At 45.4% G+C, this 287,498-nt stretch overlaps 2 protein-coding genes, 3 long non-coding RNA genes and 1 pseudogene across 20 annotated transcripts, besides 15 other annotated features; 1 reads left to right on the forward strand and 5 right to left on the reverse strand.

Moving 5' to 3' along the window:
* Positions 1–928: 928 nt before the first annotated feature.
* On the reverse strand, positions 929–127,516 carry LOC100507336 (uncharacterized). 11 transcript variants are annotated; one of them, NR_187645.1, is made up of 6 exons: positions 126,802–127,516; positions 41,458–41,498; positions 16,819–16,988; positions 16,466–16,548; positions 3,006–3,100; positions 929–1,974 (listed from the first exon to the last, which is right to left on the reverse strand). It is a non-coding gene; the product is annotated as an uncharacterized LOC100507336 (long non-coding RNA). The 11 variants fall into 11 exon arrangements; NR_187641.1 differs by having other exon boundaries at positions 1,106–1,974; positions 126,802–127,410; NR_187643.1 differs by lacking the exon at positions 41,458–41,498.
* Positions 10,666–11,165: an enhancer, noted in NCBI's record as "H3K4me1 hESC enhancer chr6:3603461-3603960 (GRCh37/hg19 assembly coordinates)". NCBI's record gives its function as "activates a minimal SCP1, AML or CMV promoter by ChIP-STARR-seq in naive H9 embryonic stem cells {active_cell/tissue: H9 hESC(naive)}" and the evidence as "EXISTENCE:reporter gene assay evidence [ECO:0000049][PMID:30033119]".
* TOMM5P1 (TOMM5 pseudogene 1) lies at positions 100,995–101,547 on the reverse strand (annotated as a pseudogene).
* A 2,541-nt stretch (positions 127,517–130,057) lies between the features above and the next one.
* Positions 130,058–159,152, reverse strand: PXDC1 (PX domain containing 1). 4 transcript variants are annotated; one of them, XM_011514393.4, is made up of 6 exons: positions 146,497–146,600; positions 146,235–146,408; positions 145,496–145,587; positions 144,518–144,635; positions 134,990–135,101; positions 130,058–131,175 (listed from the first exon to the last, which is right to left on the reverse strand). In XM_011514393.4, the coding sequence occupies exons 2-6, from the start codon at positions 146,305–146,307 to the stop codon at positions 131,058–131,060; spliced, it is 513 nt and encodes a 170-aa protein (XP_011512695.1). In that variant the 5' UTR covers positions 146,308–146,408; positions 146,497–146,600; the 3' UTR covers positions 130,058–131,057. The 4 variants fall into 4 exon arrangements, 3 of the variants coding, with proteins under 3 accessions (XP_011512695.1, NP_899229.2, XP_047274332.1); NM_183373.4 differs by lacking the exons at positions 146,235–146,408; positions 146,497–146,600 and adding an exon at positions 158,715–159,152; XM_047418376.1 differs by having other exon boundaries at positions 146,235–146,600.
* Positions 131,414–131,952: an enhancer, noted in NCBI's record as "H3K4me1 hESC enhancer chr6:3724209-3724747 (GRCh37/hg19 assembly coordinates)". NCBI's record gives its function as "activates a minimal SCP1, AML or CMV promoter by ChIP-STARR-seq in naive H9 embryonic stem cells {active_cell/tissue: H9 hESC(naive)}" and the evidence as "EXISTENCE:reporter gene assay evidence [ECO:0000049][PMID:30033119]".
* Positions 139,794–140,088: a silencer, noted in NCBI's record as "tiled region #15708; K562 Repressive non-DNase unmatched - State 13:Ctcf". NCBI's record gives its function as "represses a minimal TATA promoter and a strong SV40 promoter by Sharpr-MPRA in K562 cells {active_cell/tissue: K562}" and the evidence as "EXISTENCE:reporter gene assay evidence [ECO:0000049][PMID:27701403]".
* Positions 144,917–145,543: an enhancer, noted in NCBI's record as "H3K4me1 hESC enhancer chr6:3737712-3738338 (GRCh37/hg19 assembly coordinates)". NCBI's record gives its function as "activates a minimal SCP1, AML or CMV promoter by ChIP-STARR-seq in naive H9 embryonic stem cells {active_cell/tissue: H9 hESC(naive)}" and the evidence as "EXISTENCE:reporter gene assay evidence [ECO:0000049][PMID:30033119]".
* Positions 158,376–158,455: a silencer, noted in NCBI's record as "silent region_16855". NCBI's record gives its function as "represses an Ori minimal core promoter by ATAC-STARR-seq in GM12878 lymphoblastoid cells {active_cell/tissue: GM12878}" and the evidence as "EXISTENCE:reporter gene assay evidence [ECO:0000049][PMID:35858748]".
* Positions 159,206–159,445: a silencer, noted in NCBI's record as "silent region_16856". NCBI's record gives its function as "represses an Ori minimal core promoter by ATAC-STARR-seq in GM12878 lymphoblastoid cells {active_cell/tissue: GM12878}" and the evidence as "EXISTENCE:reporter gene assay evidence [ECO:0000049][PMID:35858748]".
* Positions 159,496–159,665: a silencer, noted in NCBI's record as "silent region_16857". NCBI's record gives its function as "represses an Ori minimal core promoter by ATAC-STARR-seq in GM12878 lymphoblastoid cells {active_cell/tissue: GM12878}" and the evidence as "EXISTENCE:reporter gene assay evidence [ECO:0000049][PMID:35858748]".
* Positions 163,223–164,089: an enhancer, noted in NCBI's record as "NANOG hESC enhancer chr6:3756018-3756884 (GRCh37/hg19 assembly coordinates)". NCBI's record gives its function as "activates a minimal SCP1, AML or CMV promoter by ChIP-STARR-seq in naive H9 embryonic stem cells {active_cell/tissue: H9 hESC(naive)}" and the evidence as "EXISTENCE:reporter gene assay evidence [ECO:0000049][PMID:30033119]".
* Positions 164,252–165,217: an enhancer, noted in NCBI's record as "H3K27ac-H3K4me1 hESC enhancer chr6:3757047-3758012 (GRCh37/hg19 assembly coordinates)". NCBI's record gives its function as "activates a minimal SCP1, AML or CMV promoter by ChIP-STARR-seq in primed H9 embryonic stem cells {active_cell/tissue: H9 hESC(primed)}" and the evidence as "EXISTENCE:reporter gene assay evidence [ECO:0000049][PMID:30033119]".
* Positions 168,292–168,805: an enhancer, noted in NCBI's record as "H3K27ac-H3K4me1 hESC enhancer chr6:3761087-3761600 (GRCh37/hg19 assembly coordinates)". NCBI's record gives its function as "activates a minimal SCP1, AML or CMV promoter by ChIP-STARR-seq in primed H9 embryonic stem cells {active_cell/tissue: H9 hESC(primed)}" and the evidence as "EXISTENCE:reporter gene assay evidence [ECO:0000049][PMID:30033119]".
* Positions 177,554–177,848: a silencer, noted in NCBI's record as "tiled region #8997; K562 Repressive non-DNase unmatched - State 21:Repr". NCBI's record gives its function as "represses a minimal TATA promoter and a strong SV40 promoter by Sharpr-MPRA in K562 cells {active_cell/tissue: K562}" and the evidence as "EXISTENCE:reporter gene assay evidence [ECO:0000049][PMID:27701403]".
* LOC124901244 (uncharacterized) lies at positions 194,398–196,558 on the reverse strand. The gene is made up of 2 exons (XR_007059412.1): positions 196,394–196,558; positions 194,398–196,113 (listed from the first exon to the last, which is right to left on the reverse strand). It is a non-coding gene; the product is annotated as an uncharacterized LOC124901244 (long non-coding RNA).
* Positions 217,205–217,705: an enhancer, noted in NCBI's record as "H3K4me1 hESC enhancer chr6:3810000-3810500 (GRCh37/hg19 assembly coordinates)". NCBI's record gives its function as "activates a minimal SCP1, AML or CMV promoter by ChIP-STARR-seq in naive and primed H9 embryonic stem cells {active_cell/tissue: H9 hESC(naive and primed)}" and the evidence as "EXISTENCE:reporter gene assay evidence [ECO:0000049][PMID:30033119]".
* Positions 217,706–218,206: an enhancer, noted in NCBI's record as "H3K4me1 hESC enhancer chr6:3810501-3811001 (GRCh37/hg19 assembly coordinates)". NCBI's record gives its function as "activates a minimal SCP1, AML or CMV promoter by ChIP-STARR-seq in naive H9 embryonic stem cells {active_cell/tissue: H9 hESC(naive)}" and the evidence as "EXISTENCE:reporter gene assay evidence [ECO:0000049][PMID:30033119]".
* On the forward strand, positions 239,333–258,756 carry FAM50B (family with sequence similarity 50 member B). 3 transcript variants are annotated; one of them, XR_001743335.2, is made up of 2 exons: positions 239,333–239,450; positions 241,054–241,439. XR_001743335.2 is itself a non-coding variant. In XM_017010729.2 (2 exons), exon 2 carries the CDS (start codon positions 257,251–257,253, stop codon positions 258,226–258,228), a length of 978 nt encoding a protein of 325 aa, XP_016866218.1. In that variant the 5' UTR covers positions 239,333–239,450; positions 257,228–257,250; the 3' UTR covers positions 258,229–258,756. The 3 variants fall into 3 exon arrangements, 2 of the variants coding, with proteins under 2 accessions (XP_016866218.1, NP_036267.1); XM_017010729.2 differs by lacking the exon at positions 241,054–241,439 and adding an exon at positions 257,228–258,756; NM_012135.3 differs by lacking the exons at positions 239,333–239,450; positions 241,054–241,439 and adding exons at positions 256,812–256,925; positions 257,228–258,756.
* On the reverse strand, positions 252,127–256,805 carry LOC107986557 (uncharacterized). Its single transcript, XR_001743931.2, has 3 exons — positions 256,755–256,805; positions 255,828–256,088; positions 252,127–253,531 (listed from the first exon to the last, which is right to left on the reverse strand). It is a non-coding gene; the product is annotated as an uncharacterized LOC107986557 (long non-coding RNA).
* Positions 256,486–256,605: a silencer, noted in NCBI's record as "silent region_16858". NCBI's record gives its function as "represses an Ori minimal core promoter by ATAC-STARR-seq in GM12878 lymphoblastoid cells {active_cell/tissue: GM12878}" and the evidence as "EXISTENCE:reporter gene assay evidence [ECO:0000049][PMID:35858748]".
* Positions 256,876–256,995: an enhancer, noted in NCBI's record as "active region_23893". NCBI's record gives its function as "activates an Ori minimal core promoter by ATAC-STARR-seq in GM12878 lymphoblastoid cells {active_cell/tissue: GM12878}" and the evidence as "EXISTENCE:reporter gene assay evidence [ECO:0000049][PMID:35858748]".

Here is a 287,498-nt window from a genome sequence, read left to right on the forward strand (position 1 = left end):
CTCTGCTTCCTGCCATGAGTTGTGATTATGATTTCATCACAAAATATTTGACCTCCCCATTCATCATCTTGGATTAAGTCACTTCATGTTTCGTAATTCTCTTTTGTCATCTAAGACATAACAATATGAGTAACCTACCTATTCTGTGAACTACAGAGTCGTTGTAAGTGCAAAGGAGTTGGTAGTCATCTGACCAGCATGTGTAGACTATTCCTTCACATTCCCTCACCCCCACACATAGGTAATCGCAGTTTCTGAGGGTCAATCTCACACTTGCTCCTGCAATTTTGCTGTGTACCACTGCCCCCAAAGCTGCCCCGCCATGTGCAACAGACCCTCCCAGGGCTCTGTTGGGTACCAGTAAGGCACCTCTTCCAGAGCCCACTAACGCAGTGGGGGCCCCGGGGTTTTACCAACTGGTCCACTTGGCCCTATTATTTCTCTTCATTCTTTGTGAGCCATGTGGCTCCTCACTGGTGGCTGCTGCTAATATTTTAGACCCACCATTTGTGTCCTACACCTTCGAAACTGCAGGAAAGTCTCCGGGGGAGTGGGGGCAACGGGCTCTCCCCCCCGCACCCCATTAATCGTATCTTGCTGGAAGGGGCTGCAAAGCGGTGCTTAGGGAAACCTCTATTTCCACCGATAACCCTTTCCCTCAAAAATACATACTCCTTATTTTGCTGATGATGAAAACCAAGTTTCAGGTTGTTGAAGAGATTTGCCTTAGATTTCCTCTTGAGAAGACAGTAGACGGGAAATAAATCCAGCCGGAAACCCATTCAACTAACCAACACTGCCTCTTTGCATGTTTGTGCATGTAGGTAAATACATCCGTAGATTTATTTAAAGCATGTGTAAAAGCTAAGGCATATTACCTGTAGCGGTTGGTATTCTTGTAACACATTATAACACAAGGCAGCCAGAATTATTTTAATGCCATTTAATTCAAAACAAAATTGTTTAATAGGTGATTCAGTTTTATTAGGCTGATTAGCAATAATTTGCAAAAACTGTTTAAACAAGTCATGGAAAATAAAATGAAAATTTAATTAGCACCAGTGTCAAGGGTAAAAAAGCAATTAATATTAAACACTAATGTGAAGATACTGTTCTTTTGTTTTTAATTATTCAATACCACACTGAGCAGATTTTGATTATTTTTTCTTTCTGAGAAAATAAAAGGCTTTTAAAATTATACTTAATATTAGCTGTACTAACTATAAATGGTGAAACCAAAAGACTTATTTTTATTGTCAGGAAATCTAATAGTACTACTAAGAGGTCACGTAGCAATTTTAAATTTTTAAAATATTTGGCAACAGAAATCACCTGAAACTTAAAATAACCGTATGCCTTTCAGAGCTCTTTGACTTTGGAGTTTAACAAAGGGATAATCGAAACAAACCATTAATTTTCCAGAGTGGTGAAGGACAGTTATGTTGGAACATGGGCTTTTCAAGCTCGGGTGTTTTCTCGCATGGTGTTATTAGCAGAATTTAAAGAGAAGGTGCAGCCTACAGATTAAAGAACAGGCTCAAGAGACCTGATGCTTCCTTTCTCACATGTGGAACCTTTGTTGCACTCGCTGAACAGGTTTCTCAATGTGCAGCCCACAGACCATTAAAACCAGAACCTTCTAGACAGGTTGAGAATTCAGATTCTTGACCTATAGAGCGACTGAAGGGCCAGGGAATATTCATTTTAAAAGCCACTTACGGTGCTTCTCATCCATTCTGGAGTGTAAGAACCCCAGTCACAGAGGCATACTTGCTCAAAATGTCACAGGAAACCCATAGTGAGATGTAGCAACAGCTGGAGGAGGCAGAGTCATGGTTTTAGGCAGACATTGCAGAACACCTGATGTATATTCTGGATTGATCCAATGCTCAGTCTTGGGTGTGGGTACAGTTCAGCAATCTGCAGTATTAGGTAATTGCTTTTAAAGATTTCTCTGCAGTGCAATTTCTCCATCTGGAAACAAAAGCCATGCACATAAGTATCACAATTCAGACCCTGAGGCCCTCAGATAAAACACACCATGCAGTCACTGAGGACTGTGCTATCATCACACGCACCAAACCTAGAGAAAACCTCCAACAGACTCGCTCACTCACCAAATGGCCCGGTCAACAAATTTGGGTGGATAGGCCCTGTGGAGGTTCAGGAAGATTCAGCAGTAAGACATTTTTCTTCTCCTCTTTTTTTCCCCCTTATACTAACTGAAAAACTACTTAATTAAATCCGACTTAGTATTCACTAAGAGCTTAGCACTTAATTCAAATGCTTCATTTATCTTAGGAAGCAATAGCCAATAATAATAATAATGACAGCTCACATTGCTTGCATACTGGACACTGTGCGAAGTATTTTACTTACATCGTCTGTATCATCTTCACAACCCCATGGGGAAGGTGTCCTAATTAACTATATTTTGCAGATAAGGAAATGGAGGCTTGAGAAGTTACATATCACGGTCACAGATTTTGTAAGACGCAGAACCACGGCTGGACCCCACGCCTGTCTGACCTCACAGCTTACCCTCATTGTACTGCCTTTGACACAACTAAGAATGAAGTGGCTTGCCAGGTGCTGTGGGATTCCATTTGTAAAAATATGTTTTCATTTAACACATGTTTACAGAGAATCTGCTATGTGCATGTGGGGCAAAGCCCAATAAATAAATTCGGTTATTGAACCGAATGGGACTGAATTACAGTTCAAAAATCCAGAAATCCGTCGAACATGAAGCCCTGTCCTTCAGGCACAGCCCGGCCACAAGCCAGGATAGAAAGAGGAACTATAACTGTACTTAAGTGACTGTCCTCCAAGGCTGAAACATGCCACAGAAATTTGACAAATCGATAAGCTATGAAGGTCTGGTAGAGTGAGAAGGTAAGTCTGACCCTCGAACTGTGCTTGACACTATGACAAATACAAGATGATCTGTTGGAAACATTGGCATAAACTACTTAAATATCTAACCGTAGAGGATAATTAGATACCTTGCTGTTATGAATCCATAACTGTATATTCGCCAACTATGAAAAATAATGCTACATCGGAAAACAAGGTCTATTGGTGTGGAAAGATGTATATCCTGTGAGAGTGAGAAACAAAAAACAGACAAAGTGAAAAATCAGGTGACAATAGAGGATGTACACAATGTATACATTATCTTAATTTTGGAAAATCACAGATATAGATAAAGGCACATATGTCATGCATATATGTATATATGTGCATAAAAGACGAGGTTCATATGTGTTTGCAGGCATATGAAAGGCACATATTATGTGCATGTGTTTGTGTGACTATGAAAGGCACATGTGGTATGCATATGTGTTTGTGTGTATATGAAAAACACACATAATGTATGCATACACTTGTATCATAAGAGATATATCTGCATACATATATGTGTGTACGCATGCGGAAGACAATGTATATATTTTTATATAGGACACGTATGATGTGCATATATATGTTTGCATGCTCATGAAGACAAATGATTTACTCATACATTTGTGTGGCATATGGAGCACACATATAATGTGCAGGTATGTTTATATGCATATATCATTTCTGGGTGATTGGAATTGTAGCTGTTTGATATGGTTCATTTGCTTGTCTATATTTTCTGATGTTACTGTAATGTGCATGTAATTTCTTTTGCACCAAGAAGTAAACATATACAAAACTTCATTTGCAGAAGCACCCCAAATTTAATGGGCTCAATACCTTCCATGGTTGGGGACATGAATTTGGTTTTAAAAGAGAATTAGGCAAGCCATTACTGTGCAATGGCTAAAACATTGAAGAGCAGGGACATAGGAATTTTTTTTTAATTGAATCTTCTTCTGAAAAAAAAAATTGATTTATTGTGAATAAATGGACGTATTTGTTTAGGGGATGTTGGATTTAAAAGTTTAGGAGAACTTTAAGTATGGCATTAGAAAGAGGGTTTTTGGCTACCCAAACACTTCATCCATTTTCACAGAGGCCTTTTATAAGGGTCTGAGATGACAAGGAAGTTCCCATCCTCAAGGTGGGGAGAGGGCACTCATAGATGGAATGTTATTGTCTGCATGATGTCGAGTTTCTGTTTTAATTCAGCTGTTCAGCATTCCACGTGTCTGGTTAATTTTAGCTCTTATCTTTGCCAGGATTTTATGTCTGTCTCTCGAAGAAAGTTGCCTAAATTTAATAAAACTTGCTTTATTGCCAAATGATACCCATGTGCGTCTTAAAGTCAGTTGAGGTGAATCTTAAAACAATTGGCTGGCTGATCCCAGCGTTCAAAGGCATCTACCTTTTATCATTTTTAATAGAGTTCAATGCCACTTACATGCAGGGGCTATAAATATGAATAATTTCACTGAGCGAGATTTACAGTTTCCAGGAAAGATGACTAAACATAATTAGGAAAAAAAAGAGAAGGAGAACGCCTGATGGAGAGCAGTGGTAAGACTGCCTGTTCCCTTTTCATTTTCTTGTGCTCTTTGATAAGGATGTCCTGGTGGACACATTTCTCCTATTGTGGCTATACGCCAGTGTCCCATGGCCTGTGAGATGCTATAATGGCTCCGAGGCTCAGGAGCTTCCTGAATGCAACCATGCCCAAAACAGCATCTGTGATGTAGAATTTACAGGTCTTAGACAGAGAAATAGTTACACAGTAAAATTGAATCTCTGGAATAGCAAGGTGTTTAATAGCAAGATTGTACTGCATTTTCTTACATTTTCTGGTTGCCAGACAAATGGGAGAATCCCAAAAATAGGGCACCCTAACATCACCTACACCTTGAAGCTGAGCATTGGAGAGATTTGCTTTCTCGATAAAAGGAACATATCCCCAAATGTAACAATGACCTCTTACAGCAACCACTTTCCCAGAAATTGTCCTTACCTCCAGGAGCCAGGAATGGAGAAAGAAAAGCTCCTGGGGGCAGAGCATCAGTGGCAGATCAATCACTTATCTTGTCTTCTTCTGAGGCAGAGGCTACCCTGGAGCAGCTACACAGCGTAATTGAACCTCTGGTTCAACTGAACTGACAACTGTATAGGACTTGAGCTTTCTATTGAGCTGAGCATTGCCTGGGAAGGAAGGTAAGGTAAAGAGCATGGGATGGAGCCAGCTACAGTTTCCAGGGCCCAACTAGGGAGAGCTTTCAATCCCCATGGAGACTTGAGGGAGAAAAGACAGAAGTCAAGCCAAGTCAACATAAACCATGAACTTAGTACACAAAGGCTAGTGGGATGGGATATTAATGGTTTCTATGACAAATAAAGGCGGTCCTTTACAGCTCTTGGTAACTATACAAAAAGCTACAATTTCTTGAGTGTTTGACCCTGTGTGAGGCACTGTGCTAAACACACTAAACATATCACCCTATGGGAAAGTCGTTATTATCCTCATTTTGAGATGAGTACACTGGGGCTCAGAGAAGCCACCTAAGTTGCTCTGGGTCACCCAATTGGCAAATGGTAAAGCCGGGATTCACCTCTGTCTGTCTGACTTAAAAGTTCATGTTTGTAAACATGCTGTTGTAAGAAGACTTGAACATTTTATTATTGATACATAATATTTGTACATATTTTATAGGCACATGATATTTTGATACGTAGAATGGATAAGGATCAATTTGGGGTATTTAGGGTATCCATCACCTCAAGTATTTATAATTTCTATATATTGGGAATATTTCAATTCCTCTTTTCTAGCTATTTTGGAATAGACAAAACATTGTTGTTAACTATAGTCACCCTACTCTGCCATTGATTGTTAGATCTTATTCCTTCGATCTAACTGTATGTTTGTACCCATTAACCAACGTCTCTCCATTCCCCTTTCATTCCTACCAATACGATGCTTTTTTGGTTACTTTAGCCTTACAATATATTTTAAAAGTTGAGAGTGTGATGTTTCCAGCTTTGTTCTTTTTGCTCAGGATTTTGCTTTGGCTATTTAAACTGTCTTTGGTTCCATGCAAATTTTAGGATTTTTTTTTCTATTTCTATAAAAAATGACATTGGTATTTTGATGGGGATTGAATTAAATCTGCAGATTGCTTTGGGTAGTATGGTAATTTTAACAATATTAATTCTTTCAATCCATGAACATGGGATGTTTTCCATTTGTTAGTTTCTTCTTCAATTTTTTTCTTCAGTGTTTTGTAGTTTTCCTTACAGAGGTCTTTCACCTCCTTTGTTGAATTTATTCTTAGGTATTTGTGTGTGTGTGTGTGACGATTGCAAATGGGATTGCTTTCTTGATTTCTTTCTCAGATTGTTCATTATTGGTATATAGAAATGCTACTGATTTTTGTATGTTGATTTTGTATCCTGCACCTTCTCTGAATTTATTTATCAGATCTAAGGGTTTTTTGTTTGTTTTTTTTTTTCCTTTTTTGGGCAGAGCCTTTAGGTTTTTCTAGATATAAAATCATGTCTTCCGCAAAGAGGAAAAATTTGACTTCCTCTTTTCCAGTTCGGACACCTTTTATTTCTTTCTCTTGCCTGATTGCTTTGCCTAGAACTTCCAGTACTATGTTGAACAAGAGTGGTGAAAGTGGGCATTTTTGTCTTGTTCCGGTTCTTAGAGGAAAGGCTTTCAGATTTTCCCCACTCAGTATGATGTTAGCTATGAGTTTGTCACATATACCCTTTATTATTTTGAGGTATGTTCCTTCAATGCCTAGTTTGTTGGGAGTTTTGATCATGAAGGGATGTTGAATTTTATCAAATGCTTTTTCTGCAACTGTTGAAATGATCATATGGTTTTTGTCCTTTATTCTGTTGATATGATGTATTACATTTATTGATTTACATATGTTAAACCATCTTTGCATCCCTGAGATAAACCATCTTTGCATCCCTTGGTATTTTAATAGGGATTGCATTAAATCTGTAGATTGCTTTGGGTAGTATGGTCACTTGATCATGGTGTATTATCTTTTTGATGTGCTGTTGGATTTGGTTTGCTAGTATTTTTTTGGAGGATTTTTGTATCTATGTTCATCAAGGATATTGGCCTGTAGTTTTTGTTTTTGGTTGCATTCTTGTCTGGTTTTGGTATCAGTAATGCTGGCCTTTTAGAATGAGTTAAGGAGAATTCCCTCCTCTTTAACTTTTTGAGATGTTTGAGAATTGGTTTTATTTGTTCTTTGTAAGTTTGCTAGAATTTGGCAGTGAACCATCTGGTCATGGACTTTTCTTTGTTAGGAGACCTTTTATTACTGATTCAATCTCATTTCTCATTATTGATCTATTCGGGTTCTCTATTTTTTCCTGATTCAATCTTGGTGGGTTGTATGTATCTAGGAATTTATTCACTTCTTCTAGGTTTTCTAGTTTATTAGCATACAGTTATAATAGTCGCTGATGATCTTTTGTATTTCTGTGTTATCAGTTGTAATTTTTTCTTTTTTTGTTTCTGATTTTGTTTATTTGGGTCTTTTTTTTTTGTTAGTCTAGCTAGTATAACTTTTTGTTTCATTGATCCTTTATATTTTTAAAGTCTATTTTGTTTAGTTCTGCTCTGAACTTTATTATTTCTTTCCTTCTACTAATTGTGGGTATGATTTGTTCTTGCTTTTCTAATTCATTGCGGGGCACTATTAGATTGTTTATTTGAAATCTTTTTACTTTTTTGATGTAGGTGTTTATTGTTATAAAATTCCCTCATAGCACTGCTTTTTCTGTAATCCATAGGTTTTGGTATGTTGTGTGGTTTTTTTATTATTAATATTTTGTTTTTAGAGAGAGGATCTCACTTTATCATCCAAGTTAGAGTGCAGTTTTGTGATCATAGCTCACTGCAGCCTCCAACTCCTGGGCTCAAGTGATCCTCCAATCTCAGCCTCCCAAATAGCTGGGACCACACAGGCACCCACCACACCTGGCCAATTTAGAAACTTTTATTTTTAAGAGACAGGACCTTGCTATGTTGCTCAGACTGGTCTCAAACTCCTGGCTTCATGCAACCCTCCCCACCTCAGCCTCTTGAGTAGCTAGAATCATGCACATGAGCCAAGCTACCATGCCTGTCTTGGTATGTTGTATTTTGACTCTCATTTGTTTCAAAAAATTTTTCAACTTCCTCCTTAATTTCTTCTTTGACCCAATGGTCATTCAGAAGAATGCTGTTTAATTTCCTGTATTTGCAGTTTCCAAAGCTTCTCTTTTTATTGATTTCTAGTTTTATTCCATTGTGATCCAAAAAGATATTTGATATAATTTTGATTCCATGTGCTGATGAGAGGAATGTGTATTCTGTAGCTGTTGAATGAAATGTTCTGTAAATGTCTGTTAGGTCAATTTTGCCTAAGATATTCTAAATTCAATGTTTCTTTGTGAATTTTCTGTCTAGATGATCTGTCTAATGCTGAGAATGGGGTATTGAAGTCCCTAACTATTATTGTATTAGAGTCCATCTCTCCCGTTAGATCTAATAATATTTGCTTTATATATCTGGGTGCTCCAATTATGGATGCATATATATTTAGATATGTTATATCCTTTTGCTGAATTGATCTATTTATCATTATATAATGAACCTTTTGGGTCACTTTTTATTGTTTTTGACTTAAAGTCTGTTTTATCTGATATAAGTATAGTTACTCCTGCTTGCTTTTGGCTTTCATTTGCATAGAGTAACTTTTTCCATCTTTTTACTTTCCGTCTATATGTGTCTTTATAGGTGAGGTCAGTTTCTTTTAGAAAGCATATAATTGGGTCATTTTAAAAAACCCATTCAGCCAGTCTATATCTTTTAAGTGGAAACCTTAGGCTGTTTACATTCAAGGTTACTGTTGATATGTGAGGACTTATACCTGTTAATTAATTGATCATTTCCTGGTTGTTTGTATATCCTTTGTTCCTTTATTTCTGCCTTATTATTTATCATTGTGATTTGATGGTTTTCTCTCGTGGTAACATTAGGGTCCTTCTTTTCCTTAGTTCTGTGTTCATTCTACCCAATGGGTTTTATTTATACTTTTATGTCTTTTCATGATGGTAGATATTATCTTTTCATTTCCAGGTATAGGACGACCTTAAGCATTTCTTATAGACCCAGTCTAATGATGATGAATTTTCTCAGCTTTTGCTTGTCTGGGGAGGACTTTATTTTTCCTTCATTTATGAAGGATAACTTTACTGGGTATAGTATCCTTGGCTGGCAGTTTTTTTCTTTCAGCACTTTAAATGTATCGGCCCATTCTCTCTTGGTCTGTAAGGTTTCTGAGGAGAAATCCGCTGTTAGTCTGATGAAGTTTTCTTATAAGTGACATTTTTCTCTTGTGGGTTTTAGAATTCTGTCTTTGACTTTTGACAGTTTGACTATAATGAAGAAGATCTTTTTGAATTAAATCTCTTTGGAAATCTCTGAGCTTCCTGCCTCTGTGTGTCTAGATCTTTTGCTAGACTTGGGAAGTTTTAACCTATTGTTTCATTAAATAGGTTTTCTATCCCTTCAGTTTTCTCTTTGCCTTCTGGAATATCAAAACTTAAAATATTTGGTTGCTTTATGGTGTCCCATATATCTTGGAGGCTTTGTTCATTCTCTTTTATTTTTTTCTTTATTTTTGTCTGACTGGGTTATTTCAAAAACCTGACTTCAAATTCTGAGATTCTTTCTTCTGCTTGATCTAGTTCCTTGTTCAAGCTCTTGAATGTATTTTTTATTTCATTCAATGAATTATTAGGTTCCAAGATTTCTGTTTAGTTCTTTTTAATTATATCTATTTCTTTTTAGGGAAATTCTTATTCATATCCTGAATTGTTTCTCTGATTTCTTTGTATTGTTTAATCTGTATTCTTTTGCATCTCACTGAGTTTCTTTAATATCACTATTTTGAATTTTTTCTCTGGCATTTCATTTTTTTTCCATTGGCATCTGTTGTTGAAGAATTATTGTGTTCCTCTGGAGGTGTCATATTTCCTTGCTTTTAATGTTTCTTGTGTCCTTATGTTGATTATCTGTGCATCTGGTGTAACAGTTGCTTCTTCTGATTTTTTGGATTTACTTTCACAGGGAAGGACATTTTTTCTGAAGATATAGCTATGGTGTTGATTGGGTAGGGCACTCTGGCCTTGATTCTAGATGCATGCAGTAGTGTAGTCTCTGTATGAGTTCTTCAGTTGTAAACAGTGTCAGTGGTGTCTGTGATTTCCTTAGTGGCTTAGAGTGTGGCTGTTAATGGAGGCTGTGGGGAAGTTTTGCTGGGGACAGGGGCAACAGGTGGGCCAGTCCTCAGGCTCTAGTGGTGGCAGCAGTGGGCCAAGAGCATGCCTGTTCTTGGGCCCCAGAGCAGTTTATGCTGGTCCTGGGGTTAGTGATTCCAGGCAGGCTGATTCTTGGGCCTCCAGGAGGCTTGCTCAGGTGCTGGAAGGGGCAGTGGTAGTCCAGTTGGGGAGGGGCTCAGGTTCCTAGGCAGCAGGCATGGCAGGGGCAATGACGGCAGCAGCAGCCAGATCATCCTCTAGCTTCCATCCTATCCATGCTGGTGTTGGTGGTGGCTGCAATGGCCTGGGTGGGCTAGTCCCCAGGTGACATGTGTGTGTGGGTGTGACAGCTGTGGGGGTAGTGGCAGGTTGGGTGAGCCCATCCTCAGGCCCTTAGGAGGAGTTTCAGGTGCCAATGATGGTGGATGGAGCAGAGCAATTCATATGCCCCCACACAGCACACTTGGGCCCTGGGAGGTGAGAGTTGGGCTGGGTGGACCTGTCCTCAGGATCCCTGGTGGTGCATGCGTATGCTGGCTGTGGTGAGTAGGGGTGGGCTGATCCCTGGGCCCTGGAAAAATGCTCAGGTACAGGGGCAGCAGCAGCCACACTGCAGCTCTGCTGCTGGGGAGAGTGGGGTTGCTTTCAATAGTAGCAGTCGTAGGCAGATGGCTGGGAAGTGTGCACTTCGGTTCCAGGTGGCGGCTGTGGGTGGCAGAGCCTGACCTTAGGGTGCTTGTAAGTGCACAGTGGCCCCTTTGCTGGGGATGGTGGAGTCACTCCCAGTGGCTCATGCTTTAGTTCTGGTGGCAGCAAACAGCAGCAGCAGCAGCTGCGGATGGGGGATGTCACTGGGACTCCAGGGATGCGGAGATGCAGGGGTGGTTGGGACCCAGAACAGGATGTGGTCTGGTGGGGGCTGGGCTCTCAAAATGGCACTGTGCTGTAGCTGCTTAGGTCTGGGGGTGATGTAAGCCCCCTCTCTGGAGCAATGCTGTCATGCCATCTCAAGACAGCTCCCTGTTTTAGTCTCAGGGCTCATGAGAGTCAAGAATCTCTCCCATGGCTGGAATTGCAGATGTCCATGGTGGGAATGTGGACTGCTGAGGGTCACCCACTTACCCTTTCTGTGCACTAGGAGGCCTCTCTGGGCTCCCAGCCAAGTAGGCTGCCTTGCCTCCCTCTCCTTCCTTGCCTTAGGTGTTTCCTGTCACTTCTCTATGGAATTCCAGCATTCTCTCTCAGATGATCTATCCAAAGTGTGATTATCAACTTACTATTTTGGTTTTTCTTGGTGGAGGAGGTGAGTACCAGATGCCTCTGGTCAACCATCTTGAAGCATTTGACTCAAGCACTTTTGAAGTCAAGTGAAATCTGTTCAATTGAAAAGAATCTCTATAAGCACAGACACCCTCTGGGCCCCGTGAGAAACATGCTGCTTCACAGACTGAGCTTTGGCACTTTATGCCAGGTATGCAGCTCAGCTTTCATTCTTCTCTGTTTCTCTTGAAGTTTGTAAAGAAGTTGCAATAGTTAATTTTATGTGTCAACTTGGCTATGGTGTCCAGCTGTTTGGGCAGATGTCAGTCTAGATGTTGCTGAGAAAGTATTTTTTAGATGAGATAAACATTTGGATCAGTAGATTTTGAGTAAAGCAGATTACCCTACATTATGTGGGTGAGCCTCATCCAATCAGCTGGAGTTCCTATTAAAGCAAAGACTGAGGTTTCCCAAAGAAGGTATTTGAACTAAAAGACTGCAGCGTAGAAACTCTTCCTGGGTTTCCAGCCTGCCTGGCCCGCCCCTCAGAATTCAGACTTAAGACTGCAGCATTAATTCTTCCCTTCATTTCCAGCCTGTTGGCTTGCCCTGTGAATATTGGACTTAACAGCCCCCACAAATGTGTGAGCCAACATCTGAAAGTAAATCTGTGCTTACACATAAATCTCCTATTGCTTCTGTTTCTCTGGAGAGCCTTGACTAATACAGTAGCAAAGAAGACACAAGGGGACTCTCTTTAAAAGGTCTTTCTTTAACAATGAGGAAAAGCACATAGGGAAAGAGTTGGGTATATTTAACCATTTGCTGTTGGTGTCAATATGCAAAATCTCATGTACAGTCAAGGCTCCCTCTGCCCATTCTCATCATTGCTCTGTTCCAATGTGCTTACAAGACACACTCCACCTTCCAGCAACCACATCTCCCAGCTGCAGGTGTTCCCTGTGTGGCAGGATACTTCATGCATATCAACATGTGGGTTGTTTGCTGCGTGCTCCCCTCTCCTCCTCTTCCAAGCTGGAAGACAGGTCTTTAGAGGTCCCCTGCCTGAAAGCAGAAACCTTTTGATCATCTGGGTATTTATAAAAGCTTTTAGTTCCTGAAAGGTGAGCCTGGAGACAAGGCATCTTTGGATGTACAAGGGACAGGAGAGGGTCTCCCTGCCAACCAGTGCAAAGGGACGCAGCTGTGCGGGTCCTGCAAGCAGGGGGCTGGCACCTGCCTTCTGCCTGTCCTTCACTATTCCTGCCCAGAGGCTGGACTCTGGCATCAAGAGTCTGGACCTGAGCAAGGAGCTCAGACCACATAGGCCTGGGAAAGCAGAGGCCCTACAGTGAGTGGGAACCGGCAGAGAGGCTGCAGGCCTGTTGGGGGTCACCAGAAAGGATGGGATGGAAGGCAAGAGCCTGCTGATTCTTGTTACTGCAGAAGACCCCAAGGCCTCTCATAATCCTAAGGATAATGAGCACGAAAGTCCAAGCAGATGACAGGGTTGGGCTCAGAGTCAGAGTGGGATTGGAATCAACTTAAGGAGCATATGTAAATATAGCTATAGATACCCACACACATTTATACGTGCATATGACATTATATTTGCATACAGGCATACACATGTATAATAGATAATATTTCTGGCATAGACTAAGGTTTTTACCTACTATACTGGCAAGGATGATGGGGAACAGAGAAACAAGGTTATGGAAGTATGACTGGGCTGCTTTTAACTTAATTTTCTTTTGATTTGTCTATATTTAAAAATTTAAAAATTTTCCTAAAACACATATTATTTTGCGATATAATTCATCTTTTTAAACACTTATGTTTTTAAGTATTATGTTACACATGGAAAAGCCTGATAGTATAAATTTAGAAAAAGGAATGAAATTCAAAGTGGCATATATAGTGTAAAAACTTCCTTTAAGTAAAATAAAAATACCTTCATGCAAAACAGACAAAAATACCCATATAACCATTTATAGAGAAAAGATTGGAAGGAAAGAGATTAAAATGATGTTACTAGTGATCATCTTTAGAACTATTTTTTCCTCTTCTCTACTTTTCTGAAATTTCAGAATGTTTCCTGAGCACACATTACTTTTTCAGAAGCAGAACTTTGCAAGGAATTCAGCCACTTTAACAGATCCTAGGTAAAATACTGCTTCGCAAATACATGTTTTAAAATTTTGCTTCTCTGGCCAAGCGTTTTCTGTTTGGATTGGAAGTCCTTGAAAAGTGCAGAAATTGCAGTTTCTACCTGATCTTTCCTAAATAAAAATTTAGTAAGTAGAAATCCTTTTTAAGGCCCTTCCTTCTCCCCCAACGCACATCCCCCAAATACGCACAAACTATCTCCCCGCCACACACACCCCATCACCACTATCACCACCACCATCACACACAGACACACACACACACACACACACACACACACACACGCCACACAGCCTGCCCCAAACTAGGTGGGGGCGCTGAGGGCAGGGGGATTCCTGTGATCTTTGCAGGGCAAGGTTAAACCTCTAGGGTTACTGAGCAGAAAGTTTAATTCAGAAAAGAAGTCTGGGCCATGAATGACCACAGGTGGGTCCTGCAGTTCATAATGCTCTAGAGCCAGCAGTCCCTAAAGAGGTACCAGGTGAGATAAGGCAGGGATTCCCAGGGCCCTTGAGGTGGCGAGGTGAGCCATCTCATGGACTGTCTTCACCCACCTCCGCAGTGTGCATGACACGTGCCACCAGTTTCTATGTGTGCTGTGACTGGAAAAGGCAGAGATGCCCTCCTTTGTCATCTGAAATGAAAATTTCAGCACTCCCCTTCCCTCCTCCTCTGCTGTTCTGTCTGGGTGCTGGCTTCAGTTCCTGAGGTTGGCGGGGGGAGCGGGGCTGTGCAGATTCCCATGGTCTTTTGTGGCCAGCAGGGCTCTGGCCCCCTAAGGCTTTTCTATCCCAGTGACTGGTGCTGTGGACACCTCACCTTGGGTTTGTCCTGGAAAAGCCAAGCGAGAGTGAGTTGGTGCTGCTGACTCTTTTGGGCTCACTTACCACTCAAGCTGACACTCCTTTCAGGTGCTCTTCATTTCTCCCTGCAGAGCCGGGCTCCCGCCTCATGGTTTCCTTGAGCCCAGTGAATGAACTTTAGCATTCCTTGCTGTGCAGCCATCAGCCATGTAAGCTGTGTGAGATTTCTCTATGCTGGCTCTTTGTATCACTGGGAATTTCTCTTTGACCTCCATCCAGTTCCACCCTCATCTTTCCATTCCTTAGTATATCTCCCTCCGTCCCGCAGCTGTGCCTTTATTTAGCCTTTGGAAGTTGGCTGCAGGGTGAAGGCTTACAGGGTCTCAGAAGGATTTCTCTCAGCTGTCCTGCTTTGTCTCTAGCATCCAGTGGGCAGTTGCCTTATAATTGAGGCCAGCTTCACAGGTGTGTGACCCGTACAGTTGCACAGGGTTTTACTCTCAGAACAGCCTGGCGCTTGGTTTCATGCTCTGCTGGAGCTGTCCTGAAACTCTTCATAATTTTATCTTCAAACCTGTGTTTTATAAAGGAGGTCTGATGGGCAGTAGGACATGTATGCTGGGCCGCTGCATGCACACAATGAGCTCAGACCTGCAGTCCTGGGAGGCAGCCCAGGCGTGGAGCAATTGGTCCAGCCAGTTGTGTAGGTGCATGCCTTGGGGCTACCTTGGGACCCTGTTGCTGCCACCATTGACATTTTCTGGGCCTAGGTTCCAGCTGGGCCACCATGGGCCCCTGCGGTGCACCTATACCGCTGGCTGAGCAATTGGTCCAGCCAGGTGTGTAGGTGCACCGCAAGGACCCAAGGTGGCCAGGCCAGAACGTAGGCCCAGACAATGGCAATGGTGGCAGCAACAGCATCGGTGGCGGCAGCAGAGGTGGTGGTCATGGCTTTGGGAGAAAGGAGGGGCTCTGCACAGCAGCAACACTGGGACCTGAGGTGGGAGTCTGGCCTGTGTGTTGATCCTCAGTCCTGTACCGGTGGCATCTGCACAGATACCAACTCCCTGGTCTGAAAGCCAGCACACAAACAGCCAGCACTCAGGCAGTAAACTTTGTCAGTGAAGTATAAAATGAAAGCACACTCGTGGACATTGCAATCAAGCATGTCAAGAAGTTAATTCGGCAACTTCCGCCCAGGACCATGTCCAGCTGGGCAACTCGGACATAAACCAAACACTAATGCAGAGGGTGAGTGCCCTCCCAGCGTGGCTTCGGCAACTTCCGCCCAGGACCATGTCCAGCTGGGCAACTGCGACATAAACCAAACATTAATGCGGAGGGTGAGTGCCCTCCCAGTGTGGCTTAAATGCAAAGCCTGTAAGCTTCCCCAGCAGGCTCTGCCCTCATCTGCTTTCCCCACCTGATCCCTCCCCCAAACCCTCCCTGCTTTCCAGCTATACAGTGTGCCACAGGTTTTTTTGACAGTTCTTCCACTACACAGGCTTCGAGCTTTTTAATTCTCACTTGGTTACCCCTGGCATACAGGAAATTGTGGGAAATTGTCCTCCATCCTCCACATTGAGACCTCTCATAGCAGGCTGTGTTGTGGGGTGTGAAAAGAGCATAGACATGGGCCAGAGAAAAGAAGGCAGTCGCTTGATGAAAAAAACCTTAAACAAACCAGAAGTTCACGTGCCCGAGACTGGCCCAGTTATCCTTCCACTCACACTAAAGCAGGGAGTGGGACGCCCCTCTACCCACATGTCCCTCCTCACTCCCTTGTTTTCTGCTCTAAATTCACCCTTACTAGTTATTTTAGCCTATTGGAAGGGTTGGTACTAGAAGAGGGAGGAAGGGCACAGATATCTGGCAAAATCCTACTCATCCTCCAAGAACCAGCTGGGACGCCACCCCTCTTGATTCCAGCTAGACATCCCTATACTGTCGGATCCTATACTGTGATCCCACAGCACCTAGTGCCTTCCTTAGTTCCTGATGCTCACCATGCCTGTGCCAGGATGGGAACCTTCTACAGTGTTCAAAGAGGAGCTTCACTGCTTACAGCCATTCCCCTTCTCTCTCCTGTCTGAGAAGAAAATGGATCCAACTTTTAGTCACTTAGCTTGGATGTTTTCTTGTTCCTGGGAAGGAACAGGAGGAGAGAAGGGAGACTTTGCTGGAAGTTAAAAAAAGATTTATGTGGATAAGAAAAAAAATGTTTTGGAAAAAAAAAGAATAAAACATGTTCAGAAAAGTGGATTTTTAAAAACAGTTTGATAGAAGATTAAGACAATGGTGGAAAGATGTTAGTGGAAGACATATGGAAGTAATAGAGAAAATAGTCAAAATATGGCACCTTTTTGAGTGGGGGTCAAGCCCCCAACCAGCTGCATGGCCTGGTCCACCCATCCTAGGCCCCAGGCCCTGGGCTGTTCCTCTGGGCTACTCCTGTGATGAGATCACAGAAAACTTCTCCAGAGGATTCTCTTGCCCCATTGGTGCTCTGGCGCCAATGCAGCTGAACACCTGCGGGAGGCACAAGGTGAAAGATGGGTCATTCCTGGGCCTCTTGCTGAGCCCTTTCCCTAGGCAGGCCTCTCACACTGCCTGCATCCAGGCACCAAGCTGGGTAGTGCTTCTCTCTGGGAAGGAGGAAGGGGAGATAGTTCACTCACCAGCAGCCAACGAATTTTCCAGCTACCAACAAACAGAATCTATTTCTGTTCATGCCTTGAGATACTGCTTGGTTCCTACTGATGAAACACATGCAGGCAACCCCCTGCAATGCTCTGTAACATCCCTAAGCCCGTCAAAAGGTAGGGTCTTGGGGTCATGGTGGTTGGAGGATTTAACCTGAATTGCTGAGATGGGCAACAGCACTCCCGTTACCTGTGGTTTGTCCTTCAGGGGCAGGGCTTGTGGGTTCTGTCTGTATATCTCCAGCACCCAACACGATATGTGAAATAGCAGGTGCTCTATTGTGAGAACAGAAGAGAGGGAGGAAGCAAAGGTTTGGAAGGAAATTTAGGACCTGAGAAAAAAGGGAAGCATTGTTCTGGGCATGACACCCACAGGGATAGCTGTGTTCTTGCTTCTTTCTAATGAGTAGCTCTTCCTTTAGAGCACAAATGCAGTCAGGGAAACAGCAAACCTGCGCTCCCTGCTCCCATCAGATGCATTTCCTTCTGGCTTCCCCCAGTGCAATGACGAGGGAAGACATTCTCCTCCTCCCATGGTGTTCTGGCAGATTAAGCTGAATAGCTCCATGTGGGTATTAAGTACAGGTTCTAACATCATTTAATTCCACTTCCTTTTGACTGAAACAAGTTCCCAGCTCATACTCGCCCTTATCCCTTGAGGCAGCAAAGCAAGTCATAAATAATCACGGTAATAATGCCATGTAAACACTTTCACTGGGAAGATGGAGGCGCTGGTTTTGAATCTCCAGGATACAGAAGATTATATACAAGTGATGATTCATATTTGCCTCAGCCCCAACAGGAGAAACTCCTTCGCCTGCTCCCCCTACCATGGAGGCCTTGCAGAGTGGGAGAGCTGGTTTTCCAAACACTGTCTTAAAGAGAGAGCATCCATTTGTTTCCTGAAGTTAAAACAGTTCTCTTTGGGAACAGTTTGATTCAGTCTTGATTCTCCCTCTTCATCATGAGATGCCTTAAAAAATTCTTCCTACTATTAGACAATTTTTTTTTTTTTGGAGATGGAGTCTCACTCTGTCGCCCAGGCTGGAGTGCAGTGGCGCGATCTTGGCTCACTGCAAGCTCTGCCTCCCGGGTTCACGCCATTCTCCTGCCTCTATTAGACAATTTATTCTGTGAGGACAGGGATCATGTCGGTCTGTTCAGCATTAAATCCCCAATACCAGCCATGCAGCAGGTGATCAGGAAAGAAGAAATCTTGAATGTTGTTAAGTTCTGATAAAACAAACCAAAACAAGGAGCAGAGACTGACCTAGTGATTGAGTGAAAGAGGTTAAGGCTCAAACTCACAGGACTGAGAACAGAACCTTCCCCACCTCTCTGAGTCCAAGCTGCCTCTCCCAGAGCTTCAGAGCCCTCCTTGCACAAGCCCGTCCCGCAGCTGACATTCGAGACACTTGTTTTTTTCATGTCTAGAATATGATAAGACAGGCATCAGAGGCAATTAGAATCAAGACGAGGAGAGTGTTCTAGGCAATAAGGACAGCCCATAAGACACTAAATAATGATTCTTTGCACTTCCATGGCACCTTTCGTCTGAGGATTTCAACGTGGATTTTAATTTTAATCACATTTCCACGATGAGGCTTCTTATTAGAGATGGAGAACTAGACCTTTGCACCTGGTGCTATACAGACACTTCACACTCAACATATTCCCAACAAAAGTCATGATCTTTTCCCCACACCTCTTCCCTTCTCTGTGTTCTCCTTCTTGGCAAAGGGCACCCTCATCCACCAGGTCCTCAGGGCTGATACCTAGACGCCATTCTAGCCTTCCAGCTCTCTCTCCCCTCCCTTACTGAGGAAAATTGTCCACTATGTCCCACCTCCCAAATGCTTCCCAGGTTCCTCTTGAGTCCAGCCCCCAACCCTGGTCCTTGGATATTTTCCTAAAGGGCAAATCCCATAATGCTGATTCCTGTCTTAAAATCCTTCAAAAGTTCTCTATTGTGAATAAATTCAAACCCTTTATTGCACCATGCAAGTCTTTTCATGACTGGTCTCTGCCTATCTCATTTTTTTATACTTTTTTTTTTTAAGACTGAGTCTCATTTGGTTGCACAGGCTGGAGTGCAGTGGCACAATCTCGGCTCACTGCAACCTCTGCCTCCCGGGTTCAAGCGATTCTCCTGCCTCAGCCTCCTGAGTAGCGGGGACTACAGGCATGCACCACCACGCCCAGCTGATTTTTTTGTATTTTTTGTAGAAATAGGGTTTCGCCATGTTGGCCAGGCTGGTCTCGAACTCCTGACCTCATGATCTGCCCGTCTCAGCCTCCCAAAGCGCTGGGATTACAGGCGTGAGCCACTGCACCCGGCCTCTCATTTTCATCTGCTGCCACCTCATCCCTCAGCTGTTCTCCCACAGCACCCACGTGCGTGTGTGCGCACACATTTACACACTTGCACATACACACCTATGCCACAAGGTGCAGGCCTGCAGTTCCCTAAACTCCCCATACTGTTTCAAGCCTCCATGCCTTTCTACCTATTATTATTCCCCACTTATTTTCCCCATGGAAAACTGCTGCCCATCTTGTAGGACACAGCTCAAGTGAAATTTCCTCTACAAAGCCTCCTATCTCACTAGGAAAAATGGGTCATTTTCTTTTGCACCACCCACATAATGTGAGCTTGTTTCATTTCTACTGCTCACCATGCTGTGTGGCAATGGTTGAGTTACAGCCACAGCCTCATTAGACGGACGCATTCTTTGAGAGCAAGTCATATTCATCTTTATATCCCCAGCACCTAGTGCAATTCTTGGCATACAGCAGGGGCTCCATCGGTGTCTAATGAACTTTTCAACAAATCAGTGAGTCCCTTCCAAAGCTGAGCCAAAGGGAGATTAAACACCTCCCTCCAAGGACAGAGACAAATGGATGGATTGCAGCCAAGAGTAATAAATTATAGCCTGAGTTTAGCCTATCCAGCCACTTATTGAAAGATGAAAATCTGTTCTTTATGTAACTTCAAACCAACACCTGCAGGAGTGATAGCTGAAAGAACTTGTACCAAACCGGATAACAATGTTTCAAAATGCTGGTGGAGGAGGGGAAAGTGTCAGGACAACCTTGTGAATCACTGGGTCTCACAGTATCTTTTGACAAAGGAAGATGCCAAAATATTTACAAACCCGTAAGTTATGCTCTAGTCTCGCAACCAGCAACTTGTAAAAATAGATGACTCATCCACAGGGAAGCTTAATGGCATGGACTGAATTCATCACCTGCTGGGCCAGAGCGATGAGCAGTAATGGCAGATTTTATGAAGAGGCAGTTTGGAGGGCGAGTGGCCTGCTGGTAAGTAACAGAGGCAGAAAATCGGGGAATAAGGATGTTGTTCATTGTATTTGTTGACAGGCAAACAGGGCAGAATAAGAAGCTTCTTTGACTCTCGAATTTTAGCACTAGAAGAAATAGTGAGGATTATATATTTCAGAAGTTCTCACCCAGGATATCAGAACACATTCAGAGTCCTGATCCCAGTTATGAGAAAGGGCCACCTTCGACTACAAATTAGAAATTGCATTTTCTACCAGAACATTAAACGACAAAGGCTGTCTACACTGGGATGTATCAGTGGAAGTGTCTCCAATGTCAACATGGGTCATAGCAGAAGAAACATGGAAAACCACTACATCTTTAGTCCAATTACTTCGTTGTAAGAAGGAACAAGTTAAGGGCCAAATTTAAAGTGACTTATCCAGGAAATAATAGATGCTGGCGAGGCTGTGGAGAAGCAGGAATGCATTTACACTGTTGGTGGGAGTGTAAATTAGTTCAACCAATGTGGAAGACAGTGTGGCGATTCCTTAAGGATCTAGAACCAGAAATACCATTTGACCCAGCAATCCCATTACTGGGTATATACCCAAAGGATGATAAATCTTTCCACTCTAAAGACACATGCACACGTATGTTTATTGCAGTAATACTTACAATAGCAAAGACTTGGAACCAACCCAAATGCCCATCAGTGATAGACTGGATAAAGAAAATGCAGCACATATACACCATGGAATACTATGCAGCTATAAAAAAGAATGAGTTCATGTCCAGGGACATGGATGAAGCTGGAAGCCATCATTCTCAGCAAACTAACACAAGAACAGAAAACCAAACACCACATGTTCTCACTCATAAGTGGGAGTTGAACAATGAGAACACATGGACACAGGGAGGGGAACATCACATACCAGGGCCTGTCAGGGGTTGAGGGGCAAGGGGAGGGAGGGCATTAGGACAAATACCTAATGCATGTGGGGCTTAAAACCTAGATGATGGGTTGACGGGTGCAGCAAACCACCATGGCACATGTATACCTATGTAAGAAACCTGCACGTTCTGCACATGAATCCCGGAACTTAAAGTAAAATTAAAAAATAAAAAATAAAAAAATAACGTGACTTATCTATTGTCACACTCCTCGCAGACCAGGGCTAAGACCAGGACCTCATCTCCTGACTTGTAGCCTCAGGACTCTTTTTGCTTCTCTGGCTGATTTCTGCATTGCTTTTGCCAGCGTTCCACGGCTGTGATATGGACCACCTTGCATTTTAACAACGTTCCAAAACTTTTGCAGGTGGGACGGTAGGAGTTGGAATCTCCAAGTTTCCTTTAGAGCCTAGCTACTTTCTGTGCTACTTTTATAACATTAATTATTAGTTTTTGTGTAATTATTATCATTAGGATAAAAAACTTTAACCTACAGGTATAATATTAATACATCTAAAATAGTGGTTCTCAACTGGGGGTAATTTTCCCACCCCATCTCCCCAGGAACAATTTGTCAATGTGCAGAGACATTTTTGAGGTGTCACAACTCAGGGGGAGAAGTGCTGCTGGCATCTGGTAGTGACCAGGGATCTTGCTGACCATTCTACAGGGCACAGGACAGCCTCACAGCAGAGAAGGATCCAGCCCCAAATGTTAATAGTGCTAATACTGAAAAATCCACTTCTAAAACAAGTGTCAGCTGAGCGTGATAGTGCACACCTGTAAGCCCAGCACTTCGGGAGGCCAGGGCAGGAGGATTGGTTGAGCCTAGGAGTTCAAGATTAGCCTGGGCAGCAAAGGGAGACTCTGTCTCTATAAAAAATTTTTAAAATATCAAAATTTTTAATACTACAAGCACATGCCTGTAGTCCAGGGAGGAATGCTTGAGTTCAGGAGGTGAGGCTACAGTGAGCCGTGATCACACCACTGCACTTTAGCCTGGGCAACAGAGAAAGATTTCGAAGAAAGGGAAGGGGAGGGGAGGGGAGGAGAGGAAGGAAAGGAAGGAAAGAAGGAAGGAAGGAAGGAAAGGAGGGGAGGGGAGGGAAGGGGAGGGGAAGAAAGGAAAGAAAGGAAGAAAGGAAGAAAGAAAGGAAAGAAAGAAACCAAGAAAAAAGAGAGGAAGGAAAGAAAGAAAAAGAAAAAAGAAAAGAAAAGAAAGAAAGAAAAAGACAAGTGCCCTGTACTAAAACAGGACTCTCCTGGGTGGTTCCATTGGCTTAGGAAAGAGCTCCTTCTCTAAATAGACCCAACCTTTCCAGACATATTGTCCAGAGAAAAGTATTTCAGAGAAAGTTTCCTTCGGCATCAATTCTCCCAAGCCGTAAGCTCATTTGGAGGGATGGAGGTAGGTGTGAGGCCAATGGCAGTGCCTGTCTTCAGCAACAAGTCCCCAAATCACAGAAGAACCCAGACCAGCAGGAGAAATTTGAGGAGAGCAGAAGATGAGACTGTGCGTAATTGAAGAAGAAAAACCTCAGAGCCTCCAGAAGGCCCAACTCCTCGCAGGGCCATGGCTTAGAAGGGAAAGGTGAGGATGTGAAAGGGCTGAGACTGCGGTATTTCTTGGTGCAGGCTTTGGTCTGGTGAAAACCATTATTTGACCACATCTTCTCACAGTTGTCCCCGAGGCTGGACAGATGGGGGACTCTGAGAGTCATCCCCAGGATCTACGGTTGTGTTAATGTGGAAGCTGCTGATATATCGTAGGTGGCACTGTACACATTTACTGCCACCTAAAGGGATCCCGTATCATTTTCCCTTTGCCTCTCAGCATTTTTACCCTCAGGATTTGCAATCCCAAAATCAAGGACTGTGGAATTCATTCCCTTGACAGAGCCTATGACAGAGCCCTGCTGGCACACATATTATATGTGTGATAACGATGGTGATGAGGAGGATGAGGAGGATGATGTCGAATAGAAATGCACCTTCTTGAAGGGTTCCTCTCCCACATGAACGCTTATCTTATTTGGTAAGTTCCTTATAATAACAAGTTCCTTATTAGTTTCTACCTGTTCAGGGAGAAGAGAGGTGGAAAATTGCTTGTTGCTCCTTGTCATTTTAACAAGACAGAGTTCCAGGCTTCTTGCCCTTAAACAACCAAAAAGTACATGAGCCTCTTCCTTCAAATGTCAGAATGCCATTTAGCCTGACAGCGTTCTCATTATTATGCACTGAGAGCTTCTCTAACCCAACCTGTCAAAAATTTCTAACAGACAGGAGCCTCATCAACTTGGAGCCAATGTCTCAGTCTTGTGTCAGGGTTTAGAAGCTTTCAGTGAGGTAAGGGGAGAGAGGCCTGCTTGGATGTCCTTTGATACCAGGAGTCCCCTGGGGATTCCTTCCCATCATGTCCTGGAAGAGGAAGAAGCCAGGCTAACGTGGGTGGAAGGTTAGAGAGACACCTTCAAGTGACTGCTTTGGAGATGACCCCAGATCTGCAGTCATTTCAGAGACAGAACAAAGGCAGTCCAGAGAGAGAGCTTCTGGGGGCAGCTGCGACCTCACTGGGATCAACTGGGATTCTGGGGCCAGTTAAGTCCGTTTTCCACGTTGACTCTTCCAGAACCAGAAATGTGCACACTGAACCCACTCCTGCTGAAGAAGACTGCTGTGACTGATGCAGATATGCTAACAGGCACAGGAAAAGGATCCAGGTGACTTTCTTGTTAAAGAAGTGCATGCATTTTCTATCCACCGAAACCCACACAAACAGGTGGCACAAGGGCCCCCTTGGCCAGAGACCAAGTCTCCCTGGGCCTCCAACTTCCATGGAGGCCCCCAAGCTGCCCTTGGTTCCGATGGTGCAAGGAAGCGTCTACCTGTAAGAGCTCTCTTTTGCCACTTCCCAGGAGTTTTAGACCCTTCTGGCCACCCCTGTGCCTTCTAGAATCCCAGGCTAAGCGCCCACCTGTCCACCAGGTGCAGGTAACAGTGACAAACTCAGCATTTGCTGAAGGTCACTGTGAGGCCGTGTGCCTCCAAAGTCCCTCCCTGCTTCCCTCCTGGGTCACACAGGTGCTGTGGCTGTGAAGTCGCAGTTGCGGTAGCAGCGGTGGCAGGATCACTCTCCTTTGGGCAATTCTGGTGAACCTGCAAGCCCAGCCTCTAACTCTGAGACCAAGCAGCTGAGAGTCACCTAAAACCTACAGTCAGAGTCAGCTAAAATTTTACAAACGATGAAGGCACAGCATAGTGCTGTTTATTGGAAATGCGATAATAAAATAGATTTATTTTATTATCCACATTTTAAGCAGTTTAACTTGTTTATGGCTGGCAATAAATTTCGTGGTCTGGAAAATGACACTTAATGACTGAATGTCATAAATCCCTTGTTTTGAACATAAATATATTTCATATTTATTTTTTTTAAATTGCCGCCTCTGCTAAATAAATGTTGGATTACTGTTCAAGGAATATGGGCTCACAAGGGGCGCACATTATTCTCAGGGTACTCATATGTCTTGGAACTGTGCCAGGGCACAGACAGGCGGAGCCTTCCCTCATTTGGGAAGAGATGGTGTAAGCCTCGCCTTTCAACACAATGGCCCTTTCCCTGTCTGCTGCTTGTAGGGTGGGGGTGTGGAGGGAGACTGAGAAGGGAGAGAGGAAAGGGAGACAGAAGCCCCTTCCCTTTATAGGACCTCTCCGGGCTGGGTAGCCCCAGGGGAATCCAGTTCCACAAAAGGGTGCAGGGGAGAGGCACAGAACCAGTGCCGTGGTCACCATGCTCCTGAAACCCAGAACCCCGATTTGGTGTGGACAGCACCTGGGTCTGGGCCCTGCTTTCTGGGCATGGCTGGCGGTGATTTCTGCATGTCAATTCCTGACCTCGCTTTCGACATCTGTCTCTCCGAGACCTCCAACCCCAGCCTGGAGCCGCCGTGCCTATTTCTGGAATCTGAGAGACCTCAAATTCCAAAGGCACCGTGAGAGTCTCAGGACTCAGCCTTTCCACCCTTGCCGGGGTGACTCGTGGAGGGAATCGAGCCTAAGTCTTACGGCACGTTGTGCAGTTTGGGCCGGGGCGGAGGACCAGGGCCCAGCTGAGGCTGGCCTTAGTGACTCAGCCTTGATCCTGCCACGGTGACAAGGGTGGGAGGGTTCCCGCAGGGGTCCAGCTCGTGTCTGTGAGAAGCACCTTCCCTTCAGGGTCGCACGTGGACCGTGGCTGCTACCACGCTACCGTTGCCTTCAGTGCTCTTTTGCAGGAGTGCAGACGGGCAGTTCAGCGCGGGCCCCAGTGCCGGGGGTGGGGGGCAGGGAGCTCCCGCAGGGCTTTGCTGAGAAGGGGCATAACCATGACCCACTGGTGATGTCTGTGAGGTGGAGGCAGTGGTTGCGGTGAGATTCATAGCTCATTTACCACCCCCAGCCCAAGGACAGGATATTTTTTTTTAGAGACAGGGTCTTGCTCTGTTGCCTAGGTTGGAATGCAGTGGTGTGATCACAGTTCACTGCAACCTTGAACACCTGGGCTCAGGCAATCCTCCCACCTCAGGCCCCTGAGTAGCCGGGACCACACGCACATACCACCATGCCTGGGTAATTTTTCATTTTTCTGTAGAGACAGGGTCTCTCTATGCTGCCCAGGCTGGTTTCAAACTCCTCCAGCCAGGACCCCTTCTTTTTTTTTTTTTTTTCTTCATCAGCCAGCTAATTCAAGGCTGGGGAACATTCCATTTCAATTTTATTGAAAGCTCAGGAGTAGCAAAAGGGAAACAAACTCAATCACAGTCACAGGGCAGCCTGACTTACAGGTTAGAGAGCAAGGCTGGTACTCCAGGCTAAACAGGGCCTGTCTCAGCCTCAGTCCTAGCGTGCTTCCAGCGGGTGTTGTCAGGATAGCAACCTAGCTGGAGAGACAGCCCTCCCCTCTAGTTTCACTGACCAGAATGGAGCCAAGGGCCCAAGGGGAATGGTATAGAAGGATTGGCTTCTTCCAGTCAGAAACCCCCTCCCACCCACCCATCATAATGGGCTTATCCTAATAGGAACCCACCCCCACCACCACCATGATTGGCTTGTTCTATTCGGGCCTCACCCATGATTATAATTGGTTTTATCTTAAACTGGGCTTACCCAGCACCAAGCATGGCTTAACCTAAGCAGGATCTTCCCCACCCCAGACCTCTCTGGGTGGAGGAGCATGAATACCTGAACTAGGTGGAGATGTTAGGAAAAGGAAAGGCCATAGGGACTTGAAGAGGGAACAAAAGACTCTAGACTTTGGCTCCCTTCCAGGCAAACTGTTCCCCCTTAATTCTGATTTCTGGAACCAGGAAAGGAGGCTACTCCTTGTGTAGATCATTCTCTTCGGATACACCCAGTGCCTTTGGAGGGGAGCCTATTTCTGGGTGGGGGAGTGGAGGGTCATTATGAGGGGCGGGGGTGGCCATGGACACCGCGAAGCAGGGCCTGTTTTATTTGCCATCGACACACTGTTTGGGCTCCCAGTCCTCTCACTTGAATCTCCAGCTCAGCTCACAACCACACACATCCTTAGCAGGAGTGTCCCAGAGCACAAAATCTCTAGCCGCCTCTGGCAGAAATCGGCAGCATCTTTGAAGGAAGAAAGGTGTCACAAGCATGAAATCTGTGTATTCAAGCGGTGTTTGAGAATTAAAAGAGGTGAGGATCTTTTTCCCCTCTTAAAAATGCCTAACACTCCGCATCATCTAATTTTTAAATAAAGCTGTTTTTCTACCACCACGGAACAGAGGTGAGGCTTCCCCTGGAAAGAGGTTTCCAAATCTAAACAGCTGGCGTTGTCTCAGGGAAGCAAAAACTCAAGTATGAAGAGCATCAGGAATCCTCAGGGTGGAGAGGAGCAGGGAAGTCTTGTGAGCCTTTCCCCTGCCTTAGCCATTCTGAATTTCGGCTTCTCTCCTCTTCCCACCTTGCTGACAGACACCACGGGGTCTCTAAGTGGGTTTGATCATCTCTTGCCCAGGGGACCCGAAGAGAATGAAGCACTCTCTGGTTTGGGCACGTTCCAGGTTGGCTGGTCTTGTTGGTTTTGCTATTTTCAATGATGTTTAAATGCATAAAGAAATCCAAACAATGGAACCATTCTGAAGGGAACTGCTACACAGGAGGGGACAGTCAAGACTGAGGTCCACTGACCCTGAGGCAGGCAGTTAGATCACCTGAGGTCAGGAGTTTGAAACCAGCCTGGTCAACATGGTGAAACCCTGTCTCTACTAAAAATACAAAAATTAGCTGGGAATGGTGGCATATGCCTGTAATCTCAGCTACTGGGGAGGCTGAGGCAGGAGAATCACTTGAACCCAGGAGGTGGAGGTTGCAGTGAGCCAAGATCATGCCATTGCACTCCAGCCTGGTGACAGAGTGAGACTCTGTCTCAATCAATCAATCAATCAATCAATCAGATAACAGTTACACAGACCTCCCCACTCCATCCAGTTCCTGCCCCAACTCTGAGAATGCGGCCGGCCAGCCTCCAGGTCACAACCACAACCACTGCAAAAAGATGTTTACATTGGAATATGGTATACACAAACACCATGCACGCGCACACACACAGGCACATACACATATGCACACATACTTACACTCACCACACATGCGCACACACACAAACACATGCCACACACATGCATGTGTATACACATCAACACACACATGAATACACACATACATGCATGTACACTATACACACATACATACGCACATGCATTCTCCATGCACACACACATACCACATGCGCTTAGACACACCACATAGTCAAAAGTGTAATGCGTGCTGAGACTTCCTATTCTATTTCACCCACCTTCCAGCCTTGATTTAAGAGCTGGTCACAACCCACTAAGTTGATTTCATGAGCTACTAAAAGGGTCACAACCCACAGCTTGAAAAATATGTCTGTAAGCCATACCAGGATAATCAGATAAAATTGGGCCCAGGCCATTTCCTAACATCAACACCTGCAGGACTTCCTGGTCTCTGCACGTGGAAATGTCTCCCACCCTACACAGGGGGTGCTCAGCCTGTCCTCCTGGGAGGGCCTCACTGCTTCTTGATCCTCATGGATTTGCCCTCCATGGGTTCCCTAGGGCTCCCTGCTCCCCAGGCCTCACCAGCCTCAGCCTGCACTTGCTCTGACAGCTTCTCTCCTTCTCTAATTGCCGCCTCTCACTCATGACACCTCCACACAGCTCAAAGTCCTGTGAAAAATGGCTGCACCTCAGTCAGTCCTCATTTAAAACCTGGATTCCTAAGATCTATATTTGGCCTGAGAATGCTACCTCTGCCACAGTTAAGTTCTAGGACACCGAAGTCTCTTCTTCACACCATCACAGAATTTGTTCAAATAATATGAACAATTAAAAATAACAATCTGGTGGTCACTGCTTTGCTCTTGAGTAGCTGACAGGCTGTGACAGAGCCCTTCCCGGAGCTTTGACCCAGTGTTTTGAAGCTCGGATTCTCCTGTGAGAGCACAAAGTGTCTTGCCTGGCAAATTGCTTTGAAGTCTCCTGCTATATCCAGGAACTCATGCACATTTTGCTTTCTTCTCCACTGGCCAGCCCTCCCTTCTAGTCTCACTGACCAGAATGGAGCCAAGGGCCCAAGCGGAATGGTCTAGAAGGATTGGCTTCTTCCAATCAGAAGCCCCCTCCCACCTACCCACCATAATGGGCTTATCCTAACAGGAACCCACCCCACCACCACCATGATTGGCTTGTTCTATTCGGGCCTCACTCATCATTATAATTGTTTTTATTTTAAACTGGGCTTACCCAGCACCAAGCACGGCTTAACCTGAGCAGGATCTTCCCCACCCCAGACCTCTCTGGGTAGAGGAGCATGAATACCTGAACTAGGTGGAGATCTGCTAGGAAAAGGAAAGGCCATGGGGGTTTGAAGAAGGAACAAAAGGCTCTAGCTTCAAGAACCCAAATTGCCAGACGCTATGAGGCTTAACTTTTTTTTTTTTTTTTTTTTTTTTTGAGATGGAGTTTCGCTCTTGTTGCCCAGGCTGGAGTGCAATGGTGCGATCTCAGTTCATCACAACCTCCACCTCCCAGGTTCAAGAGATTCTCCTGTCTCAGCCTCCTGAGTAGCTGGGATTACAGGTGTGCGCCACCACACCTGGCTAATTTTTGTATTTTTAATAGAGATGGAGTTTCATCATATTGGTCAGGCTGGTCTCGAATTCCTGACCTCAGGTGATCCTCCTGCCTTGGCCTCCCAAAGTGCTGGGATTACAGGCGTGAGACACCGTGCCTGGCTGAGGCTTAACTTTTATATGATATTCTCGCTCCATTATTTTAGCTATAAAAGGAGGGTGATGCTTCTTCCAGGATATACCTTACCAGTTGTGGTCTGAGATCACCTGAAGTATGGAACATGTAAATATTTAACCCCAGGTATTGGTTACTATTCTTCTCCCAAGAACAAAATTAGACATTCTTGTCTATACTATACGGTGGTTCTTCAACTTCAGATTCATCTGGGATAATGGTTTACAATGCACATTCGGCATCTCACTCTCAGAGAGTCTGGCAAAATAGTCCTTACTTCAACTGCTTAACTCTCGAAAGCTCTCCCCGTTATGGCCAAGCCACAGTGGAGTAGGCCTTCCAGTGGGAGTCACGAGGAGTGATTCCTTTTCAGTCAACTTCCACAAAAGATGCAGGGAAGAATGAAAATGTTTTCATAGCAGAGCAAGTGTCAGAATAAAAACCTCTCTTTCAAGGCACTGTATGTACCCAATATTTGACGAAGAGATTGGAGTTGGCAGTTGGTGATGTTGAAGAAACCGTGGTGATATTTTACAAGATTGCCATGGAGAGGCTGGGTTTAGCCGGCGGGATTCCTTTCCCAGCTCTGTCTCTGATTTAAAGATGGACAGAAGATAAATACACTGAGCTGCCTTGAACACAGCTTTGATTTAAAACCCCATGATTTGGAGAATTTCCTCCACAGTTAGACCGACATCTTCGTGCCCTTTGAGAACTTTATACAGCCAAGGTGTCTAAAGTCGGAACTTGAGCTTCAAGGCTAAGCACCGTGTGTGAGTTTAAAAGGCAGAGGCGAGTGCTTAGCTCTGTCTGCTGCAGACGGTGACCCTAATTTTTAAAATTGTGGTAAAATAGACATAACATAAAATTGAGCATCTTAAGCAATTTTTTTTTTTTGAGATGGGGTCTTGCTCTTATTGCCCAGGCTGGAATGCAGTGGCACAGTCTTGGCTCGCTGCAACCTCCACCTCCCAGCTTCAAGCAATTCTCCTGCCTCAGCCTCTCAAACAGCTGGGATTACAGGCACGCGCCACCACGCCAGGCTAATTTTTGTATTTTTAGTAGAGACAGGTTTCAGCATGTTGGCCAGGCTGGTTTCAAACTCCTGACCTCAAGTGATCCGCCCCCCTCGGTCTCCCGAAGTGCTGGGATTGTAGGCGTGAACCACCGCGCCCGGCCTCATCTTAAACATTTTTAAGTGTGCCGTTCAGTCGCGTTAAGTACATTCACATCGTTGTGCATCCGTCACCACCACCCAGCCACAGAACTCGTTTCATCTCCCCAAACTGAAACTCAGTCCTCATTAAAGAACATCTCCCCACTGCCCCTCCTCTCAGCCCCTGGAAACCCCAGTTCTACCTCTGTGTCTCTGAATTTGACGACTCTGGGTCCTTCCTCTGAGTGGAATCATGCACTTGTGACTGGCTTAGCATAACGTCCTCATTGCGGCTCCCCCATGCTGCGGCGCGCGTCAAGATTTCCTTCCTGTTCAAGGCTGCAGGACATTCCGTTGCATGGCTAGACCACATTTTGCTTATCCATTTATCCATCCGTACACACCTGGGTTGCTCCCACCTCTTGGCCCTTGTGAACAGGGGTCTGTATTTTTAGCAGGCATCTCAGGGACTCCATCGCCTGCTGTTGGGGAAGCAGTCCTGGTACAGCAGGAAAATTAAACAAGATTGAAATGTTCGGAAATATCTCATGTGCAGCGGAGTAATGCTTAGTGGTGTTAAACCTTGTGTGTGTCTCTCCTCGCCCTCCTCACCCCTGCCTTTTCCCTCCCACTCAGGCATCGGGAATGCTCTCCTAGGCTCCCTGCACTTGCCCTGCGGTTGTCGCAACAGGAAGGCGAGAGCAAAAATAGAGTCAACGCTCAGATTTGAATTTCAAGAGAGGCTTTAAAAAACCTCTTAACAGAGGCGATGGTTTCAGAAGAAAAGACTTTTAGAGTTGCAACAGCCTGGGTGTCTTTCTTTTCAAAAGCCCAGACTCAGAAAAAGCGAGAGCATCACGATGCCATGAGTGACTTGGGAAAATCAGAGAGCTAGAGAGAGAAGCTGTGAAGCCCACGGCCTCCCCAGACTGGGGACAGAGGACTGTGGCTGGCTGGGTGGGGGCGGAGGCAAGGGAGAGCCTGAGGGGAGAATGCTAGAGTCCGTCCATGCGGCTGGGCTGTGGGCAGGGGGTTGCTCCCTGTTCCCTCATGAGAGCTGAAAGTGTTAAAAGAAGGGTGAGAGTTCTATTTCTCCTACCGTTTAAATTCTGGGATCCAGGTTAAGGAAGGTGAGAGTTCTGTTTCTCCCGCTGTTTCAGTTCTGGGATCCAGGTCAAGCTTTGCTGAAGACAGCTGTTCCGCTTAGTTACTAATGACTTGCAGCTGAGTCCCTGAGAGCTGTTTCTCCTTTACTTTCAAGGTGCCTCAGGGGACCCTGCCCCATGACTTCCACAAAGGACCCTGTATTCGCCCGCTAGGGCTGCCCTACAAAATACCACAGACTGGGTGGCTTAAGCAACAGCCATGTATTATGCCTCCAGTTCTGGAGGCCGGAAATCCAACATCAAGATGTCAGGATTGGTTTCCTCTGTGGCCTCTCTCCTTGGCTTGTAGACGGGCGTCTTCCTCAGGGGCACTCACTTGGTCTCCCTCTGTATGTGTCTCTGAATTCTATTAGGACTTTGACCTATGAATTTGGGGGTGGGGGTGGGGAGGGGACATAATTCAGCCCCTAGCAGGAGCCATAACTGAGTTGAGGCTGTTTAGGATGTCAGTTACACTGCCTGAAGCCTAAACTCACTCTGGGTTTCTAACCTGCCACATTAAACATCCTCTGGAAGCTGGCTGGAATTGCAGAATCTCAGGCCCCATCCACACCCACTGAATCAGAACTGGCATTTTAACTAGGTCCCCAGGTTACTCACACCCAATTAAAATTCAAGGAGCATCATGAATTTTAAACAACTCTCCCACTCAGGAGCCCAAGGGAATTCCACAGCTTCACACCAGCAAGGCAGCGTTTAAATCGCCACTCATGGCAAACCTGCCAGGGCTGAGCTGCAGAGGCAGAGAAGCCTCTGACTTGTCCGAGTGTGTGGAGATGCATCGGCCCTGCAGACTGCTATAGGGCCCCCCGGTCTTGGAAACAGAGGCAGCCGGGGGGCGCCACAGCTGGGAAGCTGCAAGAATGGGAGAGGTTATCTTGACAAAGTCAAAAGAAGCTTAGTGATGATACAATAGGGCCCCCAGATTCAGCATGTGAGAATATAAAGTGATATTAAGGACACACTTATCCTAAAACCTTATTTGCTGTTTATCTGGAATTCAGATGCAACTGGGCATCCTGCATTTTGTCTGGCAGCCCTGCCGCCGAGTCCCGACCTCCTGCATGCTGTGTGGACTCTCTTTTCTCTACCTCACCACTCACGCATGCTGCTCTGCCCTCCTCCATAAAAATGGATGAAACAGGAGCATGCTGGGCATGAGGAATACAGAGTAGTGGCCCCGGGAACACTAGGATGCCTGTTCTTTCAGTCCATACTGCTGGCCTGGGACAAACTCCAGCAGCAGCAGGCAGGTGTGAAGGAACTGGCCACCTGGTCGCCTGCATTCTCTCCAGCCCGGGGCCCTTTCCCACGCCCAGCCTGCCAGCTCTCTCCAGCCTCCACAGGCGGCCTTCCTCACCACCCTCAGTGCACCTGGATCAAAGAAAGGCAGAGATGCCCACATGGGACTGCATACAGTTCTCCAAAATTCTCCCTTCTCTTGCATTCAGCAGAGACATCCCACAGTTATTAAATGCCTTAAATATGGATATCACCAGTGCCACCCAGGAAAAGGATGGTTTCTCACGGAAGACTCGCCATCTCCCAGTGAGCACAGCGTGGGTGTTGGCATGGTAAGTGAATGAGGGAACTTCTGGGGCTTGAGGAAAGCCCTGGAAGCAGAGGGGTCTCTAGGCCAGTGCAGTTGTTCACAAAGGGAGCAGTATCGGGAGAGGGGGACAAAAGGCACCCGGGGGGCCCCCTGCAGCCCGGCGCCTGCTGCTGGTTGTCAGGTAATTGTGGTGTTTCCAGCTACTCAGCGTGTGGCAAGACACCCCTTCCTTTGCTGCCTGCGGCATCCTGGGAGCCAGGCTACTGGAGAGACCCAGCCAAGTGCCTCGAGAGCTGAGAAATAAGGAGCTACGGAATGTTTACATGAGAGGCCATGCGGGCTATCAAACCAGTCATTTTAAATACCTACAGATTCAACCGTATCCTGGGTGCTGCGGAGTTTGTAGAAAGATGATTTTTAAAAACGGTCCCTCTCCTTACGGAAGAAAGACAGCACACTCACATCACTAAATCCAAACCAGGACACTGGCTATAGCACAGCAATCCTTTCCCAGGGGCCACATGCAGATGTGGGCATCTCCCTGGCAGGCGGGATGCGTCCCAGCTGAGTCTTCTGTCCTGACTCAGACCAAAGAGCCTTCTCCCTTGACAGGACATCCACTTATTCTGGCAGTTGGAAAATAAATTTTTTTTTCCATTGAATATGGGCATGTCCAGTGTGTGATAATGCTGGACCACCTTGTTCATACAATGCCTAGAGCCCTTAGTGTGGAATATATATAGATATAGATATAAAATATATATATATACATTTTTATTTATATAAAAATTTATATTTATATTTAAATATATATTTTATATATTATATATATTCCACACTAAAGGCTATATATATTATATATTTTATATATAATATAAATATTATATATAGAAATATATATTTTATATATTTATTATATATTTTATATACATATATATATATTTGACAGCAAATATACATATTTGAGACAAGTTGTGGCTCTGTCGCCCAGGCTGGAGTGCAGTAGCGCCATCTCGGCTCACTGCAACCTCTGCCTCCCGGGCACAAGCCATCCTCCCACCTCAGCTTCCCGAGTAGCTGAGACTACAGGCATGTACCACCACACCCGGCTGATTTTTGTAGTTTTTGTAGAGACAGGACTTTTCCATGTTGCCCAGGCTGGTCTCGAACTCATGAGCTCAAGCAGTCCACCCGCCTCAGCCTCCCAAAGTGTTGGGATGAAAGGCGTTAGTGCAGATTATGCTTTATGCTTCCTGAAAATTCTGTAAAACATAATGATTCCCTTTATACATTCTGCAGATTAAAAGAGTTAAACAAGAATAGCCCCATCTTTCCACTGCACTCCCATACTCCCTTGTATATGCATGTGTTGCAGACGTTCCCCTGGGCAGGGCGTGTAGAAGACTCAAGGGCCAATGAGGTTTTTGAGGAGCACGGATGCACCCTTCAGGGCTGTGTGAATGAAGGGGAGGAGTCGGTGAAGAAAACACCGGGAGAAGGTGGTGTCACCGTTGCCAAGCCAAGAGAGGGTTTTGTTGTTGGTGGTTATTTGCTTTTACAAGGAGGGGACACTGCCACAAGATGGTCATAGACTCAGGAGTCAGGCTGCCTGGTTTCTAATCCGCACTCTGTCATCTTGCACAAGTCACTTAGTCCCCATTAGCCTGTTTCCTCACGAGGGAAGGAGGAGAGTAAAAGGACCCATAATGCCAAAAAGATGTGGAGGAGACGCAAAGTGCTGCGAGGTGGGAGCTGTTGCACCTGGCCCCGGGAAGCACCCCTGAGGCTCCCCTTGCAGGCGGTGTTCTCAACAACCTCCAAAAGGCGGGAGGTGACAGGGACAAAACTCCCCATACTGTAACCTCGCTGTTCATGCACAAGCCAGGTCTCCGTAATTAGAACAGGAGTTTCAGGAGGACACAGACAAGGGGGCAGAGACAATGCCTTATTCATACATAATTGGCACTTAATAAATGTTTATGGAACACGTAGCTGAATAGATGAATGGATGAATAATTAATAACAAGGACGACTGCAGCTGAGTGTCGAGTTTTGTTCCCAAATTGGACGCACATGGAAATGAAAGGAGATCTTCATTTGTGTGGTGATTATCTAAGTATTTGTCCTCTCCCGCTGAGGGTTCCAGGAAGCAGGTTGCAGAGGGCAACAGGAACAATGCCACACCTGTATTCCACGGAGGAGGGATGTTCAGGTGTTAGAAAAAGAACCACAGGCAGAGGTCACGCATTCAAAACCAGGAAAAGGGCCAGCGAGGCTTTGCTTTGGCAATGCCAATTATACTTTTTTAGTCCAGAAATATTTAGAGAAGGATTCCCGCATTGTGCTTTTAAAGTCATTTGTTATTAGCGTCACAGAAGTAAAAATATCTACTGGGACATCTGCCCAAACTCCAAAAGACAGGGCTGAGGAGACAATGTGAGTGGGTGTGACTGTGGTTACGTTGAGTAGCTGTATGCTGTACCCGCTGCCACTCAAGCCCCACCAGCAGAGGTGCCCCCAGCTTAATAGCACAGAGAAACCGTTCTTTTCAAAGGGGCCGGGGTTGCTGAGCAGTTTCCTGCCTTTTATTTAAAGCTTGATTTCCTTTGTAAAAAGCGGTGCATAGGCCAAGAGTGCCTACGATGTATTTTTATTTTTAAATCTTGAACATTTCAAGTTGCATACAAAAGAGGGAGGTTAGAAGGAAGGTGAGGATAGGCAAGGGAGAAACACAGAGTCATGGATGGGCTTGCCAGCGCTGGAAAAGATGATTTAATGAAAGGACCATTAAATGGCAGCCTGGGCTGGTGTCTCTGAGAGTGGAGCCAGGCTGTCTTCCTCATCCAAGCGAGTGCAGTGAGATTCCTGGTATTCCACTTGTAGTTCCCACACACGTCTCATTTCCAAGCACCAGCAGCAGACAGTAGAGAGGAGCTGCCGTTAACATCCCTGTCTCGGAGAGGTGGGTAGGGGGACGCTATCTCTTTCTCAGAGATGCTGGAGAATGACTTGCCTAATTGCCTGCAATATCACTTTCCTGAAACCTATTTCTGATTGCCAAGGGCCTTAGCAAACGGGGGTTCCCACCAGCACTCCCTCACACGTCTTGCGATGTATTAGTACTCGATTTACCCCTTCAGTAAGGTCAATGCAGGTTCTTAAAACAGAGATGATTAAACACAACTGAATCTACTAATTTTTATTTTGCCGTGACAGTGCAGTCCCTTTTAATTTTTACCCGGGCACCTGTGAGTTATTTAGGAAATTTTTGAAATGCCACCTTGTATGAGAGAAGCTACTTAGGTGTTTCAGCATCTCTTCAGAAGCCACCGTGGAACTTTCCAAGAATAAATTAACACATGCATATATTTTCTCTTCCATAAAGATAAAATGCAAATGAAGAAAATCCAATTCAAATTAGTTTAGGCAAAAGAGCAAGTTAATGACTCTTGCTATCAAGGACAGACATAGAGTTAGCTTCAGGGATGACTGGATCCAGGATTCAGATGTCCCAGGCTCCCCTCTCTCCCTCTCCTTTGTGCTTCTCTCTATATTGTAACCCATCCCAGTTCCACTCTAAAAATTCTAGAAATGGGCCGGGCACGGTGGCTCATGCCTGTAATCCCAGCACTTTGGGAGGCCGAGGCAGGCAGATCACGAGGTCAGGAGATCGAGATCATCCTGGCTAAGATGGTGAAACCCCGTCTCTACTAAAAACACACACACAAAAAAATAGCCTGGCATGGTGGCGGGCACCTGTAGTCCCAGCTACTCAGGAGGCTGAGGCAGGAGAATGGCGTGAACCCAGGAAGCAGAGCTTGCAGTGAGTGGAGATCGCGCCACTGCACCCCAGCCTGGGCGACAGAGCGAGACTCCGACTCAAAAAAAAAAAAATTCTAGAAATGGACCTTTGCCACCTGGGATCAGAAGCCCACCCCTCAGTTAATCACTAAACCATGGAGGCGATGTGAGAAGATGGTGTCTGCTACCCCTATCATAACACAGAGGAGAGGAAAGCCTAAGAGGAGAAAAGTGCAGGGCAGACAGAGGAATAATTGTCTTGTAGTACCCACATCTCTCCATTCTGCATTTTTGATGTTTTGACATGTTGGGGCTTTGCTGACCCTAGAGGGACTGTTCCCCACTCCACCCCAGGACTAGCTAATCTGTGGAGATGGCAAACAATTACACTACTAACACACCTTTCACATACAAACCAGCTAATCCCAAATCCACGCCTCCAACCAACTCCCTTATCAGGACCTCACACTCAGGGCCAGTATTTGCCTGCCCTGAGCCCCCAGGGCCATTAACCAGGGACAGCCCCTATGGCCCAGAGCTCTGAAATTATTCAGCCTGGCCCCATTCCTAAGCCCATGCACCCTGCCTCCCTGTTCCTCCCTGCAGAAACCACAATAAAAGCTTTTGCCCAGGATTTCCTCTGCTCTGTCTGCCCCCTGACCAGCCTTGGTGCTTCCTCATGTGGCCCTGCATGGCAGGCTGTGTTTCCTGTTTCTAGGGATCTGTGAGCAGAACAAACTTATTCATGGGAATCATCTCTATGTCTGTGTGTGTTACAAATGCCACGCACCCTTAAAACACGTCCGCTACAGCAAATAGCCCAAACCTGAGGCAGCTGGAGGAACCAGCATTAACTTAACCATTCCAGGTCCCAAGTCCTAAAGTAAGTTTTCGGATACAGCAAAGAGTAAGTAGGAAGTGCATGCAGAGATTGATGGAATCAAAACATATCTAATAAGCCATTTTCTTTTTCTTTTTTGAGACGGAGTCTCATTCTGTTGCCCAGGCTGGAGTGCAGTGGCACGATCTCCGCTCACTGCAACCTCCTTCTCCCAGGTTCAAGCGATTCTCCTGCCTTAGCCTCCTGAGTAGCTGGGATTACAGGCACCCGCCACCACACCCGGCTTTTTGTATTTTTAGTAGAGATGGGGTTTCACCATGTTGGCCAGGCTGGTCTCGAACTCCTGACCTCAGGTGATCCGCCTGCCTTGGCCTCCCAAAGTGCTGGGATTATAGGCCTGAGCCACCATGCCCGGCCTATTGAGCCATTTTCTAAAGACAGAAACACCTCATGGCACATATCATGCAGAAACAGAATGGGAGAAATACAACTGAGAAATCCACTGGGCTGTCGTAATTCCATTGGTAGAGCCCTGTGCTTAAGAAAGCAAACTCTGCACTCAGGCTCCTGGGCTCAAGGCTGGGCTATTCCCTCTGTAGGCGTGAGACCTCAGTTAAGGAACTTTGCCCCTGGAAGCTTCAGTGCCTCCCCTCTTAGATGAAGATAATAACAGGATCTGCTTTCTCATATGAAGATTAAATGAGTCTTGTAAAGAAGGAAAACAGTGCCTGGTGAGTGTTTAATGCTACCTGTTACTATTTCTAATTCTGTTCTTATGCCAAAATGAGTCTTAATACAACGAAATATAATACAGTTTAAATATAACAAATAACATATGACAAGTTTAAATTTTTTAAATGTTTAAGTATACAGTAGTCCCCCCACCACCTTACATGTTCCAAGACCCCCAGTGGATTCTTGAAACCAAGGATAGTATTGAACCTTATATACACTATGTTTTTTCCTGTATATATGATAAGGTTTAATTTATGAATTAGGCACAGTATAGATTAACAACAATAACCAATAATAAAATAGAACAATTATCACAATATACTGCAATAAAAATTAGGTGAATGCGGTCTCTTTTTCTCTCTCAAAATATCTTATTGTGTATTCACCTTTCTTCTTGTGATGATATAAGATGATTCAAATGGCCATGTGATGAGGTGAGGTGAGGTGAATAACTCAGGCGTTGTGACGGAGAAGTAAGCTACTATTGACCTTCTGACCATGCATCAGGAGGCTCATCTGCTCTCGGTGATCCTGGATCATTGAGCAATGACAATATTGATGGGTGGATGTCAGGAGCAGACAGTGTCAATGACTAACAGGCGGGTAGCGTACACAGCATGGAGATGCTGGACAAACGAATGATTCAAGTCCTGGGTGGGATGGAGCAGGATGGCATGAGATTTCATCACACTACCCAGAATGGCATGCCATTTCAAACTTATGTATTGTTTGTTTCTGTAACTTTCCATATAATATTTTTGGACCTCAGTTGATTACAGCTAACAGAAACCATGGAAGGTGAAACATGAAATAAGGGGGAACTCCTATAACAAAAATAATGTTTAAAGCCCCACAGAGTATTTTTATACCTCTGAAAGAAATAAGGCATTTCTAAGAATGACACACAACTCAGAAGCCAAAAAGGAAGACTTGAACAAACATGACTATATTAAAATGGCAAAAAATTGTAGAGAAAAACCACCCTAAGAAAGTTGAAAGACAAATGATGTACTATAGAAAAAATAATTGTGCAACACATATTTTAGACAAAGGGATAATTCCTCTAATATGCAAACCTCTCTAGCAAGCCAGTAAGAAAAGATAAAATAATCCCATAGAAAAAAGTAGGCTAAAGATATGAGCAGATGTTTCTCAGAAAAAAAAGAACCAAGTGGCCCATAACCATATGACAAGATGCTGTGTCAGGAGAGCTCTTGGCTGTAAGTAAAGAGCACCTAACTAACAATAGCTCAAACTAATTTGGGTTTACATTCTCACATACCAAAAAATCCAAACCAGGAAGGCAGGAGCACTTACTGGCATCGGTTCAGCATGAAAAAACACCATGGGGGAACAAAGCTCTTTCTATGTATTTGTTCCTTCACTTTACTCAACACAAGTTGTAACACAGCTTCATATATTACACCCAAGTTCAAGACAAAGAAGAGGGATTGGTTTGGGGCTGAGAGGTGGGAACAAAAAACAGCAAGAGCTTTCCTATCAACCCCAGCAAACTTCCATTTAGGTTTCACCAGCTAGAACTGTGTTCTAAGACCACCTCTAGCCGCAAGAGAGGCTGAGCAACAGAAGATTGATGTGCAATGAATAATTAGGTTGGTTTTGTTCCCAGGTCCTGGGAGGTAACTTCTAAACCCTCGCAAGTTCCCAGGTGATGGGAGTGCCTTTGTTCTTCATGGTGGGCTCCTAGGACCACACCTGATAGTTTATGCTAACAAAGTGACTCAGGATGGGGGCTGGACATGCTAGAAAGACCCACCATATGATAGAGGGTTGGGGTTTTAAGTTATGTGATACCAGATTAACCTCTGGGCAGGGGAGGAGCCTGGAGACTGAGTTAAGCCTCATGGCCAATGATTCAATTAATCGTGACTATATAATGAAGCCCCAAGAAAAACTCTGTGCTCCCGAGCACTGATGTGCCAGGACGGTAATGTGTTCCCGAGGACGATGGAAGCTCTGTGTTTGGAGCCCTCCCAGACTCGGCCCCAAGTGTCTCTTCTTTTGGCTGGCTCTGGTTTGTATCCTTTGCAATAATAAAATTGTAAGTCCAGTGCTGTCAGGGAGTTCTGGACCTGAGGGTGGACATGGGGGGCCCTGAATTTGTAGCCAGCTGGGCAGAAGTGAGGGTGCCCCTGGGACCTCTAAACCTCTGAAGTGAAGGCAGTCTTATGGAGGACTGCGCCCTTAACCCTGAGTTTGGCTAAATCCTGGTAGATTGGCTGCCCGTGTTTCTCAACAGAGCACTTTCTGCCTTTGAGGATGGAAAATTCTTTGTGGAGAGGATTGTTTCACCAGTCATGGGGCAGTTATTAGTCTTGACCCATGGACATGAAATGCCAGCACCCACTCCCCAACACTGTGGCTGCTGCAAACCTTCCCACGTTTCCCAAGGCCTCCTGAGGGGCAGCACCACCCTCCAATAGAGAACCTCCAGCTTCGACTCATCATGATCAATTACCTGGAACCAGGCACGCTGTCCTTCCAAACAAAATCAGGATTCTGTTAACAAAATAGAAAGAGAAACAAATACAAAGTGGGCAACTAGCAATGCTGCCTGGGTGCCCAACTGCCCTCTAACTAAAAATTAAAAGTTGGCAAAATAATGTATCTTTTATTCCCGCAATCGGACTGGCAAATATGAAACGTTTTGAGAATAGCCAGTATTGGCAGCACTGTGAGAAGACCTATATTCTACCTCACTTTTAGCAGAAGTGCACAATGACACAATTTTTCAAGAGCATTTTGCCAATGCCCGTCACAATTTTAACCACAACGATCTAGGAATTTAACTCCTAAGTATGTACCCACAAATTTGAAAACAGGCATTCAAACAAATGCTTTTGTACACAAATGTTCATAGCAGCACTATGCATAGTAGCCCAAAGAGGGCAACAACCCAAATGTTCAATAGATGAATATTTGTGGTGTATGCAGATGAGGAAATATTATGCAGCCACAAAAGTGAATGAAGTACTGATACATGCTCCAATACGGAGGAGTCTCAGAAACATTATTCTAAGTGGAAAAAGCCAGGCACAAAGGTCACATATTGCATAATTGCATTTATTTGAAATATCCAGAATGGGCAAATTTGCAGAGACAGAAAATAGATTGGTCGTTGCCAGGGGCTGGGATGAGGAGGGAAAGGAGAGTAATTGCTTAATGGTTATGAAGTTTTATTTTGGGATGATGAAAATGTTTTAAAGCTGGATAGAGGTGATGGTTGCACGTTATTGTAAATGTACTAAATCCCATTGAGTTGTACTCTTTAAAATGTTGAATTTTACGTTATGTGACTCTCATTTCAGTTAAAGGAATAATAACTTTTGACCTAGCATTTCAGTTTGAGGAATATAAACTCTACATACCTTGCACACATGTGCAAAGAGATATATATATATATATGTACGTGTATATATATACACGTATATATACACGTATATATACGTGTATATATATACGTATATATACGTGTATATATATACGTGTATATATACACGTATATATATACGTATATATACATATATATACGTATATATATACACACATATATATACGTATATATATATACACACATATATATATGCAAGAATGTCCATTATCATAGTGTGTAACGTTGAGAAACTGAAATAACCAAAATTCATTTTATCAGGGTTTTCCTTAAATAATTATGGTATATTTACAAAACAGAACACACACAACGACTGAAAAGCATGGAGTGGATCTGTACACACTGATATGGGAAAAAAGTGTATATTAACTTAAAAAAGAAAGTGACAGATGAGACAGATCAGAATGTGGCTTTCATTTTACGACTGTTGAGTAACATGGGCAAGTCACCTCACCTCTGTGGCCTTGTTCCTCTTGTCCTTAAAGTGAAGATCATAATAGCCCCACTTATATGCTTGCTGCCAATGGAGTAATGCCTGGAAAGGGTGTACCCCGGAGCCTGCCACGTGGCAGGGGCATGATGGTGGCAGTTATTGTTGCTATTTCTCACTAAGATCTGTGTGAGCTGTGCTTTCTTTGGAGGAGACTCCAATTCCAAGCAACATTGCTCCTACAGTCCTGAGCAGCAGCTGCCCTGGCAGAGCCCCTGCACCACGTGCAGACCATCTTGGCTGCAATCTGTGTTGCCTCTAGTGCCCCACTGGAGAGCAACTAGGGAGAATCCACCGACAGGAGGAGTGGGCTCTGCTGCCAATTAGTTGCTTGCTGTCCTCTCTCTCCCATCCCTCATGACACCCAGGTGCTCTTGGTGTCTAGTGCCAGCTCCAGTTTGGCAATTAGAGGCTGGTTTGGTTATTCTCTACTGGGGTCTCCCACCAGCTGCTGCCTCAGTGGCCGCCCTGGGTGAAGAATCCTCCCAGCTCCAGTCAGGGCAGAGGGCAGGGTCAGGGGCACGCTGGTTCCACAGAGGGTCTCCCTACAGCATGGCCAGGTGGCACACTAGGTGCTGGAGACAGTCCCAGAATAAAGAATATCCTTTTCCGTTGCATTAGAACTTTCGATATGTGAGAAGTATCCTTGGCAGCCACACGTTCCATGACACGGAGCAGGGGTTTCAAAAAGGTGGCCAGGTACTCCATTATTCACCTTCCCTGTGGGAAACCAGATACGGAGGCTCTTTTTCAACTGCATGGAATTTTCCAGCTTCCAGTGTGGCTTTGTGTCACATGTTAATTATTGGTTAGTATCTTAGCAGAGATCAGCAGACCTGAGGATGGAAGAAAGGCAGGAAAGAAGGCACTCGCCCGAGGAGAGGGGGGATGGAGACAAGAACACCCATCAGCACGGCTCCAGGAAATCCTGGGCTCACCCTGCGTCTCAGCTGAGCCCCATTGCATCCTTCATCTTCATATCAGTAAGATCTGGTGATACCTACCCACCCCACAGGACAAGATGGGGGATAAAGTGAGACATCGGTTGTGGATATTTTTTGGCACATGTAAAGTGACTAATGTTATTGTTCATTATTTATCATTACTTTTTTTTTTCTTAAGAGACAGGGTCTCACCATGTCACCCAGGCTGGAGTACAGTGGTGTGATCATAGCTCACTGCATCTTCAAACTCCTGGGCTCAAGCGAGCCTTCCACCTTGGCCTCCCGAGTAGCTGGAACCACCAGCACATACCACCACACCCAGATAATTTTTAAATTTTTTGTAGTGACAGGGTCCCATTATGTTGTTCAGGCTGATCTCAAACTCCTGGGCTCAAGCAATCCTCCCACCTCGGCTACCCAAAGGGCTGGGATTACAAGTGTGAGCCACTGTGCTGGCCATTTGTCATCATTGATACTAAGTTATCATTCTGCCTAAGACTAGCCCCAAGCAGGCCGCTCAAAATGATTTCCCATGTGTCTCAGGATTCAGTTTTGTCAACTCTTTTTTGGGGGGTTGGGGAGCACTGTAAGCATGAGGCTAAGGGCCAGGACCAAACTTGTCTCCTGTCACCCAGGAGCCATTGTAACATGTGGAGTGAGGACACCGCCCCAACTTAACTCCTGCAGGCTTCACTCCAGTGCATCCCCAGGCCTGTTCTGAGTCTCCGTGCATTCATTTCACGATGCATTTGTTCCAGCAGAGCCAGCGAGCCTCAATCCTTCTTAGGAAAAGATGTGCTAGCTTCTTGTAATTCAGGACCACACAGAAACAGCCCTGAGCCAGTGATAGGAAACTCACATGAGTCCCATGCATTGTGGTCTTGGCACGACCTGACCTGCAGCCCTAGCCTTTTCCTTAGTCAGCTCTGCTCCTAGATTATTCTGGAACCATGAGGCTAACAAAGTGGAGGTTCACTCCCCTCTCCTACCTGACCACTGGTTCATTCAGGGAGCAAGGCCAACAGCGTTCATGGTTCCATGTGAAAAACAGGGTCTTTGAACTTCTCCACTCCTCAGATGAGTCACTGGGATCCTGCAGCCTCCACAGAGCTTGGGAGTCTGCAGCTCCATGGTGGAGAGGACTCCACGGTTTCCAAGGTCATCCTTCTCACTAAGTAGTGAATTAAATGGGTTGGCAAAGCAAGAAGTTTTACATTCCAAAAGTCCATTGCCTGCTGCATCTCTCTTAGGTAGTCCTAGATTTTGCATTATTAACACATGTGCTCTTGAGAGTATGAACCTAGGGGAAGATGGGAATTTAAAACCATGTGTAAAGGTCATGTCATGACTTCTGGATGTTGTTCTTAAAAATGGAACTGGATGCTTTCAAATCAGGCAATAATTTGAATACAAGAATCCTTAATACAAACGAAGATTATAGATCCAGAGAAGTAAATGTGTTTAGTTATATTTAATATATTTAGCAGCTTCTTAAAGGCAGTCATATATGAACTCCAACTTTTCATTATTGTTGTTTGTAAATTTGCCTGTACTTCCGGAGCCTTCCTCTTTAAATATTACACATTACTCGCTCTGCCAAGAAAATATTGAGGCGTCAAGGCTTCTGTTTGGGAAGCAAGTTCAGACCCCCCAGATAAACAGCTCTTAGCTGTGAAACCAGTGAGATTTCTCTGGGTCCCATTTTCCTTCTCTGGCTTGTGGGGATAACCATAACCAGCCAACCAAACCATTGTGATAATTAAGGGATATGCCTCTAAAGCACCTTGGGAATTTAAGACCGTTTACTAATGTTGCTGGTTAGGAGTAAAAATAAATGGCTGGGCTGGGAGCAGGGCAGGGGGAATGGCTGCTTAATGGGTATGGCTGTTTCCATTTGGGGTGATGAAAACGTTCTGAAGCTAGATAGCAAATGGTGCACATCACTGTGAATGTACTTATTGCTACTGCAATGTACCCTTCAAAATGGCTAAAAAGGTCAATGTTATGTGTGTTTTATCACAATAAAACCATTTTTTTAAAAGAATTAAAGGTCGAGCTTCCACTTCCATCTATGGCCGAGCAGCTTGAATCAGACCAACTCTTCTGCTGAGAAAAACTATAAAAGCTGGATACTATATAGAAAAACTATAAAAGCTGGAGTAACTGATGCAGTCAGGGTTTAAAGGCCAAGATCTCAGGGGAAAAGTAAGTGCACCGAGGTGAGCCTGACACTCTCTACTGCTTTTCACCCTAAAGGATGAAGATGGAAGACTTACAACGCCAGGACCAAGGTCGATTATAAAGCTCTAATAATAAGGTTAGCGTAGCACAGGATGGGACAAATAGACCAGTGGAAGAGAACAGAAAGTCCAGAAAGTAGCTGTGTACATATACACATATACTGGATTTAGACAAAGGAGGCACCACAGAGCTGTTGGGGAGAGATAGCTGAGTGAATTAGATAAACATATGGAGAAATAACATCTTGACCACCCCCTACCTCACACCATACACACAAACCAATCCTAGCTGGACCAAAGGCTTAAATGATGAAAAGCAAAACAATACAGTTTCTGGAAGACAGCGCAGAAGAATATTGTCATGATCTTAAAATAGGAAATGTTTCTAAAACAGGACACATAAAGGAAATGATCAATTGGACTCCACTAAAGTTAACTCTTGTAATGATCATTTAGACTGTATTAAAGTTAACTCTTGTTCATCAAATGACACCATTTAGAAGAGTGAGAAGGCAAGTCATAGAATGGAAGAATATGTTCAAAACATATGTAAGACAAATGACTCGAAACCAGAATACATTTTAAAAAGCACTTCAAAGAGCTGAGAAAAGACAGTCCAATATTTTAAAAGATGGGCAAGAGATTCTAATAGGTATTTCACAAAAGAGGCTCTCCAAGTGGCCAATAAACATAAAAAAAGGCAAAAATGCAAGTTAATACCATAAATAAATACTACTACATACCTGCCAGGATGGTTAAAGCAACAAGAACTGAAAATACTGTGTTTTGGCAAGAAAATGGAACTACTGAATGATGAAACATTGCTGTTGGGAGTAGAGTTTGGCCAACCATTTTAGAAAACTCTATGGCAACTACTAAAACAGAATGTTCTAAGTATATCTTCAACAAAATGCCTAGCTATGTGCTCCAAAAGACATATACAAGAATGATTATGGTCAGACTGTTTGTAATAGCCCCAGAAAGGAAAGAGCTCAAATGTCCATCAAGTATAGAATGCACACAAATACATTGTTCATATATTCCTATTAAGGAATACTCTATGGCAATAAAAATGAACTTCTATAAGCAAAAAATAGATTAATCTCACAAGTATGAGGCTGAGCAAAAGAAGCCAGACATCAAAAACACAGCCAGTCCGATTCTACTTATATAACATGCAAGATCAGACAAACTCATCTGTGATGCTAGAAGTCAGAAAAATGTCATCCTTGTCAGGGGTGGTGAGTGAGAGGGCGAGGAAAGCACTTCTGTGGTGCATGCGGGCCAGGCTCTATTTCTCATCTGTGTGGGATTTTATTGCTGTGTTCACTTTGCAAAAATTCATGGAGCTGTGTACTTACCATTTGTGTGCTTTCCTTTTTTTTTGCTTTTGCCTTTTCTTTTCTTTTCTTTTTTTTTTTTTTTTTTTTTGAGATGGAGTCTTGCTCTGTTGCCCAGGCTGGAGTGCAGTGGCATGATCTTGGCTCACTGCAAACTCTGCCTCCCGGGCTTAAGCAATTCTCCTGCCTCAGCCTCCCGAGTGGCTGGATTACAGGCGCATGCCATCATGCATGGCTAATTTTTGTATTTTCAGTAGAGACAGGGTTTCACCATGTTGGCCAGGCTGGTCTTGAATTCCTGGCGTCAAGTGATCCATCTGCCTCAGCCTCCCAAAGTGCTGGGATTACAGGCATGAGCCACCGCGACTGGCCTGTGTGCTTTTCTTGATATATGTTACACTTCAATAAAAGTTGTTTAACTTAAAAATAAACACATAAGAACAAATGGTTTTCAGAATACACACAGGGGCCTCCACAGAAAGAAGCATGAGTGATTTTTGAAAATCTTTTACATAGCAGTGTTTTCTGGGTTTTCTACAACTAGAACACTTTGTTTAATCAAAACTTATTAAATACATCCTTTAATATTATATTTTAGAGTAATAATGACATGGACACGTAGATGACACATTAAGTTGAAAAAGAAGATTTCAAAAACAGTAGGCTCAGATGCTTCAACATTATAAAAGTCATGTATGAAAAGCCCACAGCTAACATCATGCTCAGTGGTGAAAGACTGGAAGCTTTTCCTCCAAGATCAGTAACAAGACAAGGATGCCTACTTTTGTCACTTCTATTTGACATAGTACTAGGAGTCCTAGCTGGTGCAATTATGCAAGAAAAAAAATAATAAAAAGCATCCAAATTAGAAAGGAAGAAGTAAAAGTATCTCAGTTTGCAGATGACATAATTTTATATGTGGAAAACCCTAAAGAGTTTATTTTTGAAAACCTGTTAAAACTAATAAATGAATTTACCAAAGTTGCAGAATACAAAATTAACACACAAAAATCAGGTGCACGTATATACACTAACCACAAACACTTCGAAAAGGAAATAGTTCTACTGGGGAAAAGACCTGAATAGACAATTTTCCAAAGAAGGTATTCAAATGGTCAGCAGGTATATGAAAAAAGTGCTCAACATCACTAATCATCAGGGAAACAAAAATCAAAACCACAATAAATGCCTCACACCTGTGAGGATGGCTAATATCAAAAAGATAAGAGATAACAAGGATTGGTGAGGATGTGGAGGAAAGGGAACCCTTGTACACTGTTGGTGAGAATGTAAATTCATACATATAGTTTGGAGGAACCTCCAAAAATTAAAAATAGAATTACCGTACGACCCAGCAATCCCTCTATTGGGTATACACCCAAAACAAATACAATCAGCATCTTATGCAAACATCTGTGCTTCTATGTTCAATGCAGCATTATATACAATAGCCAAGATATGTGTCCACTGATAGATGAATGGACACAGAAATTGTTGTATATATGCATACAATGGAATATTGTATTCAGCCTTTAAAAAAAAGAAGATACGGCCATTTGCAACAACATGGATGAACCTGGAGGACATTATGCTAAGTGAAATATGCCAGGCACAGAAAGACAAATACTGTGTGATCTCACTTATCTGTGGAATTAAAAAAGTTGAACTCATAGATGTAGAGATTAGAATAGTGTTTACCAGAGGTGGGGGTGAAGGGGATAGGGAGATATAGGTCAAAGTGTACAAAGTTTCAGTTAGGTAGAAGGAATGAGTTCTGGAGATCTATTGTACAACATGGTGACTACAGATAACAATAAGGTACCATACATTTGAAAATTGCTAAGTCAGTAGGTTTTATATGTTCTCACCACAAAAAAAAAGTATTTGAAGCCATGGATATGTTAATTAGATTGATTTAGTCATTCCATAATATATACATATATCAAAATATGTTGTACACCATAAATGAATACAACTTTTTAAAACATTAAAGACATGTAAGAAAATAATAAATAAATATAAAATGGGCAAATGACTTGAATAGACATTTCTCTAAAGAAGATATACAAACGGCTTACAAACAATGAAAAGATGCTCAACGTCACTAATCATTGGGGAAATGCAAATCAAAACCACCATGAAATACCACTTCAAAGCCATTAGTGTGGCTACCATAAGAAAAACAGGTATTAACTGTTGGCAAGAATGTGGAGAAACTGAAACCCTTGTGCACTGTTCTTGGCAATGTAATATGATACAGCCACTGTGGAAAATAGTACGGCATTCCTCAGAAAATTCAACATGAAATTACCATATGTTCCATCAATGCCACTTCTGGACATATACCTACAAGAACTGAAGGGAGAGTCTTGACATATTTGTATACCATGTTCTTAGCGGTATTATTCACAATAGCCAAAAGGTGGAAGCAACTCAAGTGTTCATCAAAAGATGAATGGATACACAAAATGGGCATACACATACAGTAGAATGTCACTCTGCCTTAGAAAGGAAAGAAATCCCGTCATTTGCAACAACCATGTGAGCCTGGAGGATATTACGCTAAGAGAAATAACCCAGATACAAAAAGATAAATACTGGGTGATTCCACTCAAATGAGGTTCCTAGCGTGGTCATATTCATAGAGATGGAAAGTAGAAGGGGGGAGTTATTCGAAGCTAGGAGGAGGGAGGAAGAATGAGGCGTTACTGTTTACTGGGTATGAAGTTTCATTTTTGCACGGTGAAAAGCGTTCTGGAGATGGAAATGGTGATGGCTGCACAACAACGTGAGCGTTCTTACCACTCAAGCATACACTGAAAAAAATGAAGACAGGATCCCAGCACTTCGGGAGGCCAAGGCGGGCAGATCATGAGGTCAGGAGATCGAGACCATCCTGGCTAACACGGTGAAACCCCATCTCTGCTAAAAAATACAAAAAATTAGCAGGGCATGGTGGCGTGCGCCTGTAGTCCCAGCTACTCGGGAGGTTGAGGCAGGAGAATGGCGTGAACCTAGGAGGTGGAGCTTGCAGTGAGCGGAGATTGCACCACTGCACTCTAGCCTGGGAGACAGAGTGAGACTTCATCTCAAAAAAAATGAAGATAGGAAAGTTGATGTTGTGTGTATTTCAACTACAAGTTCAAAACCCCAGCAGGCACTTACAAACTCAATTTGATGGGGAGGGAAGGATTTATATGCAAAGAAAAAATATAAGAGATCATAAACTAAAATGAAAATTGTCAAGCAAGATAAAGAAATAAGGCAAATTGTTAACAATCATTGAATCCATGGGGTAGAAATATCAATGTTTGTCACATTATTTTTCAACCTTTTGGGGATGTTTAAAATTTGTATAATAAAGTCTAGGGTAAAATGATAATGGTAAGTATTTCTGAGTAGTGAGATTATGGGTATTTTAGAATTTTGTTTGCAGCAGCATTCTTTTCTGTGAACTTCAAACCTTTTTCTTGGATGTTTATTACTAGTATTTATTAATTGAAAGAAAGATTTTCAGAAAAATTGGTTTATGTCCTGACCCTATTTCCTTTTTGCTGCAGGTGAAAAATCTCATTTCTCTGGTTCCACTGGAGAATGAGGGCCCCTAAGCATGAACTGCACTCACCATCCTCTGCCTGGAGTGTGACCCCAGGGTGTTCCATGGGGTTGGACAGTTAGAATAACAGTAACTAATAATATTAACAACTATTATCAAAATGTTACTTAAAAGAATAATACATTAGAGCAGTTTCCAGGGCAATTCCTACAATAACACTGCTTCCACTCACACGTATGTGAATATGTTTTTTTAGACAGAAAGGGATGGCGTTACAGGGATGGTAAGGAGATATGCATCCAACATTGGGTGCCACTCCCTCCCTGGTGGTAGGTAATACACCAGTCACATCTCTGCAGTGAATGGTTTGATACTCCCCCACGGTAGCAGAATTTAAACGGTGGAAGCAGCCAGGGTCACTTCACAAAATGGCACCCATGGATTTTTCTTGCTTTTTTTGCAGATTCCTTTGGCCATGCTCCTGAAATCCACTGCCTTCAAAAGCCCACAAAACTGCCCTTACGAAGCAGTCGCAGCAGTTCAGAGACCATGCCCACCCCACACCTCCCTGCAAGCCTGGCCTCTTCACGGACCTAGGCCATCCCGACCTTCAGGGAATGTGGTAATAGAGTCTATGGCCCGCCTGTGGGGACTGGTGACCTCCAGATGTGCATGCTTCAAAAGAATTACTAGAAGACAAAAGTGAAAAAGAGAAACTCAGGCATCTTGCATGTTTGCTAAATAAATCAATAAGCAAATAAATGATTGAGTGAAAGAGTGGGCTCTGCAATGTGATGGTGGAGCAGGATTTAAACGGTGGAAACAGAGAGGGTCACTTCTCCACAAAATAGCACCATGGAGTTTTTCTTGTTTTTTTGCTTTTTTTTTTTTTTTTGCAAAATCCCTTGGCTATGCCCCTGAAATCCGCTGCCTTTGAGAGCAGAAATCTGGCTGTTGTGTGTGTGCATGTGTGCCCTGGGCTCTGCCTCCTCGTACAGGCACCTATTGATTGAGGGAGGGAATTACCGTTTTTTTCTGCACTATCCTTCCTCCCCCAACCCGGGGGCTGTGATCTCAGCATATTAATGGCTAAGAAGACAAAACAGTGGTTTAATTAGTGCTGTAAGAAGCCCAGGGCTAATAGGAACCAGAGAATATTTAGTTCTGGGTGTTCTGGGTGATCTTTTCTTGCCAAAAAGCTGTCCCTTTCCCAACCAGGCAAAGGGACCGGCTGGTGTGTGTGTCGCTAATTACAGCAGTGACTCAGGCGCTAGACAGCCCTGTGACTTCTGAAGAAGGAAGGCACAGCCCTGTGGGCGTCGGGGAACACAAGCAGGTGTTGTAAGTAAGAAGTACCAGGTCCAAATCTGAAATGGGCAGTGGAGAAAGGAAGGAGCTCTAGAAAACAAAGAATCATTACTCAGAAAATGGCCAAACGCTTCAACATTCTGTTCCTTTGCTGAGTGATGGGTCACCCTCAGTATCCCCATTTGGGGTTCAGAAAATACCAACATAGTAGAGTTAGGGGATACTCCTGCCTCCTCTCTCATAAGGCCTATCTCAGAATAGTTTTTCATTCATGGTGGCTGTTTTTAAGCAAGCAATACTTCTCTCTCTTCTCTATTCTGTTACTTATGGGCATCCTCAGCTTACTTTAGATTTTATGCAGTCTTGGATTTGTCTAGTCTGTGTATAAATCCAGCGTCTCCAGTCATATTATTAATTCCTCAGAGACAACGATTCTGATCAAAACTTTCCTTAAAACCTTATTGCCTCAGCACCTGGATAGACACATGTAACCTAAACAATTCCTCCCAGTTGAATCAAAAGAAAGATTTGGGAAAGCTACATCATTTCTGGAGCCTGGTACAAATTAAAAATGTGGGGCCCCTTATCAAAAGAGCAGAGAAAAAAAAAGAGTGACATTAAAAGCACTAAAATATAAAATTTATTCCTCTTTCCTGTGGTCTTTCTGCTGACCTGACTCGGTGCTTTTTGTTTGTTCTTTAAACTTCTTCTAGGTAAATAAAAGTTAAAAATTTAAATCATTAGCATGATTTTTTTTCTGTCCATCTTTACAATGTGCCTTGGCAGTTTTAAATGCATATATGAAAGCATTTAACTTGTCTGAGGAATCATTGAAAGGACATACTCCCTATTTTGTAGCTAATACTTGTGTGTGTGGGTATTCCATGTTTGCCAGACAACAGAAACACTGCACTCAGCTGTTTTTTGTTTGTTGGTTGGTTTGTTTGTTTGTCTTTTGAGACAGAGTCTTGCTCTGTCACCCAGGCTGGAGTGCAGTGGTGCAATCTCTGCTCACTGTAACCTCTGCCTCCTGGGTTCAAGCGATTCTTATGCCTCAGCCTCCAGATTTGCTGGGATTACAGGCGTGTGCCACCATGCCCAGCTAATTTTTTGTATTTTTAGTAGAGACAGGGTTTCACCATGCTGGCCAGGCTGATCTTGAACTCCTGACCTCGTGATCCGCCTGCCTCAACCTCCCAAAGTGGAGATTACAGGCATGAGCCACCACGCTCAGCTGTTTTTATTTCGCTTCTTGACACGTGCACATTCTGCCAACACCCTGTGCCTTGGGCTTACTCGTGGGGAAAGGAAACACCGAAAGGAGAAGGAACCACAGTTGTCTTGTTTTTCCCCTTTCCTTCTATGACATTTTTCAGCATAAGTGATTGGTTAATACAAGAAGGTGGCCGGGCGCGGTGGCTCACGCCTGTAATCCCAGCAATTTGGGAGGCCGAGGCGGGCGGATCACGAGGTCAGGAGATCGAGACCATCCTGGCGGACACGGTGAAACCCCGTCTCTACTAAGAATACAAAAAAAATTAGCCAGGCGTGGTGGCGGGCGCCCGTAGTCCCAGCTGCTCCGGAGGCTGAGGCAGGAGAATGGCGTGAATCTGGGAGGTGGAGCTTGCAGTGAGCCGAGATCGCGCCACCGCACTCCAGCCTGGGTGACAGAGCGAGACTCCATCTCAAAAAAAAAAAAAAAAAAAAAAAAAAAAAAAAAAAAAAAAGAAGGAATGTGGCAGGTTTCCCTGGCTGTTTGTGTTTCTTAGAACAGCTCTACCTTCTTTCTGCAAGCAAGTCCTGCTTCAAGGGGGAGAGTCTAGAATTTGGGGGCTGTCAGTGCCCGACGTACTGAGTCTCGGATGGGATGTGTTTTTACCTTGCACCTGCTCAGGCTTCCTGGAGTCCTGTGCTTCCCGGGTCCACCAGAATTCTGTGCTCATAAGGGCATCCCGAGCGCCATGTGCGAAGTGGGTGGCCGGGGCCGGGGACGTGCGTATCGCTCAGGTGCTGCTGTACTGTCCCACCAGGCTTACAAAAATCTCAGAGACGCGGTTAGGAAGATTTCAAGACAGCAACGACAGAGCCTTAAACCGAGCACAGGGCTCTTCCGGGTGTGGGGTCTCTTGTGACTGCGCAGGTCATCCATCCAAGAAGCCGGCCTTGAATTACAGAGAACAACTGAAAGACCGAAGAGAAGCCAGTTCCGCTCTCAACAGCCACAGGGCGGATGATGCCTTCCCCCAGAAATTCACCAACAGTGCACGAGGTGCCCATGAAGAGAGCCCACAAAACTGTCCTTACAGAGGAGTCCAGGCAGTTCAGAGACCATGCCCAACCCACACCTCCCCTCAAGCCTGGCCTCTCCACTGACCCCGGCCACTCCCGCCTTCAGGGAATGTGGCAAATAGAGTCTGTGGCCAGTCTGTGGGGCTGGTGGCCCCCAGATGTGCACGCTTCAAAAGAATTACTAGAAGACAAAAGTGAAAAAGAGGGAGAAACTCAGGCATCTTGAACGTTTGCTAAATAAATCAGCAAACAAATGACTGAGTAAAAGAGTGGACTATGTGATGTAAGGGAGCACTTGTGTAAAAATTACTGATCAACATCTGTTGGAGCCGTTTGCAAATTTTGAGAATAGTCTCATGGAAAACAATGCAAGTGAAAAAAAAAAACTCTGGGAAAATCGAAGTTGTACAAGAAATGAAATATCACCTTAATACAATACTTGTCTCAACAGTGGACTATGTAGTAAAAAAATCCTAAGTATTAACTTGTTTTTAAAACATGCTGATCTAACTATTTGGGGACCTAAGGAGAGGCAGGCATAAGAGAATTAAATAACCATCTAGGATAACACAAAATAAACAGAATATGTTTAATGTTGATGAATCAACAAATAGAAGAAAAAACATTTATTTAGAAACATGAAGGTAATTAGCAAAATAAAATGATAAAGAAGTTAATATGTGTTTGAGCAGGTTTGGAAAGTGGGGATGAGTGAAGAAGAAACATAAACTGATTGGTATCATTTTTATTTAATTGTTTTTTTGAGACAAAGTCTCACTCTGTCACCCAGGCTGGAGTGCAGTGGTGTGATCTCTGCTCACTGCAACCTCCGCCTCCCGGGTTCAAGTGATTCTCCTGCCTCAGCCTCCCAAGTAGCTGGGATTACAGGTGCCTGCCATCACGCCTAGCTAACTTTTGTATTTTTAGTAGAGACGAGGTTTCATCATGTTGGCCAGGCTGGTCTTGAACTCCTGACCTCAGATGATCCACCCGCCTCAGCCTCCCAAAGTGCTGGGATTACAGGCGTGAGCCACCGCACCTGGCCTGATATTATTTTTAAATAGTGTGTTACTTTGATAAACATTCTAATGTCACAAAAAGTTGAAAATAATGGAATAAATAATAAAGATCAATGTAGAGACATATCAAAAACTTTCCAACATATGTTACTAAGTGAAAAGGCAAGTATGGCTCCCTGTAATTCTATATATCTATCTCCAAAAAGAAAAACAAACACTGAGCTGGTAGCAGTGGTGTTTCTTTTTCTTTTTCTTTTTTTTTTTTTTTTTTTTTTTTGAGACGGAGTCTCACTCTGTCACCCAGGCTGGAGTGCAGTGGTGTGATCTCAGCTCACTGAAACCTCCACCTCCCAGGTTCAAGTGATTCTCCTGCCTTAGACTCCTGAGTAGCTGGGATTACAGGCGCCCGCCACCACGCCTGGCTAATTTTTTGTATTTTTAGTAGAGACAGGGTTTCACCATTTTAGCCAGGATGGTCTCGATCTCCTGACCCCATGATCTGCCCACCTTGGCCTCCCAAAGTGCTGGGATTACAGGGGTGAGCCACTGCAACTGGCCCTGCAGTGGTGTTTCTAGAAGATGCAATCATTAGGACTCTCACGTCCTATGTTATCTGTCCTGAAATGCTTGAAACTCGTTTGCAATGAATTTTTGTATATTACTTCTGTAAACCAAAGAAGAATAAGATAACCAAAAAAAGAAAATCTCTTAAAGAACTGGGGGAAAAAAAGTGAGATATGACCACATGAACAGCTCTAGGGGTGGCCCAAGTATGTAGTATCACATTTTAGAGTCCACTGCAATAGCCTGGTTTATCTATCCCCAGCACCAGCAGGTGTCTTGCAAAATGAGCCATCAATGTCCTAGACAGCTGAAAGTAGCTGTTTGAGGGTAGCTTTCATTAACATTTGACAAACACAAACCAGCTCCATTTCTGGCCAGGTGGTGTGCTAGGCACAATGGAAGTAGTGAGATGCATCAGAAATGATCTCCAGTATTAAATGGGGCGTGGTGTCATGGGAGAAGCTTCCCTTTCTTAGTGTCAGAACACTGGTTTTCTTCAGAATGGCAGCACACCCAGCTAAAAGACCCCATTTGCTAGTCTTTCTTATGCTAAGAAAGATTGCTTTAAGAGAGCTGATTTAGCCTAAAGAAGGTATTTTTTTCCCCTCTCTTCTGCCACTCTGGGACACGGATATGATGGCTGGTGCTCCAGAAGCCATTTTAGACCATTAGGAAAGCTTCTGTCCAGAAGTCACAGATGGAAAAAGACAAAGGAAAGTGACAGGACTATGTGTCCCTGATCACACCTTGGACCTACTTATGACTGATCAGTGAGCCTTTTTTTGCTTGTGAGAGAAATGTATTTCTATCCTGCTTCTGCTATTGTTACTTAGAAGTTTTCTGCTATGCAGGCCAAGTCTCAGCCTCGGTGATACTGAGGCAGGAAAATAGGGTCTGGAGGCAGGGAATATAAGGCCGATTCACACTTCAGCTATGACAGGAAATATCCACTCCATAGGGCGTACGCCGTAGATGACTTTGTAACTTTACTTCATGCTCTTCATTTACATAGGGCATACTCCAAGTAGAGGGTATTTAAACTCCCCAAAATTCTGGAACGGGCCTTTGAGCCCCTATGCTCAGGACTGCTCCAACACTGTGGCGTGTACTTTCATTTTCAATAAATCCATTCATTCCTTCCTTGCTTTGTTTGCACATTTTGTCCTATTCTTTGTTCAAGATGCCAAGAACCTGGACATCCTCCACTGGTGCCAATACTGTGCCTTTGGCAGCTGCCCCTCATGCTGTGTCAGTTATGTCGGTCCTTTGAGGACATACAGACCAAGAAAAACATGGTTTCCAGTTTTCCTTTGGAAAAAAAAAAAACTCTGAGGAAGAGCTTTGAACTGGAATGGGCATAAAATTATATTGTACCCCAGATTCCCATCCTGCAAAATAAGGGTAGCAGTGGAATAAGTTCCTCCTTTAATTTCCTATGGTAGATTATTCTGGAAAGTGTTTAGTCCCAACGGTGTCTCCTTACACATTGCTTATCTGCAGCTCACCCACACTGTATTAAGAGAAGGGCTGTGTGTGTGCGGGAAATGCAAACTCAAGTGGCATCCTGGGCAAAACAAGATTAGGAGAGCGAATCTCTTGCAAAGGCAAGTCACGATGCTCTCCACAACCCGGTGTCAATGATGTCCAAGTCACCTTCAGGCAGCAGGCTCACCATGCTCAGATCACCTGCCAGTAACAGGGCCCAGCCTCTGAGAGGTCTCCTGAACCTCCACAGCACCCGCTCTGTGCTCAGCAATGCGATACCTGTGGAAGGATTGCCCAGGTGGCAGACATGGTTCCAGTCTTACTGAAGCAAACAAGTCATCTCTGTGGAAGTGGCTGTTCAGCATAGTATGGGTCCAAGCTAATGCAGTGTCCTCAGGCCTCAGAAGCCCAGGGTAGAATGAAGTCCACACTTGCCTGGCACCCATTTCTCCCAGCCCCACTCCTGTTTCCCAGATGGGCTCTGCCACAAAGCCAGCCCCTGGACCCACCTCAGCTGTAGGCTGGGATCCACGGCCCGCAGGCTGTGGCGCAGGGCATGGCCTAATCCCCTGAGAACGCTGCTGCACCGAGAGCACACAGCCCTGCGTGGTGCGTCCCCCCAGGGTCCCAGGCAGAATGGATGAGTGTGGATGGGGCGAGGAAGTGTGCACAGGCTGAGGGCAGGGCCCCTCACCACCACTTAGTGTCCCAAACTGCCAGTTGGGCCTGGACATGACACTGCGCGCCTTTCCCACCAGCTCATACCTCTTTCCTGTGTGGAGATCAAACATCGTGTCTGGAATTGATTGGGGTATGCACTCAAACCCCAGCCTCCATTTCCCTGCCTGAACTCCTTGTCTCTCCTGGGCCTTTGTCTGTCAAACTCTTCCTTCTCTCCTCCCAGCAGCAAACGAAGCCCTCATTATCAGCCGCCTAAATGACGTCTGAAGGGAGCTGCAGCAGCAGTGATAAGGAGAAGTCATCTCGGGCTCGGCCCCACTTGCCCAGCAAGGAAATAAACGAGCTTTCACTTCTCTCCACAGCCCAGAGCAAACCACTCCACATAAGGGGTGATGACCATGTCTTAATCCTCTCGGAGCTCCTGTGTCTAAGAAGATGCCTGGCACACAGCTGGCTGCCGGGGGAAAAGGGAGGGAGGAGGGAGGAAGACAGGGAGGGAGCTCCTCTGATACTAACTTCTATTTGGGGCCCTTCTGGAAACAGGCACAGAGGGCAATGAGGGGAAATAGAGGCAGAAATGCCGTGACCTGCCCGGCTCAATGGTAACCTGCAGATGGTCCTCTTAGGTGTGACAGATTATCAGTGACCTCCTCTCACAGAATGACCTACGCTCCTTGGCCCTCCTCTTCTCTCATGCTAGTCCTGCAAAGTCCAATACAGTAGTTGCTGGCCACCAGCGGCTATTCAAATTAACTGCTATGAAATGAAATTGAGAACTTAGCTCCTCCGTTGCTCCAGACACATCTCTAGTGCTTGCACGGGGCTAGCTACTATCATACTGGTGCTATCTTATTTATGATAAAGGTGCACCTGACTATATACTGAGGGCTGTGATAGTACACGCCAGAAACCATAGTACTATATGCAAAAGTGCATTGTCACAACAGGTTCACAAAGCCTTGTTTTGTCTTCGCCTTCCATAACTGTACAAGCTCACTCCTTCATCTCCACCCCAAAGAGGAAGGGGTGCAGAGGGAACAGGCCGTGCAGAGCACACGGGAACTCAACGGAAGTCAGCACCCCAGGAGCAGTGCAGGCACCTGGCATAGAACATCCAGGCTGCGGGTCTCAAGTCGGCACTGCTGACGTTTGGGACATTAGTCGTGGGGACTGTCCTGTGCACCGTGGGATGTTTAGTCATTCCTGAACTCCACACTGGGTGCCAGCAGCATTCTCCCTCCCCTGATTGTGACAGGCAGCAGTGTCTCAGACTTTGCCAAACGTGCCCTGGGTGAGGACCACTGCCCTCCATGTCCTCCTGAGCGATTCTCACAGTTCTTGTGGAGCTCAGCTCTGTGCCTCCTGCCCTGGACTCTTGCCTGAGACTCAGCCCCATATGTGCAACATAAACTTAGCTATCGAGCTGAGTTTAAACGTCCTCACCCCCTCTCGACACACAAACATTCTATTTTGCTTACAGGAAGATTTACCTTTTTACAGATTGTTTTGTGTTGTTCATGATCATAAAGAAACATTTGATGTACCCATCTTTTATTTCTTCCACTTTTCTTTTAAAATTTAAAAAAAGTTAATAACCTCATTTTTAAGTTGCAGTAAAATACACATAAAATTTACCATCTTAACCACTTGAATTTACAGTCCAATCATATTAAATATATTTAAATTGCATACACCATGTCTAGAAAGCTTCATGTCTTGCAGAACTGACACTCTGTACCCCTTGAACACCAACTCCCCGCTCCTTCCTCTCCTCAGCCACCATTCTACTTTCTGTCTCTGTGAATTTGTCTACTCTAGGAACCTCATGTAAGTGGAATCATACAGTGTTTGTCTTTTTGTGTCTGGATTATTTCACTTAGCATAACATCCTCAAGGTTCATCCATGATGTATCATGGGACTGGATTTCCCTCCTTTTTAGGGCTGAATAATATCCCATTACATATATGGACCACATTTGGTTTATTCATTCATCAGTGGACATTTGGATGGCTTCCAGCTGTTGTCTATTGTGAGTAATGCTACTATGAACACAGATGTGCGGACACCTGTTTGAATACCTGCTTTCAATTCTTGTGGGTGTATACTCAAAAGTGGAGTTGCCGGATCCCATGATAATTCCATGTTGAATTTTTCGAGGAAGCACCATATTGTTTGCCACAGAGATGTGTGTGACATTCCCATCAACAGTGCAGAAGGATCCCAGTTTCTCCACGTCCTCTCCAGCACTTGTGATTTTCTGTCCTTTGGTAGTAGCTGCCTTACTCCGTTCAGGCTGCCATAATGGAATACCATAAACATGGGGTTTCCAGGATATTTGATTGGAGAAAATACCTTATGATATCGTTTGGTTGTGTCCCCACCCAAATCTCATCTTGAATTGTAGTTCTCATAATCCCGACATGTCGTTGGAGGGACCCTGTGGGAGGTAATTGAATCATGGGAGTGATTACCACCATGCTGTCCTCATGATAGTGAGTTCTCATGAGATCTGATGGTTTTATAAGCATCTGGCATTTTCCCCTGCTTGCTCTCACTCTGTCCTGCCACCCTATGAAGAAGGCGCCTGCTTCTCCTTTCCCTTCTGCCATGTTTGTAAGTTTCCTGAGGCCTCCCCAGCCGTGCAGAACTGTGAGTCAATTAAACCTCTTTCCTTTATAAATGACCCAGTCTTGAGCAGTTCTTTATAACAGCGTGAGAACGGACTAATATACCTTACAAGGAAATTTACAATTGTCCACCACACGCCAACGGAGGCAAAGGCAAGCTATCTGGGCCTGTTTTACACAACTGGAGTCAGGTGCCCAGTGAGTCAGATGGGATGCGTTTGGTTACAAGAACCAGAACACCTTGTGGCAAAAGCAACAAGGAAGATAGGTTAACACACATGAAGAAGTCCAGACATGGGAGTCCCAGAGTTAGTTGACTCAGTAGATTGACAAGTTCAAAAGTTCAGGTTTGTGTCTCAGCTTTGCTTGGTTTTCTTCTTGGGACTTCAGTTCTGGCAGCTGGCCCTGTCCTGTTGGTGAATTTCAGATTGGACACATAGTCTTACCAAAATGATGGGTATAAAGATAAAGCAGCTGAAATTTCAGACACATGCCACACCTGGCCTGCAAAATTCAGAGGAATATCCGCTTTGCTTCCTGGCTATGTTGGGTCATGAGCCAACTCACCCCATGAATCCAGCCTGTCTCAGTAACCCACCCCAAACTTTCTCTGCAAGAAGGCAGGCCACCTCAGACTATCAGCCCCTATTAATCAGATATAAACTGTTCATTGACTGTGCGAGCTCAACTGCACTGTGTGGAAATTTGTGAGGGGCTTGGAAGCAAAAGCAACAATGACTCTTCCAACAAACAATTATTGAGTGTCTACTCTGGATAATTCTGTGCTTGGTACTATGCACACAAAGATGCAGAAGATGTAATTGCGACCCTAGCTCAGAGATTACAGTCAACAAATGCTGGCTCCCTCTCCAGCCAGCTCCCCTACCTGGATAGTCCGGTTGAACACAAACTGAGTAGATTCCTCTCCCAAAGGCCTATCCCTAGTTTGTCCCTGTGATCACCAGACGTTTGCCTCATATTGAATTCATGACAGATGATTGGCCTGGGAGAGGGTGAGAAGAAAGTGACATTTCTTCAATTTTTTCATGCAAGGTTACAAACACATTGAACACAGTGTTATCCCCTTCGCACACCAGCGGTCAAGTGACAATGCGGGGCAGGTCGCTCCACGGGCCGCTAGGCATCTTCCTGTGACCTCCTCTGGCCAGAGCCCCTGGGTGCCACCACTGCACAGAAACACGTCTTCAGATTTCTCCCCCTATTGGCATGTGTCAACTGCGGTCAGTCCCGTACGTCTTGCCAAGAAGTAGTTGCAAAACACGAATCTGATTGATCTTATCTGTTGGTAGAAAAAAAATCAGTGCAGTGCAGTGCTTGTGGGAGAAACTTCATTTTGTATAAGATCAGGGAGGTAAGCATTTCAGTCCATGTCTTTTTTTTTTTTTTTCATCTTTTAATTTTTCCCTCAGTGCACATGCAGGGAGGCGTCTGTGTGGCTCCTTTAACTGCCATTTCATTTCTGTTTCTGGAGTCCACAGTTGGAAGGAGGGAGTCAGGGAACTTCATTTTAGATAAAGAAAGGGGAAAAGTTCCCCTGAGAGCTCTCCCACCCTCCCAGAGTGTCACTCTCCCTTCCCGAGTGCAGGCAGGACATCTGTGTGCCACAGATGTCTGCAGCCAATTACATTTAATCAGGGCAGACCAAGAGGGCACCATTTTCCTATCAGAGATCTAAACGTGTATGAAAAGTGCAGATCTTGCAGAGGTCCAAAACGAATGTGATGTGGGTTTTTAAATTTTGCTTTGTTTTGTTTTGTCTTACTTTATATACACTATTTAACCCTTAGCTGATGTGATGATCAAGTGACAGAAACCCTCCGTCAGAAACCTGAGTAGCCAAGATTGATCCAGGCAGCTGTCCCTGGAGAAGTGGCCTGAAGGGAGGTAAAAACACATTTCTTTCACTGTACCCACAACCACAATCCAATAATGCAAACATCAACTCAAGAGACACATTAGAGGCATTTTACTCACATCCCTAACCAAGGCACCAATGTTATAAAGTATTTCAAAGTCAACCTTCCATACTTCTATCTATTCTTGCAACGGATGTTACATTTACTGTGGTTCTTGTTCATTCTGGCAGTGTTTACTAACTGCTGAGCAGGTGCTCCTGTACTGTGTTAGAGATTATATTCTCAAAGCTCATGTGCTTGAAGGGCTGACAGCATTTTACAGAGACAACATATAAACATATAAATACTGGGGCTGGGTGTAAGATAAGGTATGAAGAAAGCTATGACTCCTGCATCCCAGTCTGGGCCAGATGGGGAGGCTTGACTGGGAAACATTTCCTGATGGAGCTCAATAGACTATTTGGGACATCACCACCAACCCCCCCACCGCCGCCCCCCCGGGCTTTCTCCCTGTCCAGGTAAAAACTCCAAATATATAACTCCCCAAACTAGGAGAGGTCTCCAATTCAATTACAGTAATACACCCTGAATGGCATTCCCAGCTGTCATTTACACACACACACACACACACACACACACTCTGCACATATGATACAAATTCTCATTTATACAACATTATTCCTCATAGTCCCCCTGTAGACTGCACAATTGTTGATGGTTCTTACTGCCAACTTGGGTTTCCCATAATTATTTTAACGCATTACTCTGTGCCTTCAGTTCTTCATCCATTTCCTCTGGCATAGCTCACACTAGCCCAGCAACATCCCTCCCTTTGCTCCCACCCTGACCTGCCACCCCCACGCTTCTCCTGCAAGGAGGCTGCTCTCTTCACTCACACGTCTTGTAAGTGTCACAGGTACTATTTAAGGACTTTGAATGTGGGATAACTGGGAGTTCAAAAGAATCTTCCCACCCTGAGCCCTTTTCGATCATTCAGGCAACTGTTAAGATTCCTACTGAGTCATATACTTCTTAATATCCTCCAGTTCCCAAAGCGCCACATGTCTCACCTCACCACTTGGATTCCTTTCATCAAGCCTATCTCTCTTCTAGGAGTCTACATGCAAATGTCTTCTCTTTCTGGACTTAGTACATTGGTGTAGATCTGAGATCACCAATATCTTTAATTCTTTTTCAAAGAATCTCCCACCTGGTCCTGGATTCCTGTCTTGGTCAATTTTCTGCTGCTATAACAGAATGTTACATGTCGGGTAACTTTTACAATTCTGGAGCTGGGAAGTCCTATATCAAGGTGCTGGCATCTGGTGAGGCCCTTCTTGCTGTGTCATCCCATGGTGGGGGATCTCTTTTTCTCTTCTTATAAAGCCATGACTTTATAAGTCATGGAGGCCCTGCCCAGATGACCTTACCTAATTCTAATTACATCCTCAAAGGCCCCACCTCCAAAAAGCATCAACACATGAATTTGGAGATTAAGTTTCCAACACTTGAAATCTGGGGACACATTCAAACCATAGCAACCTCCCAAAAACTTTAGCCACTGATTTAGTTGGAAGGCATCTGGTTGCAAGCAGCAGAAAATTCACCCATCAGTGACCTAAAACAAAAAGACATATTTTTATTTATTAACAAGAAGTCCTGTCCTAGAGTGGGTGGCCCAGGCTTAGTTTCATCATGACTTTTTTCAAAGACTCAGGTTCAATTTTCCCATTTTGCCAACCTCAGAGGATGGGAGCTGCTCCCCACCTTGATTACAGAATCACCATAGGGGTTCTAAGCGTTGGGTATTCACATGACAACACCCAAAGTTTGAGCAACCTCCTTTCTCATCATGTAGGGAGAACTGTTGCCAAAGCCCCTTCCCTGCCCAGCGTACTTCACTTAGATTGTATTGGCCAGAAGTGATTCACCTCCCCATGCCTACAGTGATCACTGGCACACGGTGGTTGCCATGATTTACTTAGATAAATTATGGCTGATCCTCTGGGTTGAGCACATTGCCAACTCCTCTTTCTGAAAATTGGAATTGTATGAGAAAATGAGAAGGGAGAATAGCTGTCAGGAGGCAACCGATCATGTTTGCCACAGTTGCTTTCTCAAAAAGTTATCTAAATATAGCAACGTTGAACACAAATCTAGTATCTGACCTGAAGGCTTCATGTCCACTCTTTGCCACAGCATCTCTGTGGAAGACTAGGGCAGTTACCCATGTCCTGCAATTCCAACACTCTCCTAAAACATTCTCTACCCCTCTTTTCAGCCCTACCCTTTAAGTGGAAGTTTTTTTAAAGTACTTTTTTAAAAAAATCAAGAGAATAAGAAAATATCATTTGGATTTGTTTAATAAAATTAGGGAAGATGATTGGCAGCATTGGTATAATTCTAACAATATTATTCTGATGGAGGATCCATTTACTTAGTCATCCTTATTTGGATATAACAGATACTCTGGCATCAACACAGTGTCTCCATATCTGTGTTAGTTAAATGCATTAGTACAGTAATAAAAGTTGGAAAAGTCTTTCCTGACTCAAGCATGTTTACTACCATCTCTGGTACCATGTGAAGGGTCTTTCTACAAGGAGGCAGTGACTCTAGATCCTACTGGACCTCCAGGAAAGGAACAACTAACTGTGCTCAGAGCTGGTCAGGGAAGGCTTCAAAGAAGAGCTATGTTTTCCACTGATCTTGAAGGATGAGCAGGAATTCACTGCAGGGGAGAAAGAGAGAAGGGTATTCCAGGCTGAGGGACAAGACACAAAGGCACCAAAGCATGAAGAGTGTGGCAGATACTGGGCCAGAGCAGTCAGGAGACGTGAGCTTCAGGCTGGGAAAAGAGGATCATAGAGGAGGCTGAGAAGGTGGGTGGAGGGCAGACTCTGATGGGCCTAGGCACGTTGTCGTAGTCTGTGCTGCTATAACAAAATATCTGAGACTGGGTGATTTATAAAGAACAGAAATAGACTTCTCACAGTTCTGGAGGCTGGTAAGTTCAAGATCAAGGCAGAGGCTTCTGGTGAGGACCTTCTTACTTCATCCTCACACGGTGGAGGTGGGAGAGCCAGAGGGACTACTGCTGTGCCCTCACATGGCAAAAGAGTGAAGAGAGTGACCCGTGCCCGCAAGCCCTTTTATAGCAGCACTAATCCCTTCATGAAGGCAGAGCCCTTATGGTGTAGCCATCTCCCCAAAAGGCCCACCACACAACACTGTTGCATCGGGGAGTAAGTTTTCAGTACATGAATTTTTGAAGTGGACAAAAACATTCAAATCACAGCATATGCCAAAGCTTGAACTTTAAATTACAAAGAATAGGAGCAATGAAAGATTCTTGAGAAAGTAAGAGACATAGCCAATCTGACCAGTCTTTTGCAGGCAGGAAGGTTAAGATGGGTTAAGAGTCTCCCAGGTTCCATGATTATATGACCTGCTGAGGTCTGAAGAATTTATAGTATGCTGTTCATACTGTGTCCCGGTAAGAACTATTCCACTTAGTACACCATGGTAATTGTTTACAGGCTGAAACTAGTTGAAATTGCTTATATTTGAGAAATCATTGGCCTTCCTGGCTTAATTTAAAAGCAAACAAAACAAAAAACCTAACAGCAAAGCTATAAAACTGCATGACCAGCAAAGCTCAGAAAAAGTCATGCATAAAATCAATAAATTCTAATCTTTTATAAGTAACATATCCCTTCTGAATACTGGGTTAAAGGAGAGTGGGAGAGAGGTTTTGGGTCTACTATTAAGGTAATCATATAAAAACAGATGTAGGAAAGTGGCTATCCATGCAAGAATAGTTATATAAATACAAATGCCTACTGATATGCAACACTGAATTTCATGTACACCTAACAGTCCTGTGAAATGTTCACATTGTCTAAATTCCAGGACTCTGTGAAGCTGCACTTTAAAACATCATATTACTTAAAAATGAAAAAGAACTAGCAGATTTCTTGCCACTCTAATAGTCTAGGTTAGAGGTGACAGACAGCTTCAGCACTCAGGCAAGATCAATTGATTCAACTGCATGGGAAAAAATTCCAGGACTATGTTGGGATCAGGGCAGAGGAGTGGGATGGAGTAGAGGTGCTGGCACAGGTAAGGATAGCCAGGCATCCCCATGATCACCATCCTTGCCCTCCCTGGCTGAAGCTGTACCCTGGATGGTAGGCTGAATCATTACCTGACAGATCAATGTAACTCCTCAAGTTCCAGATTTTACCCTATCATTGAAAAAGAAAACTCCCAGCTCTCCAAATTTTCCAACCCCATTAACCTAATGGACATTGCTTCAAAACCCTGACACTCATTTCAAATCAGCAGAAAAAAATAAGTCTGTCAAGCAGTGAAAGAATAATAATGATCAGTTATGGTACGCCTACTGGGTGCTGTGTGGCAGGTGCCAGGATGAGCTCTTTGCCTATGTCCTCCATTCGACCTTATAGCAATCCTGTTATTACAGTGGCATTATCCCCAATTTACAGGTAAGAAAATATACTACGGAGCAGTTAAGGAAGTTGCGTAAGTCACATAGCTGAAGAGTGGTAGAGCCAGTAGAACACAGGTCTGCCCATCTGCAAAGCCTGGCCCTTCGCTACTTCAGCACACTTCTTGAACAGGGCAGGAACAGCTGTTTAACCCACTGGGAAACACGCAATTTAAAGGAAATACACTAAGAAGTCCTACTTCATAGCCCATGCCCAAAGTATGTCTCACTTTGACATGGAATCTTCTAGAATGTAAGGCAGGGCCTTTGTCTGCCTTGCTTCTTTAGTGTCCTTGTCCCTAGGAGAGGGCCTGACATAAAATAAGTACATTCTACCAGGAGTAAGGAATTCTCAGACCCAAACATGCCCCTGGCATAATTTGCTTCCTTTAGCTGAGAATGCCACATTTGGCCACTTTTATCCCATGTCAGCCTTTGATTCAATTACAAGAAATGATGTAGCCCAGTTTCCATAGAGAATTTTCTAGCTTAAAAGCACAACAAAGATGCAGCATAATCCAGCCAGAGTCAGAGTGCGCAATAACCATCAGAACAGAACCTACCCCTTCCTTAGGTGTCACTGAGCCAGCTTAGAACAGAGACTGGCTGCTTCCAAGGTGCGAGGGACGGGCTACACACACAGCAGCAGGGAAGCTAGGGCCCCTGGGGTCTTTCCCGGCAAGTTTCATCACCACAGATCAGAAGTGGTCAAGAGACACAGGGCAGCTCAACCTGTTGGCGATTATTGTCTGGTTTTACAGCTGCCATAAAACAAAACTGATGAAATTCAGCAAACATTCCCATCACAGAAGTCACCATCTCCACCTCAGGGCACTCCAGCAAGGGTGTGAGTGGCGGGAGGTTAGGGGAATGGGCATGGGAGAGGAGCAGGTCCGGGTCTGTGGAGGGTGGTCGTCAGGGTTGCGTTGATAAAGGAAGGAGAGGAAAGAGTTCAGCCTTGCAGACCTTGTGGTCCTGCTTGATTCAGTCTGGCCTCCTCACCTGAGATGATTCTTGGGTACACTTGCATCATTTTAAGCCTAACTCTCAACTCTAGGCCCTTGTCCTTCACTCTCCCCAGTCAGATCAAAGACTGGTTGAGAAGGGGACCTTTGCAGCTTGCTGTATAAGAGGCAGTGAGTGGCGTACAGTACCAAGAGCAGGGTCTTTGGAAGGTCCAGGGGCCTGCAGCTTCCCTCAAGGTGCAAGGGCTGGGGAGACACAGGTGGGAAGTGAAATCCCAGCTCCCTGTTTCCTCACTCTGAGCGTCAGCTTCCTCCTCTGTAAAATGGGGCTGTTTTGGGAATTAACAGAGAATTTAAAAATCACCACTAATTGTCTGTGTGATTTGGGACAAGTTGTTTAACTTCTGTGCCTTAATTTTTTTGTCTGTACAATGGGGACAGTGACAATGCTCTTTCCTAGCTCACAGCATGAAGGTTAGGAGCTGGGTAACATGAATAAAAGGGCGGTGTAACTTACAGATCATTGCAGCACTGTTGGGATAGGCATGTCCATCGAGAGTCCTAGGGGCTGAAGCTCATTTCTCTGACCTTGGTTCCTCATTCTGCCCAGCCCTCCTTTCCTCCTGGACCCCTCAACTCCTGCCCTACAGCCAGGCAGTATGGGCCCTGCACAACCCGCCACATCCTGCACTGTCCGTCCTGCACACCGCTCACATCTGGCCACAGCTAGCTCGCTCAGCGTGGCAAAGGAGCAGAGAACGGACAGCGATGTTCCTCAAAGGTTTCTCTGTTGGGAGGTGTGGGGGAAAGGGGAGGGCTGCAACCCTGTGCCTGAGGCCTGCGCCCTGAGTAAGAGAGGTGGGGAAAGGGTGCAGCGAACTCCTGACCAATGCTGGCTCGGTCAGGAAGTTTGTCCTCTGAGGACCAAGAACGTGCCTGGCCAGAGGCACATGAGGGAGAGAACGAGGGACCACAGTGGCAACCTGGACACCTGTCAACCCCATGCTGCTGATGTCAGTGGATTCCAGAGAGCTAATGAAAGAAAAAAAAGCTCATTCAGCTTGGCATAAAAATATGAATAAATCACTGCCACCGATGAAGTTTGCTTACCACTTCCGGCTACTTACCATGTATACAAACATCTCGTTACTGAATTAATGGTAACACAGGATTTATTTCACCACAGCACTTAGCTCCATGATTGTCCTGCCTGCTGATGCCCTGACACGGTGTCATCTGCTCATTCAGGGGTGTGTGCAACCTCTGAGTTAGCAGATCTCAACGGTGTTTCTCAACTTTTTAGGCATTTGATTTCTAATCACCTACACCATGACATTTTAATACCACAGATGTACTACATATCTGTTACATACTGTGTTTGTGTATATATACATACGATTTATACATTAAAAGATTAAGATTTTCTTTTGTCCCCTGATGACCAATGCTCTTCTTCTTGCGGGGGTGATATTGTCCCCACTGAGAATGCATTATCTGCACAATGCTCACCAATGGCTGTTAACGTCTCAAAAAAAGAGACACCAGGCGTTATGAGACTCCTTTTGGAAATCTTACGAAACAACAACAGCAGGAACACCCAACAATTACCTAAATCTGATCAAGCTTCTAGGTCTAGCTACCAGTTTACAGGAAAAAAATGGAGCACTGAGGAATGTGTTCAATAGCACCACGGGGATGAAATCAGCCAGACTATGGAAAACTCTATCAGGCAAACAACGTTGTTTTTCCAACAGGTAAACTGCAAGGGAAAAAGTGGAGAGAAGGAACCCATAGATTAAAGCACTTCAGAGGCACATCAGCTACCACCTGCTAGCACGCAACTGCAGCTTATGAGACCTAGTGGGATCTGATTCAGCCAAACTTTGAAAGTATGCACGAGCCAGAAAAAATAACATAAACACAGACTAAACGATGCTATTATATAGTTATTATTAATTTATAGGTGTAAAAATGATATTGTTATCTTTTAGACATACATACTGAAATAGTAGTGAATAAAATTATTAAATCTAGAATGATTAAATCCAGGGTTTGTTTTGAAATAATCCTGAATGAGGGGGAAGTGTGTGGAGATACAGATAAAACAAGATTGGGCATTTAGTTGATCGTTGTCGAAGTTGAGTTTCGGACACACGAGGTTCATTGTACGACTCTCTTTAATTGTGCACACGTTTGAAATGTTCCATAATTAAAAGTTAATGAAAAATAATTAGGTTGCCACCCAGCAGTGTCATCTGGGGGAGCCATCTGGACTCACCAACCACCTGCAGTGGATCCTTTCTGGAGATGGCGCCTGCCGTGAGCTCTTCTTCCCCCGTGCCATCCTCACCGTGGCATTTAACTAGTGTGAAGAATCACCGTAATGACACAGCCCCGGCAGAGGTTAAGCGGCCTTGCCACATAGGATTTATTCTGCAGGCCACATCTGGACAAAGGCCAAGGTATTCATTTCTTTCCTTTCCCAGAAAAGCTCAAACTGCCTTTTCCTATTTGTCCCCTCCCTTGTCACAGTGGGAAGAGCTTGGGTTTTGGAGTTAGATGAGCTTGCGTCAATCCCAGCTTTGCAAGTAGGGTCTAGGGGTCATGGGACCTTGTTTTGTAACTGCTGGAGCCTGGCTTCCCCATCTGTAAAAAGTGGAATGTCAGTGAAAGAAGGCTCTTCATTACTACTGATCACAACCACTCTGGCTGGCTTTCAGAACCTTATGAAAGGTTATTAGGTAGCTCTTCAAATCATCCTAGGTGTGTGTGAAAGGGTTGGGTTTGGCGGCTTCTCAGAGAGCAACCGTACCTGAGTGACACAGCTAGACTATCCCAGTAAGGCTGTGCCGCCACATGGCTGGAACCCGCCTGCCTCTGGCACCCTCTCCAGGGTTCATTCTTTGTGCTGCTTCCTTCTCCGTGGCCTCAGCATCTAAGAGGAAGACTCCTGGAGGTGTTGCGGATTGGCTGAGTTCAGGCCCCACACCAGCACCAAGATGCATGGGAGGAATCCAGGAACATGAGTTCAGACTTCCAACTCGGGACAGGTGGACTCCTGAGGTGGGGGAGACCCAAACACAGAGAGGATGTTCAAAAATGCAGGTGACCCATGACAGCAGGAAACGTCTACCATAGACATGGACCCGGAGCCTTTCCAGGGCCTCCATGCGCCTCACAGACTGGGTAAATTTCGTCCAAACACACCTTCCAGACCCTGTGGTGTCTGCAGCATCTCTCACTCTCTGGATGTTCCCAGATCTGACCTCCTTGGGCTCCCTAGACCACCACACCCCTGTGTCCTCTAACGCTCTGTCTGTTTTTATCACAAGACTCTGACTACAGAACCCAGCCCCCTGACAGTTTTGAATTAAAAAAGAAAAACAGAAATCTACTCGCATTAAGAGTTTCATGATTTATGTAGAATTTGCTGAAGATTTGGGGTGGTGGAAGGGGCCTTCTGTGTTCTCTTGTGCTCGCTCTCTGTCTTACTCTCGCTCTCTTTCTTTCTCATCTACCTTTTCTCCAGTTTCACCTGCAGAAGGTCCACTGTTCTTACTCTTGGAGAGTTCAGGGATCTACCTTCTAACCCAAGCAGTTTTCAAGGCATGATTTCTAAATAAGTGCAATTCTCTTCCTAGGTGGAAATTTAGTGACTACAATTTTCTTCATCTCACTACAGAGGACAATTGTGAGGATTAAATTAAGTAATGATTATAAAGTACTTACAGCATTGCAGATTCTCAGCAAATTATTAAAAGAAAACTTATCAAGTCCACTCAGTATGTGGGGAAAGCAGGATATTTGCATAATTAGCATTACTGGGAGTCTTGGTTGCAAAAAGTTGGTGATGAGCTCCAGGAGGCCTGGGTTTCTGTCACGTCATGAGATTTATGTGATATTTAGCAACTCAGGGATGGCTCCTTCCAGCTGAGCAAGAAGGAGCCTCTTTGTTTAGGGTGAAAGTAAACAGAACTCCTTGTCTTTAAATCAGTGAAGATGGAATGTTTGTAATGTCAACACCGTTCACTCTACCCTGCAAATGAACAGGAAAGTCAATCTGGCTAGTGAGCTCTGTCTGGATTTCGCAGGCTTCTATGAAAACTGCTTGCGCTGCCTCTGGGCTCCGACGCATGACGGCACGGAATTTCCCAGGGCTGGCCCCACTTAAGGGTCAGGCTTGTTTTGCTAGACCTGGTTTCCACTTGATCCTTTTCTTCAAGATAACTCACCTGCCCAGTGATAAACGTATGGCCCAGCGTCCACCCTCTCAAAAGCAATTTGTCTCTGGAATCCTCTCTTCCAAGCTGCCATAAAATCACTATGGGGTTTGCAACATGAGGGAGACTTGCTTTCTAATCTTCATAAAGGTTTTACCCCAAAGCTCTCCCATCTCGTCTGGAGCTGTTCCCATCATACCCCTCCACCTTCTCCTAATAAGCGCTTGGATTCCTACAGAGAAATAGCCAGCATTGCCCCATGTTGGACAAACAGCAGAGTCCGCCTCAACCAGAGACAGATCAGGCGCTAAGGAGGGCAGAGGCTGGAACATTTGGAGGCAATGTCGGGTCACTGTCGCTTTGCAATCCATTGCTCTGACAAGAATGCAAAGTGATTATTTTAAAAATCACTCTTGTATTGCTTTTTTCATGATCAGGAATTTAAAAAAATGAAAATATCAGCATATAAAGCTGCAACAGTCCTATACTCCCTTCCTCATAACCCTGCAACTCAGCATCTTCCCAGTTTAAGTTTAAACAAAAGAAAAGAGGGGGTGGGGGTGTTCTATTTCCTGAGAGCAATTCCTGGCAGGGCTGCAGCCTGGATATTCTGCCTGCTCTGGTGCAGACTGGCATCTATCCTAGGGCTCAAAGAGATGGCTTCAGAGCCGATTATCACCCTGTACCAGCCACCACAGATGGCATTAGCTGACCCTAAGCTGGGAGCAGAATTCAAAGAAGTCTTTTTTTCTGGGAGTGAGCTCCCAGAAGCTTGTGTTAATTGCAGGCACTGTGCCCTACAGGGGAAGACCCAGAGCTCTGGGGCTGGGAGCACCTGGCCTTGGCCAACCCCAGCCTACTCATCAGAGAGGTTGCTGCTGGCCCCACAGGGCCCAGAAGTCCAGTGCCTCTAGAAAATGCATCAGCCTCTGGTTGGAGATGAGAGGATTCCAAGATGTTCAAGGGTCTCTGGTGTCACAATGCACATTCTATTTACCATCCAACCATTTTAAAAGGGTAAACGCTTCCTGTTAATTTATACAATGCCAGGGAGTTTGATACGAGCTCAATGACTCAACTATCTCCCTGGTGTTTGTGCTCAGGGAACTTGTGAGGAACCTTGGGGATTCCTACAAGTGTGCTTGGAATCACAGTACTGGGCAGTAATATGAATAGTAGTACTAGTAGTAGTAACATCCGTGCCTGATGCTTTTGTAGAGATTGGAGGTACATAGATGAGGCAGGGAATACTTAGGGTAGACTGCATCTTCTGTGAGCTGTAAATGAATCTTGTTGTGGGCCCATTGCTCAGTCTTCACAACTACTACTTACCCAAGGGAGATGGAGAGAAGAAAGAAAAGCGGGGAGTAGCTACATAGAAAGCAGCTTGGAGAAGTGACTCACTCTCTCTAAGTCTGCTTCCTCATCCATGAAATGGGGTGATAACTACCTAACAGGGTGCTTGGGAGGATGAGATCAGGTGGGTGGGCATTCATCTAACAGATATCTCTTATGTGTCAGGCGCTGTTCTGTACAGAACAAATGAAGTCCATGACCTCATGAAGGCCATGTTCTAATAAGAATAAAAATGATAATTCATCAGGAGGCATAGCTGTCTTAAGTGACTGAATGTTAAAATACATGAAGGAAAAACTGATAAAAAATAAAAGGAGAAATAGAAAGTTCCAGGGTTGTGCTATGAAATTTGACAACTCCCTTCTACTATTGATAGAACAAATCAGGTTTTTTAAAAAATCAGTAAGGAAATAGATTTTACCAACATTATCAACTATTCTAACCTAATCAATATGTACAAAACACTATACTGTATAGAATACATATTCATTTCTTTCAAGTGCACATAGAATGTTTTCTAACCCAGACTCTATACTGGTTGATTAAATAAGTCTTAAAAATCGTCCAAAGCTTGAAATTTTACAAGATATGGTCTCTGACTACCATAGAATTTAATCAGGGATCAGTAATAAAATATCCAGATTATCCTCCCAAATACCTGGAAATTAAAAACCCATCTAAGGAACCCACGGGTCAAAGGGAAAATCACAAATGAAACTAGAAAGTAACTTCTAACTGGATGATATGAAAACACAAGACATCAACATTTCTGGGATGCAGCTAATGCAGTATGGAGAGGGAATTTTATAGCTTTAAAAGCCTATGTTAGAAAGGAAAAAAGGTTCAAAATCATGATCTAAGTTTCCACATTAAGAAGTTAGAACAAGAAGAGCAAGTTAAACTCAAAGTTAAGCAGAAATAAAGAAATAACTGGAAAAAAGCTGAAGTCAATGAAGTAGAAGACAAAGATTAATAATAGAGAAAATTAACAAAACCAAAACTCATTATTTGAAAAGATTTATGAAGTTGATAAGGCCCTAGAAATGCTAATCAAGAAGAGAAAACACAAATGATCGATATCAGAAATGAAAGAGCAAGTAGCATTAGAATGATAATAAGGGAATGTAGACACTAGAATGATAATAAGGGGATGTAATGAATGCCTTTATGCCAATAAAATGCATATCTCAGATAGAATGGAAACGTTTCTTGAACAAAACTAATAAAAACCATCTCAAGAAGGAATTGCACATATGAATAGTCTATATATTTAAGGAATTTAATTCATAATCTAAAACCTTCCCTGAAAGAAAACTCTGGGCTCAGATAGTTTCACTGATAAATATTAAATTTTAAGGAATAAATAATACCTATCTGATACAATCTCTTAGAAAACAGAGAGAAAATTATTTCATTCCATTGCTTTTTATGAGCCTGAAATAACCCTGATACCACACACAGACAAAGGCACTACAGGAAAAGAAAACTGCAGACCAGTATTCATCATGAACATAAATGTAAATATCAACAATACAATATGAGCAGATTAAGTCTGGCAGTGTATAAGAAAAGGCAATTCACCATGACCAAGTGAGATGGAAATACAAGGTTGTTGCAACATTTGAAAATCAATGCATGTAACTGACCACTCCAACAGTATAAATGAGAAAAATTATATCATCACCTCAAAATTTAACACTGAAATATTGAACATTTTCTCCTAAGACCAGAAACAAGCTAAAGATGTTGGTTCCTATTTCTATTCAATGTTGTACTGAAGTCTTAGCAATGAAAAAAGACAAGAAAAAGAAATAAAGGACATGCAGGAAAAGAAAAAGTAAAGCTATCATTTTTTGGAGATAATATAATTGTGTCTAGGTCAGTATATGAAAACATGTTTGTATTTTCTAGCAGCAGTATTGAAAAAGTAATTTTAAAATACCATTAATAATAGCATCAAAAACATAAAATAGGGATAAATTTAATAACATATGCACAAGACCTCTATGTAGACAATGAGAAAACATTGCCAAGAGAAGTTAAAAATATCTAAATACATGGAGAAATGTATATGATATTGATGAACTGCTAGGATGTTCATTTTTCCAAACTCATTTATAGATAAACACAATCCCAATTTCTTTTGCTAGAAATTGACAAGCAGATTCTGAAATTCATATAAAAATACTAATAATCTAGAATAACCAGGACAATTTTGAAAAACATAAACAAAGTTGAAGGGCTTGCACTTCCTGATTGTAAAACTTACTATAAAGTTACAGTAATCAATACAGTATGGTACTAGCATAAGAATAGGTATATAAATCAACGGAACAGAATAGAATCCAGAAAAAGACTCGTGCATCTGTGAGTAATTAATTTTTGATAAAGATGTCAAGGTCATTCAGTGGGCAAAGGATAGTCTTTTCAACAACCATGGCTGACAAAGTAGATGTTCATATTTTAAAAATTGAACTACAACTCCTTTTTCATCCCATATAAAAAGTTAATTCTATGTGAATTATAGACATAAAAATAAAAGATAAAACCATAAAACACCTAGAACAAAAACATAAAGCAAAATATTTGCAACATGGGCACAGGCAAAATTTTCTTACACAGGACAAAAAGCATTAGTCATATAAGGAAAACAATTGATGAATTGGACTTTATCAAAATTAAAATTTTCTGCTCTCTGAAATATACTGTTAAGAAAATGAAAAGTCAATCCATAGGGTAGGAGAAAATTATCTATCTATCCATCTATCTATCGATCATCTATATCTGGGAAAGGACTTGTATCCAGAATGTGTAAAGAACTCTTACAATTCAATAAAAAGTAGACTCAATTTTTTTAAATAGGCAAAAGCCAGTAGAGACACTTTGCAAAAGGAGTCAAATGACCAATATGAACACGAAAAGACGGTCAAGAAAACTAGTCATCCAGGAAATAAAAATTAAAACCACAATGAGATACCATTTCACCCCCAGTCACATGGCTAATACTGAAAAGATTGACAATATCAAGTGTTGATTGGCTGTGGAGCAACTAGAACTCTTTCTGGGGAAGATCCAGATATAGGGAGAGTATGAAGCCATTCCAGAGGCCCAGAGATAAGCTGGCCCCAAAAGATGGGGTGTTACATATATTCCTTTATTTTGGTCCACAACAACTGTTAAGAGGCAAATATTATTATTATTATTATTATTATTATTATTATCATTATTATTATTCCCTTCCTTTTAGGTCAAGACACTAATGGACAGGAAGCTTAAAGAATTGCCAGATAACTAGCAGAGCAGCAAAGTGATCTCAGTCAGTCTTTTGTTCCCAACTCTGTGCTGGTAACATCAGTGCTATAAACCCCTGACTCGGGATTTTTCCCCCTGAGGTTCCCCTCATGGTGTGTGACGGGCAGCACAATTGCTGGTGGAGAGCTAGTGTTAGATTGTCAGGCCAGCCAAAGGAGCAGTTTCAGGGCTGGAGTTCCATTCTAGCAAAGTGTGACTCTACTGAAAGGCAACCATTTAAACAAACACCTATTCCATATCGGGGCTTAATCAGGGCCAGGCCCTGTACTAGGAGTCAGGAACAGTACACGAACGATCTGTGCTCCCAGCAGGGCATTTAAATTGTATGTAAGATGGACTGATAATGTAAACAACCATTCAAACAAAGTCAGAATGTGCTGAAAGATGAGCCAGGTCCGCACTGTCTGTCAGTGGTTCTCACACTTGAGCATGCATTAGACTCACCTAAAGCAGAACTCCTGAAAACACAGACAGCTGGGCCCCACCCCCGAGAGGTTCTGACTCAGCAGGTCTGGGGTAAGGCCTGAGAATTTGCATTTCTAACAAGTTTCCTGGTGAAGATGCTGCTGCTGGTCTGGGTTGGGGTGGGGAGGGGGTGGGGGGGGGGGCCTCATTTTGAGAACAGCTGGTGCAAATGAATGGCTCTTCACCCTAGTTGTCTATTAAAATCATGTAGGATTTTAGAAAGGAGGCTTAGAAAAATAACTGGTGCTTGGACCCAGACTAGACTAACTGAAACTTTCTCTTGGGGATAGTGCTTTATCACTGGTAGTTTTTTAAAGCTTCTTAAGTGATTCTAATTTGAAATCAGGGTGGAGAACCACTGGGGCAGGTGCTACTTGGAGCAACCAGCTGTCTGGGTGGACTCAGGGCTGAGGGGTTTCTGAAATGCAAAACACTGAATGTTAAAACTTGAACAGTCCCAGGCAAAAAAGGATGAAGCCACACCCTGGATGCTACAGAGGGAATGTCTAGGCCCATCAGTGGTGCCCCTCCTCAGCTGATATGGATGTCGCCTGAAGAAGATTACATAATAATGAATGCTCCCAGAGATTGTAAATTAATTGAATTTTTCTGGGTACAGCTTGGCATCTGAAGTTTTAAAAGGTGCCTAAGAGATTCTAATGTGCAACCAAGGTTGAGAACCACTGGGCCAGGAGAAAGGAACAGGATGTTGGATTGAGGAATTACGACTTTATTGGTGACCTAAGATCAGTTTTAGAGAAGTGTTTTAAATACTAGCCATTTTTCAAAGGCCAGGGTACATAAATGTATGAGTATGGGGAGAAAGAGGAGACAGTCCATAAAAGACTCTTCTTTGAAAAGTTTGGCAGAAAGGAATAAGCATATTTGGGAAAAATTTCACCCTTCTTCCGTGGGTAATATAAAAATTTCCACACATATGGATTTTCAGTTAAATCTAACAATTGCCATTTGGGATTTTGTAGTGGCTGGCGCAGGACCCAGAGCACAGTATGCTGGGGTCCTGGCTGCATGGGAGGGAGTGGGCTTTGCAGGTGACTCTCTTGCGTCCATTCCCCTCTGCCCTCACTGTACAGCATCAGTGCAGTGTGAGGAACTGACTTTGCCTCCCCGAGTTGTTAACGGTGGTTTACTAATCCCCCTTTCCAGTGTTGGGTTTGGGAATCCAGGCCTAAGGGAGTTCATAAATAGGATTCCCACTGCAACAGATACTGGTCAGAAGCAAGAGAGTAACCAAATGTCCCAGGCAGACGAAGAGAAGATCCTTCTTCTATGGTTGGAGGAAAGACACTCTCCCACTGAAGGTGAGCCAACATGTAGCTAGGAATGCCACCAGCTGCCAGACAATACCCACAAGGGGGACACACCAGCCTGAGCTTGGACTGACAGAGGACATCCAAAGAGAAACAGGGAGGAACACAGTTCTTGAGAACATCATTGACCCACTGAAAGTCTGCAAGCCTGCTTTACTGCCAGATTTCTGGTTGTATGAGCTAAGGAAGAGATTTTGCATTGGCTTTTCTATTATTTGCAGCTGAAGACACCCAAATTGGTTTGTGCAGTCAGGGCAGGGTGCAGGGAAAAACAGCCCAGATACAGAGGTTGCTCTGTGAGGGCAGCCAGCCTTCCAAATGACGGTGCACAAGATAGGGCCAGCTCAAATGTGGTCCAGGAAAGTCCTTGGTGCTGGAAAGGCCAATCTTGTGGAATAGAGCACAACAGTAGGAAATTCAGGCCATGGTGAAATATCAGGAGCCAGGTTGGATGCAGGTGTGTTCTGCATGCCCCAGATCTACGCAGTAGGCACAGCCATTGAGTGACACAATCCAGCCCTGGGTGAGGGTGGAGGGTGGGGATTCTTGCAAGAGCTAGTAATTCCATGATGATATCTGCTGCAGTTTATTACAGCCTTGCCGTTTGTCAGATGTTGCTGAGTGCTCTACATGTATTATATGATTTTATTTTCTTTTTTCCTTTTTTTTAAATTATACTTTAAGTTTTAGGGTACATGTGCACAACGTGCAGGTTTGATATATAGGTATACATGTGCCAGGTTGGTTTGCTGCACCCATCAACTAATCATTTACATTAGGTATTTCTCCTAATGGTATCCCTCCCCCAGCCCCCACCCCTCACCCACCGAGAGGCCCCAGTATGTGATGTTCCCCACCCTGTGTCCAAGTGATCTCGTTGTTAAATTCCCACCTATGAGTGAGAACATGTGGTGTTTGGTTTTCTGTCCTTGTGATAGTTTGCTGACAATGATGGTTTCCAGCTTCATCCATGTCCCTGCTAAGGACATGAACTCATCCTTTTTTATGGCTGCATAGTATTCCATGGTATATATGTCCCACATTTTCTTTATCCAGTCTATCATTGATGGACATTTGGGTTGGTTCCAAGTCTTTGCTATTGTGAATAGTGCCACAATAAACATACGGGTGCACGTGTCTTTATAGTAGCATGATTTATAATCCTTTGGGTGTACACCCAGTAATGGGATCACTGGGTCAAATGGTAATTCTAGTTCTAGATCCTTGAGGAATCGCCACACTGTCTTCCTCAATGGTTGAACTAATTTACACTCACACCAACAGTGTAAAATCGGTCCTATTTCTCCACATCCTCTCCAGCATCTGTTTTTTCCTGACTTTTTAATGATTGCCATTCTAACTGGCGTGAGAGGTATCTCATTGTGGTTTTGATTTGCATTTCTCTGATGACCAGTGATGATGAGCATTTTTTCGTGTGTCTGTTGGTGGCATAGATGTCTTCTTTTGAGAAGTGTCTGTTCATATCCCTTGCCCACTTTTTGATGGGGTTATTAATTTCTTGCAAATTTGTTTGAGTTCTTTGTAGATTCTGGATATTAGCCCTTTGTCAGATGGGTAGATTGCAAACATTTTCTCCCATTCTGTAGGTTGCCTGTTCACTCTGATGGTAGTTTCTTTTGCCATGCAGAAGTTCTTTAGTTTAATTAGATCCCATTTGTCTATTTTGGCTTTTGTTGCCATTGCTTTTGGTATTTTAGTCATGAAGTCCTTGCACATGCCTATGTCCTGAATGGTATTGCCTAGGTTTTCTTCTAGGGTTTTTACGGTTTTAGGTCTAATATTTAAGTCTTTAATCTCTCTTGAATTAATTTTTGTATAAGGTGTAAGGAAGGGATCCAGTTTCAGCTTCCTGCATATGGCTAGCCAGTTTTCCCAGCACCATTATTAAATAGGGAATCCTTTTCCCATTTCTTGTTTTTGTCAGGTTTGTCAAAGATCAGATGGTTGTAGATGTGTGGTGTTATTTCTGAGGCCTCTGTTCTGTTCCATTGGTCTATATCTCTGTTTTGGTACCAGTACCATGCTGTTTTGGTTACTGTAGCCTTGTAGTATAGTTTGAAGTCAGGTAGTGTGATGCCTCCAGCTTTGTTCTTTTTGCTTAGGATTGTCTTGGCAATGCAGGCTCTTTTTTGGTTCCATATGACCTTTAAAGTAGTGTTTTCCAATTCTGTGAAGACAGTCATTGGTAGCTTGATGAAGATGGCATTGAATCTATAAATTATTTTGGGCAGTATGGCCATTTTCACAATATTGATTCTTCCTATCCATGAGCATGGAATATTCTTCCATTTCTTTGTGCCGTCTTTTATTTCATTGAGCAGTGGTTTGTAGTTCTCCTTGAAGAGGTCCTTCACATCCCGTGTAAGTTGGATTCCTAGGTATTTTATTCTCTGTGTAGCAATTGTGAATGGGAGTTCACAATTTTTGTGAAACTCCCATTTTTGTGGGAGTTCTCTCTGTTTGTCTGTTAATGGTGTATAGGAATGCTTGTGATTTTTGCACATTGATTTTGTATCCTGAGACTTTGCTGAAGTTGCTTATCAGCTTAAGGAGATTTTGGGCTGTGACGATGGGGTTTTCTAAATATACAATCATGTCATCTGCAAACAGGGACAATTTGACTTCCTCTTTTCCTAATTGAATACCCTTTATTTCTTTCTCTTGCCTGATTGCCCTGGCCAGAACTTCCAACACTATGTTGAATAGGAGTGGTGAGAGAGGGCATCCTTGTCTTGTTCTGGTTTTCAAAGGGAATGCTTCCAGTTTTCCCACTCAGTATGATATTGGCTGTGGGTTTGTCATAAATGGCTCTTATTATTTTGAGATATGTCCCATCAATACCTAGTTTATTGAGAGTTTTTAGCATGAAGCGCTGTTGAATTTTGTTGAAGGCCTCTTCTGCATCTATTGAGATAGTCATGTGGTTTTTGCATTGGTTCTGTTTATGTGATGGATTACGTTTATTGATTTGCATATGTTGAACCAGCCTTGCATCCTAGGGATGAAGCAAACTTGTTCATGGTGGATAAGCTTTTTGATGTGCTGCTGGATTCTGTTTGCCAGTATTTTACTGAGGATTTTTGCATTGATGTTCATGACGGATATTGGTCTAAAATTCTCTTTTTTTGTTGTCTTTGCCAGGCTTTGGTATCAGGATGATGTTGGCCTCAGAAAATGAGTTAGGGAGGATTCCTTCTTTTTCTATTGATTGGAATAGTTTCAGAAGGAATGGTGCCAACTCCTCTTTGTACCTCTGGTAGAATTCAGCTGTGAATCTGTCTGGTCCTGGACTTTTTTTGGTTGGTAGGCTCTTAATTATTGCTTCAATTTCAGAGCCTGTTATTGGTTTATTCAGAGATTCAACTTCTTCCTGGTTTAGTCTTGGGAGGGTGCATATGTCCAGGATTTTATCCATTTCTTCTAAATGTTCTAGTTTATTTGCATAGAAGTGTTTATAGTATTCTCTGATGGTAGTTTGTATTTCTGTGGGATCGGTGGTGATAACCCCTTTATCATTTTTTATTGCATCTATTTGATTCTTCTCTCTTTTCTTATTAGTCTTGCTAGTGGTCTATCAATTTTGTTGATCTTTTCAAAAAACCAGCTCCTGGATTCATTGATTTTTTTTAAGGGTTTTTTGTGTCTCTGTCTCTTTCAATTCTGCTCTGATCTTAGTTATTTCTTGCCTTCTGCTAGCTTTTGAATTTGTTTGCTCTTGCTTCTCTAGTTCTTTTAATTGTGATGTTAGGGTGTTGATTTTAGATCTTTTCTGCTTTCTCTTGTGGTCATTTAGTGCTATAAATTTCCCTCTACACACTGCTTTAAATGTGTCCCAGAGATTCCGGTACATTGTGTCTTTGTTCTCATTGGTTTCAAAGAACATCTTTACTTCTGCCTTCATTTCATTATTTACCCAGTAGTCATTCAGGAGCAGGTTGTTCAGTTTCTATGTACTTGTGCGGTTTTGAGTGAGTTTCTTAATCCTGAGTTCTAATTTGATTGCACTGTGGTCTGAGAGACAGTTTGTTGTGATTTCTGTTCTTTTACATTTGCTGAGGAGAGCTTTGCTTCCAATTATGTGGTCAGTTTTAGAATAAGTGTGATGTGGTGCTGAGAAGAATGTATATTCTGTTGATTTGGGGTGAAGAGTTCTGTAGATGTCTATTAGGTCTGCTTGTTGCAGAGCTGAGTTCAGATCCTGGATATCCTTGTTAACCTTCTGTCTCATTGATCTGTCTAATACTGACAGTGGGGTGTTAAAGTTTCCCATTGTTATTGTGTGGGAGTCTAAGTCTCTTTGTAGGTCTCTAAGGACTTGCTTTATGAATCTGGGTGCTCCTGTGTTGGTTGCTTATATGTTTAGGATAGTTAGCTCTTCTTGTTGAATTGATCCCTTTACCATTATGTAAAGGCCTTCTTTGTCTCTTTTGATCTTTGTTGGGTTAAAGTCTGTTTTATCAGAGACTAGGATTGCAACCCCTGCTTTTTTTTGCTTCCCATTTTCTTGGTATATCTTCCTCCATCCCTTTATTTTGAGCCTATGTGTGTCTTTGCACATGGATGGGTCTCCTGAACACAGCACACTGATGGGTCTTGACTCTTTATCCAATTTGCCAGTCTGTGTCTTTTAATTGGAGCATTTAGCCCATTTACATTTAAGGTTAATATTGTTATGTGTGAATTTGATCCTGTCATTATAATGTTTGCTGGTTATTTTGCCTATTAATTGATGTAGTTTCTTCCCAGCATTGATGGTCTTTACAATTTGGCATGTTTTTGCAGTGGCTGGTACCAGTTGTTTCTTTCCATGTTTAGTGCTTCCTTTAGGGACTCTTGAAAGGCAGGCCTGGTGGTGACAAAATCTCTCAGCATTTGCTTGTCTGTAAAGGATTTTATTTCTCCTTCACTTATGAAGCTTAGTTTGGCTGGATATGAAATTCTGGGTTGAAAATTCTTTACTTTAAGAATGTTGAATATTGGCCCCCACTCTCTTCTGGCTTGCAGGGTTTCTGCCAAGAGATCCACTGTTAATCTGATGTGCTTCCCTTTGTGGGTGACTCGACCTTTCTCTCTGGCTGCCCTTAACACTTTTTCCTTCATTTCAACCTTGGTGAATCTGATAATTATGTGTCTTGGGGTTGCTCTTCTCAAGGAGTATCTTTGCAGTGTTCTCTGTATTTCCTGAATTTGAATGTTGGCCTGCCTTTCTAGGTTGGGGAAGTTCTCCTGGATAATATCCTGAAGAGTGTTTTCCAACTTGGTTCCATTCTCCCCATCACTTTCAGGTACACCAATCAAACATAGATTTGGTCTTTTCACATAGTCCCATATTTCTTGAAGGCTTTGTTCATTTCTTTTCCTCTTTTTTCTCTAACCTTGTCTTCTCACTTTATTTCATTAATTTGATCTTCATTCACTGATACCCGTTCTTCCACTTGATTGAATCAGCTATTGAAGCTTGTGTACGCCATCACAAAGTTCTCGTGCCATGGTTTTCAGCTCCATCAGGTCACTTAAGGTCTTCTCTACACTGTTTATTCTAGTTAGCCATTTGTCTAATCTTTTTTCAAGGTTTTAGGCTTCCTTGCGATGGGTTCGAACATCCTCCTTTACTTCTGTCAACTTGTCAAATTCATTCTCCGTCCAGCTTTGTTCCATTGCTGGTGAGGAGCTGCAGATCCTTTGGAGGAGAAGAGGCGCTCTGATTTTTAGAATTTTCAGCTGTTCTGCTCTGGTTTCTCCCCATCTTTGTGGTTTTATCTACCTTTGGTCTTTGATGTTGGTTTTGGTGTAGATGACCTTTTTGTTGATGTTGATGCTATTCCTTTCTGTTTGTTAGTTTTTCTTCTAACAGTCAGGTCCCTCAGTGGCAGGTCTGTTGGAGTTTGCTGGAGATCCACTCCAGACCCTGTTTGCCTGGGTGTCACCAGTGGAGGCTGCAGAACAGCAAATATTGCAGAACAGCAAATATTGCTGCCTGATCCTTTCTCTGGAAACTTCATCCCAGGGGGCAGCCACCTATATGAGGTGTCTGTTGGCCCCTACTGGGAGGTGTCTCCCAGGTAGGCTACACAGGGGTCAGGGACCCACTTGAGGAGGCAGTCTGTCCATTCTCAGAGCTCAAATGCTGTGCTGGAAGAACCACTGCTCTCTTCAGAGCTGTCAGACAGGGACGTTTAAGTCTGCAGAAGTTGTCTGCTGCCTTTGGTTCAGCTATGCCCTGCCCACAGAGGTGGAGTCTAGAGGCAGTAGGCCTTGTTGAGCTGCAGTGGGCTCTGCCCAGTTCAAGCTTCCCAGCCACTTTGTTTACCTACTCAAGCCTCAGCAATGGTGGATGCTCCTTCCTCTGCCAGGCTGCGGCCTCGCAGGTCAATCTCAGACTGCTGTGCTAGCAGTGAGCAAGGCTCCGTGGGCATGGGACCCGCCGGGCCAGGCACGGGAGAGAATAACCTTGTCTGCCAGTTGCTAAGACCTTGGGAAAAGCACAGTATTTGGGCAGGAGTGTCCCATTTTTCCAGGTAGTCTGTCACAGCTTCCCTTGGCTAGGAAAGGGAAATCCCCTGACCCCTTGCACTTCCCGAGTGAGGCGACGCCCCACCCTGCTTCAGCTCACCCTCCATGGGCTGCACCCACTCTCCAATCAGTCCCAGTGAGATGAACCATGTACCTCAGTTGGAAATGCAGAAATCACCCATCTTCTGCATCGATCACACTGGGAGCTGCAGACCAGAGCTGTTACTATTTGGCCATCTTGGAACGCCCACCTATACATTATATGATTTTAAATACTCATGAAAAACAAAACAAACAATGCTTGGATGTAAGCAATGATTGCCCCTGCTTTCAGGTGGACAAGAGGTTTAGAGTTCAAGTAGAGTTGAGTCAACATTCAAAAATTAATCCATGTCATTCTCTATAAACAGACTTAAGAATATGACCATGTCCATAGATGCAGAGCAAGCAGTTGATGAAATCCAACCACCATTTGTGTTAAAATCTCTCAGCAAGCTAGGAATTAAAAGTAATTTCCTCAAACTGATAAAGAACATCTTTGAAAAACACTACAGCTAACATCATACTTAATGATCAAAGACTGAATGCTTTTCCCCCAAGAACAAGAACAAAGCAAGACTGTCTGTTCTTACCTCTCCCATTCAACATTGTACTGGACTTACTAGCCAGTGAAATAAGACAAGAAAGTGAAATAAAAGTCACCTGAAGAAAAAGGAAGAAAGAAAATTATTTCTATTTGTAAATGACATAACTGCCTACGTAGAAAACCCCAAATAATCTACACAAAATCTATTAGAACTAATAAGTGAGATTATCAAGGTCACAGAATCCAACATCAATATGCCAAAACCAATTGTATTTCTATATGGAAGCAATGAACAACTGGGTATTAAAATTAAAGTTAAGTAGAGGGTGATAGGTGCACAGTAGTGATTGGGAGAGTGGAGCATCCATTCGGTTGCCAGGTACCATGGGGTCTGCTTCCAGCATCTCTTTATACTCACTGACAGCAAAAGGAAGGAAGAGCTACACCTGATGTCTACACGGGATCACAGGGCACATTGCTGAGCCAGGTGCTGTGGACTTGATGCAACAAGACTGGATTCCAGATCTTGCGATGAGATAATTAACATATTCCCCCTCAAGATTGCCTCAGGACTGAGGCTGCAAAAGGAGGCTCCAAGACCCAAGTGCCAGGAGCTGAGAAAGGGCAGTAGGGACTGACGGTCTTGCTGCAAAGATTTCATTCTTGCCAGATATTACTTATGCAGGCTGCTAAGAAATCATTTAGCAAATCACTTTTCTCCAAGGTTAAATGGAAGTCTACTGGCTTGAAAGACTTCATAGTCAACCAGCAGGCAGGCTGCCTCCCACTCAGGGTTCAGGCTGGAGGGGTCTTGGCAACACTTCACAAGCTCCCTTGAGCAGAGAGCAGAAACAGATGGAGGCAGTGGTGCCTAAGAGAAAATGGCTAGACAGGGCAGAGCCAAATGACAAGAACAGGGGCCATTCATCAAACCCAATGCAGAGCACAGGATGGGTAGCATGCACGGTAACCAGATCACACTTCTGCCTTCTAGGAAATCTGACAGCAAGTCCATGCTGATACAGACCTACAGATAGAATAATAAACAGTGCACAGAGTTATGACTTGCCCACGGAACAATAAAATCAATGTTCACTTTAGGTTGGCAGGTGGGGAGTGAGTAGAAGAAGGGGAACGTCAACTGAGCCACTTGCAGATGACAGTCGCAATGCGCAGCCCCTGACTTACTTAATAAGCTTCAAGGCCCCCAGTGCGCTGGCCCTGGCTTGCGATCCCTCAGATCCATGCACACCCTTCCCCTCTTGGCCTCAAGACAGCAGGCCTGGCTCCTGCAGGCTCTGCTTCTCAGGCCCCCAAGTCATGTGGCTTCCCATACAGGTTCAATCTAAGGGAGACAAGGGCTGGCAGCTGCAGGGTGGGAGGAAGGAAGAAGCAAGATGCTTGTGTCCTCCTCTCCCTTTACCCCGGCATCTTCTCCAAATGGCTTCTTGATGGCTCCACTTCCCATCCCAGAGGCTCATTGTGGATCCATCCTCTTTGGAGTGATTCTAGCTCTCGGACTCCAAAAACATAGCCCCCTCCGTGTCACCAGTTGAGAGGTTGTGGTGGCTTCCTACTGATGCCAATGGCTGGGAACCTCGCCATCCCTGTTTGGGACTTCTTTGCTGCTCTGTCGTTTGCATAACCAATATCCTGCATTAAATTCCCTTGGATGTAAACTTCTTGGTTTTCCTCTAACTGATTCTCTTAGTAAGTGTCCAATAACACAAGGTGGTTTTTCCTTGCTTGCTGCTAATATATCATTTACCCACCACTGGCCTGAAAAGGAGCCAATATATGCTAATTTTCATAGATGAGGAATCCGAGTCTTGGATATATTAAGGAAGTAGCTCAGAGAAAAGCAGGAGACTTCAAAGAGAAGTCTGTCTTGTTTCTTAATCTTAATCTTCAAAGTGTGGAGTATTTCCCGTAAGTTTCAGCACGGATACAATGATAGATCCTGTTGGCCCATTCAGGAAGAATTTCAGAGAGACCATGAGTGACATTTCACAAGAATCTACACCTTCTAAGTCCTAACAGTGAAAACCAGCCCCTAAATAAGATTTCTCCTATCATTTGATGAGTACATTTTGTTACCAGAAATTTGCTACCAGTATATTTGCTTCCATGAGTCCAGAAAAGGATGAAAATTAGTCTTCAAATATTGACATTTAAATGGGAGCTTCCCTGAAACTAGCGACAGGAATGCTCTCTGCAATTCAATAATTCTGTTCATAAAAGCCACCCTGTTATGGTAAAAAAAAAATTGTTATCTGTTTTCAGAGGTCAATTAAAAAATTAAAATCTCACCTAAGTCCTCTTACTTAGAGTCTCTACATTGATTTTATGTCAAAAAATAATAGTTGTATATATTTATGGGGTACAAAGTGATGTTATGATGTATGTATACAATGCAGAGTGATTGAATCAAGCTGATTAGCATATACATCACCTCAAATACATATCATTTACTCACTCTGTCTAACTGAAACTTCCCTACATCTTTTCTAACAAGATTAGAACGTGAAGGGATGCAGAATTCAGAATCTGGAACTTTCAGGGTCGTACGCGTTGATCACTGGAGGCCCCAGAGGCTGAAGAATGTGAGCAAAGTCAACATGGAAATGATTATTTAAAACAAAAAACAAACCTGTAACCAAACCAAACAAAATTTGTTTTATTTGGATGCTTTTAATGCTGCAGATGTCCTCTCAAGGTTGATAAGAGCTTCAGCAGCCATTTAGACCAACCCTCACCTTCTCGCTGAACAGTCATACCTGCTGTACTTGCTGATCCAGGCAAAGCCCTAGGTCCTTCTTTTTGTTTCTAATAACTTTATTCAGGTACATGTGATATACAATACATTGCACATATTTAAAGTGTGTAATTTGGTAAGTTTTGACGAATGCATGCATCCATGAAGCTATCATCACAATCAAGAGAGTGAACGTATCCACCAGATTTTTTTTTTAAGTGGGGTGTGGGTGTGGGTGTGGGTCAGTGAGGGAATGGATATGTTTACCCAGGGATTTTTGTTTTGTTTTGTATCATTTTTAAGAGTGTATAGTTCAGTGTTCTGTAGTATAGTCACCAAGTTGTGCAACCATTACAACTAATTCCAGAACATTTCTTCAACGCAAATCGTGTACTCATTAGGAGGCCCACATTCACTCCCCATTCCTTTCTCTATCCCTCACCTCCAGCCCCTGACAACCACTAATCTACCTTTTCTCTCTATAGGTTTGCTTATTTTGGACAATTCATATAAATGGAATCATGCGATACATAGATTTTTGTGTCTGGCTTCATTCACTTAGTATAATAAATTCAAGGTCCATCTATGTTGTAGCAGGTATCAATACTTCATTCCTTTTTATTGTTAAATATTACTCTGTTGGGTACTAAATTCACTGACTATCTTATCATATAGCCCTCAAAAGAACACTGTGTTCACAAAGTCATAATGAGAACCTTTGTCTTCTAGAAACCCAAATACACTATGCCTACGTCCCCATCCACCCCGATCTATGAGCTTAGTAATATTGTCCAAAAAGGGTCTGAGGCCAGTCCAGCCTCCCTTGTTCTTGGGTGAATGGGCTTTGGCCACCTGTGATGTCCTCTTCCCTTCTAAGCGTTCACAGATGGCTCATCTGGTTATCAGTATCAGTGCTTTCCCAGGATGCACATGGAGCCCACTGGGTCATCATCTGTGGCGTCTGCATTGTTCCCATGATTCAATGTGAACTTCATGTGTGTCTACCTCCAGTCTTCTGGTTCCTCTCCCACCTTCGTTTCTGAAAGGTCATCTCACTTGGCTGGAAGGTGCTTCATCCCGTGCAGGGAACTGTCAGCCATGCAGAGCAGCTGGTGGCTCTTCTCCCGTCTCAGTACCTGTCTTGGCCCTCCATTCCCTCAAGCAGTGCTCATTCCACCCAACCCTCAGCTTGTTTGTGTCGTTTACCAATGTCACACCATCCACCTTTCCTATTCCTGTTCTTGTTTTAAATGTCACAAAGATGCCTCCTGCCTGACTAGGCCTCCTGACCCTGACCTGACAGATCGTGGCTCTCTCATAGTCATCCCTAGAGTATGTCCTTCTTCCGTTTTCTTTGTTCGTTTTCTTTAATAATGTTTTCTGTTTCAGAATAATTTTAGATTTACAGAAAAGTTGAAATGATACTGCATTGAGTTTCCCTATACCCCTCACCCAGTTTCTCCCAATGTTAACATCTTATGTAACCATGGCACGTGTATTAAAACTAAGACATTAACACTGGTACATTACTTCTAACTAAACTACAGACTTCGTTGAGATTTAACCAATTTTCCCACCAGTGTCCTTTTTCCATTCCAGCATCCAATCTAGATGCCCACATTGTGTTTAGTCTGTGTTCATTCTTAATCTCAGTTATCAAAGTCTCTAACATTTTTTTTACCTTCCTCGTCAGGATTATTTGATTTAGACTAAAAGGGTCACTCTTTTTCTCTTAACTCACTTTGTTTAATTTGCAAGGCAATAGAGTTTTCTTGAAATGTCTTCCCTTCAAGGAGCTTATGCCATTAGCTGAGACCTAGAAATTAATCTTTTAGTGCCGAGGATACCTACCACTTTGGGGACCCCTGGGTTCCTTGACTAGCTCACAATTTGTGACAAAATGGTCAGCTCATCCCAAGTTTCTTTTCGGCTCTATATTTTATCAACTGCTCTCTCCTGTTAGATAAAACCAGGTTTGAAGTAGGCATCTCCCCCAAGGGTTCCTCCTAATCTTCTAATAAATCGTGCCTAAGATTATTTGCACTAAGTAGACACTCTGACAGGTGCTGGGCGCCTGATGTGTAGCCCACGAGGTGACTGAGTGAGGGTTTCCCTCAGAAGCCCGCGGGAAGAGGGAATTCTAAGGGCACCTGGGAAGTGGGGGCAGCTCTGTCAGTCACAGCAGGTGAATCTCTAGGCTGCAGGCTGATTGTTACTGAGTGAAAAATCCTTAGCTTCACTAAGTTAATAAACCTTAAACTAGGTTAAAGGGTAAACAAAGTAATGATGAGCACAGCTGGGAGTCTGATCCTGTCAGGGACTTATGGGGCCTCCCACTGGACAAGAGACATGTTCCTGATTGGATGGGACAGTCTGCCTGCACTGTGATTTTAACACAAAAGTAGTTTCACGAAGTCAGTGCAAAATAGAAACTGATATAGTCGTGAGATGATAACTTCAATGTTGTTTAGAGATCTCCTGGTCATTTCAGAGGGCATTTCTTTCCAGTTACTTAACGTTATTGATGTACAAATGGTTGAACAGTTGTTTAAGTGTCCTTGTCTATGTAACACCATCTCTATACATTGGGATAACTGAAATTCTGAATTGGCCAGAATTCATCCCAAAAAAACAGTCTTGAATTGAACTGAATTGAGTTGAATTTCTAGCACCTGTCACAAAGGCTAAGCTTCTTGGCTGTGATTTTTAAAGGCTTCTTTGAGTTGCCACCGAACTCTAATAATCATCTTTTTTAAAAGTGAGACTGAATGTCACTTGGTGGCTGGAAGTGGCCACAGTCACAAATCAGAGAACAAAGTTCATCAAGTAGATAAGACACAGATATTGAATACTTACACCAATAAAGTTCTCTATATTTTTTTAATCCTGTTGAGTCAGTCCACCATCATCAAAAGTTGCTGAAGGACCCACATTTGTTGGAAAATAAGAGACTGGTATAAAGATGTCAGAAAAATATCTGGGTCTTAGCCCAGGACTTAGGTCCATGTAAAGCTATGTGGATTTGCACCTTCTTTTGAAAGACAGAAACCAGCATATGATCCAATTCAACAAGGTCTGAGTGTTATGAGTGTTATGCCAGAAAGACAGTGGAAGGAAGAGCTGGTCCTAGGAAACCATCCCATCAAAGAAAGGGGTATTTCCTGCACCTGCCTAACTCTGCTAGGAATTAGATATGAGCTTCAGGCCTGACTGATATCTTCTGTGAATGGGGGTCACCCTCTCTTTTACCAGTGCCTCTGGAAAATTACCACCTATTAAAAGGAAGAATACTGTTCCTAGAGGCAGACATCTCAAGAAGCTTGTAGCTTCAAGGAGCCTTCAATTATTCGAGATGTCAGCCTCTGAGAACTTCGCTCTCATAATTTGGGCACTAATCTTAGAAAGTAAGTTGGGCCAGTCATAAGTAAAAATAAAAATAATGAGGAGCCCAGGCATGGTGACTCACACCTGTAATCCCAGCACTTTGGGAGGCTGAGGCAGGGTATCACTTGAGGTCAGGAGTTTGAGACCAGCCTGACCAACATGGAGAAACCCCATCTCTACTAAAAATACAAAGTTAGCCGGGTGTGGTGGCGCATGCCTGTAATCCCAGCTACTCGGGAGGCTGAGGCAGGAGAATCACTTGAGCCCAGGCGGTTGGAGGTTGCAGTGAGCCAAGATTGTGCCATTGCACTCCAGCCTGGGCAACAAGAGCAAAACTGCATCCAAAATAATAATGAGGAAAAATGAGAGGTATATTGGTTTTTTTAGCTACCATGTTGAAAATGCATGTATTTATTTTTAAAAGCATAAAATGATTAATAAATGTTATAAATTATATATTTAATATAAACATGTTTAATATTTTAAATATAAAATGTTTTATATAAAATATATGTTTAAATATAAAATATGTTTATACTATTAAATATAATATGTATTAATATTGGGATAGGAAATTGTTGCTGGAATGGCTAAGCAGTATTTTGATATTCCCATAAAGAAAGAGACTTTATGGCTAAGAGACTTTGGCTAGGACTTAGAGTTCTCATGTGGAATGTGGTTCAAGGAGTTGTAACAACCATAACAAGGACAACAAATTCATTTTATTGGAAAAATTACGTGGAAAGCTGCATGTAGGCCAGTGAATGTGATAAATGCATATAGCAAATTTGATAGGTGGAAGTCCAAAATCTACTATGGAGAAATACGAAGGTTCACATGTTCACATTGGTTCTCTATTATAATCCATTGCTACTCATCAAATCTAATATTTAACATGTGTTAAGCACTCGTTAGGTACCAGGTGCTGGGCTAACCTTAGGCCAGCATCTAAGCTGTAGGTGGACTAAACTTTACATGCACGATCCTATTTCACTCTCATAACAATCCTCTGAGCTCAAGCTTATTAATCCCCATTTTGCAGGTCAGGAAGCTAAAGCTTCCTTAGGAGTGTTAACACTTAAGGTCATTTGGAGCCAGGACTTTAACTTGGGTTGCTCTGACCCCAAAGTGAGAAAGCCAAACCTCATACAAAAGACATGAATATCCAAGTAAAAGAAAGGAGACAGGAAGGGTAAAGAAGGGGGAACTGAGCTGGGTGTGTCTGAAAGGCAAAGATGTTGGTGAGGGAGTCTAACTTCCTGAGTCCTCTGAAGAGGTGCCCACCGAACTCAAAAAGTCTGCTTAAAAGAAGAATGCAGAGAGAAAGGAAACCATTTCAATCAAGCGGAGGAGACACTACCTGCTTTACACTTTCATTGTTCTTGGGGAAAGTGGCAGCCTTTGTATGTCCTTTTCTATGCTTAGCAGGAAGGGGCATAGGGACCCTAGGAAGTCGAAGAGCTCCATGGGGTCAAGAGGTACATGGGCAGTGCCTAAGGCGCAGGCAGTGGAGAGACAGCTGGGGTACTAAGGCCCATCTGCTAAAACGGCTTTGCAGTGGAGCCTCTGTGTTTAAGCAGCTGAGTAGCTCCATTTTATCTGTGACACGGCACAAACTCAGATTGGGCAAGCACATCTCCATTTCATCAGAATCTAAGCAATTGAAAGCCATAGTAGAGCTAATTCCTTCTCTGTTTAAAAAATATTTTTTTGTTGATACTGCTGAAGACCTTTTGTAAGCAGCAGGAAGCCAATGGCTGGATGACAGTAGAGTGGAGAGAACTCAGGATTCGGAGACAGGAGATGCTTCTAGACCCACCTGCTCCTTGGTTTTCTTAGTGGACATAATCATTGTCCCCAAATGTTTCCTCATGCCCCTTATAATCTCACCCTCTCCCCACCTCCCACCTCAGGCAACCACTGATCTGCTGTCACTATAGATTAGTTTGACTTTTCTAGAATTATATGTAGATGAACTCATACAGTATGTAATCTTTTTTGTCTGGCTTCTTTCACTAAGCACAATTATTTTAAGATTCATCCATGTTGTTGCTGTGTATGAATAATTCATTCCCTTTTATTAACTCTTAAGAAATAGAGACAAATAGGCAATTAGACAATGCAAAGAATTCATTCAGGAAAGCTCCTTCCGGAGCCTGGTCTAGGCTCAGTGGGGACTCTGCCACAGAGCCTATGCCTGGATCCTACCGTGCAGTCAAGTCAACAACTCGGGACATAGTCACCAGGCATGCGCTATGTACCAAGCATGGGTTTGGCAATAGGGGTGCCAGTGAACAAGTCCCCACTCCACTCGCAAGGAGCCATTAGTCTGCTGGTGGGGGAGACTAAGCGTTCATGGTGATAAGCCTCAGACTGTGAGATCTAGAAGTATCTCCTGAACAAAAGAAAGATCAAATTACTTTAAATTTACCTTTGGTAATAAGTATGTTTTGTGATATCTTTATGTTGTTGTAATTTAAAATGGTGTGCTGGTTATCCATTGCTGCAAAACAAAGTACCCCAGAACTTGCAGCTTAAACAAGCATTTGTTATCTCAGTTTCTGTGAGTCAAGAATCCAGGAGGAGTTTATTGGGTAGTTCTGGCTCCAGGCCTCTGATGAGGTTGAAGTCAAGATGTCGGCCAGGGCTGCAGTCACATCTGAAGGCTCAACTGTTGGGCGACCTGCTGCCAGGCAGCATCGTTGTTGGTAGGCCTCAGGTCTTTACTGGTTATTAGCCAGAGACTTTAATTCTTTGTCCCATGAGACTTTCCATTGACTGCCTCAGTGTCCTCATGCAATAGCATCTGGCTTCCCCAAAGTGTGTGATATGAGAGAGATGGAAGCCACAGTCTTTGTAACCTAATATCAGAAGTGGCATTCCATTCCTCATGCTGTATTGCATTGATCACAAAGACCAACCCCAGTAAAATGAGGAAGGGAATTGCATAAGGGATAGATGGCTTACCAGGATGGGAAGCCAGGATGTATTAGCCTTCTCCTCTTGGGAGCTAGCTAACACAACACATAACAATGAACCGATGGATTTCCTTAGCCATAGTACCTGATTCCAGGGTGTATTCTGTATGAATGGAAATTTAATTTGATTAAACCTGTGAAGGACATTCAAATATCATGGTGGCTTTTAATATGACAAATTGCCAGTAAGACATAGAGTGAATAAAGTTGCTATACATTGCCCTGATCCCCATTTATTTACATGTCACAGATTTGTTTCACTAAGGCAGACCCGTGGTTACCATGGCAACAGCTCAGAGGTAAGTTTCACTGAAGCACAAATGCCATGTGAGAAGCAAAATTAAGGAGACTTAGAACAAAGAGCAGAAAAAGTGTCTATTTTTGCAAGTAGACCTGGTCAATTTAAAATTGTGCAAGAAAAGCCAAAGAGAGCCTCAAAAAGAGGTTATGCACAGCTTCATTTAAAAGAAACACTTTTAAAATGAAGGACTTGATGGAAAGTACTTCAGAACATGCAGAGAACATGCATTATGCAGAAATTTAAATACAAACCTGGGATGGGATGGGGAACAGAGAGGAAGTGGGAGGTGGTGGGCAGAGTTAGGGGTGAGGAGACATGAGAAGAAACTGGGTCCAGAGCAGGTGTCCTGAGTCAATTTGGTCCAGTGGTTTGTTCCTGGTGTGGCCCATGGCTCCAGCTAAAAAACTGCTCAGTTGGCCTCTCAGCATCTCAGACACCTGCCCTCTTCCCAAAGCTGCTTTGAGCAATGTTAGTCTGGTATTTTGAGGCTCCCAAATAAGGACATTGTGCCTGTGAAAAACCTCAGGGATCTCCAAGCAGACCTCCAAGTGCTCTTTCTTTTCTTCTTAATGCTATATAAGGAGGAAGGAAAAAAATCAACACAGTCCATGTAAAACACATCTTTGGGGAAACAAAGAAAAACGTGCCTTAGAAGTTCTAGGTAGGAACTTCTAAATGCCAACTCAAGGCCTTCCTGGAGCAAGTGACTCCCCCACCCCGAGAATGATGTTCTGGTAGCAAGTGAAAAAAGAGGGCAACTAACAGTGTCTGGCATGTTCATTAAAATCTCCAGCTATCGTTGTGAGTTTGTCAATTCATTCCCCTGTGTAATTGGGTCCATTTTTGTTTTGATACTTCAGGCTGTGTTTCAAAGGTATATGGATTCACTACTTTCACATCTTCATGTTGGAGTGTGGCTGTGACCATTAATTAATAACTTCCTTTATCCTATTAGTGCTCTCCTTCTATTCTGTTTTTTGATATGAACTTTGCTATGTCACTTTTCTTTGAATTAGTGATGGTCTTTCTGGATTATTAAATTTTTGGTGTTTCTTGCAACATCAATGGGCTCAATTTTCTTTTTCATCCAATTTCAGAGTCTTTATTTAGAAATAGATGAGTTTATTTACATTTATTGGATGGCTAATACTTTTGGATTCATTCTACCACCTACTTTTTTGTTTTCTATTTACCATGACTTTTTCCTCTTATCCTTTTGTTCTTTTTTCCTGCCTTCTATTGTATCAAGTCTTCTTTTCTTCTATAATTTTTGAGGTTAAATATTTAGTCTCCATTTTTTGTAGTTATGACATTTTTGACATGTATTCATAAATTTATATTTTAAATAAAGCAACAAGCTAATAAATATGTTTGTCTTAATTCTCAAAAAGGCAAGGACATCTAAGCCCCTTCCATCCTTCCCCTTCCATGTGTTATTAAGTATTAACATTTCATCATGTTTTAAACTTTCCCTCCAGAGTGAGTTATGATTAAAAGTTTAAGAGCCAATTTTATGTGAATCTACCAGCAGACTGTTTTGTGGATTCACATCTCTTCTCGATAAAGTACATCCTTTAGTAGTTCTTTGAGCAAGGATTCAGTGAGTAGTCAAATCTTAGATTTTATTCATTTGAAATGTATTAATTTACCCTCCCTCTTGAATGATGGACTTGCTAGTTACAAAAGTTTAAGTTTTCAATTATCTTTCTTATCCCTTTGAAGATATCATTGTGTTGCTTTCTGACATTTGTAATTGCTAATGAGGAATCTGATTGTGACTTTCTTCAAAAATTTTTTTCACTAGTTTTTTTCTTAAGTTTTAAAACTTCTTTTCCTTGGCTTTCCATAACTTCATCTGTGTTATTCTGCTTGTTAGTTTGTTTCCCTTGGAATTTGGCACAGCTTTTGACATTAGGAGTCCTGTCCTGAGTTCTAGAATCTCAGCTATTTTCTACTTGACCCCCGCTCCTCCTATTTATCTCTGTTTTCACCTTCTAGAATTCCCATAGATTAATACTGGGGCTTCTAATTTCTATCCTCCACATCTTTTATTTTTATTTCTGTATTTTATATCTCTTATCACAAATGTGTTCTGTTTTAGATGATTTCTTCAGCTATACCTTCCAGTTAATCAATTCTCTCTTCAGTTTCATGTAAGCTATTGTTCAACCTGTCTGTGAAAGATTATTGTTTCAGTGGCCACAAGTTATCTTTCTAGAATTTCTATTTGGCTAATTTTTAAGTCCATTGTTCTTTTCCTTTTTATGTTCTATTATATTCTATTCCTTCCTTTGTTTAAAAGTTATTTTCTGATTGCTCTGTTATCCATGGTTCTTTTGTATATTTTTCTCATATTTATTGTGCAGTTAGTTAACATTGTTGTACCAGTGTTTGATATGAATTCCTTATCTGCCTCGTAATTTTTGTCTGTGAGCTCATCTTCAATAGGAATACCTTTTGCAAAGGTCTCACAGGTACCCTGAGTTGCTAAGGGCTTCCTATGGGAGTGTTTCCCCATTGCCTCTGAAACTGTTCCAGAACTGGAATAGTTTTCTGTTAGAGATCTTGACCCTGTATAGATAGTGTTAAGAATTCTAGCCACATATCAACACTCAGCAGAAGTTATGGCTTCCAGTTTCTAACAATTGATTTAATTTTCGCCAACAGCCCAGGGCCAGAGACCTGCTTCCTGATTGTATCATAGGTCATATTCAAGAGTTTTCCTAGTCTCAATTCATATACAAAATTACAATTTTTTTTTTTGTGGCTCCAGGTTTCTTGGAATAGCCTAGTATCAGGAGTTCCTAAAACTTTGTCCCTAATCCGTAACATCACAACCCCACCTCCTATAATGTATTTCCAGTTTAGTTACTTATGTGCCATACAATTTTGCCTCTCACTCAGTGAAGTAGATTTTCTATTTTTTTCTGGTACCTGGCAGCTTTTTTAGTTGCCCCTAAACATGTTTTAAGAATAAATCTATGGGGCCGGGCGCAGTGGCTCATGCCTATAATCCCAGCACTTTGGGAGGCCGAGGCGGGCGGATCACAAGGTCAGGAGATCAAGACCATCCTGGCTAACATGGTGAAACCCCGTCTCTACTAAAAGAAATACAAAAAAATTAGCCGGGCGTGGTGGCGGGCGCCTGTAGTCCCAGCTACTGGGGAGGCTGAGGCAGGAGAATGGCGTGAACCCAGGAGGCGGAGCTTGCAGTGAGCCGAGATCGCACCACTGCACTCCAGCCTGGGCGACAGAGCGAGACTCCGTCTCAAAAAAAAAAAAAAAAAAAAAAAAAAAAAAAAAAAAAAAAAAAAAAGGATAAATCTATGGAGTCATGAGAGACGCTTCCTGCAGCAGTTTATTCTGTCATCTTGAGTTTGAATCCCAAGAACAATGTTTTTACTTAGAGCTCATGTTTATCTGGGTTGCTTTTCAGAGGATATAAGGGGAACTTAAAAACCTCCTCGAATTACTTTTTAGGGCTGTGCTATTGGTAGCTTAGTGAGACAGAACAGATCAGAGAAGGAAACAATATATCAGGCTATTTTTCCTGTTCTCTTTATTGTTCTTATAAAAAGTGATTTTAGGGGCAAATATCCACTGAAGATATTGTGAAGAAACCACTCAGAAATTCTGTATTTTATGCTTCTTAAAATGTATCTTAAAGTTTACGTGCTTAATGAGCTTGAATTTTATACTTTCATAACTCCAAGCTTTGAAAAGAAGAACATAGAAATGATTTGATGTTTACAAAGGAAATGACTGGGTGTATATTTTACTAATACAACACAAAGCTAAACTTCTGAACAGAAGAAGAGACAACATGGATCAGTTAAAAAAAAAAAAAAAAAGAAAATTATTGTTATGAGACAAAGTCTCGCTCAGTCGCCCAGGATGGAGTGCAGTGGTGGGATCTCGGCTCACTGCAAGCTCTGCCTCCCGGGTTCACGCCATTCTCCTGCCTCAGCCTCCCGAGTAGCTGGGATTACAGGCATGTGCCACCACGCCCAGCTAATTTTTTATATTTTTAGTAGAGACGGGGTTTCACCATGTTGGCCAGGATGGTCTTGATCTCCTGACCTTGTGATCCTCCCGCCTCGGCCTCTCAAAGTGCTGGGATTACAGGCATGAGCCACCGTGCCCAGCCCACAATAATAACTTTTAAAAGATTACAAGAAAAGAAAGGGAAAAGGCTAGAATAAACCCTATGGTGTTGGATTTATGAAGGTATCAGTATAAACTCGCGTTTTTTAAATATAAATATAAATAGAGGGATAAATATCAATGTGAATATGCATGGATTAGTATACATGCATTTACTTCTAGCTGTGTTTGCTTAAATGGCCTGAAAGCATTGACACCTCTGTGGCAATGAATACATCTAGTGTCTAGATCTTGGTTTCAAAATACCACTCTTCAATAAAAAGAACCAAGAATCCACGGAGAAGTGGCTGATTCCAGAGCTGGGGCAGGGAATATACAATAAAAAGTGCCTGGAGTGTCTTGAAATGCCAAAAAATAAGGAAATGCTCAAAAAAGGATGAGATTTCTCAAAAGCACACTGGAACTCCTTCAAGGAGCAACCAATGACCAAAGAGGAAACAATTTGAGCAACAAAATTATAACCCACAGGATAAAGTCGATATCCAGAAACCTATACTGATAAATACATAATTAAAGGAATAAATATTAGAGAGACAGCTCTTCCTTACAGAATTCCAATTAGTCAAGGAATAATGAAACAGAAAAACACTTTTTTTCTTAATTGGTATGTTCATTAAAAACAGACTAGGCCAGGCGTGGTGGCTCACGCATGTAATCCCAGCACTCTGGGAGGCCGAGGTGGGCAGATCACAAGGTCAAGAGATTGAGACCATCCTGGCCAACATGATGAAACCCTGTCTCTACTAAAAATACAAAAATTAGCCAGGTGTGGTGGCATACACCTGTACTGAGGCAGGAGAATCAGTTGAACCCAGGAGGCGGAAGTTCCAGTGAGCCAAGATCCGAGATCACGCCACTGCACTCCAGCCTGGGCAACAGAGTGAGACTCTGTTTAAAAAAAAAAAAAAAAAAAAACAGACTAATAATCCTGTGTTTAAATAGCATTGTGGTTGTGTGCTGACTTCCATAAAACACGACTGGTTGTAAGGGACTCCACAAATACACTTCGTACAGAAGTAAAAAGGTAAACAGAAATGTCTGACAAAACAGTGCCATTTCACAGTTCTGCCAGCCGTGGTAGGGCTGCTATGGGGCATCCAGGACTGTGGGGGTCTGGAGGAGGGGACATGAGGTGAGAGGTATCCTGGCCGAGGGCAGGCGGCAGTGGGGGCTCTCCCTCCAGACCTACCTCAGGGAGCTGAGCGTGCAGGCGCTCTAGGGCAGGCCTCGGACAGTCAAGGCCCAGAGAATAAAGGTAGCTAATCTCATAATATTTTTATCAGAATGTTCTGGTGATAAAAATAAAACTTGTTTTCTTTTAAAAAAAAGTGCCATTTCAGACATAGTTCCCTTAATTATTATTAATACATGCTAGAAAATGGAGTTTGACATTATTTACAATTATACCAACATTGACAGAGGCCAAATGTCACAAGCACAACAGCACACCCTGACCACAAGATGTCTTTTCATACTTCTCAATAGTTTCATATTTTAGCTATAATTAGTTTTATATTTTGGCTGAGAACAAGTTTAGCTGAGCCAAACTTGTTCTTAAGAAGCAGAATTTTTATACCCAACCATTAAAGAGTCTCTTACAGTTTTCTGGGCCTATTTGCTTGCAGAGAGTTGTAGAAACTGTAACCAGGTTCTGCATATTATACATTCACATATGATACTCAATATTCATATGCTGTGTAATTTCTTTAAGATAAAAGGAATGATTTGCAGCAGGGCCATGTAGATGAGGAAGTTCCATATGGAGGAGATCACATCCTCACACAACTTCCATTTCATCTCCTCCATATCCAGCTTCTGCGCAAAGCCCTGGATCTGAAACATTGTGGCTCTGACTCACCAGCCTTCAGCTGCCGCTGAAAATCACTCTTAGAACACCACAGTAATTGTTGCAGACATGATCTGCTGATGGATGTCAACAAGATTGAGCCAAAGTTTCAGGGTAAATAGGATATTTTCATAGTCTCAAAGTATCTCTCCCCACCCCCAATTATTATTAATTACAAAGGGAAAGATAGAAACTTTAGAATGGAGGAGTCCAGCAGACCTGACCTTAGCCACGTTGGCAAAGTTAATACCAGTAATGAGACATATTGAAGTCACGCACCCTTGGATATGATGGACTGAGCAGAGTGCATTGCTTCTGTAATGTTCTTTTCAGAAATGCATAACCTCCATCTAATGAGGAGAAACCATAAGATGAACTCAAATCGAGAGGAAAAAACCTACAATTCTGCAAAATCGCCAAGGTTATAAGAGACGAGGAAAGACTGAAGAGCCATCTAAGGCTGGAGGAGACCAAGGAGGCAAGACCAAGTGCAAGGTGAAATCTTGGATTGGATCCTGGACCAGAAAAAAAAGGCATTAGCTGGAAAACTGGGAGAATATGAATAATGACTATAGTTTAGTATTGTGTTGTATTAATGTTAATTTCATAGTTTTGGTCCCTGAACTCTGGGTACAGAGACATTAATGTTAGGGCAGTCTGGGTGAATGGTGTACAGGAATTCTAAGAAATATTTTTAAAACTTTTCTGTAAGTCTAAAATTATTTCAAACTAAAAAGGTTGTTTTATGTTGGGAACATTCTAAATCTTGACTCCTAGCTATTTTGAAATATAGAGTTGGCCCTTGAACAAGTGTTGAATTGTGAAGGTCCACTTGTAAGTAGATGTTATTCCACTTCAGCCACCCCTGAGACAGCAAGACCAACCCCTCCTTGTCCTCCTCCTCCTTATTGTACTCAGTGTGAAGATGACAAGGTCAAGACCTTTCTGATAATCCATTTCCTCTTAATAAATATTCAATATATTTTTTCTTCCGTATGATTTTCTTTGTTTTAGAGGCAGGGTCTTACTCTGTTGCCCAGACTTGAGGGCAGTGGTGTGATCATAGCTCACTGCAGCCTCAAACTTCTGGCCTCAAGTGATCCTCTCACCTCAGCCTCTCAAGTAGCTAGAACTACAGGTGCATGCCACCACATCCAGCTAATTTAGTCCATTTTTTTGTAGAACTGGGGTCTTGCTGTGTTGCCCAGGCTGGCCTCAAACTCTTGGGCTCAAGTGATCCTCCCATCTCAGCTTCCTAAGGTGTTGGGATTAAAGGCATGAGTCACTGTGTCCCACCCTTATTTTCTTAATAACATTTTCTTTTTTCTAGCTCACTCTATTGTAAGAATACAGTATATAATACATAGAAGAAATGTGTTAACTGACTATTTACATTATTAATAAAACTTCTGGTGAACAGTAGGCTATTACTAGGTAAGTTTCAGGGAAGTCAAAAGTTATACACAGATTTTCAACTGCACGAGGGGGTTGGCCCTCCCCCTACTCCCATGTTGTCCAAAGGTCAACTGTACTATAAATTCTTGTTACCTATAGTCACCCTACTGTGCTCTCAAACCCTAGAACCTATTCCTTCTAACTGTATTTTGCACCCAATGTTCCCAACACAAACATGATAAATGTTTGAGGTGATGAATATGCCAATTACCCATTACACATTGTATGCATGTATCAAAAAAAAACCTCATCTACCCCATGAATACATGCTACTATTATGCATCAATTTCAAAAACATTTTTTTAAGGGAGGCAGAGTTTGTGGTTGTGAGGAAACTTCTGGTAGTGCCAAAGCTAACCATGAGGGTTTAGGCTGCTGGTGGGAGGATGCAGTGGCTGTGGGCTTCTCCTGCAGCTAGCTGCGCAGGCAGAGGGACGGCTCCTTCCTCCAGCTGGGGAACAATGGTGAGGAGTTATAAAGAGAAGAGCACTCATTAATACAGGATGAGTTAAAGAGCTGTGGGATTGAAAAGACTCATTTGAGGCATTAAAACTGAACATGAAAATGTGATGCATGATGAAGCTTCTGCAAATCCCAGTCTCCAAAAGGCCAGGTGGGGAGTGGGAGAGCAGAGAACCAGGGGAGAAACAAAAGGGGAGGAGCACATTTAGGAACATTGAAGGCTAAGTAATTAGAAAGAGCTCTTCAAGCCTGGGGAAAGGAAAAGGGGCCAAAGGATACTTTGAGAAAATATGATTCAGCTCATCAGTCATTACTAAATTATAGATGATCAGGTAGAGATTGTAAGGTAACTTTCTATTTTAGTGTTCAAATATTTTAAATCTTGCTCTAAATATTACATTTAAAAAATTTTTAAATTTTATTTATAGACATTTTAAAAATGTCTATAGATAGCTGGTGCTCCTTCTAACCTCAGCAAAATAGGGACCCTCCCCGCATGATGGACAGAGGGACCCAAAAGAAAACAATCAAAGAACTCAAAAGGAGAGCCTCAATTCACAGAAATGGCGTGTCTTTTTTCTCTGGAATAAAATAAGTAATTTCATGGGCCCATGAAATGCAGGCAGGCTTCTGATGATTGTGAAATGGAATCTTATGCAAAAAAAAACAAATAGCCTTTCCTTGCAGCCAGCCAGTGTTTAGGCAGCACCTGCCACACACCCAGCACTGGGACAGCTGCCCTGGAGAATACGCAGATGGTGAGTTTTGCTCACCAGAAATAATGAATAAGAATTTCTTGGAGAAAAGCTTTCAGTGCTATTGAAGGCCTGCACACCCCAGGGAGCTTCCACCACAGAGCCAGCAGCAGAGCCCTGAAGGTCCCCGCCAGTAGGGGAGAGATAGACGGTGAGATGGAAGAGAAGCAGGAAGGGAATCAGGAGAGCAGGGAGGCAGTGGGAAATCATGGGAAAGGGAAGAGGGAGAGATGCAGGGGCTGTCCCAGCCCCGGTGTGGAACTTTGGAGGAGAGTAACATCCAGAGAAGGTTCTGAGATGCTTATTTGGTGGCACACTATGCAAACCCCTTGGATGAGGACCTCACTTTTTAAAAAGCCTACAGCACAGTTCTTCACTATTCCTCTGGGCTTATGTTCCTTTGAATTACACTTCATGCAGAGATTGGACCTGAGGGGAACTTGCAATTCAGTGAAGTTACAAATAACAGCCTTGAAGTTTCTTCCAAATGAAATATCCTATGATCTTTGATTATTTCTAGACAACAAAGCCAGGGCCACAGAAGCAGATAAAATAAAGAATCAAGACCTGTATCTGAACACTTAGAACCCCTACATTCTGCTCTAGAAAGAGAGGGGAAGTACTGAGTGCTCTGAATTTGTCCTGTCTCCCATTGCCACACAGGACACCATCATCCTCCCACTTCACGCTTTGCTGTTTTCATGACTAGACATCAGTTTTTTCTTTGACTTGGCCATGAGCAGGGGATGATGGAAATATGAACTGAGCCTTTCAGGTGTTAATTTCTTTTAGAGAGCCTGAATTCCTCCCCTCGGAGCCTCTCCTCTTTCCCTTCTCTGGTCTAGTGATGCTCAGTAGGGACTAGGGCTTGTCTTCCTACCCCCCTGTCTACTAGGCACCAGCACTCTAACAAAAAAATATTTTAAGCCCTTCTCAGACTGCTAAACATGAGAGACAAATCTTACCACATTTTGTATTTTTGGCCCTTTTCCCTTAATTTAGCAATGAGTTCACACCCCCCTACTGCAGTTGAATGTTGAGTCATCCATTCCACTCATGCCCTTTTCCCAGACTTCATAAGACTCATGCTGCAGAGAGGCTTCCATGGAGCCAGGGCAGGCCTAGGTGATTCTACAAACCTTCCCAGCGGTGCCTTCCCAGCAGTTACTGAGATGATGTGAGAGACATGCTGGAAACATTTAAGGCCATAGAGCATGTAAGGCCTTCTACACTGTCCCAATATAACTTTCTAGTCTTTAATTTTCCCCACTGACAGAGCAGGAGCATCGCCATCTTAGACAAGCACCACCATTTTAAAGTTACCCTTGATCAAAAACCACCTAAATCCAAAATGCATCAGCCTAATGGCTAAGGTCAGCATGACCATAAACCACAAATGACACCTCTGACCAGAAACATTCCAACCCTAAGATTAAACCCCTCCCTGACCAGAGACATGCCAGCCCTGAGATAATCTCCCCCCTGCCGGAGAGACGTCAGCCCCAAGATAACCTCGCCTCCGACCAGAGACATTCCAACCCCACAATAAACTTCTCCACACAGAAATATTCCAAGCCTGTGATAAGCTCTTTCACCCTAAAACCAATAAATACTCCTACTCTGTAAGAGAGTGCTCCTGACCAAAATCAGCCAGATGCCCCTCTCAGGTTTATTCTCCAAAATAAACCTGTCTTTGACTGTTGAGCCGCTTTTCCTGTTTCTTTTCTCTTTCTTTAACTCTTACACCCATTATTCGAATATTCTAATCAGATCTATCAATCAAAGCAAATACTACTTGCCAAGAATTGAGCTACATGCTAAGGTTACAGTGGAGCAAAAACAACAAAGTCCCTTTCTTCTTGAAGCTTATAGTCTATTGGATAAATACATATTAAATATTTAACTGCAAAAACAATGTATTTCAGCCATGAAAAGTGCTGTAAGAACTGTAATATAATTTAAAAATATATATATATAGCCTTTGTCCTTAGTTGGTACAGAGCTTCAAAAACCCTTGGAGTTTTGTGAATGATACGAATGTCTTTGTGATGCTAATGAGGTGATGCCCAGTGGGCCCCTACATAGCCTCAGTATGGGGGCTGGCCACCAGTAAGACTAACCATGTGATTATAGGGTTGCACTTCCAGCTGCCCAACCTCCAGGGAATGGAGGCCTCAAGATTGAATTCAACTATGTGGCCAATTATTCAATCTATCATGCTTACATCATGAAACACCAATAAAAACTCTAGACACCAAAGCTCATTGGAACTTTCTGGTTGGTGAAGATGGTATTGAATAAATGGACTTGCTGCCTGACACACATGGGAAGCCAATACTGTGGCACTAGCTTTTGAGAAAAGAAAGGCTTTATTGCAAGACCAGCCAGCAAGGAGACAGGAGATGCAGTTCATATCTATCTGACTGATTTGGGATCTGGGGCAAGTTCTAAGGGTTGGGAGGGCAAGAGAAAGGATTTAGGAATGTTGACTTGGCAGAGTCTGATGGGAGAACTTCAAACAAACCATTTACAGTAAGGATTTTAGTCCCAGATCTTCTGGGCCAACAGATCCCTTTTGAAAGAGCTCCAGCATTCAGGTTCCAGTCATTTCCCAGTCTTTTGGTTCCCCAGAGACGAATCCTTGTACCAGGTGTTGTTAAAGGTCAAACCTTTTTCTATTGCGCATGCCTGGCCTATGTGACTTGAAGTTTTCACTCTGTTATGCCTACAAGGTGACTTGGCGTCCTGTTATCAACAGAATAGGCCTACTTTGGGCTGGTGCTATGGTCACAAACACAGTAATGTGCTGGGAGGAAGAAGCACCTGGATTCCATGGAGAGGGCTTGGGTGCTCTGTCCTCCCCACCCCATCCTATGCATCTTTATTTGGCTGTTCCTCATCAGTATCCTTTGTAACAAAACTGTAATTATAAGCACAGAGCTTTCCTGATTTCTGTGAGTCACTCTAGTGAACTGTTGACACTGAGTTGGGGACTGTGGGAACCCCTGAATTTGTAGCCAAGTCAGGTAGAAGTGCAAGTGGCCTGGGACCCCCAAAGTGTACCTGTCATCTGAAATGGGTACAGTCTTATTGGGGCTGTGCCCTTTAATTTGGGGGCTCTGCACTAACTTTAAGATAGTATCAGAATTGAACTAATTGTGGAACACCCAGCTGGTGTCAGAGCATTAGTGCCAGAATGTAAGGGCATATAACAAGGGGGCTGTCCAGATGGAGGGATCAGGGAAGGCTTGAGGAGTGGCATTTAGGCTGAGACCCACTGATGAGCTTGAGAGGCTGGGGAATACATCTCTCTTCCATCCCCTTCACGCCTCTTCATTCCTGGTCTTGCACTTGGAATTCCCCTTGCCTCAGTCTACCTAACTTCTACCCATCCCTCCAGATCCAGCTTAAACCCACATCCCTCAGCCTTCCCAGCTGAGGTTGAGCCCCAGGGTTCCCATCCTCACTTCCGCTACCACGCCTTTTTTGTCTGTTTCACCCACTTTGTAACCCATGGATTGTTGTTATTTTGCTGTATCAGTTTCGTCCAAAAAGCAAGCATCTTGGATTCAAAGTCCATGACTTCCACACAGTAATAATGAAGTTACAGTCACACACAAAGCTAGCAGCTACCATGTGGCTTAACTTGCAGCAGGTCCTATCCTACACCCTTCGCGTGGGTTGCCTCCTCTAACCCCTGCAATAGATTTATGAGGTGGACATTACTATTCCAATTTCAGAGGTAAGGAAACTGAGGCCAGGAGAGGCTAAATAACACACTTCCATAGCTAGGGGAGAGAAAAGCTTCAATACTAGGGGCCTGTTCATATTGTTTATGAGATGAGGAGCTCTGCAGTTGTAAGCAGAGCTAACCCCTCTTTTTATCATTTTTGCAGCACTTTTCTGGATGAACAAAGTTGCATGAAGGCAGTCCATGAAAATCTAAAACTTTTCTTTCCAGGTAACAGGTAACAAGAAAAGGAGCTGTGAAATGTCAGCCCTTCTTCTGAGGGCCTTTGCGCAGGTGCAAGTCAGCATGCACTGCACCCAGGGACAGGGGTGAGGCACCTACACCCAGGTGCTAATGCCTTTCTTCATTGGCCACTCCTCATTCAACAACTGTGCATGAAGTTCCTTCTGGATGCTAGGGACAGGAGGCCCGAGCTGAATACAACACAGTCTCTGCTGTTAAGGAGCTAGCAGTCCTTAGAGAGAATGATGAGTAATGAGAGATTACAAATCCAGTAACAATCCCTTCAGGACAGCATGATGCCCATGCAGTGCCTTTGTGCAAATCAGGAAAAGGCACCCCCTCTGAGTGGACCCAGAGCTTGACAAGCAGGACTCTCGGAGTGAAGAGGTGTCTCCCAACCCCTGCCCCCAGGGGAGCACAGGGCTGACTGTCAGCTTCCTCAGCCCCCTTAGTCCCCACCTGCAGAGCACTGGTTTGGCAGAAGTGAGGGAGGTACCCGCACCCCAACCTAGATTGGCCAAGATGGTCTGAGAGGGATAGGAGAGTGAGGAAGTTAAGAATGGAGCCCTGGAATCGGAGTCAGACTCAGGCTCAAATCCTTCCACCTACATGATCTCAAGCAAGCAAATTTACCACTGAGCTCAATTTCTTCATTTAAAAATGAAAGAGTTGAAGAAGGTGATGAGGTTGATGCTACCCAACTCATGGGTTATTCTGAAGATTAAATGAGAAAATGTGTGTATAGTTCTCACCACAGAGTATGCTCTTAATAAACATTAGTTGTTTTTAAAGAGCTGAGACCTGAAGGATCAATAACACAGGAAGCATGCATGGGGAGAGAATGGGGCTCGAGTGCAAAGGGAATCTGAGCTGCTAAGGTGGGTCCCCTTCCTGGCCCTGCCATTAGCCACAGCTTTCCCTGACCAACTTCTGCAAGTTCCTCCGGTGTACCCCAGGCCCTTCCAGTGTTACAATAGGTAGCTAGCCAGGCATGAGCAAGGCAGGAGAGGGCTCCCCAACACCCGCCCACCAGAAATGTCAGGGGACCATCAGGTGATGGCTTGGCAGTTGCCACACTGCCTCTCTAAAAATGAGAGCTGACAGACAGCACCAGGGAAAGGCAATTTCCTGATGGCCCACAGCTGTCACACTAAGGTGATAATTGGTTGCAGGCACCAGGGAAAGGCAATTTCCCAGTATATAAAAACACTTGAGACTGGGAATCAGACGCCTCCAATAAAATCTCATGAATCCAGCGAGTGAGCTAGGACATGTGCATTAAGAGACGTGATCTTCAGGGGCATTCCTCCGGATAGGTAAGAAAGTCTCAGATGAGCATGTGTACAACTCTAGTCAACACACTGGGCATGCTCACCTCCCAAGCATAAAGAGGGCACCGCGTGCAGGCAGCCCACGCTAAAAGAAAAGTGAAGGGAAAGGGTCGCAAGATGCCGGAAAGGGGCTAGCATATATAGTCCCAGGATTAAGGTTAAATGGGGCACTTGACTTCCAAGTCGCCCGCTTGGGTCTCTTCCAAGTGTACTTTTCTTTCTTTCCTGCTCTAAAGCTTTTAAATAAACTTCCACTCTGCTCTGAAACTTGCTTTGGTCTCTTTTTTCTGCGTTACGCCCCTCAGTGAAATTCTTTTTTCTCAGGAGGCGAGAGTTGAGGCTGCTGCAGACCCATATGGATTCTCCACAAGTAACTTGGATATTCGCCACCCCAACACCAGGAAGGGACCTGCTATCTTGCCTTCCAAGGATTTCTGCAAGGCTGATCCATCTTCCTCCCAATTCCAGGCATAAAGATGTTCCATGCATTCTTAAGCTCTGCAATACCTGAGGATTGAACTCAGCCAGCCCCATTGTGAGAGGCCAGGGGAGCAGAGCCTGGGAGCAGCTGGGCAGAGACAGCTCACTTCTACTTCTTCCTCTTGGCCACCAGTCTCCTACTTTAGTGCAGTAAGAACTCCTTCCAGGCTCCTTCCACTGCATTTTTCTGAATTAAAATTCAGAAAAACACTCTGATACATCTGCTGAGTGTGTGTGCTTTGTGTGTGTGTCTCTGTGTGCGCATCTGTGACTACGTGTTTCTAGGAGTGTACTTGCATGTGCCTATCTTGTGTATATCTGTGTGTGTGTACATCTGTGTCAGTGTTTGTGCATATCTGTGTGTCTTAGTATGTGTGTCTGAGTGTGTCTCTGTGTGTGTACATAGAAAGTACAGGGTCAGAAATGAGGCAGGAGTCACTTATTTAAACACATATTTTTCTCCATCGATCCCAGGGTTAGTGCCTGGAGAGAGAGCACAGAGTGCACAGGGTTTGCAGGGAGGAAGCGGGTGACTGAGTGGACCTGCAGCCCAGGGGCTCCTTGGCCCTTCAGATCAGGGTCTTCCTGTTCCTTGTTTCTCCTTCCACCTACATTGTCACGGAAACAGAAACCCAAGCAGTGTATGCCTTTCAGATCAAGGGAATGTGGGTTTGGAAATACTTATGGAACTGTTGGTTAAAAACTCAGTTTCATTGTAATACAACAATCCATAAATTCCCAGTGAAGAAAAATCTGCTCTATTATGATTTACGAAGCCACCTGGCCCCCACATCCACAACCAGCCCTGTAGCAGGCTTCTGCTGGGATTCTGCTGTGACCATCTTTTCCCTTTATGAAACGCAGTGGGCTGACTAGTTTTCTGGGAGTAAATATATAGGCCATGTATCAACCCTACAGTTCACTTAAAACACCTGAGAGCCAATTCACCTTCCTGCAGACTTGCAGATTCCTTGAGTACGTATTACACGATCAGGCCCCGTGCTAGATTCAGGAGAACAGCCATGAACCCAAACAGATACAGAACTGATATAATCACATTTAGGTCCAACAGGTAAGCTGACAAGGGACAAAACAATAGAGATATAATTTCACATGTGGTCAACACCATGAGGGAAAACAGTCTACTCTGAGGAAGAGGAAAGAGGACCTGCCTGACCCTGTGCTGACAGGGAAGATGATATCATCTGGACGTGTGACCCCATCCAAATCTCATTGTGTCCGGAGATGTGTCCAGAGTTGGTTCCTTCTGGTGGGTTCGTGGTCTCGCTGACTTCAAGAATGAAGCCCCGGACCTTCACTGTGAGTGTTACAGCTCTTAAGTTGGCGCAGACCCAAAGAGTGAGCAGCAGCAGGATTTACTGTGAAGAGTGAAAGCACAAAGTTTCCACAGCGTGGAAAGGTACCTGAGCGGGTTGCCCTTGGGGGCTGGGGGTGACCAGCTTTTATTCCCTTATTTGTCCCCGCCCATGTCCTGCTGATTGGTCCATTTTACAAACCTCTAGCTAGCCACAGAGCACTGATTGGTGTGTCTAGCTACAGAGTGCTGACTGGTGCATTCTACAATCCTCTTGTAAGACAAAAAGTTCTCCAAGTCCCCACCCAACCCCGAAGTCCAGCTGGCTTCACCTCTCATGTTGAAATGTAATCTCCAATGTTGGAGGTGGGGCCTGGTGGGAGGTGACTGGATCATGGGGGCAGTTTCTCACGAATGGTTTAGCACCATCCTCTTGGTGCTGTCCCCGCAGTAGAGGGTGAGTTCTTGTGAGATCTGGTCATTTGAAAGTGGGTGGCACTGCCCCCTCACTCTCTTGCTCCTGCTTTCATCATGTGACATGCCTGCTCCCCCTTTGCCTTCCACCAGAAGTAAAAGCTCCCGGAGGCCTCCCCAGAAGCAGATGCTGCCATGCTTCCTGTACAGCCTGCAGAACTGTAGGCCAATTAAACCTCTCTTCCAAGTATAAAATACTTCTTTATAGCAATGAAAGAACTAACTAATACAGAAGACTTCTCTGAAGATGTGAAGGATGAGGAGTCAGGGAGGCCCCATGATGCAGCGAGGGGAAGGGACAGTTTAAGCAGAGGAAATGTTTCGTGCCAAGTCCCTGAGGTAGAACAGAGCTTGGCGTCTCTGAAGAACTAAGAGGTCAGAGGAGTTGGAGAAAGAAGGAAGGAAGTGATGTTGGAGAAGCCAGTAGCAGCCCAGTGAGGCTGGACAAGGCTGGCCAGGTAGAGGAGTTTGGATTTCACTGCAAATACAGTGGGAAGTGATTATAGGATTTTCAGCAGGAGAATGACCTGATTCAGTTTTGGGTTTAGAAGATAACTGTAGGTACTGCTTGGAGAATGGCTTGAAGAAGAGCAAGAGAGGAAAGCTTGGTGAGGCAGTCGCTAATTGTCCAGAAAAGAGATGGCAGTGACCGGAAGAGGAAGTGGCAGGTGGCAGTGGGGATGGAGAAGTACATGGACGTGAGATTTGATTTGGAGGTAGAATCCACAGGATATCCTGATGGCACGGATGGAAGGGAGAAAGAGGAGAGAGTTTGAAGAAGGGTTCCCAAGGTTCTGGATGGAGAAAATTGGTAGATAAAGGTGCTGTTTGCCAAGATGGATCACTAGGGAGGAGTGGGTCTAGAGAAGGAAAGAAAAGAAGAGATAAGCTATTTTGGACGTGCTAAGCCAGATGACATGGAATCAAGGGAAGGATGTGTTAAGCCAGATGGCATGGAATCAAGGGTGGTGGTGGTAGTAAACATGTCATCCGATAGATGAAGAGGTTGATGAGAATGAGAGAGGAAGCAGCAAAGGGAGTGAAATTCTTTTGAGACTGAGGAGGGATGGATCAGGAGCTCCCTGTAGAGGGATTATGGCAGAGAAATCCTAGCCCAGGAAGAATGAGGGAGCAGATGAGAATAGATGAATGTAGGTCCATGGGTTTGGTAGCAGGAGCTCCCACCTGAGGGCCTCTATCTTTGCAACGGAGTATGAAGCAAGGTCATCCACTGAGAATAAATGTGGAAAGATGGAGGTTTGGAAAACATGAAGAAAATAAGAATCCTTTTTGGAGAGTGGAAAAGTCAGTCTACTAGAAAAAAAGTAAGATTGTAGGCCAGTGCTGAGTATTCATTTGTGTTAATTATGAATTTATAATGACTCCAGTCTTTCTTGTATTCTGCAGCAATATTCCACTGAATTAAAGGAACTGGGTGAGTTAATTCATAGGGAATGCTTAGAACTGTGTCTGGCTCCTAGCGATCATTTAACCTGTATTAGCTGTTCTTATTATCCTAACAGTAGCATCAGCAATAATAGTAGTAGTTACACATTAGTTCAGGCAGCAGAAGGCAGATGGTTGGAACCCAAGTTTGTGTGCTGAAGAGAGGGGCAAGAAAGTTGAGAATGCTTGCAAGAAAGCAATGATAATGATGACCATGGAAGAGAATGTAAGAGGATTAATGGTAGAGAGAAATGAGTGAGATCAATGAATTGAAAGAACCTAATAAGTCAAAACATTTTGCACATGGAAAATCTGATCTTAAAATTTATAAGGAATTTCAAGAGACCCTAAATAACCAAAGCAATCTCAGGGGATAAAAACAGTCAAGGGGGATGTCTTGGACTTCCTGATTGCCTACTACACATCTACAGTAGGCAAAACAATGAGGTACTGGCCTAAAGACAGACATACAAACCAATGGATTAGAATAGAGTGCCCCAAAATAAACGCTTGCACACACAGCAAAATGATTTGCAAGGGTACCAAATCATTCAATGGAAAGAGGGCAGACTTTTTACCAAATAATGCCGAGAAAACTGGATATTCATATGCCGAAGAATAAATTTGAACCCTTTCCTTACATGATATACAAAAATTAACTCAAAATGGATCAGAAACATAAACATTAAAGCTAAAACTAATAAAAATCTACAGGAAAACATAAAAGCTTCACAACACTGGCTTTGGCAATGATTTCTTGGGTATGACGACAAAAGTGCAAGTGACAGAAGGAAAAATAGATCACTTGGACTTAAACGAGATTAAAAACTGTTGTGCATCAAAGGACACGGTGAAAGGGCAACCCATGGAATGGGAGAAAAAACTGCCAACCAAAAATACATAGAGCACTCCCACAATGCAACACAAAAAAACAAGCCACCCAATTCAAAAATGGGCAAAGGACTTGCATAGACATTTCTCCAAAGAAGACATCTCTCCAAAGACACACAAACGGTCAATAAACACATGAAAAGAAGCTTGGCTTCACTATCATTAGGGAAATGCAAATCAAAATGCAAGTCAAATCCATAATACACTATCACTTTATACCCATTAGGGTGGCTATTATTTAAACACAAACAAACAAAATGGAAAATAGCAAGTGCTGGCGAGGATGTGGAGAAATTGGATCCCTTGCAGATTACTAGTGGGAATGTAAAATGGTGCAGTTGCTGAGAAAAACAGTTTGGCAGTTCCTCAAAAGTTAAACAGAGTTACCATGTGATCCAGCAATTCCACTTCTGGGTATACACCCAAAATAATTGAAAGGAGGGGCTCAAATACATACTTTGTTCCTAGCAGCATTATTCACAACAGCTGAAAAGTGGAAACCCAAGTATTCATCAGTGGAGGAGTAGCTAAACAAAATGTAATATATTCACACAATGGAATATGATTCAGCCTTAAAGAGGAAGGAAATCCTGTCACATGCCACAACATGAGGGAAACCTGAAAATGTTATGCTAAACAAGCCAGTCCCCAGAGAGACAAATACCGTGTGATTCCACTCGTATGAGGTACCCAGAGGAGTCAGACTCTCAGAGACAGAAAATAGTAGGGGGATTGCCAGGAGCTGGGGGAGAAGAATTGGGGGTTAGCGTTTAAGGGGTGCAGTTTTGGTTTGGGAAGATAGAAAAGTTCTGGAGATGGATGGTGGCAATTGTCGCACAACATTATAAATGTACTTAATTGCCACTGGACTGTACACTTAAAAATGGTTTAAATAATTTTATCTATATTTTACCATAATTATATATACACATGTATATATGTGTATATATAGTGTGTATATATACAGACATATATACACTTGTATATATACAAGTGTATATATATACACAAATATGTACATATACACTATATATATACACACTATATATACACATATGTATATACACACACATGCACACAAACACATACACATATGCTTTTGATTGCAGTTAGAATCAGTAGGACACTGAGCTAGAAAGAGCAAGAGGTTGCAGCCAAAGAGTGGCAGGTTTGATTTTATTCTTTTATAGGTTGCAGTTTCATATCATCAGAGTCCAGCTTGTGGCTGTGGGAGTGCGTGTCTGAGGCCAGCAGAAGGCAGTGTGTTTGGAGGGCTAGAGCACGAGGTGCTAAGGCTGCACCGTCAGCATGCCTGCAAGTGAGGGGGCACTGTGAGGAGCTATGAGGCCCTGGATGATGGAATGGAGGTTGGCGGAGCTGGAGCCTCAGAGATACTGGTGCTTGTGCGGGAGAGAGCTTTTGATCTGCAAGTGGTAATGTGCAAATCTTGGAGGACACGGAAAATTAGCAGCCTCCCCTGGAAGCAGTGAAAGGAAAGTGGAGTCCCTGGAGAGAGCCGGGCTCTGCCAGGGTGAGGAGGTGATGTGGGGCAGCAGAGCACTCAGAGGCCCCAGAGAGGCTGTTCCCGCCATCCAGGTGGGACATCTCCAAGGAGTCCACATTTGTCGGGAGCCTGGGCTCCCTCTCCTTGGCTCTGCTGATTTTCAATTTCATGCACTGCTTGCTGGGATGAAAATTTATGCCAAAGATCTGCTTCATGACTACTACTGAACACATTTCACAACAAGCGATCAAGAAGCAAACACAAAAGCAACCTCAGCAGAGCCATCATCAATTCAAGATCAACACAGCCCGGCCTTGGAGCCCAGGACCCCGGGGACAGGCCCTAACAATGCTTCTCCTCCTGGTCCAGAAGGTGTTAGAGAAGTCACTCCTGAAACCCACAGAGTGTAGCCGGGAAGTCAAGGGTAAGTCAGGACTGAAGAAACCCCTCTGCCCAGGCATGCATTAAATTAAATTGGGCGGAGCAGCAGGTCCTGTCTCTGCCAAACTCTGTCCACACGGGCTCTTGTTTTACTGGTGAACCCACATGCTGCACCCCTTGATTCATCATAATTAATCCATCCATATGAATAATTAAGGCTCAGTTGAGACCTATCTCTGAGAAATCCTATAGTCATGTGGCTTGTTCATGCAGTGTGAGGAAGGAACCAGTAATTTTTGGACAAAGGTAGGTACAGTGGAAAATGCACACCCTTGTAGCCGATCCCACCAAGAGCTGGTTGAGGCAGCAGCATCTGCCACCTACTTGTTTGCTCAATAACACAATTCCACCTCTTTATCATTCACAGGCCAGTCCTGGGCTATGTGGGGCTTCTGGCTTCCTGGATCCCAATTGCTGCAAAATCATCTAAATTCCACTCTTTTCAAGAAAAGCAAAGTTTGAGAGGGCTTTAATAAGGAGGAGGTGGACACTCAAAGTCCTTGGACAGAAGACCTATTATGAGCCAGCCAATATGGCACTTCACACTCATTGTTCTTTACAATGCACTTTTTCTTTGACAGGGGCTCACACTGTCACCCAGGTTGAAGTGCAGTGTGCAGTGGTGCAATCATAGCTCTGCATCCTTGACCTCCTGTGCTCAAGTAATCCTCCAGCCTCCTGAGTAGCTAGGAGTACACATGTGTATCACTGCCTTTGGATACTTTTTAAAAATGTTTTGTAGAGATGGGGGTCCCGCTATGTTGCCCAGGTTGGTCTCAAACCCCTGGCCTCAAGCCATCCCCCAGCCCTGGCATCCCAAAATGCTGGGATTGCAGGCCTGAGCCACTGTGCCCAGCCTAACTCACTCTTCTTGAGCAATGTAGGGAAGCAGGTAGTAAACTGAAGTGCCACATGCTTGGGCCAGATTCCTTCTTGCCTCAGGGCCTTTGCACATGCTGTTCTCTCTCTGGCTGCTCTTCCCTACATCCCACCCCCCTCACTTACCCTCTTTCCACATTTCAGCACTCAGTTAAGTCACTCACGAAAGCCCCCTCAGACCCGCAGCCACATTGTTTTTCCATAGACATGCACTTACCTGGTCACAATCCCTGTTGTAACTTACCACTGCATTGCATGTCATTCCAGCTAAAACGTAAACCCCCTCAGCGTCAGGACCCTCGTCTGCCTTGTCTATAACCCCAGACCCCACGCAGAGTATCTGTCCTACACCTATTTGTGAGACCAGTGACTGAATGCAGGCAGGCAGGAAGGAGGATTTAAACCCACGTGTCTCAGACTTAAAGCCCAAATCCTTTTAATCACACCAAATTCCAGCGGAAGGAAGACCGTGAAGGAGGATGGACTTTGAGGTCACGATCACAGCTATCCGGCAGCTTTACAGAAACTCAAGTCTCTGCACTTTCCTGAAAACTCCCAAAAGCTTCGAGCAGGAGATGGCGTGGTAGGCTGGGGGCTTCCCTCACATGCTTGGCCTTCCATCAAGTCCATTCATAGAGGAAACTGGTTTCTAACAAGTCCACTTAGTCCTGAAGCTAAGCTTGTCATTTCATCACAGCTTTGCTAAGACAATTCAGGGTCCATACTCAACATTTTCAGGGTCAACTTCTGGGTAGGACCAGGCATTTATTGTGACACTGAATCTCCAACCCTTCCTCTGCCCACAGGCTGAGTGCTGCAATCCAACCATCAGAGCCTGCTCTCTTGGTTTGAGATTTTGACCCCTAATAATGTTTTTAATACCCAGGGAAGAGACAACTCCTTGTACTATAATCAGGCGTTTGTACCTCCAGGTCAACAAACAGTGCGACAGCAGATTCACTGAGTTAAAGGCAGCAAGGAGGCTGGGCCGTGAAGTCATTCTGTGTGTGAGTGCCTATGTCTGGGGGGCAAGGGGGCCAGGCAGCATCTCAGCTCCTCCAAGAGGGACAGCAGGGCCAACGTCCACTAGGGAGGCTGAAATTCTACAGCATGCCCCAGGGCCTTTGTTCCACAAGTGTAAACAGCGATGCACAAAGCTGGTTACATTCAAAACAAACTCTGATCTTCACCTGCTTTCTTCACCCTGTTTTTCTCTGTCCCAGTCCTAGGGCACATTCTTCAGATCCGTGCTGAGTGTTTTCATCCTAATTAGCCATGAAGAGATGAGAAAGGTCTTACCAAGCAATGACCCGTCCAGCTCATAGCACCACCAGAGAGCACAGGATGCCCACGGGAGGGCAGGGTCTGCTCCAACCTCAGAAACGCACAGGCCCTGGCTTTCCTTCTGAACCCAGTCGTAGACACGCAAGCTGTGAATCATACAAACTCCTCTTACACTCACTTAGAAATATAAATTTGTATTTATTAAAATGAACAGCTTGCTTCCTATGTAAGGAAACAAATACAAGTTTTTCTAGATCAATCTCTAATATGGATTGTTCCAAAAATAGATCTCCAGTAACAGTCTATCTTTGGTGGGCCACATATCCTAGACACTGTGCTAACAGATTTATATCCTTTATTTCATTTAATTCCCATATTGACCCAGACAAGTAGTTATTCTGTCTTCAGTTGAGTAAACTGAGGCTCAGAGAGGTCATGTGACTGGCTCAGAATTACATGGCTGTTCAGTGGTGTAGCCAAGTTTGAACTTGGGTCAGTTTGACTCCAAAGACTGTACAGTGACTGTGCTCTAGTGCTGCCTTTGTGACTTATCACAGCAGCTCTGACATTTATTAATGCATAACTATAAGCCAGGCACGGTGGCTCACACCTGTAATCCCAGCACTTTGGGAGGGCGAGGTGGGTGATCACCTGAGGTTAGGAGTTCAAGACCAGCCCGGCCAACATGGTGAAACCCCATCTCTACTAAAAATACAAAAAATTAGCCAGGTGCAGTGGCTCACGCCTATAATCCCAGAACTTTGGGAGGCCGAGGCAGGCGAATCACCTGAGGTTAGGAGTTCAAGACCAGCCTGGCCAACATGGGGAAACCCCGTCTGTACTAAAAGCATAAAAAATTAGCTGGGCGTGGTGGCGGGCACCTGTAATCCCAGCTACTCAGGAGGCTGAGGCAGAATTGCTTGAACCCAGGATGCAGCAGTTTCAGTGAGCCAAGATCGTGCCACTGCATTCCAGCCTGGGTGGCAAGAGCGAAACTTTGTCTCAAAAAATCATAATAAAAATGAATAAACAAACACGTAACTAAGAGAATTACAACAAAATTACTTCACTATCGAAGTATAGTCACAATTACTAATAGCAAGCAAGTAACAACAGAATGGCACTTGGACCTATCTGGATGAGATAATCAGGGAAGGGAGTGAATGCAGTCAATCGCGGTTGCCAAGAGCAGGCTTGACCACTTTGTGTATGAGAAGGAAAACAGCCAGGCTTGCTAAAGAATCCGGGGTATTCCCGCCAACCTACCAAGGCAACCATAAGCTAGGCCCTGCTCAATGTCAGTTTTTCAAATTGATTATCAAGAAGATAATAAAGTCAATGAAGAAATCTAGTCAAGCCTGTTAGATGTGCATGGTGGCATGTACCTGTTAGTCCCAGCTACTCAGAAGACTGAGGTGGGAGGATCGCTTGAGCCAAGGAGGTTGAGGCTGCAGTGAGCTGTGATGGCACCACTGTACTCCAGCCTGGGCCACAGAAAGACACTGTCTCTTAAAAAAAAATTGTGAAAACATAACTTTGTAGAGATGCTCCAGTCAATTCATCTCCAAAACTGGCTTCTAGCTCACTGTGATAGAGCCAGCCACACAGAATGGGTGGTGTGGGTTCTGAGATCTCTGTGTGTGTGTGTGTGTGTGTGTGTGTGTGTGTGTGTGTGTGTGTGTTACAGAAAGGGGGGGAGGGGGGGAGAGAGAGAGATAGATAGGGAGGTACAGGTTTGTAAACCCGACATATGAAGTAATGAATCCATCAGGAGCCCCACTCCTGGTGACGCAACATTGTGCTTGATGGATGACGGGGCAGTGGTTCTGGGGGCAATGGGCTTGGAGAGGGCACACACTCCAGCATGAAATATGGGAGTAGGATCCCTGACAGAAGAAAGGCCAGGCATCAGGGCTTCACACAGAACAAGGCTGGTCCAGGCCAGGCTCTACCCATCAGGTTCCTGGGTGCTCCAGCAAAGCCAGTCGGAAGCCCAGCCTCCGCATGAGCACAGGGCAGGGGCAGAACAGAGCCAGTGCCCCCCAGGCCAGGTCTGTGTGACTTCCAGAGACCCAGACCACAGCCCACCTGCTCAGTGGGGAAACTCCTGCCATCTGGCTGCTGCCCACTGGATGAGCTGGGATCTTCCAAATCTCAACTGCCACCTTGCTTTTGATGAGCCCAGAAACCAAACACCCTGCCCTCCACAGTCCCCAGGGGAGCCTGGCAGGGCTGTCCCTTATCCTTGGGTGCTGGCCCAAATGTGTTCCTTGAACAAATAAGCCAGACCCAGAGAATCTGTCATGTACACTTCCTCATTCTTCTTTCTGGTGAGCGGGAGGAGAAATTCCAGTGAAGGAGAGGAGCAAATACCCTCTCACGGCCACCCTGGGACTACTGAAGATCAAGCTGGGAAAGAATGAAGGGGTCATTTCCAGAGAAAATTCAGACTCCCTGGGGTACCCTGGGTGCTTGGGAAAGGCGTTAGCCTGTTCCAGACACAATGACACACTCGCTCAACGCATGGTTGTTTCTCGCCTTCTGTGTGCAAGGCATCTTTTCAGGGTGGGAATGCTGGCACTGAGCAGGACACACCAGGGCTCTGATCTCATTTAATAAGATCCAAGCGCCCCTGAAGGAGTTCCTGGGACTTTAAGCTGCTCAGCTCTTGTCTGGATGCAAATCACATGCCAAAGGAGTTTAGCTTAGAGAAAGAAGTTTCCAGGCCACATAACTAACTCTCAAATCTGAGCAGGAAGTGCAGAGCAGTCTCGGATAAACAGGCTGTGGATCCTGCCCTTGCAACTAGGAGTGGATTTGAAACTCAAACTCTCCATGAGTTGATGCTATCTGCAGGCGAACCAGAGACTGAAATAGTCAGGGCCTCTTTGGACAGTGGTTAAAATCTTCCAATACCCCACCAGGTAGTTGGTCTTTGACGTACCTTCTCACTACCCTTGTTTTGCTGTAATTCCGTTTGTTTATTTTTCCTCCTTCTCTATCTGGCTCCACCTTCTCCTCTTCCTTCTTGATACTGTGTTTTTGTGGGATTTCTTCATGCTAGCTGATGTCTATTCAGGACTGAGACAGCATCTTATGTGTCTCTGTACACACAGTGCCTTGTGCAGTGCTTGGAATGCAGTAGGTGCTCAATAAAAGTCACTTCTTTCTCCTCCTCTTCCTGCCCGCTGTCAAGGGCTCTCCTTGGTTCCTCAGGCCTGCATGTGGGTGACAGCATCACATCACAGAAACACTCATGCCTCAGGGGTTGCACAGTCACTGTCACCTCTCTGCCCACACTCTCAGAGGACTAATTTCATGGATTTTATCATAGACTTTTCTCCCCAAAATAGCAAGCTCCTGGGCTGACTCAGTCAACTCCATTTATGAAATGAAAAATATAAATTAGATGGGAACAAGGGTCAAGAAGACTATTTTCAATGAGTCAAAATTTCTCTTCAGTCACCTGACTGTCCCAGCGTGATTCTGAAGGTCCTGGCTTGGATGCAGTCTGTTTCCACTGAAACACATTAGCAGCTGAAATCAGCAGAGATCAAACCTGTCCTGCTGGGTTGTGTGGAATGCCAGAGGGATACCTGGTCATTAAGCTCCGTTTGAGTGAAGGAAAGAGGACTGCTTTGGAAAATAAAAATTTATTTTTAAAGCCACAAAAGTGAGGCCATTCCACGTCCTGCATAGTCCTGCACCTGGTCCTCATGGCTGTCACCATCACGAGTGGTCTCTCTACAGAAGGCAAGACCTTCACTCTAAGGAAGCTCATATTCCAGAACTGAAACTGTTGTGATCAGCTGCTTCAAGGATCATTGCCACTTCTAGCACAGTCCCTTGCTTTATCAATAAACAAATTAGAGTGATAACCCAAAATACTTATGACAGAGAATTAAGATTAGGCCTTTGTGGGCCACCATAGATTGATCGCAGTAATGACCCCGATTTGTTCATGCTTCCCTGTATCCATGCCCTTGGGTAGTGTCTTACCACATGGACACTGGACTTGACTCACCTCAGCCAATGGGATAGTACAAATGTGATGCAGAGGCTTGAAAAGCACTTGTGCAAGGGCATTTGGCCTGACTGCTCTTGAACCATGAGTTGCCTTGTGAAAAAGCCTAGGCCAGCTAGATGGAGGCTGATTGACCACATGGAGCAGAAAGAAAAAAACCACCCAGCTGAGCACTCCCACCCTAGCTGTTCCTCAACAAGGCCAGCCAAGATCAGCCTACCCTGGCCCCAAAGAGCAGAACCACCCAGCTAATCCCAACCCATATTGCAGGCCCAAAGAACCAGCAGCTGAATAAACAGCTGTTTAGCCGTCCACTTTGGAGCTTGTCTCATACAGTAAAAGCTAACTGATATAAGGGCTAATTTCCTTCACATGATAATAGAAAGAACCCCTACAAATCAATCAGGATCTCTATTCTGCAAATATATTCTCATGCATAAGAAATTTTTGAATATTCAGGTGTATCCTTTGCTGCTTATTTTGCAATGGCAAAATATTTGAAATAATCTCACTTTCCATCAATAGAGACTTAACTGTATTCACACATGTTGCTGATGGAAATGCAAACTGTGGAAATTTGCAACATCTACCAAATTATCATCTACCCTTGGACCCAGAAATCCACTTTGGAAGAATTGCCCTATAAATATACCCACACATGTATTGTGAAAAGGTCATTCACTGAAGAATTGTTTGTATAATCAATAAAACATTGGAAACAGCCCACGTCTATCAACAGGGAACTGGTCAGGGCATGTCCACAATGAACCACTGTACAGAAGCCAACCAAGAATGAGGAAGCTCTTTAAGAACAGATAGGAAAGAGCCTTAAGATAGCTTAGGAAAAATAGCAAGGTATAGAGAAGTATACATAGAATGCTAACTTTTAAATTTGAAAACCACAGAGTGAGAATATATATTTTCCATGTATACTTATATTTGCATAAAAACTCTCAATGTATAAATAAGAAATTAATAAAAGTGGTTCCCTGGGTGGGGGTAGGGGTTCTGGGAAATGAGCAGATGATTGATAGGAGGGAGAAGGAGAATTTTTACTATACACCTTTTTATTCCAATCATGTCTTTGCTGCCCTCATCACTCCACTAAAATTGCTCTTGTGAAGGTTGACAGTGACTTCTGCTGTGTTCAAATCTGGCATTCTTTTCCCACCCTCATCGTAGGTATAATAACTATCTCTTATGCGCTGATCTTTGGCTGTTCCTTGAAACACTTTCTTCATTTGGCTTCCAAGACTCCTCATTCTCCTCACTTTTCTCATATTCCCTGGCACTTCTCACTCTCCTTTTATTATTTTACTTATTGATTCATAGGGGTTCTTTGAATAAGAAAGAGGAGGAGGAGTTCTTTGCACATGAAGGAAATTGGCCCTTGTATCAGTTAGCATTTGCTGCGTAACCCAAGCTCACATGTGCCTCACTCTGCTTTGCTGGCACCTCTTAATATTAGGGAGGCTCTAGGGCTCAGTCCTCAGAACTCCTTTCTATCTATACCTGCTCTCGTAGTGATCAAGTCCAGTCTCATGGCTTTACATATTTCCTCTTTTGTTATGATCCTCCAAAATCTCCACCTCCAGATCTGTTCTTTCTTCTTGGCCCCAGCATTTTGGGAGGCTGAGGCAGGAGGACTTCTTGAGGCCCAGGGTTCTAGACCAGCATGAACAACATAGCAAGACCCTGTCTTTATTAAAATTTTTAAAAAATTAGCCGGGTATTGTGGCACACACCTGTAGTCCCAGCTACTTGAAAGGCTAAAGTGGGAGGATCACCTGGGTCCAGGAGGTCAAGGCTGCAGTGAGCCATAATCACGCCATTGCACTCCAGCCTAGGCGACAGAATGAGACCCTAACATTAAAAACAATAATAAAATCATAATAAAATATTGCTATTTGTATGTTATATTCCAAAATTGACACTTGATTAGAATAAATGATATGTTCAAATTATTTTTGAATAGAAAGAATGGATCTTGAATCTTGGCTGTAAGACCTGTCTAAATGTACTGAAGTGTCTAAGGAAGAATGTGTTAGGGGAAGGGCAGTCAGCCACAGTAGCATTGCAGAAGCAAACTTGTTCATTGCCTATCAAGCACTACCTGGTGGAGAGGAATCTAGAACAAGCCAACCAACTTTTGAGTGTCTAATCCAGCAGTCAGCCATAATAGTTCCATCCAAGAGGACACAGAGCACGGAAATCTAAGTGCCCTGTCTTCCCACCATCAACACTCCTCCTGGAGAAATGTTTCCCTGGTGAGCTGGGACTCTAAGACTAGGAAGAGGGTCCTCCCTCCTAACCCACATCTGAACATTTCAGTCACACTATAGGCAAGGCCACTCTGACATAAGAGATGCTATGGCTTAGACTTCCATGGGTGAATTCACTCCTGTTGTCTCTTCATTCAACTCAGAGATTTCCAATAAACTCATTGCCTATGTCAAGTTTTCACTCGTCCACAGAGAGAAAGAAAAAGCATGGTATAGTCACTTTTTAAAATTGCTTATTGATTTTTTTTTTTGGTGTGAAAATGCCCTCTGAAAACTCCAAAGTCTTTACACAATAATATTTCCAGTGGCATTAATGTAATTAATTCCCTCTATTACATTTTCTGTATTAGCAGAGCCAGATTTAGATCACTATTTGACTTTCCCCACTTGTAGGGAGTAAATACTCTGGCAGGACATGATTTCGAAGTATTCTGATTTTGGGGTCAGTTATTTCTATTGTACATACATAAATGGGCAGCTATTTTGGTGTTTGGACATCTGCCTCAAGACTGTTTAATATGAGTGTGCCCACAGGAGAGAAATTTGCTCTCCAGGTTACGATCTGCAAGACCAAGAGCATCCCCTTGGCCTGTGGCAAATTCACCACCCTTGGCCACCTCCCCACCACCCCATCCTCACCTCCACCCCCAAAACAGGAGCGAATAACAGGAAGTGTAATGCTTTGCCCAGAATCCTAATAAAATTACTTATTTAAGATATGATGTACTGCACATCAACCAAGCCCTTTAGAAGCAAAACTTATCAAGTTTGAGCAGATCATCTATTTCCGAAGTGCTTCAGGTAGATAAGAGATAGACAGATGAAAATATAGATATAGCTTCAAGACACGTTATTATTGACCATGAATGCTAAATTATATAGGCTCCAGAGGAATTCTTTTAGCTATTGTCTGAGAAGTGTATGCTTACATTCAGTTGGCATTTACATGAAGAAATATTGGCAGGATATACCAGAAATTAATCAATTTTGGGGGGTAGAATAAGGACAGGAAGCAGAGTGATACTTTCTACAAAACCTTTCAAAGCTTTTTAATTTTTGGACCGCAGGAATGTATCACCCATTCAGATTTTAAAAAGCAACACTGATATCTGCACAGAGCCTTGTTCATGTTGGAAGGTCTTTTGCATGAAGCATACAGGCATGCCACGTTTGGTTTTGTGTTCCCGCAACAGATAAAATCAAATCTCTCCATCAATCAGGGGTCCACAGCGATTGGTGTGTGTCATCACCATGGTTTCTAGTTTCTGTATTTGATGCTTTGACATTATGGGGTCATGCTGACCTTGGACTGTCCTAGGAATTAGCCAGTTCCTAGAGATGATAAAGGACTCGTCTGCTAGTTTGCTTGACACATGCACACCAATCCATCCATGAGCCCACATCCAACCACCCTTACTGGCTTTCATACTCTGGGCCACCATCCATCTACCCTAATCACCCCAGGACCAGGTACAAGACAACTAGGGACAGCCCCTAGTCCGCGGAGCCTGCTGAAATTATCAAACTGACCAATCTTTGAAACTGCTTAGTCTGGCTCCCTATCTCCTCCGCACAGAAACCACAATAAAGACACTTGCTATGCCTTCCCCTGCTCCTTCTGCCTCCTGACCTACCCTGGTACTTCTCACATGGCTCCCCAGGGCATATGTGCCCCCTCGACTTGGGATCTGCCTGTATAGCAAACTATCTTTTCAATGGCAGCCACCTCCTCATCTGTTGGCCTTGACATGCTGAAAAATAATACAGTCTGCATTTTAAGTCCTTGGGCCTAGAGGAGAATATTGGTCTGCAGAAGGCACAGAGAACACAGGACAGAAATTTTAGTTGCAATAAAAAGGCTTGTAATTTGACAGAATGCTTCTAAAATGAAACCCAAGAATATGTTCTATCCCCAACAGGAGAAACTAGTGAAGGTTAGGACACATTGCTCAGGGCAGTTTGGCTGCCAACACCCCCAGGTATACTTCTATTAATAAATGTCACAGCCACGAGAACTGTATGCTTATGAAGGAGCCCACAGTCAGCTCCATTACCAGGTAGCTTATGCTCGTGTGCCTCCCCACAAGGGAAGTGCTGGGGAGTGTCAATTCTGCAGGAATCACCACAGGCGGGACTAGGCAATGTTTACACTGTGCATTTTTCACTTTAGGAAGGCCTCATACATGAAAATGAGCATTTGTAACAAAACAAAGAAGGAATGATTCCTCAGCCCATAAATAGTGCATGCTGAAAGCGCTTTTTAAATAGGAAAACTTAGGTGACTTACATGATTTGACGACAGGAATTTGTTTGAATTGCTCACCACTTCACAGGAGCCTAAGGTGATCAAGTGAAGTTAACGACAGCAGCCTTCACACAATTGTCAGTGACTAAGGGTAGTGTCCAAGCCCCTGCAGCCAAGGGTGTTAGTTGCCAGAGCAGCACGAAGAGCCTAAGTGAGTTAGGAAAGAAGCTGGTCCCTGTGTGTTGGGAATTGCTGGGTTCTTGGTCTGACTTCAAGAATGAAGCTGCAGACCCTTGCAGTGAGTATTACAGCTCTTAAGGTGGGGCATCTGGAGTCTGTCCCTTCTGATGTTCAGATCGGTTCGTGGTCTCGCTGGCTCAGGAGTGAAGCTGCAGACCTTCACAGTGAGTGTTACAGCTCTTAAGATGAAGCGTCTGGAGTCTGCCCCTTCTGATGTTCAAACGTGGTTGGAGTTTCTTCGTTCCAGTGGCTTCGTAGTCTCACTAGCTCAGGAGTGAAACTGCACACCTTCGCGGTGAGTGTTATAGCTCTTAAGACAGCGCGTCTGGAGTTGTTTGTTCCTCTCAGTGAGCTTGTGGTCTCGCTAGGCTCTGAAGTGAAGCTGCAGATCTTCACGGTGAGTGGTACAGCTCATAAAAGCAATGTGGACCCAAAAAGCGAGCAGCAACAAGATTTATTGCAAAAAACGAAAAGAACAAAGCTTCCACGGTGTGGAAAACAATCCCCGCGAGTTGTCAATGCTGGCTCGGGCAGCCTGCTTTTATTCTCTTATCTGGCCCCACCCACATCCTGCTGATTGGTAGAGCCAAGTGGTCTGTTTTGTCAGGGCGCTGATTGGTGCGTTTACAATCCCTGAGCTAGATACAAAGGTTCTCCATGTCCCCATCAGATTAGTTAGACACAGAGTTTCACCACACAAGTTCTCCAAGGCCCCACCAGAGCAGCTAGATATAGAGTGTTAATTGGTGCATTCACAAACCTTGAGCTAAACACAGGGTGCTGATTGGTGTGTTTACAAACCTTGAGCTAGATACAGAGTGCTGATTGGTGTATTTACAATCCCTGAGCTAGACATAAAGGTTCTTCATGTCCCCACCAGAGCAGCTAGATACAGAGTGTTGATTGGTGCACTCACAAACCTTGAGCTAAACACAGGGTGCTGATTGGTGTATTTACAATCCCTGAGCTAGACATAAAGGTTCTCCAAGGCCCCACCAGAGCAGCTAGATACAGAGTGTCGATTGGTGCACTCACAAACCTTGAGCTAGACACAGGGTGCTGATTGGTGTGTTTACAATCCCTGAGCTAGATATAAAGACTCTCCACATCCCCACCAGACTCAGGAGCCCAGCTGGCTTCACCTAGTGGATCCCACACTGGGGCTGCAGGTGGAGCTGCTTGCCAGTCCTGCGCGTGTGCTCACATTCCTCAGCCCTTGGGTGGTCGATGGGACTGGGCGCCGTGGAGCAGGGGGTGGTGCTCGTCGGGGAGGCTCGGGCGGCACAGGAGCCCATGGAGTGGGTGGGAGGCTCAGGCATGGCGGGCTGCAGGTCCCGAGCCCTGCCCTGCGGGAAGGCTGCTAAGGCTCGGTGAGAAATCGAGCACAGCACCGATGGGCTGGTACTAGTGGGGGACCCAGTACACCCTCCGCAGCCACTAGCCCGGGTGCTAAGTCCCTCATTGCCCGGGGCCAGCAGGGCTGGCCGGCTGCTCCCAGTGCGGGGCCCGCCAAGCCCAGGCCCACCCGGAACTCCAGCTGGCCAGCAAGCGCCACACGCAGCCCTGGTTCCCGCTCGTGCCTCTCCCTCCACACCTCCCTGCAAGCTGAGGGAGTGGGCTCCAGCCTTGGCCAGCCCAGAAAGGGGCTCCCACAGTGCAGCGGCGGGCCGAAGGGCTCCTCAAGTGCCGCCAAAGTGGGAGCCCAGGCAGAGGAGGCGCCGAGAGCGAGCGAGGGCTGTGAGGACTGCCAGCACGCTGTCACCTCTCACCTGGAGGAATGTGCGGGCAAGAGTGAAAATTCACACATGAACCTCAACTGCTCTGGTATCGATTTTCTGAAATGACAGTTTAGAGGCTGACAATTCACAATTCTTTCACTTGGTCAAGTTTCTAATATATTTTTGTTTATTTTTATTTATTTATTGTCAACACCTCAAAATTGGGATATTTCACAAAGAAGAGTCAGATTTCTAGCTTTTATTGAAAAACTAGGAGATCTGGCCATACTGGGCCCATACTTGCAGGCAAAACAACCAGCTAAACTGAGCAGTGGTAGCTGCTCCCTTGATGCAGCGTCTGAGTGCTCCTGTTTGCCATAGCTGCCACCACTCCATACTGCTTCCAACAGTGATGCTGAGTGCCAGTAAGCATATATCTTTGCACCTAAAGAAACATTTATTTGTACTTATGGCTCTTTCAAGTGTGGGAATATAAAAAATGAACTTATGAGACCTATGTTTTTCCAGAAAAAAAAAAAAGGAAGCCAGAGAATGCTCTGATGTGCTTAATAGGACAACAGATGTCCAAACATCTCACCCCTACTGGCAAGACCTCATTGCGCACGGACTAGTAACAGTAAAACTTCTTCAGTGAAGGCTGAGCAGGGGATGAGGTTGGGGAGCCAAATTTGAGTCTTGACAGAGGAACACAGCCTGAGCAAGGAGGTGGCCAAGGAAGCTGCATCACAGTGACCGAATGGCTGGGGAGAAGCACCTCTGTGAAACGGATGAGACGAATCCGTGAATCAATCCTTGAAAGTCAGATGGGCATTAATTGAACATGCTGATCACTTCTAATCTTAGCTACTAAGCAGGAAGCCTCATCCTTGCACAGAACTGAATTTGATGTGTCAAGAAAAGAAAGGCAACCGGTCAACCCCGGAGTGAGCCACCTACTAGCCTATTTGAAATTGAGATGCTTTAAACAACACAGCTGGAAGGCAGAGGGAAATGCAAAACCAAAGGAAAGTCCATGTGCTTTGCAGCTGGGTCATCAAAGAGAATTCCTGTGGCTGCCAAAAAGAAAAATGGAGGAAAAGAAAAAAGCCTAAGTCAACCCCCGTCTCCCTCCAAAATAAAACAAGCAGTGTGTCCATTTTTCAATCTGGGCAGACCACTTCCCTAGGGTAAGAACATAACACACTTTGTCACTCACGGAATGTGACAGGAAGAGGGGGAGGGACCAGGCCCCAGGAGTCAGTTTTAGTTTCCACCCTGTCCCAAGGCAGGGGACAGAAAGAACCACGCCTTTATACACAAACATCCTGGACAGATCAAAGTAGAGTCATAGATTTTATTTAATTAAAATAGATTAAAAACAGACTGTGTAAAAGAATTAGAATTCTCAATAATTTACTATTATTTACATTAGCAAATGTCGGTCGTTAGTAGACACTGAGCAGAGAAGCTTGAAGAACGGGGATCCTCTCCTGTGGGCAGGGGAGCCCCAGCTTCCCTCGTGATTCCCGTCCTTTCAAGTTCATTATGGCAGCTCTGTCAATGAGCACCCCAGGGTGGTGTGGCCGCAGCACCAGGACCCGCGCTGAAGGCCCAGAGACCTGGCAGGCCGGGAAGAAATTCCTTTCCTTTGGGAAGAACCACCAACGCTCAGTCCAAGCTCACACGGTTATCTAGTCGGCAATGCCTTCCCTGCCCTGCAGCCAATACCCCCCACTGTGCTGGGCCTTCTGCAAATACTCCTGGGGTTGACCCAAACCCAGTTTCCAGATAAAAGATAAAAAGAAAAAAAAAAAGGCCACATATCCCAGTTCTCAGAGAAATCCTGGATTACTAAACATCCCCTGCCTGTGGCACCTGGAATGGGTGACTTGTCAAAATCTCCCTCAAGACGTTTTGTGCGTTTGCCGTGGGAGGGAATGGTGGGGAGTCAGGGTGGCTGGGGGGCACTAGGCCACTTCACCAAGAGGGATGCACCTCCCAGGAAGCAGTAGCAGTGAGAGCGAGCCCCACAGGAACTGTCCCTGCCCTGGCAGTGCGCAGCCCTGTGGGCACCAAGCAGGGAGTGAAGACCCTCAGAACACAGGCCCTGTGGCCTCCGGCTGTGACCTCAGCTTGCTGGAGACTCTGCGGTCAGCCTGGCCCACTAGGAGCCCCTGCTGCTCCACTTGCAGGACACCCAGGCCTCCTGGCGTCAGTGGGGCCTGGGACGTCTGGGAGTTCCAGAGCTGGGGCAGCAGCTGTGACCATGGGGGCCAGCACAGTGGACAGCATCAGAGCTGGCAGTGAACAGCTGAGGCGGGGGAGGCCTGATAGAGAGGTTCAGTCCCAAATGTCTGTCTCGAAGGGGACCAGGTGGTAATATGACAGGTTGGTGACGTAGGCTGCTGGGTCGTCCCCGTCCTCCAGCTCTGAGGGAAACTCACTGCCATTCTCAAATCTGAAATTAGAGAAACCAGAGGTGAGGGGTGGCTCATTGTTGGGATCAACACCAAACACCCGCCGGGACCATGAGCATGACTTTCAATGCCCGCTAGTAAGTGTGCAAAAAAACCACGGCTACAAATGAACTGGTGAGCTGGCTCCTGCTCTGAGACTGCCAGAGCTTCTGGTTTCCACTGCCTTGGAGACTGCTGTCTGCATTTGCTTAGACAACCCTTAGCGAGGCCTTCATCCATTCCTTCATTCATGGAGTGCTGATTTTCACCTCTTGTTCTGTGCCCAGCACCGCGTCAGGCTGTGGGATCAGCAGTGAACAAGGCAGGCAGGGTCTGTCCTCAGGGAAGAGGCGCCTGCCTCGTGCTGGGCCCTGGGGACAGCTGAGAGAGGAGTGGTCACGAGCTCACAGCCTGACCGCAGCAGAGATGACACACGGACGCACAGGAGGCTGCGAGGGAACAGGAGGCTGGAGAAGAGCCGGCGAGGCCCGTGGAGGTCACGGGGGGAGACACCTTCTAGCGGGGAAGCCTGCATGTGGGTACGTGTTTCATTCGCGCTCTGGCAGATGAGAAGCATCCGAACATGGGGGACTTACATGGGGTGTGGAGAACTAGGGAAGAATACAAACCCCAAACATAAGGGGACGTAAAAGCCCGCGATACTGACTCCCCACACACTGGAACTGTTTCTACTCCCTCTGCAGCCCAGGCAGACTTCCTACGTTAAGAAAAGAGACTCCAGGTCTTTAAAAATGCGTAACAGAGAAAAGCACAAGAAGGACATTCTCCCCAGGAAGGGGGACAGAGCTGTACGGCTCGTGGGATTTTCCTCCACCTATGAATCAGCCCAAACCCAGCAGGCCGCGTGGGAGTGTGGACAGAGGCAAGCAGCTGCCCCGCCCTCCTGGGAGCCACCTCGGGGCTGCCTCCTGTGCCGCCCCCAGTGACTGAAGGTGGCCCTGGCCCGTGGACAACTGTGGGAACTCAGCCATCTCTGGAAAGCTTTGCCATGACCAAGATGACTGCACAGTCCAGGCCCCTGGCCGGACACACAACAAGGCAGGGCGAGCATATGTCCCCCACAAACCTAGTACATCGTGCGAATCCCGCTGACCTCAAGGGACAGGGCTGTGAAGACAGCTTTAAGGCATTTGGATAAGAAAGGCTGAGGCTGCAGAGGAAGGCCTCCCCTCTGACTCCATGGCCAGGCCTGGAGTGTGGTGTCAGCCCCCGCCTCGGCTTCCCTATGCTCACGGTCCTGGCAACACGAGGCTGGGACAGAGGCCGCGGCACAAAGAGCCCTAGCTGTGGGTGGGAAAGCTATGGGGGGCTCACGGAGACAGAGCAGCTCTCCAACTTCATCCAGGGAATGAAATCTCTTCCCCAGACCAGGGCTGGATGGAAACCCAAGGGGGAACCTTGGGCGTGCCGAAAGGTTCAAGCCAGTCGAGGGACAGAGCCACAGCGCCACCTCAAACAGTGTCCCACCACCTGCCCGTCCTCCCTGCCCAGATCACAGGATGACCCTGAGGACATGAGGAGGGAGGGGGACCGGGATGCTCAGGGAAAATGAGTCATGGGGCTAAGGCTCCCTGAGGTCCCCACAGAACCGCCCAGTGCCTCGGCCCTGGATGACCTCCCAGAAGCCAGGCAATCCCTTCGCCAGCTGAGACTGTCACCTGCAGAGCCCCAGAAGTCCCCACTGGCCCCATCTCTATCAGATACATCCATTCCCTGAGTGCAGGTGGGTCTCTGGGCCCTGGCACTGGTGCCCACTTGCCCCTGGGGCCAGACTCGGGGCAGCCTGCTGAGACTCTGCTGTGGGGGCCCTGCTGTGGGCCCGGCGGCACTGGGCTCACAGGCTCGGGCCAGACAATCAGCCTCGGGTGCCAGGGAGGACAGCCACGCAGGGAGGTGAAGCCTCCAGTTCCACAAAGGGTGTCTGTGCTCTTGGTCGCTGTCAACCCCCCACCCGACAGCCGGTGCCGTGTAGAAACAGATCGTCCCTGTGAGACACTGGAGCTGGACCATCGACTCCACTGCACTGCCCGAGATTGAGGAGCCAGAGAAAGGCCCGGCAAGCCCAAGTCGGAACTCCCTCCAGATGCTCCCGAGCCCCATGGCGGCAGGCGTTTCTTTGTTAGGCTTTTCTGGGGTCATGGAGATTTTCTCGGCCCTCTCTGTGAGCCAGGCATCCCGGAGCAGGTGGCCGCCTATTCAAGACCTGTCACTCCTGTGCACATGCAGTCAGTCCCGGGCAGCTGCAAGAGCCACACCTCTGGCCCGGCTTTCTTCCCTCCGTGTGTTTCTCCTCAGCTCCAGCCTGCTCACAGTTGAACCTGCCTCCTAAATCTGGCCTCATTCCAGGGTGCCAAGGGCCTCTTGGATATAGAAAGGGGTCCCCTTGCAAACACTGCAGACTCAGAGCCTGCACAACTGGTGATGAGGAAGGGTCTCCATCTGTCTTCTCCCCAAGACAGTGCCTGGCCAGTAACTACCCCTGCCAAGCTAAAGGGCCTCTTTCTTTCATCCATGACTACACTCCAGCCTTGTACCTCCACGGTGCCAGCCTGTTGGCATGGGGGACCCATAGGTAATGAGTGAATGAGCTATGTACAGTGGGGTCAGGGCAAGGGACACAAAAGGGCAAGGCAGGTCAGGAAAGCTGCGGCCTTGGCCCCACCGGCACAGCCTCTGCCACCAGCAGCTCATGACCCCTCTACTGGGAAGGATTCTCGCACCATCTACCCGGGAGACACACTGGTAAAGACGGGGTCTGTTAGCAGGAGCCAGTCCCACAAGCCTGACAGGGACCCCCCCATGCTCAGTCATGGAGCAGGGATTCAGCAGAGGAGGCCCAGGCCGCCGGCTGGGGCCCAGGTTCACGCTGGGGTCACAGCCCTGCCGCCCACAGGCCCGGATGTGGGCCTCGGCACATGTGGCCGGCTCTAGTTTCAATCTGCTGCTATGGAGGGCTAGCAAATGCGTGGGGCAAGACCCGGGCCATCCCCAGGCTATGTCATTCCTGGGCCCACAGGGAGACTCTGCATCCAGAGCTGCCTCTGTGGGACTCTCAAGCGGGATGTTTTACACTCACCATCTGTGGTCTTCAACACAACCCGTGGTGGGACAGCAGAATGGTCCCGTGAAGGTAAGAGAAGTCAGGAAAGGTTAAATAACTTTCTGAGCTCATACAGCCAAGGAGCAGTCTGGATTTGGCTGTGTCAGGAAACAGAGGCCAAGCTGTCTGGGGACCCTGGTGCCCCCAGAATTCACCAAGAAGATGCCTGGAGGAGAGCCAAGGCTGAAGATGCTGCCGACCCCAGTGCCGGGCTCTCTAGAGCATGTGTTACAGTCAAATCAGAGACAGAAAGAGCGGAGAAGACAGTGGTGGCTTTGGCTGTCCAGCCTCAGTAATCAGATACATCCTACACCTTCAGCACAGGGCCAGGCAGCCTTGAGGCAAACATGTCCCCATCTCAGGGAATCAGGACCATTGAGTGTGAGGCATGTGGCCCTCCTGGCCCTGGAGACAGCATCACACCCCTCAGGGCCCCACACGAACCAGGCCCCTAGCCCTGCAACGTCTCCTAAATGCCCCTCAGAGCCAGCAACTCCATCTTCCACAGATTCACTCATCAAGATCTCACCAGACTCTAGGAAAGGCAAACTTCTAAAATCAGTGTCCAAATGCAGGTAGGAACTGCTGGGTGGCTCTGGGCACCCACTTCCTTCCATAAGAACAGTGAGCCCCCATCCCACAAGGCAAATGGCTCAGGACAGTCTATGAAACGATATTCAAATCAGCATACTTACAAATGCTCTGTTGGGTCCACGCCCAGCTGCTGGTCTCTTCCATTTGGTATACTGTGGTCAATAACTATTGTTTCGGTATTTGCTAAACAAAATCCATTGGACCTCATGATTTCTGAAAACCAAAGCAACAAGGTGAGTCCTCAGGAGGGGTCGGAGCTTGAGGTTTTGGAGTTTGGAACTTACTCCCATCTCCCTGCTTTCTCCTCCACCTGTTGCCCGTGCCTCTCTTCCACACCGTAAGAGAATGCCGTGCACCCGAGACCCATTCAGAGCTCTGCCGCACAAAGTCAGGGAAGAGGTCAATCCCCGCAGGAGCCAGGCCTGCTGTGTGTCTCTCCCAAGACAAAGATGCTCTGCTGCCTGAGTACGCTCTCCATATGCCCTTCGCTGTGGGCTTCAAGCTGGAGTACAAAGAAGGAGTACTGGGCTCAAATCTGTGAGTCTGCGTGTGAGAGCAGAGCTATGGCACAGTGACATGTGGCTCTGCCCAGGGTACCTCTCCTTGCTGAGCTCTCACTGTGGCTGAGACATGAGTAACAATATTGACTGCCCTGGGTTGTTGTTCTGACTGAATGAAATCAGTGTGCATTTTATTCTTATTTCAATAGTTTTGGGGTTACAGGTGGGTCTTGGTTACACGGATAAGTTCTTTAGCGGTGATTTCTGAGATTTTGGTGGATCCATCACCCAAGCAGGGTACACTATACCCAGTAAGTAGTCTTTTATCCCTCACCCCACGAACCCAAAGTCCATGATATCATTCTTATGCCTTCGCATCCTCATAGCTTAGCTCCCACTTCTAAGTGAGAATATACAATATTGGTTGCCCATTCCTGAGTTACTTCTCAGTGTGCATTTTAAACCAAAGGGTGACTTTCACTGTTTCGCTTTATGTAATTCTGTATGTAAATGATTTTTTTCCCAAATAAGCACAGATTCGGGTAATTTAGAAAAGCCAGCAAAGAAAAACGACTTCCTACGTCCATACTGGCTGCATGGCATGAGCTAGAGGGTGGAAGTCTGCGCTCGTCCTTGGCTGGAGGGGCTGGAATGGAGGATGAGGAGCCAGGACAACGAGCTCCATGGCCTTGGGACTCAGTTTCCTCCAATGAAAAATTTCAAAGTTGTATTAATCTCTGAGGATCCTTCTCACTCTGAAATCCCATGAACTCCTGGATCGCATCATGCCATCTGGTCCATCTAGGTATAAAAAGCTGCAGCGTTCGTTTGTATTTTCTGAGGGACCGCGTTTCCGTCCCCTCGCTCAGCAGATGAGATCTGGTAGCCATGGCCAGTTCTTGGAGCTAAAGTCCTCCAGCTGCCCGTGAGCCTGCTCATCTCCTAACCACAGCTCTAAGACCAGGACCACCTTCATCTGTTCTTTCGACTCAGAACCTCTATGCACCCCATCATAAAAGTCATGCCTAAAATATACTCCAAATTCCTGGTGCCTTCTCAAATCCAAGGGATTATCTTCTTCCCATTCAGGACACAGCTCCTAACAGCCCTCCCTCTCCCCTGGCACACCACACCCAACAGGAACATCGCTCACTGCCCCATCGGATGCCTTAGTTGCTTGGGGGACTGTTTTCCTTTATTTTTTCTTACACCTTACCACAATTTAGCCTGGTTCATTCCCGTGTATGGATTTGCTTTCTTTGGTAACTGAAATAGTCACTTTCTGTTTAATCTTTCTACATATTTGGTTCTCAGTTCTTTGAACTGCTTTCCATACGAAGAGAATTAGGGAAATTACACAAAAATGAGGAAAGAGAAACAGATTTCCTCCTCGCCCCCCATAGGATCAAAATGTCGATTCATCAGTCAGATTCATCAGGTCATTGCTAAAATTCCACCTGCCTTTCTGGAGAAGGGCCACTGGTGTTTCCTGGGGACATCAGTCCTCAGCTCTTCCCTGCCCTCCTCCCTGTACCACCTGGTAGGGCTGCAGGTCCTGAGAAGGAGCTCTGCGAAGCAAAGAGGAATCAGTGCCCAAAGTCTGGGGTCAGCCACACTTCCAGGTGTAAAAGGGGCGAAAGAAGATGCTTACCAAAGCCTCGCTGAACAGGCGGACTGTGAAAACTGCCATATCCTAACAAGATAAACTAAGATTCCCTCGCCTCTCTATCTAAAATGGGTGGCAGCACAGAACCACTGCCTTTATTGTTTTTATTAACTCTGACCCAAATCTGTCTTTCTTGGGAAGCACATAAAACCTCAGAGCAACCTCCATACAGCCAGCTGACAGCCCCATCCCCCTTTCTCCCACCCCTTTTGCAAAGGGAACTTGGTTGGGTGGTGGCCTACAAGTTAAAACAAATGTCACTGCTGCAAATCACTTCTGAATAAAATTCTGAAGAGTTACTTTACATGCCTAATCTTTCTTAAATGTGAAATTTGGAGCTCTATAAAACGGAGTCATTACCAGTCCCCCAAAAAATAGATTTGTAAGCAATCCTTCCTTAATTGCCTGTGACAAGGAGCCTCATGCACATACATGTGGTTTAATTATTTGCAAGGCTGGCTGGGCCCTGAAGGACACTAAGGTATGTCTGGTGCCTCCTGCATGGACCTTGCTGTCTCAGGCCCGGCCCAGAGAGGGACTTCGCTTAGACTCTCACATTTCACTAAAGATGGTCCCTGAGAAGCTCCGGTTCCCTCCTGGATCCCACCTCTGCTGTCAGCCCCAGAACCTCGAAAAACCTAGGGGCAAGCCAGCAGGCTACACAGCTGGCAGGTGTGCAGCAACCTCTGGAACATTTATTCCCAACACGGGTTCAGAAAGGGATGGTTTATTGAAAAGCAAATTGTCTTAAAACCTAGGGAAGTGTGCACAGCTTTTATACGCCTGTGCCAGGTGAAAATGGAGCACAGATTCTCTAACAGTTTACATTTTTATTTACTTGGTCACTTTAACAAACAAGTCCTAAGAAAAGCTGTAGAAATTAGAACACGTCCACAGTTTAAAAAAAAAAAAAGAAGAAAAAACATTTAGCTGTAGCAAGCCTCTAATTGTAGGGACCACTGGTTTAAGGAGATCTTCTTGCTAAGCCTGTAGCCTGTGCCCCGTTTCAACCACGGACAGCAGATATTTACATGGGAGTTGACCTCCCAGGTCAGTTTTCACAAGACGATGGTATAGACCATGAACTTGTACCTTCAGGCAAAAGGCTGCATTGAGATTCATTGCTACGGGACCAGGGAGCCTGACTTGTAACAAAATCCACTGATAACTTGCCATGTGCCTTCGGCCAGAGCACTAGCAAGCATGGCGTGTCTCAGTGTGGAATGCTGGCTCCTCAGGAGGCACGAGCAGGTAGGAAAGCATGCAGACTGCAGCTGGGGAAGGCTCTGCTACTTATGCCTGGAGAGCAGGTTACTTCTTGCTCAGTTTCTTCATCTGTACAATGGAAATAAAGGTATCCATTCCAAAGGCCATTGTGCAGACTAACTTGAGATGATGTATGTAAAGAATCTAGCAAATACTGAGGGCTCAATAAAGAGTCCTGAGTGATCTATCATGATCATTCAGTGCCCTTTTATTAATTGCCTAACTGGGCTACCCCTATTTAGTAAAAATAAGGTTGACATTATACAGAAGCCAGATTAATGAAAAACAGTGTTCTATTTCCAGGCCCCCTAAACCTAAATAATCAGATTTTGTGGCTGAAATTGATGAGTCCAAACAGCCGTATCAAGGCTGAGGTCCGCATTTCCTCACAGCTATTATGATCATTGTTAGTAATGTCCTCAGATCTGTTATGATGTAAATAAAAAAGAACGGAAGAAAATGCTGTCATTCAAGAAAAATTATAGCATCTGAGCCTCTCTTCAAACATACAGTGTGAATGTCTTAGAAGTCAGCTTAGTATCTATAGCAAGAATCTTTGACCAATGTAGCCATTTTAATCACATACATGACTGATTCCATGAAATAGTTGACTTTCAAGCTATTTTTTTACACTCATATTTTTCCAAATGAAAGCAGCCCTGCTCTTCCATGGAAACTGACATTGGCACAATTCTGTTAACTAAATGAAAGACCTCCTTCACTTGAATTTCAACAGTCTTTCCACCAACGTTCCTCTTTTCCGTGGGGGCCCCAATCCAGGATCTCTTGCTGCAATGAGTTGCTCTGTCTTGGTCTTCTGCGACCTCTGACAGTTCCTCCATCGTTCCTTGTCCCTCATGACCGTAGCACTCTTAGAGAGGACTGAGCTATTTTAGCAAATGTCCCTCGATTTGGGTTTGTTGGCAGTTTCAGAGTGATTCGATTGAGGTGATGCATTTTTGGCAGGAACCCTACACAGTGACGCTGCATGAGACCTGGAGTGGCATATGGGGGTGGGGCTGAGGCTGACAGGTCCTGCTGCTGCTGAGGCTGCTGTGGAGTGCCTGGTGAGGAGGCTTCTGCCAGCTGTTTCCACAGCGAAGTTACCACCTTTCCCTTTGTAGTTAATTGAAGGAGGATGCCTTGCAGCTATGCAAATCCTGTTTCTCCTCAGTTTCACTCACAAATCTTTGCATCTATCAATCAATGGATCTTTTTTGCAACAATTACCAATGTGTCTGTTTGCCTGATGGCAATTTTTCTGTTTTTTAGATGCAGCTATGTTTTCATAGCCCCACAAACGTCACAACCCCTCACTTCAATAACTCTATTCCTTTTCTCAGCAGACACGCGGTCTCAGCCGTGAAAGCATTCATACTCTAGCCTTCCTCCCTTTCACCTCCTCTCTCCCACTGTATTTCCCATGTACTCCAGCAACGGAACAAAACCCAAAGCAGTGCCCTTGTATTAACTGGCTAGCTGGGCTACCCCTACATAGTGAAACTAAGGTTGAGATTGGCCAGAAGCCAGATTAATGAAAAATAAAATTGTGATTCATTTCCAGGCCTCTTAAACCTGAATGGTCAGATTTTGTGGCTGAGATTGATGAGTCCAAGTTGCCAGATCGAAGCTGAGGTTTGCATTTCCTTTTACATTGCACAGCTGCAGCCATGAGGCAGAACGCTCTAAATTCTTGCTTTCTTACATTTGATAAGCATTGGGACAAAGAATGATTAAGGCTGTACTGGTTGGAAGCACTGCCAAGGGATGCAGTCCATCCTGACTGTCCTCACCGTGGCCCCAGGATGTGGAAACAGTCGCCGCGCCTGCTAGCGCCGGGCGCCATCTAGTGGAGCTCCTGACAACTAAACGATCCTAGAAAAGCCAAGGTACTCAGCACCTGCAGGTCCCCATCCCCAGCCTACATCATGAGAGCAGAGACAGTCAGTGCCTGTTCCCCATGGCACCACCTCCCTACACGTATGTCAGTGGCATAAGAAATGGAGGAGGAGGGTGGATGTGGGCTCTCGGCCGGGAATGAATGGAATTAACCAGGACAGCAGTGGACAGGCAGGTTTGCACGAAGGACCCTGCAGGGCCACAGTCCATGCAACGGCTGGCCAGTCCCCTGCAGGAGGCTGAGGCTCTGGAGTGGAGGTGACAACATCAAAAGGCTAGCGTGGGCTAGGCTCTGAATGCCCAGAATGACCAAGAACTTGGGCTTGATGGTGAGAGTGAGCTTTTAAGACAGTTAATAAGCCTCAGAGGTCAGAGCTTTGGGATGACTGGCTCAGTCCTCGGGTTCATATCCTGGAGAAAGGGGGACGCATGAGAGAAAGCCGTGTGGACAGTCTCAGGTGATGCCAGGACTCTCTGGACCCCGCGCCTCAGCCTGGGGAGCCACAGATCCAGAAACATGCCAAATATGGGACCAAGACTGAGAACATGGTGTGCCTATGTGTGAGCCATTTTCTCAAAGGGATGTTGGGGCTATTTATTGTCAATAGTAATTTCATTAAAAAACACTCCTGAAGGGAGGTATCTGCCATGGTGTGCGTGGGTGTACCGCCTCGCCACCGGCAGGCACAACTGCTCTAGATTAAGAAGCTCCCTTAGACACAGTGAGGGGCGAGCTAGACCGGGAACAGAGATCGGAAGGTCTGGGGGGTTCAGAGAAAGAAAACCAGACTCGGTGACCGGCAGAGAAGAGGAAGAGGAGGAAACACTCAGAGCACTTGAGACCCTCGGCTCTGCAAGGCTGCAAGAGGCCATACCGCCTGCCGCCTCCTGCAGCAACACCTCCGGGCCCCCAGACTTTGCACTGAGACTGTTAGCCACTGGCTGGTGCAGACTCCATGGTTACGCAGCCCCAGATGTTAGAACGTGTTCTGTGCTGAGCCAAAGTCGCCCACAGTTACTTCTACCCACAGGCCTAGTGCCAGCCCCCACCTGACCCCTTCCCATGGCAGCCCGCCAACATCTGAAGGTGGCATCCCCTTCCTCCTAGCTGCTCTTCCACATTTCCTCCCATTCTTCTGACCCCTGCCCACCAGACACTCTTCTCTGGATGTAATAATTCATCTTGCTGCATCCCGGGGACAGTCTTGACTTGCATAAGGAGGCCAGGACCCCTGCCTTCCTAGACCTGGACACTGCACCCCCATCACACACGGAAGGCCACAGACAGCCGTGGCTGAAACCTGTCCTCAGCCCTTGCAAAAAGGCAAAGAAAACATACTTTCAATGGCAACATGAGACTCTACGTTTCTCCCTGTTAAATTTCGTCTCACTATGCTCGCCCCTTAGGGTCCACGTGGGCCATGTGTTCATACACATCGCTGATAGAGACGGGAGGCCAGGGCAGGCTGAAGCATGTGCCGGGCACTGTGCCTCAGGAGCTTCTCCATCAGAGGTGGCTCCAGGCCTCTAATCTATCCCTCTCACTCGGGGGCCAGCACCTCCCATAAGGCAAGGCACTAAGAGGACTCTGCTGCTCCTTGATCTCTGGGTTGCCCAAACAGAGCAAAACAAACCAAAACAGAGACACTGGTGCTAGGACTCTCCCCACTCAGACTAAAGAACCAGGCTTCCCCATGCTCTGCACTACAAAATGCAAAACCCAGAGCAATAGACAATTAGGACTCCAGAGCCCTCTGTGAGCCCTCTGAGATGAGGATCCATAGACACCCAGCCAGGAAAAAGGACCCAGTCATCCTCACTCTCCCATAAAGGTTCTGGAGACCCAGTGCCAGCTAAAAAGGGGCTCCTGTACTCACTGCTCTTGTCTAAAGGCACATAGGAAGGTATCTTAGGGAGATATCAAAAGCAGCATACCACCCAAAGTGATCTACAAATTCATCGCAATCCCCATCAAAATACAAATGACATTCTTCACAGGAATAGAAAAAAAAATCAATCCTAGGCCGGGCGCAGTGGCTAATACCTATAATCCCAGCACTTTGGGAGGCTAAGGCAGATGGATTGCTTGAGCTCAGGAGTTTCAGACCAGCTTGGGAAACATGGCAAAACCTCATCTCTACAAAAAATACAAAAACTAGCCTGGCATGATGGGATACGCCTGTAGTCCCAGCTACTTGGGAGGCTGAGGCAGGAGGATCACTTGAGCTGTAACTGCACCACCGCACTCCAGCCTGGGCAACAGAGGGAGACCCTGTCTCAAAACAAAACAAAACCAACAAACAAAACAACAACAACAAAAATGAGCAAAACAATCCTAAAATGTATATGGAACCAAAAAAGATGCCAAATAGCCAAAGCAATCTTGAGCAAAGCCAGAGGCATCACACTACACAATTTCAAAATATACGACAGAGCTACAGTAAACAAAACAGCATGGTACTGGCATAAAAAGACACATAGACCAATGGAACAGAATAGAGAACACAGAAATAAATCGATATACTTACAGCCAACTGATTTTTGACAAAGGTGCCAAGAACACACAACGGAAACCACCAAAGTGTCTAGCTACCAATGAATGAGTAAAGGAAATGTGGTACATATGCACAACGGAATACTATTCAGCCATTAAAAAGAATGAAATGCTGTCATTTGTGGCAACATGAATGAGCCTGCAGGCATTACGTTAAGTGAAATAAGCTAGGCACAGAAAGACAAATGTCACAAGATCTCACCCATATTTGGAACCTAGAGAAGGGGAGATCATAGAAGCAGCAAGTAGAACAGTGGTTACCAGAGGCTGGGGAGGGGCCAGCGGTGGACAGGGAAAGGCTGGTCAGTGAGCACGAAGTGACAGTGGGAGGAATAAGCTCTGCTGTACTACTGCACAGTAAGGTGACAAGGGTTAACAGTACTGCCTTGTGTATTTCAAAATAGCTGGAAGAGAGGATTTTGAATGTTCTCACCACAAAGAAAAGATGAATGTTTGAGATAATGGAAATGCTAAATACTCTGATTTGATTTTTACACAATATACACATGTATCAAAACATCACACTTTACCCCATAAATATGTACAATAATTATGTGTCAGTAAAAACAAACAAAAAAGTAAAAAACAAAACAAAGCAGCAGCCACAGACAGGGTCAGGTGTGCCACCACCCTGCGCACACACAATCCTATTAATATCTACAAACCCATCTTCCACTCCAGGTTCCAGAACCTGCCCACCCCACCCAGTTCTCCCAAGCACACAATTCAGAATCCCACTTGTGCTGTGGCCCATAATCAGCAAGGCCACGTTCACAGCCAACAGCATCAGTCACCCATCCCCACTGTCCTCTGGTCTCCCAATTCCTTCTGGGTCAGCTCTGGGCTCAGACCCCCTCTCATCCACTCTTCTCCCTTGACATCCTTCTGAGTCCTCCATCCCTCCTTCTCCCCTGCTTCCTCCTCCATTCAGAAACGGAATGATGGACACAGGCCCCCTGCTCTCCTTCCCACAGATCGCAACATCATGGAGGTGCTCTCCTCTGGCTGAGCCATGTCTCCTCTCATGAGTCCCCCCTTCCCTCCCTGTCCACCAGGCAAGATCGCACACAACTGTCACCTCTTATGTCACAAGGTGATTGCCACTTGCTTGGGAAAATCCAGTCCTAGAGACTCCCAGGACAGACCTCTTTTCCCTACAAAATCCTCCTCATCAGCCTTTGTCAAAATAGTGCTGCAAAAAGCAAGTCTAGTGTTCTCATGACACCTGCAACCCAGATCTTAGTAAGTCACCAAACTTGGACTGGCCAAGAGGCCCCAGCTTCCCCTTCCTTCCTTCCTGTGCCAGGAGCCACAGTCCCACATCCACGCTAAGGAGACCTAAAGCCTGTGCGTCCCTTTGGTTATGGCTGCCCCTAAAAGCAAGAACCAAATTCAATGCCACGTGACATGGGCTGTCTCACTTCAGCAGGCTGAACAGTGGATTCCAATAGTTTGCTTCAAACTCTATCATCAATGTGTTTGTTCATCGTTATACCATTTCTTAAGTGAGTTCCAATTTACATGCCAAACAAACCCCTGAGGACGCAGCAGGAGTGAAAACCACAGGAGGAAACACTGCTTGGGAGAATCAGGCAACAGTCTCTCCCTGTACATTCGCATTTCTCTCGATTGTCTTTCTGGAAAAGTGTGGCCCAGCCTCAGAGACAGCCAACTGTGAGGGTTTCTGTGACATCTCAGCCTCAACAGCAGTCCCTCCCACCAACGCCTCCTTTGTGGCTCTTACCTGATATTTTGACTGGACTTTGAAAGCTGGGTTGAATTTTATGCACATTATCATTTTTTAACACCTGATCCAGAGGAGATCTTTCGAAGAAGGTGAGCACAACTTCCGATCTAGAATACTGGGGAGAAATGCAGGGATTACTAAAAACGATCAGCCTCTACACGTTGGCCCTGTCTGTCTACCAAGAGAGGGCCCCGCTCCTCCGCAGAGGCAGCCTGTGTGATGCAAACGCCCCATGAATGTCCAGATGCTCCCATGGCTGGCCGCAGGGGCGGGGCTGCCATCACTGCACAGCCCTCACATGCTCATGGCCCAGGCGGCTGAAAGGCAAGGCCTCAGCGACCTGGGCAGTGGAGGGAATCATGGCTCTGATGTGCCAGTTTCACTTGCGCCTCCCTCCCTCTATAGTCAACTGTAGGCTGTGTCCACTCTCCCCACTGGCCAGAAAGAAAGGGAAGCTTCCAGGAGCTAAGGAGGTCTGCCTGGCGCTCAAGTCCAGGTTCTTAACCACCACTCACGACGAAGCCCGCAGGCTTACATGGAAAGGGAGTTGACGGTCAAATCCGGGCAACGTGCCCCGCTGTGCTGACGCCAACGTTCTTCTTGGTTTCCACGTGTCTGTTCTAAAATCCCCTCAGCAAGACGGTGGATTCTGAGCAGAGGCAGAAAGCAAAGGCCTCCTGCAGCCAGAGGGGATCCGCACCCTTCCACCCATGCCTCCTTGCATCCCTCATTTTCACTCTTTCCCCAGGGAGGAAAAACCGGGGCCACTGGAGCCCATGAAAGCCTTCTTTCTCCTGATTACACCTGCACACCTCCACTCCGTCCCTATCGCCTGGTACTACCAGGGAGGGAACAAAACGGCTAAGTGAGACAGAGCAAGCAAGTCAACCCTCCGGGGGGATGGACGCCTTTCGCATTTGGGAGGTGCCAGCACCTCCCACCTCCCTGCCCAGCCCGGGGCCTGGCCACACTCACTTTACAGGGCATGCTTATGATCGTCTTCAGCAGCTTCTCCACCTCATTAAGCCTGGTCTCTATGTCGTGGGCTTCCTTTATGGCAACCAGTCCTAGAATTGAGACAGAAATGCTCAAAGTCAGAATAGCACACCAGGAAACGCGCTCCCAATGCAATACACAACAGGTGCCCACAAACCGCCAGGGTCGTCATCTGTAATGAGATGTCGGGAACATTCATTCAGCCTTATGCACCTATAGCCGCTTTCTGGAAGTCCTGCTCTAAGCCTCATTCCATGTTTCACCTACCCAGTGATCCATAAAGTCTGTGCAGGAGTTGGTACTGTCAATCTGAAAAGGGGATGGGAGGTGTAAGATCCCTCCAAGTGGGGCAGCCTGGCAAACTCCATAATCACCCTGGTCACAGCCAGAGCTCAGCCCAGGGCGAATCAGGCCCCACCAGCGTGGTGGCTACAGTCAGGGGTGCTGGCCCAGGACCAGCCCACCCCCAGTGACACAGGGAAGGACTCACTCTGCTGGCCACGGCTGCTCAGATCGCAGACCCCTGGAAATGGAGCCTCTGTTTAGACCAGTCATTTACATGCCAAGTTCACAAGGAAAAAAGTCAGATCTCTGCCTGGACAAAACCAAAGTGGACACGACTCATGCCACTTTCCAGGAATCTGGGCCTCTGTGCTTCTCACGGTCACCACACACCCGAGTGGCTGTCAGGCAGCATAATATTTTATTTTTAAAATACCATAGCTCGAGGCATGAAGGCTCGGGTGCTTTTCTATCTCCCCATGAGAAGCGCAGAGCAGAAGTCTTCCCATCACAGGTTCTATCCGTCGGCTTTGCAGGGATGGGGAAGTAGGTGCCCAAGGACACTGGCGTCTCCCCCACACTTGTGTGACCGAGGCTGATGCAAACGTGCCTGTGAGCGGTGATTAAACCACAAAGGCTTAAGTGCCAGAACTATTAATGGCAAAAACCGTGATTACTGCGATTACTTTTGCACCAACCTAGTATTATTGGTCACGGAGACTAACTTTTTCAGAAGTTCTGGTCTGATTTTGTTTTGCAGGGGAAAAGCCTGTTCAGTTTTCAAGCAATTCGTTGAATAGGTCTATAAGAGAGATAAAAAAAGATTTCTTAAACTTCCTGACTGAAATTAAGAGGTCCCAGAGCATACAGTCCATGAAAACTCCCACCAGGGCTCCCCAGACATAGGTCAAAGGCACTTCTGCAAGAGTGGGCTACCGCAGGGGCATCCCCATAACGGGGGTCAGTGGGGATCAGTGGAGGCCAAGAACCTTCTCCCCACTTCCTCAAGCACGTGCCAGGTGCCCATTCAGCTGGCTCACCTGGTATCCCAGCAGGCATCCCTGCTTAGCAGTGGGGCTATCTGATCCTGCCCCCTCCACTGACCTCAGCCACACAGGCCCAGGCGGCCAGCTGTGCAGGGCACAAGGGTCCAAGAGGGGCAGGGTCCGTGGTCTGTGACTCAGCCACTGGAAAACCCTGGGGCCTCTGTCCACGTGGCCTGTGCCTACGCCCAAGCACGATGCCCTGGCCGTCACCAGAGGAAGGGGCTGGACGACCCTCTGCCGTGTTCTCCAGCCTCGGCCCACCTCCCCACACGCCGGGGCAAGCAGGGTGGAGAAGGAAGAAAACGAGAAAACAACAAAAGTACCAGACTCTCCGGATGCCTCCTCCCAAGCCCTGAATTCCTTGCATAGAATTTCAAATATTTATATACCGCAATTTACATAGAATTTCAAATATTTATATACTACAAGATGTATATATGCACCACTCTTTCAACCAAAATGCTTTGATCCCCTGCTTGCTCAGGGAAGTCTACCAAGGAAAGGGGAGCCAATTCAAAATTCTTAAAAAGTTGTTTTTAAAGAGAAGACAATTATATAACTCATTCCCACAAAGTGCTTCTTTATTCTAAGACAAGCAAAACTACTGTTATATTTCAACTTTCATTACAGCTAGAATACTAGCTTCCAGTTGATCAAATGAATGACATACTAGTTGTACTCAGTTTACAAGATCGGCTTCTTGCAAAGTCAATGTATCCAGCACATGTATACCCATTTCATAGGACAGAAAGCGTGACCTAACAATTTACAGGTATTATAGAGGTTTATAATGCTTTTATCTTTGCTTTGCTGACATATCTTTGGCTACATCTTTGATTTAATTAATGTGCAGCTCTTGGTTGGGTTGATAACCTCCAAGGGTCACATTAGGGAGATAAATATATTCTGCGGTACACTGATCTCCTTTTAGTATGGCCAAACTTGGCAAATAAGACACGTGATGCCTAATTAAATACGAATTTCAGATAAACAATGGATAATGCAATAGCAGGGACAGACTTACACTAAAAACATATTTGCTGTTTGACATTCAAACTTAACTTTGGGTCCGGTATTTTATCTGCCTACGCTATCTTCTTTGTGACCCATCTTCCAGACTGAACTACAGAAAGGCAAGTGTACCTGGTCAGGCCTCTGGAAACCGTGTTAGGATTTTAGTTGGGCGTGCAGACTCTTCATGACCTGCTCCTAGCCCACCTACCTCACCAGCTCTGTGCCCTGTGAAACACACCCTCAAGCCAACCCCGAGAAACAGGCCCTCGCTTCCCAACAGCCTCCAGGTGAGCTGTCCTCCAGCCTCCTCCACCTCCAGGCTCATGATGGGGCAAAGCCCACTTAGGCAAAAGCCACCTGCTCTGTGATGATGGGACTGGCTCCTGCCTGTGGGTTCGGAAAGCCCATCCCACCCTCTACAGCCTCTTGCTCCTCTGCAATGACTGTGCCTTCACCTGGGGGTCTCCCCAGAGACTAGTGAGAGTCATAGGGCAGGAGGCACCTTAGGCTCATCTCCCTGTGACCAGCAACCAGCACAGTGCCTGGCCCATGCCAGGGATGCGATGTTCGCTGGCTGTGCTGGCAGAATACACTTGCATCAGATGAGACAGAAGTGGACAGGTGTTAGTCACTCTCCTGTGTGTGCACCAGCTGCCCTTGGGCAGCACCCCAGTCTCGGTCTTCTCGTCATCACCTCAGCCTGACCCCAGACACAACCGACCAGCAGCAGGCTCTTCGGTCACCAGCCTCGAAGGAGAGTCTCGAGGGCCAAGTGGCACTAAAACTGCTGAGCCACACTGGTTTGATTTTATTTGTGGAAATGTGCAGAACCACATTGCTTCCTTTCACCTGCTTTTATGTTTCTGAATGGAAGCCAAACTGTGTTCCTTGGGTGTGTAAACATCCTTAACAACCAAACAAAAGGAGCCTGAGAAAATTTAGATGGGGAAAGTGAAGAGCTGGAATCCCTGCCTGGAAGCACAGAAATGACGGTGCTTATTTTTTAAGCTCTAGGATTTTAGTTAAGGGCACGTCCATTATTGAATTCCCCATTCCGGCTCCCGGTGGCAACCAAGCTGGCAATCTGGATCAGCTTTCTCAGGACACTGTGGTCCTTTCTCCACGGAGACAGTTCACCTGAATGACAACGAGCGCTGATCCCTTCCCCAGGAGGGGCCGCAGCTGATTCATGAAGTGATGAATTCTGCTGAACTTACTGAAACCCACCTGACTGACAGCAGCACAACTGGGCTGCTGTTGCTCCAGCTGCTACCACCAGAGCTCCAGAGCACGGCGACAAGAACGCAGCGCGGGGCTGCCTTGAGCAGCAAACGCCTCCCCGCCCCCACTCAAGAAGTGACACTGGCAAGAGACTACAGACAGCCTGGCCTTCCTAAAATGCCAACGCTCCCATTTCCCTACTCCCCTTCAATTGTTTTTAAAATGTTTCAAATACACCAAACGGATGGGTGTATTTAATGTGGAAGGAAAACACTTTTTAAAAAAAAACTGTACAACTGTCCACTGGGACCACAGTGCAGAAATAAAAGAAATCTTCATCTTGCAATTTCTGATTGTTTTATATTCACTAAGGTTTCTCAGTTTCACAGCTGGAAACCTCAAGCTCCTGCTGCCAGCATGCCAAATTACAAATACTCAAATTTATAAAGAAAAAGTTCTGAGCAGAATCCACGCTGAAGACACTGCTTTATTTTCCAGGAACAGACAAGAACTATGAGTTTAAGAAATACTGCTTCCCCCAAAGCAAACTATTGAGTGCATCTGCGTTTCTTTCTATCCTACCTGTTGTACTCCTCCTTTGTGACTCAAGTGCTTTGGCTTCCAAATGGCTAGTGGATTCTTTCCAAATGTTGTCACCTGTTTACCATAAGCAACGATTTGAAAACTTGTTTTCAAAACTGCACTTAAATACAGTAATTTTAGATCATCTAAAACTTTTGGTTTTTATATTCCAAATATTGTTGATGGCATGACAATTCTGGGGGTTCCTGTCCGACTTGGTTTCACTGCCTGAGATCGCACGGATGAATACCGCAGGCAGGTGAAGAGGGTTGCCTATTCTGCCAAGCGAACCTGAAAACGGAAGCAGAGCCGCTTCGCTCGGGTCTTTCAGGACTGACCAGCAGGGGGCGCGCGCACTCTGCGGAAAAAGCAGGATGGCGTTCACTGCAACGCACGCTTAAGGAAGTTAGCCTCAGAGTTCACAGCCCCGGAAACTGTTCTAATTTCTGATAAATAATCACTAATACAACCTCAACTTTAAAAATTTCATCCTACACAATTTGTGACATGAGAATTTCATCCAGATGTAGCCAAACAATTAAGAATTTGAAACCAAAAAATTGGTAACACAATTGTACATAAATTCCGGTGGGCCAACTGGACACACATTTGGGGACTGAGTATCAACAGGGGGCTGCCAGCGTCACTTTTCTTCCTAAAGGAGTTAGGTCTCGAAAGCTGAAAACACAGCGTTGTATCTGTCAATTTGGGGATTAGCTGCTTTCTGCAAACACAAACACCTGATTTGTTCTTGGAATCAGAACTGAACGCGCTGGAGGCAGTACAAAAATCTGACAGTGAGAGCCAACGTTAACAAACACCGCTTCCGGATCTCAGAAACCTGGGTCCAGAGTCCCACTTTTTTGGGAATTGGAGGCTTTGGGCTCAACACTTGCGGTAACTGGCCCAGCTTCCTCCAGGGAGGACCTTGGCCATCTGACTCTAGCGGGAGGGCTTCCTGCTGCTGCAATTCTGAAACTAAAGGCAGGATGCTGGCTCGGGTGCGCTGGGAGGTCACACGTTAAAGAGCGTCCACTACCCAAAGAACAGGCCTCTCTGAGCACTCAGAGGACGCGGTTCCCACACGCACACAACAGTCGGCCCCGGGGAAATGCTCTGCAAAGTGAGCTTTAACAAACTGAGTCAAACCATAAATTACATTTATATTGTTTCCTTTCCATTTAACAAATGTGCCCATCAGCACACTACACAGATGCAGAGGTGAAGGGGGGAACGCAGCCTCATCTTGTATGCTGCACGGGAGACACACATTCTTTAAAGGTTGACTATAATACACATCTTGGAAACTAAATATCTAAAATGTTTTAGGAAAGCCTTTAAAACTTCCTAAGTACCTGTTTTCTAAATAGGCAGTCAATGCTGAAGCAGCAGCGAGTTAAGAACTGACTAGCTGGTTATTCAATGCATAACTAAGCAACCCAGGGAAGTTCTAACTCCCTGGGAACCTGAGGCTGCTCTTCGCTATCCGAGACTGACACGTTTCCACCTGTGGAGTGTCACGCAGTATAACTGTACAAGGAGAGCGAGATTGCGGCTGTGTGGACACCAGGACAGAAGGCCTCCCCCACACCTCCACGCTGCAATGCATCAGGGGCGCCCAGCGGCTGGTCCACAGCCACCTCTCCTCTACATCTTTTCAGGAGTGAAAAGCTGAGCTGAGAATGCAAGAGGAAGAGATGGAAGTGGCTGAGGAAAAACAGAACACCCGGAGGACCCAAGCTGGGGGCTGAGGGAAGTCTCTCTTCCTCCCTCTGCAGCAGTGGCTGCCTTCTGTACCTGGGAGGTGGCTCCTAGAGCGACTGGGAAAGAAATGTTTGACTTAAACTTACTGAGCTCTGCTCTGCTCTTCCCGTAATCCTGCCTTCTCTAGGCTTTTTCATTATTTTCCCCACTAAAAGCCAAATCCTCTTCCTAAATTTTAGACTCAACATTCTCCAACAGCCATCCACTTAGCCAGTCCGTCCTGCAGCATCACAGGTTCCCAGGGGGAGCAGCCCACTCAGGCAGGAAGGAAGCACTTCAGTCGCTCTTCCCAAAGCACCCATGGCTCCTCCTCCACCAGGCTGGGGATACCACGGCCAACAAGATGGGATCCCGGCCTCCTGGCACGTCATGCTAGCCAGGAGGGCCAACAGGAGGCAAACACAGACCACAGACTGTCCCCTGCCTGGCAAATCCAGGTGCCAGGAGGATGCACAGCAGGGGATCCCCCCCACACTCCCGGGCAGGAGGCGGCCTGAAGGGTGAGCGGATATAAGGGTGAAAGGGGTTGGGGAAAGAGGGAGTGAGATGGGGAAGGTGGAGGGCAGGGGTGGGGAGAGCTGAGACCAGAAAAGGACAAGCGTGGTCTCACAAATCCCGGGAAAGGGCCTTGCCCATGAGGGACAAGGAGGCAACGGCTTCCCACGGAGGTTCTGGCTACAAGAACTCTGTGCACTTGGCAATTCTTGTTTTTATTTATTTATTTATTTGAGACGAAGTCTCGCTCTTGTCACCCAGGCTGGAGGGCAGTGGTGCAATCTCAGCTCACTGCAAGCTCCGCTTCCAGGGTTCAAGTGATTCTCCTGCCTTAGCCTCCCGAGCAGCTGGGACTACAGGCATGCGCGCTACCAGGCTCGGCTAATTTTTCTATCTTTAGTAGAGACGGGGTTTCACCACGTCGGCCAGGCTGGTCTCAAATTCCTGACCTCAAGGGATCCACCTGCCTCGGCCTCCCAAAGTGCTGGGCTTACAGGCGTGAGCCACCGCGGCAGCCATTCTTTCTTAGGATCAGGCCTAGATCTTAGGATCTTTCTTAGGTAACCCAAACCTGGCCCACACCCAGCACCAATTCTAGTTTCTGGACGAGCAAGGCCACAGGCCTAGTCCGTAGGGATCCCACTGAAGTTCGGTGGTGACCTCCCTCTTTGTGGGCTCCCTCTTTAGCCAGGGCAGGGGTATTCTCCCAGGGTATATGGGGGGGCCACACCCAGAAGAGGGCGGGCACATGAGTGGGCCAGTCCTGCCAAGCGGCTCGCTGCTCTCAGGAGCCAGCCTCCAGCACTCTCCCGCAGACCACTGTCATCAAGGGCACGTGGCAAGTGCCAGGGCAAAGAGCAAATGGTCCCAAAGCCAGCAGCCCGTATATGCCCAGCTTGGTGCTGGGCACTCTACGGATACCACTGCTTTCGGTACTCACAACGGCCCTGCGTGCGGATATTATTACTGCTATAGCATCAACAGTGCACCCGAGGCTTGAGGAACTTGCCTGGAATGACATGCAGGTGGCAAAGCCAGCATCCAATCCCCTAACCCCACCTGTCTGGGTCCAAAGCCAGTGCTTTCAGCCTGAGCCTGACCCCTCCTATTAAGGCCTGACTGTGTTCCCAGGTGGGGAGATCCCTGAGCCTGACCCCTCTCACTGTAACTGAGCTGTGTCCCAGGTGGTTGACCCCCAAGCTGACCCCTCCTACCATGACCCAGCTGTGTCCCAGGTGGGTGATCCAGCAATCTGGCAAGGCCTTGATCTTCTATGATGAGACTGACAGCTGCCACCTATCAAAGTATGAACTGCAAGCTCTTCCCTCCCCCTCTGCACCCGCTGTCCACCATGTGTTTTCTGCTGAGTCTAGGTTAAACATCAGCAAGGTTTCTTAACAATGGGAAGAAACCCTTGCAGGTGTAAGTTGGCAAAAGAGTTACGTGGTCTGTCTGATGTCCCCATTTCCTGTGGGATGGGGCAAGAGGGGGCACAGCTAGAGGTGTCTGTCTGCAGAAGAATGTCACCACATATGGTGTGCGTTCAGCTCCTCTCGCCACCAAGCAGGGAGCTCAGATCAAGGTGCTCCTGAGCTGAGTCCCTGGCCTGTTCTGTGAGAAAGCTGCAGCTTTTCAGTGCCAACTGCCACCGTGAAAGGCAGTAGCCCTGGAAGCAGGTCTGTCTGTGGAAGTGTCCAGTCTCCAGCTGGGAAGTGAGCTCAGGTGTCGCCTGGGGCCCAGGGGCTCAGTCTGAGATCTGTCGGGGGGGCAGCAAACCAAACGCAGCTCAGTGGCCATTTATGGAAAAGGAAGAGGATCCCAGGTACAGCAGGATGGGGGAAGCAGAGTGGGCGGCGGGGTTTGGGCTTGGCAAAGAAAAGCAAAACAGAAGGAAGAAAGAGGAAGAGGAGGCCGCGTGAAGGTGGGTGGCCCCATGGGAGCCCTGGCAGGGCACCCCCAGTGCAGGGTGACTTGGCCAGGTCAACAGAGTCAAAAATAGGTCTGTGAGTCAGAAAGGAAGATCCAAGTCCCCTGAGAAGTAAAGCTGCCCCTCTGGGTGGGGCAGAATGACGCAGGTGAATTCTGCACGGGGGTGGAGCTATGGTTGAAGGCAAAGGGCAGGCCCAGCCAGCACCCCACTTGCAAGGGCCCACTGGATGGGGCAGAGATGGTGCCTCTGTGCCCCTGCTCTGCTGCCCGGGACTGGTGTGGCCCATGATCATTTCTGAGCCACTGTCACTAAGAAAGTAAACTCCGTGGCTTTGCAGTTGGCCATCGGGTGGGATTCTCCCTTATGTTTCAGGGTAACACAGGGCTTCTCCCCTCACTGTCCACCCGAGAACAGCATGAGCAGGTTCAGGCCCTGGGATCAAATCACGCATCTTCCTAGAGCTGTCAGGGTTGTGGGAGTCTGGTAGTCACATCTGTGTCCAGCCCTTTTCTGGTAATGTCCCAGATGCCAGTCCCCTGGTACTCGGATCTCAAATCTAAGACGACAGTCTCCTAGCATGCAGGTAGATGAATGTCTTTGGTGATAAAGATGAGCACAGGCAGGTACATTAGCACCACATGGGCTGGCGGGCTTGTGATCATGGCCTTACTAAGAGAAAACGCTAAAATGCCGCCTCCCAAGCTGCCCTCCTGAGCCACCCCCTCCCCCATGTCAACTCCTCCTGCCGACTCCCCCATGGCAGCAAATGGCAATCCTGCCAGTCCTGCACCTCAGGCTGAAAACTCTGGGGTCATCTGCACACTACTCCACACCCCATGTCTGGCCTTGCAGTGCCCCTGTGGCTCTCCCTCAATGCACATCAGCGTTTGCCCACTTCTCCCACCTGCTCTGCTGCACCAGCCCCCAGCACCTGCCTCCACGCCTCCCCTGCTCTTTCCCAGCACAGCAGCCCGAGTTTGAGTCAGGCCAAATCACCTCTCTGCTCAGAGCCCTCTCTGAATAAAAGCCCAAATGTGACCACGACCTTCCTCTCTCCCTTCCTGACCAACAGTCTCCACACCAGCCACCGTACCTCCTCACTCCCCAAACCCACCAGGCACATGCCAGCCTCAGGGCCTTTGCACCTGCTCTTCCACTGCCTAGAATCGACTTCCCCAGGCACCCAATGGCATGATCCCCGCTTTCCTTCATGTCTCTCTTCAAAAGTCACTTGTCCTCGATCACCCTGTCTAAACGCAAAACCCCTCCCCCTGCTCCTGTAAGTCGGAGCCCCTTTCTTTGCTTACTTATTTTTCCTTTTGAACATGTATCACTATCTAATGTATTTGTTACTTGTTTATCTTGTTACTATTGGATTTCTCCCAACCAGAATATAAGAATCATGAGGGCAGGGATGTTCTTGGTCTCTTGTTCACTGCTGTGCCACCATCACCTACACATGTGGTAGGCACTATGCAGATATTTGATGGAATGAATGTAAAAGCAAAATGTTGATTGTACAGCTACTAAGAATGAAAGATCACCTGACTACTCGGGAACACAATCTGTTGCTGCAGTGGTGACCTGGTTGGCTCAGACATCACAAAGCCTGAAACTATAGAAATAACAATCGAAAAAGTCTAGGAGCCTCAAAATGCCAACAAGGAAATTCAACATGTTTATGTTTTAAAGCATAAACCTTCCTAGATGCGAGAGATGTAAATAAAGGGTAACCCTGAACCATGTTAGGTATCGCACAGAGGGGACTGAAATGAAAGACTTGGGCCCACTGGTGTTAAGAGTCTGGAAAACACAAGAACGGAACACCTTGGTAACCCGGCGACAATATCCCCAGGAAACAGCTACCTCCCTCCCCTAGGGCTGCGGGACAAGAAAGGGAGAGGGGGCATATCCAATCTGGATGGAGAAGAAGGTCGGGTGGGAGAGTGAGAGTGCGAGGAAAGGGGAGAGAGGACAGAAGCTGGGCAAGTCCTGAGGTCAGCCCGGTCCGACCTCACCCAAACAGAAGTCCAGGAGAGAGCGCTAGTGAGCACTGTGCCTCCACCCCAGGCAGGGATTGACATATCCCTGCAGATGTGTCACCGTGACACATACAAGGCCCAGGGATGGCCTCCAAGCACCACTCCACAGTGTGTGTGTGCAGAGAGAGAAAAAGCACATTCTCCCCCACTGCAGTACTCAAGGGACCAAGAAAAGGGCTCAGCATCCCTTTAATTGCTAGCAGATTCAAAGCTGCAAGTGGGGCCAAGGCTCCCACACCCTCCAAGGGTGTGCAGACACTTCCAAGAGTCACCAGCCCACTGCCAGCAGAAGCTCAGAAATCCAGATTTCCTCACAAATCTCTTAAATGGAACTAGAGAATGCAAATCTAACCCGTCCCAGAAACAGTTCAATCCATGTAAACTGGGGAATGTGATAGGGAATGATGCAGAGAAAAGCCGGCATTGCAGCACAGCAAAGCACACACATCTGGCTGCCTTTTGTGTTTATAGTTTGTATATCCAGATAATCTTTTTATGCAAACAATAAATCTGCATGGAAATAAGGTGCAATCTGCTTTTACATTACTGGGATATATTTTACTTGGCAAACAATTTCCCTGGACTTAAAAGGATCAAAGAAAGGGAAAGGACTTCCCTGGCGCTGCACAACAAAACTCAGGTGGTGCTGGGCAGGGACCAACTAACTGCCCCTCAGAAAACCAAGGACTAGAATGAAGGCAGGGCTTATGGTCCCGGTTCTGGTCCCAGGCTCCCCTCTTCACCCCCTCCAGGGTGTGCCAGACTGTCCCCAGCAGAGAGAGCAGCTCCAACAGTTCCACGGTGTGCTGTGAGAAAGTCCTTTACACCCAGCCGCTGGACCTCACACTCACCGCCCACCAGCCCTGCCACCATCATTCTGACCCCTATTTCTGATTTCTGTTCCCCTTGAGGTACTTGGAGGTAGCTATCATATCCCTTCTGAGCCTTTTCTCCACGGTAATCGCTCGCGTCTTCAACCTTTCTTCACTCTTTTGAGCCACTCCTGCGTGTCCACACAGCTTGTGACCGCGTAACAGACCCAGCACAACTAGGGCGACAGCAAAAGAGGCGGAGCCAGGGTGTGTGCAGGGCACGCCCCTCCCTCCTGCTCCAGGTGAGGTATTTCCACCAGCGTGGATGCAACTGAAACCACGCCCTCTTTCCACCGTCTGGCCCAACCCCAGCCAGAAGCAGCTGATGGGACGGTAACAATGACAACTGGCATTTATGGAGAACCTGCTCTTGTTAGACCCTCTACCATGCCTTTCAGTCCTCACAAACGTCAGAGACCACAAGCACAAAGTTACAGGTGGGGAGCCCCACGGGGATCCCGCTCCAACCAGCCTGCCTGGGGTCACGGAGCTCAGACGCCTGACCACAGTGAAGCTCAGGGACTCCAGTGTATTTAAGCCTCGTTCCAGGAAAGGTCATTGAATAAACCGCTGTTCCTTCACGATGCTTTCCTGATTTGGGCATTGATTTGTTAAATTTAAAATATCATAACAAACAGCAAATCCAAGGAAAACTGCTTCCATGCTTGAAATAACACCCAACTGTCTGGAGAACAGCTATAAATGTGAGGCTCTGGGGAGCAGAGGGAGGCCTGAAAGGCGGGCCTTCTCGCTCAGGGCCCCAACTCGCTGGCTGTGGGAGCCCTTCCAAAAGATGTGTCATGAGAACTAAGCTAATTATCCACGTAATTCTCACACTGGGGTTGGGGCCATCGCCAGGGGAAAGCACAGGTTATCTCAAGAACGCAGCCAGATAGGAGGCTGGGGAGACTTGGACGGGCCACCTTCTGCTTCAGTAACTTGGCCCCAAGCTTTCAGGAGGTCTCTGCTTAGAGGAGGACTGCAGAAAAGAAGGCTGCTGGGCCACTGTCCCAATGTTCCGAGCTACAGGTGGTCACCCATGGAGGGGGGTGGGACCTGCTCGGAAGTCCTCCAGTCTTCCCGCCCCTTCTCCCCTCCCGGCCCTCCCAGGCGGCCCCTCTCCTCGGCCTGCCCCCTCCACCCCGCAATTCTTCCCGTCTCAATTCCAGTCCCTCTCTCTTGCGTCCTCCCGGCTTCCACCCCCTCAGCCTGGCCTCCAAAAGAAAGATCGGGCAGAGCGGTAGGAAAAGGGAAGCCACCGCGGTTTCTGAAAACAAGAATTCCCGCGAGCCAGGACGGTCACGAGGCCGGGGAGGAGGCGGCGCAGCTGATCAAACGCGAATGGGGACCAGCCCTGGCGGGGGTGCGGGGGGGCCCTGGCTGTCCGCGGCAGCCGCGGGCGGGGCGGCCGCTCCGAGGAGGGACGGAAGGGCTGCGTGGCACCTCGCGCTCGAAGACCAGGGGCGCGCCCTCCGCGGGGAGAACTCGGGGCGGCGGCCAGACCCGACGCGACCCCCGGCTCGGACCCTGCAGTTAACTGCTCCCAGACGCTTTCCCAGTGCGCCCGCCCGCCGGCCCTCGGGAGGTACCGGGCAGGGGGCTAGGGCCGGGCCGACCCTGTGAGCCGCTCAGCCCCGGGCGCCCCCGCCCTCCTCGGAAGTGACTCGTCCTCAGGGAGAGTCCGGCGCCCGCCCTGCCGGCCTCGGCCCCTTTCCCGCCCCATTTGGCTCCTCCGCCGGGGGCGCCCCCAGGCTGGGCAGGCTGGCTCCCCGTCCCCCTAACCCCGCCGCCCGGGCACCCCTCGTCTGCGGGCGCGGGGTCCAAGTGTCCCCTGTCCAGGGCGGGCAGAAAGGAGAAGTCGCAATCTCGGTTGAAGTCTCTTCCCCGCCTCCTTCGTGCACTTCAAGGCTGCCTCGGCCCCGCGCCCCTCCCGCGTCCCCGGCCCCGCACCTTGCCGCAGCGGCCCCTGCGCCAGTTCGGACCGGTCCTCGGGAAAGGCGTCGCGCAGGCGCTGCCACAGGCGGCCCAGGTCCGCCAGGCTGCGGTGCAGGTAGAGCACGCTGCGGTCCGACCACTCCGTGCGGATCTCGAAGAACTCCTCTTCGTCGCCGCGCCGGCTGACGATGAGCCTGCGGATGCCGTTCACCCAGCAGCCGCGCACGAACATGTTCACGAGCGACGTGCCCTCAAACACCGCCGAGGCCATGTCGCACGCATGCCCCCGCCAAGGGCTCCCCAGCCCCGCCGCCCGCCCGCCCGCAGGAGGCGCGCCCCGGCCGGGGTCGTCCCGGGTCTGTCCGTGGCCGGGGTCGTCCGGGGTCGGCCCGTCACTCCAAGGAGGCTGCGTATGGCCCGCGTTCGGGGCAGCGGGGCGGCGCGGCGGCGAGTGGCTCGGGCCGGCCGGGCGCGGCTTTATAAGGCGCTTCCCATCGCGGGCGGCGCGGTAGTCGACGTCGAGGTTAGGCCGCGTCCGCCTCCCGCCCGCCTCCCGCGGAACGGGCGCCGCGGGCCGCTCTGGAAAGGAAGAGGTCCGGCTGGCCGCGCCCCCGCCGCCTCCGCAGAGACCGCGCTGCCGCGGCCACGAGAACCCCCGGAGCCGGGAGCCGGGCCGAGTCCCAAGCGCTCGCCCCCGCCTCGCGCCCCCCGCGCCTCCTCCCTCGCGGCCCCGGAGCCGCAGGTCGGTGACTGGACCAGCCGGGAAGGGAGGCGGGGCGGGCCCTGCTTGCCAGGCGCTCGGCGCAGACTTTTTTCTCTTTCCGTTTCGCGATCCTCGGGACCTCCCAGGGCTAGGAGCTGCGCGCCCCACCCGGCCCGCGAGGGGATGGCAACTACCCGGGGTCCGGAGGCGGGGCTGCGAGTGTCGGGGCGGGGGGCGCGGGCCGGGTCGAGCACCGCCCCGACGAGGGCCCAGGCCAGTCCGGCCCGCCCCGGGTTCCCTCCGTGCCTCAGGTCCCCTCCGTGCCCCGCGTCCTCCCGCGCATTCCGGTCATGCCTCAGCCGCGCCAAGGCCTGGGACACGGCCGGACAGACCGCGGGGCAGCCCTCGGAGAAGTGGGAAGAGGGGAGAAAACAGTGGCGAAAAGAAGGTCTCCTGGGAAGGAGCGCCCTGGGAAGCTGGACGCGGTGGGTGCTCTTGAGGGGCCTCAGGAGTGGACTTGGGGAAACCGCCCGCCCTGAAAACTGACTCAGCGGCGCGTTACTGAGGCCGTTCCTAGTTGGAAGAGAATTAATAGCACTTGTTTGAGAATTACAAGTTAGTTCCAGAAATGAATCGAGTGACCTCACAGCCCGTAGGCAGGGGTGGGAGAGCCAGGGTGAGCCCCTCACCTCACCCCGCCCCCGCCCCGGCAGCGCTCTGGAAAGCCTCAAAGCCCAGCGCTGCGCGGAAATGTTAGAGGCCCAAGGCAGGTGGCCTGTCTGGACTCAGACCCGACCCAGATGTCCCCCCAGGTCCCTACCACTCAGTCCCACCTGCCTCGACTCAGTCCCGACCCAGATGACCACCCCCCCCCCGCCCCCACCACGACCAACTTTTATTCCGACTGCGCCAGTGACTTGCAGATAGCATAGCTTCAAATTTCCTCACCTGGTCTGGGGCGGTGAACAGGTCAAGATGGAGAGTGTCAAGAGAGACTTTTGCTTTGTCTATGATGTTTTTATATACACTTGCTAATTAAATGAACGCATATGTTTCCTGTGTAATTTTGTATAGGGGAATAGGGGCCGTGGGAACTGGAAGTAAACAGCCAGTGTGCCAGCAGCTCTTGACTCTAGGTGGTGGGAATAAGTGCCGTTGTAACCACAGTACCAGCCCAAACGGGGCTTACTCTGTTTGTAACAATGTTGAGTTACCTTGCAGGTATAACAGAGCCAAAAACTCTTAAGTCACAAAGCCCAGGCATGCACCATAGAAAAAGATTTGATCTCTAACAAACATCCAGAACCAACTATTCGTCTCCTTGGAACGAAGAAGACTGGGACATGACTGGAACCCGAACATTCGAACTCTCAGAAGGGAAGGGTCTCTTGGCCCAGAAGATAGGGGCTAAAATCCACCTCAACATACCGTACCATAAATGGCCAAATTTGAAGGCCTTCAAACAGATCCTGCCCAGCCAACATTTCTAAGTCCTTTCCTTTGCCCTCTGCTTCCTTAGAACTTGCCCCAGACCCCAAATCAGGGAGGAAGATTTGAACCTGCCTCCTGTCTCCTTGCTGGCTGGTCTTGCAATAAAGTCTTTCTTTTCTCAAAGGCAGTACCATGGTATTGCTTCCGTGTACATTGAGCAGTGAGCCTGAGGCAGGAAAATAGGGTCAGGAGGCAGGGAACATAAGGCCAATTCACACTTCGGCTGTAACAGGAAATATCCACTCCATAGGGCGTATGCTGTAAGTGACTTTGTAACTTTACTTCATCCTCTGCATTTACGTAGAGGGTAAGTGAAGTAAACAATGGAATCATCTAGGGGATATTTAAACTTCCAAAAATTCTGTAACGGGGCCTTTGAGCCCCTATGTTCGGGCCGCTCCCACACTGTGGAATGTAATTTCGTTTTCAATAAATCCCTTCATTCCTTCCTTGCTTTGTTTGTGCGTTTTGTCCAATTCTTTGTTCAAGATGCCAAGAACCTGGACATCCTCCACCGGTGACAAGCCCATTTGCTTAATAAGATTATTATTTTCTTCTCAGTATTTTTCTGTTACTTATTTTCTGAAAGTGCCAGGAAGAGGAGGGCAGGCAGGACCACCCCAAAACAGGCCACCTGTGGTATCATGGTGACCTCTAACCCCAGCCCCCAAGAATATGAAAGTGATGACGACTCTTATGAAGTGTTGGATTTAACTGAGTATGCAAGAAGACATCAGCGGTGGAATTGAGTGTTTGGCCCCAGTTGGAGACCTATGGTGTTACAGAGAAATACTCAGTAGCTACCCAGATTGGAATGTGTGGCGTGACAGGCTGGTATGCAGGATTTTTGCTCCCAAAAGTTGGGAAGGTTGCAGCAACTGCAGTGACTTCCAGATTGACTGGAAGAGAATTGAAAGAGACGTACATAAAGCAAAAAGACATACTAAGGCCCGGGCGTGGTGGCTCATGTCTGTAATCCCAGCACTTTGGGAGGCCGAGGCGTGTGGATCACCAAGTCAGGAGATCGAGACCATCCTGGCCAGCATGGTGAAACTCCATCTCTACTGAAACTACAAAAATTAGCTGGGCGTGGTGGTGGGCGCCTGTAATCCCAGCTACTTGGGAGGCTGAGGCAGGCGAATCGCTTGAACCCAGGAGGCAGAAGTTGCAATGAGCCGAGATCACGCCACTGCAATCCAGCCTGATGACAGAGCAAGACTGCATCTCAAAAAAGAAAAAAAAAAAAAAAGACAGACTAAGAAATGAGCAAATAAAGCAGCACCTGAAATCAACAATACAGTTGAAGAAGCAACTGACTTTATCAAACAGAACATTGTGATATCCACTGAATTTGTGGGAGGCTTTTTGCTAAGACTTGCATTTTAAAGACATGAATGGTCTACCATAGTAGACAGCTATGAGAAGTGGCGGCAACACAGTGTCCTCTCTCAACAGTACATGCTGCCGGATCTCAGAAAAACAACTAGCTGGACAATACTGAACTCACAACTTAGCATTTTGCCATCTGGAGCCTGGCAAACTGGTATTTGCTGTAAAACAACTTATGTGGTATGTGAACAGTAGTAGTTCTGAGCAAAACGTGGCTTTTATCATTTAAAAAAAAATGCTTCTCTTTAGAATTAGCTTATAAAATATCACCATTGGTTGTAGATATGGAGAGAAAAGAAACTGCTACATTTATTGCCTGGTGAAATATTAATCCCTTTTCATTTAAATAAGATGTTCTGGCTTGGCGCGGTGGCTCACACCTGTAATCCCAACACTTTGGGAGGCCAAGGAGGGAGAATCACCTGAGGTCAGGAGTTCAAAATCAGCCTGGCCAACATGGTGAAACCCTGTCTCTACTAAAAATACAAAACAATGAGCTGAGCGTGGTGGAGGGTGCCTGTAATCCCAGCTACTCAGGAGGCTAAGGCACAAGAATCACTTGAACCCAGGAGTCAGAGGTTGCAATGAGCTGAGGTTGCGCCACTGCACTCCAGCCTGGGTGACAGAGTGAGACGCTGTCTCAATAAATAAATAAGATGTTCTTCATTGTGGTTTACAGTATAATGACAATAATTTTAAAATCTGTATTATAGCTTCAATATTAGGACTGACTTTTTTTTAAAGATATGTCTGCAATAAATTGAAGAACTGCAATGCCCTTTTGTGGAAAGCTTTAGAAATGATATAATTATTAAAGATATTAAATAGACAAAAAATAATTTTCTAATAATGATGATAATAAAAGAATCTCTGAAGTGAGTATTAGAACTTCTGACTACTTCTAACTATTGGTCCTACCCAGCCACTGATGAACTCCAATCATATAGTCTCAAACTGCTCACTTGATGTTTCTTTGCCTCCATTTGCCTTTCCGTGAAATGGGAATTTAAAACAAAAATTAAAAAGCCCACGACTGTTGTGAGGACAAATAAAATGGTACATGGCTGAAAGTGTGCAGTAAACACCTTTGAGGACTTGTGTTATATAAATGTCAGTAACAGATACAGAGGAGACGGAGTGGTTTCGGGTTGTAAATCCAGCTGATGAGCTAGTTCATTGCGGGAGGCTACATAATAGAATGTGCAAATGGAGAACAAAGAGGAGCTCTCTGGGTCACCTGCCCATCTTCCAAGCCTGGTTTAGAATTACAAAGGTGTAGCCAAGGAGGAGTCCTGTTGTAGGTAAGAGCTTTGGAAACCAGATACTTCAATCCGATTAATAAGAGTAAATAATGAGAATAAAAGACTTCATGAAACTCAAGGCCTTTTCTTCTGAGGGGGTGTTGGGGTGTCCTGTTTATTTTTCTTCGGTGGTAGTTTTGTTTGGATTTAGCTTTTTTTTAAGTTCTATGTGTTCTCCCCGGCCCTCAAAGTGAACAGCAAGACAATGCAAAACCCCGGAGGCATCCCTCCAGGTCTCTGTCTGTGACCTACTCATCTGGCATCTGACAACACAATAGGGAACTCCGTGCTGCTATAGTCTGAAAAATAAGATTAACTTCTAGAGCCAGGAGGTGAGCAGTGAGTGTGGGGTGGGAGAGGAGATGCTCGCCCCAGGGTGCCCTAACCCCACAGGTTCCACTATTTGTAACCCCCTCTCCCACCCCACCTACTTTACCTCCCCCAACCCCTAAAGGGAGAGCTAAAGAGGGTCTTTTATTTTTTTTTTTAATCACTATCTGTGCTTGCAAGGAGTTTGGAGCCTCATGTGATTGACAAGCTGTTTACAAGAGCACCATGATTTGCATGTTAAGTTCTGCCTCAGCAGTTGTTCTAGACACGGTAAGATAGTTCAGTGAGCTTCCCACAAAACTGCAGCTCTTGGCCAGGTGTGGTGGCTCACGCCTGTAATCCCAGCACTTTGGAAGGCTGAGGTGGGCAGCTCACGAGGTCAAGAGATCAAGACCCTCCTGGACAACATAGTAAAACCCCATCTCTACTAAAAATACAAAAGTTACCTGGGTGTGGTGGTGCACACTTGTAGTCCCAGCTACTTGAGAGACTGAGGCAGGAGAATCGCTTGAACCTGGGAGGCGGAGGTTGCAGTGAGCCGAGATCGCACCACTGCGCTCCAGTCCGGCAACAGAGCAAGACTCAGTCTCAAAAAAAAAAAAAAAAAAACTACAGCTCTTCTCTGTTTCTCTTCAAAACAAAAGGGATGGGACCTCAGAGTTGTGAATGTTTGCAGATACAGTAACTGATTTGATCCTCACAACAGCCCAAGGGGACAGGGAGATCCTTGTTCCTTAGATTCAAGAAACAAGGCTCCAAGAGGGTCTGGAAAGGCCCTGGGTGGAGGGCTAGTCCCACACCAAGGCCCTGCTTGGCCGGGCCCCTGCAAATCCACTCACTGGTCCGGCCCGGGTTCCAGCACACTGGTGTTCATGGTCTCCAACGGCCCTGTGCCTTCCCCAGGGACCCGCTCACAGGCCCTCAGTGTGGAATGCCTGCCACCCCTGCCCTGGACTGCTCATTCCCATTCTTCCTTTAGACCAGTGCTTTTCAGACTCTCCAGTGCCTGTGAATTTCCTGGGAACTTGTTACCAAGTAAATTCTGATTCAGGAGGCCTGGGTGGGGCCTGAGATTCTGCGTTTCTGCCGGGCTGCCAGAGCTCATGACCATCTGCCGGCCACTCTGAGCAGCAAGGCAGATGCTAGCGTAGGCCTTGCTTGGTCTGGGATGTGTCAGGAGACACAATTATACCGTCTCCTGGTGCCCTGCATTGGTTCATAATTGTAATGAGTTTGTTATGTTTTCCTGGCTGCGGTGTAATCGCTAGGAGGGCAGGGACTAGACAACTGTCTCATTCCTAACCGTATTTCCAGTGCCTAGTACAGTGCCTGACACATGGCAAATGCTCACTAAATATTTATTAAATGGGCAAATGAGTGAAAGACGAGAGCCAGCCAACACTGGTCTTCCCACGGGAACAATGCCGTCCCTTGATCTTGTGAAGGGACAGTAATGGAACATTAGGGAAAATTTCACAACCCATCATCAAATCCAGATTTTACTGGAGGCCCATGTTGAGAGGTGACAGCATGCTGGCGGCCCTCGCAAGCTCTCGGTGCCTCCTCGGCCTGGGCGCCCATTATGGCCGCGCTTGGGGGGCCCTTCAGCCCGCCGCTGCACCGTGGGGGCCCCTTCTCTGGGCCAGCCGAGACCAGAGCCGGCTCCCTCGGCTTGCGGGGGGTTGTAGAGGGAGAGGCGCGGGCAGGAACCGGGACTGTGCGCGGCGCTTGCGGGCCAGCGCGAGTTCCGGGCGGGCGTAGGCTCGGCGGACCCCGCACTCGGAGCGGCCAGCAGGTCCCGCCGGCCGGGCACTGAGGGGCTTAGCACCTGGGCCAGCAGCTGCTGTGCTCAACTTCTCGCCGGGCTTTAGCTGTCTCCCCGCGAGGCAGGGCTCGGGCCCTGCAGCCCGCCATGCCTGAGCCTCCCCCACGCCGTGGGCTCCTGCACTGCCCCAGCCTCCCCGACGAGCGCCGCGCCCTGCTCTACGGCGCCCAGTCCCATCGACCACCCAAGGGCTGACAAGTGTGGGCACACAGGCGCGGGACTGGCAGGCAGCTCCACCTGCGGCCCAGATGCGAGATCCACTGGGTGAAGCCAGCTGGGCTCCTGAGTCTGGTGCGGACTTGGAGAACCTTTATGTCTAGTTAAGGGATTGTAAATACACCAATCGGCACTCTGTATCTAGCTCAAGGTTTGTAAACACACCAATCAGCACCCTGTGTCTAGCTCAGGGTTTGTGAATGCACCAATCAACACTCTGTGTCTAGCTAATCTAGTGGGGACATGGAGAACTTTTTGTGTCCACACTCTGTATCTAGCTAATCTAGTGGGGACGTGGAGAACCTTTGTGTCTAGCTCAGGGGTTGTAAAGGCACCAATCAGCACCCTGTCAAAAAGGACCTCAGCTCTGTAAAACAGACCAATCGGCTTTCCATAAAATGGACCAAACAGCAGGGATGTGGGTGGGGCCAGATAAGAGAATAAAAGCAGGCTGCTCCGGTGTCCTATCCACTCTGTGGAAGCTTTGTTCTTTTGGTGTTTGTAATCAGTCTTGGTGCTGCACACTCTTTGGGTCCATGCCGTCTTTATGAGCTGTAACACTCACCGTGAAGGTCTGCAGCTTCACTCCTGAAGCCGGTGACACCATGAACCCATCGGGAGGAACGAACAACTCCAGATGCACCGCCTTCTAGAGCTGTAACACACTCACTGCCAAGGTTTGTAGTTTCACTTCTAAAGCCAGTGAGACCACGAACCCACCAAAAGGAATAAACTCCAGACATGCTGTCTTTAAGAACTATGAATGCCACCATGAGGGTCTGTGGCTTCATTCTTTAAGTCTGTGAGACCAAGAACCCACCAATTCCAGACACTATATCCTAGGCCTAAAATCATCTTAAAAAAAAACCATCTTCAAATGGGTCATAGTAAAATGTTCATGGTGATCATCTCTCAAGAATAGGATTACTGACTTTGTGTACTTCCGTGTTTTCCAAATTTAATGCAATGAACAAGCACTAGTGCAGTAATTTGAAAATTCATCTAAGCAAGTTCTCTGAATTATCTCCATGGTCACTTCTCTTGTCACTGCAGATGAACTATCTGTGTGGCCATGGCCCATCACTTGTACTCACTGTTTGCTTAACTACAAAGAAGGGGGGACTGCAGATGACCACCGAGACACTCAGCAATGTGAATTCTCTATGAATGTTTTTATCTGTATTCCTTCTCAGCCTTGCTACTCCAAAGCACTCCCAGCCTCATTCTTGACTTTCTGATTTCTGCAAGTTCTTGCCAATATGAATTATGTTTCATGCTGCTGGCTTTCTAAGGATGGAATTTGTGACTCAAGGCCTAAGCTGCCACTGAGCTATTTGCTAAACTTAAGTTGCTGTTTTTGAACACCCGGACTCCTAAGAATCAATGAAAACCCAAGATGATCAACATTAGTCACAGAACCAAATAATCCTATGGACTGACGGAGGGTGGGTCGCTGGAGTTTTATGCTTTTCACATACTGGCATTCCAGTAAACATTCTTAAATACGTAAGCTGTGAGGTTATTCAGCAAACAGCCTATGGACAGTCACAGCATTTGTACCTGCTCCACAACCCACTGTATTTTCCCTAATGGTATGAATGCATTAATACATGAAGTGATTTATTTTAGGAGTTGAAGCTAAACTTTTTTTTTTACATTCATTAGCGCATTGAGACATTCACTCAGCCTACTTTCTATAGGCTATCATGAGCAGAGTTAGTGAGCTTGTTTGTGGAAACTATGTATGAAAAATAAGGAAAGTTTGGAGTTCAAATCTGAAATATTTTGAGATCAACATTGACGAGACATAGTGACATAATGCTTGCCAATAATATTTATTCTGGAACTATTACATTACGACAAACATGGGATCCCTTTGTATGGTTAGATTCAATAAGAGATCATTGTTACACTTTGATTCAGCATTTTCTTATATTCTGAATAGAAATAAAATTTCTGTGCCTGAACTTTGTTCTGACATGTGTTGAGCAGACATCAGTCTTCATATTCACCAGTAATATAAGCCCCAAACAAGTAATATAACTTTAAAATTTTTACCACATGGATAGATAGGGACATAGCTATAAATATGTAGATACAGATGTGTCTTATTTGATTCCACAAAAGATTTAAGATGATTTGCCAAAATATATACAATAAAAAAATGCATAAATTAGAATTTAGATCCTAGGAAAATGTAGAAGAGAAAAAGGAGCAGAGGAAAATTGGTCCATGGATAAGCACACCATCGAAGTGCATTCAGTTACTAAATGTGGGTTGGAAATGGCTTCCCTCCAACGCTTCCTGACTCAAGAGTTAAACTCCAAAACCTTCGCCTGACCTGCAAGGCCTCTACATGGCCTACGCCTGACGCCGTCCCCCCAGTCTTCCATCTCATCCCTCACATTCCTACATTCTCTAGTCCACTCCTCCTAGATATGCCAGGCGGGTCCTAAGGTCAGGAGTTTGAGACCAGCCTGACCAATATGGTGAAACCCCGTCTCTACTAAAAATACAAAAATTAGCTGGCCATGGTGGCGGGCGCCTATAGTCCCAGCTACTCAGGAGGCTGAGACAGGAGAATCGCTTGAACTCAGAGGGGTCAGACGTTGCAGTGAGCCAAGATCATGCCACTGCACTCCAGCATGGGTGACAGAGCCAGCCTGAAACTCTGCCCTGCGTCCTTCTGAGAAGTGACAGTGTACCGGCATGGCAGCCCTCACAGCCCTCGCTCGCTCTTGGCGCCTCCTCGGCCTTGGCACCCACTCTGGCCGCGCTTGAGGAGCCCTTCAGCCCGCCGCTGCACTGTGGAAGCCCATTCCTGGGCTGGCCAAGGCCGGAGCCGGCTCCCTCAGCTTGCGGGGAGGTGTGGAGGGAGAGGCACGGGCGGGAACCGGGGCTGCTCGCGGCGCTTATGGACCGGCGCGAGTTCCGGGTGGGCGTGGACTCGGCGGGCCCCGCACTCGGAGCGACCAGCCGGCCCCGACAGCCCCGCCGGCCCGGGGAAGTGAAGGGCTTAGCACCTGGGCCAGCAGCTGCTGTGCTCGACTTCTCGCTGGGCCTTAGCTGCCTCCCTGCGGAGCAGGGTTCGGGACCTGCAGCCCGCCATGCCTCAGCCTCCCCCACGCCGTGGGCTCCTGCGCCTCCCGAGCCTCCCCGAGGCTCAAAATAGTCAAAATGGACCAATCAGCTCTCTGTAAAACAGACCAGTCGGCTCTCTGTAAAATGGACCAATCAGCAGGATGTGGGTGGGGCCAGATAAGAGAATAAAGGCAGGCTGCCTGAGGCAAGCGCGGCACGCCGCCACGGTCCGTTTTCAGGCTGTGGTAGCTTTGTTTTTTTGCTTTTTGTAATAAATTTTGTTGTTGTTTGTTCTTTGGGTTCACGGTGCATTTGCGAGCTGTAACACTCACCACGAAGGTCCTCAGCTTTCCTCGCTGGTGAGACCATGAACCCCCCCAGAGGGAAAAAACACCCAACACATCAGAATGTCAAGGAACAAACTCCGGCCATGCCGCCTTTGAGGGCCTGTAACACTTAACCGCAAGCACCAGCCACGCCGCCTTTAAGAACTGTAATACTTGCTGTGAGGGTCTGAGGCTTTATGCTTGACGTCAGTGAGGCCAAAAACCCATCAATTCTGGACACACTCCCAAATGGCTTCCTCCCTCATCTAGAATTCACCATCTCCTTGGAGGGGCTCTTGGCCACCCACCTGAAAGAGGTCACTCCCCCCGCCCACCTGCCCGTCATTCTCTTTCCCAACGTGTTTTGTGTTTTTTCAGAGTGAACGTCGTGATAACGTGTATCATGACCTGTATCCTCACTAGCATGTAAATCTTGTGAGGAGGGCCTTTTTCTGTTCTGTAGACTGCTGTGTCCTGAGAGGAGCAAATGGTGAAGTTTGTGTTCTCTGGCTAGGGGCAGTGCAGGTATCCTGTCTTGTTGGTTGAGGGCGTATCCACGTGCTTTTTTGTTTGTTTTTGAGACGGAGTCTCGCTCTGTCTCCCGGGCTGGAGTGCTGTGGTGCGATCTCGGCTCACTGCAACCTCCGCCTCCCGGGTTCGAGGAATTCTCCTGTCTCAGCCTCGCCAGTAGCTGGGACTATAGGCGCTGGCCACCATGCCCAGCTAATTTTTGTATTGTTCAGGCTGGTCTCAAAGTGCTGACCTCAGGTGATCAGCCTGCCAAAGTGCTGGGATTACAGGTGTGAGCCACCGCATCCGGCCTCCACGTGCTTTTAAAAGTGGCAACTGAGCACTCGGATTGTAGAATGGACATCCTTTCACGTAAAAATTCTTGTCTGAGTCTGATAATCCTCACAACAACATCTGAGGAACATCTTATGTCTGTCTGGTCATGGGATGAAGAGAATCTTCAACTGAAATTTCCAGTAGACGGGGAGCTGTTCTAATGCATGAACAGCAGGACATCAAGACTCCAACATCGTCTTCCGTAAGGTTGCTCCACGGTGATCTGGGCTGAGAAAATTTCAAGGTAACATTTGCTAATTGTTGGCTATATGCCTATACATATAGACAGTTCACCAACGTAGATTTCTAATGATCCTGCCAGGTAAACTTTGTTCTCAAATAAAACGCCTCCAAGTAACTGATTTTAGAAGTGCATTTACCAACATGGTAATTTCAGTATTAGAATAGCCTCTCAAGTCCTGCTTTCTGACAACAGAGTGAAGCCAAGTGTCAGTGAAGTCACTCCTAGTACATAAAAATGAAACTATATAATAAGCATAGAGAATAAGTCTTAGACCACTGGGAAAACTTAAATATAAACAGGATACAAATGATATTTCAGAAGTTGTGTTTATTTTCTTAAGTACAATAATGGTATTTTGTAATGGAAGTGTTCTTGTTTTTAGGCTTTGTTTGCTGAAGTTCTCAGTAATGAAGTGTGATGTTAAAACTGTCTTTCAACTGGCTTCACAATAAATAAATAAATAATTAAGTGGGTAAATCTAGGAAGCATATATAGCAAAACGTGAATAATTGTATCTAAGAGAAAGGATTTAGGCCTTTATTATACTATTCTGTCAACTTTTCTGAATATTTGAAAATTTTCCCAAGTAAAAGTTGGAGAGGGATAATATTTATATTTCTACTCCTTTTAATAAAGATAATCTAAACATGGTTTTAAGAACCTGTTGTCTGCCTTGAGAAACCATTTATTTCTGCTGACATTCTCACAGTGATATTAAGGCTCAGATACTATTTAAACATTTGTGGCTATGATTTTTTTATCAAGCACATTAAAATTAGTCCCAAACTAGTTATTATTCACTGAGTCGAAGGTCAAGGAAAAGAACCAAAATTAATCAACACTGTGTCTTGTATGTAATACAAGTTCATAGAGCCATGAACTTGTAATATAGCTTCATGGAAGTATCCACAGGGTGTTGACGAGTGTGGCAGCAGCTGTTTCTAAAGCCTCCTTATTCCTGAGACGCCCTGGCTTGTTGCATGCCCCTCACCAAAACACACAACAGCCCCTCAGCAAATTAAGTCCAGAATATTGCATTTTACACCCAAATGCCCCAAGATAGATATTCAAGTAAACTTAATAGAATCACTTAACATTCTAGCTGAAAAGGACTTGAGTGATCATTTAACTATAGTGAATGTTGGTTGTAAAATCATTAATGCCCTGCAGGGCAGAGATGTTGTCCTGACTGTATTTGCATGAGTAGTATCACATAACATAGAGACTTTCTAGACTGGTACCCAGTCATGATTTTATTCCGTGAGTGTGTGAAAAAGGGATTGAGGTCCTTCAGCCTCATTCAAGGAGTTGTGGAGGGAGTTTTGGGTTGATGTCTACCTCATTTGATATCTGCTCATATCTATGTGTCCAGCATCTTGTTCATTTTTTGCAGCCTCAATCTGATCACACATTCAGCCACTTAGGACTAGGTGAGCAAGAGCTGTTGGTTCAGAAAACCAAGGCTGAATTCCATTGTCCCTTACCTGATGGAGCGGAGAGGCTCCTGGAAAGATATGGTTTGACTAAATTTCTATACATTTATTTGAATGGACATGAATTTGTAGCAGGTGGTATATTTCACCACTTAGCCTTACCCACATAAGGGGGCTTGGATTTGTCCCCAACAGCATTTCTGAATAGCAAGGACCCATGCTGTTTTGGAGGGAATTGTATGCTGTTTTGGAGGGAATTGTATGGTTTGAGCCATTCAAGGCAAGTAACATGAGGCCATTGTGAGGGGGCTCATCGAGGTGTTTGGGCAGAGATGGGCATACCATCCATAGGCAGTGGGCAGGTGGGTGCCCTTGGAGGGCCTGGCCCAATGAGGACAGGACAAGCAGCTTCTCACTGCCTGCAATGCATGATCCACAGACATGGTTTGGCTTCCATGAGGTGGTGGTTGGTGTATGCTGGCTGCCAGTCGGCCCTCTCCATTCCCAAGTCCCTCCCCACCCACCTCCAAAGCCACCCCTGCCACCATGTTCCCTTCCACACCCTCCCAGTGACTTTAGGCTCTTCCTTTCCTCTCTTTCCAGGGTAAACTTCTTGTTTCCTCCCTCCTGTGGCCTTTCTATTAGAATCTCAAGAGCATTATTGGGGGATGGGAAACCCTGGCTTACTTCTCCTTTTATCACTGACACAATTTTAATTCTTCTTGAAGGTTAGTCTAAGGAAGTGGGGGAAAATTTACATCGAGATGATGTTTGAAGATACCTTACTACAAGCCAAGAGAACATTAGAGTCCCACGTCACCCTTCTGTCTGAAACAAATAATCACGTCCTGATTCCCTTCTGGCTTTTGTGTGTATTTATATGTTCACCCAGGTTTGCTCAATGCAGGTATGGGCATTTCAGTGAAAGCCTCTATTTTACCCTTCTCTCCTTCTCTCTAGTTGGCCAGAATATTTGCTTCCAAGTGCAGCCCAAATTACTTACCTTAATTGTCTGCACCTCCCAAGTATTTCAGCTAATTGTCGAATTGTTGCTACTCATTGTCTTGTGACTGTGTATACCTCACCCACGGGGCTTAAATTCTGCCCAAGCAAAAAGGGCTTGGTGAACTGAAACCAGAAAAAAAGTTCAAGGCAATGGAACAAATGCCAATGTCTTGGTTCAAGGAGCGACTTTTACAGAATTACGTGCATTCGTACCAGTTGTTATGATGAATTGTTCTGACACTCATCCAGACAGAAAAATAATTGAAGTTCCTTTCCCAGGGGTTCTCTAACTCAAACACTCAAAACGACCTGACCTCAGCCCAGAGCAGAAGTCACAAGGCCAAGATTCAAAAAATAAGTAAATACATTTATAAGGAGATATAAACTGCTTTCCGAAAACATCCAATTTGGGTCAATGATTGATGAAGAACTAAGAATAACTGGAACATTTGCTTTTCCTTATTTTTAAAATAATTAAAGTTACTTATAATGCTTATATAGACCTCTGAGCAAGGAGTGTGTGTGTGTGTGTGTGTGTATGTGTATGTGTAAGTTTATGCTTGAAGATCTTTGTTGCTACTCCTACCCCCATCCCCCTGTATATATTCTAGAAACCAGTGCTAGTTCTGATGACCAACTTTGGGCTAAACCACAGCTATACTTTGGAAGCTATGCAATCGCAGACTACTCTGCAGATTTTGCTTTTTGTTAATAACCTATTTTAAAGTTCAGCAGACTGGCATCTCTTTTGATGCTGATTATACTCCTTCTAAAACTCCACTCCAAGTTCAGCGTCAGCAAATCCCAGTCTGACAGAAAGTAAGATTGTTTTCTCAGTTTGCCAGTACACTGCATTTCAGAGACAGGCTCAACCCCAAAGTCGCTGCTGTGGCAGAGCTCATGCCGCGCCTTTTGGACCACAGTGACAGATGGTTTTGCTTAAAGACAATCCCTCTGAGATAGCTCGTCTGCCCAGGCGGCTGTGTGGGCATGCTTCGGGCATGTAGCCAGCGCTCACATGCTATCCACATATTTCACATCCATAACCACACCCGCATATAGTTTAAACACTGTCTGGTCTTCAGAGGCCTTTATGTAACTTTATATTCAATGAAAATAGCTCTTGGTGATTAATTTTGCTGCTTTTGGCCCCTTTCAGGGAAACAAGTTTGACACTTAGTCTGTATTTTTCAAAGCGAGAGAAAATGGAATTGAAAAGAGTGTTTTCTAATGAATTAATTCCAGTGATGTTGAGTCCAACATGAGAAGAAATGTAATTCCTCCTGGAATGCAACTGCACACCTACTGCTCAATGATGTATAATAACTATTTTATTCCAAAAAGGATTTGAAGTGGCTTCCAAAAAATGAGTGACATTAATAGCTAAGGATATTGGGGAGAAACTGGGCATAGCCGATGGATTTCACTTGCCTGTGGCCGTGGCTGTTCATTTTCGTTCATGAGGTGTAAGAAATGAGGAAGGGTGGCTGACCAGGGGACAACGACACCACATCTGGGAATACCCTCCTTCAAATCAGAGACTTACAGGAAAACGGACAGGCCGGCGCACATTATTCAGGCCATTCTCAAATGTTTAATAACTGTTTCATATCAATATCAAGTTAAGCACATTTTAGTAAGGTGGGTGAACATGTTTGCCCATATCCCAAATTATCCCAGACTCTCCACTGTACAGGAAGCGGACAGTGTCTTCCACCAACGCCTGCTTCACAAGGTTTATTCCTTAATAGCCAGACTTGGCCTCTTTTCTTAGCTCTGAGCTGTGAGGCACAGTCAGTGTTTTCAAACAAAAGGTATTTCCAGGAAATCTTCTGTCTGAGGAAGGACGAACACACAGTTCTCTTAGTTGGGGAGCGTGGGAAGGAGGGAAGCAAAGGTGTGGGGGACTTTGGTATTCTCTCTTCTTAACCCAGTACTTGGAGGGTATTCTCCCAGGCCGTTCAGTGGAACAACAAAATGGCTGGAAAACAACACTTTTAAAAAGTTTCTTCCTGGGCACGGTGGCTCATGCCTGTAATCCCAGCACTTTGGGAGGATGAGGCGGGTGGATCACGAGGTCAGGAGTTCGAGACCAGCCTGGCTAACGTGGTGAAACCCCCTCTCTACTAAAAATACAAAAATTAGCCAGACGTGGTGGTGCACACCTGTAATCCTAGCTACTCAGGAGGCTGAGGCAGGACAATTGCTTGAACCAGGGAGGCAGAGGTTGCAGTGAGCTGAGATTGCGCCACTGCATTCCAGCCTGGGAGACAGAGCAAGAGTCTGCCTCAGGAAAAAAAAAAAGTTTCTATGACAACATGTTATGAATGAGCACACTTCCTAAGGAAATGAAACTCCTAAATGCATCAGTAACTTTATTGGGGATCTGGAAGTTGTCTTTTTTTTTCAGTTTGCTAATTATAAATCCAGACGCAAAACCTATGACTTTACCCAATTAAGCAGTTTTTTCACATATTTTTTTCATTTTTTTAAAAATATATTGATCCAACTGTAATAAACATATATTCTGTAACTGTAATATGTTATTTCCCTGCAAATGTTCCTCTTTATCCACATTTTTCCATCCTTTCACCACTCATTCCTTCAACATATTTTTATTACCAGCTAGCAAATAGAGTAAGAACAGCATCAATATGAGCAGAGAATTCTTCTATACTCTGTTTCTTAACTAAAGATAAACAAAGGCCAGGCGCTGTGGCTCACACCTATAATCCCAGCACTTTGGGAAGCTGAGGCAGGCAAATCGCCTGAGGTCAGGAGCTCAAGACCAGCCTGGCCAACATGGTAAAACCCTGTCTCTACTAAAAATACAAAAATTAGCCAAATGTGGTGACAGACGCCTATAATCCCAGCTACTCGGGAGGCTGAGGCAGGAGAATTGCTTGAACCTGGGAGGCGGAGGTTGCAGTGAGCCAAGATCACGCCACTGCACTCCAGCCTGGGCGACAGAGCGAGACTCCATCTCAAAAAAAAAAAAAAAAAAAAAAAAAAAGATAAGCAAGTACTCTGTGCATTGGGAAGTAACTAAGTGGTCAGGGTTTCTATTATCTTTTTGAAATTTAGATTTGTTAGCCTAAGAGATCATGAATCATCAGGCTCTTGGCAACTGTGGGAAAGGAAAGATGATATTCTAGAAACTGATCATCTGGTAATCGCTGATAAGTTCACACATCAATATTTAATTCCACCACAGTTTTGTTTTCAAAGTAGAAGAAGTTTGTATAGGTTGGTGCAAAAGTAATTGCGGTTTTTGCCATTATTTTAGTGGTATATTGTCAGCAATCACCACTGCATCCCTGACTGAGATCAATGTGAGCTCTGCACAGTGTCTCTAACACTCACTAGGTGGCCATGGTTTCTATCCCTTCTAGAGAATGCTACCTGGAAAATAAGGTTTGGGGTCACACCCAGACATCAGACCATTTGTTACTTTCCCCATTTTCTCACCCTTTTTTTTTTAAATTTTTTAAATTATACTTTAAGTTTTAGGGTACATGTGCACAACGTGCAGGTTAGTTACATGTGTAGACATGTGCCATGTTGGTGTGCTGCACCCAGTAACTCGTCATTTAACATTAGGTATTTCTCCTAATGCTCTCCCTCCCCCATTCCCCCGCCCCAAAACAGGCCCCGGTGTGTGATGTTCCCCCTCCTGCATCCATGTGTTCTCATTGTTCAATTCCCACCTATGAGTGAGAACATGCGGTGTTTGGATTTTTGTCCTTGCGATAGTTTGCTGAGAATCTCACCCCCCCTTTTTTTTTTTTTTTGAGACAGTCTTGCTCTGTCGCCCAGGCTGGTGTGCAGTGGCGCCATCTCAGCTCACTGCAACCTCCACCTTCCAGGTTCAAGTGATTCTCATGCCTCAGCCTCCAAAGTAGCTGGGATCACAGTCATGCACCACCACGCCTGGCTAATTTTTGTATTTTTAACAGAGACAGCGTTTCACCATGTTGGCCAGGCTGGCCTCAAACTCCCAACCTCCAGTGATCCATCCGCCTCAGCCTCGGAAATTGCTGGGATTACAACCGTGAGCTACCGCGCCCAGCCTCACCCATTTAAAGGGAAACTTTCTTCATGGTAACGAGCTCACTTACAGATTGAGTTCATAATATTAAAAAACATTTTTTTAGAGATGACATCTCCCTGTGTTGCCCAGACTGGAGTGCAATGGCTATTTCCAGACATGTTGATGGTGCACTGTGGCCTCAAACAATCCTCCCTCCTCAGCCTCCTGAGTAACTGGGACGACAGACTCGCACCACCAAGCCCAGGTGAGTTCACGATTTGAAAGGCACTGGTTTTAGACCTTTCTAGTAAATTTTAAATGGCACATTGGATTTCTCATAGCAGATGACTCATGTTCTTCTTATGAAATTCGCTTACACAATTCTCATGCTGGATTTTAGTCAGAATATAGACTAGAGAGAAAAAATCATCAAGGAGACAGAACCCATGGATATGTAACTTTATGAACAGGAATGTCCCAAACTCCCGATTTCATTCTTCTGACACAAAGAATTACCACCATGCGGCATACTTCTGCTGTAGGAATTGCTGCTGGAATATACTAATCATTTTAAGCAGTGAAGAGCATTGCGTCTGAAAGGCAAGTAGAGATACGGAAACACAATCAAGTCTAACAATAGATTGAGAAGAACCATGCCTAACGACAAGGGATAAAGATGAAAACCACCGTTTCATTCTTTCTCCTCCTTTTGACTTTATTGCTGCAGCTCAGTTTGCATCTTGAGCACCCTCGTTGCCCAGCAGCCCGGCGGGGTTCATTTGCATGTGTCTTCCCAGGTCTTCCCTTCAACCTCTGCAAAGCCAGCCAGGCGGAGAGGGGGCAGAGGCGTCCTTGGAGGGGAGCAATTCAGAAACAGCCACATCTTTTCTTTAAGGAAAAGGGAGGTCTCAAGATTACTTTCTATTTTTCATCACTTCTCTAATATATGCACACTGTATTTGCATAACATCTATTTGCACTGGGAGCCCATCCCTGGCTTCCTGAAAGATACAGGAGGGCATTTGAATATATATTTTATTCCCTGTGATGTCTCAGAGTTGAGCCTCTAATCTCATTACCAGCTTGCATGCTTCCAGTGAGTTATTCTATGGTCTTTAGAATTGTGCCTCCAATTTGTAAGCCTAGCTAACAATTACATTTTCATCGTGGAAAGATGTTAAAGATTGCTTTCAGTGAGAATTAAATCAAAGATCTCAGCATGTGCAGCTCCCAACCCCCAACCTCACTTCTTTGCGCACTTAATAGAGGTTGGCAACATAAAACTCCCTTTCTCTAGAACATCATCTTCACACAGAAAATCCTGCAGAAACTATGTTAAAAACACAGCATTGTCTAGTCTTATTCACTAAATGCTCCAACTTGACCACCTCAAAAAAAATAATAATTTCCAGGCTTGGAGAGACTGTTTAATTATTGAAGGACCAGCCTAGTGAAATGACATGGGATCCCAGACTGGTGGGATTTATGAAGAAATTGTCCATCCCTAAAAGAACAGGAAAACATACAGGTAGGTAGTTTCACAAAATATGATGTCAGTAAGACAGGTCAAAGACAGCCAAAATCACTCTTCAGAACCATTCTCAGCCTCTCTTTGGGTTCCCAGTTTATGTTTAGCTGCTTTGGGTTTAAATACCTTACCTAGATGATTTTACTTAATCCTTATGGCAATCTGAGGACATGGATTTTTTTAAATCCCCATTATACAGACAAGGAACCTGAGGTCAGTAGCTTTCCAAGGTCACATAATAAGAGACACATCTGAGAGAAGTAATTGGGTCTACTGCATTGCATCTTTAAGCCTCGCCTAAACCTTCATCCCTTTTGGCTTTCTTGTCTTTACCCCAGCTTTCTAGGATCTTCCAGGGCAGGACTACGTTCAGATCTGGCCTCCTTCTACCTAGCCAGTTCCTTCCCCTGCCAGCAAACATGCTATTCCGGCTTCTTTCTGCCCCTAGTGAGAGGTGACGGCGTGTTGGCAGCCCCCGCAGCCTTCTCTCGCTCTCGGTGCCTCCTCGGCCTCGGCGCCCATTCTGGCCGCGCTTGAGAAGTCCTTCAGCCCGCCGCTGCACCGTGGGAGCCCTTCTCTAGGCTGGCCGAGGCCAGAGCCGGCTCCCTCGGCTTGCGGGGAAGTGTGGAGGGAGAGGCACGGGCGGGAACTGGGACTGCGCGCGGCGCTTGCGGGCCAGCTAGAGTTCCGGGTGGGCGTGGGCTTTGCGGGCCCGCACTCGGAGCGGCTGGCTGGCCCGCAAGCCCCGGGCAGTGAGGGGCTTAGCACCTGGGCCAGCAGCTGCTGTGCTCGACTACTCGCCGGGCCTTAGCGCCCTCCCCGCGGGGCAGGGCTCAGGACCTGCAGCCCGCCATGCCTGAGTCCCCGCCCCGCCGCGGGCTCCCGCGTGGCCTGAACCTCCCCGACGAGCACCGCACCCTGCTCCACGGTGCCCGGTCCCACCGACCGCCCAAGGGCTGAGGGAGTGTGGGCGCACGGCGCGGGACTGGAGGGCAGCTCCACCTGCGCCCCGGTGCGAGATCCACTGGGTGAGGCCAGCTGGGCTCCTGAGTCTAGTAGGGACTTGGAGAACCTTTGTGTCTAGCTAAGGGATTGTGAGTGCACCAATCAGCACTCTGTGTCTAGCTCAAGGTTTGTGAACACACCAATCAGCACCCTGTGTCTAGCTCAGGGTTTGTGGATGCACGAGTCGGCACTCTGTATCTAGCTAATCTGGTGGGGACTTGGAGAATCTTTATGTCTAGCTAGGGATTGTGAATACACCAATCAGCACTCTGTGTCTAGCTCAAGGTTTGTGAATGCACCAATCAGCACTCTGTGTCTAGCTCAGGGTTTGTGAATGCACCAATTGACACTGTATCTAGCTAATCTAGTGGGGAGGTGGCGAACTTTTGTGTCTAGCTCAGGGATTGTAAAGGCACCAATCAGCACCCTGTCAAGACGGACCAATCAGCTCTCTGTAAAACAGACCAATCGGCTCTCAGTAAAATGGGCCAATCAGCAGGATGTGGGTGGGGCCAGATAAGAGAATAAAAGCAGGCTGCCGGAGCTGCTAGTTGTGAGTCTCCTTGGTGTTATGTATGCAGTGTGGTGGCTTTGTTATTTTGCTGTTTGTAATAAGTTCTTGCTGCTTACTTTCTGTGGCTATACTGCTTTTATGAGGTATGATACCCACCATGAAAATCTGTAGCTTTATATTTGATGCCAGGGAGCTTACTAAACCCACCAGGAAGAACAACTGCAGACATGTTCCCTTTAAGAGCTGTGGTACTCATGCGTAAATGTGTGCAGCTTTGCTCCTGAGTCAGGGAGACCACGAACCCACCAGAAGGAAAAAACTGTCCAACACATCTGAATGTTAGAAGGAACAAACTCCAGATACACTGCGTTTTAAGAACTATCACCGTTAGGATCCGTGGCTTCATTCCTGAAGCTAGTGAGACCAAGAACCCACAAATTACATACACACTAGATCTGCGTTGTAACAAGATAGGTGTTTGCTACACCAGGTTCATCAGCATAATTTTGGGTGCTTATTAAAAATATGGGGGTCTGGCGGGGCGCTGTGGCTCATTCCTGTAATCCCAGCATGGTGGGAGGCCAAGGTGGGTGGATCACTGGAGGTCAGGAGGTTCAAAACCAGTCTAGCCAATAGGGTTAAACCTGCTTTCTGCTAAAAATACAAAAATTAGCTGGATGCAGTGGTACATTCCTGTAGTCCCAGCTATTGGGGAGGCGGAGGCAGGATATATTGCTTGAACCGGAGAGGCGGAGGTTGCGGTGAGCCGGGATGGCATCATTACACTCCAGCCTTGGTGAAGAAGCGAGACTCTGTCTCAAAAACGAGAGGAGCCTGGCATTTCTCTTGCATACTGTTTTGTGGGTTTGGGTGGGAACCTGAAGTCTCTGTTCAACAAGATACTGTGTGTTTCTGATGATCGAGTTAAAGAAAAGATGCTGTTTCTCGAAAGTGGCCTGTGAACCTCTTTCACGCAAAGTATGATATGAAAACTCTCCTTTAAGATAAAGTATTTTTACGTGCCATTGAGCACACCTTATCTTAATGTTAGTATCTTTAGATCAGTGTATTAAAGGATGTCTTCCAAAGTGTTTTGAATGTCATATTAATGATCATAATTTGATGCATTCTCACTTAATGAGTGGCTTGTGCTATTTAACATAGTTTAATTTTTACATGAGTGTGAGTCTGAATAACAGGAAGTTTCTCCAAAGACAATGAGTTTATTTAGGAATGGGCATTACAGTGCTGAATATGTGTGCCGTGATAAACTATGGGCATATTCAGAGAGGCGCGGGAAAACAAGTGCTTTTAAAAGCAAAATGAGGGTTACATAAGTTGTACTGAAACAATTATCCTTGGCTACATGGTTCAGTAACAAGGGTGGCATCAGTCCAAGGCAGTTGCTGGGCAGATTTCCTCACAGAAGTTATTTTTTGTGTAAGGTTGCAGTGGCCTGATTTGAGCAGTTTTTTTGTGTATGTGTGATACTTTTTGTTATCAGACAATTGTGCATGAAAACCCTTCCTTCATGGTTTTTCCCACCGCCATGTTGTCAGGGTTTGACACAAGTGACTCCATTTTGATTCTGACAAATTTGACATTATTTTTTCTTTTTCTTTTTTTTTTTTTGAGGCAGAGTTTTGCTTTGTCTACCAGGCTGGAGTGCAGTGGTGTGATCACAGCTCACTGCAACCTCTGCCGCCTGGGTTCAAGAAATTCTCCTGCCTCAGGCTACCGAGTAGCAGGGATTACAGGCATGCGCCACCATGCCCGGCTAATTTTGTATTTTCAGTAGAGACAGGGTTTCACCGTGTTGGCCAGGCTGGTCTTGAACTCCTGACCTCAAGTGATCCGCCCGCCTTGGCCTCCCAAAGTGCTGGGATTACAGGTGTGAGCCACCGTGGCTGGCCTTTTTTTTTTTTTTTTTTTTTTTTAGAGACGATGTGGCTCTGTCACCCAGGCTGGAGTGTAGTGGTGCGAGCATAGCTCACTGCAGCCTCAAACTCCTGGGCTCAAGGTATCCTCCTGCCTCAGCCTCTTGAGTAGCTACAACCCCATATGGCTAATTTTTGTTTTTAATTTTTTGTTGTCTCGCTATGTTGCCCAGACTGGCCTCCAACTCCTAGGGTCAAGTGATGCTTCCACCTTGGCCTCCCAAAGTGCTGGGATTACAGGCCTGAGCCACCATGCCCCACTTTCACATGAGAAAGCACAATTTATCGACAAACCATTCTTAAAATGACCTGTTATATTGTGTTTGATTTGAGCAAACAACAAATGGTAAAATGCAGCTTGAAGTGAATCATCCTTAGGGCATCAGGAATGGATCATGAACTCAGTTCTCTAAAATTTTTATATTTTCTCCGAAAATGGTAAGAGAGATGTCTCTTTTGTTGAGTTTTATTAGTAACAGAAAAAGCAATTGGATAGAAGAATCACTATATTTTCTCTTTTAGACAAGATTTTGAGATACCAGAGACTGATGTCCTTTAAGAGTTTCAATTCAATGAATGTAATTGGTAAAATATTTGAGGAATACTTAATATAATCAGAAAAATAACATAATCATTTTCTTCATAAATGTCAGTATTTCAAGTGCGTTATTTATTTAGCTAATATCCATTCTGGGTATAAATTAATCCATATAAAACTAAGACTAAGAATAATGTCTGGAGGCTGAGCCAGGATGATCACTTGAGGCCAGGAGTTCAAGACCAGATGAGACCCTGTGTCTTAAAAAAATATAAAAAATAAAAAATAAAATAAAATTCTGTGGCTGTCAGAAGTACTTTCCCCTGGCTGTACTTAGCAAACTGAATGGCAAAAATCTGAGCCTTCCTCTGCTGAGGGCCACAGGGCCTCACTCGTGAGTACTTAGAGGTAGCAAGCTCTAAGGGGACAATCTTGAAATAATTATTCCATATATTTATTATTTTAAAATGAAAATGAAAGCAGGTACCACTGGCAGCTCAGTAATAGGAACTCTCTTGAAACAATCTCGTGAATGCGGGTGGAGAAACATGAAGAGGACCCACTGCTCTGTGGCTCCTGGCGTGTCAGTGAGGGGGTCTCAATCCTGACCACCCCTTAGAATCATCTGGAGAGCTTTTAAAGAACTGATGCCCAGGTCCTACCCCAGACCATGGAACTCGAATCTTTGGTGGAAGCTTCGAGCATCCGGCTTGAGCTTTGCAGGTGATTCTAAGGTGTAGCTAGGGCTGAGACCCACAGCCACAACCAGAGGGAGGATTTCAGATGTGATGACAAGTTTAGCAGGGGAAGATATTTTGGGGACAATCAGGCCTTTCTAAGACTGTAAATCCCATCACAAGATTCCAGCCATCTCCCCTAGGCCTGCCCCTGCTTCAATGTCTCCAAGAAGTCCACACAGCTGCGGATTGGCTTAAGGAGCACCCACATGCCCAAAAAGCATTCTGCCTGAAGGGTTTTGGAAGCTTACCACAAGTTAGTTTTAGGAGCTATTTGCAAATGCAGGTTTATGGAGGTCCACACCCAAATTACTAAGGACCACAACCCCTCACCACTCCCCATTCCATTCCCCAGGACAGGAGAGCTCTCAGATCCTGGTTCCGTATAGATTATAGGGGTTTCAAGCCCAGCTCACACCCTGTGCTGACCAGCCAGTACACGCAGATGAAGCCGTGACCCCTGCCCTGGAAGAATCTTCCTTCAGTCACAGATAGATAAATCAGGGATTACAGCTGCTGTGATGAGTTATAACCAAGATGGCGACTGAGCTAGTATATCTACTACATCAGTGTCTATGGGAACCTCACGGCTTCCTCCACTCCATAGTTATAAGGACAGACAGCCCGCCTTTGAACAATTTCCCCTTCTCTCCCTACACAGATGTGTTATACTTCATATGTGTGTGCATATGTGTATGTGTGTGTTTGTGTGTGTGTATACGTATGTGCATGTATATCTGTGTATATGTATATATGTATGTGTGTATATGCATATATGTATATATATGTATGTGTGTATATATGTGTATGCGTGTGTATGTGCGTGTATATGTTTTGTTGTTGCCTACAGAACAGATAAACACAACCACAAAATATTCCACTGAAAACGTCTTTTGACTGCAAGTGATAGTTTATTTCAAATAGTCCCTAAATGTGTCATCTTTGGAGAGGGTTGGGCTGTGGCGGGCTTTGTACATCAGGCTGGGATGGCTTAGAGGTGTTATTCTGAACATCATGAGGGGCCAACAGGAGCATGTGTGTGTGTGTGTGTATGTATGTGTTGTGTGTGTATTGGGTATGTGTTGTGTGTGAGTTGTGTGATGTGTGTGTTGGGTGTGTGTGTTGGATGTGTTGGGTGTGTTGTGTGTGAGTTGTGTGTGTGTTGGGTGTGTGTGTCGTGGCTGTTTGTTGGGTGTGTATTGTGTGATGTATTGATTGGGTTTGTGTGTGTTGGCTATGTTGTGTGCATGTGTTGTGTGTTGGAATATGTGTTGTTGGGTATAGAGTGTGTTTGTTGGGTGTACTGTGTGTGAGTTGTGTGTTGCGTGTGTGTGTTGTGGGTGTGTGCTGTGTGTGTTGGCTGTGTTGTGTGTTGTGTGTGTGTTGTGTTGGTATGTGTCTTGCTGGGTATGGTGTGTGTTGTGTGAATTGTGTGTGTGTGTTCGGTGTGTATGTTGTGTGTGTGTTGAATGTGTGTGTGCACACCCACCCTCTGTTGGGGTGGGTGGGGGTGGCAGGGTCAGACCTGTCCTGGTGGACACCTGGTGGTGGTGTGGAGGAGGCACCGCAGGGGGCAGTCTCTGGCTGGGGCAGGAGAGCGGGCAGAGGCTGTGTACCCAGGGCATGGCAGTGGAAACAGAGGAGAGGGGCCAGGATAGGGAACAGGAAGATGCAGGGACCTGGGAGAAGCCCACAGGCAGGGGCTGTGAGATTGACTCGCCACTATGCTGACACCTCTGACCCAAGTAGGGAGTGCAGGAGGGGATGCCGGAGACATAGGTGAGTTTGTTTTTTTGCCTCTGCTGAGTTTGAGGCACTGAATATTTTTGCTCAGGGGAACTTGAAACTCAAGACTTTATTTAATTGTCTATTTAAAATATCAAGAAAATACTAGTTAAAATTTCATCTAGGAGAAATGAGTGGAAGGAAGAAACGTTTCAGAGGGACAGGAAGGGGTGACAGCATGGAGTGGCCTCCCCAACTGTGGGTCCCTGGAGGAGAGATAGGTTTCTCTGTGATGGTGCAAATCCCCGGGGAAGCTGAGCCAAACCTGAGAGAAATGCATTGTGCCCGGGCCTTTCCTTCCTGGAGACACGCTGCCGGGCACTGAGGCTGTGGGTGGCTGAGGCTTCTATTCATGCGCCTGTGGGGTGGTCGTTGTGAAGGACAGCGAGTGCTGGGGCCGTCCTCTAATGGAATTCTACATCTCGTCGTGTGCCGCTTTGTTCTACGCACAGAATTTCAGAGAGAGCCTTTTGTGTCAGCTCTTTTCTCCTCCAAATAAGTAGATCCGTATAAGTGGCAACTGCCAGCCACAGGAGAAATGGTTTCCGACTCCGCAGCACCCCTCCCACTACTGACAGCTAGTCAAGAAAAGCCACTTTTGTGTTGTTGTTTTCTTTTTCCCACCACTAACATGTAATTTTCATGCAGCAGCTCGAGGTCCCTTCCAGGAAAACAAAATGAAATGAAATCAGCAAGGATGTGTAACTACATGTATGACTAAATGCTGATAGACTTGACATGTGCAAAGCGTTTGTTCATCTCATCCAAGGCTGCCTACCTGTGATGGAAATGTAGATCTTTCTTTACTGCAAGAGCGGTGTTTGTTTAAGTTAACCCACTTCAGCCAACAGGAAGAAAATTCCAACTCATAACTGAACTCATCTACTTTTGAAGCCACATTCACATCAATTTATTAATACTATTTTTACACAATTTCAGAACATGTGCCTCTCATAAAGTGTGTGTGTGTGTGTGCGTGTATAGAGTTTTATTCTTTATTCAGCCAAGAATAATTTATCTTTTTTTTTTTTTGATGGAGTTTTGCTCTTGTTGCCCAGGCTGGAGTGCTGTGGCACAATCTTGGCTCACTGCATCCTCCACCTCCTGGGTTCGAGCGATTCTCCTGCCTCAGCCTCCCGAATAGCTGGGATTACAGGTGTGCACCATCATGCCTGGCTAATTTTTGTATTTTTAGTAGATACAGGGTTTCACCATATTGGTCAGGCTGGTCTCAAACTCTTGACCTCAGGTGATCCACCCGCCTCAGCCTCCCAAAGTGCTGAGATTACAGGTGTGAACCACCGCGCCCAGCCTACTTGATCTCTTTTACTTTCCACAGCTGGGGACGACAGCAGCGGTCCTGTCCTGCCAAACCTGCTGAGATTTGCACAACCAATATAAGGCCCCAAAATGCATCTGCCCAGGACTGCAGACTATGATGTTATCCCTCTCTTCCTAGCAACAGGACACTGAACACTGGTCCCCACCAGCCCCTGATGGCCTCTGCCATTTAAAAATTAGCATGAAAGGCAATATTGCAGTATCTAACAAATTGCACTGATTCACATCCTGATTAATTCTATCAACTGTTTTGCTGTGCTCTGCTTCAAATCCTGCATGTCCAAACCAGCCTGAAATTACTCAGGGTGTCTGCATTTGAAGGTAAACAGCGATGATTTCCTTCTTAAAGCACTAAGTAGGAATCCTTTGTGCCCTGCTTGGAAAAAGATCTCAACTTTGGCATGACCTGGAAAAATGCTGCATGTGATGTGCCAGCCTCTCTGCAGGGCTGCTCGGTAGGGGCAACAGCTTGCCCTTTGGCTGGCAGCAGACTCCTTCCAATGCTCTGGGTCCAGACCACACTTGTTCTAACTGTCCTGGAGGAGAGGTGTTAGGTAGAAAGCTTTCTTTCCCTACTGTCAGGGACCCGGCGTGCTCCAGGAGGCTGCCGCCCACCATTTTTGCTTATTGCCAGAGCTGCCTCACTGTTGCTGTGGGGGTGCTGAGCATCTGATTCTCATCTGCCAGGGCGCCAGGGCTGATTTGGGGAGGAAAGGACCAAGAGGCACAGGTCGCTGTGCGCTGGCCCTGGGGATCTCCGCGGTAATGGCGCTGGCTACTTCTGTTTGTTCTTACCTGAAACTATCAACACAAATAGAACTTATGCCACAAAATATTTAACAACATGCCAGGCACATGCACAGAAGGACTGGACTGGCCATTTGCTGAGATGCTGGGGCAGGTACCCAAGCTCTCTGCTGTGACAAGGTCACCCTTTAAATGTGGGCTCATGGAGAGATCTAGGGGGCTGGGGAGAGGCCGGGTGGCCAGGGTACAGTACCAACCCGCGTGAACGCACCCCAATGTTTTCACTGTCTCCATGGCCTTACTGGGTGGGACATGGGAAATTTCAGCCCTGACTCTTACCAGGGCTGAAAAAAGAGGTTTGCTGAGCAACTGGAATGATCCAGGAGCTTGACAAAGAGAAGATGTAAAGTAAATTGAGCATGCTCTTACCTATGTACACAAGTAGGGTGGAGGGATACCCATGCCTTCCCTCCCTGACATGGCAGGGCTGGTGCTGAGTGCGGACCATATGCCCAGGGCCTCAGGTCAGGGACAGCACACAGCCCAGTTGCACTCAGCTGAAGTCAGAGGGAGGGTGAGCCAACCGGGAGAGGTTTCCTGGGGTACACCATTGGAAGGGGCCTTGAGTATCGGTAGGGCCAGCAGCGAGAAAAGCAAGGAAGAACATCTCAGAGGGGCGGATCTCATGGAGTGGAGATAGAACAGAGGGTACTGACCCGATGGCGTGTAGACTTGTCTACTCGGAGTGTGAGGTGCCTGAGGTCAGGTGCACCAGAAGTAGACCCTGAGACATATATTCACATGCAAGAGCTTTATCAAGGAATTAATCCTGGGGAGACCTACCTGTGAGAGAGTGGGGAGCAGGCCGGGGAAGGAGGAAGCCTCTCAAGGCTGCAGCCTTGGGTGGAAGTCCTGTGAAGGTGACATCAGCCCCACCCTGCAGGAGTCGTGGACCACAAAGTGTGCAGAGTCCCAGTTTCTTATACCAGCACTGGACTGGCAGTCAGTGTTAAAAGCCTCTGGGTGGGGAGTCTAAAAGAGGCAGGTGGGAGGAAGCAGAACCCCTGGCAACCCAGTGACCTGCTGATGAGAAAAGCAAGGGAGAGAGAAAGGGAGAGTGAGTAGAAGCAACCTGTATGCAGCTTTCCTGCCAGGGTGGTGGGAAGCCAGGGGCGCCATTCTCTGACAGAGACCACAGGAATGAGCAGAGACTGGGGAGAAAAAATGATGATGCCGGTGTGGCATATGGGGATGTTGAAGTCTCTGGGGACACTGGGGTGAAGGCCGACACAGTTTGCTGGATGCAGGTCTGTGACTTAGGAGAGGCCTCAGGCCCCAAGGCAGCACAATCGAGCCACAGCAATGAAGAGGCCCCTTGGATAGGATTTCTGTGGATTCTCCAACCTCCCGGACACGCAGGGGCTCAGTGATTGGAGACAGACAGCATCTCCAGGGAAGGGATGAAGCAGGTGTCACTCTCACACATTTGGAGGGACCGATCATGAGGAAGTCATTAAATGATACACTATTAACAGCTGGTATTTACCAAGCCCTTCCAATGTGCCCTGTGCCCTGCACCGGTGCCAAGAAAGTCCTGTGTGCATGATCCAATTGTACCCCTCAGGGGTGGGCATACTACTATTACTCAAACTCTACAGGTGAAGGAAAGTGAGGTATTGTCATCAAGGCCATATAGCAAATAAATGGATGAAACTTACTCTTTAATTTCCCAGTTTTATCAATGATCCCAGATATCATTCCTTTAGGGAAGCATCCCCACAGTGGCAATACCACACAAGTGTTTCTCTAGCTGTTTAGCTGCACCTCCTGCTCTTTAAACCTAGTAAACATTTGCCTGCCTGCAAATGGTTCCTATCTCCAGTTTGTCCCAAGAGCTGGGCTATTCAGTCTCCCTACAGCAAATCTCCCTACACAATTATTTAAAAACCGTTCATTTGGGGACATTTACTCCTCCCTTTTCACCACATGAGGCAATCTGGTTCATGGTATCTTGGAAACACTAGAAACGAGCATTTTTACCCATCGAAATGGCTCCCAAGGGCAGCTTGCGTCAGCACAAATGTATACTGAGAGGCCTCCAACGTGGGTCTTTGCCGTAAATCATTTTCTGAGCTGTGTGTGAGAAGAGCTTCCTCATCCCTCCAAAGGACAGTGGCCTGACACTACCATTAGCTTTTTATAGACAAAACTATATAGAAGGAAGATGTAGAAGAAAAATGGAGTAATTTCTGTATAGCACAACGGATGTGATCAAATAAGGCTGCGGTGGCCTGTTAGAGAAATGTACGTGCTGTGAAGGTTGCATGGATGCTGAATGCACTTCGTCCCGACCAAACAAGGCACAACGAATCTCAACATTCTACCAAAGGACATGGCGACGTGGCGTGATGGTAGGGTGTGGTAGAGTGACCACATGTCTGGTTTGCCCAGAGCTGCCCAGGGTATGCCTGCCAGCCCTCCCTGGACAATACAATGTAGGATCGCCTCTCTTTTTGTTCTGATGCGGTTTCCCATGCCAAACAATTTCAGAGGACGGACACTAACTTCCTGTCCAAAGTCTCCAAGTCACTCTCTTCCCCAGACTTGGGGAATAATAAGCCAGATAAGTCTCCCAAGGTATGAACGTCTGAGCCCTCGCTTTGGGCTGATTATGATGCTGTGGCCAGACGTTTTAAATATTCACACTGTGAATATTTAACCCCAAAATCTGCACCCAAAAATCTGTGAAAGAACAAAGCTGACTCCCCAAAATAAACACAAGTCGAATCTGTGGATGGGACCTGATGGTTAAGCGAGCTTAGTTAGAGGCTTAGTCATCTGATTTCAGGGCCCACAGGTGTGTCTGGGCCGACGAAGACCTGAGAGGTCAGACCGTCTGCCAGTGTGGAAGGAGCTGGGGCAACGAAGGGGGCTGCTGTGATCGCAAGGCGAATGGGGGGACCATGCGTTTCCTTTGCACCCTTGCACAGTAGTTTTTCGGGAGGGGGCTGCAGATTTTGGGTTGGAGAGAAGGAGCAGGGATTCCTGATTCCAACCTCTCTAGGCTGCCCAGGAGTTCACCCTCAGGCTTCCTGGGAGCAGGTTTGCACACCACTACCAAGGTGTGTTGCCGTCCTCAGTTCACGGTGCCACAGCCAGAGTCTGCACAAGTGGCATCCTGTTTCCTAATGCATCTTTAGCTCTCACGGATGCCTCGCCTTTGGTGGTCCCCCAAACAGATCCACGGCAGCATGTGCTGTGATGACTGCCCACCCCCACCCTCCTCCCAGGAAATTTCTAAAGAACTCCATCTGGCGTCCAGCAGCTTCGTGTTTGTTCTTTTTATAAATATGTTCTGTGATGAAATTCAGGGTTAAGCTTTCTGATCACATGATCTGTCCTGACTTCACAGTCATCCATTCTATCTGGATCAATGACATCTAAGTATTTCCATGGTCTCCAGGAGCTAAATCACAGCACCTGGCTTCTTGCTCTGCACGTGGCTGGGCCTGGCTCCCAGGACTCTCTGTCCTCCATGGACTGGTTGTGAAAGCCACACAAGAACCGGCTCAGGAGACCACGAGTGGGCAGGGGGCCCCTCCCTGGGGCTGGGTGCAGGCCAGCACCCTGGCAAGGTAGAAACAAATGGGCATCTCGACAGCCAAGCCAGGGCTGCTGAGTGTTTTATCCATCTTTCTGAGAGGCAGTGTTTTCATCATTGAGTCACCACTGGGTATGTTCAGGTGACCATCTCTATTTAGTCTCACTTCTGACCACATATGACAATCCTGGAAGCTTTCCAGAATCCCCGTGCCTGGACTCTACCCAGTACCAAATCAGAATCTCAGGGCATCAGTATGTTTTTAAACCTCCCCAGGAGATACCAAGGAGCGGCTGGGCTTGAGCATCTGCTCTCCGCCGGGACTTCTCACACTGTAATGTGCACACCAATCACCAGGGATCTTCTTCAAACGCACATCTTGACTCAGTAGGTCTGGGGAGGGGCGTGATTTCCGCGTTTCTGACTCGCTCTCAGGAGAGGCTGGTGCTGCTGATCCAGGTGCCACCCTTGGAGGGCAAGGGCACAAGTGTATCACAGTGTGGCAAACCATGGAAGGTTGGCCAGTTTTTAAAATTTCAATAGCCTTTGGGGTGCAACTGGTTTTCGGTTAGGTGGATGAATTGTCGGGCCAGTCTTTGTAAAAAGAGTTTTTGTTTTTGTTTGTTTTGTTTTTTTGTTTTGAACCTCCCGGGTTCAAGCGATTCTCCTGCCTCAGCCTCCGGAATAGCTGGGATTACAGGCATGTGCCACCATGCCTGGATAATTTTAAAGATATTTTTAGTAGAGATGGGGTTTCACCATGTTGGTCAGGCTGGTCTCGAACTCCTGACCTCAGGTGATCCGCCTGCCTCTGCCTCACAAAGTGCTGGGATTACAGGCATAAGCCACTGTGCCCGGCTGTAAAAAGAGTTTATTGGCTGGACACAGTGGCTCATGCCTGTAATCCCAGCACTTTGGGAGGCCAAGGCAGGCAGATCACAAGGTTCAGGAGATCAAGGCCATCCTGGCAAACACGGTGAAACTCCATTTCTACTAAAAATACAAAAATTTGGCCGGGCATGGTGGCACATGCCTGTAATCCCAGCTACTCGGGGGTCTGAGGCAGGAGAATTGCTTGAACCTGGAAGGCGGAGGTTGTAGTGAGCCGAGATCACACCACTGCACTCCAGCCTGGGTGACAGAGCAAGACTCTGCCTCAAAAAAAAAAAAAAAAAAAAGAGAGTTTTATTGAGACACAGCCATACCACACTCACACTATGAGGCAGGGATGCAACAGAGACTGTATGGCCTGAAAGCCTAAAATATTCACTCTCTGGCACTTTACAGAAAAAGTTTGCTGATTTAGAACTTGTTAGTATAGGTGCATCTGTCACAAGCTCAGCGGCCGGCATGGGCAGCCCAGGTAGGTAGGCCTCCCTATCACAGGTGGATGTGAGTCAGAGGGTCACGTTCCGTCATACAGAGCGGTGCCCAGTGTTTTCCCGTGACAGTGGCACTGTTCGTTCACCACAGTCACCCTGTAACCGGCAGCGGTGCTGTTGACTTCGTCATGCCAAGGGATATCCAGTTCCGAGCACCTTCTGTTGCGTGTCTAAGACACTGTGGGAGCCTTTGGGAGGCAGGATGGTTTAAAATGGGGCACAGTTCCATATCACTTAGACAGAAGGATCAGGGTGGATTGTGACCTCCCAGTGATTGTCAGCCCTTCTGTCCTCCTTTCAAAGCTTTCAGACTTGGGGATACAGTTTGGCTCTGTGTCCTCACCCAAATCTCACCTCAAATTATAATCCCCATAATCCTCAAGGGTCAAGGGCGGGGCCAGGTGGAGGTGATTGAATCATGGGGGCGGTTTCCCCCATGTTGTTCTCGTGATGGTGAGTGAGCTCTCACGAGATCTGACGGGCTCGGAAGCGTCTGGCCTTTCCCCGCTTGCACTCACTCTGTCCTGCCGCCCGGTGAAGAAGGTACGTGCTTCTCCTTTGCCTTCTGCCATGACTGTCGGTTTCCTGAGGTCTCTCCAGCAATGCAGAACTGTGAGTCAACTAAACCTCTTTTCTTTATAAATTATCTGGTCTCGGTATTTCGTCACGGCAGTGTGAGAATGGACTAATACACTTGGGTTACAATTTTGGCAGACAAAATTGTGTTTTCTGTGTTTAGAATTACCAAAAAAAAGTAGGGAGATGGGGATGGTTTACATATAATCTACTCCTCTTAAAAGTTATTGGAGTGCAGTGGTGCAACCTCGGCTCACTGCAACATTCGTCTCCTGGGTTCAAGCAATCCTCCTGCTTCAGCCTCCCAAGTTGCTGGGATTACAGGCGCTCGCCACCACGCCCTACTAATTTTTGCATTTTTAGTAGAGAGAGGGTTTCATCGTGTTGGCCAGACTGGTCTGGAACTCATGACCTCAGGTGATCCACCCGCCTCGGCCTCCCAAAGTGCTGAGATTACAGGCGTGAGCCACTGTGCCCGGCCCTGGCCGACTGTCTTAAATTGTGCAATCTAGTGTCCATAAAACTCTAATTATTTTGCTGTCATTTAAATTTTTTTACTATTTAAAAATTTCACGTGTAATTACAGATGGTACGTTTGTTGAGAAAACATATGTACCACAGTATTTGTAGTCAGAATTCAGAAATAAGCACTGTAATGTTTTAGTGTGTATCACATTTCACGTCATTTCTATGCAGAAATAGACCACATGCCACAGAGTGAACTTTGTCTCTAGCCTCAGCTTTCTCATCTCTAAAGTGGGGAGATCCTCTCCTGCTTCACGGAGTTGTTGTTAGGATGGAATGAGCTCGTATCAGTAAAGTGCTGACAGCACTGTATACTAAGTTTTGGAAATGGAATTTAACTGTTTTATAACCTGCTTACCAGGGTTTGGGGCCAGACATAAAATTCATGCACCCCACTTTTGTCACATTCCACTGGAGAGAGCTGAACCTCAAACTCACACCAGACTCCAAGAGACACAGAAAACATAGTGTCCTGAGCAGGCTGACCCAGCGTAAGGCCAGGACTGCAGAGAAAGGGAAGCAGGTTTTGGTGGAGAGCTGATCTCTGCCCCAGGGTATTTTACCATTTTTCTATGTAAGTGTTAATATTTTGCTTTTCGATATATGTGTGTTCTTTATAAATGAGGGACAGCAACCTTATGACTCATGTATATTGCAAAATTTTTCTTTGGTGTCACTTTTCACTTGCAAAAATTTTCTTTGGTGTCATTTTTCACTTTTAATTTTGTTCATGGAATTTCCTATTTTTATTTGTTGTTGTTGTTTTAGACAGAGTCTCTCTCTGTCACTCAGGCTGGAGTGCAGTGGTGTGATCTCGGCTCACTGCAACCTCGCCTCCCAGGTTCAAGTGATTCTCCTGCCTCAGCCTTCTCAGTAGTTGGGATGAGAGGCGTATGCCACCACACCCAGCTAATTTTTGTATTTTTAGTAGAGATGGGGTTTTACCATGTTGGCCAGGCTGGTCTTGAACTCCTGATCTCAAGTGATCCACCTGCCTTAGCCTCCCAAAGTGCTGAGATTACAGGCGTGAGCCACCGTACCCAACTGGAATTTCCTATTTTTTGAAAAAACTTTTTGTAATATATTCACACATGTGACAAAAATGCATTAGAAAATAAAATTGCTCAGAATTCCACAACTACAAATGGCAATTCTGTTGCCTTGACGTAGTTGTGTGTGTTCCTTACACACTTGGGTTTATACTGTATATTCTGTAGATAATTTTATATCCTGCTTTTTAATTTAATATTATATTGTGAGAATTTTCCCATGAAGCTGGAATTTATTTAAAAACATACTTTTATGACTGCTTGTCAAAGCAGATGTCGTCACTCCTGTCATCCTGGGCTTAAAGGTGGACTCTGCTTGGTTTCCTTAGGTTGAATTTCTAAAAGAGAAATTACTTGTATCAAGGACACACAGAGAATGAGAAACGTTTGAAGCGGTGGTTATCCTAAATACTCTAATTTGATTATTAAGCATCGTATGCACAAATCAAAATATCACATGTACCTCATCAATATGTACAACTATTATGTATCAGTTAAAAAATGAATACACCGAGTTCTACTCGTCATGGACATTCAGCAAGGTTAGTGAGTCAAGCCGTTGAGGAAGCCGCTTTAAGACTGTGTCTGTAGAGTAATGAGCCACCTTAAAAACCTGGTCAAGAAACCATGTACTTTGAAATCCATCAGTTTTAGAGTCAGAGATAAACCACTGTTTGAAATAAAGGGTTGTTTTCAAATGTATTATTTTTAGAAGAATTCAGAACATCTAAAACTATGTTAGAAACCAAACTTACTTCGTCCTGTCAGACACCTTGATGACCCAGTTAACAAATATTCCTAAGCTATGCTTATGTGTTCAGTTCTATGCCAGAAACAGAGATATTAGACATAGCCTCTACTCTCAAGGAACGCACACCTTAGCTGTTAAGCGGGGCAGAAAATAAGAAATACATGAGAAGCTAAATAAACACATGTGTTTGATAATAATCTAAAGAAAGGCACAGAAGCTGAGATGGAGGGAGCAGCTGAGGCTCATTAGTGGCTGAGCATTGGAACAGGGATCAACCAACTTCTGCTTCTGAGGGGCCAACGTGACCATTCCGAGGGCCGCACTGACTCTAAAACAAGCCTCTTCGCCCCGATGAACTACACTCTGATGTCCAGTGGCCCACAGGCTGTTGTTTCTTTACGTTTGTTTTGAACTTCCCTTAAAGAATAAATATAAGAAGCAGGGCCTGGTGCATACCTATCATCCAAGCTCTTCAGGAGGCTGAGGCAGGAGGATGGCTTGAACCCAGGAGTTCCAAGATGCACTGAGCTATGATTATAGCACTGCTCTCCAGCCTGGGTGACAGAGTAAGACCCTGTCTCTAAAAATGAAATTTTTAGAAGCCATAAAACTTTCTCATTCATTCCTCATAAAAATGAAGCCATGTAAATATGACTCTTGGGAAAGAGCAGATATTCAACGTGGTAGAATATGGGATCTTCCATAGAGTGGCTGATGCAATGAAAAACATATACAATTGTAGCAGTCAGTTGTGCCCCTAACATTTGCGGGGCCCCAGGCAAGAGCGCACATGGAGGCCCACGCACCATAGGTTTAAATATTTAAAAGTTGCTCACCAAACTGATAAATATGTCCATATCCTCCTGCCTTTGCAAATATACCTTCATCATGACCTGAAGACAAGGTTCAAATGTAAAATTTCTGGGCACCGTGAGGTTAACAGCACAGTATGTAGCAGTGCAGGACGCTCCTGGCCTCTGGCCTGCCCCCTCCTCTTCTCACCCCAGCTCCTGAGTGGGCTCTCATGCATAGGCTCGGCCTGCTTAGACCACATGCCCAAGCTCTGTGCGTGACTCACAACAGCTGCCTGTCTTCACCCCTCAGGCCCACGGGTGGTGTCACCTGCAGTGTGGTGCTCCCCAGGAAGACAGATCCTAAGGAATCCCTTCATGCAGGACCTGAAAGTGAGAACAGAGCAACTTGGGCAGGAAATTTGGGGTCCCAGTTACCTGGAATGTGGTCTACAGAAAGACACATGAGCTCCAGGTGACGTCCTCACCCCAGTGGGTAGGGGCTGGATTGGGGCCCTGTAAAGCCTGGGGCCAGGGCAGAGCTGCCTCTCACTGGGTCTGGGTCAGCCAAGAGCCACCATTTGTGGAATGCACTCTGTGCTGTTCTCTGTGCTCACGTGTTGTAATTTCCACGTCACAGAGTTTTCAGGGCGCTTGCTCAACTCACAGCTGATAGTGGCAGAGCCAGAATTCCATCACTGGACGGCCGTCTGACTCCAGAATCCGTGCTCTTCCTCACACTGGTTTACCATTTCTCATTAAAGGCTGGGAAGCACTGGATTGGATTATCTCACGAGCCCACTTCCTTCCCAGTGATACTCTTCAGCCGTGTGAGCAGGGCAGGCCCAGCATCGCCACCTCTGCGATGAGGAGGTGGTCCAGACAGTCTAAGGTTCAGACCTGCTGACTTACGTTACACACGCTCCAGGCTAAGTTCTGTTACTAAACACTCCGAATCTGGGTTTATTGACCATTTGTGAACACGGGTTATGGTGTCCTCATCTGAACTTTCTCCGGATGATCTCCCTGAGTCAGTAGGAATGTTGAAATGACTCCATCCAGGTGAACTTTCATCCTCATGGAAAATATGTGGTTCTCTCCTGCTGCTGGCAACTCACAGTGTGGAGTAAACACATTCCCTTGGAAATGCTTGTAATTCTAGGTTTTTCCAACATGAAAGTATTTTATCAAAATAATGCTTAGTCTAAGCAGTGTTTTTTTCTGAGTTTCGACATCTTAGCTCTATGGATCATATTTTGACTAGGGCTATGGCCCAGTGTTGATCCCATTCCTTCACTGCTGGGTCTAGGAGCAGTAACTGAATTACTAGAAAGCCTTTCACGCTTCCTCTATGCAGGCCAGCTTGGGAACTTTGATAAAGAACCTTGGGAAAAAGCAACCACTGTAGGGCTCACAGCCCCTCAGCAGTAAGGCCAATAGCCCCTGACTGTGCCTGCATGCCGCAAAGGCACATAGGATAACATTGAGCTAAATTAAATTTATAATGTATTTTCTATCCCCAATATTACTCCCCTAAGGTCTAGTTAACGGGCAAAGGACTGAGTACTGGATGGTAGGATTTGGGTCAGCTGGGTAACCACCTGGCACAGTTCTGAACAGTGTGGCCGCAGGGGCGAGTTTCATATGATGGTCCACAGAGGAGCGATTTCAGTCTGTATGTGTTTCCCTGGGCAGTGGCAGGATGGGTTCCTGTTTACTGTTCTCATTTGTCCGGTTGTGAAAGAGTTTGTTTCATTCTTTTTGTTTGTTAACATCTTCAGCCCTGCAGCAACTAACCTCCGGGCTCTTCAGATAGTCTTGTGAGGTGAGAGCGGCAAGAATCCAATGTGGTCATTTTTTAAATTTTAATCTCAATCTTTTTTCCTTTTAGAATACTATTCAGTAACAGTTTAGAGCCGTAGACCAGCATGCCTTTAGCAAAATGACCTCATGACTCGGCATCCCAAGTTGTGAGTTCTAGTCCTGGTTGTGCCACTTTCTAACTTTCACTTCGCGCCTCAGTTTTGTTAATGTCAATTGGAGATAGAAGTGTTTGCCTTGCATACCTGGAGAGATGGGCAGGCATCTAACTGAGGACCATTTCGACAGTCATGAGTGGGTTAACCAAGGTGACAGGAAGGTGAGCAAGACGTAGCTCCTGCTCTCAATGGAAAATCAACATGTCAATGGCTAATGATGGCCTGGTGTGTGGGTGAAAGAAATTGAGACTTTGAAGTACTTTCCATGAAAAATTATTATTAAGCATTAATAGAGTAGGTTGGAAGGTAAGATGAACCCAGCCAGTCTGGGACTCTCAGAAGCTGAATTGGCCCAAGTTAGTGCCAGGCACGAAGAACAGACTCACAGTTCATCTGATGGCAGCTTCTAGGGCTGAGCTTGCAAAACACAAATCTGTGTAGTCAAGGTTTTGCCTACTCTTTTTGGAGTTGTTCATAAGCATGGTACCAAAAAAAAAAAAAAGATTCTGAGCTCAAATAAGTTTGGGCAATGCTGTATACTGCATGCCCCTTGACAATTTCTTTCTTTTTTTTTTTTTTTTGAGATGGAGTTTCACTCTTGTTGCCCAGGCTGGAGTGCAATGACGTGATCTTGGCTCACTGCAACCTCCACCTCCCGGTTTCAAGCGATTCTCCTGCCTCAGTCTCCCGAGTAGCTGGGATTACAGGCGCCCACCACCACGCCCGGCTACTTTTTTGTATTTTTAGTAGAGACAGCATTTCACCATGTTGGCCAGGCTGGTCTCAAACTCCTGGCCTCAGGTAATCTGCCCGCCTCAGCCTCCCAAATTGCTAGGATTACAGGCGTGAGCCACCATGCCCAGTCGACAATTTCTTATACACGTTAACAGTTAAAGATTCTGGAAACGGGAAAGTTTGGCATTAAATAAATCTGTACTTTTGCTTACCTCTGTTTAATTTAAATTTGTGCATGCAAGACTTTTTCAATTCCCCTTTTATAATACCTCATTGAGAAGTGTTCCACAAGGCACCAGTTTGGGAAACACTGAATGGTAAATGTTATGGCAGACATCTGAAGTGATTATAAGAGAATCAGATAAGGTCGTAGATGTGTTGGCTCAAATCTATTTCTAGTAGTAAAAAAACAAAAACCTAAGGCACGTGATCTACAGACCGTGGGTCAGTAAATCAAAACAAAAACAGGTGATCATTGCATTATTATTTATGGTTTATGCAAGATGTAAATGTGCTAATCCATCCAGCACTCTATTTCAACTTTCTTGTTACCTCGCCTGGGTATTTCTTACTTAAACCTAATATTTTATTTTAGAGCTAGATTTGAATCTGTTACTTTTACAAATTTGGGTGGGTCATGTGACCCATTTTCTTCCATCATTTAACATGAATGAAAATACGGGACTGTTCTGAGGATAAGGGACATTACCTGTAAAACCAGCTCCCCCGTGCATGGCACACAGTAGGTCCTTTGTACGTCAGTGCTCTTTTTTGCCCTCCAAACTGTTACTAAAAACACTTGTGGTGGCTTTATGCAAAGTCGGTAGGATTTTCAAATGAAGCTGTTACTAACTCTCCAAGGCTGTTGTAAGATTTAGGGGGAATTTTTGTTTCATGCTTCTTCCATTTGTACAGGCAAAAAAGGAAAACATAAAATTGTTGACTTCTGGTGCCACTTCCTTCTTAACCCAGGAAAGGAGACCGTGGGTGTCAGTGTGAGCTCATCACTGAAAGCTGAAGTGGCATGGCTGCGATTGTGGCTGTGGCCCACTCTGGAGCCTGGGGAGAGTCTTCTGTCTGTGGTGGCCGGCTGTGGCCAGGACTAATGTCATCCAACAGGCTCACTTCCTTCATCCAGTTTTTCTTTTTACCTATGTGCTTATGTAACTTGAGGGGGAAAATTTTTGCCAAAAACCCAGAGGGAAGTGGCAATCTACTTTTGTTCTTATGGTGTCTTTGTTCTACAGAATCTCCTTTTTGAAAAAGTTGAGACCACCCATCCACGCATCCGTCCACCCACCCATTCATTCACCTGCCAGCAACATCCAACATCACCACTTACCAGCTCACCTACTGTGGACTAGGCTATAACGTTCCTACCCTCATGGAACTTATTGTCTAGAAGTGGTGACTTTAGCACTCAATGGAGGGCCCACACATTGCTATCTGTAGGCAACCATAAGGGACACTTTCCTAAGTGACCAGCAGTCTGGTATACAGCATGACTAAATTGTAGCTCTTGTCTGAAAATCTCAAAATGCACTTTCAAGAGAATAAATGAATAAAGATTGGCTACCTATTAACCATTGGTGGTCACTCAGACTTTTGATCTCCATCTTCCAAGCAAAGTCTTGGGTCCGAGATCCTCTGATATGAAAGATGCCATCTCTGCTTTCAAACAGGTGCAGTTGTTAGCTCACACTCACCATTCAAGACATGTGACTCTAATGCAATATGGTTTTGTTTTACAAGGCCTAAAGCCTTGAAAGATGCATTCACTGAAAAACAGTGAAAGTGTCCAGGCTTCTGGTCAATCCCTGTGGGAAAAGCCCACGACCAGGACTCACTGTCCTCCTGAAACATTTCCTGATTAGAGTGTGAGAAGTACAAACCTTCTGGATACAAGAGAAAAAAAGACCTGTGGAGAGGGCAAACGATGGTGGGTGCATTTAAGTGTCAGGCATGAAGTGCATAGTTCCTGCAGCTATCTCATTTAATTCTCCCAACGATTCTATAAAGTGGGTTGTATTTCCCGAATAGGAGACCGAGGCTCAGAGAGGTCAAGTAATTGACCAAGAAGCCAATCCGGGTATACCTGCCTTCTAGTGTATTGCCCTTTTCAGCTGTGCTACATGGCATTCTGTTTGGAAGCTTGAATACAGTAGCAAAGATGTCTGATGGATTAGGCAATTGAGCTATTGTGCCCCAATCTCCTAACTTCTCCACAGCTGCAGCCCTACTTTTTTGCAGCAACAATCATGTCTTCACCCCATGGGGTGGTGGAGTAAGGAGCCTGCGGAGGCTCCCAGGTGGCTCTGTCCTTTACCAGCTGGGTGGCCATCAAGGGACCACTCCCAATCGTTATACCTCAGTTTCCTCAGTTTACCAAAAAGGAAATAATAGTATGCTAAAATGAAAATAATAACAATAAAGAGCACTGGGATAGGAGGCGTAGAAGCTTAAACCTGGGAGTAAAGACAGACATGTATTTGAATCTACTGTCTGCCATTTACAAGTTATGTGACCTTGGGGAAGCTCCTTAAATTCTTTAGGCTTCAATGTCCTCATCTGGCAAATGGAAAACACAACACTACCTCCCTCGGGTTATTGTGGCAAGGATTGAATGAATGTATGTAAATACCTAGCGCAGTGACTGGAAGGCTGTAATCACTCAATAAAGTTAGCTACTGTTATTACCCACAGTTGACTAACTCAGAGGGCTGTTGTAAAGTTTACTCTATTGTGTTACTTATCATTAGTGGTGGCAGTGGTTGTGGTTGTAATGGGTGTTTACTAATAATATTTTTCTTTGTGGTTATGTGCTTGAAGAAGGGCCAAATGACAGAGTTACATCTTACCCTGAAATACGTAGATCTCAACCAAACATCCCTAGATCTCAGGAGCAAAAATTATGAGATAAGAGCAAGTTCACCAAGAGTGGCCGTTACAGGTGAAGTAAGCGTTTGCAGAAAATATTGAGCCTTCCCATAACACAGTTGATCCTCTCCCCCGGCCAGTGCTGGCACTCACCAGCATTTATTCACAGGCCAAGGATTTGTGCCAATCATTTTGGCTGGAAAAGTGTGCCAAAGAGACAACCTGGACATCAGGAAAAGAACAATGCAGGATGGTGGTGTTTGGGTAAGGCATCACAGAAGCTCCAGGCCCACAGCTGTCCCTGCTGGAACTCCCCTGGTGCACTCAGCCCTTCAAAAGCAGACAAAAATGCTCTGCAAGGAAATGAAGAAGTTCACAAAACAGACTGGTCTCTGTCCACAATGGGTATGCAAATTGTGGCCCATGTGGAGACACTTCCTTCTCCCATACCCATGGCAGTCATCACTAACCAATGATGTTACTCTTTCCTGCTGAGCCCAGGCAGAGCTTCAGAATCCTTCCCAGCAAAGCACACCTGGCATATGCTACTGAAAGATCAGCATTTTCATGTAGGCTGAAATCTAGTGGTAATCTCACTTCATAATACCAGCCTAGTAGTCTTCCAGCATTTCTAAAAATGGTGGCAACGGCAGACCCTACTGGTTTCCTATCTAACAGAGACTCACCTATTCTTGGTCTTTCTTGGCAGAGTCTACTTTGCACTATGGAGGCTGAAATGTCAGGTATTCCATTTCCCAGTCTCCTCTGCAATTAGGAAGGTTATATGGCCTATTCCTGGCCAGAGAGACAAAAGGGGACACTTTCTATATTGTATTTTCTCTGATAAAAAGAGATGTGCAAAGAGAAACACGACTCTTGGGACTTGCATATGTGAGGCTGTAATGTCTGGAGCTATGGCCATCATCTCCTAACCATAAGGACCTAAGCCTAAAGGCAAAAGTCTGTGCTCTATGGATGGTGGAGCAAGAAGATAGAAGGCATCTGGAAATTTTTCTTTTTTTTTTTTTTTTTTTTTTTTGAGATGGAGTCTCACTCTGTTGCCCAGGCTAGAGTGCAGTGGCACGATCTCGGCTCACTGCAACCTCCACCTCCCAGGTTCAAGTGATTCTCCTGCCCCAGCCTTCTGAGTAGCTGGGAGTATAGGCATGCACCATCATACCTGGCTAATTTTTGTATTTTTAGTAGAGATGGGGTTTCAGCATGTTTGTCAGGCCGGTCTCGAACTCCTGACCTTAGGTGATCCACCCATCTTGGCCTCCCAAAGTGCTGGGATTGCAGGCGTGAGCCACCATGCCCAGCTGGGATCTGGATCTTTAACATTCTTTGTCACTAAATTTACCAAATTTGGAGCCACCTACTCCTGGACTTCTCATTATATGAGAAAATACGCCATTCTTATTTAGGTCAATTTTAGTTGGATATTTATTTATTTATTTATTTATTTATTTAATTTATTTTTTGAGATGGAGTCTCACTTTGTTGCCCAGGCTGGCATGCAGTGGCACGACCTCGGCTCACTGCAACCTCCGCCTCCCAGGTTCAAGGGATTCTCCTGCCTCAGCCTCCCGAGTAGGTGGGATTACAGGCATGCACCAACACGCCTGACTAATTTTTGTATTTTAGTATAGACGGGGGTTTCACCATGTTGGCCAGGCTCATCTTGAACTCCTGACCTCAAGTGATGCACCTAGCTTGGCCTCCCAAGGTGCTGGGATTACAGGCATGAGCCACTGCGCCCAGCCTAGTTGGATATTTTATTACTTGCAACCAGAAGCATTCTTACTTGATTTGAATCCCTTTTCTTATGCTTATGGAATCCCCTACCTTAAATAGCAGAGAACACTCCTGGTAGCAAAGCTAATGATGCCAACTTCTCACTTTCTCAGCTTCCTATGCAATTCAGAATGGGCGTATTATGTAAGTTCCACCAATCATACGCACCCATGCCAAGCCTTGCTTAAGAAGCTCATAGTATATAGAAATAGAGGTGGTACACAATCCATGCTAGTGAAGAAGCCAGGAGCTATGTCCAGTTTCCGCAGGCAGTCTTGACAGCGGCTGTGGCTGCAGCCACAGCTGGAGTCTGGTGACGTCCAGTGTCAGGAGTGCCGCTAGTGTTGGCGATGCCCTGCAGTATCAGTGGTGGCATTATTTGGAGTGGGTAGGGGAGGGATTTCCTGGGGGCGTTACTTCCAAGCCTGGCTCTCCATCCTGCCAAGAGAATTTTTGAGCTTCTCAATGTCCTTTTAATCAATTCCCATCTTGCTTAAAATAGCAAAACTGGTTTCTGCTGCTACAACTAAGAATTTTAACTGGTAACTCATATCCAATGGCAACTATGGATGACACCATCTGAAAGGAGTCCTTTGTTAGCAAACTGCTCACTTGCCGTCTCATTTGAGTGCATAAACAGATACATCTCTAAGTCCTAGTGTGTAAAATTTGGAATATTTCTACTTTTATTAATTTGGATTTCCATGGTGAGGAAGGTATAAACTCAACAAAATTGTTAAAAGAATCCTCCAGAAACACACATGAGACAATATTTTCTACTTCCTGGAAGGAAACAGGAGCTTAGCCTGTGTCTTTTTTGCATTTGCTCAGAGTGTCCACATTGACACAGTTACCATGGTAAGAGCTTCCTTTTGAAAGCACAGTGGAATCAGCCCATTCAGAGCGTGTTGTAGCAGGCATGTGATTCTTTCCTGCTTCCATAGACACCAATTTCATTGTAGGCTCCATGTATTGTTGTCTTCTTCCTGAGACCTTGGGTTGGGGCCAGCTGAGCGGGTTTTGATAGCAGCTGTTTCTCTCCTGATTATTTTTTGATTTCTTTGATAGATGAGGCTGCGAGTGAACACTTACATCACGTGCAGAAGTGATATGAGAGCCAGGAGCAGAACCAAACCTCCTCCTGGAAGATTCTTATGCTATTTAGGCCTTCAGAGTAGACCAGATGGCTGACACTGACCCTTTAGCTATTCAGTAGTCTGTAGACTAAAACTCCTGCCATAGGCTCACTTGCCTCAGATCTTAATTTCCTGATACTCTTCTCATCCTTAAACCCTTTCTTCTTTAGTTAGTCAGTAATAACAATAGTCACCTTTAATAAGTACATACTATCAACCTTCCCACAAGCTATATGCTTTATATACATTATTTCATTTAATCCTTCTATCTCCTCTGCGAGGTATTATTACCCCCATTTTATCAATGAGAAAACTGAGATGCAGAGGGGTTAAGAAATTTACATAAGGTCCCTTTGAGAGGTTGACATTATTAGGATCTTCTCCTATGTCCATGCTTTATCTCCCAGACAGACTCTTTGAAAGCAGGAACCAAGTAACATTGATCAGTCTCACACCCACAGTGTTAGAATGCCCTGATTTGTATCATTGGCCTATTTCCATTGTGTAAATACTCCCATCATCACTCACTTCAGGCTACCAGTGTGAAGTCACTGGGAGCAGATGTGTACAATGGGCTCCCACAAGCCGGGGAAAGCCAGCTATGGCAGCTTGCTGGCCCCTGAGATATGCATAGTTACCTAAGGGGTCTAGCCCCAAACTCTGCTTGTCTGTTGGGGTGGGATTTGGCTCTGTCATTCTCTAACAGCTGTTAAAACATAGTACCTTGGAAGAATCTGCTAATGTGGGTGGCGGATACTTCACCCAAATCTTACTCTGTGCCCTCTCAGGGTAGGACACTCAAGCTTAGTCCCAAAGGGAACACACCCCTCCGCATGAGGTGATGTTTAGGCAGAGGGAAGCTGTGTGACCCATGGCGTCCCTTCTAAATGAAAGCAAAACAGCTAAAACAAAGCCTTTTTGCTGTGATTTGGAGTAATAAGGTGAGGAATCTCTTCTAAGAATGATTAACCATAAAGGCATGCAAAATATGTCTGACCGAACACAAAGTTTAATGATATCGTATTCTTCCTGCCAATGACAGACCTTTTCATCATTCTCTTATGTCTGAGATGCTCTTGTTTAAATGAAAACAAAATTCCTCTTGTTTAAGATCTGATCACACTTACCACGCTTACCTTCACTAACAGGAAGGTGTTTTAAAATGCTTACAGTAAGAGATGCTGGATTCTGTGTTTCTAAAACAAGTGTGCTTAGAACAGTAAGTAAATATGTACATTGTGTGGTTAGGAGAGAAATGGATTTCTAGTTCTTAGTAAATCTCCAAAGAGTTCCAAATCTCTTAAGTTAATGAAATTGGAAACAATATTTGGCAGCTCAGTAATAGAATGACCTCATAGGTATGCATGCTTAGATTAGGGAACTCATTCATTCTTTCAACAAAATTTTATTGAATATCTCTTAGGTGCAAGACACTCCGTAAGGGTCTGGGGATATAAAGAAGAGAAAAACCCAGGCCAATGACTGGAGATGAAGTGGCTAACGGATGCTTCCAGGGGTTGGCAAGCAACAACCTGAGGGTACAACCCAGCTGCAGCCTGGGGTTTACTGGAGCGTGGCCACACCCACCACTTATGCATCTGCTGTGGCCACTTCAACTCAGGCACCCAGTTGAGTAGCAGCTGGGACAGAGACCGCTTGTCCATGGAGCCTAAAACACTCACTGGCCCTTGAGAGAAAGAGTTTTCCAGCCTCTGGTCTTAGGAGAGAGAATGTAGGCCCAGACTATGGTGCTATGGGGAGCAAAGATGAGGAGACGGAGTGGGATGAACTTTAGAAGGTAGAATCTGTCGGGTGGGGAGCAGAGTGTAGGACCAAGGATAATACCCAAGTTGTCAATGGGGCCTGGAGGGAGAGCCCTCTGCTTCCAGGCCACTTCCTTCCCACCCCGTGAGCCCTGAGTACACAGCACGCCCAGCATTTCCTGCTGCCCAATAGAGCAAACTATTTATATGCTTCTCAAAAAATCCCTTTATTTAATGTGAACTTTTTTTCTAGAGGTCTTGGGACAGTAAGTCTAAAATGAACACCTCTCTTTTTAAAAGTAACAGTTGACTGGAATATTGTCAACTGCTTTATCTCATGCTGCCATAGCAGTAAAGGGGAGGCCAGCCACTTAGAGAAAATAAAGAAATGTTGGACTTGGTAAGTTAAAACCTGTAACGGTGTTTTTCATCATCATGATCATGACTGTACTAATCCAAAATAAGGCACTATCAGATAATTAATCTTTCACAGATAAAAATTTAACAAAGCAGTAGCTAGGTTACTTGACAGTAAATCTTTGCTTTATTTCTTTATCTTAATTAGAGAAATAACGATGGGTTAGGCTAAAGGCAGGTGAGTCAGTCTGCTAGGGGAAAGGTGACCTTGACGACTTGTTAACTGTTCATCTGCTCTTTAACCCACCCAGAGGTCCTAAATGTCACACGCTTCATGAATTACGCCACGTGAAGTTCATCAGTGCCAAACGACCTTATTAATGACTATTTGACCCAACAAACATGATTGAGGCCCTCTGGGTGTAGGCACTGCTGTGCCCATGCCCTGCCCTGGGGTGGCAGAAATACCAACAAGACCAGGCACTGCCCTTTAAGGAGCTCACAAACCAGCATGAGAGGACGGAGCTTCCACAGGTGTCCCAAGAAGTCAAATGTAATCCCTTTTTAGCAGAGGTGGAACCATCCTGACAGCTAGTGCTCTATCTTCCCATCACGTCTTCCCAATTCTCCTGCCAATAGCGCCAACAGCCTCCTCTGGCCTCCCTGGCCCTGCACCCACTAAATGATTTGAATGGAAGCTGCTGCTGAACACAGAACACTTCCCCGCCCTGGCCCAACTCTGACGCCTCCTTCCTGCCCCTGGGCTCCTTGGTGAATGAAGTTTGATCCCTGCCTCTTGGCATCACTGCCCTTCCTAGAGTTTGGTTTTGAGACCCATAAATTGCCCATATTTGCATAAATTAGTTTGAAGTTTCTGGCCCTTGCAGAAAAATCCTGATGAATAAGAATGTGGCCAAGAAAGCCCAGGAGAGGGAGTGGTTATTTCCAGCTGGGGGCACTGGAGAGGGTTTCTGCAGACAGAGGCGGGAAGGGCGCGCCCAGCAGCAGGTACTGTGCATGCAAAGGCCAGGCAGGGTATGGCGGATTCAGGGAAGAAGGCCATGGCTGATGCAATTGGATCTATTTGGGGGAGAGAAGAAGGCCACGGCTGGAGAGAAAGAGGAAAAAGAAACACAATTCAAAAGCCAGAATATCTGTGATGAACTTCGAATGCAGGTGAGGAGTTCCCCAAGTCAGGAGTCAGGAGTGCCATCATTTTAGCCTTCCTTGGGTACAAATTACACTTCGAGCAAGTGGCAATCTTAGGGCAGCATTAGAGAGCAGAATGCCATGTTCAGCTGGTTTTTCTCTCTCCTTTCTGACCTCTCACTTCTTGGTATCTCTGTAATTAGGGCTTGCTTACCTGTTTCTGATTGCCAGTGTCCATGACTAGATATCTGGGAGGAATAAGCTGCTTAACATGCACTCTACTCTGAAATACGGTCTTTTGGTTGGGCTTTAATTTGCCTGCGGCTGCTGCTAACAAGTTTTAAAATGTATATTCTGGGTCTGGCCCTTGGAATATAGAAGCTACACGTGAAAGCCGCATTGTGTGTGTGCTGCTCACAGATGAATGTACTCCATCCCTAAATGTGAAGACCTCTCAGATCTTTGGAAGGAATGGACTCTCTTTGTCTTTGTTAAAGCAGGAGATCTTAGTAAAAAGTATCGTGGCTCATGCCTGTAATCCCAGCACTTTGGGAGGCTGAGGTGGACAGATCACGAGGTCAGGAGATAGAGACCATCCTGGCTAACATGGCGAAACCCCGTCTCTACTAAAAATACAAAAAATTAGCCGGGTGTGGTGGGGCGTGCCTGTAGTCCCAGCTACTCGGGAGGCTGAGGTAGGAGAATCACTTGAACTTGGGAGGCAGAGGTTGCAGTGAGCTGAGATCACGCCCCTGCACTCCAGCCTGGGCGACAGAGTGAGACTCCGTCTCAAAACAAAAAGTAGTGCTTAAGTTTTGAAGGCAGCTTCTGAAAGTCTGAGCCTCCTACACGTGGCTAAGACAAAATACAGAAAGAAGCGGAGAGCACACCCAGGACTTCTCTGCGCTATTTTTGCATCTTCCCCTGAGTCTGTAATTACTTTCAAGATTTTTTTTTTAATGGGGCAGAGTCTGCGGTTAAATACATATGGGAACTGCTGGGCATTGTATCATCTGCTAGAGATCCACAAACCACATGACCATTCCAAAAGTTCTGAGAGGTCCTGCAGCAAAATAACAAGATTCGTTACTGGGAGTAACAACTTAGTACCCCCTTCTATATGCTTAGCTACACCCTGCAGAGTTGAATTGTTTGTTTTCTCAAAGAGGTCAGTTTTTGAGAGACCAGAAACAAAGCCTGGAGAGGCCACGGGTAGAGATTAGAATTCACGCAAGGGCTCTTGGCTGCCTCTCCTGAGAAGTATATTTGGAGCCTGCCAGCCCTGCAGTGTGCCGGGCAGGGAACCTCCACAGGCTCAGACACCTAGCATTCCTTCCCGTTATAAACAATGCTGTCTGTGAGGCCTGCAAACACTGGCCTGTAGTGTCCTGGAGGCCACAGGGGTGAGAGTGAGCCCAGCTCATGTGCAGGACAGTGAGGAGGACAGAATGACCAGGGCAGAGAGGGCAACACGCTGGGAAAGTGATGGAAATAGGAATCAGACCAGTGCTAATTGTGTGCTATGCAGTGAGGCGATTGCAAGAATACGATAGCTGTTGGCCTTAAGAAGCCTCATTGACATCTAATTGGTTGGAAATACTGGGACAGATTAAGCCAGGACACAATTAACTATATTACAAAGGAGAAGATGAATGTCCTAATATGCCACAAGGATTCAAAGAGAAGGAGTCATAACTGTTCTAAGAGACAGAACTATTCTGAGAGGCTCCTTGGAGGAAGTGGTGTTAAGGAGGGTCTTGAGGAATAAGTAGAATTTCAAAGGCAATCTCTATATTATATCAGCTCAGAATACTACCAACTGTAAGGAATGGAACCCCCAACTGACAGGGCTCACCCAATTAAGCATTAATGCTGTTTGACTGTGTCATAAGAAGTCTGGAAGTCAATGGACAGATCTTAAAAATAGGCTAAGAGATCAAAAGCCCACCCAAAAGACTATGTTCCATGCAACTCCATTTATATGGCGTTCTAGAAAAGGCAAAGCGATAGTAACAGAAAATACAGAGCAGTAGTTGCCAGGGCCTGGCAAGGCGTAGTAGTGGAATGACTACAAACGGGCACAGGGGACTTTTTGGGGTGATAGAAACTGAGAAAGAAAAAAAACCTTTTTCATCTGAGGAATGTGAGCCCCTTTAAATTGTCAGGTCCAGAAAGACATTGAAATGCCCCGTATGCTGGGCATGCCCTATAGTGCAACAGTGCATAGCCAATCACTAATCAATGTTATTCAATGTTATTTCTGTAAGCCAATGAGAATTCCTAAAAAACAACTTTGATAATTGGCCCCTCTCCTGATGATTCGTCCTTTTTTTTTTTTGAGACGGAGTCTGGCTCTGTTGCCCAGGCTGGAGTGCAGTGGTGCGATCTCGGCTCACTGTAAGCTCCACTTCCTGGGTTCACGCCATTCTCCTGCCTCAGCCTCCCGAGTAGCTGGGACTACAGGCACCTGCCACCACGACCAGCTAATTTTTTATATTTTTAGTAGAGACGGGGTTTCACCGTGTTAGCCAGGATGGTCTCCATCTCCTGGCCTCATGTGATCGGCCTGCCTTGGCCTCCCAAAGTGCTGGGATTACAGGCATGAGCCACCGCGCCCGGCCTGTCCTTTTTCAAAAAAACAAAAGCAATACAAAACTCAAGCCTCTCCTGTGTTCTCTGGAGCCCTTCTTAATGTGTCTTGGGCTGCAGTCCTAAACCTTGGCCCAGATAAATTCTGTATTAATTTTGCCTCAATTTCTTTCTTTAGGTCAACAGAACATTCTATATGTCGGTTGTGATGGTGGCGACATCACAATACATTTGCCAAATCTATAGAGCTGCACCTTTAAAATAGGGTAAATTTTTATATATCTCAATAAACCTTTTTTTTGTTGTTGTTACAAAAGAATATGTATCCACTGGAAAAAAGAAAGAAAAAAGAAAGAAAATGAAATAAAAATACAAAAAGCCCAAAAGAGGAACATTAGAATCCCCACCCCCACCCCGCCAATGTTGAGGTCTGTCCTTTCAGTATTTGCTACAATCTAATTGGGATTATGCTGTGCATGTTTGATAATCTTTTTTCTAAAACTGAAGTTTGAGTGTCTTAGGAGTATCCCATCATGTGAATGTACCAAAAGTTAATTAACCAGTTCCCCATTTTGAGGGAATTCATCATTTCCATTTTTTCCTGATACAAATAATCCTCTGCTGCATCAGTACCCATAAGATTAGGGTATCGTGCATAGACCCATAATGTTCCCTAGTTGGTGTATTTGGTGAAAAGGTGTGAACACTTTTAGGACTCTTTTTGTTTTTTTTTTTTTTTGAGACAGAGTCTTGCTGTGTCACCCAGGCTGGAGTGCGGTGATGCGATCTTGGCTCACTGCAACCTCTGCTTCCCGGGTTCAAGCGATTCTCATACCTCAGCCTCCCTTGTAGCTGGGATATCAGGTGTGCACCACTGTGCTTGGCTAATTTTTGTATTTTTAGTACTAACGGGAGTTTTGCCATGTTGCCCAGGCTGGTCTCGAACTCCTGGCCTCAAGTGATCTGCCCGCCTCGGCCTCCCAAAATGCTAGGATTAAAGGTGTGAGCCACTGTGCCTGGCACTTTTAGTGACTAAGATGCACACGTCTTGGCACACGTGAGTGTCATATTCATCCCTCTTGAGAGATTCTATTTTTAAGTCATTGCAACTCATGTGAAGTCGCGTCTCAGGAATGCAGGAGCTGGGCGAGCTGTGGAATGTTATGTGAGGAATATGTCCAAGTTTCTTGAAAGTTTCACAAACTGCTTCTAAAGGCAATTTCAGAAGGAGGGATCTTCAGGGTTGCTCTCAACAATCAACAAACTAGGTACACAGCCTCACAAGACGATGACCTCTTTGACAAACAGTTCTCATGTAGACAGAGAAATCCCACACATTTGCTCTGTAGGAGAGGAAAAAAATAATTTTCTCTCTGCCCTTCTGAGTCTCAGCTGGGAGGGACTCCTGTAACAAAAGACAGATTAACAAGAAAAAAACAAGCAGAAGCTTGCTAACATGTATGTCTCATACGCACAGGGAGACACCCAGAGACAAGAGTAACTCTCAAAGAGGTGGCTTAGAGTTCAGGCTGAAATACCATCTTCACCTGAAACAAAGAAGGAAGGGTATATGAGGAAGTTGTGAGGATGGACCAGGAAAAGCACAGGAAACAGGGTAAGGTTTGCCATACAAATTTAAACCCGTGCCTTCTCCATTGATGACAGTCTCTTGATAATTTACGGCCGTTTCTCCTCCTCCTACTGACAGGGGAACACCCTTACAAATAGGGATTTCCATTACAGGTATAAATTTCCCCTACAAAAGGGTAACTTCTCTGTTTTCAGAGCTTCTTCTGTGTCAGCAGTTTCTCAAAATAATTCTTTTTTTTTTTTTTTTGAGACGGAGTCTCACTCTGTCGCCCAGGCTGGAGTGCAGTGGCGCGATCTCAGCTCACTGCAAGCTCCGCCTCCCGGGTTCCCGCCATTCTCCTGCCTCAGCCTCCCGAGTAGCTGGGACTACAGGCGCCCGCCACCACGCCCGGCTAATTTTTTGTACTTTTAGTAGAGATGAGGTTTCACCGTGTTAGCCAGGATGGTCTCGATCTCCTGACCTCGTGATCCACCCGTCTTGGCCTCCCAAAGTGCTGGGATTACAGGCGTGAGCCACCGCGCCCAGCCAGCCTCTTGATGGATTGTAAAAATCATTCATTCTTAACTGGGGGAAATTTTCCCCTTGGGGGCATTTAGCAATATCTGAATACATTTTTAATTGCCATGATTGATTGGGGGTGGTCCTGGTGCTACTAGCTCTAGTGGGTAGAGGCCGAGGACACGCTCCCCATCCTGTTATGCCCAGGACAGCACCCACAACATGGAAGCATGTAGTCTAAAGTGTTGGTAGTACTGCGATTGAGAAACTGATGTAACTCAAACATCCCATATTGGTTAGCACTTCAACATATCTTGTAGGGGGATACAGTTCAATCTATAACAGATCTCCCATTTAATTTTATTCTGGCCTTACCCCAAGTTAGACATCTGAATCATTACAGTGATGATAAATGGTTGCTCAAATGCAAGGCAGTTTTACTTGGAGGCATGGATGAAAGCTAGATGTAACAGGAAATGAGAAGCCTCTATTTTAAATATTGAATCTGTTAAAATCTTTTTTTTGTTTTTTTGTTTTTTTTCTTTTGAGATGGAGTCTCACTCTGTTGACCAGGCTGGAGTGCAATGGCATGATCTCGGCTCACTGCAACCTCCGCCTCCCAGGTTCAAGTACTTCTCCTGCCTCAACCTCCCGAGTAGCTGAGATTACAGGAGCGTGCCACCATGCCCAACTAATTTTTTATATTTTTTGGTAGAGACAGGGTTTCACCATGTTGGCCATGCTGGTCTCGAACTCCTGACCTCAAGTGATCCACCTGCCTTGACCTCCCAAAGTACTGGGATTACAGGCCTGAGTCACCACACCTGGCCTAAATAATGAATCGTAGTCACTGATTTTTATGAACCACTACAGCAAACAAAAAAACTAACAGTGCTGGACGCAGATGTGTAGAAAAGGTCCAATATCATGTTGTATAATTAGGAAATGCCACTTTATTAGAAAAAATGCCATGTCCCATGAAATCGGGGACTGCATCTCTTTGTTCATGGCAGTATCACCAGCACTTAGAGTGGGGACTGGCACACAGTAAGTGCTCAATGAATACTTTTTGGGTGAATTAGAGTCTCAGGGAGGAATTTTGAGGAAAATCCTTACCTCAGAGGCCTCGCCCCCTACTACTCAAAACGGAAATGACTCCAACTCCCTTTCCGGGATGTCATGGAAGTTGTGTTTACGAGTATGAATTGCTACATGTGCAGATTACAGAGGAGAAGCTTGTGTGTGTGTGAAGAGTACAAAGTATTACTCAGATCACACATAAACATACACATAATTATACAGTGCTCACTTTTGTAAACCTCCTAAGATAATAGTGAAGAGGACACAGGCTAAAAATGGGAAGTCTAAACGGAAGGGCCAGACAAGTGCTCAAAGGAAAATGATCTGTAGAAGTAAGAAGGGCTGTTTGTGAAGCCAGGACCAGGGGTGCAGACAGGAGCCCAGGAGGCTCCACAGCCACCGCTGCAGCCGAGGTCGTCCTCCCGGCCATGCCCTCTGTCTTCCAACTCCAGCCTCGTCTGGAATCCCCCTCCTCTACACCACACTCCTCTGGGAGGTGGTCTCCTTTCTTCCTGCCCAGCACCTTTATGTTCTTTAACTCAAAAGGCAGTGGAAAGAGAAGACAAGGGCCCTAAGAGAGACCTGGGGAACTCGGAAGCCTTTGACTTTGTTCTCAGTAATTCTTAGTTGGCCTTGGGTTAATCTGTTGGCAACAAAGTCCAACGCAGCAGTGATAAAGAACTTTCCCACTGTGTCAAGCAAGGCCTTTGAAAAAGCAGGGCTGGGACAATCCCTGGGAAGGCACACAGGGGACAGCCCTGCGTCTCACAGCCTGTCCAGTGGCCCCCACTTGCTCACGATGGCCCGTGCCAGGTCTCAGGACACCCACCCCCTTCCATTCTGTCATGTCTAAAGTGTCTGACCCAAAGACTAACCTCCCCTGGAGTTCAGGAAGACTCCACTCTACAGACGCAGCTGACCAACGTTCCAGGCAGGAGCAGCCAGTTCAATCTCGTGTCCCCTGGGCTGCCGTCTCTGCCTCAGCGGCTACCTTGGAATCTCACCCTCCCAAGGGAGTCCCACCCCACTGGGGCTTCTGAGCCCCCCTTAGACTCAGCAGGGCTCTAAAAGCAGGGGTTGAAGCATATTAGAGTTTTGCGACAAGTAATAATAACAATAAATGTAAACCTAATTATGGGCCTACCACTGTTCTAAGAACTTTATACGTGGCCGGGTGCGGTAGCTCACGCCTGTAATCCCAGCACTTTGGGAGGCTGAGGTGGGCGGATCACCTGAGGTCAGGATTTTGAGACCAGTCTGGCTAACATGCTGAAACCCCATCTCCACTAAAAATGCAAAAATTAGCTGGGCATGGTGGCAGTTGCCTGTAATCCCAGCTATTCAGGAGGCTGAGGCAGGAGAATTGCTTGAACCCAGGAGACAGAAATTGCAGTGGGCTGACATCTCGCCACTGTACTCCAGCCTGGGTGACAGAGCGAGACTCCATTTCAAAAAAAGAAAAGAGAAGAACTTTACACACATAAATCCATGTCATCCTCCCAATAACCCTGAGACAGGCATCTATATCAGCGTCCCCACTTTTCAGATGAGGAAACTGAGGCAGATGTCAAAGCGCTACTTGACACAGCTAGCAATTAAATAGTAAAAAGATAGTAGTGAAAAGATAATTAGTAAAAAGATTAAATACATTTTTGTGGGTTTGTTTGAAAAGTTAATCTTCCATTTATGATACTGTTTCTACAGAAAATGCTTTTGAATTTCAAACAATTACTTCCTAAAAAACTTTGAACCAAAGTCAAGCCTAGGCCTTCATACCCATATTTTAATAGCGGTGTTTTGGGCTTCATAGTACCTTGGCAAGAAGAGCCTTCCTTCTGCCCCCCAACTCCTACCACACAGCCGCCACCTCCTCCCACACCTCCTCCCCTGTGTCTCCCCCACCCCACAGCCTGGACACACTTCCATTAGAAAGTACTTGAACTTTTTTTTTTTTTTAGACAGAGTCTTGCTTTGTCACCCAGGCTGGAGTGCAGCAGTGCAATCTCGGCTCACTGCAACCTCTGCCTCCTGGGTTCAACCAATTCTCCTGCCTCAGCCTCCTAAGTAGCTGGGACTACAGGCGCACACCACCACGACCAGCTAATTTTTGCATTTTTTAGTAGAGACGGTGTTTCACCATGTTGGCCAGGCTGGCCTCAAACTCCTGACCTCAGGTGATCCACCCACCTCGGCCTCCCAAAGTGCTGGGATTACAGGGGTGAGCCATCACTCATGCAGATACATCTTTGCAAGAACAGATCTTAATGGAAGAAATTACCATAAAATTATCCTAAAGTTTGCCAAAATGATGAAGTAAGAATTACTCAATTTTTTTACAATAATAAGAAAGTCTGGAAGCCGCAGCATCTCCTTAGGAGTTATAAGTAGAATAAATGAAAGCTTCAAGAGGGAAGCCAATGGCAGGATCCCAGGTGGGTGGGGAGGGGGAGGCGGATGAAAGCTGATTACAAACATGTCCAGTAGCAAGTGGGAGTGGGCAGCCTGAGCCAGGAATTCCCAAAAGGTTGAGGGAGTTGAACAGAAATGGGTGAAGGGTCAGAACCCAGTCGCTGGGTCAGATTATAGTAATGTCTTCCTGTGTTAGAAAGAGTGATTCATTATTTTCAAAGGAATGGATAGAAGAGGCCATCCTTCCACACATCTGGGACCCAGTCTTCTTTATGGTAAAGAAAGGTTGGACATCACTCTTTGAGCCCTTTCAGCTTAGAGTCTGTGAGTCGGAAGAGTTTGTCCATGAGCAGAGACACTAGAACCAAGCCACATACAAACACGTTTTCATAGTGTTTGGAGAATGTATTGCTTGCATATTATGGCTTCAAAGTCAAAATACAACTCCAGAGGACAAACAATTTAGTAGATTCATGAAAAAGCAAGTGAACCTGCTGTAGGATTGGCAATGCATTGAGGAGGCCAGCCTAGTGGGCTCTGGCAGGAGGAAGAGCTCAGCAGACAGGGCAGGGGGCAGTGTCTGTTCAGCATGATGCTATCTGGGGCTGACCAGAATGGCTTCATGAGTGTGTCTGGGTGTGCACATGTGTGTGTGAGTACGTGAGTGTGCGTGCACACGTGCTTGCTGCAGTTACTCACTACAGTGCTTGTTTTTGCCAAGTTCTCAGCTCCCGAGCTGGTGCCTGTGAAGCTGGTGCGGTCTGCAGATGAGTTTTCTGTTTGGGCTCCTGGAGGCTCCAGCTGTGCCAAGCTAGGGTATGGCCACTGGTGACTAAGCAGAGAAGCATGTGTCCAGCTGGGTGTGCCTCTCTGGACAGCTGCAGAGAGAAATAATAGGCTTCTTTGCCTGCAGGACAAGCCCCTTGTCAGTCTGCAAAGAAGTGGCTGGTTCCTCAGCCAGCCACAGGGAGACCCTGAGGTGTAGAGAAGAACCTCTCCAACCCTGGGGAGCTAAGGGAATGTTCTGTAGCGTCACAGGGGAGATTATTCAGGCTACCCAAGCTGTACAGCATGGCTGGAGGGAACATACAGACATCCCTCAGCATCCCAGGGGGATTGGTTCCAGGACTCCGTGCAGATACAAAACTATGGGTGTTCAAGATGCTTATGAAATCACAGAGTCTTTACATACATCCTATGCACATCCTCCTATATACTTTATTTATTTAATTAATTTATTTATGTATTATTTTTATTTTTTAGAGAAGGATTTCACTCTATCCCCTGGGCTGGAGTACAGTGGTGTGATCATAGCTCACAGTAGCCCCAATCTCCTGAGCTCAGGCAATCCTTCCCCCTCTGCCTTCTGAGTAGCTGTGACTACAGGCCCACAGCAACATGCTTGCCTAATTTGTGTACTTTTTGTGGAGATGGGATCTTGCTATGTTGCCCAGGCTGTTCTCGAACTCCTGGCCTCAAGTGATCCTCCTGCCTTGGCCTCCCACAGTGCTCTCCTGTATACTTTAAATCATCTCTACAGTACTTCTAATACTTAAGACAACACAAATGCTGTGTAAATAATTGTTATACTGTGTTTTTTTGTTTGTATTAATTTTATTGTATTGTTATTTTAATTTTTTTCCCAAATATTTTTTATGCGTGGTCAGTTAAATCTGAGGATGTGGAACCTGCAGATTTAGAGGATGGACTCGACCTGTGTGGTCATCACCTGGACTGTCCAGCCTGCTTCAGTGCATTGCTACATGCCCATTCCCAAAACTGATACTGGAGCACTCCACCAGGCCACCTAGTCAAGGTTACAGCTTGACTCCCTGTGGCCAGGAGTCCCCAACTACACATAGCCATGGGGCAGGGGAGAGAAAAGCAGGCCTTCTCGGCGACACTGCCCACCCACCATGTTCCTCGGCCCGCCGCAGCCGCAGCTATCCTTAACCCCTCCTTGCAAGCTCTGTGTTTATAGTCTTGATCTCAGCCTAGGGGACTTCATTCAAAGCCCAGGCCCTTGGGCACGGTGGCTCACGTCTGTAATCCCAGCACTTTGGGAGGCCAAGGCAGGCAGATTACCTGAGGTCAGGAGTTCAAGATGAGCCTGGCCAACATGGCAAAACCCCGTCTCTACTAAAATACAAAAAATAGCCAGGTGTGGTGGCACATGCCTGTAATCCCAGCTACCCGGGAGGCTGAGGCAGGAGAATTGCTTGAACCTGGGAGGCAGAGGCAGCAACGGGCTGAGATTGCGCTACTGCACTACAGCCTGGGAGACAGAGTGAGACTCCGTCTCAAACAAACAAACAACAACAACAACAAAAACAGGCCCTGAGTTTAGTAGCTGAATCTTGCCGTATTTCTTACACCTAAGTTCTCAGCCCTATTAACTGAGCTCCCAGGAAGTTTGCTCCCATCACGGTTCCCAGGATGGACACCTTGTTCCCCAATGGCTTGACCCATTCTCCCTCAGCCTTCCCGGGATCTGCGTGGGGTCTCCTTTGCCACTGCTGGGCTTTCCTGTGTCACTTGCTGCCCCTGGCGCCTCTGCCTCCATCCCAAGTCATAGCTTTCTCTGTGGCCTGCCCTCCATGGTGTGAACACTGCCCACTCACAGTCCCTGGGTGTTCTGCGTCCTGCTCCAGCTCAACTTTTCCGCTGCCCTCTTTTGCCATGCTCTGGGGCAACACCAGACTTGTCACCGGTTGCTATGGTCTGAACGTGTCCCTTTAAATTCCCGTGTTGGAAACTTAATCCCCAGTGCAGCAATGTGGGAAGCTACAGCCTTTTGGGAGGTGGTTGTGTCACAAGGGCTCCACACTCATGGATGGATTAATGTAGCTCTAAAAAGGGCTTGTGGGAGTGGGTTCACTCTCTCTTCCCCTTTCACCTTCTCCCATGTGAGGACACACAAGAAGGCTCTCACCAGATGTCACCGCCTTGATTTGGGACTTCCTAGCCTCCAGGAGAATGAAGAAGTAATGTTCTGTTTTTCATAAATTACCCAGTCTCAGGTATTCTGTTTTAGAGCACAAAACAGACACTGGCATTCTTCATGCTACCGTGCCCTCCATGTGGCTCCTAGCCAAGGCTGTCCACAATGCAGCCTTGTGATGCCTTGGGATGCAGGGTCACCCTGCCATCACTATGTGTGCCAGCCCTCCAGCTGGCTACTTTCTGGGTTCCTCCATGGGTCAGGCAGGAACTTCAGCACATCCTGCATATGATGCAGGAGCTGCAGGACGCTTGGTGGGGTGCTCCACTCTGGCCCTCCCTTCTACCCCACCATGCTGCCTCACCCTACTTACTGCAACTGTGGGCAGTCAGCCAGTGTTTTAGCGCATTGGGCTGCTATAACAAATTACCATGGACTGGGTGGCTTATAAACAACAAAAAGTGATTTCTCACTGTGCTGGAGGCTGGGAAGCCCAAGGTCAAGGTGCTAGCAGATTCTCAGGGTTCTGGTGGTCGGAAATCTGAGATCAGGGCTGCCAGCATTGGGTTCTGGCGAGGGCCCTCTCTGTGGCTTGTAAGTGGCCATATCCTTGCTGTGCCCCCACATATTGGCGGACTGGGAAGCAGGGAGAGAGCGAGCAAACTCTCCAGTATCCATTGTTATAAGAGCACTAAATCCCATCATGGGAACCCTGCCTGCATGCCTCATCTAAACCTGACTGTCTCTCAAAGGCCCCGTCTCCAAACACCATCGCACTGGGGGTTAGGGCTTCAATGTGTGAATTTTAGGGGGATACATGCAGTTCATAACGAACGTCTACCTTGCAGGGCTGTTGTGAGGATTAAAGAGATAGTGCCTTGGCCGGATGCAGTGGCTCACGCCTGTAATCCCAGCACTTCGGGAGGCTGCAGGCGGATCACTTGAGGTCAGGAGTTTGAGACAACCTGGCCAACATGGTGAAACCCTGTCTCTACCAAAAATATAAAAAAATTAGCCGAGTGTGGTGGTGCACGCCTATAATCCAAACTACTCGGGAGGCTGAGGCAGGAGAATCACTTGAACCTGGGAGGTGGAGGTTGCAGTGAGCTGAGATTGTGCCACTGCACTCCAGCCTGGTGATAGAGCGAGACCCTGTCTCCAAAAAAAAAAAAAAAGAGAGAGATAGTGCCTCTCCTATAGTGAGCATTGCCTTCCTCCAGCCATCAGTAAGTGAATAGAGCACATAGAATTTAGCTCCATTGGACTCAAGTAGCCATCAATAGGGGACTAGATAAACAAGCACGTTAAACTAGCTAAATAAGCTTAATGGACATCATATGACAGAAAAAGGAGTAAAGAATTCCAATGGTCCAATATGGAGCCATCTTCAATATACATCTGTAAGCTAGCAAGAAAACATACAGAATGCTGCACATAGTAAGCCACTTTTGTGTACAAAAGGGTGGGAAACAAGAACATGTGTTTGTATTTGCTTGTGCTTCAATAAAGGGAAATGTAAGAAACTCATAGAAGTCATTACCTGTAAGAGAACAGCAGTGAGGAAGAAACGGGTAAGAGCAATTCTCAAGTTACAGCTTTTAGAACATCTGGGTTTTTAATCACGTGATATATTTCTATATAAAACATTAAATTACAACAGATGAATAAGTAAAAGGTTTGCTGCATTCCAACATCCACTGTGTGTAGGGGCAGGGCCTAGAGATGGTTGAAGCATTTTACCAGTGTGGAATCTGAACCCAGAGAGTCCTAGGATTTACCTGAAATCACACCGTGGGTGGCAGGATGAGAATCCACATCTACTGACTCCTGCTGCAGGGGCCTCTCCCCATCTCTCCTTTCCATGGTTAAGGCTCTGTATTCACTCCAGGGCTTACTCAGATGGAGTGGAGAAAAGATAAATTAATCCCCTCTAATTTCTCACTATGGGGAAATTTCCAGAAACCAGGGATACAGGAATAGGAAAAATATAAGTTCCTTCCTGCCTAACAGATACAATCACAGGGTTTCATGAACGGCTCTCCACCTTTGCATGGAGTCACCGCCAAGGGAGAGGCCCCCCAGAGTCACCTGCCCTCGCTGGTCCAGCCGAGTGCACAGGATACGGCTGCTTCCTCCCCTGGCTGCTTTCCTCTGGTGACTCAGCAGGAGAGCTCCTGAAATAGCAGCCCTGGGGTGGAGGAGCTCGGGGAAGCCCTGGTCGTCTGGGGGAAGCACCCTTGTCACTGTCCCAGAGATAGCGCTCCCAAAATGTGTTTTCACCTTCTGGCCAGTGGGGCACGCCAACCCATGGGGTTTTAGAACGACAGGAAATTTGCACTGGAAAGTGCCTGAGAAATCTCTAGACCAGTGCTCGCTCCTCAAACCCAAAGTGCACAGAATGGCGTGGGGTCTTGTTACAATGCAGACTGAGTCAGTAGGTCCAGAGTGTGGCCTGAGATCCTGCATTTCTAACCCACTGCTAGGTGAGGCCCTCCTGCTGGTCTTTTACAATTTGTGGAAGAAGGAAAGGAAGTCCCAAGAGATACAGAGGCTCCACCAACGGCTTCATGTCCTATCTCCTACCTCTCTGTGGAGGGACACTTTTCCTGCTAAGTCACCATGCCTCGAACTTGGACCCTTCTTAAAGGAAAAACAAAAGCCATGGTCACTGGTCCCCAAGATTATGTCTTATTCTCAATCTTTATAGATTACGGACTTTTAGTCTATTCTAAAGTCTTTTTCTGTGCCCTTGGATGGGTGTTCGCGGGCTCCCAGGATGCAGCAGGGAGTGAGGTTGAGGCCATGCCAGAGGCTCCGGGCCTGGGAGTGGGTCCTGCCTGGCCATGCGAGGGTGGGAGTGGGGCAATCGGCTGCCTTGGGGATACAGGGCACCGGGGACATGGGGAACAGGGGTCCCACCAACACCACTGCTGCTCCCGCAGCCGCTTTTGCCGCCACGGTCCCTGCCCCCACTCCCGCTGCAGCCGTGACGGCAGCAGCAGCTCTAGACGGCCCACCCACCACTGCCATTACCAGCACCTTGGGAGGCCAAGGCAGGAGGATCACTTGCAGCTTGGAGTTCAAGACCCATCCGGGCAACATAGTGAGATTGTTGTCCCTACAAAAATAAAATTTTAAAAATTAGCCAGGCATAGTGGCACATGACTGTAGTCTCAGCTGCTAGGGAGGCTGAGGTGCAAAAATCACTTAAAGCCATGACTCTGAGGCCAAAGTGAGCTATGATTACGCCACTGCACTGCAACCTGGGTGACAGAGTGAGATCCTGTCTCAAAAAAAGAAAAAAAGAAAGAAATTGGTAGACAAATGGGTAGACAGATGATAGACGCAAGCTGCCATGCAGAGAAAAGGGTCTCTCCCGTGTTGGAGTTTAAATGGGAGAGCAAGCATGCGAATTAGCAGAATTGAAAACAACTGCACTCATGGAAGCAGAGAGTAGAATGGTGGCCACCATTCTACTGGGAGGCTGGGCTGGGAGAGTGGGGAGACAAGAATCAAAGGGTACACTGTCTCAAGTAGCTAGGAGGAATAAGTTCAATTTTTTTTTAGATTGATTGCACAATGTTGTGAATATACTTAATTGAGCACTGTACATTTCAGTATCACTAAGAGTAAATCTCAAATGTTCTCATCACAAAACATGTCAAATATTTGAGGTGATGGATGTTAATTAGCTAGATTTAATCATTTCACATTGTATTCAAAATCATAACATCACTTTGTGCCCCATAAATATATACAACTACAATTTGTCAATATATAAGTTTAAAATGTTTTAAAAGAAAAATAGGAGACTCAACACGGCAATTGTATGGCCTTGATTCACCCCAGATCTTCCCCTCCAGAAATCTCCATAGCACTCAGCTCCTGAAGGCAGCAGAAGCTGCCCACTGCTGTATGCCTCAGCTCAGCCCTGCCTTGCAGCCCAACTGTGCCAGCCACAAAAGCAAATGAGGACCCAACCAAGTGCTCACTGGGCCAGACAGTTCCTCTGGGAGTCCATCAGTGACTTCCAAATCCTGGCCTAGGGCATGCTCACAGCAGCCCCACAGGGGAAAATAGAAAAAAAATAGAAAATAGAAAACTGATAGATTCCTAAAGCTGGAAACCAGAAACTGAAGCCAACTCTCACAACTCATAGACTTTCAGAGCTGGAGGGAGGTGAGGCCAAGGGAGGTGGCATTATTTCTCCTAGGTCACAGAGTGCAGATCATCCTGCTGCTGCATATCTCACTGTGTCAGTCACACACCAATCCAGGTCGCTTCAGGATGAGGCCCTGAATTATCAAATATGTTGTAAGTGGATGAACCCTGGTTTTTAGTCTTGTACTAATTTTTGTTTGTTTGTTTGTTGTTTGTTTGTTTGTTTCTTGAGATGGAGTTTTGCTCTTTTTGCCCAGGCTGGACTGCAGTGGCATGATCTCGGCTGACTGCAACCTCTGCCTCCCGGGTTCAAGTGAATCTCCTGCCTCAGCCTCCAGAGTAGCTGGGATTACAGGCGCTCACCACCACGCCTGGTTAATTTTTGTATTTTTAGTAGTGACAGGGTTTCTCCATGTTGGCCAGGCTGGTCTCGAACTCCTGACCTCGTGATCCACCTGCCTCGGCCTCCCAAAGTGCTAGGATTACAGGTATGAGCCACCGTGCCCAGCCATGAACTAATGTTTTATTGTGTGCTTAATAAATACTTGTCAAGTGAATGAGTACTTGAATAAACCAATAACTCACACACCCCTGCATTCCAAAACTCTAAACAAATTAGATTTATGATTCTATAAGGTTCCAATAGATTTGGTTTTAATATATTAAAATCTATCAAGTTCTCCTGCCCTCAAGCTAAAGGAGTATAGAGAGATTGTCCTTAGATGCCAATAGGCATTAGGGATGCCAGCCTCCACTTTCTGCCCATGGGGCCATGTGCGGGATGGAGAGGGTGCAGGTGGACAGGAAGCAGCTGGAGAACCATTGGGCTTAGGCCTTACCTGACATCGGACTTAAAACTAAATGACATAAATGAAACTTCATGGTGTGAGTGTATTCATTTGTTGAATGTCAAATGCAAACATTTATAATATGTCACAGTTTTGATAACATTGTTTTGGCATATCTTCTAGTCTTAAATATATCAGGGCAATACATTCATCGCACCTGTGCCTGCACTTACACACATGCACACATGAGATCCAACCCTAACACTTCTGGCCTTGCTCTGAAATGCCCAAGGGCGTCCTCCTTTCTGGGTCTTGACAGTCTTGTTTATCAGGATCCTGCAAGGAAGCAACTGCTGCTGGCCACAATGTCTATAATCAAAGCTAAGTCAGGATTTACTGGCTTGAAACACAGAAGCAGTCATTTGAATGCTAAAAAACATATCACAGGGCAGGGTGTGGCCCATGGCTGTAATCCCAGCATTTTGGGAGGTCAAAGCAGGAGGATAGCTTGAGTCCAGGAGTTTGAGACCAGTCCAGGCAACATAGTGAGACCCCATCTCTACAAAAAAGAAAAAAAGTATAGTCAGGTGTGGTGACATGTACCTGTGGTCCCAGCTACTAGGGGGGCTGAGGAAGGATTGCTTGAGCCAGAATTTCAATGCTGCAGTGAGCTTAGATCTTGTCACAGGGCTCTAGCCTGGGTGACAGCAAGACCTCATCTGAAAAAAAAGTCTTGATATGCTGTGATACACACACACACGTGTAATATGCTGTGATATATACATACACACATATGTGTGTATATCATATGTATATTACACAAATATATGTGTGTGTATATCACAGCACATCAGGACTTGGATAGGTCTTAGACGTCTCCTAATCATGGCCCTTTCATTTTACAGGAAAGATCCAAAGAGAGTGCATAACCTTCCCAGGTCTGATTGCTGGCTTGTGGTAAGACCTGGTCTCCAGAGGGATTTTTTAATCATAATTTGGTGTCTTCAATTGTTAGGAAGACAGAATTAGAACCAGTGAAAAACACATCACATTCCCAGGAAGATTGTACTTCTCTTTCATTTGTATCAAATATCAGATCATTCAGAGTAATCTTTGCTAAGATAACAATCCTTGCGGAATTGCCCAAATATATGATAAACCAACCATCAGAAGCTTTTGCCACAGTACGCATGGGGAAGCACACATCAGATTCGCTTACTGGCTCTGGAGGCTTCATGGGTATACCTCTCACCTTTTAAGCTTCATTTTTCTCATCCGTAAAGTGGGGCTGACAAAAGTACTTAAGGTTTGGGCCGGGCGTGTTGGCTCACGCCTGTAATCCCAGCATTCAGGAGGCCAAAGTGGGTGGATCACCTGAGGTTAGGAGTTCAAGACCAGCCTGGCCAACATGGTGAAACCCCGTCTCTACTGAAAATAGAAAAATTTGCCAGGTGTGATGGTGGGCGCCGTAATCCCAGCTACTTGGACTGAAGCAGGAGAATCGCTTGAACCTGGAAGGTGGAGGTTGTAGTGAGCACGACTGCACTAAGATTGCACCACTGCACTCCAGCCTGGGTGACAGAGCGATACTCGGTGTCAAAAAAAAAAAAAAGGTGCTTAAGGTTTGTTATGAGAATTAAGTGAAACTACGCATATGAAGGCACTTAGCATAGTTCCTGACACATCTTCAGTGTTAAGTAAATATTAGCAGAGGTTATTATTATTGCATTGTTGCTGCTGCTTTTGTTATTATGCAGATGAATCCACTTCTCATGCAGGTGTCTTGCCCTCTCTCCCACCTGACCCTTCCCTCTTAGGAGGGCTCTCATGTCCCCACTCCCTGAGTCTCTGTGGCTCTCAACATTTATTACCAAGCACCTGCTTACAATTACTGACTCTTGAACCCCGTGATTTGAGGTTTTGTCTGCCAAATTATATTTATTAAGAAATAATTCCTTTTCCAAGGTCTAGTAGGATAAAAATGGTCACAAATTCTTTCTCCATTCTCTGAATCCATGACTTGATTTGATAGTAGAATATGGTGGAGGTGATGCTGTGCAGCTTCCAGACAGGACCCAAAAGGCCTTGCAGCTTCCACTGGTGCTCTCTTGGAATGTTGCTGTTGCACATAAGAAGCCTGGACTAGCCTGCTGGATAAACCAATTAACAGCCCCAGCTGACTATCGACCATGCGAGTGAAGGTGTCTTAGACCAGGCCTGGTTGGCCCTCCAGAAGACTGTGGCCACATGAGTGACCCCAGACAAGACTAGTAGAACCACCACCCAGTTGAGCCCAGATCAGAGAGCAGAATCTTTAGCAAGTAAATAACAATTGCTTTATGTGACTAAATGTTGGTATGGTATGGCCTACCAGGCAGCGATGATACATCACAGAAATTGTTTCTGGAATTGAGATGCTGGCATAAAAAAGAAGAAAAAAATGCATGTACATGACATCTTTGGGACTAGTTAGCCTGAGTCTGGAAAAGTGAGGAGGCTGTGAGGAGCAATGACAGACAGACTATTCATGGAGGGTGAAAAACCAGTGAGGAGATTCTTATTTCAGGTTGGAAAAAAAGGCAACACATGTTATATCGTGGCAGAACAACTGGGAAAATGTCACCTGTGGTAACTTAGAAAACAAAAACCGTATTTATTAAATTTGTAGCTCTGGTTAAGAACATCTCTAACACAGAATGTTGAGAGTCACGTGAATGTTTTTAGCAGAATATAAGACACTGCAAAAGAGAAATGAGCTAAGAAGAAACTGTTGAGTTTGCAAACAGAATTTAGAACCGTAGAGGGCTCGGGACTTAGTGGGTTAGAAAGTAGAATTCAGCTAAGCTTTAAGGCATTGTCTCAGAGTGGCCTGACATGGACGAACAGAAAGAGATCTGTCTCAAAACAAATGGATAGTGTGGCTTTTGGGGCATGGAATGTACCCTATGTGATTCATGGGAATCCTACACAGTCTTAAAAGAGTTGTCCTGATGAAGGCACCACCAGCCCAGACTAAAAGAAAACAAGAGAGATCACATTAAAAAGAGAACTCCAGACTCCCAAATTTCTTTCTTTTTTTTTTTTTTTTTTTTCAAGAAAGGGTCTTGTTCCGTCATCTAAGCTGGAGTGCAGTGGTTCAGTCACAGCACTGTCAGTCTTAAGGTCTCTGTGTTAGTGTTTGTGAACCATGTCTGACCCTTACTTTCCATCATGGCCTGAACTAGTTTTTCAGGTTAACTTTGGAATGCCCTTGGTTGACAGGAGTGTCTGTCAGTCAGTTGAGGGGGTTAAGATTTTATTTTTGGATTACAAGATGAAGAGAAACTGCACCCTTCCAGGAGACTCTCCTATATCTGCACCTGCTCCAGGGCATGAGATGACAGGTTCTGAGCCTAGTTCTGTGATGGGATGACCACGCCCTAGTGCGTGGTCTTGGGATGGGGGAGTGCATTTTGCTGGGGCAAATGACGTACATAATGATGGCCAAAGGGTGAAATGGGACAGGTTAAAAATAGCCACAAATTCTTAGCAGCTCCTCCCATCAAGAGAGAAAGTTTATTTCTCCACCCCCTGAATCTGGCCTGGGCTTTTGACTTTCTTTAATGAATACAATGTGCTGGAAGTGACATTGTGCAGCTTTTGAGCAAAGCTGTAAGAGAGCTGCAGCTTCCACTCCTGCTCTCGTAGAATGCAGATGCTGCTGCTGCTGCCACTGTTTATGAAGCCCAGGCTCACCTGGCCACGCGGAGGAGAGCCAAGGCTCCCTCGAGGACCCCCCAGCTGACCATCACCACGGCTGACCCCCAGACACGTGAATGAGGCCACTGCAGACCATCCAGGCCTAGCTGACCTACCAGGTGGCTGCAGCCACGAGAGTGACCCCAGCCCAATTAATTTCAGCCCAAATTGCTGAATCACAAGATTGTGAGAAAATACACGGTTATTTTAAGCTACTAAGTTACAGATTGCTTTGTTACATGGAAATAGATCAATAAGATGTAGGAAAATAACCAGTTATCACAGGTAATCTATTTTTTAATGCAAAAAATACAGGATATTGCTGCTAGCCTGTGAATAATTTCACTTCGCTTACCCCTGCTTTTCTTCCTATATGTGGATGCTACAGACTCAGACTCAGGAGAGCATGGGAGGGAATCATTGTCTTCATTCCGCTACTTCAGTTTCCCAAGGTATTTTTGATGTGGGCTTAAGACACCACCTTTCCCTTCACCCCCATACAGATCTGGAAGCTTAAGGATCTACCCTGATTCTCAAACTGCAGCATATTAGAAGCAGCCCTCTATAGCTATGCTTCTGAAATCTTACTGTTCAAGTGAATCACCCAGGGGCCTTGTTGGTGTGGATTCTGACTGCACATAGTGGGCTGGCCTGAGAGTCTGCCTTTCTCACAGGTGCCCAGGTGATGCCCTTCTGAGGTCCATGAACAACACTGGGAGTAGCAAGGGTGGAGGGGGGCTGACTGAAGCACGGAACAGCGGGGCTCAGCCTTGGTTGTGTTGAAACGGCCTCTGGAGTGTCATAAGATGCTGATGTCTTGCCCCCATTCCCAGGAATTCTGACTTAATTGGTCTGGGTGTGACCAGGGGTGGGATTTCTAAATGTTCCCTTGCTGATTCCCACGTGCAGCCGGGGCTGAGGGCCCCTGCTGTGAACGATGAGTCCTGGCTCTTTGGAAAGGACCCCAGCCATGCAGCCAGCTCTCACCACATCTGCAAAGACTGTGCCAGACCCCTAGTAAGTGAGCTGTGTTAACCCCTTCAGTGCACGTGGAGCCAGCCAGAAGACTGCCGGAGAGCAGTGACTGGTAACGGCCAACGCCTGTGCTCCCAGCAAAGCAGGGCACAGGGAGGAGGCACGAAGGGCTGATCACAGCTATGTGGTCGGTCACAGGGCTGAGCCTCCCTCAGCCTCGACTTCCTCACCTGTGAATAGAGTCTTCAGGCTACCTTTGTGGGGTTGTCCGCCAAGTACCTGGCTCAGGTTAGAGACCCCATAAATGGGAGCTATTATCCATAAATAGGGCATCCGTAGACCTGAGCAGCCAGTTGCGGAGAAGTTGAGAGCAGCTGATGTCTGGGATTCACGGTCGCCAGTGTGAAAACCCTGCATGGGAAGCGATCCCTTCTGGTAAATGCGAGACCCTGCCGTTTTCCATGAGGGTTTAGAGGGTTTAGTGTTATTATTACCTACCGCTGCCCTGCCGTGAAGCCGGGGCCAGAATGGCTTCGTTTTAAAGACTCAAACGGTGAAAACCTAAGTATTTTAGAATTTAATGTCTTCTTCAGAAGGTACTCTTTCTGTGTTTTGAGGTGAGAGAATGTCATTTAAAAAAAAATAAAAGCAGGCTGGGCACGGTGGCTCACACCTGTAATCCCAGCACTTTGGGAGGCCAAGGCAGGTGGATCATGAGGTCGGGAGTTCGAGACCAGGCTGGCCAATATGGTGAAACCCCATCTCTACTAAAATACAAAATTTAGTTGGGCCTGGTGGTGCATGCCTGTAATCCCAGCTACTGGAGAGTCTGAGACAGGGGAATCACTTGAACCTGGGAGGTAGAGGTTGCAGTGAGCCGAGATCGCGCCACTGCACTCCAGCCTGGGGGGCAGCAAGACTCCGTCTCGGAAAATGAATAAATAAATAAATAAGCAAACAAAAAAATGGAGTGTGCTTTATTATATAATGGAGTATACTGAATAAACTCCATGCCACATCAACCAGAGACTAGTAAGACTGGGGATTTATTTGTTCATATTAAAAAGGCAACTTTGTATGCAATTCTCGGGAGGTTTGACTGCTCTGCTGCTCATGAAATGTGGATTGTCTGTCTCTTGGGAAAGACAATTCCAGCATCCAGGAGGATGGGGAGGGCAGAGGAGGGTGTTGTGGTGTTTGCTGGGTGGTGTGGCCCTATGAGAGTGGCACAGAGAGTGTGGCAGGAAAACAGGTGAAGGTGGACAAAGAGACAGACAATTCCAACGGGACCATCCAGAGTCCAGGGGATGTGGCTTCTGTACCCCAGCACCCCACACAGAGTCTTCTCACAATACCGTCTCTTTCTTTTCTGCTCTCTTCCTTCCTTTCTTCCCCCAGACCTATACTCTTTAAATTACAAAGCACCAAATATTGCATACATCTAAAAGTGAAAAATGAACCTCCTCTTTCTACCCAAGTCCATGAACAGTGGTTCTTATGGTTTAGTATGCAGAAGAACCACCTGGGGAGCTTGTAAATAAGACAGGATTCCTGCCACCCATCCCCAGAGGGTCTGGATTAGGGTCTTCATTGTTAATAGCCCTTAGCCCCCAGCAGTGATTCTGATGTTAGTGACCTTTGAATTCTGCTTTAAGGTATGTTGCCCGGAGCTGGCTGGTGCTGGCTGCTAGGGGTAGGGTGTGTGTCTTGTCTTGTCTTGTCTTGTCTTTTTTTTTTTTTGAGATGGAATTTTGCTCTTGTTGCCCAGGCTAGAGTGCAATGGCGTGATCTCAGCTCACCGCAACCTCTGCCGCCCAGGTTCAAGCGATTCTCCTGCCTCAGCCTCCCAAGTAGCTGGGATTAGAGGCACCCGCTATCACGCCTGGCTAATTTTTGTATTTTTAGTAGAGAAGGGGTTTCAGCATGTTGGCCAGGCTGGTCTCGAACTCCCGACCTCAGGTGATCCTCCCGCCTCGGCCTCCCACAGTGCTGGGATTACAGGCATGGGAGCCACCGCGCCGAGCTGGGTGTGTGTCCTTTCATATTTAGCCATGCTGACCTGAAGCACATGTGACCTGGTGCTATGTGACCTGGAGCGCTCACACACGGGACTACATTACATGTGATACATAGTTCTCCCTGTCTGGCCATGGACCGTAAGCCAGAGCCCATCTGTTATAAAACCTGCATTTGACTAGACAAATTAAGAGTAGGATTACAGAATCCTTATACACTGCTTTCTGCAATACCAGCCCGGGTGCTCTTGCTATCCGACAAAACCTGCCCACACAGAGTCAAACAAAGCCACTCCTCATTGCCAGTGATATGCTAGAGTTCTGGCTGGTCTTTATCTGCAGCTGGCAATAGATTAGGCTTCCTGCTACCCTACAAATAGCCTTTAACCTATTCCCCTGTGGTAATTAATATTTTGTGGTGAGCCAGTAACTGCACAGGCATGTTCCATGCCTGACCGGTCTGAATACCAGGATTCATTCCCTAATAGAGCCAACTGCATGGCCCCAGGGACTGAGTTGCATTGTGGAAAGAGTAAAGGTTGTGACGCCAAGTAGGCCTGAGTCCAACTGGGTGCCCCTTACACCAGCTGAATGTATGTGGTCAAGTCAATTAACTGCACACAGAGCCTCAATTTTTCACCTGTTAAATGGATACAGCAATGCTTTGCTCACAGTAATGGTCACGAGGGTTAAATGAAATGACACAGAAAGAACTTTACCCACAGTAAGCTTTCAGCAAATTCATTCATTTGGCAAGTATTTATTGAGTGCCTGTCTATTGCAACCTGATGGTTTGCTAGCCAGACTCTACTTCCCTTGGCCGTAGCAGTGCTGGACTGGGCCCTGGAGTGTGGTGTTAGCAGTGAGCAAACAAAAGAGACAGATATCCCTATTGATGGAGCTCACGGTCTGATGGGAGCCATCATTACTATCATTATTGTTCTGTGGTGATCTGTTGCTCTAAGATTGTAAATTGACTCAATCTTTGTGAAGGAAGGAAGTGAGGCAGCTAAGCGGGATTAGGAGGCGGGACACTCAGGAGACTTGTCTTGCACCAGGAATATGGATGTGCTCGAACCTTACTGGAATCCATCACAACCGGGATGTTGATGAATTCAGGTTTCCACATACAACTCATTAGATAAATGGCTAAATATAAGCCTGTCCTATACCAACCATAGTAGTCAAGCCTTGAAGAGGAAGCAAGACAGATCCCCTTGCCTGTGCTCACCTTTCTTAGTTGGGGAAATATTGAAGGGGGCGGCCCCTGGGTTCCCGACACCAAACTTGAAACCAGCCTGCTGAAGCTGACCCCATGGTCAACGAGATTCCGAAACCAAGTAATGCGCTGTAGAGGGATGTTTCCTGGGACTGCGCGGTTTTGTTTTATTGCATAAATTTCAAAGTATTTAACATGTAACCAAGAAATTGTTGTGTTCAGAAAATTGCAAAAGAAAACTCAAGAGAATAAGGCCTCCAGAAAAAAACAACAACAACAGCAACATGTTTTTAGGGTAATGAAGGCCAGGAAGAACAATTAATAATTATTAAATCAATGTTGAATTAGATTGTTATTTCAATTCTTGGTGTGAATGACTGAATCATAATCTAGTCACAAGTGATAGAAAAACTGTGAACTGAAAGCCAATTCCAAACTCAGCACGTTGAGATGTTCTGTTGTATTCAACGTGCTGATAAAGCCCTTGATGGAAAGGAAGATATATGGTATCTTGGTATGATATATGGTAAAAGATATATCTTTTACCAAGTTTTACTAAAAGAAAATTTATTTCTTCCCACTAAATAATGTGGACTAATGTAAAAATACGTATATTGGCTTGAAGAGGGGCTACCTTTGTAGCTGCCCTGCAACCCTCATATCTGGGTCGAACCCTGCTGGGTTGAGGTTCTGGACAGTCTGCGTGGGATAAGGTCTCAACAGATGGGGTTGAGACTCCCACTCACTTGGTAATTCTGAAAATGTAATCTAGTGTGTGTGCACTTGTTTATTATTTAAAATCACATTTAATGGCCAGGCACAGTGGCTCAGCCTGTAATCCTAGCACTTTAGGAGGCTGAGGCGGGTGGATCACCTGAGGTTAGGAGTTTGAGGCCAGCCTGGCCAACATGGTAAAACCCCATCTCTACTAAAAATACAAAAATTAGCCAGGCATGGTAGTGCATGCCTGTAATCCTGTCTACTTGGGAGGCAGAGGCAGGAGAATCGCTTGAACCTGGGAGGTGGAGGTTTCAGTGAGTCCAGATGGTGCCACTTCACTCCAGCCTGGGCAACAAGAGCGAAACTCTGTCTCAAAAAAAAAAAAAACATTTATTCAGCACCGATTCTATGGTACAAATTAGATGCAAAAATGAGCTGGCCTTGCCCTGCACTCACAGGGCCTACAGACAAGGAGACAGGGAACTAGAAGTCAGTGTGGTTCTGCAGGACCCTCTGAAATCTAACCTAGCTGCATGACCCAGCAAAGTCTGCAGGAAAACTAAGAACAGAGGCAGCCCTGCTGATGCATTATTTAGCCAGATTGCCCTCCCCACAGCCGCCAGCCAAGCATGTGTTCTGCCAAGGAGAGACAATTAGGTGGCCGCACTGTGGTAGGGCAGAGAGCTCTTGCAGCTCTGCATGAAATGGGCACTGAGGTGAGTGAGTACTTCCCTCTCCTGTTTTAGACCAAGGATCAGTCAACTTTTTCTGTAAAGGATCAGACAGTAACTATTTTGATGTATGTGTGCTGTGAGGTGAGTGCTGCAACGCCCCCCACCGCTCTGTCGTGGTAGTATGAGAGCAGCCGCAGGCACAGGTCACGGAGGGGCGCGGCTGTGTTCAGTAGGGCAGCATTCATAGAAAGAAGCCAGCAGCGACCGACGGGCCCTCGGGCTGCAGGTTGCGGACCCCTACTTGAGAGCCAGGCCAGTCCAAATTCCCAGTTGCCCTTTATTCACGGGGAACTATGTAAACATCAAGAGACTATTTTCCAAAACTCGTTTTTAAAAAATCTCAAGCACATAAAAACACATTGTGCTTCTCGGTGTTTGTTTTTCAGAAGTGTTTTTCCACTGGCATTTTAACTGAAGGGATTTGTTTCTTCTTTCATTTCTCCTGTGCTTCTTGGCGACAGAGTCTACATACCGACATTTCACCCTTTCCTCACCCTCGAGAGTAAGACTTCCAAGATTAAGTTTATTGTACTCGGGAGTTGGCCAAGCAACCACATAACTCCTGTCTGCTCCGAATCCTCAAGGCAGTGCCAGCTGCATTTTTCCAGGCCCGGACAGCATGCCAGAGGGGCAACGTCACAGCCCAGGCAGCCAGGCCTCCGTTTCCTGTCTCTTTCCTCCTGAAAGACACATGAATCATATCAGCTTTATCATTTGACTCGGAGCTCATTTCCCTGTTCCACAAACGCCTGGAGTTAGAGGCAGTGAGAGCCAAGTACAATGAAAACATGAAGTCCTGAGTTGCTTTCTCCCCTTAAGAATGGAACACATGTTCTCCCATCTCAAAAGAAAGCACCTCAGCTGGCTTAATTTGGAGTCTTTTGGCCTGAGCACTTGGCTCCTGGGTCAGACACTGGTGATCTCATCTGAAAAGCTGGGCCCTGCCTGTGCCCAAGGCGGGCAAGGTCCCAGCCATGGTGGCAGCAGGGCCCTTGTGTGCGTCCACCCCTGGCACACGTGGACTGTGTGCTTAGGGGCAGGTTTCTCCTGCAAGTAACCCTAGCTGAGTGTGAATGTAGACAGCAATCTGTGATCACATCACAACCTTTCCCTGAGCGTCTTACCATCCTTGCTCTGGAGTGAAAGGGCTAATAGGAAAGGAAAAGTCTAACAAAGAATTTGGACACATGAATTTGAAACTAAAATATCAATGACTTGTAAATACGAGGAAGGGATCGGGTGGGTCAGAGACAGGAGCTATCCAGATACTGCTCTTACCTGCTCACAAACACATATTGCTAAATTTATTGAGCACTTACTATGTGATAGACCCAGCTTTAAAAAGGACTTTACTTGCACTAACTCATTTCATCTTCACAACAATGCTGCCAGGTAGATAGAGTTGTTGCAGTTTTACAGATGAGGACATTCAGGTCCCAGGAGGTATCTTGCCTGAGGTCGGACAGCTAGCTAAGGTCAGAACCCAGATTGATGGCAAGGATTCTGAACGACTGTGAGTGTTTGTGTGCTGTGTGATCTAAGAGAATAACACGATAATAAGCAGATTCATTATTAAAAAGCATGTATGTGTTTCAGAAACTCCCTGTGTATTTTAGTATAATCATGTTCGGCATGATAAGATTAGACATTTATGTTTATTAGAGCCACACTAATGAAAATATACAACTGGCCAGGCATGGTGGCTCACGCCTGTAATCCCAGCACTTAGGGAGTCCAAGGCGGGTGGATCATGAGGTCAGGATTTCAAGACCAGCCTGGCCAAGATGGTAACACCCCGTCTCTACTAAAACTACAAAAATTGAACGGGCACGGTGGCTCACACCTGTAATCCCAACACCTTGGGAAGCTGAGGCGGGTGGATTACCTGAGGTCAAGAGTTCGAGACCAGCCTGGCCAACATGGTAAAACCCCATCTCTACTAAAAATGCAAAAATTAGCTGGGCATGGTGGCGCACGCCTGTAATCCCAGCTACTGAGAGGAGCTGAGGCAGGAGAATTGCTTGCGCCCGTGAGGTGGAGGTTGCAGTGAACCGAGATCGCACCACTGCACTCCAATCTGGCCAACAGAGCAAGACTCTGTCTCAAAAAAAAACATCAGCCGGGCATGGTAGCAGGTGCCTGTAATCCCAGGTAATCGGGAGGCTGAGGCAGGAGAATTGCTTGAGCCCAGGCAGCAGAGGTTGCAGTGAGCTGAGATCAGCCACTGCACTCCAGCCTGGGCAACAGAGTGAGACTCCATCTCAAAAAAAGAGAAAAAAGAAAATATACAACTCAATATATACACTATCTAACTGTGCATTCATGCAAATATTACTATTTAACACTCCTGGTTCATCTGTGTCCCAGGTTGGGGTCTGCATCCCTGGCTGGTCCCAGAACAGACCTCTGCAACTATAGATGTTATCACTTCATACGCTGGTCTTCTTGGGCTGCGATGTTGCTTTGACCAAGTAATGCTAAGTGTTTTCTAAAAACGTTGGTTAGGCCAGCCTTACCCACATTTAACTGGCTTTTCTGCATCTTCTTTAAATAATATTTTGAAAAAGTTTGTGAAAATTGAATTCTGATTCTCCCAGCATTTGTCTAACTAAAGGGAGGAGGTGTTTATTGGCCTGGAGGGTTGCAGAGGTCAGACAGTAGCTTACCTTAAAGTACTATGGGTCCCCCCTCAATTGGCCAATTAGCTTAGTGAACTCTGAGTTTCATCTTCCCATTCCATCTGCTTCCCTGATAGCTGTTCCATATCCTCTCAGGGAAGTAATCTGTGTTTAATTTTGACTTTAAATGAGAAACTGAAATTCACAAGTGTATGTTTTATACCTATTTTGTATTATGGCAAAATACCCATAATGAAATTTATCATCTTAACTGTTTTTAAGTGTACACTTCAGTGGTATTAAGTTCATTTACATTGTTGTGCAACCATCACCCCCATCCGTCTCCAGAACTTTCTCATCTTCCCAAACTGAAACTCTGTCCCAATTAAATAATAACTCCCATCCCCCACTCCTCTAACCCTTGGTAACTACCCTTTTACTCTCTGTCTCTGTCAATTTGGTTACTCTAGGCACCTCATGTAAGTAGAATCATACAAAATTTGTCCTTTTGTGACTCGCTTATTTCACTGAGCATAATGTCCTCAAGGTTCATCCATGTTGTCGCACGTGTCAGAGTGTCCTTTCTTTTTAAGACTGAATAATATTCCATTGTGCAGCTGAACCTCATTTTGCTTATCTATTCATCTGTGGATGGACGCTTGCATTGCTTCCACCTTTTGGCTGTTGTGAATATGCTGCCGTGAACATGGGTGGGTAAATACCTGGTTGAGTCCTTGCGTTCAGTTATTTTGGATATATACCCAGAAGTGGAATTGCTGAAACTGTATGGTAATTCTATTTCTAATTTTTTGAGGAACCACCATACTATGGTGTTTATTTTTTTAAGGGCTACATAGAATGGACAAAACTACGGTTGAGTCTAAAAGAAAGATAAAAATAAACCCAGGTTTCATGACAAATTTGAAGTAATTCACCAATGGGACTGCAGTTTTGCCTTTTCTTTCTCATTTATCCACTTATTTGAGAAGTTTTTGTGCAAGCTTCCTTTAAGGATCCGAAGTAGGGTCTACTATTATTAGCAGATAATGGGTATTATATTAAAGATTAAATAGTAAAGGAAGAAAGCTGTATGAGATGTGCTGTTTGGAGAAGATTCTGAACAGATAAGTTTATTGCTTGACTCTCCATCTCCCTGGCATATTCACCAAAACTGCACTATAGTCTTTCATATCTGCAGCCATTTATTCACTTGACAAATATGAAGCTTCCGCCATGGGCTCAGCGACCGTGCAGCATAACACTTAGTCTTCACTGTCTTGTTCTGTAGACATCTGGGTTCGTGTCTTATTGCTCCAACCCACACAGTGCATGCTTGAACCACCCCAGGAATCAGACAGTGAGAAAGATGAGTGTGAGGGCTTCTGTGGGCTGGTGAGGCCGGAAGACCTGCAGAGCTCAGAGCTTATCTAAGGGGCAACCACTCATCCCTTCTGGCTACTTATTGCCCTGTGGGAATGCAGGTCCAGTTTTCCAGATCTTCCTAATTTCCAGGAAAAACAAGATATCCAGTTTCTAATGTAAGATCTTCCAGTTTTAAATTTTAGCCACTTATTCAGAAAAAAAAAAAAAATTAAACACGGCACAGGCCAAATAAAAGCACATTTGCAGGTCCCTGCAGCCGGACAGCCATGAGCTTTGACCTCTGCACTCATTGAATCTCTCTCCTGGAACCCTCAGGACATATCTGATGAGCATCTTGTTTTCCCCACCGTGTCTATCAAGAGGGAAAGAATGAACCAGGAAATGTAGGTAGAGGTGGATCTCCAGGAAGCTAATGAAGCCATAGCTCCTTGGCTCCTTCCTTCCCTGGGGCCTTGTGTTTTGTCCTGTTTTCCTTGATTAGGATTGCTGTGCCATGCCATTCTGGCTTCGCCTTGTCTAGTGTGGCAAAACTACAAAGGGAAAGTTGAGTTGAGGAAACACTGGGTTTGAGTTGAGACGGGTGTATTTTTGTGGTTAGCACAAGTAGTGCCTTCGGCTGCAGCAAGGCCGCTCCCCTCGGGCCATTGTCTGGCATAAGGTGAGAAGTTTTAGGGGCCAAATGATTGGACGCTCCCAGAGCCCAAGACCCAGATTCCACGCCACATCTGGGATCCTGGAATTTCCTGCCCCACACCTGAAGTTTGCATCAGAGTTTGCTTGGGGCCCTCATCTGTATCTACCTTTCTAAGGACAACAAACTTCACTTCTAGTGAGTTTGTTGGTGCTCCAAGAGGTGGCCAAGAGGCAACTGTCTACAGGGAATATGGATGTAACTCGGGTCTGCATATGTGTGAGGCCTGGCAAGATGCAAAGTGCAGGATGAAGCCTTAGGTGGGTAAAGGAGGTGAGAGGCCAGGCTTCCATGGGAATTCTAAATCCAAACGTGGCCTTTAAGCTCATTATAAGGGCATAGTTTTCATAGAAGGAGGAGAGAACACATTTACTTAACCGTTCGTTAGTGTTCTTTATGCTATTTAAAGCCTTTACACATTTAGGCGTGCGGTGTATGTGGGCCGTTTGTACTCAAGCCCAGGGCATCAGAAATATTAGAAGTGCACCTGGGTCATAGTGACTTTTGCCCATAGTTGTTTTTGTCACTACTGCCGTGTAAGTATTGCTCCAAAACTTAGTGGCATGAAGCAATCATTTTATTATGTTCATGGATTTTGCGGGACAGAAATTTGGACAGGCCACAGCTTGTCCGTGCTCAGCAACTTCTGGGGAGCTGGGAAGACTCCATGGTGGGAGTGACCCTACTGACAGGGGCTGGAATCAAATGGAGGCATCCACACTCATGTCTGGTGGTTGACGCTGGCTGCCAGTGGCGATTGTAGCTAGGGCTGTCAGCTGCATCCCCTAAACATAGCCCAGGCTTCCTCAAAGCTTGGGGGCTGCAGAGAAGTTAGACTTCTTACATGATGAGTCAGGACACCAAAGATGAGTATTCCAGGGACCAAAGCCATAGCCACCTCACCTTTGTGATCTTGCATTCTGTTGGTTACAACCAAGTCACAATCCCACCTGGATTCAAGAGAAGGGAGAGGTAGACCCACCTCTCAATGGGGGGAGTATCAAAGCATTTGGGGGGCCATGTGTTAACTATCACACAGGTTAAAATATTGCCAGCCATCATGGTGTTGGGATGGCTTCCAGGAATATATCTAATGGCAATTCAAAGAGCATTTCAAGGATATTTGAAATTCCCTGAAATTTTATAGTTACACATGAAAGAAACTTAGTAAAGGTTTTCCTCGTATTTGACAAAAATTCTAAAATTTATGTCACTACCAGTCATGCATTGTTTTAGTCATGAATCTTCAAGGCTGAAACTTTTCTGAAACATTAACAATAAAAACTGTTTTTCATCAACCATGCTGTAGGAAAGACTGACTTCTATCTTTCTACTCTCTGTAGGAAATATCACAAAGGTGTTACCATATGGAGAGGTGAGGAGGAGTGTGCTGCCCAAAAAGTGGTGTTTCAGGCTCTTGTATAATCACATGAACATCTTTAATAAGATTCTGGATACAAGAATTTAAAGTAGTAATTAGTCTCAAAAAAAAAAAGAAAAAAAAAACCAACATGGGCAACAGCAGTCCAGGAAAACTTCATGGAAGTTGAAAGAAATGGAATTTCAATAGAGTGAATGGAGGCTGGGGGCAGGACTGAGTCAACTGGTCAACCCATATTGGCAGTTACACCTGATATCAGTTCTGATTGGCTCAGTCTCCACCCTCATTGGTTAGTGCCTGCCATGGCAGTTGGTAACTGTTTTGCATATCATCCCTGCCCATTAGAGTGAACAATATTAGCAAAGGCACTGAGAAGGAATAATCTTGGCCTGTTTATCGAACGGTAAGGAAATTAGACTGGCTTGAGTCCAGCTGGGGGCAGTTGCGGGAAGTACAGCTGTTTAATTAAAGTAAAGCCAATTGAGAAGCGTGTTGAATGTCAAGCAAAGGAATTCATACATATTCCTGGAAGCAGTGGGGAGTAATGAACCTTTCAGTAAAATAATAACAACTTTAAAATTTTTCTTTTTGAAAGACTACTGCAGTAGTTGAATGAAGAGAAACTAGGAAGACCTTTTTAGAAGGTGGTTGTAATATTCCAAGTAAGAGTGATCAGACATGAACTAAGTAAAGAGGAATTTGGGCTTGTGTGTGTATCACTTCCTTAACTTGAGTTTTGTATTGTTAGCTTATAATGGATTCATGTAAGGAAGACCTCTCATGTCCCACTTAAAATGTTCTCCTCCCTGCTCCTTCCAGCCACTGCTACAGTGAACAGTTCCATCCAACCAGCTTCACGCAGCAGCACGCTGAGAATGCCTCTTCTCACTGCCTGTCCCTGGCTTCTCAGATGCAGTGGCTGGCTGGGGTGTCCCAGGCAACCCACCGGGCACTCACTCATACACCCCTTAAAAATGTGGGGTAACAACATCCTGTGAAGGAACCATCTTCCACTGGAGATGGGAGCTCTTGAATCAATGCTTCCCCTGTTTTCCCCACCCCACAGTTCTGAGATACACTCCGGAGACACACTTCTTTGGGTGAACCCAGGCTAAGAGAGAATAGGATCCTCTAATTCTTTGGTGCCACCATAGTGGAACCTCACATGCTGTTCTGCCCACAGTAAGAGCATCAAATCTTCATGGCTCACCCTTATGTTGAATAGCTAGTATCTCCTTTGACCTTTTTAATTTTTTTTTTTTAATCTGAGACAGAGTCTCGCTCTGTCTCACCCAGGTTGGAGTACAGTGGTACACGATCTTGGCTCACTGCAGCCTCCACCTCCCAGGTTCAAGCGATTCTCCCGTCTCAGCCCCCAAGTAGCTGGGACTACAGGCATGTGCCACCACACTCGGCTAATTTTGTATTTTTAGTAGAGACGAGGTTTCACCATGTTGGCAAGGCTGGTCTTGAACTCCTGACCACAGGTGATTCACCCACCTCAGCCTCTCAAAGTGCTGGGATTACAGGCATGAACCACTGCACCTGGCAACCGTTTTAATTTTTAAAAACAGGTTTGTAGAACTGAGTCAGTCCCATATACTCAGCAGTAGTTTCAAGCCTGTGGGGTGGTAATTTAGGATACTGGTAAGAGCTGAGAATTTAGAATCATAAGATCTAGATTTGAGCCTCGCTACCAACTAGATGAGTGACCAAGGGCAAGACATACACCTCTTGGAGTGTTCAGTATCCTCGTCTGTAAGATAAATGTGTTAGCAGCTACTGATCTTCACAGTGTTCTTGTATCAACCAGGACCGTGTGTGTGTGGTGAGCATTTGCTCATTTCAGCACTCAGCTTCCATTTTCCCTTCCTCTTGGTTATGTGATCCCAGTTTTTGTTTGGATGGCTATCACCTTTCCCCAGTGCATCCTGTGTTTTACCACCATTCTCCCCTCTACCCCCAGCTTTAGGGTAGGCCCTAAATAAAATATTTTTAATCTAAAGGGACTATTCATTTCCCTGGCTACGAGGATTTTAAAAAGCAAGAAGAAATTTATTGGCAGATCTGATCACCCTTATGAGAGAGCAATCAAGTAAGACAGCATGTAGCCCCTGGAAATTGCTGGAAATCATCATGTGGCCCTAAGGAGTGCCAGCCTAACGATGAAGCAGAAAGAGGGATGGCGAGATGACTGAACTGTTGAGTCAAGTCACATCCAAAGCCCATGTGGCCTCTGATCTTTTCAGATAAATGAGTTATTAAATATTTTATTTAAACCAGTGAAAGTCAGGCTTTCTCTTATCAGGGACAGAAAGACTCTCAACTGATAGAATATACAATACAAGCAAGCTTTGTAATTTGCAAATGAATAAAAACATTTTTAAAATTATTTTTCCACAGTGAATTAGCAAGAATAGCTATGACCCATGGGGCAGGTTGAGAAAAATTTCTAAGCTTTTATTTTAATTTAGTACCCTTTTTTGGAAAAAATTGGTACCGACTGACAGTATGTTCAGAACTAGATCTCAACAAGAATAACTACATATGTAAAAAGAAACAGGCATTTTAAAACCTATAAAACTGAGTGAACGTGTGTGACACTGAGTGAGAATATGATATATTCTTATATTCAAATATGTATGAAATTCATATATGTATAAAATTCACAAGTCATAAAAGCAAAGACTGTCAGCTTTGGCTACATAAAAATTAAAATACAAAAATAAAATACAAAAACTGATATATGGCAAAAAAAAAAAAAAAAAAGGAAGAAAAGAAAAGAAAAAAGAACCCACAGAGTTAAAATGTAAGTAACGAACTGAGGGAAATTTTTGGAGCTTATATGAAAGATCAGTTGATAGCCTCAATATACAAAGAGTTCTTATAAATCAATAAGAAAACAATTGGTAAAAGATTTGATCATACAATTTGAAGAACATATTAAAAGATGCTAAAGTTAAAATCAAAGTCAAGGGCTATCAGGTTTAAAAAGGTTACTAATAATTATATACATTAAGTTCTAGGCACTATAAGAATTATCTCACAGAGATGCATATATAAGAATGATCATTATAGAGTTAAAAAATAAAAACAAATGTTTAACAATAAAAAACTGGTAAAATATATTTTGATATAGTCTTACATTGAAATATATATCGGAACCATTAAAAAAGATCAGGTAGGCCTTTTAGTGTTACCATGGAAAGAAGTATGCTATATTGTTTGAGGATATTAAACAACATACAGAATGATCCCATTTATATTAAAATTAACATATGCATTAAAAGTCTGAAGGTAAATGCCAACAGTTAATAATGGTTATCTTTCAGGTGTAGAACTGCATAGAGGCTGTTTTATGTAAAGCTTTCACAAAATTCAAGCAGTACAAAAATATTTTTATTTTAAAATAAGTGAACAGATATCAGAGAGAAATACAGGTTGGGTAATCTGTGGCCCCCTTGATGGTAGAATGCGTTCCTCTTGCCCTGGGTTTCTGCATGTCAGTGAAGTGTCCAGCAGGTGACAGTCCTGTTGTGTTAGGGCAGGGTGGAAGGAAGGAGGAGGAGGAGCATGAGAGAAGAAAATATTTTCCCCAACCAGGACACTAGAAATGGAGAAATTTCACAGGGAGCTCCAGGGGAGCATAAGGGGTTGCATTTCTAGCGTTCACTGTCCTAGAGTTGGCTCCTCAAAGCCTGTGCAGTTGCCATTGCTGTTTTGCCAGGTTCTGCCTGTAAGGCCCAGTGACAGCCTCCTTCCCCACTATTGCCCAACCCAGGGTTTCTTGTAACTGATCTCATCCCTCCTCTGCCCTTTGGACTTGACTTTGGACTAATTTGACAACACATCAGCCAGCCCCATTATGAACAGCTAAAGTCTGATGTGATCCATGAGTTAGGGCCTTTGCTGAGTTGGCATCTCTCCACTTCCACCCCCGCCACAAGAAACTGGAGTTTGGAGTCTCTAGAGAAGAAGCCACAGGAGGAACAACGCAAACAAGCTTTGGGCTCCCTTGTTTCACGTCTTGTGATCAACTTAGATGAGTTATGAGAAAGTTCTCTTGGTTGAATCCTAGCCTTGCACAACTCAAAAGGATCAGAAATTCTCAGCAAGTAATTTTTCCAGATAAAAAATGAAGCTTAGAAAACTTACGTAACTTCCTCTAAGCCTATAACAAATTTGCAGTAATGCCAACATGAGAACCCAATTCTCCCGACACTGTGGACTCCCAACCTCACGCGGGACTATTTCCACTCTGCATGCCATGTCTTTGGGTGCCGCATTTCCAGCTGCAGGATTCCAGAGCTTCAGGGATTTGTTAAGAGTCAATTTTGACACCTTCACTCAAAATAGAGAATTGAAAGTGAAAATGTAGCACTGAATGCTTTTACTGTAATGCCTAGTGTTGTCAGTGTCAGTAGTATCACAGTGTCATATTATCAATGTGATATTTGTTCGTTCATCTATTCATTCATTCATCAAACATTTCTGAGCATGTACATCATGCCAGACCCTGCAGCAGAAAAAAATAAAACAACACAGCAGTAGCAAAGAGGCCATATGACCCAGCAATAGTTTTAAGCCTTACATCCTTATTCAGTCAGTCTAGTCCTGTCCCCTAGACCCCTGGCCTTTGGTCTTGGCAATTCTTGTATAGAGAATTACTATATCATTGCAAAACACTCAGTTTACTGAAGACCCTCTAGCAATATTCAATTGCAATCAACTCTTGTAGGCAAACCCTGTGAATATGGTAGCTGTGTATAGTGGTTGCATGGACGATCTCAAGGATAAAATGCAGGAAGCTTTCACCTTTTACATTTCATCTGCCCCTGGAATCTCAGTATCCTTAGCATCACTCACAATAAGTTCTTCCAGGGAAAACAGTATGCACCATCTAGCAGACACCAAGACCCAATCTTAATACCTAGAACAATTATAGATAATCCCACTGGCTCAGTCAAGATCTAGCAAGTTAATTTTGGTTACAAAGAAAACATGGCTGTGTGTTAGTAGACTCTCGAACTATTACATCTTAGGAACAGTGTGTCTGAAAATGGGCTTTCTTTGTATCAGAATGGCCATCTGTACATGTTTTGAGGAAGCATTTGGGGAAGCCCCAAGCACAATGCCATTGGTGTCATGATCACTGACACCATTGACAGCCAGTTATATTGCACATGTGGCCCAGAATGTGCCAAGGAGCCTGAGTCTACTGAAGGACACTATGTATTGAAGCCAAGGACAGAGGGAGGCAGGCTACAGTCCCTGAGATCAACTTCAGCACTCTGAAGGGTAATAATCCTCTGCCTCCACCATAGATTCGCATTATCAAGAGAAGATACAGGCTTCGTGCAGGCTTTTGGAAAATCTGGGTGACAGACTAGTCACTTAAAGAATGTTAGAGGAAGTCCAACATTTAGATGGAAGGAAAAGGATACTAAACCTCACATCCTATATAAAAATTAACTCAAACTGGACCACAGATCTAAATGGAAAATGTAAACTATAAAACTTTTGGAAGAAATCATCAGAGAAAATGTTTGTGGCCTTGGTTTAGGCAAACAATTCCTACATAAGATATCAAAAGCATGATCCATAAATGAGCAACCGATAAATTGAAGTTCATCAAAATTAAAAATTTTACTCTGCAAAAGACAAGAGAAGAAAAAGAGAAGTTAGATTGGTAGAAATTATTGCAAATCACATGCCTGATGAAAGACTTGTACTCAGAATACAATACAAACTCTCAAAACTCAATAGTAAGAAAACAAACAACCCAATTAAAAAATGAACAAAAGATCTGAACAGACATTTTACTAAAGAAGATGTCTGATAGCAAGTAAGTACATGAAAAAATGCTCAACATCATTTGCCACTTGGTAAATGCAAATTAAAACCACAGTGAGATGCCACTACGTACCTATTAAGTAGAATGACCAAAATATAAAAAAAATGCATAATATCCAGCATCTTAGCCCATTTTATGTTGCTATAATAAAATACCAGAGACTGGGTAATTTATAAAGAACAGAAATTTATTTCTTACAGTTCTGGAGGATGGGAAGTCTTAAGAGCATGGCACTGGCATCTGGTGAGGGCCTTCTTGCTGCATCACAAGATGGCAGAAGACATCACAGAGAGAGAGGGGGCCACAAGAGAGAGCTGAACTGGCTTTTATAACAGACCCTCCCTTGTGATAACTAACCAACTCCCATGATAACCCATTAATCCATTAGCCCATTAATCCATGAAATAATCCATTCATGACAGCAGAGCCCTCATGACCCAATCACTTCTCAAAGGTTCCACCTCTCAACATTGCCACACTGGGGACCAAGTTTCCAACACGTGAACTTTTAGAGGACTTTAAAACCATAGCACTAAGTGCTGACAAGAATGCAGAGGAACTGGAACTCTCATATATTTCTGAGAATGACAACTGATACAGTCCCTGTAGAAAACAGTTTAGTAGATTTTATTAAGTTAAACAAAGACTTACCATATAACCTAGCAATCCTATTTATAGGTATAGAAATGAAAACAAGCTGGGACTGGGCCTGGTAGTGCATGCCTATAATAACAGCACTTTGGGAGGCCAAGGCAGGAGGATTACTTCAGGCCAGGAGTTTGAGGTTGCAGTGAGCTATGATTGCACCACTGCACTCCAGCCTGGGCAACAGAGCAAGACCCCATCTTTTTTAAGAAAACTAAAAAAAAAGAAAAACTGGAAAGAATGTCCATCAAGAAGTTAAGGAATAAACTGTGGTGTTTCCATACAATCGGGCGCTACTCAGCAACAAAACGGCATGAACTGGCCTGGCATGGTGGCTCACTCCTGTAATCCCAGCACTTTGGGAAGCCAAGGCAGGCAGATCACCTGAGGTCAGGAGTTTCAGACCAGCTGGACAACATGGTGAAACTCTGTCTGTATTAAAAATACAAAAATGGGCCAGGCACAGTGGCTCACACCTGTAATCCGAGCACTTTGGGAGGCCGAGGCAGGCAGAACATGAGGTCAGGAGATCAAGACCATCCTGGTCAATATGGTGAAACCCTGTCTCTACTAAAATACAAAAAATTAGCAGGCATGGTGTTGGGCACCTGTAATCCCAGCTACTTGGGAGGTTGAGGCACAAGAATTGCTTGAACCTGGGAGACAGAGGTTGCAGTGAGCTGAGATCATACTACTGCACTCCAGCCTGGGTGACAGAGCAAGACTCCATCTCAAAAAAAAAAAAAAAAAAAACACACACACAAGAAAAAAAAGAATGAAGGAATGAACTACTGACATATGCAACAGCATGGATGACAATCAAATGCATTATACTGGAGTGAAATAACTCTGACTTAAAATGTACATATTGTATGATTCCATGATGTGACATTTTGGAAAAGGCAAAAAATATAGGTATGCATCAGAGTCAGTTTGTGTTGCTATAAATACCTGAGATCGGGTGATTTATAAAGAAAAGGGGTCTATTTGGTTCACAGTTCTACAAGCTGTATAATAAGCATGGCATGAGCATCTGCTTCTGCGGAAGCCTCAGGCTGCTTCCACTCAAGCAGAAGGCAAAAGGAAGCTGGTATGTGCAGAGGTCACATGGTGAGGGGGGACGCAAAAGGAGAGAGGGGGAGCTGCCAGCCTCTTTTTAACAACCAACTTTCTCAGAAGCTAACAGGTCAAGAGCTCACTCATCTCCTCCCCCAGGAAGAACATTCATCTATTCGTGAGGGATCCACCCCCACAGCCCAAACATCTCCCACTAGGTTCTTCCTCCCACATTGGGATCCATTGTCAACATGAGGTTTGGAGGGTCAAATATCCAAACTACAGCGGTGTGGAAAGTAGATCAGTGGTTGCCAGGGGCAGCGATGGGGAAAGAGTGTGACTCAAAGGGATAATACAAGTTTTCTGGGATGGCAGAACCATTCTGTTCCTGCTTATAGTGGGGATCACTTGATTTTGTGTGTGTCAAAACTCATAGAACTGTATACCAAAAACATTGCTATTTTTGCTATATTTCAATTTTGTTAAAATATTCTGTGAAGAAGTATTTCATGGCAAGACTTCAGCAATACCTCACATATACTCCCATAGGAGAGCAACAGCAGTCATCAATAAATCATCCTCCCTCCCTCCCATACCCCAGGTTAAACTATTAATATCAACCAAGACACTGGGACGTGCTAGCCAGGAAGTCATAGGCCAAGAGTTTCTTCTGAATAAACGGCAACACAACAAAACATAGGGCCGGGAGCGGTGGCTCAAGCCTGTAATCCCTGCACTTTGGGAGGCCGAGGCGGGTGGATCAGGAGTTTGAGACCAGCCTGGTCGACATGATGAAACCCTGTCTTTGTTGTTGTTGTTGTTGTTGTTTGTTTGTTTGTTGTTTTTTGAGACGGAGTCTCACTCTGTCGCCCAGGCTGGAGTGCAGTGGCGCGATCTCGGCTCACTGTAACCTCAGCCTCCCGGGTTCACGCCATTCCCCTGCCTCAGCCTCCTGAGTAGTTGGGACTACAGGCGCACACCACCATGCCCAACTAATTTTTTGTATTTTTTAGTAGAGACGGGGTTTCACCGTGTTAGCCAGGATGGTCTCGATCTCCTGACCTCGTGATCCGCCCGCCTGGGCCTCCCAAAGTGCTGGGATTACTGGCCTGAGCCACCACGTCCTGCCAAAACCCCGTCTTTATTAAAAATACAAAAAATTAGCTGGGCATGGTGGGGGGTGCCTGTAATCCCAGCTACCCGGGAGACTGAAGCAGGAAAATCGCTTGAACCTGAGAGGCGGAGGTTGCAGTGAGCCGAGATCACGCCACTGCACTCCAGCCTGGGCAACAAGAGCAAATCTCCTTCTCAAAAAAACAAAAAAAACATAGCATAGACCCAGGGCTGTGGAGTCACGGCATGTAACAGAGTCCAGGATCTAACCAGCTGGTGTGTTGCACCTGCCCCGCCTCCAACGAACGGAGCCGAGCACCACTCAAAGGCCGGAACACGTTCTTTGGACCTCAGCAGGCAGAATGCCCAACGCTGGAGCATCAGCAAATGAGCTCACAGGGTGCAGTGGGTGCTTTTGAAGCTCGGGTCAACTGGAATAAATAACGGATTTTCTGCCACGTGTGCCCTGAACAGCACCTTTGAAATCAAAGTGAAAGATGAGCATGATTTAGACCTTGCCAAAAATTACAGGTGTCCAGGCATTTGTCAATACTTACATAACTATATACCAAAAACAGCAAATGGTGCTGCTGTATGTACATTTAATAAGAAATGAAAAAAAGCTTTAGGGTAAAGCCTAGCTCAAAGTGTAACTAGGGATAAATGTTAAGCAACCAGCTCATGTCTTTTTATTTATTTGGCCCCAAATTAAAGCAATGAATGGCAAGAATATATACCACGAAGTTGTTTCTTCTTTTGTGGATTTCTTACCACAATCAATGGTGCTTCTAACAAAAAATACAAGTCTGCAGATAGTTAAAAGATGGAGACGGTGGGCCGTAGGTCCGACCTGTTAGGAGCCGCAACAAGAATTGTCCTGTGTATACATTGCACAACTCTCCTGTCACTGGGGCAGTATCTTCCATGTTTACAAGCTGTTTAAAGAATAAACCCTAAAAGTGATGAGCCAAGTAAAATACAGACTGGCAACCACAGATGATAATGCAATTCCCCTGGGGCTGGTGGGTCCCTGGAGGATCACGATAGCTCTGGGAAAATTATTAAGTGGTCTGGTTTTCCATGAAGCTGGGGGTGTCAGTGGGTTTATCAAAAGTTCCAGGGTGCTCCAGGGCGGTGGTTCCCTGGGCAGGTAGTCACAGTCACAGGGGAGACCATAGAGGGGTGTTCTCTACAAAAGGGCTGAAAGTGAAGGGAACAAATGTACATAGAGTCAAACAGCACATTCTATCTCTGTTTATTGTTATAACGTTGTCAGAGACAACATAAATAACTGATGAACATTTTAACACCATAAATGAGATAACAGCCAGCACCTCTCTGATTTGTTTTGTCTTCAGGGTTCCCCAAGAGTGCTTGGTCCTTCACTTGCTTACCCAAAGTCAACACTAGGTTCAGGCATTTTCTAAAGCACTTTCCTATCTTAGAATTTCAATTCCTGAACTTATTAGACAATTGTTCATCATCTGCTTCAAGTGCCAAGAAGTTGTTGCCTCAGGGTGGCCTCCCTCTACGAGTCTCATTATCCAGGAATCCTGCAGCAGTCATCCTGGAAAGCAGCTCCAGGAACAGCCTTGCCTGCTGCAAACCCGGCTGTCCCTTGGCCTGCTGGCCTCTGTGACACTGGTGATGTTCTGCCAGGTGCTCAGTGTTGGCTGTGAGCAGTGTGCACTGTGGCCATCCCTGAGCCCAGTCAAAGGTCCAGCAGAGCAGCAGCTGCTGCCCCAGCAGAAGAGCGCTTCACCCAGGATCACTCCAAGTTGGGAGGAAAATAAAAATTTCAAGGCAATCATCAATCCCACCATTGTTCCCTTCCCAGGACCTGAACCACCTGCTTTCAGTTTGACGAAGGAAGAAGAGCACAGAGGTGTTTAGATACCAATCATCTTTGCTAAGGGCAGTATTGAAAACAAGAGGAGAGGACTGCCAGAGAGCCAGAGCTGGCTTCAACACACATTTTTAAATTGCCTCCATGGGCTGCAGCTGTGAAACGTAGTGTGCGAAGCCACATCCGTAGCACTTTCCAAAAAAAGAAGGGTCCTGGAAAAACTGGCCAGTGTCATACTGTAATGCTTTCTACGTGTTTCTACATAAAACAACACTTTCATCTTCTACGTTCCTTTAAGAGGACAGTGGGAGGGGGACATTCCTGATACATTTAGTACATGTGCTATTCTAGGCAGGCTTCTGACTTTTTCTCATACTCTTTTCTATGTAGGCATGAGCTCCTAGCCACTCCCCTTGGCCCCTGGCTTCTGTCATGCCCCTCTTTTCCCTGGTAAAAATTCTAAAAGCTATCCCTCAGGTGATGCTTTGCCACTTCAAAACAAAAGATGTTCCACCCTTTGAAAGAGCATCAGAGCTTCTCTCCCTATCTGCCCTTCTCCTAAAAGGTGCCTGTGGGACACTCGCTACCTTCACCCAGCTGTAGTAAGCCCCATACTGGTGAAAACACCCCATAATTTTATTTTTGAGAAAACTGTAAAAGACATAAAAGCATATTATGAAAATAACATTTGCTGTACGTTTCTAAAAAATACTTTTCATCAAGTGAAGGACTCTAGTTCGCAATTAATATTTTATCTGCAGGGATTGAGATGTTATTAGTGTGGTAAGTTACACACATAGAGATTTCTAGTGTTGAGCTACCTTTGAGAAAAGCCTATTTTGTCCATTTTCATGTATGTATTCATAAACTGCTGAATTCCATTTGTTAATATTTTGTTTGGGCATTTTGCCATTCTATTTATAATTAGGATTGGCGTGTACTTTAATTTCTTGCATTTTTCCTATCTGGCTTAGAAATTGACAGCATCCATAATACACTCTTCTTCAAATGACCTGGCCAGACATTTCAATCTATCATATGAAAAATTAAATCTTCATCCACCAAACCAAAAAGTCAGTAGATAAAATTTAAAATTGATTAGTCACAACATAGCAATGTAAGAATTATTAGAAAATAAGGAGGTAAACACCAGAAGAAGCAACTGAAAGGACTGGAGGTGGTTGCCTCCAGGGAAGAGAAAAATAGACAGGAAACTGCTTTTTTGTTTGTGAAAATAACCCTTTCAGGATTACTTTTCTTTTTAAACCAAGAATATAAAACCATGTTCCATTCTTTTAAACCGTTTTATCAAACATGTATTACTTTGATACAAATGAAAGAAAAAAATGAGGTCTTACAGCTCAGAGACATTTATGGTGCAGCATTTATTTTGAAATTGTGACATCTCTTAGGTTTCATTTCTCTCTCACGTGGTGTGGATTTTTTCCCCCAGGGAACACATATAGAAGTCATAGGTTTCTTGTTCAAGCTTTTCCCTTCTAGTATATTTTGTACTTCCTTGTCTCTGAACATGTGAGGGTTCTTCCCCTTACCCCTACCTGATTGCATGCCAAAATATTGGCTTTCCACCAAGCAAAGGTTGGAAGACATTTTTAAACCCTTTATTCGAAAGCGTGCAATAATATTATCTAGATATCCTTTGAAGGACTTCTGGTCTGGTGGCGGAATTCTGAATTCATACACTAGTTCTTTTTTGGCACCTGGTTGATGTGAGGTGTTGTGGCTTTGCTTTGACAACTGGTTCAGGATACTGTGGTGGTGTTGGAGGGATCATTGAGTGGAGATGCTATCGGGGCACGCCCTACACCCAGGCCAGGCCCACCATCAGCTGTTTCATTTCAAGGCTGACTCTGGAGAGGACAGTATATCTGCCACTTGTAGGATAATCCGTTTAAAATAGAATTCAGACTGGTGGAAAGCAACATGAAAACCGACCATGACAAAAGGTGTTATTTGCGGGGGTCTGTTATTGTTGCTTGTATTGAAAACTAAGTTCTTTTTCTCTTGTTAAAATAGTTTAAGTTTTAGTTTTGTGAGATTTTTAAAACACTGATGCTGTTTGCATATTTTACTTTGTGACTAAGCCTGGAGGAGGGCACATTTTTTTCTAAATTAGTTTGTGTATTTAATCGGCATTTCTGAGTCACTAGAACAGAATGCTGCTCCCTCTCCTCTGTTGTATTATTGCTATTGATACTTTTATTTATTTATTTATTTTTTAACAATAGAATGTACCACATTTATTTAAATCAATGACTATGATGATTATATAAAAACAAGAATAATACCGGGCGAGGTGGCTCACGCCTGTAATCCCAGCACTTTGGGAGGCCGAGGAGGGCAGATCACCTGAGGTCAGGAGTTTGAGACCAGCCTGACCAACATGGCAAAACCCCGTCTCTACTAAAAATACAAAAATTAGCCGGGCGTGGTGGTGGGCGCCTGTAATCCCAACTACTCGGGAGGCTGAGGCAGGAGAATCACTTGAACCCAGCCGGCGGAGGTTGCAGTGGGCCGAGATCGCACCATTGCACTACTCCAGCCTGGAAGACAGAGCCAGACTCCGTCTCAAAAACAAAAACAGAAAAAAAAACTTAAATGGAAAAAAAGTCATCAAATGGGATGCAAAGTTTGATTAAAATTGCTAAATATATACAGATCTATGTGCACATAAAATATTGGAAGGGAACTTGCAAACATTAATAGTTATGTTACTTATGTGTTCATGTTGAGTGAACTTTTTATTTATTTACATTTCTTTTCAAACTTTTCTGTAATATGCCTATTTCCTCCTTTATGACAAAACCTATTGGAAAAACAAACCATAATGTCTCAATCAGGGAAGAATAACTAGAACAATCATTCTTTTTTGTTCTATTTATTCTTCTTTCTTAAAGTTTCACCATTTGCGTGGGCTCGGGTCCTCAGCCTCATTTTGCTGATAAAATTTAAGAGCTTAAAGCAGTAGCTTTTAGTTTTGTGGGTATTTTCGCTGAGAATTAAGGCTGAAAGAGGAAGTTATCATCTTGGAACTTAGGGGAAAATTCTACAGAACAGTATATCAGACTTTTAGGATAAATCTCCTTCTTTCTAGTTGTTTTTCTTGTTAAACTTTTCTGAGAATTTGAGGCTCAACCTTTTAATTCTGGGAGCTGGCTATAGTATTTGGAGGCCGTGACTGAGTTCAGGAGGTGGATGCTGGATAATGGGAGGGTGGATGATAAGGTTTAGGGATGATATTGACATTCAAGTTCTGATTCGATTAGAGAAAGAGTGAATATAGTATTTGTGGCCAAACGATAGTCGATTGAATTAAAGTTTAGTTGGTTGGATCATTTAACTGAAAAAAAGAGGTGGAGAGGCTATCTTATTTATGTTAAGTGTAATAAAGGTAATTATATGGGAAACCTGAGAGAGGAGACTATTGGTAATTTTGTCCATCTGTGGGTGGTGATGGTGATGGTGGGTGCTCCAGGCTTCCTCTTGGAGATGACATTTGTGCTGATCTTCAGGGATAGCACAGCGAAGGGCAGGACTTTCTAGAAAGAGTACGTCCAGAGGTAACAGTTATGAAAGGGCAACTTTTTTTTTAGATGAAGTCTTTCTGGGTCACCAGGCTGGAGTGCAGTGGTGCGATCTTGGCTCACTGCAACCTCCATCTCCTGGGTTGAAGCAATTCTTCTGCCTCAGCCTCCCGAGCAGCTGGGACTACAAGGCATGCACCACCACACCCAGCTAATTTTTTTTATTTTTATTTTTATTAGAGACGGGGTTTCACCATGTTGGCCAGGATGGTCTCGATCTCTTGACCTCGTGATCCACCCGCCTCGGCCTCCCAAAGTGCTGGGATTACAGGTGTGAGCCACTGCGCCTGGCCTGAAAGGGCATCTTCTATTCAGGCGCAGTGAAAAAGCTGGGTGAATGCTGCAGGGGTCCACCTATTAGAGACCTTAGAGGACAAACAAAGAGATTCTGATGTGGCTGTTACAAGGGAAGTTGGAGTTTTTCAAGTAGGAGAGTAATGTTATCAGATTCATTTTTTATGAAGATCTCTGAGGATATTGTATAGAAGTTAGACAAGAACAAGAATACAGGCATACCTCGGAGATACTGTGGGTTCAGTTCCAGACCACCACAAAGACAGTCACACAAATTTTTAAATTTTCTAGTGCATATAAAAGTTATGTTTATACTATACTATAGTCTAGTAAGTGTGCAGTAGCATTTTGTCTAAGAAAATAATGTGCATAATTTCATTAAAAATACTTAATTGCTAAATAATGCTAATGATCCTCTGAGCATTCAGTGAGCTGTGCTCTATTTGCTGGTGGAGGGTCTTGCCTCAGTGTTGATGGTTGCTGACTGATCAGGGTGGTGGTTGCCAAAGGCTGGGCCTGTGGCAGTTTCTTAAATCAATATTGAGTTTGTCACATTGATTGATTCTACCTTTCACGAAAGATTTCTTTGTAACATGTAATGCTGTTTGAATCAACTTCTTCCAAACTTCTGTTAATGTTGATATTTTACCTCCTCCCAAAAACTGTGAATGTCCTTCATGGCACCTACAGTGGTGAATGCCTTCCAGAAAAATTTCAATTTACTTTGCCCAGATCCATCAGAGAAATCATTACATACAGCAGCTATAACCTTTGGAAATGTATTTCTTAAATAATAAGACTTAAAAGTCAAAATTACTCCTTGATCTATGGGTTGCAGAATGGATGTTGTGTTAGCAAGCATGAAATCAACTTTAATCTCCTTGAGCATCTCCATCAAGCTCTTAGGTGACCAAGTGCATTGTTAATGAGTAATAATATCTTGAAAGGAATAATCAGAGCAGTAAGTCTCAACACTGGGCTTAAAAATATTCAGTAAACCATGCTGTAAACAGATGTGCTGTCCTCCAGGTTTTGTTGTTCCATTTACAGAGCACAGGCACAGTAGATTTAGCATAATTTTTAAGGGCACTAAGATTTTCAGAATGGTAAGTGAGCATTGGCTTCAACTGAAAGTCTCCAGCTACACTAGCCCCTAGCAAGAGAGTCAACCTGTCCTTTGAAGCCATGAAGCCAGGCATTGACTTCTCCTCTCTAGATATAAAAGTCCTAAATGGCATCTTCTTCCAATAGAAGGCTATTTTGTCTACATTGAAAATGTATTGTTTAGGGTAGCCTCCGTCATCAGTGCTCTTAGCTAGATCTTCTGGATAACCTGCTGCAGCTTCTCCATCACACTTGCTGCTTCACCTTGCACTTTATGTTATAGAGGTGACTTCCTTCCTCAGCCTCATGAACCAACCTCTGCTACCTTCAGACTTTTCTTCTGAAGCTTCCTCACCTCTCTCAGCTTCACAGAATTGAAGAGACTTAGGGCCTTGCCCTGGATTAGGCTTTGGTTTAAGGGAATGTCGTGGCTGGTTTGATCTTCTATCCAGACCACTAGAACTTTCTCCATATAAGCAATAAGGCTGTTTTGCTTTCTTATCATTCATATGTTTACCAGGAAAGCGCTTTCAGTTTCATTCAAGATTTTTTTCCTTTGCATTCACAACTTAGCTAACTGTTTGGCAAAAGAGGCCTAGCTTTTGGCCTATCCTGGCTTTTGACATACTTTCCTCACTGAGCTGAATCATTTCTAGCCTTTGATTTAAAGTGAGAGACGTGTGACACTTCTTTTCACTTGAACACTTAGAGGCCATTGTAGGGTTATTAATTGGCCTAATTTCAATATTGCTGTGTCTCAGGCACTAGGGAAGCCTAGGGACAGGAAGAGAGATGAAGGAACAGCCAGTCAGTGGAGCAGTCAGAACATACATAACATTTATCAGTTAAATCAATAAACGTCTTTGTCTTCTACTGCACACTTCGGAGTGCCCCCAAACAATTACAATAACCTCACAGAACGATGATCACAGATCACCATAGCAGATATCACAATGAAAAAGTCTGAAATATTGCAAGAATTACCAAAATGTGACACAGGAACACGAAGTGAGCACATGCTGCTGGAAAAATGGAGCCAGTAGGCGCTTGACGCTGTGTTGCCACAAATCTTCAATTTGTAAAAACAAAAACAAAACACACAGTATCCCAGAGCTCAATAAAATAAGATATTCTTGTATTCTGGTGATGGGGCAACAATGAGAAGGCTTTAGATTAAAAAAAATGCTAATTTCCTAGATTAAGGCAAGTGGTGGGGAATGGGAGAAAAAGGAAAGTGTGAAAGGCTCTTCTGTAATTGATTACCTGTGGAGGAACGTCATTCCAGGAAAAGGCCTAGGTTTCTGGCTTGGACAATTTGATGAGGGCTCACACCGTGCTGTTCTCCTCTGGATATGTGGGTGCCATATGTAATTATCATATGATTCACGCTTCTTGGTAAGGTTATGCTCACAGGCATTGTTGCTCTTAGGCGGGAGGAGGCTGAACCGCAGTATGTATTTCACAACCAGCTTTTCCAAACTAGGTCCCAGGAAGCACTGGTTTCGGCGAGTGTTACCAGATCTCCTGCAGGGGAGAAACGGTCACGAAACATGAACTGGTCTGCCCTGCTCTTGGAGAGTTACAGTGGAAACTGGCATGTTAGAGGCTCACAGTAAAGACACTGCTACACTTTAACTCAGTGTCCCATGGTTATTAGAGCTTAGAACCCGGGGGAAACTGCTGTATAGAAGAGGTCAAACAAGCTGAGTGCAGGTTTTGTCACGAAACTGGGGGGCGAGTAGGGTTCTATTATCAAAGAATGGTTGTGTTGGGGCCATAAGAAAGAATTACAGGCAGTGGTGCGCAGGTAATGTTCACGAGACGCCACAGCGGGGTAGCATCAGAGGCGGGAGGAGGAGGGTTGGAGAGCAGGGCCGTGTTGCAAGGCTCTCTGGGTGGCCACAGCAGCTTGCGCTGCGCCCACATTGCTTCTGCGTGTTTACAGTTGGGCACGAGAAGGCTCAGCACGCACGCACAGCAGGTGGGGGCCCGCCCTGCCCACAGCGTGAAAACAGGAGCCCCGGCCAGCCACGGCTGGGCAGGGCCAGAAGCGCCTCCTCCAGGATCCTCCCCGCGCTGGCCCGCCCCACAGGAGCACCGCCCCTACCAGGAGCCCGGAGCTCTTCCCAGGGCCCGCCTCCCCGCCAGGGGGCGATCCACCTCCACTTCCTGTTTCCGCAGCCGCCCTACCAGGAGCCTGGCACTCTCCTCAGGGCCCGCCTCCCCGCCAGGGGGCGCACCGCCTCCACTTCCTGTGTCCACGGCTGTCGCGAGAGCCCGGGGCGAGTGGGCCTCTGCTCGTGGGTGGTTCTCGTGGAGGTCAGCTCCCGCGTGTCTCCGCTCGACAGGGTGCTTGGGCAGGTAAGGGTCCGCTCAGTAGCCCAACCCTCTCTGTATGCAGCTCCCCAAATTCAGCGCTGCGCTCAGGCATGGCAGCCACCCGTTACGTGGGGCCGTTCGCATTTGCATTTATTGAGGTCAAATAAAATGCTGGAAATTGGTGCCTGGTGACACTGTCAGGTTGGTGGTTACCCTAGCAGGTCGGCCCAGCCCCTGAACGCTTCCATCACTGCCGAAAGCCCTGTGAGGAGGCGCAGAGCTGAGCATTCCCCGCCGTTGCGTGGGCCCCCCTCTACCTGCCGCGTTTTTCCTCTTTGCTGCAGAGCCCATCGGGTAGGCGCGGGCCATGGCGCAGTACAAGGGCACCATGCGCGAGGCAGGCCGTGCCATGCACCTCCTCAAGAAGCGCGAAAGGCAGCGGGAGCAGATGGAGGTGCTGAAGCAGCGCATCGCCGAGGAGACCATCCTCAAGTCGCAGGTGGACAAGAGGTTCTCGGCGCATTACGACGCCGTGGAGGCCGAGCTGAAGTCCAGCACGGTGGGCCTGGTGACCCTGAACGACATGAAGGCCCGGCAGGAGGCCCTGGTCAGGGAGCGCGAGCGGCAGCTGGCCAAGCGCCAGCACCTGGAGGAGCAGCGGCTGCAGCAGGAGCGGCAGCGGGAGCAGGAGCAGCGGCGCGAGCGCAAGCGTAAGATCTCCTGCCTGTCCTTTGCACTAGACGACCTCGATGACCAGGCCGACGCGGCCGAGGCCAGGCGCGCCGGAAACCTGGGCAAGAACCCCGACGTGGACACCAGCTTCCTGCCAGACCGCGACCGCGAGGAGGAGGAGAACCGGCTCCGAGAGGAGCTGCGCCAAGAGTGGGAGGCGCAGCGCGAGAAAGTGAAGGACGAGGAGATGGAGGTCACCTTCAGCTACTGGGACGGCTCGGGCCACCGGCGCACGGTGCGGGTGCGCAAGGGCAACACGGTGCAGCAGTTCCTGAAGAAGGCGCTGCAGGGGCTGCGCAAGGACTTCCTGGAGCTGCGCTCCGCCGGCGTGGAGCAGCTCATGTTCATCAAGGAGGACCTCATCCTGCCGCACTACCACACCTTCTACGACTTCATCATCGCCAGGGCGAGGGGCAAGAGCGGGCCGCTCTTCAGCTTCGATGTGCACGATGACGTGCGCCTGCTCAGCGACGCCACCATGGAGAAGGACGAGTCGCACGCGGGCAAGGTGGTGCTGCGCAGCTGGTACGAGAAGAACAAGCACATCTTCCCCGCCAGCCGCTGGGAGGCCTATGACCCCGAGAAGAAGTGGGACAAGTACACCATCCGCTAACACCCGCCTGCCAGAGCGGAAACCGGGGGTGGGGGGAGACACTCATTTCTAGGCCCCATCACCAGTCACTTGATTTCGTGACCTTGATTTCTTCCCCCAAATTTAATAAAGACAGAGGGTTCTCATGATTCACATTGGTTGTGCTATTGCTGATGTTATGCTTTGGTTGCTTGGTTGGTCTTTTCTGAGTATTTTAGTGTTGCCACCTGGATTTGCTGCATTGCTCTGCTGAGCTGTATTGAAACCATGACTGGGCCCACTGTCAGACAGAAATTAGAATAGGAGGCACATTTTTTACCTGGTGGTTATGAGCATGGACTTGGGGGCCACAGTGACTGAGTTTGATTCCCGACACAGCCTCCTCCTTGCTGTGTAGTTTTGGGTAAGCTTATTAAACCCCCATGCCTCAGTTTGGTCACCTGTAAAAGGAAATAACAAGAGCACTTACTTTATAAGATTGATGTGAGTATTAAGTGAATTAATATTTGTAAAACGCTTAGCTCTTAATAAATGTTTCTGTTGTTATTATTATGGTTTTGGTTAATTTATTTAAAGGACTGCAATGACCTAGTTCAGAACCATTTGAGGGCAAAGGTGGACCTGCCCATCACTGGTCCCAGGATCAGCAGTTGCCAGCAGGAGGGGGCTAGCAAAGGTTGGGGAGCAGCCCCCCTCTAGTGGGCTTTAGCTGGGTTGTTTAGCCCAGAAGTTAGGAGGACAGTGAGCTAATGCAAGTAGCCTGCAGGGTCAGTATCATTGATTTTCCTTTTGCTCCAATATGACTCCACAGGGCACAGTTACAGATCCTGTCTTCATTGAAAATGTTTGTATTTTATTCATTGTGGATTATTTCTGTTAATTTTGATTTTTAAAAATACTGTATTCAGGCTGGGTGTGGTGGCTCGTGCTTGTAATCCTAGCACTTTGGGAGGCCGAGGTGGGTGGATCACCTGAGGCCAAGAGTTCGGGACCAGCCTGGCCAACATAGTGAAACCCTGTCTCTACTAAAAATACAAAAATGTGCCTGTAATCCCAGTTACTTGGGAGGCTGAGGCAGGAGAATTGCTTGAACCTGGGAGGCAGAAGTTGCAGTGAGCCGAGATTGCCCCACTTCACTCCAGGCTGGGTGAAAGAGTGAAACTCCATCTCAAAAAAATATATATATGTGTATATATATTTATTTATATATATTTATACATTTATTTATATATATTTATATATACATTTATATGTTTAATATATATTTATATATATTTTATATATATTTTTTATATATTTATACATTTATTTATATAATTCAAATATTATTTATTATTTGGTTACTGAGTATTTGGGGATCTCCTCCTCCTTAACCTTAATGCCCAAGTTGGGTGCCTCACTCACGTTACCCCAGTCCCAGCCCTGAGTATAGGAGGGACATTTCTTAGAGTTCTTGCCTCAGTGCATAAGCAAGAACTTCCACCGAAACATTAGCCTTCTAGGACAGTGGGTCCCAATGGCTGTCCCTTAGGGTCATCAGGGAAGCTTTTAAACTTCCCAATTCAAAGGTCACACCCAGAGCCAGACCTCAGGGTCAGAAGTGGACATCAGTGTTTTGAAGCTCCCCAGCTATTTGGTTGGAGAACAAACGCTCTATGGCTGCCTTTTCCACCTCTTATGAACTCCTCCCCCTGAGTTTCGGTGCAAGTAGGGTCAGGGCCCAGGACAGGCTCTTGGCTCTGAACACTTCCTTAGGGTGTGAAGCAGATTCTTCCTACCTGAAGTGAGACCCTTGGACCAGCAGCATCGGCACTTGGGAGCTTGTTAGAAACGCAGATAGAAAAGCAGAATCTCAGGCCCCACCCCAGACCTACTGAATCAATGTGTATTCCAGTAAGATCCCCAGGTGAGCCACAGGAACACGAAGGTTTCTGGAAACTGGCTGGCTGGATGTCTGCTATTTAGTCTGCCCTTCCAACATAGCAGATCAAGACCTAAACTTGAGGGTGCTGATAGTAGAACCCCACATCTTTGGTTGGTCTAAGCCATATTCTCCAATCTAGTTTTCATTTAAAAGTTAGTATGCTGCCGGGCGCGGTGGCTCACGCCTGTAAAAATCCCAGCACTTTGGGAGGCTGAGGCAAGTGGATCACCTGAGGTCAGGAGTTCAAGATCAGCCTGACCAATATGGTGAAACCCTGTCTCTACTAAAAATACAAAAAAATTAGCTGGGCACGGTGGCGGGCACCTGTAATCCCAGCTACTCAGGAGGCTGAGGCAGAAGAATCGCTTGAACGTGGGGGACGGAGGTTGCAGTGAGCCAAGATCATGCCACTGCACTCCAGCCTGGGCTACAGAGCAAGCCTTTGTCTCAAAAAAAAAGTTGGTATGCTGACTACAATCTAATCCTGCCTTATTTCTTAATTGTTTTGGTGTTACTTAGAGTTAGGTTCAACTGCACATTACAAAATACACAAAGTACCTGTAGCTTAAGCAAGCCTATTTCTCTGCTTCAAAGAAGTCTAGAGGTAAGTTGGCCGTAACATCAAGGACCCAGGCTGCTTCTACCTTGTTTCATCATATGTGTCTTCCATATCCATGGTTACTTCATAATCCAAGATGGCAGCTGCATCTTTAACCATCACATCTACATCCTGGAAAACAGAAGGTAAGGGGAGAAAGAAAGTTCAAAAGACTTAAAACAGCTGTCTCTCCAGGAAGAGTCCTGTAAGCCAACAAACACTGTAGTGGTTGCCGGAGCTTGGTTTCCTGGCCACACCTGGTTGCGTGGGAAGCTGGGAGATATAGTCCTTATCTGGGAAGCCAAGTTCTATTACTATGGGAAAAAATGGAGAGCAGAAATCAGGGGATAAATACAGTTTGTGATGTAGTCTATCCCTTTCACTACAAAAATATCCAAGTGTATCCTTTCCTCACACATAGCACATTCAGTCCTAAAGCAAAGAAGACCACCACAAGGGCCCAGTAGTTATATCTGGGGTGATGTACAGGCCTCTCCTTCAAGTCTGAATGTGGATCTTTGTCATCTAGCTACTTATAAACTAAAGAATAAGCAATCCGTCCTCTCACATACCTGATATGCAATGGTGAAACAAATACAAACATTAGGAAAAGGGAATGCAAAGCACCAACAAGAGCCACTTCTCTGGCCACTATCAAATTCTACTGGGAGGTATTGCAAAGACTCTGTCTGCCTTGGAGGTATCATCCCTTGGTTGCCCTGGGTCCACTGTCTGGGATGAACTACCCAGTTCATTGTCCCGCATACCCTCTGGCTTTACCCTCCTGGTCCTCCATGACCACATCCAAGCCCCATTTGACAGAGCTACAGATCTTTTGCTGCCTGCTTCCTGCTGATGCAGATTTGGGAACCAGAGATTGCTTTCATAGGTTTTTCAGTCTAGGCTAATGGGTTTTTTTGATAATTCAATCCTCTCAAAAACTTAGATGGATTTCTAGTCAGTTCCATGTGCAATGAATTAATCCCAGCCAAAGTTATTTTCTAGACATGATGTTAAGTATGAAATTCTCGTTTTTACTTGCTGGCTTCTGAACTCTCTCCACCCCACTCCCTAAATTTAATGAGGGATACCTTAAAACAATATGGCACCCAGCATCAATCTTATCTCCTGCTGAGGCTGTAGCTTTGAAGCCACTAATGGTAACTTCAGTTGGGCGTAATGAAACATTTGGTTTTTTATGTCATGCAGGGCTCCAGACTTGGACTGAAGTCTGTAGGTGAGGACCCCTTGCTGGGCAAGGCTGCCTCTCCCAGCACTGCTGGCAGACAGGTTAGCTCATGCCTGCATGCATGTCACTCAGGTCTCTGCTGAAAGCAAGGAGAAATAACCAACACACAACAACCTTCTGAAATTTTTCTAAGAATTCCCTATCATTGCAGCCATGGTGGGTACCTGGCCTGCCTTGCATGCACAGCAAGAGACAGGGTGACCAAATGTGCCTGGGACAAGCCAGCAGCCTCTGTCACAGATGGACCCCAGGGGGGGAAGGGGTCAAGTGCAGCCTCAGACTCCCAGGTGTGCCAGATTACTTGACGTGCCATATTTCACCAGTCATCAGCGCAACCCCCTGAGATTGTTGGCACCATTTGTCTGATGAAGAAATTGAATCTCAGTGGGCCTAAGTCACTGAAACGGGGTCACACAATGTTAGGAGTGGGAACTTGTTGTATAAAAATAACTATATTTGGTCTTTGTCCCAGGTTCCTGGTACAGAGCTCCTAAACCCCTTGGAATTTTCCTGAGTGATAGGAGTATCTTTGATATTCATAACAAACCCCTTCCAATGACATCTGTGTTTACTCTAATGAGGTGACCTCGGGTGGGGCCCCTAGTTAGCTTCAGAATGGGGATGCTCACCAGAAGAACAGTGACTAGAGGACTGGAACTTTCAGCCCCACCCACCAACCTCCAAGACAGTTACCTTTGGGGAACTGGAGGAGAGAGTGGGAGTCTGGAGGTTACACTCTGCAAAAACTCTTTTTTTTTTTTTTTTGAGACAGTGTCTCACTCTGTCGCCCAGGTTGGAGTGCAGTGGCGCGATGGGGGCTCACTACAAGCTCCATCTCCCGGGTTCATGCCATTCTCCTGCCTCAGCCTCCTGAGTAGCTGGGACTATGGGAGCCCGCCACCACGCCCAGCTAATTTTTTGTATTTTTAGTAGACACAGGGTTTCACCGTGTGAGCCAGGATGGTCTCAATCTCCTGACCTCGTGATCCACCCGCCTCGGCCTCCCAAAGCGCTAGGATTACAGGTGTGAGCCACTGCGCCCAGCACACTCTTCAAAAACTCTTGAACAAGATATGATGAGCTTCTGCGTAGCGAATGCATCTTTGTGCAGGGAGGGTGGTGTACCTTAACTCCACAAAGGATCAAAGCTTCTACACTCAGGACCCTTCTGGACCTTGCCCTATGCACCTCTTCATCTATATCCTTTGTAATATTCATTAAAATAAACCAGGAAATGTAAGTTGTTTCCCTGAGTTCTGAGAGCTGCTCTAGAAAGTAGGGTCATGGAAACTCCCAATTTATAGCCAGTTGATCAGAAGTACAGGAGGCTCAGACACAATTGGTGTATGAAGCAGGTGCAGTCTTGCGAGACCGGGCCCTTAATTTGTGGGATTGAAGCCATCCTCATGGAGTTAACAGGAATTTTTTTTTTGGAGGACCTCCACACTACCCTAATGGCTGCAGGGGTCATGGAGCCCCCAGGAGGATTTTCAGCAAGGAGGAGGTCAGTTATCGACAGGGGGCCCCAACGCCAGCACCAGGCAACATTGAGCAGGGAATAGTGCTGGTGAGGCATATCATTGGGCAAAAGGGTACTTTTGGTACAGATTTGAAAAGCTATTTCTACCTTGAGTAGTTTCCAAATAAAATGGAAAAACCTGGACAAATAATGCCTGGCACCATTAGCATCTGGTGTGAGCTGACAGCTGAATGAACCAGAGAGTCCCAGGATGTCAGAGCACAAGAGGCCCTGAGAGCCATCCCCAGAGTTCCCAAATGCTGCTCTGTAGCATTTTCAAAGGTCTCTAGAGAAATGAGAACAAGAAGAATGATGAGATAAGTTTTTATAAAACTAAGGGTTTTTTTCCCATTTAAGGTTATAAAATTTATGTTGTGTTTTCTCATTTTTATGTATTTTTATTTGGTACTAAAGTTTTCTTATAATGAAATTATAGTTATTTTAGATGCTAAGCGTTTTTTCTTTAATAATTTTATTTGGCCATAGTAAAAAATGATCACCCCTGGAAGTTCCTGTTATCACTGGCATCTCAACATCTGGAAATCCCTGAATGAGTCCAGCTTTTTAATTTAACAGAATAGAAGTGAGGCCCCTGGCAGGGAAGTGTCTTGCCCAAGGTCACAAAGCTGGTTAGCAAATAAGGGCATTGGACCTGAGAACTTGATGCCCACGCTCCCTCCTGCCCTCCTCCTCTTCTCAGGGCACTGCACTGGAACACTGGGTGTTCCTCACGTGATTGGGTGAGACCCATGAAATGCATGAGGAGAATAAAAGTCTCGTGTTGACATCAGCGACCAAGGGAGCCCATCACCTGCAGTCCTGAGGCCGCACCTGTTAAGGGGTCCTACGCTGGTCTCCTAATGCCTGCATTCACTATTGGGTACTGCTGTGTTCCCTCCCTTTGCCAACTAGAAAGTCTTTGTTTTCAGCTGCTTTTGCTTTTGCGGGATGGACAAGACAATCCTTATGCAATGAAGGCAAAATAACGTTGGCTTGAAGACTGCCCACTCTGAACATCTTCCTATATTGTTATTGTGGAAAAACCCCACATAGAGATGAGCTCTCAGGAACATCACAAAATCTCCCATGTTCTCAAAAAACCACAATTAATTAAGCTACTTCAGAAAATACTGATAGACTGACAGACCCCTAACTAGCCTGACACAAGCAGGTGCCACTATATTGATCTGGGGGGCTTGGGGATCAGGATCTTATTTGTATTTTTCCTGATTCCTCAGAATGAGAGACAGGGGTTTTATGTTCTTAGCTGGAGGATTGCGGCAGGGAAAAGCATTTCCTACAGACTCATGTATTTTTGCCAAGTAAATGTCGTAGTAAATAATATTACAAAGAAAAAGAAAAATTAGATTTTTCTCATACCTAACTCATGCTGGAAATTTATTTTTCTAGAATTTATTGCCTTCAAACCAATAAGTGAGACTTTTTGAGAAACAATATGTGTATATGTATATGAACATGATTATATATGTATGTGTGTACGTATATGAATGTGTATATGAATATGAATGTGCATATGAATATATATAAATATGTGCATGTATATATGTATGTATACACACACACACACATTTCAATCTCCAGGAGAAACTTGAACGGCTCCAGGGATCACCATGGAGATCACCAGGGATCTCCAGGAGAAACTTCACAGGCTTCGAGGATCACCATAGAACTGAATGTATTTAGTTAGGGCAGTGTTACAAAGTGGTTATGACTGATGAGCTGGAGAGACTGAAGTCACTAAGAAAGCAGCAGGATTTAACCCCACTTGTGGGAACCAGCCTCCAAGAGGGCCCGCGGTGATTCTTTGTTGGTTTCGTGCCCTCTGTAATCACTAGGACTTGGATGGGATGACAGCGTGTAACATATGATACAAGGTCATGAAAGGCATTGTACCTTCCATGTGCCACCTTGCCCTCTTCGATCACGCATTCTGGAGCAAGCCAGCTTCCCTGTCATGAGAACACTCAGGCAGTCTCATGGAAAGGGCCACCTGGCAAGGAACAAGGAACAAAGGCTACGTGCTACCAGCCAAACAAAACTGGGCACCGGTCCTGGAATCAGATCCTCCAGCCCCATCAAGCTTTCAGATGACTGCAGCCCCAGCCGGCAACTCAACTCGTCTCATGAGCGATCCCATCTGTATATAATTAATATATAGGTATTAACTGAGACATATTTCACATGCCAGAGAACACATCCAAAGTACATAGTTCAATGGTTGTTAGTATATTCACAAAGTTGTGCAGACATTACCACAATCTAATTTTGGAACATTTTTATCACTACAAAAACAAACCCTCTACCCATCAGCAGATATTCCCCATTCTCACTCTCCTCCCCACCTCTAGGAAACCAGTAATTATTTTGTTTCTGTAGATTTGCTTATTCTCACCATTTCACATTAATGGAATCATTTACTATGTGGCCTTTAATTTCTGGTTTCTGTCACTTAACATGACATTTTCATGTTTACCCATATGGTAGCATGTATCAGGGTTTCATTCCCTTTCATGGCCAGATAACATTCTAGTAGATACAACACATTTTGTTTATCTGTCGTTCACTAGTTATAGGACATTTGGGTTGCTTCCAATTTTTGGCTTTTATGAATAATGCCACTAATGAAGATTTGTGTACAAGTTTTTGTACACAAATATTTCATTTCTCTTGGGTATATCCCTAGGAGTGGAATTGCTGGGTCATATGGTAACTCTATGTGTAACCTTTTGAGGAATTGCAAGTGTGTTTTCCAAAGCAGCTGCTCTATTTTACATTTCTAGTATTATCGTTTGAGGGTTTCAAATTCTCGGCGTCCTCACCAGTAGTGTATGAGGCTTTCAAATTCTCTGCTTCCTGAATTCTACTAATTCACCAACACAAATTATTATTATCCATCTTTTTTATTATAGCCATCCTTGTGGGTGTGAAGTGGTATCTTGTTGTGGTTTTGATTTGCATTTTCCTGATGGTTACTGATGGTGAGCATCTTTCAATATGCTTATTGACCATTTGTATATCTTCTTTGGAGAAATTTTTATTTATATCCTTTGTCCACTTTTTAATGAGATTACTTGTGCTTTTATTATTGACTCATAAAATTTCTTTATATATTATAGATACAAGTGCCATATCAAATATATGATTCACAAATATTCTCACATTCTATGTGTTGTCTTTTTCTTCATGGCATTCTATGAGCACAGAAGTTTTTAATTTTAATGTAATCCTATATATATATATTTTTTTTCTTTTGTCACTTGTGCATTTGGTATCATATCTAAGAAACTATTGCCTAGCTCCAGGTCATGGAGAATATACTCCTATTTTCCTTTAAGAGTTTTATAGTTTTACCTTTTACATTTATGTCTTTGATCCATTTTGAGTTAATTTTTGTATATGGTGGGAGGTAATTGTCTGATCTCATTCCTCTGCATGTGGATATCTAGTTGTTCCAGCACCATTTGTTGAAAAGACTTTTCTTTCCCCATTGGATGGTCTTGGCATCCTTATCAATAATTTGGGTTTATTTCACATAGGTTTATTTCTAGACTCTCATTTCTATTCCATTGATCTATATTGCTATCCTTATGCCACAACTACACTGTCTTGATTACTGGTGTTTTATACTAAGCTTTGAAATAAAGAAGTGTGTGTCCTACAACTTTGTTCTTCTTTTTCAAAGCAACAAATTCCTAGCTTATAGTTTATCTAAGAATGCCTTTATTTAATCTTCAATTTTAAAAGATAGTTTTGCTGGACGTAGGAGTCTTGATCACAGGTTTGATTTTTTGTTTTTCCCATCACTTTGAATCACTGGCCTCTATTACTTTTGATGAGGAATCAGCATATAGGGGATTAAGTCAATTAATTTTGTTAGAGTTCCTTTGCCTATGATGAGTCATTTTTCTCTTGAGGCTCTCAAGATTGTCTCTTTATTGCTGGCTTTCAATGTTTTGATTATGATATATCTTGATATGATATGATATGATATGATATAAAACAGAGTGTGGCTCTGTTTTAACTCTACTTAGAATTAATTGAGTTTCTTGGATGTACAGATTAATTCTTTTTAAGGAATTTGGGGAGTTTTCAACCATTATTTCTTCAGACACATTTTCTGTTCCTTTCTTTCTTTCCTTTCCTTCTGGTACATCCAGTATGCATACGTTGGTGTGCTTAATGGTGTCCCACATTGCTCTGAGGCTCTGTTTATTTTTTATTTTTGTTTCTCCAATTCATAATCTCTATTGATCTGTCTTCAGGTTTGCTTATACTTTCTTCTGCCAGCTCAAATCTATTTTTGAGCCTCTCTAGTACATTTTTCATTTCAACTATCATGCTTTGCAACTCCAGAATTTTTATTTCATTCAATTTTATAACTTTGATCTCTTTATATTTTCTATGTGGTGAGGTATTGTCATCATACTCTCCTTTAGTTCTTTGGCCATGGTCTCCTTTATTTCTTTGAACATGTTTATAAGAATTGCTTTGAAGTCTTTGTTATGCCCAATGTCTGCATACTTCATGGGCAATTTCTATTACTTGCTTTCTTTCCTATGTATAGGTCACACTTTCCTGTTTCTTTGTGTGTCTTTTTTTTTTTTTTTTTTTTTTTAAGACAGAGTCTTGCTCTGTCACCCAGGCTGGAGTGCAGTGGCATGATCTCCACTCATTGCGACCTCTGCCTCCTGGGTTCAAGCAATTCTCCTGCCTCAGCCTCCTGAGGAGCTGGGATTACAGGCATGCACCACCATGCCCAGGTCATTCTTTTTTTTTTTGGTATTTTTAGTAGAGATGGGGTTTTGCCATGTTGGCCAGGCTGGTCTCCGACTCCTGGCCTCAAGTGATCCGCCCATCTCAGCTTCCCAAAGTGCTAGGATTGCAGGCATGAGCCACTGTGCCTGGTCTTTTTGTGTGTCTGGTAGCTTTCATCAAATATTGAACATTTTAATTAATATATTGTAGCAACTCTAAATACTGATTTCTCCCCCTGTGGGGATTGTTTGTGTATTTGTTCAGTGTCTTGCCTTGACTAGCTCAGTAAAGTCTACTCTCCTCCATTGTGCAGCCTCTGATGTCTCTGCCCAAACACTTTCCCCCTCAATTTTATCTGTAAGCCTGGTTTTCTGTGGGTCACCCCTGGGTCAGCTCAGATCGTTAGTCAGTCTCTGATTTGTCAGAGGTTGTACTTAACCCCCTGAACCTGTAAGGTTTTCACCACTGGATCTGTATGTGGCTTTGAGACTGCTTTTACTGTTCAGGTAGTTTGTGAGTTTGCCCTGTGTTCAGCCAAGGAACAGTAGCTCAGAAGTTCCTCTTCATTCACTCTTCAGAGGACTCAGCTTTGGGCAAGCACACAGAGCTCCTGACCACCAGGGAGGACTGTGGGTTTAGCAGAGATCCCTTTAGTGGTCTCTTTCTTTGATCTCCACATTGAGTTTCTGACTAGTCTGCCTCTACTGGTATCACACCCAATTGTTAGTCTCCACTAATTGCTAGTTGATTGTTCTACTGTTTTCAGTAATGACCTGGGGCCTTAAATTGCTCAACAATCTAATCCAATTAAAGTAGAGCCCCTTGGCAAGGACGGTGTGTGATGAATCTTGAAACTGGCTCCAACACGTTCCTTGGCAGAAACTTTGCACTATGGAGCAGGAGCTGGAGATGCAAGAAGATGGGCACCCGGCCGCCCCCCCTGGATCCTCTTTACCAAGAAGGAGCTGCATGTGTATGGGAGGTGAGAACTGGTGCCATGACAGCCCAGTGTATATCTCTGTGACCCACAGCTCGGGGTGGGGGAATGAAGGATAGGATTTACCAACATTCACCAGCTACCAAATCTATCTGGAATAGCTCTTTCCCCTCCAGAAGATGGAAGAGATGGGAGCTGCCAAGCCCACCAGAGCAGTTCTCCCACAACACAGTGCTGGAGGGAATAGGGGACTGCATTTTTAACCAGTCCCACCCAGATCCTTTCTCTGTAGGGGTGGGAAAACAGGCTCCACTACCTGGCTGCCACCACCATTCAGCATAGTATTTCTGCAGCATAGAGCTCTGGGAAATGGATCTACCGATATTCAACGCCTGTGGAATCCACTGGGAATATCTCTTCTACCCCGAGGAGCTGGGGGAGATAGGAGCTGCCACTCAGCTTTCAAATTCTTTGAAGGGGCTCCTCTGCAACACAAAGCTATGGTGATGAGGGGGAGCCCTAGATCAATGGATAGCCTCCCCCTGTTCTTACTGTGTTTCCATAGGTTTGCTGAATACAAGCTTTGTGGTAAGCACTTTGATCAATCTCCAGAGATTTTGGCTGATCAGATTTTGCTAACTTTGATTAGCTTAATAGCTGTCCTTCTGGGAGAGAACTTTCCCCAAGTTCCTCACACTGCTGCTCTGCTCCAAGATATGTTTTTAAGTCGGAAAAAAAGTCTGCGAGGAAAAGCAATACATATAATGTGCCACTATTTGCAAAAGAGGACAGAGGGAGAATGATACATATATTCACTCATATTGTGCTTAGAATATCTCTGAAAGGATATATAAGATTCTGGAAGCCACTGTCTGGTTCTGGGGAGTAGGATAGGATGGCTAGGAGACAGGCATGAGAAAGAGACTTCCCCCCAGTATATCCAGCTGTACCTTTTGAATTGTGAATCATGCAAATGTGTTACCCATTAAAATATAAAACTATAATTAAAATTTTGAGGCCGGGCGCAGTGGCTCACGCCTGTAATCCCAGCACTTTGGGAGGCCGAGTCAGGCGAATCACGAGGTCAGGAGATCAAGACCATCCTGGCTAACATGGTGAAACCCCATCTCTAATAAACAAACAAAAAAACAAAAAATTAGCCTGGCGTGGTGGAACGCGCCTATAGTCTCAGCTACTCAGGAGACTGAGGCAGAAGAATCCGTTGAACCCCGGAGGCGGAGGTTGCAGTGAGCCGAGATTGTGCCACTGCACTCCAGCCTGGGCAACAGTGTGAGACTCTGTCTTAAAAATAAATAAATGAAAAAAATTTGAACTGATATTTTTAAAACCACAAAAAGTATCCTGAGTAACGAGAGCTTGATTTTCTTTTTTTTTTTTTTTTTTGGTTGAAAATTTTTTTTTTAAATTATACTTTTAGGGTACATGTGCACAGCACGCAGGTTTCTTACATATGTATACATGTGCCATGTTGGTGTGCTGCACCCATTAACTCGTCATTTAACATTAGGTATATCTCCTAATGCTATCCCTCCCCCCTCCCCCCACCCCGCAACAGGCCCCGGTGTGTGATGTTCCCTTTCCTGTGTCCATGTGTTCTCATTGTTCAATTCCCACCTATGAGTGAGAACATGCGGTGTTTGGTTTTTTGTCCTTGTGATAGTTTGCTGAGAATGATGGTTTCCAGCTTCATCCATGTCCTTACAAAGGACATGAACTCATCATTTTTTATGGCTGCATAGTATTCCATGGTGTATATATGCCACATTTTCTTAATCTAGTCTATCATTGTTGGACATTTGGGTTGGTTCCAAGTCTTTGCTATTGTGAACAGTGCCGCAATAAACATACGTATGCATGTGTCTTTATAGCAGCATGATTTATAATCCTTTGGGTATATACCCAGTAATGGAATGGCTGGGTCAAATGGTATTTCTAGTTCTAGACCCCTGAGGAATCGCCATACTGACTTCCACAATGGTTGAACTAGTTTACAGTCCCATCAACAGTGTAAAAGTGTTCCTATTTCTCCACATCCTCTCCAGCATCTATTGTTTCCTGACTTTTTAATGATTGCCATTCTAACTGGTGTGAGATGGTATCTCATTGTGGTTTTGATTTGCAGTTCTCTGATGGCCAGTGATCATGAGCATTTTTTCATGTGTCTTTTGGCTGCATAAATGTCTTCTTTTGAGAAGTGTCTGTTCATATCCTTTGCCCACTTGTTGATGGGGTTGTTTGTTTTTTTCTTGTAAATTTCTTTGAGTTCTTTGTAGATTCTGGATATTAGCCCTTTGTCAGATGAGTAGAATGCAAAAATTTTCTCCCATTTTGTAGGTTGCCTGTTCACTCTGATGGTAGTTTCTTTTGCTGTGCAGAAGCTCTTTAGTTTAATTAGATCCCATTTGTCAATTTTGGCTTTTGTTGCCATTGCTTTTGGTGTTTTAGACATGAAGTCCTTGCCCATGCCTATGTCCTGAATGGTATTGCCTAGGTTTTCTTCTAGGGTTTTTATGGTTTTAAGTCTAACATGTAAGTCTTTAATCCATCTTGAATTAATTTTTGTATAAGGTGTAAGGAAGGGATCCAGTTTCAGCTTTCTACATATGGCTAGCCAGTTTTCCCAAGAGCTTGATTTTCAAGGAGGAGATTGAGGACTTCAAGAGATATTGGCAGATTATTTTTAATATTTTTTTATTATTTTTAAGTGAGCAAACAGAAGAGTAATTAATAAAATGGAATCAGACCATTATAATACTCAGACCATTAATAGAATAAAATGGAATCATTAAATAAAGAGACCTTCCCAATTATCAGATCAGGGCTAACCTCTCCACAGTTTGTCCTTGAGGGAGAAGACCTTAAGCCAGGTAAAGCTATAAGCTTTATAATAAGTTCCAGTCAATCTCCATGGCTTAGATGATGAATACCTGATTGAATTTTAGAATAAACATTTGACCCATGACAGGGTTGAAGTTTTGATCCATTTCCTCTGAGAAAGCTCTCTGACCCATGTGAGTTTGCCCACATGCCCCCCAGCAAACTTCAAAGTCAACATACTGAGAAACACGGGTAAAGTGATCCCTGTCAAGCTCCACCCTGCCAAGAAAAATGCCCCAGTACACTATTTCTCTAAAATAATGAGTGTTGACACGATTTGCCCTATGTATTATTTTTTTAGGGTCACTTTTAGACAATATAGTAGAGTATACCACCATTAATCAATTTCCTATTTGGGGACATGAGAATACCTTCTAATTTTAGCCTATTAAGAAGGAAATTGAAATGTCCACCTGATAGTCAAGTCTTTAGAAATATCTATCACTATGTATTTAGAATAAATTTTTGGAGCAGAGTTGCTCAGAACAAAAGATATAGAGATATTAGGGATTTTTAATAAACATTAACCAGTTACCTTCTGCAGCATATTAAATTCTCCAAAGACAATCACAATACATCTCTCATCCTACACATGCTTCTGCAATGCAATGTGGACTTGTTCCTCCCCTGTCAAAACATGCTCTTCTCCACCTGCTTTGGTAGGTCTTGTGACTGCTTTCAGCAATGCAATATGGTGGAAGCAATGCTGTGCCCACGGATGTAGCTTTTAATTGGTCTGTCAGCTTCCGCTTCCCACCCCTTGGAAAATGTGCCTTAAAAAGACACACTGTCTTAAAACTAGCCACTTTGCAGGAAAAAGGCAAGTTACATGCAGAGGCTATGTGTAGATGTCTCACTTGAGCCCAACCTGAGCTCCAAGCCCACAGCCACTGCCAACTGCCAGGTATAGCCACGTATGTGACCCATCTGGGATGTGCGAGCCCAGATGAGCCACCAGATGACTCCAGTCCCAGCCAACAACATGCATAGCAGAAGAACCACCCAGCTAAGCCCAACAGACCCACAGAATCATAAGAAGGAACACAATGGTTGTTGAATATTGTTTTAGGCCACTGAGTTTGGGGTTCGTTTGTTACATAGCAATCAATAACTCAACACTCTCCAAAAACACTGCTCCAATTTATATTCTCATCAGCAGTGTATAAAAATGTTTCTTTCCCCAAATCCATGCCCACTCTTGGTATGTTTTTTTCATCTTTGCAATGTGACAGGTGAACACTGCTTCTTAACATTGGTTCGGGCTGGGCGTGGTGGCTCACGCCTGTAATCCCAGCACTTTGGGAGGCTGAGGCAGGCAGATCACTAGGTCAGGAGTTCAAGACCAGCCTAGCCAATATGGTGAAATCCTGTCTTTACTAAAAATACAAAAATTAGCCAGGCATGGTGGTGCACGCCTATAGTCCCAACCACTCAAGAGGCTGAGGCAGAAGAATCACTTGAACTAGGGAGGCGGAGGTTGCAGTGAGCTGAGATCGCGCCACTGCACTCTAGCCTGATGACAGAGCGAGACTCCGTATCAAACAAAAAAAAAAAAAACGAATATAAGGCTAGACAAAATAGCTTCTGCCTGGTTTTGGTGGCACTCCCCCTTATTAGAGTGTGAAGATGCATACCCAGAAAGAAGTCAGTATCATGACAGTATTTTGTTAATTTCTTTTTCTTTTTCTTTTTTTTTAGACAGAATTTAGCTCTTTTTGCCCAGGCTGGAGTGCAGTGGCATGATCTCGGCTCACTGCAACCTCCACCTTCCTGGTTCAAGCAATTCTCCTGCCTCAGCCTCCTGAGTAGCTGGGATTACAGGTGCACACCACCATGCCCAGCTAATTTTTGTATGTTTAGTGGAGATGGGGTTTTGCCATATTGGCCAGGCTGGTCTCGAACTCCTGATCTCAGGTGATCCGCCTGCCTTGGCCTCCCAAAGTGTTGGGATTACAGGTGTGAGCCACCGCACCCGGCCTATGTTGTTAATTTCTAAATAAATGACACAGATAATATGCTCCTTGTCTGTGCCAGGAAGGAGCAGATTTAGTGGCAGGTTAAGAGCAGGGAAAAGCGGCACATAGATGGACGCTCAGCTTCTCACTTGCAGGAGGAGCAGAGTAAACTCGCTTACCAGCACAGATAAAATGGAGGGAAAGATGCTGACTGGGCCACAGCCATTGCCAGCCTACGTGTAGAAGAGAGAGAGAAAGTCATGGCGGACCACAGTTCTTCCTTCTTGGCCCTGTGTTGTCTCTTTTCCGACTCCACTTCTGAGACCAAATGTGTGGGCTTTTCCATAGCATGATTGATGCTTCAGCGCCAGCGGGGCAGCTGCATTTCCTTTGCTTCTGGAACCAACTTCCGGGAGTTAGCAGAGACCCCACAGGGTGAGGGCCCCATTAGACAGCTCCCGCCTCACACTACCACTGCAAATGAGTGGCCTGGGCTCAGATGCTCCTTTCCGGTGAATACAGATCTGGGTGTTCCCATGACCTGCCCCTTCAGCCTTGATAATTCACTCACAGAACTCAAGAAAACGCTTTACTTGCATTTACCAGTTTGTTGTAAAGGGTGCAAGGAGGAACCGCTAAATAAAAGAGACGCACAAGGCGAGTGATGAGGGGGGCTGGCATGGAGCTTCCTGACCCTCTCTGGGTGCACCACACTCCCAGCACCTCTGTGTTCACCACCCCAGAAGCAAACCCCATTGTTCAGGGGTTTGGGGAGGTCTCATTATATGGGTACAATTGATTAAATCCTTGGCTGTTGGTGATTAAAAATCTCCAGCTCCTCTCTGTTCCTTGAAGGTCGGGATTGGAGCTGAAAATTCCACCTTTCTAATCACATGGTTGTTTCCTCTGGCAACTAACCCCCAATAGGAGTCACCGCCATAGCATAAACTCAGGTGTGATGAAAGAGGCTCATTATAAATAACTAAAAACACTCCCATCACTCAGGAAATTCCAAGCTCTGTGCCAGGAACTGGGGAAAAATACCAAATATATATCCCTTCTTATACCACAGTTGCGTATAAACAACATCTACCTAAGCCACTGGCTTCTAAATCTGTCTGGCCATGACTCTTAAATACATTTTATATCCCAGCCAAGTACACAGTCACCACCCACACATATCTCTGTAGGTACGTGTATAAAACTGAAACCAGATTTCATGTAAGTTCTAGGAAATCATACTCACCCTTACCATATGCAATAGACCAATATTTTCAATTCAGTTCATTCATTCCTATTCCATTCTGTTTCTTCGTCTTCCTTTGCATTTTAAATGCTGGCTTCAGCCCACAAAACTGATTTCTCAACCCACTAATGCATCCCAAGCCACAGTTCAGAAAACACTGTGTTCTCCATGCCAAGACTCATTATAGCTCCTCTCTGAGACTTTACAAAGCAAAGAGAGACAGGAAGACACCCTCTGTAGAGGCAAGTAGCTTCCTGGACCAGCAGGAAGAGATGTGAGCATGAGATGTAAAGAGAACAGAGCTCAGTGAGCACCAAACCGTACAGAACCAGAGCAGGTGATGGCAAAGGCAAGACTCCATCCCTTTCAAACAGGTTTCTCCTCGCCAAACCGCTGAAGGCATGTTTTCCAGGTAGCCTCTTGTTTCAAATGGTGCCCAGCGACTGTCTTGGCCCCACACCTGTTCTCAAGTTTGTTCTTGAGTCTCTGTGGAACCCTCGGCCAGTTGCACTTCTGCCCAGGGCTCTGGGCTAGTCCTGAAAAGTCCAGCTTCACAGAGTCCTAGTGGCTTCACCTCCTGACACTCCAGAGCCAACGAGTTGACCCTTACAGAGATCTCTGTCCAAACGAGGGAGTTAGTCAGAAAAGAGAGTTCTGTCTCAGCAGTGGAAAAGGGATTCGTATGGCTTCATTCTGACTCAAAGCAGCAATCCTGTTCCAGAAAGGCTGGCAGAGGGCTTTGTTCTTAGAGATGTACCCAGCCCATGAGTCTGGACACAGATGTTCTTTGTTATTCTATGAAACCATACGGCTTTTTACGCGTTCTTTTTCTTCCCTGGGTTAAATTGCAATGGCATCGTCTCACTTCTTTTAATGGGCCATGCCTAACATCTGTGTGATGAAAATGCTTATTTGTGGGCTTGTGGAGCTTGAATAGCATCCAGGCTGCCGGGGACTTGCTGCCCCATGTAGGAGGGAGAGAGGCAGGGCACTGCTGGAGTGCAAATCAGGTCAATTCATGGAGCACAGGAAATTAGCGATGCAATGGGTGTTTAGAGGAAGAGAATTCTGACTTAACTCTCCTGGAATATGGTTTGACCTGGACTCCTTTGCCTCCTCTAGAACTTGCATATAATTTTTAGATGATGTTTATAGGGTTTTGTTTTTCATATTATAAGTCCAACACATGCTTAGAAAAGAAACAAATCACTCATAATCCTAATACTCAGAATAAACCACTATTATTTTGATATTTTTTCCTCCCATTTTTGTCCCAGATATGTTTGTGTATGTAAACTTGATATATATTTTTGTCATTAAACTTTATATAAGTTTATATGCAATTTTGAAAATCTGTCTTTTAAATTTACCATTATGTTAATACATTGAAGGGCAAACATCTCTTTTATAACATCTCTCCCATCCTATCACTCTATGCACCTTTACTGCTTCTAAATGCCTAAATGCCACCTCTCCATGTAAAGACAGCTTTGCTTCTGTCTCTCCACCATGAGACAGCCTTCAAACAGGAAGAAATCAGGACACTAAGGTTCTCTGAAGCCATGCTCTAGACCCACCAGAGGCTAACGGGAGAGAATGACATGGCATTCAAACTGAGCCTTTGTGTGACCTTGAAGAGTGTTCAGCGCAGCGGTAAGTGGGGCTGCTTCAGGGTTTCACCTGGGCCAGATAATGGGCATGAGATCAGTTCCTTCTGTGTTTCTAGGAACTGAGGGCCTGGAACTGCCTTGAAAGCCAGTGCAAAGCAATCTCCTCCTGCAGAAAGGGCGGTCTTGTGATCGGAGCCACGGGATAGGGACATCTCTCTCTCCTGTTACCAGAAGGACCCGGCTGTAGAGCCCACACTAGAAAAGGCCGTTTGCAGAAAGAAAAAGGAACAGACATTCAGAACGGGCCACAGTCTGCACACAGGAACCTGCCTGATGGGAAACATGGGGACTGGATGAGGATGCAGCAAGCCTACTGAGGATTCCTTCCCAGAATGGCATCCGCCAAGAGCCTGTGTTTTCTGCTAATGCTGACGTCGGGCGCAGTGTCTTCCTGCCTCTTAAGTCTCCTCCACAACTGCATCCCCTGGGCCCCACCAGCCCCAGTCTACACCCTTCTGACTCAATAAATGCTAATATTTAACCAGGAGATAAGGGCCTTGGTCTGCTTGACACGTTAGTTTTGTTTTTTAAGACAGATATCTTTCAAGAAAGCATATTTCTGACTGTATCAACCATCTAACACCACTGATAATATCTGATGCTGTAGGCTACGAAGTGACAGAGTTAAATACTTTGATCTTCCAATCCCCCTTCCGTCTTTGCACAATCATTTCCTTCTTTGTGCTAAATATTAACTGGGTCAGATGGATCATTCTGATCTGTGTCACTCAGTAGAGATTCAAGTCCCGCCTTCAGATGGAAAGTCCAAAGAAGCCAAGATGAATCTCAAGTTCAATTATAAATAACCAGCAAAAAAGGGAAAGGAAATGAGATCAAACTTAAGTCATTTTCTTCAGGACAATTTTCTCTTCTTTCTTTTTCATTGTGTACAATTTCACATCATGAGAACTTCTGTTGCAAATCAGATCCAGTTCTGCCTTTGAAAGAGGCATCAAAATACAGCTCATGGGAAGAAGCGGCGTCTCACCTATGAGGATGAACTTGAGGACCAGCTGGTGGCTGAGGAGGGAGGGTTGCTTGAGTACAGGAGTCCAAGATCAGCCTGGGCAACGTGGCTGAGAATTTAGTGCATTGTTCTTCTTCTTTTTAATAGGTAGTCTCCCTCTGTCACCCAGACTGGAGTGCAGTGGCGCCATCATAACTCACTGCAGCCTTGAACTCCTAGGCTCAAGCGATGCTCCCACCTCAGCCTCCTGTGCCGCTCCCCACCCCAAGATGCCTAAACTTCGGTGGGCATGAGTCACAGGGGGAGCTCCCCAAAATCTACAATTCTGCCAGGTTCCCACCCTTAGATGCTCAGTCCAGAAGAACTTCAGGTGATCCTATTGAAAATGAGTGGGGCCCAGTCTTTGAGAAACACTTTGGCAAATCAGAGCAGAAAACCACTGCCTTTAGCAGCCCATTAGCCTCAGTGAGGACAAAAAGGGGGTTGAGATGTGGAGACATATAGGGAGTAATACAGACCTCTCATTTAAGAAGTTTGTGGGCCAGCCACGGTGGCTCATGCCTGTAATCCCAGCACTTTGGGAGGACGAGATGGGAGAATCATGAGGTCAGGAGTTCGAGACCAGACTGGCCAACATGGTGAAACCCCGTCTCCCTCTGTTGCCCAGGCTGGAGCGCAGTGGTGCAATCATAGCTCACTGCAGCCTTGAATTCCTGGGCCCAAGCTATGCTCCCACCTGAGTGGATCCCACCCCAAGATGCTCAGTCCAGAAAACTACAGGCATGCACCACCATGCCCAGCTAATTAAAAAAAAAATTTTTTTTTTAGAGATAGGATCTTGCTATGTTGCCCAGACTGATTGCCAACTCCTGGACTCAAGCAATCCTCTCAACCTCAGCCTCCCAAAGCACTGAGATTGCAGGTGTGAGCCTCCATACCTAGCCCTAGTGCATTGTTCTTGATGTTTATTTTGTATTATATATAATATGTGTGTGCATATATATATATATATAATTTCATAAATGTATATTTTTCTTCCAGAAAATTCGGGCAATAGGGATAAGCAGAAAGGGGGAAAAAGGCACTGGTAGTCCTCCCACTCAAAGACTTAGCTCCAAGAGTGCCTGACAGCTCCTGCTTCCCAGCAGTCACACCCTTGTGTTGTGACCCACATGGGGTCAGGGATGGCTGATGGTATATGATGAAAGTGACCAAAGGTGACTTCTGAGGCTAGATCATGAATGACACTGCAGCTTCCACCTATAACCAGGGTTTTCAACAGCAGTGCTGTTAACACTGAACACTTTGGACCAGATAGTTATTTATCGTGGGGGCTGTTCTGCACATTGTAAGACGTTTAGCCGCATACCTGGCCTACCCATCAGATGTCAGTAGCACCCTTTGCTCAATAGTAAACATAAAATTATGTCTCCAGGCTTTGCCAAATGTCCTCAGGATGAGGGAGTGTAAGAGTCCATTCTCACACTACTATAAAGAAATACCTGGGACTGGGTAATTTATAAGAAAAGAGGTTCACTTGGCCCATAGTTCTGCAGGCACAGGAACAGGGAGCGTGGCAGCATCTGCTTCTGGGGGCCTCAGGGAGCTGTTACTCATGGCGGACAGCAAAGCGGAAGCAGGCACCAAACATGGCAAAAGCAGGAGCGAGACAGCCGAAGACGCCACACACTTTTAAGCCAGATCTCATGAGAACTCACTATCATGAGCAGGGCCCCAAAGGATGGTGCTAAACCAGTCACGAGAAATTCACCAGGATGACAATTTGTCATGAGATTTGGACGTGCACACAGATCCAAACCATATTAGGGGGCAAAACTGTTCTCAGCTGAGAACCACAGACCTAGACTCTTGGCTTGCTAGCTCGGGGGAAAACAGCCAGCATGCCATGTGGCACAAGCAGCACGGTGAAGAAGAGCACATGGAGAGGAGCTGAGGTCTCCAGACAGCGGCTGGCACCCGCCGGCCGTCATCGTGAGGGTGTGGCCTGCAGAGTGGACCCTTTTGCCTCGCCAAGCCTCCAGGTAACCGCCAGCTTCATGAGACACCCCAAGACACTCCCACATTCCTTGCCTGCGAAAACGTGAGGGATCATAAATAATGATTATGCTTTAGAAGCCACCAAGTTCGTGGGTAATTTGCTTAATTGACTTCTTTGTTGAGTAATTACTCTTGTTTGAATACTGAGTCCAAATTCCTTTTCCTTCTTTGGAAACATTTCTCTAGGGTCTAGGTCAAAGAGTGAAAAATGGGATCAGCTGGATTGTGTGCTTATTACATAAAATCATCCTGTGGAATTAAATTATTTGTAACATTTCAATTAGTGGATGGAGAATACGTTGCAAACACCAGCCGCTGAGGTGTATGGTGGAACAAGAGATGCCGGCCCTAGAGTGAGCCTCAACCACAGCGTTCTAAGTTTTGTGAACTGCGCTTCTGTCTCCAAAGCAACAAGATCATCATTTTTAGGAACCAACTCCTCTTTGCCTGGCCAGGTCCATAGATGAATTAATAATACATTTTAGAGGGTCTCAGCTCCTTGTTCAGCCACATGTAATGAGTAAACTGAGGAACAGTAGACTCAAGTGAATTATGCGAATTCGGATTGATTATACATGGGTCTGACCTTACCATTCACAAAACCAGATCTTGATGGTTGTTTCCCAACCAGGCTGAATGTGCTGCTCCTGCAGTGAGTCGTGTATTGAGATGGGAAGTCAACTTTGTCAATCCCTAGAGCAATTGGTTGGAGCCTGCTGCTGTGTCTGCTCCCACTGCTGTGGATTAAACTGTGGGGCCAGTTGGCCCTGACATTTTGGAAAGATAGCTTGGGGTCTTTGTTGTTGTGTTTAAAAAATATATATATCATTTGACGATGAAGTAAATTCCCTGCAACTCCCTTTATGGGCAACAATGAACAGAAAGGGGTTTTCAGCTTCGGTTTTTAATATTGTCAACAAAAAATTGTTATTTTATTCCTCACTGTTGTCAACAAATATGAAGATTATTCCATTAGCAAACTGTCTGCTGATTTTAGAATTACTGAAATCCGATTATCCAGTTCTACAGATAGAAATGTTATCCCAATGATTATCCTGAGAATTTATTATGGGAGAGAAAACCAGAAACTAGGGAGCAAAGAACTATAGATTCTAATTTCCTTTGTTTGGTTTTAAAGTTCTACCAGCCAACAGATTTCCTCAAGTATTTATTTGAGGAAAAGGACAGAGAGGAAGGAAAGGGGAATTTTTTAAAAAGTACTTTGGAATATCCTGGTATGAGCAGGGCACACTGCCAGATTCTTAGCTTATATTTTCTCATTTAGCCTTCACTAAGGAGGCAGTGGTCATTCTTCCCAGTTTCAGATGAGGAAACTGAGGCATTCATAGCTTCAGGAACCGTCCAGATTTCTTAATGATTGAAGCAGGATTTGCCTCTAGGTCTGCCTTATTCCTAACTGAGATGTTAAACCAAGCGGATGATGTTCCTTTCTGTATTATTTGAGCTCTTGACCGCAAACAACTGAAAACAACTCGGGCAAAGATAAGCAGAAAGGAATTGACTGGAAAGAAGAGGGGTGGATGAGGAGTATTCAAGGATGTAAGTGTGGTTCATGGAATCAATAGAAGACTGAAGAACCAAGCTTGGGAACCAGCAGAGACGAGGGAGCTGTGAAACCCAATGACACAGCAACGACCTCCCCCAGGACTGTCTGTGCTTCTGAGAGTAACCTTGGCCCTTGCTCCCAGCCCTTGCCCAAAAGTCAGAGTGCAGATGGGCAAAATGAAGGGCCAGGCTCCGGGCTTATGCCCACTCCTGTGGATATATCCCTCCAGGAAGGAGGATGGCCCGACCCCTTCTGCTTCTATCTTGGGAGATAGGCCTCTGAATTCACCCTCCCACCAAGACCTCTTATATATAGTAGGGGAAAAGTGGAGTCACTGTACCAGGTGGTAAAACACAGCAAATGTCCATCAAGCTCTTGAAATCTAAATGTCTTCTTTATGAAAAAACTGCAGAGGTGCAATGTAAGCTTGACAAGTCTACCTGGGATTAGATGTGTGTTCCTGCCTAGAAGGGACTGTGTCTGTCTTGGTATCCCCCAGATTTTGGTTCAGGGTGAATGTCCCAATACAAATTCTCTGAATCAAGAAATGAATTTTGCCCACTGTGTCTCTAACTACTTCATTCACTGACAGTCCACTTACAGTTCTGGGCAAATCAGACATACTTAGCTCTCTTTACAGAGTTAAAATAATATAAACAGGGAGGAAGAAAACTCCCTAGTGTTCTCAGGCAGGGTTATGACCAAATGCATTTAGTGCATAAGCAAGAAAGCTCCAGATCACCCTATGGGTCACACTTTCCTTCAGAAATTTTGCAAATTATGTTTCTGTTTGTTTGTTTGTTTGCTTAAGGATAATGTATCATCAAGATTAAATAATTTTTTTTTTTGAGATGAAGTCTCACTCTGTTGCCCAGGCTGGAGTGCAGTGGTGTGATCTTGGCTCACTGCAACCTCTGCCTCCCGGGTTCAAGCGATTCTCCTGCCCCAGCCTCCCGAGTAGCTGGGACTACAGGCGTGTGCCACCACGCCCAGCTAATTTTTTGTATTTGTAGTAGAGACAAGGTTTCACCATGTTAGCCAGGAGGGTCTCAATCTCCTGACCTTGTGATTCGCCTGCCTCGGCCTCCCAATGTGCTGGGATTACAGGTGTGAGCCATTGTGTCTGGCCAAGATTAAATAATTTTTAAAACAATACATTCCTCACCATTTTTCATATTACCTTCAACTTTTTCCAGTACTTCAATATTTAGCATAGTTATAAGCAGAGAATACCTACTTCTTATGTATTTTTTCATAAAAGTGTATAAAGTCTTGTGTTCCAAAATAGATTTCATAATTATAACTTTAATGATGGCATAATATTCCATGATCTTGATGTACCATCATTTACTAAACCATTTCCTTACTGTTGGACATCTGTTCTGTATGAATCAGGCTTTTAATAAGATATGACTTGAGAGAAGATCTAGAATATTGTCAACAGATGGCTTATGAAAGTGCCTTTGATATTATAGTACATCTATTTATGATTCTGTAGTAAATAAAATGTTAACTAGGACTGCTCCCAAATTGGGCAGTGATGTGGGTGGTGCACATACACACAGAATTTAAGGCACCTAGGGTGAGATATGAAATTCAACAGGATGAAATTCAAAATGTAAGTGAGAGAAAAAAGGCCGAATAGAGCCAGATACGCAGATAAAGATATTTTACTCAGTATCGTGTTAGAAATGCCGTGCTTCAGGAATTTAAGACTGCTGGATCCATCGTTCTATTTAGCTTTGAAATCTTGGTGTTTGAATGTGCTGTCCACATTTTATATCCTTTATACTGCTAGTCTTTCTCAGTTTCTCCCTAAGATTATTTTAAGTTCATATTCTGAAATTATAGGGATGAAAGGCAGGAAGGGAAAGTAGTGTGATAAGGGATTTTCCCCAGTTAGTTACAGAAAAAAAGAAATAGGGAATCGCAGGAGCAGATTTTGACTTATGGGATGGTGAAGGTACATGAAGCAGCTTGAAAAGGAATAGGAAAAAGGAAAGAACGATTTCTGTAGGCTGTGTTATTAGAAAGGAATAAAAGAGCTACATCTGCTACTTACACTTCATGCCAGACACATTCTCTGAGGCGTTGGGACTACATCTTGGCTCTTCAGGGCTAAAGTCTTCTTTTCCTAAGAACCAGATCTGCACCCCCGCCCACTGTTTCCAGTAAAGCAATGGGGCAAATCCCATCTCCCTGGAACGTTCTGTTCCAGCAGCTGGAGTGACGAACTGCGGAATATCATTCACACGGAGTTGGCTCTGATAAGAACAAATGTTTCTTGGTTTATGGTCCCTCTCTTTGCTGATGATCCTGCTTGACTTTGCGTCCACTCTGAAAATTTGCCCAAGCTTTTATACGACGAGAAGGTACTATCTGCTAGAAAACATGTTTTGTAGAGCACTTTATTCTGAAACAGCCAGTGGCAGTTCATGCAACCATACAAAACCCAAGTCCCGGCTCCACGCAGGGCCATGCTGGGTCCTCATCCTAGGTCCTTTTAAATGTCTCTTGGAGAACATTTCTCTAATAGGAAATGCATACTTATTTCTCAGGGCTTTATCTGCACTGTTTAAATGACAGTTCTCTTCAACCACTACATTAAGAAAGTGATCAAATTCTATCATGCAAATGAATATACTTAATTATGTGGAAGTATATTTTAGTTACATATCAGTAATTACTCTAATAACAAATCAATAAGCTAGTAGATTTCCAAATAGGTTTTAAGATTTCTAAGGGGCAGACTGAAGGTGATTAAGTTCTCTTTACTAACATATATATACATCATGATATTATAATAGTGGTAAGTGTAAAATTGACCTAATTTCTGTGATTCATTTATTACTCAACAGATATTTGGGTATTTTTACTGAAATATATTTTGGTATTTGTTATGCCAGGCACTGTTCCAGGCAGGGAGATCTAGCAGGATGTAAAGGGCGGGGCCCTGCTCTCATGGAGCTCACGGTCTCGTGCAGGAAGATGGCTAATAAGTAAATGAGACATGATCAAGGTAATTATATATGTTTGCATTAAAACATCTTTTAATAGAGATTTAACATTATTTCATCTGGTCGTCTCAAAAACCCTGGAAGGTAGATTAAGAAGAGGTTACCAATGTATAGAAAAGTTGTAAGAACAGTACAAAAAGCTCTCTTTCCCCTTCACCTAGACTTCCCAATTGTTAATATTGTTTTCAACTGTGTAGTTAGTTGTTCATAATTGTTAATAACACTACATTGCTTCATCACCCTCTCTCTACATATACATATATATCAAATATATGTGTGTCAGTGTATGTATATATGTGTGTGTGTGTGTGTGTGTGTATAGTCAGGATATGTCACCTATCTCAAGCAATAGGTTGTGTATATATATATGTATATATATATATATATATATATATATATATATATATATATATATATATATACACACTGACATATATTGGCTATATATATCCTGACATTGTGCCTGGCTGGGTTATAAACAACAGAAATGTGTTTCTCACAGTTCTGGAGGCTGGAAGTCCAAGATCAAGGTGTCAGCAGGTTCGGTGTCTTGTGAGGGCTTGCCTTCTTCTTCATAGACAGCACCTTCTCCCTGTGTCCTTATGTGGAGGAAGGGGCAAATGAGCTCCTTCAGGCCTCTTGTGTAAGGGCACTAATCCCATGCATGAGGGCTCCACTCACCTCCCAAAGGCCCCACCTCCTAATACCATCACCTTGGTGATTAGGTTTCAACAGATGACTTTTTGGGAGACACAACCTTTAGACCATAGCAGTGCCCTCATCCCTAAATATCCCACTGTGTACCTCCTAAAAACAAGGGCACTCTTTGTCACCCCAAAACAAGACTTTCCAAGTCAGGAAATGAACACGGATACAGCACAGCCATCCAATCCACAGACCTGGTGCAAATTCCATCAAGGGCCCACCAGCCTTTTCTGTGCAGGCTCTGAGACAGCACAGCTTGCACTGAGCTTCTGGTCGCCTCAGTCTGTTCCCATATGGAACAGCCGCAAGTCTTTTTCTGCCTCTGTGCCATTGGTACAGGAGCACAGGTCCTTCATCCCTGGGCTGAGACCCCTCTGGCACTCAAGGCTGTAATGTCACCGAGGAGATGCTGTGTCCTTCTTAGTGCATCAAACCAGGAGGCGCATGGTGCCACCTGTCCTACCTGAGATGGTCTCACCTTGATCATGCAGTCCAGCTGTGTCTGCTGCTTCCCCCTTGCACTTGATAGTGGTTTGTAGGAAGGTAGTTCAATGTTTTGCCAACATCCTGTTTCTCATCAAACCTCCACCCACCAGGGACACCCACATGGATCAACAACTACTGTTACTGTTGCCTAAGAGTGATTATCTTTCCATCGTTCCCTCTACATTTACTAGTTGGCATTCTACTGTAAGGAAAAGCTTTTCCTACTCCTCATTTGTTTATTTATTGAATTACTTATGTTTTTATGAGTATGGATTCGTGGATTCCTATCTCATACAATGTATTGTAATCCAATTATTTATTTTGATGCCGAAATCATTCTAAAATCGGCCTGTGAGAGCCCCCTGGAGCCCCCAGTTAAAGGGCCTAGTTAGGGCAGGCTCATCCTGGGAATTCTCCCTTTTGATTGACTCCAAGTAAACTGATTAGGGACTTTAATTATACCTGCAAAATCCCTTTATCCTTCCCTTATAACTAACGTAATTACAGGAGTGAAATGCCTGCCTCTTTTTGATATATCCCCATTATTCTTATTATTCTTGGGTGCTTCTTTGCTATCTGGCACAAAAATACGTTCCCAGATTCTCTTGGACTTTCCTCACCCCTGTGCTGGAATCGGCCATTTCTCCAACCAAGGCCTGAGTGCTGGCTGCGCTTGTGCCTGCCAGGCTGTCATTGCTTCTAGGCCCTTCCAGCTGACAGAGATAGCAGGTATGTGCATGTATATATGTGCACACACAGATATAAACATACATAAATATACATACATGCACATACATCTATAACAATTATCTAACTCTGGGTATATGTAAGATACAGATATGCATCTCATGAATTTATAACTCTAGGTCTAATTTCATTTCGATACCTCAAGGTTTTCTCCAGTCTCCTCCATTCCTCAGCCTTATGTGACAAAGAGGGTGAAGAGTCCTGGGGAAGCGGGAGGCGCCTGTCTAGAGGGGTTGGTTAGGGAGGGCCCCCCTGAGGAGCTGAGTCTCAGTGAGGAGATACAGTGCTGAGGAGACACAGTGCAGAGGATTCCAGGCAGAGGAGCAGCAAGCACAAAGCATCGGGAGCCACAGCAGGGTCAGGGTGGCCGTTGTTTGCTGAGCAGGCCGAGAGTCTGCTGGTTATGCCTGGCGAGGTGAGAAGGCACTGGGGGATTTCAAGGAAGGGTGTGACATGATGTGCTTTGTATTTTAAGCCATCACCCCGGCTACCATGCCGAGAATCGATTGTGGAAGGACAGGGATGAAGGGGAGCACAGTGCACGCTTGCCCTTGTAAGCCATGGACTCACTCACCCCACATCCAGCTCCCGAAACTGGTGTGGCTGGTCATGTCGACAGCGCTTACCCACTCGCTTACTTCTGCTCCGGGCGGGGCCTGTTAGGTGATGTGAAGGATGTGGCTTCACAGGGACACGAAGTCCACCCTCCCTCTCCTAGCCTCTGTGTCAGTCCTTGCGTGATTAGTAACAAACAACTGTGAGCACCTCAGAGATGTTCGACGCTTGAAAAGTTGGGTTCTGGGGGAGATCCCTGGGATGGAGGTGACGGTCCCGCCTCTGATCAGAGGACCGCGGCTCCCTGGATGGATCTCATCCCCACACCCGGCACTCCAGTTTGATCCTGGCATTTTATAGGTGCAGAAACTGAGAAGCCACGCGACTGCCCGTGGTGGCAGATATTGACCATATCCA

This window comes from Homo sapiens, chromosome 6 (assembly GCF_000001405.40).
Source record: "Homo sapiens chromosome 6, GRCh38.p14 Primary Assembly".
NCBI classification, from domain to species: Eukaryota; Metazoa; Chordata; class Mammalia; order Primates; family Hominidae; genus Homo; species Homo sapiens.

Coding starts and splice junctions, on each gene's coding strand:
- PXDC1 (NM_183373.4), bottom strand. CDS start 158,970: ATGGCCTCGGCGGTGTTTGAGGGCACGTCGCTCGTGAACATGTTCGTG. Junction 145,588..158,714: donor GCAGGGGCCGCTGCGGCAAG/GTGCGGGGCCGG, acceptor TCTCAATTCTAG/GACTGGTTGCCATAAAGGAA. Junction 135,102..144,517: donor AAGTCCAGTCAAAATATCAG/GTAAGAGCCACA, acceptor TTTGGTTTTCAG/AAATCATGAGGTCCAATGGA.
- FAM50B (XM_017010729.2), top strand. CDS start 257,251: ATGGCGCAGTACAAGGGCACCATGCGCGAGGCAGGCCGTGCCATGCAC.